We start from the raw sequence: 272,328 nt of genomic DNA on the forward strand, positions 1-272,328 counted from the left end.
TGAACTCCCAACTAAATGTTACTCTCTAAGATTATCTTCACACACAATAAAATAAAAGTAAAATATGACTGTAAAATAGGTTAAAAAAACTCAGTCATATCTGAAAATTAATAATGTGCTACATTAAAGCCTATGGGTGCATGTCAGTCAGTGCACAAATTGTAAAAAAAAACTTCATTTTGCACAGCCTTTAATGCAGCACATTATTATCCCAACTACTGCTGCATTTTCTTTACCTATTTTACTTTGCTTTTATTTAGAGAGTAGCTTAACTTTTAGTTGGGAATCCATAACCTGTTTATGTTTAGTTTAAGCACAGTTTAATCAATTTGGCTTCCCCTTAATCATCTATTCCACCGGACAATTATTGTTCAGATTATCATTAAATCGTTGGAATTTAAACGCTAATCATTTGTTTGAATAGCAGTTAACGATTAACGACCGAACGAGAATTCGTTGATCACTTTATAAGATCTGGACCTATTTTTATCGTAGCTCGTTCGCAAAACATTCGCAAATCATTCACATTGAATAAGACGTCGTTCGGTCGTTCGCAGTAGATACGAACGCAATAGCGAAGAAGTAGCGAAGAAAAAACGATTGCAAATACGATCTTAAGTAACGATTATCGTTCCATGGAAATGAGTGTTTTCAGTTCTTTCGCAATAGCGGCCGTTTGAAATTGTTAATCGTTAACGATTGACGGAACAATAATCGTCCGGTGGAATAGGGCCCTTAGTCTTTTATGAGTCAGCACTCTGCCAACCGTATGAGTCACCACAGCAGGGGAGTCACTAGTATCCGTCATCTCTATTTTTGGCCCTCTGTCCTGAATCTTCATCCTCTGATCTACATCGCTGTTCTTCGGACGTAGATGTATTCACATGGAATGGTGGAGCTGTCAATTCCCTGCTTTGCTCTACCATTCACTCAAATAAGCTGCAAGCTTTTCAGTCCTACGACCTATGAACTACGGGGATGGGATCCCCACATTGGTCAGCATGATGATAACATTTCCACAATGAATGGCACTACTGTATCTCTCTGAAGTTCTACAGCATATAAACTGCCAGGATCCCTGGACTGGCATAATGACATAACATCATGCTAGTCCAGTGATCCTAGTGGTTCATATTTTGCAGGACTAAAAAGAGAGACAGTAGTACCATTGATTGTGGAAATGCAACTAGGTTAGTATAAATTTTTCCCTGTGCTCGACTGTCTGGTCCTGCAACCCTGGAGGGTTCCTGGGTCCTGTGTGTTCCCATCCTGTTATGTGAACCTGACCTACCCGTGTTCGTCTCAGCGCTGAGTGAATTTTACCGTGTGACCTGCACCTCTGTCTTTGTCCTCTCCATCCGTCACCTATGTCTGTCACTTGCACTGGCTGTGTGAACAGAAGACATGCTTAGACAAGACCCGTGGGAATAGATGGGCATGGGACACAGTGGGCTCACTTCTGCTGATTCTGACAGGGACAGTGGGCATTTTTACTACAGCGGGGGAATTATTACTGCATGGAGTACACAGTGGAGGCATTACCACATTGCCATTATTAATAAGTTGGGGCATTATTTGTGAATGGGGCCATCATTGGGGCATTATAACTACGGGGACAGCAAATTCTGCAGAGATGAGCAATAGTTGGGAAAAGTCTTTGTAAATCTAGATGCAGACCTCCTCTCCAAATTCCAGCAGGTATAACAGGTGCAGCTACTCCCAACAAATGAAGTATAAAACTACTTTATTAAAATAATAAAACCATGTATAAAAGGCTCAGCATTACGCGTTTCTAGACCGGACTGGTCTCTTCATCAGATGCTTTGTAAATCTAGGCCAGATAGAAAGAAAAGGGAAAGTGAGCAACTCTGCTTGGAGAAGTTGGCACCTGTGAGTCACTGGAGGTAAGTGTAATCATTTATATCATACAGAGCACCTATATAGTATTGGTACCTATCACCTTTTCGGCACTGTATGAGGGTAATTTTGGCCATATAGCTCTTTATGGTATTATTATTTTAGGGGTTTAAGCAGTTGCATACAGTTAGTTTTCTTTAATCTAGATTTGCATAGACGTAATCCCTGTGTATGCCGATTGTTTTCTACCCTACCAGATTGTTACAGGAGATGCATGCTCGTCCTCGATGTCTCTGGTGTCCCGTTCTGGGCACTTGATGGGAGGATATGGAGAGAGATTGACAGCCTTGTGACATCAAGGACGGACGTGCATCTCCTGTAACGCTGGAATGGTGAGAGGTGCTTTAGTACCAACTGTCTGTTTTGTGTCTTGTTCCCCCTGAAGACAATGAGCCCCCCCCGGGACAACAAGCATATCTTTAATCAAGCCATTACTGAGCATCTGTTGAATTTTACACTCATTATATGCAAGCGAGAGCAGGTTTATAGATTATCAATTTCTCTGGTATTAATATTAGTATCAATATTGAGACTTTCAGAACCTAATAGAAATACATCCGATGATTTCTAATATGGCATAGCATAGCATAGATCAGTATATGCATTCTAATGATTGCATATTTTACTGTGTTAAAAGTGTTTAAAAAAAAAAAAAAAAAAAAAAAAAAGGTTCTCCCTCTCCCTTCTTTACGCCATGCTGGGCAGGGCCGTAGCTGGGGGGGGGGGGGGGGGGCAAAGGGGGCAGCTGCCCCGGGGGCTGAGACCAGGGGGGGGGCGCCATCACAGGGAGCAGAGAGAGGATGACAGTGGATGAGGCAGCCTGGAAGCTCCTGCTCTCTGTCAGTGTGGGGAGACAGGGGACGATTTTTACTTTATCAAAAGAGGTATTTCCCATACTGTCCTGTCTCCTGGCTGCTCTTTAGCTATAATTTGCGCAAAATTGCAGCGTTTTACCGCGATTTTGCACAAATCAGGGCTAAACAGCAGCCAGGAGACAGTACAGTAAAGAGATGGTGAAGGACCGGTGATGTCACCGCAGGTCCTGTATGTACACTGCACTATGGAGGAGGAAGAAAGAAAATACAGGTGTGTGGAGAGGACAATCAGGGGTGCACAGTCTGGAGAGGGGGGTGAAGGTTGCCCAGTGTGGAGTGAGGAGGGGGGTACAGGGTGACACAAGTCTGGGATGGGGGGGAGACACATAAGAGAGTTGGGGTCCAGTGTTTATTTAGGGGTCTGGTCTGGTTGTACATTATTATGTACTTTACCCCTTAATAACTGCCCTCCCTCTCCAAATATATATCACATTTATATAACCCTTACATACTATCTGCAGGGGTAGGGAACCTTGGCTCTCCAGCTGTTGCAGAACTACAACTCCTATCATGTCAGGACAGCTAAAGTTTTAGATTTGTCCATGTATGATGGGAGTTGTAGTTTTGCAACAGCTGGGGAGCCAAGGTTTCCTACGCCAATCTATAAAGCACCTGTATCTGTATATACAGCGACCATGATACAAGAGTCATTTTTCTAAATTATTTCTATTTTGAATTTGGTGATGGAAAACCTTACTGCAGGTATTGCTGCTGCTGTTGTCTCTGCTGCTGAGTGGAGTTGATCGAACCTCGGGAAATCCTAGGTTCTATAGAACTCGAACATTCACAAACCTGCCGCATTAGATTGCTGATGCCTTCCCGGTCCGTGGGGAAGGAGGAGAGTGCCCGGGTGTAAGGGGTGCAGGTGGATGGCGACAAACTCACTCTGACAGCTGAGTAAGGTTGGGATAACTTTACTGTAGATAATTCAGCAGTACAACCAATTCTTTAACTTGTATAACAGGTAGATTCTTACTGAACAGGAACACTGTCTCTTTATGAAGCTAGGTAAGTAGCAGGGAGGATATCACTTCAGTCTATGTGGTGTAGCACAACTATATACAGTCTCTCAGGGGGCCCCACTTCCTGATTCTGCTGGTAACAATGGAGTCCCCTGCAGCACCAGCTCTGTCTCCCCTAAGCAGTACCTTCCTTCTTGCTGCAGTGATTAGGCTGGCTGGACACTCCTGTGTCAGTACCTTCCTTCTTGCTGCAGTGATGAGGCTGGCTGGACACTCCTGTGTCAGTACCTTCCTTCTTGCTGCAGTGATGAGGCTGGCTGGACACTCCTGTGTCAGTACCTTCCTCCTTGCTGCAGTGATGAGGCTGGCTGGACACTCCTGTGTCAGTGTCTCTTTGTCCCAGGTGCTCTGCACTCCACTTGCTAGCACTGGGCTGCTCTCTTCCTTCACTGCTGCACACTGCTCTGTCTGCTGTAGCTCTTATGGACCTGGCTGAGCTGTCCTGCTTTCTGTGGATCACCTTGTCACACCTCTCCTTAGCTCTGGCACAGGTCACTGCCCTTGACCTCCAGCACTGGAATCTTCTCTCTCTACAGGAACTGGGTGAGTGACACTTCCTGAGTCTCTGGCTTTTCCTTCCCCAGTTACCTCTGTTACTCCTAGCTGGGAACTGACTCCCTCTGCTGGACGGAGGTGATAACATCCAACCTCTATGCTCTAATACTGCAGCAGAACCTTCTGGCATTACACGGGTACCACCTGGAATTCCGGGATTCAGCCTAGGTAATAGCCTAGGTAATAGGCTGATTCCCGGAAATCCAGTCAGTACCCGGGCAGTCTCATCCTTCCCCAAGGACCGGGAAGACATCAGCAATCTAATGCGACAGGTTCATGAGTGTTCGAGTTCAATCAAACCTAGGATTTCCTGAGGTTCGATCAACTCTACTACTGAGCGTACCTGTGCATTAGGAGATGGCACCATAGAATCACATTACACTGGGTGTCACACTGGAGATAGATCAGGAAGCTTTGCCTCCTAATTCACAGGTACAGACAGCAGGGAGCGGAGACAACAGCGCCTCCTCAGGTACAGACAGCAGGGAGCGGAGACAACGGCGCCCCCTCAGGTACAGACAGCAGGGAGCAGAGACAACAGCGCCTCTGTTAAGGTACTTAGGGATCAAATTTTAAATGGGAAAAATGGAAGTACTTTAAAAAATGCTGATTGAGCCCAGAGCTGCCTGATAATCATTCTTCATAGAAACATTCCAGGTACACAGTAAATATGACATTATTTATCCCATATTGTGAACACCACACTAGTGCTGCCAGGAGAGATGAGCAAATCGCTCATCTAAACTTCATAAAAAAAATATATATACTGTATATGTTATATACCAGCAGTGAAAGGACAACATGGGCCCCCTGTGCTTACTGTGCACACAGGGGGGGGGGGGGGGGGGGGGGCGCAAAGTTTAATCTTTGCCCCGGGTGCAGGAGACCCTAGCTACACCTCTGATGCTGGGTTCCCCCCCCCCCCTCCCTTTCTCTCTGCTTGGGAACTGGATCTGAACATTTCTTTCTCGGGATCCCAAACAGACCGAATATATGCTTGTACTCACACCACTTCTATTGCCTCTCGCTTACAGGAGGCGGGCTATAAGATTCTCTCAAGATGGTTCCGGGTCCCTGTTCATCTCCATAGGATGTTTCCCGAAGTATCCCCCCTGTGCTGGAGGAATTAGGGTGAGGAGGGGTCCCTCTTCCATACATTTTGGAGCTGCCCCAAACTGGTTCCGTTCTGGAAGGAGGTCTGGCGTATCGCCTCGACCTTCACAGATTTTCCCCTCCCCTTCTCTCTGTCGCTCTTCCTCCGACACTTGTCGGATATCGCCACTCAATCCTCCGTCACCTGATCAATGAGGCTAGGGCCTGCATCCCTGCTCTCTGGCAGCAGCCAGCTCCCCCTCTGTTTCCATGTGGCTACTAGAGGTGGAGGACCTTAAAGAAGCACTTACAGAAGATGATCGGTGTCCCGTTCCCGTCAGTCAGTTTCCTCCCGCGGTGCCGTTCACATCGGGCGCGCGCTCACTTCCGCCGGCGCTGTGACTCCTCTTCTCTCCCTTGTCATTTGAACGCCGGAAGTCACGCGCTTCCATAGAGAATGCATGGAAGCGAGTGACTTCCGGCGTATAATCACTGGGCAGAGAAGAGGACTCGCAGCAGCCGGCGGAAGTGAGCGCGCGCCCGATGTGAACGGCACCGCGGGACGGAACTGACCGACGGGAACGGGACATCGATCATCTTCTGTAAGTATATATGACAGCGGCTACCCGGGGGGGGAAATAAAAAGTGAACTGCTTCTTTAAGTATATGAAGGGACCTCACTGCCCAATTACATGACCAAAATTGTCTTTTTTTTTTAGGGCCTGGTATCACTGGGAGCAGTTTGCTGAGTCTGACGAATATAGGACTCTTTTGTCTCAGTGAGGTGCTTCCCCCCCCCCCCCCACTCCCCCTCCCGATTTTTGGGTTTTCTCCTCTTGGTGTAATGTGTGTGTGTGTCGTCGTTGTCCCTCCACTACTGGCCTCCCCCCTCTTGTTGGAATTCCTCCTCTGTGTTTTCTTCTCCTCCCTTGCCTCAGTTCCCCCAATCTTTTCTTTTTAGAGCGTTAGCTCTTCTCTCTTAGTTGTAAGTGCCTTACTCAAACAGCTTCAGCACGCTGCTCTGGTAATTACTTGAATGCTGAGTGTATCACTCTTGAGCCCTGTTGGCTCCATGTCCCTATGCTTAATCTGTTTTGCACCCACTGGTGCTGTTTGTTCGCTTTGATGGTTACGTGATACAATGTCTGTCTGTACTTTTATAAAATGAAAATAAATAAAATTTAGAATAAAAAAAAAAGTGTAATAGAATTTTTTTTTTAAGTATTAAAAAACCCTTTATAAACTCCCTCCCAATAAAAGTTTAAAAGACCCCCTTACCCATTCTAAAAATATAAATAAATAAACATATTACATATCGAAGCGTGGGGAATTGTTCGATCTATTAAAATATAACATTATTGTTCCCGCACAGTGAACGGCGTAAATGGAAACAAAAAAAAACGCACCAGGATTGCTGATTTTATTAAAATATATATCACAAAAAAATTCATAAAGAGCAATCAAAATTTTTCTGCTACAACAATATGATATTAGTAAAAACTAGAGATCATGGTGCAAAAAATGACACCCCAACCAGCCCTGTAGGTAGAAAAATAAAAGCGCTATGGCTCTTAGAAGGCGAGGAGAAACATTGCATTAATTTGACCCGGACTTTTGTGCATCAAAGGGCTTTGTCTTGAAGGGGTTAATATATCAATATGTCAATATGGGCAATAGTTACAAGTAAACCTATTACAAAGAGGACATCCTTATGCTACGTTTACACGAAACGATAATTCGCCCGATTGTACGATTAACGACTTCGAAGTAACGATTTTTCTTTTATAACGATCAGCCTTTAGACGGAACGATATATCGTACGGAAAATTCATTTTGCGATCGTTTTGCGATCGCTTAATCCTATCTCGCACATAGGTAAAATAGGTTAACAACTGTTTACACGAAACGATCTACGTATTTTTTGCGAACGACGATTTAAGAACATGTTCAAAGATCAAAATGAACGATTTCTCGCTCGTCGTTTGATCGTTCGTTGCATTTACACGTACAATTATCGTTCGAATTCGATCGTTATCGCGCAAATTCACACGATGATCGTTCCGTGTAAACGCAGCATTAGTGTCTACACTAAGAAATCTATGCATCCAGCAGAGGGAGTTGCACTTTACTAAATTGCAGCACAGCATATCAAATATGTCCGATGAGGCATTGCTGAGGAAGTACGTAGGATCATGGGGCATGGCACTTGGCTTTAAGGGATTTACAATATTTTGCCCTCCTAGAGGAGATTAACTAGAAAAGGATGAATGGGCGGGCAGTGCCTTTAGACTTACACTACATTCTGAGTTCTTAAAGTGACACTCACCCCCTTTTTGCATTATGACTTCTTTACACAGATGTAAAGGGTAATTTTTGCAGTTTTCATACCTTATTTTATATCATACATCATGGTGCTTGTTCTAGTAAGTGATCTTTTATCATCTGAGGATTGTGCTACCTGGACGGTGCTTCATGGCCGCAGCACCACTTAGCCCTGCCCACATCGCCACCATAGGCCCCGTCCTCTCAGCAGCCATTGGTATGGGCCTACTTAGAGAGGGTGGGACCTAGACCTTTAGGCCGTCCTGTTCCAATGGCTGTCGAGGGGGAGGGGCCTATGGTGGAAATGTGGGTGGGGCTAAGTTGCACTGCACCCGTGAAGCCCCGCCCAGGTAGCACAATCCACAGATGATAAAAGATCCCTTCTTACTGAAACAAGCACCATGACGTATGATATAAAATAAGGTATGAAAACGGCAAAATTTGCCCTTTACACCTGTGCAGAGAAGTCATAATGCAAAAAGGGGGTGACAGTGTCACTTTTAAGTAACAAAAGATTGTCGGCAAAAAAGACCACCTGCTTCATCTAGATAGACTTATAGATATAGGTTTATCCCAGGCATGTTTACATTTAGTTGTTGTAGATTTACCAATAACATCTGCTGGAAGTATGTTCAAGCATCTACTGCTCTTACAGTAATAGTTACCAATACTTTAGTAATATTTTCTGACCTTTCCCACCAACTAACCTCAGATTGTGTCCCCTTTTTCTTGAGTTCAGTTTTTTATTAACCACTTAAAGACTAAGTTAATTTTCTTTTTTTTTGTGCTTTCTTTTTTCCCTCCTTGTGTTTTTTCACATGCAGACCCACATGAGCCCTTATTGTACTTTGCAGTGACTTACTTAATTTTTCCATAAAAAAAATTATTTCTGCAATGAAATGATTAATTTTTATGCTGTTCACCTTGTGGTAAAACTGACGTTATCTATGTTCCTCAAGTCAGTATGATTACAACAAATGGCAACTTTTATTTTATTTAACAGCTTTTAAAAATGAAAACCTTTAAAAAAAAAACAAAAAACAACTAAATGTTCTTAAAATTGCTCTATTACCATACTTATAAAATTTTTATTTTTTGATCTATGGATATGAGGGAGAGGAGGGAGAAAAGAGGTGGATCCAGCATTCAATAAAACTTGTGAACTTAATTCTAGAAGTTTAAAATTCAGCAAGACACCATTCAGAATTCACCAGCTAAACTGGTCATGTACTAAGATAGTTAATGACACCAGTAACCCATTGTATACAGGACATAGTTGCAAGTATAATATACATGACAAGATTATTTATATATGTATATATACTATTGCTTTAACATAAATGCACAATTAATAATGAAAAAGCAATTCACATCTAACATTAAAGGAGAAGTCCGGCGAAAAGTATTGTATTGCCCCCCAAAAGTTATACAAATCACCAATATACACTTATTATGGGAAATGCACATAAACAGTTTTTCCCTGCACTTACTACAGTATCAAGGCTTCGCTTCCTGGATAAAATTGTGATGTCACGACCCGACTCCCAGAGCTGTGCGGGCTGTGGCTGCTGGAGAGGATAATGGCAGGGGGACACTGAGGGACACAGGTAGATGAAGTGTTGGATCCTCGGGGTAGGCGGGGACCACAGGAGCCAGAATGACGGCGCTTCACGGCTTCAGGTTTAATGAAGTAAAACAATGGTCTCTCCTACTTTACAAAGGGGCAATTTATGCCTCGAAACGCATTGTTTATGAGACCATTAAAATTCATTGTTTTACTTCATTAAACCTGAAGCCATGAAGCGCCGTCATTCTGGCTCCTGTGGTCCCCGCCTACCCCGAGGATCCGATACTTCATCTACCATTCTCCATTCCCTGATCTCCTGGCTTGGGATCTCAGCATCTACCCTTGGAGCCTCGCTGCTACGGCTACTACCTCTCTCCTCACTGAGTGCATACAGGTGTTGTGTTCTTAGCACAACACCATCAGGTGAGCAGTTTTATTATCAGCTTGTTCGACCTACAATCTGTTGTTTACGTTATCACCCTATGGCGCCCTTTCCACTTTTTTAGCCCTACTGAGGGACACTGGAGGGACACTGAGCATCCCTCTAGCATCATCTTCTCCAGCAGCCACAGCCCACACAGCTCTGGGAGTCGGGTCATGGCATCACCATATTATCCAGGAAGTGACATCACCATGTTATCCAGGAAGTGAAGCCTTGATGCAGTAGTAAGTGCAGGGGAAAAAGCACTTCATAAGGATTTCCTGTAATAATTGTATATTGGTAACTTGTATAACTTTTGGGGGCCAATTCAATACTTTAATAAATATTTTCGCCGGAGTTCTCCTTTAAGACCTGCTGGAAATCTAGTATTTAATTTAAATTGTCAAAATGCTTCCCTATGCAAAAGTTTGTGGTGAATATCACCGCCTCCTGGGTGCATAAATATCTTCTCTTTACCATAAATACAGTAACTATCCAGCTGTCCATTATGTTTCTGTAGAACATGCAAAGACGCACCTGACCTGCTCCTGTCGGAACTGTTACTTACATCATTCAGATGTTCCGGGATGCGTGTTTTCAATCTACGAGCTCTGCAACATTGTATGCACTCTATAATGCACAATATATTTGTAGAATTGCAATTAATAAAATGATTAATGTTGTATATTTTATTTCCTGTGGTATCTGTAAACAGTTTTTTTTTTATGATTAACTGCATATTGTTTCACAACAGAATGAACCAGAGAGGATACACTAATAGGTATTATGATAAATATAGTCAAGAGAAAGAAAAAGGTGTCTTATGTACTCTCCCCAATACCACAAACGTAAAACTATCATAGAAAAACACATTCATATTGTAAAAAAAACATTTGCGAAAATATTAAAGGAAGGCTGTACTATAATAGCAAAAAAGGCTCCCACATTGGGGGTTAATAATAAAACCAAATGTCTTCAAACGTGGCTCAGCAGCAAAGGTGTGGAACATACCCCTGTAGAACGTGTAAGTATGCAGTTTATAGCAAGAAACAATTTACAGATACCACAGGAAATAAAATATACAACATTAAATATTTTATTAATTACAATTCTACGAATTTAGTGTACATTATAGAGTGCATAGAAAGTAGCAAAAAATATGTAGGGTGCACAACTTGTAGATTGAAAATACACATCCTGGAACATCTGAATGATGGAAGTAACAGTTCAGACAGGAACAGGTCAGGGACGTCTTTGCACTTTCTACAGAAACATAATGGACAGCTGGATAGTTGCCGTATTTATGGTATAGAGAAGATATTTATGCACCCAGGAGGTGGTGATATTTACCACAAACTTTTGGATAGGGAAGCATTTTGGCAATTTAAATTAAATAGTAGATTTCCAGCAAGTCTTAATGTTAGATGTAAATTGCTTTTGCATTATTAATTGTGCATTTCTTTTACAGCAATATTATATATAAATGTATTTTCCCATGTATATTATACTTGGACAGGATATATAGCGCAGTTCACTTAACTAGTTGCATGTAATGTTGAGTTTACTTGGACGTGCACTACCGTATGCATAAAATATGTATAAAGAAGATAGAAACACTATGCAGACCTCTAAACACTAACAATGGCAGCCCATATACAGTATATTTATTGTATATAAAGTAAGAAAATAATATTAGCCAAATAACTAAATGCTAAAATCACCGGGCTCTTGTGGACTATATATATATATATATATATATATATATATATAACACAAAATAAAAGACATATACAAATAAACACAAACAGATCAAATAGATAAAATCTAAACTAAGATGGTAACCCAAAAATATTCTATTAGAAGTCAGTGTGTAGATCGCTTGCTAAGCAATATTAAACGTAGCCAGTGATTGCATAAAGTCATTTATGAGTGCACAGTAGAGGCCGACAGGAAACGTTGGACTTCAATAGCAGAGACTTTACTATCTTTACTACTATTACTTTCTATCACTACCCCTAAATCCTTTGCTTTTGAAATCTTCTCTAACAGCCGATATGATATGATCCTCAGATGATTCCTTCTCCCCAAGCGAATCATTTGACAGTAAAGCTAAATCATTTTCCATATTACTGACACCTCCAGGAATATCAACCCTATTGCACAATTTTCAAATCAGCAAACAGACAAACGTTCCCTACCAAACCTTCTCCTATGTCACTTACAAACATATTAAAAGAATAGGACTAAGAACAGACCCGTGTGGCACACCACTTGTAACCATTCTCTGCTCGGAATATACACCATATAGCAACAACCCTCTGATATCTATCTTTCAGCCAACCACAAATCCAATAATATTTTCAGAACTATTTCAGCCACTGCAATACATACATTTTATAAATAACTAGCAGAGGTCCTCTTACATTATTCTGCGAAGGCTCATGATAAGAGACAAGCCAGTAAAAATAGATAGATCCCTGGGGTGTAACATGCAACCATGGGACCACATGGCAAAACCTGGGTGTGGCCCCACTCCACAATGCACAATGCCACAGTAATAGAATAGTGGGGCACAATTACTATTGGAAATGCATAAGAATTCTTTCTTATTATTTATTACTAAAACACTGATCAGAGCAGCATGATCAGAACAGCATTTTGGTAATTTGGCCAACAGGGTAAATCTGCCCTTCCTACCACCTTTAAAATAATTGTGAAAACTTTATAAGTCTATAAACAATGGCCTTTCTGCATGAATGGCCGTTGTTTAACGCTACCTACGGTCAGAATCAATGATATTACCAATTGCCAAATCAGGTTAACAGTACACCTTAAAATTCAATATAATATACACCATGCCCCTTGAAATTCATTATAACATAAACAGTACTCCTTGAGTATATTATACTGTACACAGTATCCTCTAAAATTTATTATAATACATAACTTAAAATTCATGAAATGTATACCCCTGAAATGCATTATAATATCCACTGTGCACCCTGAAATTCATTTAAACATGAAAAGTTCACCCAGTTATTCCTTATAATATACACTGTATCTGAAAATGAGGATATTACACACCGTACCCCCAAAATTCATTACAATATACATGTGCACACAGCTATTGTGTTAGCCAGGTCCCCCCTGCAGGTAGTATCCCCAGCAGTCTGTTTCCCCCTTGTAGGTAGTATCCCAAGTAGCTGGTCCACCCCAGTAGGTAGTTTTCCTAGTTGGCAGAGTTTTAGACGTTTTATAGACACTTTTCCAAAAAAGGCGGCTAGGCTTAAAATATGACACAGTGACACTGATGCTCCGATGTGTCTGTGCCAGAATTCTGTCCAAACACTGGGGCACAAAGGGATTGGTCTATGTTTCAAAAGGGAAAATGGCCTAAGGCACGGCACAGAAAAAATACACCAAGATGAGGATAAAATTTCTGACAAATTTTTAAGAGAACTAAACTACAATCCACTACAGGGCATTACTATAGCAAACAATATAGTGGCTGGGTGCATGCTAAGGGATTAAACCACTTTCTGAAGAATCCAAAATTGGTCAGAATTCATTGGTCAGCAGCACTCTGTATAGTATAGTATATATATATAAAAACTGGAACAAAACCTGCAATGTTTATACCTTTCTATCAGGACTTTTTCAAGCATAGTGTTACTAGTGTTAGTGCTCATATAGATAAATTAAATAAAATGCACAGCGCTTTAAAATTACGCTCATGTATGTATCAGTGAAGTAGAATCCATATCATGTATATATCCTTGAAGTACTAAACATAATTATTGTGTAAATATTCATATCAGAGTTAGATACAGTTTCGATTGTGGCTGTAATCCATAAAATATTAAGGTGAATACAATCCCAGCGCACACAAATAAACAACAGACAGTTAAAGAGGTACGTCCTAAGAGAATTGCTAATAGACTGGTAATAAATAATGTCTAATGAGTAAACAAAAAACATACTATAACAAAAGGTATAACAAAGTATTAGAGGTCAGCCTGCATGTTGGCTGATCTGATCTTCTGTGTGGCCACTTAAATCATTGTTGTCAGACACACATCTCTCTGCTAGAGCAAGTAGTATTCCATCGAGTAGCTATTCAATTGACAACCGACCAGAATAGCAGTAAAAATTTGTTTCCTTTCCATCTTACCTGGCGCTTTTTTTGGACCAATAACTGTGCAGGGGGAAGGGGGGTATGACAGGCCCTAGGAGCACACTGGCATTGCGAGAACAGCGTTTACATATTTTGGCTGGCTTACTCATGTGACCTCCAGAGTATAAGAACTTGGCATTTCCTGCTTCTCGTCAGATGCCATCTTGCAGCTAGTCAGGGAGAGAGGCTGGAGAATACTTATGGGACCAGAAGTCCCAGCCCAGATCATATCAGACAGCTGACTGGCGGTACCAGCCATCAGCCAGCTGACAACAAATGGCTAACACCTAGTGCTGATCAGCCGGGGTCTGTGAGGCCACCGCGCCTAGTGCCGCCGCGCCCCTAGCAACCAGCCAGGCCGGTCACCAAGGGTGCTGTCGGTGCCCTCCCTGCACCCAGCCAGGCCGGTGGTCAGGGATGCCGTCGGCAAAGGGTGTCCTTGACAACCGGCGCGGGCTTAGTGTGCAGGCGCCATGGCGTTGGTCCTAGGATTTTAGCTGCACTTATGTATTCAAAATTAGGTTTTAACCGAGAATTTCTATACATCTGGATGTGCTGGATTACACATTAAATCCTCGTTTCTACTCTGGACTCACGGCCCACTACCGTTAGGATCTGTGCACTCCCTTCTCCACCCATCTCTATCAAGGGTCTGTTGTCCAAAAACGCGAGTTGAGCTGACCCACCCTATTTCCTTCCTGATGGAAAGAGCAGCATATCGGTGGGGGGAGGAGGCAAGTTTGTTCCCTATAAACAATGCTGGATTTTGATTCCTTTTTCTTTTAGTCCATGTGGGTCAGGAATAGGGATGGTCCGAACCGAGTTCGGTTCGGGTTCATATGAACCCGAACGCTCGGCAATGATTCCCACTGTCTGCCCGCTCCGTGGAGAGGGTGGATACAGCGGGAGGACCGCCTGGAAAACTGGGATACAGCCATAGCCATAGGCTGTATCCCAGTTTTCCAGGCACTTCTCCGACTGTATCCACCCACTGCACGGAGCGGGCAGACAGCGGGAATCTGATGCCGAGCATTAGGGTTCATACGAACCCGAACCTCGGCAGTTTCGTACCATCCCTAGTCAGGAAGTTGTTGACGAAAACTTTCTTTTTTTGTACAGTACTTTATAGTATGAATGAGTTGCTTGCCATCACGGTCTGCTAACCCGTTATGTTGTATAATAGACTACTGCAGTTCTCTAGTCAACTAAAATAAGAGAAAAAGACAATGCCCTTCATTTACATGAGGCCTCCTATTTTTTATGATGATGAAATGATAAGTGCTCAGCCTGTAATTTGGGCGTTCTGTCACTTTAATAACAAGAATAATGCAGAATGATGTAAACCGCGACAAAATACAGGTCATTTGAAGTCATCGGGTGACATTCAGATTGTCATACTAAAGATTTGACTTGCATCTATGGCCTTTTTTTATTAATAAAATCAACTGTGCAGATTTAAAATGGAGCCTAAATTATATTTTTTCTGAATTATCAGCTAAAGTGGCAACAGTTTGTCAAAACAGCTGACACCATCAGTATCTACCCGCAGACAATATCTTATTTATATACTGGAAAAATGAAGTTCAGGTCACCGTTATTAACCCTCAATTCTCCTGCGTCCTCAGAAACAATCTACATAAGTTACTGCCCTGCTGTCCATTGGAAGTGGATTTATAATCCTCATAAATTGATGAATAATTCATTTTACCAACCAATAACACCATCTGACATTAAGAATATGTAGTATTGCCAATGTGATGCTTTATGACAGAAGTGACAAAAATACACATGATGGTGACATTTATAGCCATAGCCAATAAATAAATAACGCAATGTAAACAGCATTCTCTAATAGGAATGAAAAGGTCACCACAATATGAGAAGTCAGTTATAACAAATCACATGTGTTTTATCCCGCTGAAAACTTATGTTCATCTAGACCCACGACTCCATCATCGTCTTCTCTTCTCTTGTTGCGTATTTAATACAGTTTAGTGGGGGATTCTCAATGTCCCGCACAATATCCTCAGAAATGTCCTGTGAAATACAGTTAAACAGATGACCTTTGTCTGCAACTATTATTGCAGAACAATAAGGTTTGACTGCACAAATTACAGTAAGGCCTATATTGATTCTGGATTTCTTATATCACTTTTATTGGTATTCTCCTACAGCCTGATGCAGTCATCAGTCATTCCGGCAACAAGTCTAGTTTCCTATAAAACAGGAAAAAGAACATTTCTGTTACTCTAGTGTTCCTTAATTAACCCCTGAAAGATTGGCCTTAAAGGGGTTATCTAGCGTTAAAGAATTTTTATATAGTGCTGCCATATTAGAAAACATAATAAACATGTAGGGGGACATTTATGATGACCGGTGTATGAGTTAATAAAGCCCTGCTCCCAATTGCTCCGCCAGATTCACATTCCCAGGCGCACACCGCATAGTGAATGTGGCCTGACCTGAGCAGGCGTAGATTTCTTTCATGATTTCCAACTGCGAGCAAATCATGGTAAATCAAGATCTGGAGGAGGCCATGCCTCCTCCCTGCCCTGCTACACCCTTTGCCCGTCCATAAGGTAAGAGGGAATAGGGCAGGCATACGCTAGGGAGAAGGAGCGAAAATGCACCTTCTACTTGGCATACGCAAGAAGCGCAGAATTCATAAATGTCCCCCGAAATGCTGACCTCTCCGTACTCCCCCGGTGTCCTTCTGCAACGTCTTCAGTGTTTCCAACTGACTGTAGCTTTGCCACTTCCAAGGCAAACTTTTCTTGAGACCGGCAGCCCACTCAGCCAACCACTAACTGAGACAAGACAGCACCAAAGCATAATTTGCAAATTTAAAAATCTCATCTTCTTGTACTTATTAGCTGCTGTATGTCCTACAGGAAGTGACATATTCTGTACATTCTGACACAGTGCTCTCTGTTGCCACCTCTGTCCTTGACATGAACTGTCCAGAACAGTAGCAAATACCCAAAGAAAACCTCTACTGAATTGGACCAATCATAGACAGAGGTATCAGCAGAAAACACCATGTCACACTGGAAAGAATACACCACTTCCTGCAGGGCAAACAGCAGCTGGTAACTAAAAGGCTTGAGATTTTTTTTTTAAGTCATTTATAAATCTATATAACTTTCTGACATAACTGTATAACCTTCTTTATGGAAGTAGCACATTTCCGTTAATGTTTTCTGTTTTTATTTGTTGAAAAAGTATAATTTTAAAAAATTCACATTTACAAATGTGTGCACTTTACATTTGTTATTATTCTGTAAAAGTCCTTCTTCCTTCTTTTCATTATTTTACATTACAGAGCTTAGAAGTTTAGCAGCAAATTTTTTAATTTTTATGAATTTTTTTTTAGGGACCACTTCATTAATTAAGTGTATTTGAAAGGTTAGCATGCTAGAAACACTCATAAATCTCCAAGTACTACTTTGTGTAAAATTTCAGCTGCCGCTACACAATGTGCCGCTAGAGTTGCATGTTCCGTGCCTCGCTCCCAGCCGGGTGACGCCATGGATACCCAATGTCGTCCCTCCTATGTTATCTTTTGGCTGTTCTGACCCTGGCTTTTGGACTACGACTATCCTAGTTATCAGGCTCCCCTGACCTTTGGCTATTGTGACCTGACTTTTCTGTGGATTCTGATTTGGTACCTCTGCTGGCCATTTCACGTGATTTGGCCAAAGATGCCACCCATTGGTGTTTGGAAATCCTGGCCATATACCTCCTCCTCCTCTTACGCATCCACCACCATTTCACTCCTCTCCGAGCTACCTCAAATGGTACCAGAAATCGGCAGACATCACGCATCATCTGCCAAGCGTGCAGCTGCCAGAATGCGTCAAGAGGAATTTGTAGACTGCTGATCTCTGTTTGTATAGCCGGTCCAACATATATTCTATTGTGTTGTCACATCGCAGATGAGCTGATGTTCCTGAAGTCCACAATGGCATTGGATCTGGCAGAGGGCATAGGAACCTTTGCACGAGTAGGTTCAGCGTGTGAGCTATGCACCGAATGTCTCAGCCTTCCCTTCTGCAGTGCCGACACAAAGTTCCTCCCATTGAGTATCACTACAGTGCCCGCCTGCAAATGTTAAGGGGGGGGAGCCACTTTAAAATTTCACCCTCCATGGACTGAAGCAGTTCCTGTCCAGAGTGGCTGCGTTCACTTAGGCTATGGAAGTGCAGGACAGCCTGACTGTGGTGGGTTAAGCAGCGTTGATACGCTACAAGGATTGGGTGTGTTACGTAGTGATTAGAGATGAGCGAACCTCGAGCATGCTCGAGTCTATTCGAACCCGAGCATTCGGCATAGTGGGGGCTGCTGAACTTGGATAAAGCCCTAAGGCTATGTGGAAAACATATCCATGTATTAATGTTTTCCAGACAGCTTAAAGCGTAACTGTCATGTTTAAAGCTTAAAGCGTGAATCAGTAGTATAAGCGATTTTAAGAAACTCTGTAATAGGTTTCATCAGCCAAAAAAGCCTCCTTCTGTACTCAAGAAGCAATCTCCCAGCCTCCCCCCCTGACTTCTTATCTGTGCATTATCAGGCAAACACGTCTTCATTACAGAGAAGCCAGTGAAGACGGGCTCTGCTCTCTCCATTGTAAGCCTATGAAGGGGGGAGGGGCTGATGGAGATGAGGGAGCAGGAAGAGGTGACATGAAGGTCAGCTGTTTGTAGACTCTCTGGGCACCTAAACCGCAGGATTCTGGAGTCAGAAAGGTCAGTGCTTATCTATGAACTTACTGAGAGAAGATTGCAGGGTGTTGTGCTTTGCAGAAATCCTCCGTGCTCAGTCACTCCTAACAGCCCCTCCCCTCTCCATAGCCACATAATGGACACAGAAATCCTGCTTCATTTGATGTGAGGGGGGAGGCTGGGAGATTGCTTTTTCAGTACAGAAGGAAACTCTTTTAGTACATAAAACCTATTACAGAGTTTCTTAAAATCGCTTGTACTGTTGATATTTAATGTTTTCAGAAAAATGGCCCTGAAATGACAGTTACGCTTTAAGAGCTTTATCCAACTTCAGCAGCCCCCGCTATGTCGAATGCTCGGGTTTGGATAGACTCGAGCATGCTCGAGGTTCGCTCATCTCTAATAGTGATGATGAGGTGTCTGAATACTGGCCCCAAATATACCTAGTAGGCCAAAGTGGTGTGACCTCCATTTGGCATTGCTGCCTGTCCCAGAAAAATGTTTATCCAATGAGCAGCAGATGTCACATACTGCCCTTGGCCTCGAAATCCTGGCAGAGGACAATAAATTTGATCCAAAATTAACTTAATAAAAATCGATATTAAATTGACATACTGTATAAATTGGTGCCACAACTAACAGGGGATACAAAGAGTACCATACAAGGGGAGATGAAAGAATACTTCAAGCAGGATTGGAATGTGTTAAATGGTATATTATAAAGATTTTAGATTTTACGCCGCTGATCCACCAATGTCCACTGCTGTCTTGGGTTAAGCGTCATTTTACACCGCTGACCCACCAAGGTCCACTGCTGTCCTGGGAGAAAATGTAATGATTAAAGGGGTTATCCAGCGCTACAAAAACATGGCCACTTTTCCCCCTACTGTTGTCTCCAGTTTAGGTGCGGTTTGCAATTAAGCTCCATTTACTTCAATGGAACGGAGTTTCAAAACCCCACCCAAACTGGAGACAACAGTAGGGGGGAAGTGGCCATGTTTTTGTAGCGCTGGATAACCCCTTTAACTGGCTGAAGATTTACTTCTTTTTTTTTCGGATTTTCCCATTTTTGACACTGCGACAGCAACAGCTGCTGTACAAACCTATACTCCGCAATAGTCCCACTTTTGTAGCTATAATGGTTTAGCTCTTTTATTGCGATTTGATAATTGATCATTTTTCATCAGGGTCCAGCTGCTGATATTACACTGCTCATACTCTGTATTCAGTAGTCCCATAGTATATGAATGAAGTAGCAGCAGTCCAGTATGCATACTGCTGCTCTATTCATAAAGGAGCACTCAGGACCCCCATTTTTATGATGTATTAGGGTGATTTATCTGGAGGCAAGATCGAAAAAAAACAGAAATTGTGTGATAGTCTTTAACCCCTTTCCGACATTGGATACCATGTATGTATGCCATTGAAGCCTGTGCCTTAAGAACCCATGGCGTACATTTACGTTGGCACTTCAATCACTGTGTGTAGTCACATGGTGATCACTTAAAAATGGCTTGCCCTGTAACTACGATTGCTGGTCAAGAGTGAATATCCAATTGCAGCAATTGAAAGCATTAGATGGCGATTGCTGTCATGTCACCCACCCGATCGCCCTTTTTCTTGCCAGCATACCTTCTGTGCCATCCTCCAGTGTCATTGGTGGCATAGTGTCTCCTGTAGCCTCCTGCAGAAGCTACTTCTGTAGTGCTGCTGCTTTTACTGCCGCCACTGTCCCCCTTTGCCATCATGGTGTGTGTACCCCAGGCGGTTGGCGGCATAGGGATCATTGGTGGCCTAGCGTTTCTTTGCAGGGTGATCCAGCCAGCAGTGTCCCATGTGCTGCCCGGCACATGGGACATTTTTGAAGATCCCTGTCTGTTCCACCAGCAACTGAACTGTACTGTGTGTGGCCAGACGGTCTTCTGGACTGCCGATCAGTCAGATTTTTTTTTTTTTTTTCCTGTGTACCCCCTGGGTGTGCATAGAGGTGTTGGATTATATTGCAGGGTGAGGGGTGTAGTATTCAAAAGGGAATCCCTTTAGGAGTGTTTATGTTTTAACACCCCGGAGCCTCTGCCAACCTGTGGTACTGTGGAAAATGGGCCAATATATGTGGTTAGATTTTCTGTCATGAAAGATATTGGATATCCTCTGTGGATCTCTTCACTTTTAAAGAGTTTACCCTGCCACAGCCACCGATTAGCTGAGTGGGACATCTAGGTGCCGGAGCACCTACCGGTAATGTATGTAAAGGGGGGGGGGGTTTAGTTAAAGCAACTCTGTACCCACAGTCTGCCCTCCCTAAACCACTAGTACCTTCCCATAGCTGCTTTTAATCCAAGATCTGTCCTGGTGTCCGTTCGGCAGGTAATGCAGTTATTGTCCTAAAAAACAACTTTTAAACCTACAGCCTGTGCCAAACGGGAGCATCTGTGCGCTAACTTTGCAACACCCCTCAGTCCCTCCTCTTCATCATTAGGAATGCTCCAGGCAGATTGCCTCCTATTCCCCACCTGTGTCAGCCCGGCACATGGGCTGGATCGTTAAGCACCTGTGCAATGTTCAGCATGGAGAAAATGTTCGGACGGAGGGGTGGTGCAAAGTTAGGGCACAGATACTCCCGTTGGGCACGGGGCTGCCAGTTTAAAAGTTGTTTTTTAGGACAATAACTGCATCACCTGCCAAACGGACCCCAGGACAGTAGCTATCCGAAGGTACAAGTGGTTTGGGCGGGGACAGATTGTGAGTACAGAGTCGCTTTAAGGGGGCTGCCCTTTACATACTCGCAGTGGGATGACAATGGGGCAGGCAGCTTGAGTATCCAGATGTTGCTTCTTAGGTCTTATCACATACTCAAATGCTACAAATGTTAGGTACTTATTGTAAGATATGTAAAACTGTATCATACTTTATCCTGTATAGGTAGTTGTTCTATTGTGCAGGTCCTTCTCTTTCCACTGAAACTGGAGGTGTATATACCCTGTGGCAGCCATGCAAGTGTTGAGGTTGGAGGGGGGCTGGAGGGGAGTTATAAACAGAGATGAGCAAATTTTGAGCACAACAGCCTATGGCTGTATCCATGTTTTCCAGGCAGCCTTAGGGCTGCAATCAACTTCTTCATCCACCGGTAATCAAATACCAAGAGTTCTGATTCGTACGAACCTAAAATTTTTCAAGTTTACTCATCTCTAGTTATAAAGTTTCTTGTCATATTACATTGTTATTTTTTGTAGTTCATAAATACATTTAGGACGCTTTCTAGTCCTTCCTAAGTTATTAGTTAATAAAAAGTGTTGAATTTCTTTATGAAGATAGGCAGGTATCTCACTGTGCATGACAAATCTAGTACAGTACATCCTGGGGATATGCCATACCTTAGTATTATGGTTAAATACTTAATATAAAAAAATAAAAAGACAATATTAGCATCACAAACAGAGACAAGGAAACCCCCAATGCAGGAGACAAGAACGCAGGAGAAAATTTAGAAGAGTATAGGTGTAATGACATTTATTAACGGCATGCTTCAAACAGCTAAAGTTGTTAAGAAAGAGTAAGTATAGATAATTGAGTAGTTTACGGTAAATACATAAACGTAAAAAAAAAAAGAAATGTGATACAGAATACAGAGATATGAATTAACCATGCACTACACAGTTAGAAAATAATGGTTTCTTTAATATTCATCTTCACTTTTCATGTAATAACAGGTCATTATAATGTACATGAAATCTTGCTGCCCACCCACCCTCTGCATTGTCACAAGTAAAGCTGGTACTGTTGCTTATCAAAATATACAAGACAAGTGATTCTTTTTCATATAAAAGCACATTATACTTTAAATTGTTCCCAAAAACCACATTTTCGCCTAGATAAAAAAAAAAAGTTGTTACAAATATTTACAGCATTTCTGAATGTTGAAGAACATTCTTGGTGTGAAGAAAGGGTGCGATGAAGAAAACAGGCAGAACAGATTAAAATGCCATTGGCCCCATAATCTTTCTATAAATACAGTACTGTAAATAGCCACCTAGTGTCCCAGGTTAAGTGAAAATTTGATCACAAAACGGAAAATTATCTGGTCAACAGGAGAAGAAAAGGAGTTGAAAAGGCCACTTTTTGTTTCTGAACAACATAGTAAAAATGTACACAACCACTGAATGTCTTAGTAATACCAGGACAGACATCTTTGGTCAGAGCAATGAGGTGACATTCTAGATACAGTACAGAAATGCACTTGTAACTTGTGCTACTGTGGGCTTAAACAAAAATGTGCAATACACATAAGCAGACATTCATATTTATCAAGAGAAACAAAAAGGTATCTAGTGTAAAGCAACATTATAATACCCAAATGTACATAAAATAAGCTATGAAATCTCATCTGTGTCCTTTCATTAAACATAGAATAACCTTTGCTGTGAAATAAAGACATACAGTAGCTGCATATTAGTTGTATGTAGCACAAAAACCTCCTCTATCTTTCTCTACTGCAATACAACACAATGAGACCTGCTGAGGTCAATCATTGAGTGATAAAGGGGTCTTCCATTTTTCCCTGGTGAAGAACTCTGTAGTTTTAAACTTTAGCGAGACACTAATGTGAAATGGTTTTGCGGATTTATGCAAGCACAAACAATGAATGTCTATAATTGAAGGCACATAAACTTTGGTCCTTTAAAATGTTTACAATCTTGCATCAAGCCCCAATAATATATAAAAAGATACAAACTATTACATTATCTAGAATTCAAACAGATTTTAATACTCCCAGAATGTTCACATAGGAATATTTCTGTCTACTCTGAAAGCATTCTGAAATAAAAATGCAAATAACGTAGGGAAGAATCAGTGTCATACAGTATAGGGCTGTGTATCACACATCCACTTAGATAACTATACTAACAGATGCCATTGGTGTTTCATGCATGTTATATCCATCACCTTAATATGCCGCTCAAAGATCCATCGGCTCCACTTTATCCAAGTTGTGACATTTAATCTTCGATGTTTTGAAAGTGTAAATGCTATGTATTAATCAGATGTACTGACATTTGCAATCCATAAAAATGTAGTAATAGGGTGCTAACTATTTTAGAAGCAATGGTAAAATCCCTGATTTTCCACATGCTCTCTATTAGACTATAAACTGCAGCTTTTCAGCTAGGAACTAGATATCCAGTGTTGGGCACTATACATTCAATTATATCATGGATATTGAGAATACAGGAAGGAGTAACATTGTCTTATTGCCTCAATGATGCAACAGAACATAGAAATAGAGGTCTGGTGTACTATAATTCACACACTCCACAATAGCAGCATTGTTCTCACCTAAGACAGCCCATAACCTTCACCAAGGATTAAAGATCTTTAAAGTAATATTTTTTTCTATATTCATATCTATCTTCGAATTATAGCTTCTTGATAAAGAATGATACGGTTGTCGTGAATTAAGATCTAAAGTGGAATAAAAAAGGCCTCATTTCCTCTACCATAGTATTAAAAGGGGCCAAACAGTAGAGTCCTTATCCTCTAATCCCTGTTTTTATGGTGTCTATCACTTCAAGTCCAAGGAGGGGAATGAAAATAATTACAAGAATTTATCTTTGTTGCTGTCTGGAGACAGTAAAGGAACTGTCTGCTTTTTAAGACACAGCACTTCTTGGATTGTGTCTGTACTGCAGATCATACTCATTCTTGTGAATGGCCATTTTAATACCAGGCACAGCCCGATATGGAAGAGAGTTGACTATTTTTCTAATTCTGGACAACTTCATTAAAGTGTTAAAATGTTATAAGGAGCCATGTGAATGCTATGAAGGCACTGGAATACATGGCAGAAACTTGTATGTGATTATATACAGGTTCTTCAGTTTTATTTGGCAGTACCAGTACTCATTGAAATACATGGGCTTTCTGTCCATCAAGGCTTTGTAACTTTTCTGTGCTCTGGTTAATATAACTACAAAATAGAGTATTTTGAAAGAGTTTCTATACTAACGTTTTAGATTTATTATGTCACCTAACCAAAAGCAAAATGTTTACATGGGAATTCCCATCTCCAACAGTTATGCCCTTTCCACAGGATAGGGAATAACATACTGGATTGGTGGGGGAACAACCACTGAGGCCCCCACTAATCATGGTAGCAGGGGAAAGTTGTACCACATGTGCACAGCCAGCACTCCATTCATTTTTCTATGGAACACCCAAACTGTGCCAAGCTTTAAGCATAAGGGGACAATTTTCCTCCGTTATCATGATCAGTGGGGCTCCCAGAGGACCCCATTAGTCAGTGGGGGTCCCAGATCCCATTAATCAACATGTTATCCCCCTACCCCATTGGTAGGGAACAACTATTGGAGGTGGGGGTCCTCGTAATTATTGTAAAACATTCTGATCCAGTTTTTTTTTTATCTGTTACAGGGTCCTTTTGGTATGCCATCAGTTGCTAACACTAGGTAATAAAACACCAAGTAGTATCACAGCTATACTGGACCTACTATGTAAGGTTAAACTTACGAACACAATAAATGATCATCATACCAATTTAAAGCAAACACTTCTCTGCTGAATGTAACCAAATGATGTGCACAGAACAACATCCAATACTCAATAGTCTATCTCACATGATAAAAGTAAAAGATAGTGGTTAAAAATAAAACTGGAGTGCCAGAATATACTCTTACATCACATTTTAATAAACCACCTTCCACAATTATGTAGGTCAAAAGAAAAGAATGAAAGAACTTAAAAAAAAAAAACAACTTACTGCATGCCATAACATATATAACCATTTGAAGCCAGAAAAAAAAAAAAAATCACACATTTGGCTGCACACTGCTAAAAAACAAAACAAAAACACCAAATATATATATTTTTATACGTACACACAAACTATCACATAAATATTCAAACCCCAACAAAAGGTAGGGATTTACAGCTTTGTCCCCACAGCAACCCTTCATACAACTGACCTCAAAATCGACGCCACACAAACATAAAATGATCAAGGCATGCTTGGATATAAAACATTAAGCCACAGAAGTTACTTTACTCCACCTAATGTCATGCACTACATTATAAGCAGTCTGTGGATTAGACAAAGGCATGCATTAATATTTTTATCAGACTGGTATAATAAAACTGGTAAATGATCACAAGCCCAAGGTTCCACTTTGCTTGCTGACTTTTCTACAAGCCATTACATGACAAAAAAAATTAGCTCTGCCACCAAACAAATGCAAATTATGACTGCCTCCTTCACCATTACAATATGTTCACTGGGTTCATAGGAAGCAAACTATACATTTCCAATTCTAAACCAAGGCATGGTGCTAAGCGCCAGGCAGAAGAAGAGCAAAATATAGCTGTAGTCTATCAGTATGTAAAACAATAATGGAGCATATCTGCTAATGTAACTACAGTAAAGAGTAAGCTCTATATCTCAAGTCACTAGTCTGTTAAGCTAGAAGAATTGACATAAGTATTCACCAAGTCTCTCCCAATAACCTCTCTCTAAAAATGTTTTAATATATGATGTTTTCTATTAAACCACCTGTTATATACACAAAATACATCACTGTACTAAATGAGTACATCAACAATCAATTGTAGTAACCCTTTAATCAAAAACATTCTATGAGAAAATCCATATAGTACGAGGCCTATTGTTCAATTCCAATATTTTCCAATTTTTGCAGCAAATACTATTTACATAGACTAAGGGCCCTATTAAAACCAATAGATCTCTGACAGATTTTTACAGCCAAAGCCAGGAATGGATTTGAAAAGAACAGAAATCCAGTCATTTCTTTATGACCTGTACTCTGTTTATAGTCCATTCATGGCTTAGATATCAGATCAGATATTTGTTGGTGTTATAGGGCCCTAACCTAATGACTGCTTGTCATGATACTCAAGCCATAAACATTTCATAACAGATACGATAGATAGTTGATAATGAATAATCATATAGCTAAGGCTGACCACAAGGCCTACATTAACTTAGTGGTACTGGAAGTTGCTCTGTGGTGCAAAAAAAAAAAGAAAAAAAAGAAGATTATTGCCTATGGATGTAAAGGGGCAAAGAACAATATTCCAGCAGAAGTAGTACAGTATATTTTATTGCAGTATTGTTCTGTCTCTAATTTAAGGTAGATGTACCAAGCTACATAACGCTTAATAGAAACAGTTCAAATGATAGTTTTAAAAAGTGTGATTGATCACTTGTCATCTTACAATCTGGAAAGAATTAACTATTAAAGTGCTAACAAGTATATCAGCATCAGGGGTCATTTTGAGATGCCACTCAGGAAGCATTTATTTCTGCTCTTGAAAATTACCTGAGACAGGGTTTCAATTAATACAGGTTCTCAGGCATAGTTACCAGTATAGGTTTAAAAAAAATAGTACTCCTCAATAGATTAAACATCTCTGTATAAACATATACGAGTTAAAACAGACTTCGGAGGTACTAGAAATGACATGTAGAATATTTAGTAAAACACTGCTAGTTGCTCCAATCAAATCTTAGAGCACTTTCTGAAGGACATCGGTTTCTCCACAAACACTATTTAAATAGTTAATGATGTTGGATTCTGATAACATTTATAGATATATAGATATATTTAAAACATGGGAAAGGGTTAAGAATCCAATGAACACCACACAATGTACTTAGACCAGCTAAGACCTCACATAATATCTATCATATATATCTTTCCACTGCAATTTCTTGGAATGCAGCAACTGACATTCAGGGCCGGTTAAGAGATTCTTGAGGATATGCTTGACTTGGTTTAGTTTCTCTGTTTTTGCATTTTGAAATGCATAAATCAAGCAAAACTGCTGATCTAAATCCTGAGATGCATGTGGCAACAGTTTGCAGACTCGGAATCTATTGTTTCATCCTGGGAAAAAAGTTAGATTGGTAATGACCAGAATTAAAATAAAAAATCCCAGCTATTCACTAGATGTGACGTCATTTAGTCTAATTTATCAAAACTCCAATGCACACAATCATATTATGGACAAAGCCAGAATAGGTCACTTATGAAGGTGCATAGGGTCTTCGTGTACTTACTATTTTATGCTCCTAATTTCATAAGGGGATTTTTTTTTCCTGTTGGATTCTGTACGAAAATTGTGGAATGCTTCATTATATGCTGTATGTACATGAGCATTGCTTGTAGGTGACCACATGGGCTCCAGTGCTGCTGTACAGTCTCCTAAACATGACTCTTGCATGAGGCCTTGCAGAAAATCCGGCCTTTTTGCAACCAATCTTAGGGTTGCTTAAGAAATTAAAGGGGTTATCCAGGATTAGAAAAAAACACAGCTACTTTCTTGCAAAACTAGCACCACCCCTGTCCCAAGGTTGTATTTGGTATTGCACTTCCATGGAACTGAGCTGCAAAACCCCACCCAACCTGAGGACAAGGGTGAAGGTATTTTTGAAGGAAAACAGCCATGTTTTACTAAGTCTGAACAGTGCCTTTAAAGTTGCAGGTATTGGTTGCTATGGGTAGTAAGACCGGTTCTTTTAGATGGTATTGATAAGACATAATATCTTCACTGTGATTTCCATATCGTCACCTTATAACCAAGATAAACAATAACATGTTATGGTAACTATATATTAGTAACAGAGTTGAAACTTGCAAATTCTTTCACATGCGTATTTCATATCTGGCTTTCACACATTAAAATGAACAAAAACCTTTAGAAAAAGAATAAAAGATAAAAGCAAAACCGAGATTTCCTTATTTCCTGTAAGTGTGAGTACACAGTGATGCAAAATATTGCATTATTTGTGCAGTTTTCCAGCCAGTCATTACATTGGCTTTCATACTGTAAAACTATAAGTGGAGTAGAAAGGACTTTAAAATCCTCATAAATAATACAGAGCTTACACAGCATATACACATATAGCAGTAGACAGCCAGCCATTCACTAAAAATCTGTGACATTTCTCATGACACAAAATGTCATGGAATTAGGATACTGCTATCCAACCCATGGCTCAAGGTAAAGATGTGGCCAAATCAAAGTACTCCATGACATGGTAAACTGCATATCTACCACACTGAAAAAAAAAAAACTGTTATGCAAGCAAGTATTTGTAACACACATGCAGTCCACCTAATTGTAAATGTATTGTATTCTTATCACCTATTTTCTAAGGCTAAATGCAATTTAAGCGATAATGGTTGTGGAAAAACAGAAAACAAAAACACACACTTAACACCGAAAACCTAATAAAAACTGAAGGAAAAAACTCTTACCAAACCCACCAATACACTTTAAAAGATACATCAAAAATAATCTACCCTATTTTTCATTATAAGCACATAATAAGGCACATAATAAGTAAATTAAGTACACAGTAATTCTGATGTAAGGATTTTAGTCATTATAGTGGTACAAAAAACCCTTGAGGTTTAAGTCTTCTTGAACATATTACCAAAAATAATTTCTTAAAAATCTGCAAAACCAAATGATAGACCTGAATAATTATTTGTAAGACTGTAAACTTTTTTTCTTTTAGAAAAGAAATAGTTCTTGATTTCATTAATGGTGAACTTTTCATTTTGTTCCAAAATAAGCGCATTACACGACACATCCTGGTAGGCAAACAGCCGTTCGCTTCACAATGCAGACTGCTTATGAAAATGTGCAGTTCTATTTTCAAGTAACATTCAATTTTAGAACCATTTCCAAAATATTTAGACTTGAAAGAACAAAAACATCACATAACAGAGGAGGCTTTACAAGGAATAAGCTAGATTACTTACAAATATATGTATATATTATAAATATATATTTAGAAAAAAATTGTGGGCATTATAGTCAATAAAATAAACTTGGTCCATTGTCTAATTTGTTATAGCAAATATTACCATATTACCAGCATATAAACAAAAATATTTGCCAGTGATATGCCCACGAAAAGGATAAAGTCAACATTCTTTACCAATAAAAAAAAACAAAAACCTTCAATTCTTGTAAAGTAAAATTCCACATAGGTAAAAATGAGGGAAAAGAAAAAAAAAAAAAAGTCGAGATTTGACTCTGTAGTATGACTCAAAACCTGGATGATTGTCTGAAAAATGGTATGTACGTTCATTTGGAACAAAAAGAAAATAAACACCAGGGATATGCAAATATACAACAAAATGATAATATTTTTAGATTTTGCTCTAAAATGCAGAATTTGTATATTTTACCACTATCAAGCACAAAGCTTTATATCAATTCTGCACGTTCTCAGTCTGTTTCTAAGACGGCATATGTTTTCCCTCTTCTCATGGAGATACAAAATAACAAACGAGGCAGAGTTGGTCTTCTAATATTCAGTCTCTGTCTGAGGGCCAAAACTGTGGTCCAGTCTTTACAAGGAAATAATGAAGCGGGAGGAAAATGCAGAGCAGACAGAACTTAGATCATTGACTTGGAAAAGGACACTCTCAGATGGTGGTTGTCTCCCAAATCATGGTTGTGCAGATCTATTAGAGCGGTTATAGCCTCCTCCACTGACCCAAGCTGAATAAGTGCCATTTTTCGGTCTTTCCTACAAAAATATCAAAGGAAACAATCTTGATAAGGTATACATATTTTGTATAAAATAACTTGAAGATGAATGTATAAAATGTTTAACACCAAAATTCTATGCATGGGAAAAACAGATACTTTTATTTTTTTTTTTACAAAAACAGCAACACACCTTTGCCTAGGTTCTGTGTGGTATTACAATTCAAGGCCCTATTACACGAAACGATTATCGGCCGTATTCGTCGGATAATAGTCTTGTGTAGTAGAAGGCAACAATAAGCAGACATGAACGATGTTGGCTAATCATTGCAGTCGTTTGTCTTTCAACATGTTGAAAGACAAACGACTAATACAGCAATGAACTGCTGCTGTTGCTTCGTGGAATGAGAGCACGGCAGCAGACCGCTGCTATGTGCTATGGGCTGCCCGGACGATTTAGCGATCACCTGGGCAGTCCCCCCTGTGCTCACCCGCTCACTGCCGACGCAATAGCAGCAGCGAGTGGGGAACAAGGAGCAAACCAGCGCTCACAGCGCTCGTTTACTCCTCTCAGTCGCCCCGTGTAATGGCGGCTTCAGCTCCAATCACTTTAATGTAACTGAGCAGCAGAGTCATTTCATAGTTTGGGTGATCCCACAAGCGGCGATAACAAATATGTCTATTTTTAATAATAAAATGGAAGAAGGGGGGTGATTTAAACTTTTATTATGTGATGGGATTTTTTTATTAATATTTAATAACTTTAAGTCCCCCCTGGGACTTATAACTCTACACTGAACAATGCAGTACATACATACTGCATTGCTGTATGAAATCAGTGGTTTATTACTATGGGATCAGTGTCATTGCAGCGCTGACCACCGGTCCGGTCACAAGCACTGGTCAACCCTCCGCGATCGCAACATGGGGGGGGGGGGGTGCCCAATCTGTTCGCTAGAACACCAGGTGAGGGTTTCCTTGAGCATGTAATGCATCTGTCAATTTTGACAGCTGCATTTAAATGATTAACTAGCTGGGTGCATCGACTGGCTGCGGTCCCTGGGTAACCCCTCTCTGAACCGCTCTACCTGTCGTACAGGATGTTCTGGTAAGTGATGGGGCGGGAAGGTAAGATAGCCATCTGTTCTTCCATAATGTAAAAAATGCTTTTATTTTCCTATGCAAATTGTCAAACAGGTTTTCCCCAAGTCCTTTTTTTCACCTTGCTGTGCTCGACCCCTCCCCTTTCCATAGAGCATAATGGACACTGAAATCTTGCTTCTTCTGAAGTGAGGGGGGAGTTTGAAAACAGGTTTTACTAAGCAAAAGACTTTCCTTCTGTACTGAAAAAGCTATTAGGGTTTCTTAAAAATGCTTGTACTATTGATAGTTATTGATTTCTGATAAATGACATTTAAATGCTTTAACTGCAGCTGGGGACACTATCACATGAAATAGCAGGAAATGTTTTGTTTTTGCTTGTAGACTTCAGTGTGGGTTATGTAAATTCAATTTAATAAATAAGGGGGGATGTATCAAAGGGTGTAAAATATAGACTGGTGTAAACTGCCCACAGCAACCAATCACATCTCTGGTAACATAAAAGGTGAGATGTGATTGGTTGCTGTGGGCAGTTTACATCTGTCTATATTTTACACCCTTTGATAAATCTGGACAAAGGGGTTGAAGAATCCACACTTATGGATATTGACATGGATCTGCAAAAAAAAAAAAAAGAAAACCACTGTGTTTCCTACACTTATCTGAGGTCACCTTTTTTACAGATATGTGTAAAAGGAGACAAAAAATAACTGCTTACAGCAAATATTTATACAGATACACTTACTGGAAGAATTTAAAGGCCTTGACTGAACATCCAGTACTTGCAAATAATCTTTTAAGGTCATCATCTGAAACTGAAGGCCTTTTAAAAATAAAAAAAGAAAGTTAAAGAGTGAAGCATTCAAAATATGAAATAAGAGTTTGCACTGAATAACCTGCTAAAGGAATATTTAAAGGGGTTATCCAGCGCTACAAAAACATGGTCACTTTCCCCCTACTGTTGTCTCCAGATTGGGTGGGGTTTTGAAACTCCGTTCCATTGAAGTAAATGTAGCTTAATTGCAAACCGCAACTGAACTGGAGACAACAGTAGGGGGAAAAGTGGCCATGTTTTTGTAGTGCTGGATAATCCCTTTAATGGCATATTTTGCTAATTAGTCACTCTTCTATCCAGAAACCCATTATTCAGAAAGTCAACAGTACAAGGGTGTTGAAAAAGACAATTACTGTTGCTCATTGTGGGTCATTTTGACATGTCTTAGCTACGGTTTCAATCCTCCTATGTCTAGAGGTGCAGTAAGTGCATTATCTCCTAGTTTTGTGTCATGTGACAAGAGTCCTAATGTAAGGGTGCGTTTACACAGAGAGATTTATCTGACAGATTTCTGAAGCCAAAGCCAGGAACAGACTAACAACAAAGAACAGGTTATAAAGAAAAGACTGAGATTTCTCCTCTTTTCGAATCCATCCCTGGCTTAAAAAATCTGTCAGATAAATTTCGCTGTGTAAACGCACAATTAGACAATGGGACAATCTAGGGGAGAGAAATGTCCAACCATGGCTTTTCTTTCTGAACATTCAGAACCCTACCAATAAAAACTTTTGACATGTCTCCACAACATGCCACAAGTGACAGGTACACTTTGACAGTGTAAACAGGAACATGGGGGTCTGGCACAGAGAATTAAATATTACACAACACTAATAGCCTGAAACATTTAATTTTTTTATAAAAAAAAGAAAATCAAGTAAACATCTCAAATATAAAAAAATAAATAAAATTTATAGATAGATAGATAGATAGATAGAGAGAGAGAGAGATCTTTATTTGACCAATAGTTGAAACCTAAGGTTCTGTTAACTCAGGGCAGATATGCTTTTGATTTTTACAGCTGAAAATTTCATAGAATTTCCTGAAAACAATCAGCAACTGTGGATTTTAAATAGACTGGTGGAAATAACAACTGTCTAATTGAAGACAGTGTAAACGTAATTTTTTTTTAAAAAGGGACAGATTTATTACAGAGGTTCAGGTTGACTCATTAATCTGGTGCATAAGCAGACTATCTAGTTGTAAAGGCCCTATTACACTTAATGATTATCGGCCGTATTTGGCCGATAATCATCTAATGTAATAGGAGAAAACGATCAGCCAACAAGAAATGTCGGCTGATCGTTGCGGTTGTTCGTCTTAACATCTTGAAAGATAAACTACTAATATAGCAGCGATCCAGAATAGGAGCGGCGGCAGCAGACAGTCTCTATCCTCTATGGGCTGCCTGGACGATCTAGTGATTTACCCGGCAAGCCCACCCCTCCCAGCTCTCACTCGCTTGCTGCCACGCGTGTAATAGTGGCAGCAGCTAGCAGGGAACAAGCAAGCAAGCAAGCACTGACAGCGCTTGTTTGCTCCTCAACATCACCCCATGTAATAGGGGCTTTAGTCTGTACTGCTGAATTACTTTGGCTTATGGCACAAAATTATAAGCTATACCCCTTTGTCTATGACACATGCCTTTGATTGAGCACATTTTCCTGTTCTCTTTGGTACACACAGCACATTAAATGTGTGGCACAATTTTGGCACATGTGGAGCAAAGCTTTTATAGAACATGGGTCATATGTGTTTTGGTGTAGAAACGCTGTAGATTTTCTGGTTCAGAAAATCTTTAATGTATCCACCCTGAGGACTTTTACATAGGCAGATGAAAGCTTCATACAAGCCCTGATTACTGGGAGTTAGCCACATGAACCATTGTTCACTAATTTGTGTGCCTACTACACCATTGTTGACAAGCACATCCCCTGTTTACATAAGATGTACCGCTTACAAAGATTTACAGGGCCACACAATCCCAGGGATCAACCAAAGAAAGAGCATTTGATCATTCATCAGCTGATTGTTGGGTCATTTAAACAGTCCATTGAACCAATAATCACTTCCTATAAAGAGTCCCTAAAGAGAAACATTCATGTTTAGCAAATGCAATGCAGATGAAATATCTTTTCTTATAGCTCTGCAATGTGCTGCTGCTCTAGTATGCTTCCTAGAATTGTATGACTGAATACCAAGTATACCAAATAGTCTAGCCCAGCCAATTCTGACTTAATTGTGTGAGACAGTGTTGGGACACACCTCCAAATAGTAACACCATATTGGAGAGTCATACATTTTTTAGTAAAAACCGAGAAATACCACATCACTGATCTATAAGAAAAGATGGTCCAAAATTGTTATTTCAGAAAGTCCAGGAGCGACAACAGATTCTCTTTTAAAGAGACTCTGTACTCACAATCTGCCCTCCCCAAACCTCTTGTACCTTCGGATAGCTGCTTTTAATCAAAGATCTGTCCTGGGGTCCGTTCGGCAGGTGATGCAGTTATTGTCCTAAAAAACAACTTTTAAACTTGCAGCCCTGTGTCAATTGGCATGGCCTAGAGTGTCTGTGCATTAGGCTTGCATCGCCTTTCCGTCCCACCTTCCCGCCCTCTTCATCATTAGGAATGCTTCAGGCAGGTTTTCTCCTATTCACATGTGCTGGATCGTTAAGGCACCTGTACAGTGATCAGACAACTGAGGAATAGGAGAAATTGTGCCAGGGCCATTCCTAAGGGTGAAGAGGGCGGGGAGGAAAGACGGAGAGGCGGTGCAAGATTAAGGCATAGACACTCTAGGCCACGCCAATTTGACACAGGGCTGCAAGTTTAAAAGTTGTTTTTAGGACAATAACTGCATCAGCTGCCGAACAGACCCCAAGACAGATCATGGATTAAAAGCAGCTATCTGAAGGTACAAGTGGTTTGGGGAAGGCAGATGGTGGGTACAAAGTCGCTTTAACCTACAGATAAGCCCAGATCACACAAAAAAATCCCTGCCTCCCACTACTGAGACTGGTAAGCCTACAGTTTGCACTTACCTATCATTTCATATAGAAATTGTTTCACACTGACAACACTGAGCACTGCACACAGTGTAGATGCCATATCCCTGGATTCGACAACACCTTGCTTTAAGTTTGTACATGTAGGCAACATTTTAAAGCCTATCAGATGCTTGAAACTGCCTTTAAAAAAAAAACACTCAAATTTTATACATACGGTATGTTGGACAGATGTAGCGTCGCTGAAGGGGGAAATATATTCTGGAAGTTTTTCGAGCCTGGTTTTTTGAAGCGATGTAGTGGGCTGTTGGTGTAGTCCTTAGTCAAGCCTTGGTCTTCATGTCCTTCACGAGGAAGCTGAACAGACTGGTGCTTTGACAGGGTAATTCGCAGTACCCTTCCATGAAGTCTCTGTCCATTTAGATGGCTCATAGCTAAAAATGCAACAGACATATTACATTTCAGGTGTTGTTTAGGCAATGCAGTGGTTTAAACTATTGCATAGCACACATTAAAGAGATTGGGGCAGAAGTTATCAACTCAACAACCTTTTCTTTGGCATATTTAATGTACACTTAAACAAAAGGTGATCGAAACGCCAGAAAGAATAACTCCATACGCATAGCAATGACTTTTTTAAGACAACCAGAACAATCACATTAAAGTCTATGGTAAACAAAACGACACAGTTTGCCCAAAAAAAAAACAACACACTGCCACAAATCCTCAAAAATGCCAGAGAGGAGAGAAAAACACCAAGAAAATGCAATGTGTATAAGTCATTTCATAAACGTCCATTGACCTCCAGCTAACATCTGCTGGCATTTTTATTGGTGTTTTTCCAAGATTTTAAGGCAGTGTGCAGCCAGCCTTATGTGAAATCAGCCAGTCCAGTTATGAAGCAACACCAATTGTGAAAAGGCTTCTTCTATTGTTGTGAAAATGAAACAGACAACAGGTAGAAATGATAGGCAAAGATGAAGACAACACCTATAAAGGGAGAGATTCTGCAGATGGTGACCACAGACCATTTTTCTGTTCTCCTCCTGTTTGGCTGTTTTGGTCACTTTTGCATTTTTTCATTGCTCTCACCCCTAGAGGTAAACAAGAGGTGGTAGTGCAGGGCATCCAGGATGGCACATCAATATGAGCTGTGGCAAGGAGGTTAGCTGTGTGTCAGCACTGTGTTCAGAGCATGGAGCAGATACCAGGGGATAGGCCAGTACACCAGGAGATGGGGGGAGCATAGGAGGGCAGCAACCAAGCAGCAGGACCACTACCACCTCCTTTGTGCAAGAAGGAACAGGGGTAGCAGTGGAAAATGACCACCAGCAGGCCATTAATATCCATGTGTCTGCTCAAACTGTCAGAAACAGAATCCATGGGGGGGGGGGGGGGGAATGAGGGCCCGACACCCACAAGGAAATGCCTGGTACCTTTCATATATAGTATCTGTATGTGCTTCCATAATGTTAAAAACTGCCGACTGATCGACAGGCCCATTAAGAGGAACAATCAAACTTGCGTAGCAGATAAGCCCCCTTTACTAAAACAATCTTCCCCGATTAATCCTGTTCCACTAAAACATAGAGAGGAAAAGAAGGACAAAATATGGTGAGCTTTCTGTGTAGAGTCACCTTTTTAGGGCAATCATTTTTTAGATCATCTAGGTATTAACAGCAAAAAAGGAAAGAACATCAGAGAAAAGTAAAAGGAAAGCAAGACCAGTTACCAACAGCAACAATGGGTCTGCATAATCAGGATAAAACCATCTCATGTTATTGGGCTATTTTTAGCTTTTGTTGGGTCATGAAACATGTTTTTGTTTTGTTTACTTTGCTATTAAAAGTTAGTTTTAGGCACCCCAATTTTTATGTACTCACCAAGCTGTGCTTGAGTTGCATCTGCCATTTGCACCAATGCATTTTCTTTTTTATTAAAAAGAATCTTTACACGATGGACATCACCATATACTCCTAAAGAATTGCAAAAAAGGAATTGTCTTTATACTGTAAATAATCTAATTAGATAAGAATATAACAAACAAACTATATAAAGTGTAAAACCCTTAATAGTACCTACTAAATATATCTGGACACTGGGGAATTTTCATATGTCATAACAATGTCATAAATCAATCACTCCTATTAGTTACAGACATTGTCAGGTATACAACTTAACTACTGGTGGCTCCTTAGGACAACCCATTTCTACAGTGCTATAGTAATGACATCAATTCTATTAATACCTTTCTACTCCCCCCCCCCCCCATTTTTTTACTCTCTATCTGATGAGGTTTTATCCTTTGTGAAGTCACTAACCACAACTGTTACCCACAATACATTTACACTGCAGTTTTTCCAATAATTGTGTAGTAATAAATGTTCAAGTAAATACAAATGTGGTAATTCTCTTTTAGACATTAGTTTTCAGTATACAATGTTAATTTTCTCATCTTGTGAATGTAACTTTAGTTCACCAACAATGAAATAAAATTGCTTACCAAACAAGATAAATAGAGCATGGGGTAAGATAACCTGTTGAAAAAGCCAGATATTGTTTAGCAAAAGAAGTTAAAAAAAAACAAAACAACAACAACAACAATAAAGAAAAACACATATTACTGTAGTATAAAGCCACACACAAAGAGCATAACGATCCCTGGCGGAACTGGCCTATCTATGAATGGCCACTCCACTACAACAAACATTGCTGCTGACAGGTCAGGGTTATGGCTAATAGTTTTTTACATGTACCAACTTTCTGTCTTAAAGCACATGTACCATCAGGTACACACTCGCTTTAACCTCTTAAGGACGGAGCCAATTTTCGTTTTTTCCTCCTTATGTTTAAAAGGCCATAGTACTTGCATTTTTCCACCTAGAGACCAACATGAGCCCTTATTGCGTCCTTAAGAGGTTAAAGAGTCACTCTCATTAAAAAAAAAATTTCAGAAATCAATAGTTCAGGCGATTTTAAGTAAGAAGCAACATTCCATAGCAACATTTTAACTTCTCAATGCAGCCATTTTTAACTGAGAAATGCTGCTTCTTTCTTTTGGATATTTTTACATATATTGCTAAACAAGGTACAGTGAGTAAACAGATATTTGACTTACATCAGGATTTAGATTACTGACTAACAAAACAGAGTGTCCTGAAAAAGCAGTCATGCCAGGTATTGCCATACGTCCAGTGATAGCTGAAGTGGTGAGAGCAAGAGGTCCAAGAGCTCCTGGTACACTTGAGACCGACAGCCCTTCAATAGGAAATAGTACAAAGAATGGAATTAATATTCAATATGACATGTAAAGTGGATGTCCAGGTGTGCAACTCTTGTCTGTGGGCTGTACCAATTATTGAAGTTAAATTTTAATGACACACAATACATACATAACTTATGGACAAGAGTGGTGCAAAAAGCAAAGGGACCGTTTTTATGTTCCCCTTCAACCTCTGTAAAGGGGGTTATCCAGGAGTGGAAGAATATAGCGGTTTTCTTTCAAAAACAGCTCTATCACCTCTATCGTTCTTGCATTGTATAACAACTCAACTTCCTTCACTTCCATGGAATGGAGCTGAAATACTACACACAAACTGAGGACTGGATCACTTCCTAACCTCCCCCCCACCCCCAATCACAGGTTTTCCTTAATTCTAGGTGCTATTGTTCTTAACATTAAAAATGGCCCATTGCTAAGTAAAAGTTATGCTACGTTTACACGGAACGATTACCGGGCGAATTTTCGCAAAAACGATCGCATTGAGCGATAATCGTTTTATGTAAACACAGCAAACGATGAAGCGATGAGTGAAAAATCGTTCATTTTGATCTTTTAACATGTTCTTAAAAATTCGCAGATCGCTTCGTGTAATCAAAGATTCACCCTATATAAAAGATGAGCTTAAACGATCTTAAAAACTATAGCAATAATGATTTTTCTTACGAATTTTCTAACGATTTATTTGTCTAAACGCTGATCGTTATGAAAACCAAATCGTTGCTACAAAATCGTTAAACGATCGATTGGGCGAATTATCGCTTCGTGTAAACGTAGCATAAGGGTCCATTTACACAGAAAGATTATCTGACAGATTATCTGCCAAAGATTTGAAGCAAAAGAGGAAAAATGTCAGGCTTTCCTTTATGAGTTGATCTCTGTTTATAGTCTGTTTCTGGTTTTGGCTTCGGCTTCAAATCTTTGGCAGGTAATCTGTCAGATAATCTTTCTGTGTAAATGGACCCTAAGGTAGCACCTAACTGCTGCTTCCTCCTGGATTCAAACGATGCTCCTCTTACATTCCTAGCCCCAATGTTTTTGAAATCAGTCCCCCCGCCCCCCTTGCATCTGATGTGAAAATTTAATTGCTGGCTTCACATAGTGACTAGAGATAGGCTGTATGGATGAACTCCCTAGGGCTGCATCCAACTTAGTTAGCCACCGGTATTCAAATGCTGGCTGATCCTACTCAAGCATGCTCCAGTCACACTCATCTTTAATAATGACAGGTCCTCTTTAAATAAACAAATGAAAACTTTGCTAATCCACAATGGACAATTTCAATTGGGTATTTGCATATGTGTCATCTGGATTACATATTTCTTAAGAAATGTTTTACTGATGGAGAAGGGCCACAGACACATACAACAGATGTCTTAAGAGTTTCTTCCTATGAAAAAAATGTATTACACTAAATGGGGTGATTGACAGGCAAAGAGGCCTATTAGAAGAGTACTATCAATCACAAGGTAAATTGTTATTTTAATTATTATGTATCTGATGCATTTCAGTACACCTACCTGCTTGAGGGAAGCCAATAGCAGGTGCAAATCCAGCAGCTCCTGCATAAGGTGAGGAAATTATACCTGGAGCACCTAAACAAAGAAATAAAAATATCATCTAGTGTGAGTGAGGGCTATTATGGCTTTCTTTTCTATTACAATTAGGTAACAGAAAGAGGGCTTGTTTCCCATAGCCATCAATTCATGGGCAGTTTTAGGCTATGTTCCCACACAGTATTTTTGCTCAGCATTTTGCAACAAAAACCAGAATTGGATTGAAAACACAGAAAGGCTATGTTCACACACTGTTAAAATTTAGTGGATGGCCGTCATTTAATGGTGTCCATCTACTAAATTTCAAGTGTGTGAACATAGCCTGTGTTTTCAATCCAATTCTGGTTTTTGTTGCAAAATGCTGAGCAGAAATACTGTGTGGGAACATAGCCATATAATGCAGATTGCTCTGCAAAAAGAAAAGCTCTATTTTTTACAAGGTTTTGATATATAAGGCCCAGTGAAAAGGAGGAAATAGAGTATGTACACACTTACATGTACACACAAACACACTGATTAAACTCCTAATATTTTGTGAATACAGTATTTTCCGGCATATAAGATGACTTTTTAACCCCGAAAAGTCTTGTCAGAAGTCGGGGGTCATCTTATACACCGGGTATGGTCGCCTCATAAGGTGGGGGGCTCAAAAATGGCCCACATCCCCACCGTATGGGGCGACCATTTAAAAAAAAAAACCTGTTAACTCACCTGGGCCCGTTCCCAGCCTCCGTGTGTATTCTCCTATGTTCCCGCTGCTGGCGCAGCCAGTGTGACGTGCACTGACTGTGCCAGGGATGCCCAAAGCTCTCCCGAGGAGCCGAGCGTCTGATTGGAGACCCTCGGCTGCTCTGGAGAGTTTCAGAAGAATGACAGAGGCTTTGGGAGGCTCCGGAAGTACCCGAAGCCTCTGTCATTCTTCTGAAGCTCTCTCCGATTAGACGCTCGGCTGCTGGGGAGAGTTTTGGGCATCTCCAGCACAGTCAGTGTACGTCACACACTGGCTGCGCGGGCAACAGGAGCGGAGGAGAAGACGCGCAGAGGCCAGAAACGGGCCCGGGTGAGTTAACTGTTTGATTTTTTCATTTGTTTAGCTGCAATTAGGCAGGGGTTAACATTTTCCAGCGTATATGGCGAATCCCTGACAATCTGATTAAAAGTCAGGGGTCGTCTTACACGCCCAGTAGCCTTTTACGCCGGAAAATACGGTATTTCTATACAGTGTTGACTTCATATTAAAATGTAATAGAAATTTAACAAGCACTAAAGTGTTAATGGCTTACACACACATCACTGAACTGTACCTCTGTATTCCTGATTTCATATTGGCATACAGAGTCTTTTGTAGAATTACACATGGATCAGACAAATAAAACAAGTTGTGACATGCTTGCTGTATTACAGCTGTATCACCCTAAAAGCATTGTCTCCAGAGGAAGGTGACTTCATTTAGTTGAAAACCCACTTTTAAAAATACTCCCGTCTCTTGGGTCTCATAATTTCAATTTGATCAATGCAAGCTATGGACCTCATTTTTATAGAAAATTGACACCAGAAAAAAAAAACACCACCTGGTCCATCTAGTCTACCTTTATACTTCCTAATTATCTTAGGATAGATGTATGTTTTTTCCTGGCCTGTTTAAACTGAGTTATGGTGCGTTCACACCTACAGGATCTGCAGCTGATTTTATGCAGCAGATTTCATTTAAATAACTGAACACAGCATCAAATCTGCTGCAGATCTGCTGCAGATCCTGTAGGTGTGAACGCACCCTTACTGTAGATTTCCCAACCATATTAACAGGAAGTTTGTTTCAAGCATCTACTACACTTTCAGTAAAGTAATATTTTTTTCATGTTGCTTTTGATCTTTTCCCCATATAACCTCAAATTATTTACCCTGGTTCTTGTGTTCAATCTCTTATTAAAGCACTTCCCTCCTGAACCTTATTTAGACATTTATCATATTTAAAAGGTTTTAATCATATCCTCTCTTTCTCTTTTTCCCTCCAGATTATACCAATTTAGATCCCAAAGTCTTTCCTACATAGAAACATTGAAGATTGTCGGCAAAAAAAGACCACCTGGTCCATCTAGTCTGCAATTTTAGTATTTCCTTTCTTACTATCTTAGGATATATATATGTTTATCCCAGGTAGGTTTACATTCAGTTATTATAGATTTACCTACCACATCTGCTGGAAGTTTGTTCCAAGCATTTACTACTTTTTAAGTAAAGCGATATTCTCTGGTGTTGTTTCTGACATTTCCACCAACTAATCTAAAATTGTGTCCCTTTGTTCTTGTGTTTTTTTTTTTTTTTTTTTTTTTTTTTTTTACTGAAAACACTCCCCTCTTGAACCTTATTTAATCCTGATTTAATGGTTTTGATCTTGTCCCCCCTTTCTCTTCTTGTGGATGGGTACACCATCAGCCATTCTTCTCTAATCATCAGAAACATATTTGGTTGGAATTGGTTCTACAGATCGGAGTTATATAACACCTTCACGTCAGCAATAAGTAGATATATGTTCCTGCTGCACATACCAAGAGCAGCAGGAAAGTATATGAACGCTCCTGACACTGAAGGAGTTTGATGTGTGCGGGACCGCTGCAGTGAGAGCGGTCCCGTACACATCAGTGTCCCGTGAGCTGAGGGTAATGAGAGGCAGCTGTGGTCCCGCAGCTGCCTCTCATTAACCCCTTAAACGCTGCAATCTATAGCGATTGCAGTGTTTAAAGGTACTCAGTGAAAGAACAAGCTTCTGTCACTGAGTGATCGGGACCTCTTCAGCCATGCCTCCACATGTACCGACGGCCGGGGGTAAGCCTCTTATCTCCGTCCTGTCGGTTCAGCATTACCAATAACTCTGATCTATGCTATGCTATGACATAGCATAGATCAGTATATGCAATCTATTGATTGCATGTTTTAGTATGAAAAAAAGTGTAAAAAAAAAAGTGTAGTAAAAGTTTTTAAAAGCATTAAAAAAACCTTATACCCCCAAATAAAAGTTTAATATTTTAAAAATATAAAATAAACATTATATATCGTAGCGTGCGGAATTGCCGATCTAGTAAGATTAATTTGACCCAGACTTTTGTGCATCAAACAGCTCGGTCTTGAAGGGGTTAAGAACTCATTCAAATGGTAAGCAACTACCTTATCTCTATCAATAAAAGTATTATCCCTGTTGCTTAGTTTTGTATAGCCAGAGGTTTTTTTCTTTTTCCTGTCGCTAATGTCTGACGATAATTATGTTCCCATTCTTAACAGATTCGGCCATTTCTTCCTTTTCTCAAAATTTTGCAGCATTTGTATTCTGATTTGCCTCCCTCTGTCTAATTTTATACACCATTCAGTTATACTACCAGTCTCTTTATACCTCTCAGTGGATGACTTCCTTCTTAATGCAATTCAAAATAATCCAGTATGTCACTGATCGTTGTTTTTTTTTTTTTAACATCATGATTTAGTGCTGTATGAAGCACCATAGGGTGGCACATCCAGTGACTATGGCTTCATAACATGGCACACATATGTCTACTTCCAGAAATTATATGCATAAGGATTTTAAATAATATGAATACCAGCGAAGGCCTGAAGCTGCAAGAAAGGGAGTACTTATGTAATCTTCACAGAGGAGTACTTCCAAGAATTACGGAAGCTGTAAAATCAAGCACTTTCCTAGAAAGTAGGATTCCCAAATCCACATTAATGTGAAGTGAGGTACACAAAGTAACAGGAATTAATGTAAGCATGTAAAATTTACACATGAAAGTCAGTAAATAAGGCACTGGCAGAATGATCCACTCACAAAGGGATAATTTAAACCTGACAAGATTCATCAGTACTGAAGTGCAGAATGTATTTTATGAAAGAAGTGAGAATGCATAAACAAGGATTGTGGCATCTTCACAATGCTACACAGACTATGAAAACGCAGGGCGGACTCCTGACAAAACTCACTTATTTACACGATAAAGACCTAGAGACTCCTGTCACCCCAATGATGACTGGCATGCTTATCTGACAAGAAAATTGTAAGTATACTAAATAAGAAGCTGAAAACCTCACTGATGAATACAAGACCATACACACAGGTAGAATGAGAGGATATTAAATGGTGGGTGTGCTGTTCTGCTGGACTTATTTTTACCATTATTTTCCCATTGGGAACATTACTATTATTTTACCACTGTGTACATCATATATACAAAGGGAGAAAGGTTTAAAAAAAAGTTTATGATGTATATTCTCTGCTGGGTGCCTGGCTATTAGCTGGTAAGGAGCTGAATGGGCCATTTGTCATGCAGCTGCCCCTCTAGGCTGTATTTTTACCAATCTACGGACTCTTACATTACAAGTATGGAAAGGATCAATCAACAAAATACTAAAAATTAGCAACAGGTGAAGTCTTTTTGTGAGATTCAACAAAATCTGCGTACGCTCAATTAGAATGGGTTCACACTGTGGTTTTTAATAAAAGCAGCTGTTGCATAGGAGATGTACTATAGCAAAGAGCCAACTCATATAAATGCACCTTCCACTAGGACATCCATACATACCAATAAATATGTTTTATTCAAGGTTCCACCATTAGACTAGAATACCAACAGAACAAGCAGAGTAACTGTAATACACAACTAAGTAAATGAAAGCTTAGTTTTATTTGGTATGTACAGAGAAATGCCACTAACAAAGTGGAATAGTATAGCAAAATAAACAAACGAATAACAAATCCCGGGTTGGGGCAGACAGTGGCTAAAGTGGCGACCTGTTATACCCTACCTGGCAACTAGGTCCCCTAAGTGTGGGCGTCCCCACTAGGGGAATATAACCCTACACTAGGTAAGCATTGTCAGTATGGTGTATTGTGTAGGTCACAGAGAAAGAGAGTCTAGTTGTCAATGGTATGGTGTTATATCTATAGACCAATCTACAAAAGTTAAACATGGTATTTTATGGTTCTAGTGGGTAATCAGAAATTGCGCCCCACGTCTTACGACGTGTTTCTCCCGCTCAGGTAAACAGATTCATCAGAGAGGTGGGGCGATGTTGTATAATGCATAAATCTCTATGCGACGGCCCAATATAAGATGGAGTCTGAAAACTTTCTTAGATAGTCTCCCTTTTGGGGCTGGTCGGTTGGTTATTGGGTTTGAGATAAGAGACTGTACCCCTGGTGACAACGCTTGCTTGTATATGTATAATAAAGTATATGTGGGTTTGTGTGCTGGATGACAGATAGATAATGTGAGTGTTGTGTTCATAGATAGGTAGGTTAGGAGGCGTCCTGATAAATATTCCCCATTCCTGGCTGTCTTCACAGTCCGGGATACAAGCGCTGGCGTGGGACACATGGACGCCTGCGCTTGTATCCGCATTAACCACTGTCTGCCCCAACCCGAGATTTGTTATTCGTTTGTTGATTTTGCTATACTATTCCACTTTTAGTGGCATTTCTCTGAATATACCAAAAAAACGAAGCTTTCATTCACTTAGGTGTGTATTACAGTTACTCTGCTTGTTCTGTTTATATACAATTCCCTAACTGTAAACACACTATTTCATCTCCCAACCTATAGTGGAACACCATTGGTATACCTAGTATACCAAACATTGAGGGAATAAAAAGAATTAATCTGTTGCATATTTCAAAGCTTTATTCCAATAGAAAAGATGGGGCAGTCATTCCTGCATTTTAGCATCTTGATGCAATAATAACTTACTGTGAAATCCTACTTTCAGCACTGGAAACCAGTGCAAATTTTAACGCTTCTCTGCATCATTTGCCACCAGGCTTAATAGCAGTGACAGAAGAATCATCCAGCATAACAGAATACAAGTAAGCATCTTCTCCATTTCTTCAGCATTAACAGTTCCAACAACAAGGCTGATAAAAGATAATGTTGTGATGGGCAAATCTTATTTAACTTTATCCCAGACAATTCTACTATTTTTTTGAATGTAGCATTGAACATGCAGTCTGAGTACCTGAACACCATTTGAAACAATCTTCAAGGCGAGCTGGATGGTGTATTTTTAGAGTAATTGAATAGTAGTGATGCCAAGCAATGATATACAGATATGTTGCTGCTGCCTAAACCATCAGAAGGAATATTTACAGAAAGAAATTCAGCTTTTTACTCCTTCGCCCTTAAAAAGGGCTATGATTGATCATTTGTGATGCGTTTGTGATGAGAATTTGTAAAGCGATGTACTGTACAGCAGGGAAGTAATGATATGTCACTGGGAAAATAATTGTTAAGATGGAATAAAAGGCCCCCCTGGCAACTCTGCTTTATTGTAATATTTGTATTGTGTACTTTATTTTCCTTCCTCTCTGTATTACCATGAACAATTGGCAGCTGAAAAAGATCCGATACTGAAAAACATATTGCATCAAATCATTTTGCAGCTGTATCTTTATGACCATAGATTCCCTATGTCTCTGCAATCTTCTCAAATTTGATGATTTCTCTAGGTATTTGTATTCTGTTGTATCTATCTATCTATCTAGAAAACAAAACAATCTGAATTGATTAAACTTTCATGGTGATGCCACTAAAATGTATACTAATAAATCTTTAAGATCATATGTTATTATTCACTACTTTTTAAAAGGGTTGTGCCTTTTGGACAACCCATTCTATGTGAATGATCTCCAAAAAAAAAATTCACAGCGGTCTCGGTTAGCTGACCAATAAAATATGGCAGTCATTGACCAATCTTTCTCCTTCACATATTATATGGTATCTATTGAAATCAACTGTACCTTTATGTAATGTACAAAAGCATGCCAGGTCCCCAAAGCAAGAGCTGGCCTTTGCACCTCTCTAGTTGTGGGGAGACAGAGGAGTCAATTTAACTCTATATTCCTTATTGCATGGTCTCCCAACCATGGTCTCCTCAGATGCCCCAACAACAACAAAAAATGTCCCTTTCCAGCTGAGATAGCCAACTGATTTGAATCTGCTCAATGAATCTTGTCAAACCAGTCCAAGCATCTAAGGGTCCTTTTAGAATAATAGATTTCTCGGTTGCAGGGGCAGCAAACAAGAGTTGTTCAGAGTTAAACTGCAGTGCCTTTACAAAGCACAAGAAATTGAGCTACCTGGCTGCACAAACGATCCTTGTATCGTTTGTGCAGCCCTTAAAACTGACAGTACAGATATGTATACATCTGTGCGTCCAGTTTTCAGATCACAAGCAGTGTACACTTACCATCCATGCTACTTGTGATCTGGCATGTGTATCCAGTGCTCCGCCTATGTCTTCAGGCCCTGCCACCCCTGGCTATCATTCTCGAGGAAGCAGGGCCTGAAGATACAGCCATCAGCCGAGGACGGGAGAGGATCCAGATAACAAGCAGCGCTGATGGTAAGTATAGACTGCTTGTGATCTGGAAACTGACAGAACAGGTATATACATAGCTGTGCTGTAAGTTTCCCTTTATCAGCCACACATAACCCTGTTTACACAGGAAAATGTCAGGAGGATGACGATAAATTTTGTAGCATGCTGATTACTGTCACTTTTACACAGGCCGATTATCGGTCACAGGAGCATTTCTTGCAACCCTCCAGGCCGAAAATCAGTCTCTGTGAAAAACCCTTAAGTCAGACTATAGTGCCAGGAAGTTAGGGAAAGATTTATCAAACTGTCATACACTGCTATGGGCAACAGAAACAGGATAATGTTTAAAATCAACAACCCATTAACCTTTCATAAAATTGCAATTGTATAATATAGAAAGGGTATGACTACAGAGAAAAAGAGGGAATATTAAAATCTTCAGTAAGGACTCAAATATGCACATATAACCTAACAAGGTATAAAAGGGTTCATTCACTATGCCAAAATTGGTCATAGTCTGAATGCTGGAATAGGGAAAGAAAGCATCAATCTCCATCTTGGTTTTGACTGAACATGCAACAAAAAAAAAGGCTAAAAAACCCCACAAAAGCCATACTTTGCAGCATGCTTTCTTTTCCTGACAGCTAGAGAAGCAAGGCCACATGACAAAAGATTCCATTTTGAACATGTTCATTTGTACCATATTAGGAGAGATCAAGCAGGTGCAAAGAAAATAAAAAGTTACGGAAATCAAAACATAATTGCTCTGTGATATGTCTAAATTTAATGTGGGACAGGGTTTTTCATATAAGTAGTCATTTAATATTTCATATATTGGAATGGCAGATGTGTGGTAATTCCAGAACTGGTATCATTGTACATGCATGGGAGCCTATGTTATTTAACAGCTTGCATCAGAGTGGCAGAGGGAGTTAGGAGCCCTTGACGCAAATCAATGAAGTACCTACCAAAAGCAGCTGCCATCGTGGCATCAAGAGATGGCTGTCCATCTCCAGTCGGCAGATCAAGGCGTGTGAAGTCTCGGCTCTTATCATTGTTGTATTTGACATTAAGGCTTGTCATCTTGGAGAATTCAATACGCAGGGTGCAGCAGGCATTGTAAATATTCTGCCCATCTAGAGCCTAAAAGAAGAAACAGATATATACTTTAAAATATTCAAGAAAGTTTCTAATATTCTTTTATAGCACATGTAAATCCAACTTGTAGCTCCAATGGTTAGACCACCTTGATGTCTCCGAGTAATAGGGCTACATAACCCTTACAAGCTTTGATGCATTGTTTTACCTTCTTTCACTTTTCAGGTTTTTTCCTGTTCCAATGTACTGTACAGTATATTACATTTATTCAAGACTTTACTCTTTCATCTATGGATGAACATACATCTATAGTTGTATGAAAAGAACGTGTTCTGTACATGGTTAGCTGCGGAGCTGGTTCGTTGCAGTTTCTGTTTTTGCACAAGTGAACCATAATTCACTGTATTTTGCGCACTTCTGTCCAACAATTCATCCAGATACTACCTACTCATATGTACCTTTTTCTGCTGCCTGCTTGTGCCGTGACAGCTCTACTCAGGCAAAACTTAGACACCACTGTACGTGTGTATCATATGGTGAGTAACTTAAACCATGTCTACATACACTTTTCTTTATATTTCACATATGGATAGTTTTTACATTCCCATTTGTTCTTTATAGTTTATCAGATAGTTCACAAGCAAACAGTGTCAAGGTGTTAGGAACTTCCAGGATGCAGTGGTTTAATGAAGCCTGCTCAACCTCTAGCTAATGAATTTAGGTTCCTTTACCCTTAGGCTTCTAGGGGGGTTCAAAGGAAGAATGAGTGCAGATCCTCATGTGAAGGAAGCAGCACATTATAGTCTTTATGACAATCACATGGAGCCATGTGTTTTCCAGAATGCTTTACTGCTGGGGCAGAGTGACACCTAAATACACTGTGGTCATTACTACTATAGAACTTTTTTGGCCTGATTTAAACCAGATGGCCAGATGCCAGCAGCTACATCCCACCACATGGATGTGTTCCCATTTTCGACCCTCTCTCAATAGTTTTTTGCCAGAGTGGACATAGGGCCTTTTTGACACAGGTATTTCACAGCAGAGATTTTACATAATTTCTATTCTTAAATCTCAGCAAGCTTTTGCAGGCCTTTAACTGTGGGGACTGCAATATTGAATGCTTCTTCTGTTTGTGAATTTTTATTTTTTCTTTACAGCCTGAAAAATCCTTAAATTTGTAGTTCGGGAATTGCTAATTATCACCAAAGGATACAGAAGCCTAAACATATTATTTTCCAAAAAGACCCTTTATTAGAGAAATAATTTGTCTACTAGAGTAACCTAAGGTGACCCCTACTCTTACGGTTCTTTTACAAAGAGTGATAAATCTCTCAATTGATCGCTTAACGATTTTGAATCGACAATTTGGTTTTTATGGTGATTAGCGTTTAGATGAAGAGATAAATTGTTTTAAAAGATAATTTTTTACGATTGTTTTAAGCTCGCTTAACGCCATCCCACACACTAAGGTAAATTTGTGAAAAACGGTTTAGACGAAGCGATCTACGAATTATCAGCAAGCAACCAGTGACGATTTGAAAAACGTGTCGACGCACCACGATAAACGATTTCTCGTTCACTGCTTGATCATTAGCTGTGTTTACACGAGAAAATAATCGCTTGAATGCAATTGCCATCATACAGATTTGAACGATAATTGCTACGTGTCAAAGGACTATTAGTTTTTAATATTACAGAAGAAAGGTAGTATTTATAGCACCTGTGAGCAGAGGGAGAAAAGGAGCAGTCTTAGGATGATAATAGATTGGCCCTCAGCCATATGCGGCCATGAGCATGTGTGTTTTTACCCTTAATGGCCATCTTCAAATATTCACTAAAGATAATCTATTTACTCCTGTCGCTGCAGAACCACAGCCTCAATGTTATTAGCTAATAGTAAAACTGAGAGCATCAATTATGTACATTCATTTCTGGTAAAGTTATCTCTGCCTATGCATGTATGCCTGTTACTCCAATTATCCTTGACTTTCCAACCATGAATCTCTCTTATTCTCCCTATTGTTTTTTGTAGCCATCTAGTGCGCCCTTTAAAATAAAATGCAGATATGGAACAAACCCAAGTTCCACTAAATGTTGCTATGAATAAAAGCTGCAAGGAAAAAAAATGGATCCAGCCCTGGGAAACTGGCAAAAATGAAAGAATGCAGGTGGAAACGAAGCGATTTGCTTCGTACCTACTGTAAATTCACTCATCTCTACCCACAAATATACTATACTTTTCACAGCAAGATATGAAAAAAAATTGTATTTCACACAATAAGCGTAGCAAATGTATGACATAAAATACCTATGTGCATTTAGCAGGGAGACACATGAATATACACTGGTCAATTTGTTGCACAATGACAGATATACATCCATAAAGTAAAAGACTATTGGGAAGAATACTTGCTCACTTAAAAAACAACCATTTCTGTAAAGCTCTTTAAGGTGGATAAATTTTCTCCTGATCGTCAGCGCGAGCTCTGCCACTTATCTCAATGTTGCAAATAGGTCAGTCATTGTAGAGCTGGGTCCAAGAACATTTCAGACTCATTCATTACTGAAGGTCTTTGTTTACCAGGCACATTTACACAAAGCAGCTTTGTAACTCTGATAATACACAACATAAGACTGCCAAAATTCAGGAATAACTGAAAAACATGCAGAAAGAATATCTTTTTATTTCCTCATCTCATGTAAAATGTGTGTGCGTCATGTGCCTTCCTTACCACTTTGGCGTGATGTGCGTTTATTGGATCAGCATATTGAAGCAGAGCCTGGAACTGGTTGTTCTTGGTGAATGTGATGATCTTCAGCACAGTTCCAAACTTGGAAAAGATCTGTGACACAAGGAAGAAATTAGAAGTATTAACCATCTAAAAGATGCATTTCCTCCTTTGCTTTGAACACACAATCTTAACAAGTTTCTACAAAAGTTCCAATAGATGTGACAGAAGGAAAGAGTGTGACAGGATTAGAGTAAGGTATTGTCCTAAAAACGTACCCTTCTGCCTGACATAGAATTTGGACTTGCATGATGTAGCAACATTGAGTTAAAAAAAAAAAAAAAAAAAAAAGGCATGGTGCATTACACATGGGGAATACATACTGTCCTATACTATATATACATTGTATTATACACTATGGGGAACTTCTACTTCCAACTTACTATAAACAAGCACTGATAAGCTTTCTATTCTCTTGTATGAAGGGTGTGGGAATTAGATACAGTGGTCCCACAAGTTATAATGAGCAGGGGTTATAATATTTTAAAAATAAATGGTTCCTAATTGATTATCTAATCAAGAGGATAATCACTTGATTGCCCAACTAGAAGAAGTGGACATTTAACCAGTAAAACACCTGTATTATTGAGGTGCATGCTGTGAATGGTAGCGCCAGGTATAGTGCAACACTACATGTTCTGTTTTTTACCTGTGCCAGGATGAGCTGCTCTTCCTGACACCAGGTAAGAGGCACCATTGTTTTTCTGGGACCCTGTGAACTGTACAGGACACTGTAGAAGCTGCTATCCTCTACATAGAGAGAAATTTACAGCTTCCAGTAGCCCTTTTTGACTCTTTCCTTACTTTGACATGTAAGGACTACTTTACATAAATGAATTGGACCACTGTATATTGCAAGTTTATTTCATTATTTTGAGTTCATAATGGTTGTCAAACTTCTATTTTAGAATAGAATATTGCCATATGTTATCATGTTTTACTTTCTATCAAACACGTTCACAGTGTTCACATCAGATAGGTATTATACTATGTTAGCATATTGGCCCGATGGTATGCTGAAGTATACCACAGAGTGATATGCAGTGATTTTAATGGGCCAAATGAGGTTTTACTAGTGACTAGAGGTGAGTGAACCAGAGTGCGGCATTTGACTCCCTGCGGCTGAAAAGGGAGCCCTGGAAAACATGGACACAGCCTATGGTTTTCTAGGCAGCCTTAGGGCCGAATCAAACTTCTTCAGCCACAAGTAATCAGACAACATAATGCTCAGGTTCATAACTCCAATGAGACGTACCTCCGCACCTGCCCGAACACGGCTTAATCAACTTAGGGGTTAGCTGGTTGGCTTAATCCTGCCACCGGACACATATAGACGGTGCTCAGCAAGCTCAGAAAAAGTCTCTGAATATCATGCAATAGAGGTAAAGATGATGCGGCACACGTCCAGTACTTGCTTGTTGGTGTTTATTGTTCACATGCTCGTGGATACAAACAAGAAAATAGGCTACGATCGCTCGCGCTCTCACCGCGCTTCCTCCTGGCCCATACGTCATCCACTACACCCACCCCCCTCTATATATGTGAGTGCAGTTAAAGGGACAGTATAGTTATTTACAACAACTATATACAAACACCATAAATAGTGATAATATAAAAACAATGATAATACAAACATTAGGATATAGTAGAAAAAGCAATTACACTAAACATTACATCATAAAGTGCCGTCATAGAGTCCATTCATGATATTGCTTGTAAATCTGTACGGTCATTAAGACCCAGCGGGCCCAAGGCTCCTGTGCGTAGGATGAATTCCATCTCTTTTTTTAATAATAGAGCATGTTTATCTCCACCTGTTTTAGGATTATTAACCCGCAATAAACCCATAAATTTCATATGTGATACATCACCCTGATGTTTTTCTCGAAAGTGTTGAATCAATTTGGGACATCCCTTCCCCGTTCTGATTGAACGCAGATGTCTTTGTTCAACCTCTAAGCACACCGATGGCTGAAGGGGTGAGCGCTATGGAGGAAGGCTGTGATACCGGTCTCAATGGAGACTTGCACTTGGACACTTTATCTATTACCCAAGGCCGGGAGGATGCAAACGAGTTTTTTGATTTATGCAACACTAAGGATGAATTGCAATTACTAAGTGCTAAGACGCTGGAGTATCGCCTAATGACTTTGGCTGAGAAAGAAGTAAAGTTATTCTGGACAGTAAGCTCTTTGCAGTCCTATGTAACAAGCCAGCGTACTCCACGCGGTCTAAGAGTTTACAAGGAGATTTCCCAATTTCATGATGATATTGTTTTTAAAAAAGTCAAGACGGAATTAAGAACACGACAAACAGATAACCAATTCACAACTATTCTTAAAAAAGTGGAAAAGAAACTTACACCGATACAGACTGAGATAAAGGAGAGAAAGAGGAAAAAATACTTGCGTGATAAACAGGACTTCGATAACAACAGAATATTCACCTGGAATCCTAGACGTATTAGACGCACGAGACGACAGAGGAACCAAAAAAGATCAGCTGATTACTGGACTACAGACTCGGGATCAGACTCGAGTGACCCCGCAACCCATACCAGGACTAATCCGGCCCCGGTCATACCTGTGGCTAAGGAGGGTGCCGTCCCTTTAGAAAGAGAATACGGAGGGGCAGGAAGAGGCACAAAAAGAGGTGCCAAACGGAAACATGTCTCCTGGCATCCATAGGAGAACATGCCCGAAAAAGCACCACAGGTAATGATGATTGTCGGGTTACGGAGGGGGATGGGGAGATTATTAACTTGACACAATATGAATTAACACCTGCATGTGTATCATTGTTGAGAAAAGGTCTTAATTTTTGTATATATACTGATTATGATCATAGTGAATTTCTATCTGATTTGTACAAAGGCATAAGGAAACTCAATTTGAAGCGTTTTTTCTCGGGAAAGGAGGGTATGTGCAATACTGGCCCATTGATAGGGGAAACACCTGTGGAAGTGGGTAAACTGGGTTTCATGTTAAATCCGGGTTTTACGGACACTGATAGAGAGATGGTAGATGTCTTGATGGATTTGCAGGGGATGGACAGGAGTAATGAGACTATAGTCACTGGTGGGTTTAGAGGGGGTGTTCCATCTAAATTTAACCCTCCCTTGCCGGCCGGTTGTAGCCTCGATGTCTTTGCTCAAAATGTAATTAGAGATGTTAAAGCACTTATCTATCCCACTGATAAGATGAATCTGTCAGGTGAGGAATTGCACGCATTGAAATGGTTGAAACTGAGCAAGGACATCGTGGTGAAGCCGGCGGACAAGGGAGGAAATGTAGTGTTAATTCCTAAAGAATACTACTTAGAGGAAGCTTACCGTCAGTTAGGGGACACCAATACCTATATACAACTCAAAGGGGACCCCACCGCCACCTACCAGAATAAAGTTAGAACGCTATTAAGAGAGGGTGTGGAACGGGGGATTTTTAAGCAACAGTTTGCGGAGAAACTTATGATTGAGTATCCCAAAAAACCATATTGGTACTGGATACCCAAAATCCACAAATCTGTCGACCGACCTCTGGGTCGGCCGATTGTAGCTGGAAGGGAATCGGTATTGGAACCATTATCCAAGTACCTGGATTGGGTACTCCGCCCCCTATTAGCAAAAGTTCCATCGTACCTACGAGATACGAGTGAATTGTTGGAAATTCTGGATAATTTTTTTTGGCAGGATGATTTTTCTCTGGTCATTGTCGACGTTGAGAGCCTGTACACCCGCATCCCACAGGATGCGGGTGTGCAGGCTATCCGTCGACACTTGCAATCCCTCGATCAGTATGACACAGTTTACATTGATTTTTTGTGTGACATGTTGCGATTGATGCTCTCCCATAATTCGTTCCAGTTCGCTGACCGGTGGTACTGTCAGCGGGCTGGGACGGCGATGGGGACGCCGGTCGCATCTACTTTCGCTAATTTATTTTTGGCTGATTTAGAAAAGGATATTATTTTTTCTCCGAATAATCCGTTTGCTTTGCACATAAAACTTTTTTTGAGATTTATAGACGACATATTGATTGTGTGGTTAGGCAGTAAATCCCAATTTAATGAATTTCTAGGTTACATGAACAACAATAATGTGAATATGCACTTTACATCTTGCTTTGGAGGTCAGAATTTAGACTTTTTAGACGTGAATTTGAAAGTACGCAATGGTACCCTATGTCTATCAGGTTTTCGTAAGCCTACGGCCACCAATTCACTGCTGCGGTATGAGAGTTTTCATCCGCAGCATGTGAAGGAGGCCATACCTTACGGTCAGTTTGTCCGGTTGCGCCGCATAAACAATTCAGATGAGGGTTTTGAATCACAAGCCAATGAATTGTGTATGCGTCTGACCAGTCGCGGTTATCCACAGGAAAATGTGAATAGGGCCTTAGAGCGAGCAAGAGGTCTAACACGTAGGAAATTGATTTACTCGAGAAAGAATAAAAAGGATCTACCAAATAGGACGGTGTTTAGTTTTAGACATAGTCCTATGAACAACATCATTAAAAAGCTATTAATAAGAACTGGCATGTTTTGTGTGATGATGAACTCTTGGAAGGTGTTACAGGTGAACGTCCTATAGTGGCTTTTAAAAGATGTACTAACCTTAGGGATGAATTGGTTCACGGACGTGTAACAGTAGACAGTAATCCCAGTACTTGGCTTAATCGTGACCTCCCAAAAGGTAACCACAAATGTGGTAGCTGCAGTTATTGTAGCTACATGAATAATACCCAATGGGTCCGTTTGGGTGGTCATGATATCTTTATAAATGATTTTATAACATGAAGAACACCCTATGTTGTGTATACTATCACCTGTAACTGTAAATTTTTTTACATAGGTAAAAAGATTAGACCTTTATTTAAACGTTTTTCAGAACATCTGCGTTCAATCAGAACGGGGAAGGGATGTCCCAAATTGATTCAACACTTTCGAGAAAAACATCAGGGTGATGTATCACATATGAAATTTATGGGTTTATTGCGGGTTAATAATCCTAAAACAGGTGGAGATAAACATGTTCTATTATTGAAAAAAGAGATGGAATTCATCCTACGCACAGGAGCCTTGGGCCCGCTGGGTCTTAATGACCGTACAGATTTACAAGCAATATCATGAATGGACTCTATGACGGCACTTTATGATGTAATGTTTAGTGTAATTGCTTTTTCTACTATATCCTAATGTTTGTATTATCATTGTTTTTATATTATCACTATTTATGGTGTTTGTATATAGTTGTTGTAAATAACTATACTGTCCCTTTAACTGCACTCACATATATAGAGGGGGTGGGTGTAGTGGATGACGTATGGGCCAGGAGGAAGCGCGGTGAGAGCGCGAGCGATCGTAGCCTATTTTCTTGTTTGTATCCACGAGCATGTGAACAATAAGCACCAACAAGCAAGTACTGGACGTGTGCCGCATCATCTTTACCTCTATTGCATGATAATGCTCAGGTTCGCTCACCTCTACTAGTAACTATGCTCAGTCCATTTTCAGGCATATACAGTTTTTAGGAGGGACTCCAAACAGTGTTGTCTGTACTTTGCAGCAACTGTTTAGAATAGGAAATGTGGTCACTGGCAAACCCGAATATACACTACTTAAATGAATACAGTCTTAGGCTAGGTTCACACTGCGTTTTTGCAATCAGTTTTTTTTTTCATCCGTTTTTTGCAAAAAACGGATGAAAAAATTGGAAGCATTTGTGTGCATCCGTTTTGATCCGTTTTTCCATTGACTTCCATTGTATAAAAAACGGATCCGGGAGCTGACACTACTTTTGTGTCCATCACAAAAAAAGAAACAGTTTTGATCAGTTTTTTTTACAATGGAAGTTAATGGAAAAACCGATCAAAACGGATGCACACAAATGCATCCGTTTTTTTCAAAAAACGGATGAAGAAAACGGATTGCAAAAACGTCGTGTGAACCTTGCCTTACCACTTATAAGTGTATCTATAATAGGTCTTCACAGAGGGTGGGGGTAGTAAGATGAATACCTGGTGGAGAACTTCCAGCGTAACAGGGTAGAACAGGTTTTCCACGATTATTCTGAGCACAGGACTTTGGCCTGGTAATAATAAGCTTTCACCCCCAGGACCACCAGTGAGAGTCAGACCACCAGACGGGACAGTGTTCACAGCTTGCAAAGCAGCCTGGGCTCGCTTAAGGGGAAGAGGGGGGGAAAAAAAAGGAAATAACCAGATGGCATGCTCCATATTAGTATACATTTTTGTACATCAGGCAAAAATAAACTGCAAAAGAAACAACAACTATAAAACTACTGAATCATAACTACATGCAGTGAATGTTCATGTTTAAAACTATATACTGTATGAGGTGTATATTTCTGTAGAATACACATCACAGGTTGCATAACTTACAACTAGTACAAAACTATCAATATAGTGTACTTAACTAGTAAGGCTGGGTTCACACTGCATTCTCATCTCTGTTTCACGGTTTCTATTACACTACATTTAATTTTGACTTGCACAAAACAGTATTAATCCTTTTTTTTTTTTTATAATGTAATTCAATGAAAAATGGGATCTGCAACAGCATCCGTTTTTACCATCTGATAACATATACTGGCTGCACTGATGCCGAATTGGAAGCTGTTTGGTCCAAATCGACACCAAAATTAGCTACATGGAAATAAAATGCTAAATACATGTGTATTTTGTTTTGATTTTTTCTTATAGGGGTACTCTGGAAAAGAAAAATGATTTGTAATATAACTATTTAAAAAGAAGTATCCTGTATAGTTCTGTATACAGTATGGGGTGACTAAGCACGGAAGTGCAAAACACGTGTGGGGCGGTCCCAGGGATACTGGTGGAGTAAAGCAACAGTGATAATGTGCTTTCCTTAAATATTTTCTTTTTTGCTAAGAAACATAAATTCTGGTCTCTCTTTACCTTTTGGGTTGTTTTCCTGTTTTTTTTAGTGCTACTTTAGCTTTTTTATCCTTTCTGTGATGTGAAAGCGGTGTAAAGGCTATAGGTAGTCACAGATATGCCAGATATGCATGAAGCGCCTTAATTACTGTATAAGCATTATTGTGTGTAGCCAACAGATGGAGCCAGAGTTATATGTGATCTAACACTTTTTTACGTTATCACACTGCATACTGCAATGTAACTATTACGGCTGGCCTGGCTTTTTTTTTTTTTGTACCAGTACCCTGTGTAATCCCCTGGTTGTTGTTTCTTTGTCTGTATAGTAACCAGTAATTACATTTTTGCAATAAACATGAATTGTCTCTCTACTTAAAAGTGTACAGCAGCCACCTACGCAGCCAGGGTGAAGCTGTTCAGTGCAGGACCCAAAGCCACTTGGTTCTTCCTGTTAGTGCAGGCTGGGGCTGAGGGCTTTGGGTCAAGCCTGGTGAACACTAAACAGGGCAGCAGATCCGGACTTAGAGACCTGCAGTTCCCGACAATTGTTGGTGGCAGCAGATGTCGCCCCTTACTGCTGCCACTAACCAAAGTATGTATGTAAAAAGGGAAAAGTTAAATAAAGTTATATTACAAAGTAATAACTTTAAGTATTAGCGGGGAAAAAAAATTCACTTAGTCTCTGGAATACCCCTCTAAAATCTGCTTCACAATACACATGTAGCTTCCAGATATTTTTACACCTTTTATAGTACTTTATTTTTTCTAACAATACAGCCCAATAAATAGACTGAGTAACATTGTTTCCTTTAATGCATGTATTTGAAATAAGCAGTGAAAAAAAAAATCACTATTTCTCACTGAAATTAATAGGTCGTGGCTTTTCGCATTTTACATGTATAACTGGGTGCAGAAAGCATTTATAATATTAATAGCACTCAAAACATTAATTAAAACAACAACAACAAAACACTGTGTGAACAAAGACCCCCACAGCTTGTGCAAGTCCATGGCGGGTCTGCTGCAAAATGTTACACCTGCAGAGTTAACATTCTGCAGATCTAAATATCCTCAGTATGTCTAATATTCCGTGCACAAATTAACCACAGCATGTGAATGATATTTAAAACATTTGCCGCATTTCCACCATGTGTGAATTTAGCCTTAGGCTGGGGTCACATTATGTAAAAATGATGTCAGTCTTTCATAAGAACCTACGCAAACTACGTCAAGTGCTGAGGAATCAGCTGCCACTATAAAAATAAAAGCATTATTACAATTATTATTAAATAACAGCCATTATGTTCGAAATACTCTCAATGTTATTTGCACAAATAACAGACAGACATTCTTATAAAAGGCGGACGTCATTTCTACACAGTGTGAACCTAGCCTTAGGCCTCATTGACACGTCCAGTGATTTTTAAGGACCATGATTTTAGTCCACTTGCTAGATCAGTGATTGCATTGCATCACACCACCCGAGTATGTATTCCACTATGTGTTCCATGTCTAGGGTTCCCCCTGGACAGCTGATGGCAGCGCATCACCACAGATTTAGCAGTGCTGATCCCCATATGTTAGATGCAGCAGAGCTGATCCCCACAGCCCAGCACCACAATTACCCCCCTCCCCTGCACAGGGAGATCTGGCAACACATTCCTATTAAGCCCACCGCCACCCCCCCAAACACACACACACACACCCTCAGAGCGCATCCCCACAAAGCCCCACCACCCTTGAATCCCTGTAGCTGCATTCCCAACCCCTTCAGGGTTGGCATACAGAACCGGCGTATTCCCCAAACGTCACTCTTGCACCAGGGAGCCAGCAGAAAGAAGCGAAGAAGGAATATGCCGGTAATGGTGAATAAGAGTATGCCAGCCCTGGGGAGGTTGGGGATGCTTTGTCAGGGACGTGCTATGAGGGTGGGCTTGGTGGGGATGTGCTGGCAGGAAGGGGGTGGGTGACATGGGATCTGTTTTTTCACAGATTCCACAGACGTGGCATCCATAGAATCAGTGAAAAACAATTTATGTTTTCTACTGTGGCACTTGTGCAGTGATTCCGCTCCGCACTATGACCTGTCCTATTTTTTCACGGCATGGATCATTCTCAATAAACTCATAGTATTCAATTTCCTCCAAAATTGTCTGTGGTCGCTGATCAGCGATCACGGACAATTTTACTGAACGTGTGAATAAGGCCTTATAAGAGTCCAGAGCTGGATTCAGAAAACAAACGGGGCATACAGTACATTTGTTGTTTTTTTTGTTTTTTTCTAAAACAAATAAATGTTAAGCCCCCAGTATAAAGACTGCACTACAAGGCATATTTGAAAATAGCTATATACAATTCTTCCTATGTACACAACGTAATATAGGTAATTATAACCGATGTTATAACAAAACAAAAAAATTTGTTTCTACATCCCATATGAATATGTGGCCTATGGTGATTTGAAGTGAGTGTTGGGAGTTCTCCATGCATTCTGAAAACATGCACTTGGCTTGAGAGTTTACCATAAACTTAGTCTGTATATGTAACACTATAAATTTATCTCTATTTCACTGGCTATTCCTATGATGATAACCTGCAATATACTTGGTGTGATGAAATTATGTAGCATGCTGTCATTTCTGCAATGAAAAAAAAAATATGATGTATGGTGTTTTAAAAACTACTCTCTTAGTGGATTTAAAAAATAAAGATAAATTATTAAAAATTATTGTAGCATCGTGGAATTTATATTTATCATTTGTGCGTAATGAATTTTGTGTAGTAATAAAAAGTATTTCTCACAAAATTGATTTTAATGAATCATGTATCTATCATTTAAAGCGTAACTGTCATTTCAGGGTCATTTTTCTGAAAACATTAAATATCAACAGTACAAGCGATTTTAAGAAACTCTGTAATAGGTTTTATGTACTAAAAGAGTTTCCTTCTGGACTGAAAAAGCAATCTCCCAGCCTCCCCCCTCACATCAAATGAAGCAGGATTTCTGTCTCCATTATGTGGCTATGGAGAGGGGAGGGGCTGTTAGGAGTGACTTAGCACGGAGGATTTCTGCACAGCACAAAACCCTGCAATCTTCTCTCAGTAAGTTCATAGATAAGCACTGACCTTTCTGACACCTGAATTTAGCGTTTTAGGTGCCCAGAGAGTCTACAAACAGCTGACCTTCATGTCACCTCTTCCTGCTCCCTCATCTCCCTCAGCCCCCCCCCCCTCCATAAGGATACAATAGAGAGAGCAGAACCCGTCTTCACTGGCTTCTCTGTAATGAAGACGTGTTTGCCTGATAATGCACAGATAAGAAGTCAGGGGGGGAGGCTTGGAGATTGCTTCTTGAGTACAGAAGGAGGCTTTTTTGGCTGATAAAACCTATTACAGAGTTTCATAAAATCGCTAAGACTACTGATTTCTGCAATAAAAAAAAAAAAAACATGACAGTTACGCTTTAAGCTCCATAAAGCCAGTGAATGCTTCTGCCTTGCCATTTTCACTGTCTCTAAGCAGAACTCAATAAGTTCATTGATGGGATTTGACATACATGTAGCCAGCGTAACAGTTATTGTTCTAATAGTAGTTGATCAGTTATAATTCCTGTAGGCAGTACATACCGATTGATTAGGCAAGTTGTCGGTCTTCAGTTCTCGGTGGTTAGAATACTGAATATAGACAGGCTGACTGCGAAGATGAGGAGTGACAGGGGTGTAGTAATTCATCAGGGTCATAGCTGCTTCTTCAGAAGCCATTTCCAAGAAGGCCTGTGATTGACAGGAACAAAGGAAAATTTTACCATAAACCGTGTTGCAATACATAGATTCCAATTGGTCTAAGTAATTTATGGTGGGTACTACATAATTTTTAAAGCACCAGACTTAATGACAAGTCAATAGCAAGTATTTAAATACATTCAGTGGACTGAAATGCATAAAGTATAAACTGCAAATCTACAAAAAACGGTCAAATTCACAGCAAAGCCAATAAGCAATTAGGTCACCACTAAAAGTATCACTGCCAGAAAGGACTGACCTTTAAAACATAACTTTCATGAATACAGTAAAAAGATTTCAATTACACCCCCCCAACTCCCCCAAAAATGGTAACTGGAAATCTGATAAGGTCACAAATTAGAGACTGAAGGGCCCTTCTACATGGCTTGCTGTGAGCCCAGTTGTCTTGCCTTTAGGGTCAGCTTACACTAAGCAAATTCAGTGGAGAGCTCCGCCACACAATCCCACCTGCCTCACTGTCCCATAGTGTCTGTATGTGAGGGCTCGCGCTCCTCCACTCCCGCTCCTCTCCGCTCAAATAAATGACATGTCGAACTTGCTCAGTGTGAACTGGCCCTTACATGGCATGATTAATCAAGCACTGCAGAAACGATTGCTGTACCATGCATGCTGCCATGTAACTGCACCCTTATTGGTCATACATCCCCTGTTTAGACACAGATGTGTTGCTGATAACAAGGATTTTACTGGCCACACAAAAAATCTTATCAGTTGACGAAAGAGTTAAAATTATGTATATGTAGTAGCATATACATGTACATATAAAATATACATGTAACTTCGATACAGTTCCTACTATGTAATCATACTTTTAACTCTCAAATGGTCATTCTATCATTCAGTTACTGTTTCACACACACACACATATCCTCTGCATTTTTACTAATTTGCTGAGGTTTATGACTTCTCCTTTTGCTGTCATTTGTTTATTTTGTCTAACATAGCCCATAAACATCAGGATGGAAGAATTTTCCAGAATGTATGTCAATGGATATAGTTCTAAATAAGTTAACTCTAGGAGGCTCAATATTAACATCTTCACTGACCCTAAATAATCTTCATGAACTTTTCTGGCCCAGAAGAATATGTTGTACCATCCTTAGCTGTATCGTTCTGTTTCTTTATAGTAGTTTTTTTTCCTTCTGAAAGCAGGAGAGGTTTTCTATGGGGATTTGCTACATCTCTAAACAGTTTGGGGGAGATTTATTAAACTGGTATAAAGTAGAACTGTCTTAGTTGCCCCTAGCAACCAATCAGATTCCACCTTTCATACCTCACAAATTTTTTAGAAAATGAAAGGTGGAATCTGGTTGCGACAATTCTACTTTACACCAGTTTGATAAATCTCCCCTTTTGTGTCACAGACAGAGGTGGCAGCACTGTGTCATACTGAATACACTACTTCCTGCAGGACATAAAGCAGCTGTTAAAGGGGAACTCCAGATAGAGGTTAAAAAAAAATGAAACTTCTGCAGAAGCAGAAAGCATTACTTACTTATCTATTCCATTTTTGAAACTACCAAAAATCCATTTGTTTTGGGGGGTTTTGTTCTTTTTTCTGTTTCTGCACTTCCTGGTTTATCAGTTGTACACAGTACTACAGGTTCCAGAATGCAATGCTTTCCCTCAGCTGTTCATCACAGTCCTCCACCTTGCCTATTCCCTGCCCAAAGCTGTTGCAGAACATCTAGGCTGTGTTCACACATTGCAGTTTCATTGTGTTACTGAATTATTTGCAGTAATTTATGATTTCATTGTGGTCCCAACCACACAGCACGCTGTATTCTCTATCCGTAACACCACACAGCACACTGTATTCTCTACCTGTAACACCACACAGCACACTGTATTTTCTACCTGTAACACCACACAGCACACTGTATTCTCTACCTGTAACACCACACAGCATGCTGTATTCTCTACCTGTAACACCACACAGCACGCTGTATTCTCTACCTGTAACACCACACAGCACACTGTATTCTCTACCTGTAACACCACACAGCACACTGTATTCTCTACCTGTAACACCACGCTGTATTCTCTACCTGTAACACCACGCTGTATTCTCTACCTGTAACACCACACAGCACACTGTATTCTCTACCTGTAACAGCACACTGTATTCTCTACCTGTAACACCACACAGCACTGTATTCTCTACCTGTAACACCACACAGCACGCTGTATTCTCTACCTGTAACACCACACAGCATGCTGTATTCTCTACCTGTAACACCACACAGCACGCTGTATTCTCTACCTGTAACACCACACAGCACGCTGTATTCTCTACCTGTAACACCACACAGCACGCTGTATTCTCTATCTGTAACATCACACAGCACACAGTTACTACCTGTAACGCCGATATTGGAATAAAGTAAAGAATTTACTTGAATTTTCTTTTCTTTTCATTTCCACACACATATTATGATCAAGCATCTATTATCTTTGAAGTTGAGCCCCACAATAAGGCTCTGATCCTCTCTGCCGTTTAGCATTATTTACTGCATCATTTTTGCTAATACGCTGCAGTACTGCAATGACATTCCATGTGTGAACACAGCGCTAATTTCACTGCACACTTCTGCACAATTAGAGAAATTAGTGCAACACCTGCTTCTGGCTGGTCAGAGATGGTGAATCACTCAGGGGATTGGGGGATGCAGCCAAGCCTCCTGGGACATCACGCCCCCCCTGTCTGCATCATCAGCAAACACACACAATGTGAGACAGAGTCATGCAAGATTTGTCTCCTAAGGGGATAGGGGATAGCAGAAGAAGCAGGGGATAGGGGATAGCAGGAAACAATGTGGATTTGTACAGGGACCATTTTTTTTCACTTCCTGGATTTCTATCAGCTACCAGTGTGGCAGAACCGTACAGATACGCTAATACATTGTATAGACACATATTTAACTTCTAATGTAATTTTAAAAGAAAACAAGTTTTATCCGGAGTTCCCCTTTAGGTAATGGAAGACTTCAGATTTTTCAATAGAAGTAAATTACAAATATCTGGCACTTGACACGAGTTGATTTGAAAGATTTTCCTTATTTTGCTGAACTACCCTTTTGAAGGTTCCATAACGGATCTGGCTTGTAACAGATCCAAATGACTAGCAATGTATTCTGTGAGGCTTCCTTTTCTTATTGACTAAACTAGCATCACATCCACCTCTAGGTTTTACTAAACACCAATCATGTGTTTGTGCTTATCCGGTAGCAAAGCCCTAATCCATTCAATTTTCTTCTTACCATCTTGCATATAAATAAAATATTACAAAGACACTGGCTTCAAATACAGTTGTGTAAAAAGACATTTGTTTTGTTTGATCCAGCCCTAGCTGAAAGGGACACGCAGACCTCTGTTGGAGGCACCAATACTATTTGTTGGCTTTGATTGCATACAATTGCACCAATATGCAAGGGGGTGCCATCAATGACGATTGTCTTGTTGAAAGAAACTTTACTCGAGTCACTGCTGTTTCAACACTCACCAGGTCCTTGTTGATCCTCCACTACTATAAATAAAATGAAAGTGACTCTGTAGCCACAATTTGCCCCCCGCGCACCAAACCACCTGTACTATCAGATAGGAGTGGCCTACAGAGTCTGAGGCCTAGGCCTGAACCGCCTCTCCGTCCCTCCTCCCCACCCTCTTCATGGTTAGAAATGCCCTAGGCAGAATTTCTCCTATTCATAATTTGCCTGAACACTGCACATGTGCTAGATTGTTAAGGCCTATGTGCAGACAAGTGATGAATAGGAGAAATCTTGCCCAGAGGCATTCCTCATGATGAAGAGGGCGGGGAGGAGGGATGGAGAGGCAGTCCTAGGGCATAAACACTAGGCCACGCCAATTTGACCTAAGAATGGATAAACCAGGTTTATAGAATTAAGAGACTGGAAGTCGTAGAGGGGGGAATCTCAGGGGAAAGTGGAGTGTATGGTAAGGATTCCTCCTGTCTCCCCCTCCTGGTTGACCAGGGGAGGGGTGGGTGGCAGGCTGATTTCAAAAAGATCCAGTGATGATGTATTAGAGAATTGTAGATGCCATATTTTTTACTTAAGTTTTTTTATTTTTTTCGAAATAAAATAAAGAATTAAAAAACAAAAACAAAAAAAATCACCTGCCGAACAAACCCCAGGACAGATCTTGGATCTGTACAAGCAATACTGTCAGATAACTATTCTTAAAAAAAAAATAAAAAAAAATAATATATATACACACACACACATATATGCATAGGATGCATATATCCAACCTGACAGTTTTCCTTGCCGATCACATGAGCAATGCATACTGTACACATCTTCACCACTGCTCTGTGATCTGTTGTTAAACTTTCTTCATCCCAGGCTCACAGTGTCACAGAGGCAGGTGTATGACCCTCTGTGCCCACCCCACTCACCACAGCTCACTACTGGAAAACAGGGCGGGAACTGACAGTGTCACACACCTGTGACACTGTGCACATTTTTGTAGATGGAAAACACCTTTAAAAGTGTTATATCAAGATTAAAAGTTATCACCTATCCTCAGCATAAAGAATGACTAAATGACTGATGGGACTGCTACCAATCACGAGAAAGGCAGGGGCGTAACTACCATTGTAGCAGCCATAGCGGCTGCTATGGGGCCCACTACCTCAGGGGGCCCCATTGCCTGCTCTTGCAATACGCTGAGCAGCCTGAGCGGTCATCATTTGGAGAACCAGGTGGCCAAGCAGGCCTAAGAGGTTCTGCAAATGTCCCTTTAACTGCAAGCACTCCTGACGAGCGCTTGCAGTTATAACTAGACAAATAGCTTAGTGGTCAGTCAGTCAGAAAGGGCGCCCAATCAAAAGTTTGCTATGGGGCCTAGCCATTTGTAGTTACGCCACTGGAGAAAGGGGCCTCCTTTTGCTTGAATTGAATGGAGCTTTAGGCTGGGTTCACACTACGTATATTTCAGTCAGTATTGTGGTCCTCATATTGCAACCAAAAACAGGAGTGGATTGAAAACACAGAAAGGCTCTGTCCACACAATGTTGTAATTGAGTGGATTGCCGCCATTTAATGGCAAATATTTGCTGTTATTTTAAAAAAATGGCTGTTATATTGAAATAATGGCAGTTATTTACTGTTATATGGCGGCCATCCACTCAATTTCAACATCGTGTGGACAGAACCTTTCTGTGTTTTTAATCCACTCCTGGTTTTGGTTGCAATATGAGGACCACAATACTGACTGAAATATACGTAGTGTGAACCCAGCCCTAATGTGTATGCTCGGCCAATGGTCCACTTACGCTCTCTAAGACTGCTGAATGTGGCTATGCACAGCACTTGGCTATGTTATGTTGCCTTTAGTTTGGATTCCGCAGCTAGCACTTGCTCGCAGAATCTGACAGACGGGCCCGTCTCCACCCGTGGCAGCCACCAGAGTCCGCAATTCCGTAGTGTGCGCATACAATTTATCTGACTGATTTTTGATGCCAAAGCCAGGAATGGATTTGAAAAGAGGAGAAATCTCAGTCTTTGCTTTATGACCTGTTGTCTGTTTATAGTCTGTTCCTGGCTTTGGCTTCAGAAATTTGTCAGATAAGTCTCTCTGTAAGGGCACCATTAAAAAGTCCAATAGTGTGAATTGGTTGGAGGTCCTTTATGTACACTGCTGTTGCATTCTCTGTAGGGACAAGGGGCCTCCTTCTTGTGACTGGGCTGAGTGCCAGTGATCATACCCCCACTGATCAGTTAGTCATTCCCTATCTTTTGTGATAACAGCTTTAGGCTTGGTTCACACTACGTATATTTCAGTCAGTATTGTGGTCCTCATATTGCAACCAAAACCAGGAGTGGATTGAAAACACAGAAAGGCTCTGTTCACACAATGTTGAAATTGAGTGGATGGCCGCCATATAATGGCAAATATTTGCTGTTATTTTAAAACAACGGCTGTTATATTAAAATAATGGCTGTTATTTACTGTTATATGGCGGCCATCCACTCAATTTCAACATTGTGTGGACAGAGCCACTCCTGGTTTTGGTTGCAATATGAGGACCACAATACTGACTGAAATATACGTAGTGTGAACCCAGCCTCAAAGAATATCTTACACAAAGTAAACTTTTAACTTGTCAGAGATTTTTTTTCTTCACTAGCCTAAAAAAATGAGACCATTGGCAATATTGGTAACAATATACCATCAGGAAAAGTAGTCAATCAAAAAAATTCCAGATTTGTTTGTGCTTTTTTTTTTTGCTTAGTGCATCTGTGCACAGAGACTATACCAATCCATAAAGCCTCCTGCACTGCAATACAGGCTCCATTGATCTCTATACGTGTGTAGATAATCCTCTACAATCATTATTTCTATAGGATAATACTTCCATGCATATGATTCTGATGGCGTGTGCTATATCTCTTTCCTTTTAGAAAATGGCTATTGCCTGAACACTAAAAGTACTGTCTGTGCTAATTTGGTAATTTTAAAAGAAAAAAAAATAGATCTACTGGACGACTACAGCAATCCTATTAGGTCTCTGTCCAAAACAGAAGCGTAATATAGACGCATGCATAAGCCCTAAATTAATGGAATTCAGTTCACAAAATGGCTTGGAAAATTGTTGCATCTCGTCATCAGATGGCCTTTTTGTTAGACATCTATCAGTCTATCAAAAAAATAAATAATTAAAACAAGGCAAAAAATTTATGTATACACATTAAATTATAAAACAATATAAATTAAAACATGAGTATACAATACCTGGCTTTTACTTTTCAACATCAAAAGATTGGTAACTTTTCCAAAAGGTACACCTAATGAGATGATGTCGGCTTCTGTAACATCATTTGGAACCTTGCGAATATGGATAACACGTGAAGGGGAGCAGGGAGAGCGATCGCCTTTAAACTTTTTGCTATCGTTTCCATTAGCTGAAAAGTGAAGAAAAAAAATGACATCAATGCAGGCATCTGTCATATTGTCATTAATGTGAAGTCCCTTGCTTAGCATTTGAGGCTTCTCTGATTGCTACATTTTAATAGGCAATAAAATCTTTACAAGAGGCTCTGAACCAAAGCGTCATATTAGAAGTCTGACATATACACAAACGAGCAATAAAAAAAAAAGGGTATTCACATTTATTTTCATACCATCACGTTCCCAACATCGAGCCTCCATCTTTAAGCTGCAGCTGAGAATCACACCCATATTAATGTTGTGTTATTTATCACTATCCCACCAGTAGTGTTTCAGGAACAATTGTCTCCACTCCATAGCACCATTGCTACTCCCCTCCCAGCACACAGTTCTCAAGAGTCTTCCAAGCCAGACAACTGCTTTAGTCTGCTATACACAAGGTAGATTTTATCAATGTGAATTTTGATCAAAGAAACATTGATACTGCTGTATGCCAATCCGTAGAATCCATTTCCCAATGATTTTTATTGTTAAAAAAAAAAAAGTGTGATTTATTTTTTTTTTACACATACACAAAAATGTGTGGTCATGTTTTTCTGTGCATTAAAATGTAACGCATTGTACACTGTACAGCATAGTGTAACAGATGGGAAAAAGTAGTGTAAACGTAGTCTTGGTTACACTGCGGTGATTATATACAAAAACTAAAACAGTAAACAGAGCACTTATAGAGGTACATATTCCAAAGGAAATTATCAGTAAGAAGAGTATATTGATATATCCAATAACGCATCCACAACAAAAGGACCCGATTTATCAATATAAAGGGTCCTATTCCACGGGACGATTATCGTTCGCATAATCGTTAGTGATAAACGATCCAAACGACCGCTATTGCGAAAGACCTGAAATCGTTCACCCATTTACATGGAACGATAATTGTTACTTATGATTGTTCTTACGGTCGTCTTGTCATCACTATTGCGTTCGTAGCTACTGGGAACAACCGATCGACATCTTATTCAATGCAAACGATTTGCGAACGAGCAACGATAAAAATAGGTCCAGGTCTTATTGAAAACGTTAACTGCTATTCAAACGAATGACTATCGTTTAGATTCGAACGATTTAACGATAATCATCCGGGGGAATTGGGCCCTAAGACAAGATTTGGAAAAGATTAGTCACATTTTTGATGCTCAAAATATTTGATGAAGTGACAAACTGAAGGCACTGATCACTTTCTGCTACAAAGCCATTGCATATTATCCCTGGAACCATGGTAGACCCAAAACACACACATATATATTAGAGATGAGCGAACCGGGTTCGGGTTAGAGTCCATCCGAACCCGAACGTTCGGTATTTGATTAGCTGGGGCTGCTGAAGTTGGATAAAGCTCTAAGGTTGTCTGGAAAACACAGATACAACCAATGACTATATCCATGATTTCCACATAGCCTTAGGGCTTTATCCAACTTCAGCAGCCACCGCTAATCAAATGCCGAAAGTTCGGGTTCGGATGGACTCGAGCATGCTCCAGGTTCGCTTGTCTCTACACACGCACACATATTATATATATATATATATATATATATATATATATATATATATATATATATATGTTTGTGTCCCTTAACCACTCTAGACCACCAAAAATTGTTAAATGTTATCCCCCTACATGGTTGTTTTGTTTTTTTTGCACCATCTATTATATTATTACGTCTGGCAGACTCCGTAGGACTGTGACATTTCTCTAAGGTAAATCTATTCTGAACGAAGCACGGGAACAGGCTTTCGATCGTCCATTCTGAATATACTTTATAAGAGGAGCTTCCCACTGCCTCTCCAGCATGAGACCCAGCACTATAGACTTAAATTGCGCTGGATATGGGAGCTATGGAGAGGCAGTGGAAAGCTTGTCTCATTAGTTATAGTTAGATATACGGCGGGGAGCACAAGCGATTAGAAGCCTATTCCAGCTCCAAATGTCAAACTGATTTACATTAAAGAGATTCATATCGTGCAGTGCTGAACGATAGTTATTTCTAAAAAAAAAAAAAAAAAAAAAACTTTAAATACAATGGCAATTGTGTATGAGTGGTCAGCAACACCCACAGTGTATACTCTGATTTTTGCCTTGTTACTTTAACATGGAAATGCAACAGCGTATCAAACCATGCCTTTATGGACATTGCTTTGTGCACTGGGCCACAGTTACACTGAGAAAGGAAAAGGTGTTTCCCCAAACTGTTCCCACAAAGTTGGAAGTATGCAAGAGTGCAAAATGTCTTACTACACTAATGCATTTAGATCTCCTTTCACTGGAACTGAGGAAACTAGGCCAAACCCTGCAAGACAACCCTATTCTCTCTCTTACAATAAACTTCACTTGGCACTATGCAGTCGGCAGGTAACATTCTCCTGGCATTCACCAAGCCAGACTTATCTATCAGAAAGCCAGATAGAGAAGTGTGATCCATAATTCCACAGAACATGATGCTTGGCATTGCCGTTTGGCTTGCATGTGGTGTCTTGGCCATGGAAACTCTCCTGGAGTTTTGAACACAGCGTTCATGAATTTGATACACCCTTCATCCCTTGGCAACCCCTCTCTGTTACTTTATGTGGTCTTCCCATTGTGACCAAGTTGCTGTGGTTTCTAAACACTTCCACCACTCAGTTAATTATGAAATTTCTTGCCATGCAGGTTCTCTCCAAACTGACTTATTGCAGTGGTGGCCACCTTTTATAGTACCACATTACAAATTCAGTGAGTTCTTTAGAACAACCCGGTCTTTCCCAAATGTTTGTAAATTGGTAGGTGATGGATTTATATACCTCTGGCAATGGGACAGAATGAACCACTGAATTTAATGATTAACCCTTTCATGTCCACAATACGTACAATACAATGATATCAATAAAATGCGAGAGATCATGGCGCAAAAATTACACACAAAATTACACTAAGTGGAAAAATAAAAAAGTGTTATGGTGCTATGAAGACTAGGAGTAACATTGCTTAAATATGAGGGCACCAATGACCTCAGTCAGGCATGTCACAATATTTCTGTCCATATGACGTAGGTTTTAATACATTTTTGCCACCTTTCCTAACAGTATATAGTTACATTGTCTTTTTATGCACTAGAAAGTCTTTCCATTATCCAGTAACAGAACTTAAATAGATCTGGAAAATTTTAAAACTAATGGAAAATGTACAAGCTGCATTAAGAAAATATTATTTCATGAGACGCCAGCAAAGCACAGCACGCTGGCTCTCATACTCTCACTGTACCTGTAGCTGGAGTGGAATGGCTCATGGTAAAAGGCCCGTTAGCGATACCAGAGGGGAGAATCTAAAAAAATAAAACAACGTATATCAGTATAAATGAAGCTGGGGGGGGGACACAACAGAAAAAAAACCATACCAAATGGAATAATGCTAGAATTAGGTGTAGTTAAGAATATGGGAGGATTTTATGGATATTAGGTTTACAAACAAATTTTTCATTGCAAATAGAAGTGCCTTTCTTATAAACGCATTTTAATCTCCTTAAATAATTTGTTAGTTTGTAGGGAAGGTAGAGTCTTCACTAGAGAAAATGGAAAGGTCCACTGAACTATTTACCAATTAGTTTATCTAGGTTCTTGAGGCAGGCTGCAGGCTAGATAAAGCACAGCTATGCACCAGAAGCATTAAGTCTTTTGGAGACCTCTCTCATATACAGTAAGTACTATGCATATAGAGCAGTGTCCAATTTACATACATTTTTCACATCCCACCCAGTCTGTTCTCTTATGCCTTGGGTGGATCACAACCTTCTCACAGACCTGCACACATAACAGGCCTCCATGGCTATATCGCACGCTCTGATTGCCACACAATGCCTGTTTCATACAAACACAATTTCAAAATGACGATAAAAAATACATTTTATTGCAACCTGTTTCAATGCCATGATGTTCGATAGATTACAGTACAATATCACACTTTCACAAAGAGCTCATTGTCCAATAATCAAGATATGTTCAATCTCCTTTGGACCCAGCGTTCCAAAACACTGCCAACGTTTGAGGAGTTACAATCAATGGTATTCTTACAAAACATTCCAAGATGTTCCAGAACCTGTTAAGTTATCTTCAATCCAAATAAAGGTCCATATTTGTACACCGACATGCCGCCGGTGAGGCCTCTTACTCAACAAGACAACCTCGAAGCTACCACAAACAGCCTTACCCTGAACTCTCACGGTTAAAGGGGTTTTCCTGGAAAAATATCCCGTAGATAGCTCATCACTTACTAAGTGTCAGGGTGCAGAAACCCACACTACAGTGAACAGAGTTTATCTCCATTCACTGTGTAGCGGTGGCGATGTGTAACTGCAGCTCAACTCCTGTTCAATTGTACGGGACCTAAGCTGCAGTTACAGGTCGCCACCGATACAGAGTTGACGGAGACAAACTCCATTCACTGTGTAGTGTGGATGCCAAACAGCTGATTGGCACAGGTGCTGGCACCTTAATGCTCAGTGACTGATCAGCTAAGTTGTCATAGAAAACTTTAGGAACTTTAAAAAGTCTGTTTCATTTGCAAACACATTTATCTATCAAAATTAAAAATCAAAGCGCATTACTTAGGCATGAAACACTAACACAGTCAAACCAGGGTGGAACAAGACAGGAGAGATAATAGAGCAGGACGCAGCAGAGCCTGCAGCAAAGCTGCTTACCTCACTGTTACAACACAAGCGCTGGTATGCTACTCCCACAATTCCTGTAACCTCCGGAAGGGAGTGAAAGGGCTGGGCAAAGTTAAAAACCTTTGCAATCTTTTTTTCTCCTCATTCAAATGACATACGTATTTTCTTGAGAAGTATGACTGGTATGAGAAGCACAGAAGTGCTATATCCAGCGCAGTTACATGCAGTAATTTCTATAACTACATATACAGTTCCAACTGCGCAGACAGGCACAAGAAAATCCTGCAATGTTACACAGAAAAGGTAACACTTATAAATGGTCTGCAGGTATCGAGGACAGTACATTAATAAAAAGCTTGAACACATGATGGACCCTGTTCATATTACACATTTTTAGCAAAGCAATATTCCAGTGGGTTATGATGGGCCAGATGTTATAAGAGTGTCCTTATGGCATTTCTAGGACAGGCTCACATATTTATGCTGCACCTTCCAAGACCTAGAAAAAAATAAAACACCTATGTCAATGAACACGTGGATGAAAATGTATAGCACAGTATACATTTAGAGTCATCCAAAAAAAAATTGCCTAGTTCTCACCTTTGGTAAGATCAATGTAATTTTCAAAAGGCCATAATATGGCCACATTTTAGTGAGTATTAATTTTATAATACCTGGAGATTCTTGTTGTTCGACAAAATCACACTTCATATTACATCCCTATTGTGATCTATGTGAAAACTAATCTTAGTCTCCTTTCACACTTACCCTTATACTTATACTTCTGCATATTTAGGCTTTGTTCCCATTACTGGAACAGACCGACACTTAGTGGTGAAAAGCGGCTATGAATTGATAATTACAGCTGCAAATAATGATCATGATCATTATCTGCGACTGTCATTAACAACAGATGGACACCTTTTCCCTATAAAATTCCATAGTGGGAGCCTATTAAAATTCAAAAGACCAAATGTAATATAGGAATGTTATTTTGGGGTCTTAAAAGCACAACCTCCTGCAAACTGAGCAGGATCATGAGTAGATTAGGTCCAGAGTGCTATATGTTTATGCCAGTATTCTGATGCATAGCCCGCACATACTTTAGGCTACTTAACAAGTGTGACAGAAACTTAGAGGGAGATTTTAAGGGTGTAAAATTTATACTGGTGCAAACTGCCCACAGCAACCAATCACAGCTCAGCTTTCAGCTCTGGTAAAGGGAAAGAGCTGTGATTGGTCGCGGTGGGCAGTTTACACCAGTCTAAATTTTACACCCTTTATCTCCTGTTTAGTCTTGTTCACAACGTGAACAATAAAACCATATATGCAACAGGAAATAATAACACTTCCTTCTTGAATTTTTAAATGACAATAAGGGTACAAACACACACGGCATATACGCTGCGTATTTACTGCTGCGATACGCAGCAAATACGCAGAAGATTAGATCTAAATAACTGGACACAGCATCAAATATGCTGCGTATCTGCTGCGTGTGTTTGTACCCTAAGTAGAAGGTTAGGTGAGAAAGATGCTGCCAAGTGTAAATTAGCTTTTAGTAAAAAAACAAGGGCTATGCACTCCAACAATCAGACATTAATGGCCTATCCGGTGCAGACACCGAACATCCTCAGTGATCAGCTGTTTAATTGAGCTGCTGCACCGGCATCTACACACTGCAAATGGTCCCGGAAGCCCTGCAGTGTCTACTGTGCAGTGGTGCTGTGGGTTACTGCAGCTCAGCTCCCGTTCAATTCAATAGGAACTGAGCTGCATTGACCTGCCGCACCACTACATACCAGACCGCACAGGGCTTCTGAATGCATTGTATGCTAGGCTGGCAAAAATAATAAAGCTTTCTTTGAGCATCAAACAATGGACCTTTCTTTAAATAAAAAATTGCAATGAAGTCTATAAACAATGGTTGAAAATAAATGACATTATTTGAATGGTGGTAGCCAAACAATGGCCATTGTTCAATATATTGTGTGAAGCAACAGCAGTTGTATTCATTGACTTCAATGCAAATTATTGCATTATGAATGGACGTTGTTTTAATTGAAAACACACACACACACACACACACAAACACGTCATATGCAGTGCATTATATACATCAGATGGATGGCTAGATAAATGCATTTGCAACAATATTTAACTGATGGTTATTACAAAGTGGATCACAAAAAAAAACAACTAACTCAACATCAGTCCATTTCCACTCTATAGATATGACAAAAGTAACCCCCCTTGTTTACCTGCTATTTGCACATTGCTTGACTTCCAGAACTAGGCACCATCACAATACTGGAGAGGTGGTTTTATACTACTGCATCGCCTATGACCCATCAGGGAATCAGTAGTGGTGACATGACTACCATCTGATTGCATCATCATAGACACGGTTTATGTCACACTCACTGGGAAAATCCCTATTTTGCTAAGGTGGCCATACCATTGAGGGTCGAACAATCATTTGGCTGTCAGTTACCTCTTCCCATACAGAGGAATGTTTAACTTTATGGAGAGGGGAGGGTTAAGCTGCAGCCAAGGTGCGCTGACCGAGGTTTCTATCTCCCAGAACAAAGGAGTCGGGTGGGGATTTTCCATCACGCCCAACTGCTATCTCCACCAACATCATCTGTCGGTTGTCATTTTGGAGAGCACCACACACCTTATGCTGGCAGCCTATGCGGGTACGACCAACAAAAGTTTAAGGTGTATGGGGAAGTTTAGTCCGGCAATGAATGTCTTTGGTGGGTACAATTTGTCTTAGCAAGAGGTCCATACCAAAAGCTGTGCCCACTCGCCAATGCTCATCTAACACTGGGAAGTGGGCATTAGTGAAACCACAACTGAATGTTAAGATGATTTTTTTATTTAAACATCATATTTATAAGTAAATAGTATTTTACAATAAAGGATATAAAAAATAGCGCAAATCCTATACTACAGTTACAACAATGCAGCAAACATAATCCCCCACTTCTATTGGACAATATGCACAGTGAAACAAACAGGTAAGGAATCATCTTTGTAACTACAGGGAAGCAGAGAATCAGGTTAAGGTTTTGGTTTTCTTATTTTTTTTGCTAATCTCTGTGCCATGTTATTATTCAGGAAAGAAACCAGTTTTCCTAGGTCAGAAATGTCAACATTGTTCTCCAACAAAAGCATATGGAAAATTACTTGACTATTAAAATGTTTTAAATTCCATAGTAAATAGGCACAAGTACAGAGTTTATATCAATCCTTGGGTCACAGAAATGCAAAACACTATGGTCAACACAACAACTCTTATACAAATCATCATGGCACTGTGGTACACATGGATCAGAAACTCAATTGCTCAACGATTTATCATCTATAAAGCGACTCTGTATTCACCAACCCACCCCACCAAACCGCTAGTACCATCTGTTTGATGAGTGTAAGTCCTTCCGGGTCATGTCTTAAAATGTGCTCTATGCCTTAGAACAAAAAATGATCTTTTAATCTGCAGCGCTGTGTCATACTGGTGTGGCCTAGAGTGTCTGTGCCGCCTCTCCTTTCTTCCCCTCATTATAAGAAATACTCCCAGGCAGGGTTTCTATTCATCGCTTGTCTAAACAGTGCACCTGTGTCGCTATAGCCCAAGTGCACTGTTTAAACAAGTGGTGAACAGCAATCCAGCCAAAGGCATTCCTCATGATGAGGATGGTGGGGAGTAAGAAAGGAGAGGCATCACAGACCTGAGGCACAGACACTCTAGGCCAGGCCAGTATGACAGCGCTGCAGATTAAAAGATCATTTTTTGCTCTAACCAAGACACCACTCACATTTTAAAGGACACAATCGGTAAGGTGGGGTGGGTTGGTGGATACAGAGTTGCTTTAACCCCTTAGCGACCCATGACGTATCTGATACGTCATGGCGCCGCGGGGGGTGTTCAGAGCGGGGTCCCGCCGGGACCCCGCTCTGAACGGCGCTGATCCCGGCTGACACGTGCAGCCGGGCAGTGCCTCTGTTAGCCGGCGCGGGTCCCGTTGCCGCGCCGGCTAATTAAGCACTTCAATGCAGCTGTCAAACCTGACAGCTGCATTGAAGTGCTTTATGCACAACATCCCTGGTGTCTAGTGGGTCGGATCTACCCCCCGCGATGCGATCGCGGGGGGGAGATCCGTTCTTCTGGCCGTGCCAGGCCTCAGCGTCGGAATGACGCTGATCCCGGCTCGGCAGTAGATTGCTGTGGCCTGCAGCAGGCCATAGCAATCTATGACCGATCTCATGGATCTTTGCTGTGTATATACACAGCATTGATCTCTATGAGAGATCAGTGCTATGTATATACAAGCCCCCCAGGGGGGCTTCTAGTCCATGTAAAAAAAAAAAAGTAAAAAAGTGTTTTTATTAATAAAAAATCCCCTCCCCTAATAAAAGTCCAAATCACCCCCCTTTTCCCATTTTATAAATATAAATTAATAAATAAACATATTTAGTATCGCCGCGCGCGTAATCGCCCGAACTATTAATTAATCACATTCCTGATCTCGCACGGTAAACGGCGTAAGCGCAAAAAAATCCCAAAGTGCAAAATTGCGCATTTTTGGTCGCATCAAATCCAGAAAAAATGTAATAAAAAGCGATCAAAAAGTCGTATATGCGCAATCAAGGTACCGGTAGAAAGAACGCATCATGGCGCAAAAACTGACACCTCACACAGCCCCATAGACCAAAGGATAAAAGCGCTATAAGCCTGGGAATGGAGCGATTTTAAGTGACATATATTTGTTAACAACGGTTTGAATTTTTTACAGGCCATCCGATACAATATAAGTTATACATGTTATATATCATTGTAATCGTAACGACTTGAGGAACATGCATAACAAGTCAGTTTTACCATAGGGCGAACGGCATAAATGCAAAACTCCCCGAAATCAAAACAAATTCGTTTTTTTTTTTCAATTTGACAGCGCAAATCCGGTTTCACAACATATTTTATGGAAAAATTATGCCTGTAATTGCAAAGTACAATTGGTTTCGCAAAAAATAAGCACTCATATAAGTCTCTAGGTGAAAAAATGCAAGCGCTATGGACTTTTAAACATAAAATGGAAAAAGCAAAAGCGCAAAAACGAAAATTGGCTTGGACCTTAAGGGGTTAATACACAAGCACATATACACAAAAGTATACAAGTCTTTAAGAATTTAAGGTATTGCAACAGATGTGTGAAAAATGGTAAGCAGCAATCTATAATTGTGTAGGCAGCATCCAGGTTTAGGCCAGGTTTCCACATTACCATTTAGAATGAGTCGAATACTGCGGAAACCATGCCCCAAGTTCTTCCCCAATAGCACAACAATATTGCCAATAATCCTAGCTATATCACATAGCAATTGGCAGAGAACTGGGGGCTAAGTTTCCACAGCATTCAGACTGGGTTCCAAACTCATACCTCAAAACAGTCTTATGCCTCTTTTACACGTTCTGTAGTCTGTCTGCAATTGAGGACAGTCCTACAGATCCATTCATATGTCTGTACATGTTATGAAGCCGCAAAAACACACAGGTCCTATTATGGACCCTCAATTGACACTCTGATACGGTATGTGTGAACCCAACCTTACAGAGTTAGTCCTTCTTCCTCCTACCTGGCAAACAGATACTGCTGGTTTCCATAGCTCACCAAATCTATAAAAAGGTATGGCTTACATATGCCAACACTTCATTCATTCTCTATGGAGAAACAAAGAGTACAGCAGAGTGTGAAAGGAGCAGCGGCCAGGTATGTGTGCTGTACCTCTAGTTGCAGGACAGTAACCCCAGTGGTCTGAACCCCACCAGCCAGCTAGTTTTAACCTAACTTGTAGATGGGTGATAAAATCTTGGGCTAACCCCTTTAAGTGCCATTATTTATGCTGTAACAACATGCGTAGGCACATTACAATTCTAAATGTCCTAGAATCTGCTTATCACTTGAGATAAGAAATGAATTATATGGGAGTAAATAAATGAAAAAAGCTTCAACTTGTCGCCCAAAAGGTACTATGGTATCAATGCTTAACACCCACACAACCAAAAAATCTATATATGATTATAACAGATCCATCGTATCATATGTAAACGTAACCTGAAGGTGCCCGTCCATACACCCCTAGTTTCTGTCATCTGTTCATACTACCATCTCTACCGTTAACCCCACACACATGAATATTTAACGCTGTCAAATAAGAAGGAGGTAAGCGACTGCTGGGGCAGCTCTAGCAGCAGCTTGTTCCCCAGAAAAAAAGGGGTTCGTTCCTTACATCATTGTGAAGAGTCAGGATGCTGTATGTACACAATAGAATTTTTCGGGCCCAACAATTGTTCGGCCAACTTTCTTCTAAAGTGCATGGGAACCGTAAAGGGGATATCAAGGTTTAGAAAAACACCTGTCCTCAGGTTATGTGTGATATTACTTTTCCACTCAAGTGAATGGAACTGTCCCCATGGGACAAGTATTGAATTACAGGAGAATATGGATGACTTGTTTTGGCCTACATGCCCTTAATCACCCCCTGTACTTTATTAGCCAAAGGATCTCTATCAGACTTCACCCTGTTCCCCATGTCTTCCCTTTCCTACTGTTCATTGTTTTTGCTCAAAAATTATCTGCATGCAATGAGATTGTATAAATGCCATCCTTTCCTTGTTATAATGTAAGAGTCTTTGCTCTGACATTGGGGAATCTCTGATTCTATTCTGTAAGCTCTGGCAAGCAGGGCTTTCACTACTCATGTTTGGCTTGATAATCACACGTGTATCCCTGTAATGTCTGCTTTTTGTCTTTGTATGTACCCCCAGAATTGTAAAGTGCTGCATAATCTGTTGGCACAATATAAAAAAAATATTTTTATTATTGCTTATCATAATTTAATTGTTTGTATTTTCTTCTTGTCTTTACACTTTAAGGCTGGGTTCACACTATGTATATTTGAGGCTGTATTTGTGAGGCTGTATAGCAACCAAAACCAGGAGTGGATTGAAAACACAGAAAGGCTCTGTTCACATAATGTTGTAATTGAGTGGATGGCCATCATTTAATGGCAAATATTTGCTGTTATTTTAAAACAACAGCTGTGGTATTGAAATAATGGCCGTTATTTACTGTTATATGGCGGCCATCCACTCAATTTCAACATTGTGTGAACAGATCCTTTCTGTGTTTTCAATCCACTCCTGGTTTTGGTTGCTATGAGGACCTGACATGAGGACCAAATACAGCCTCAAATATACATAGTGTGAACCCAGCCTCATAAAAATAGTTATAAATAAAGTGAATGGAACCAATATGTAATATCACACATCAACCCTGTAGATCGACACCAATTAAGAGGGGCCATTAAACTGCCCAATTATTGTCAGTGAAGCACCACCCAAACAATCACTGGATCATTTGTGAGGCCCTTCACTTACATTATTGTCAGCCAACCAACTTCTGTTTACACAGAAAGATGAGTGGCCAACTAGCAATGATTTTTAGGGCAATAAGGTTCCAGCAATCAGCTGATGGACAAGCCTAATCACAGGGCAAATAAATGCTCTTGGTAATAGGCCATTAAGACATTATGCATACCATTGAACCTAGGTCTGAGGAAAAATAATGATTTCAGGGTTTCCTATTTTAACATTTGGGAACCCTTCATGAAAAAAATCTTAGGGAATACTTGCAAATTATTATTTTTTCCCAAAAATTTTAAATAAATAAATAAATAAATAAATATTTAAGAACTTAATTACCAGAATAAAGGAATCATATTTCTAAGCAGAATAATAGACAATGAAACTGTATGAACAATGAAAATGAAAGTACTAAAAAAAAAAAAAAAAAAACGAGGAAACAGGTAAACAATAAACAAAAAAAAGCTTGCTATTAGCACCAATTTTTTTCAACACACTCATCCCTTCCTGAACTTGGCCCTGCTTCATTTTTACTGTCCTCTTCTTCAGTAACCTGTTTTCTTTTCAACATAATAGCAGACCCCTAAATAATTTAGACCAGGCCTCATATCAGATCTATAGCTAAATTTAGACGCCAAAGACAGTGGAAGGAAAACACTGCAGTAATGGCATACTTAGTACCCATAACTCCAGATCTAGGCTGATGTAGATCAAGGGCACTGCTCAAGCACCTCACTCAGTCTTCCTCTGTTCTGGATTATCAGGTGAGGCCTCTCATTTCTATACTTTGTAGTGGTCAGACATTCTAATTGATGTAAGCAGGGGCATTGCTATAGGGGGTGCAGAGAGTGTGACTGTACCTTGGCGCAGGAGCCTGAGGAGACCTGTGAAGTCTTTCTTCCCCATATGAGGAGGCCAATGCTATTATGTTTAGCTTGCCTGACTTCACACTGTGGCCCTTCCTGTTACACTTCTGTCTGTAAGTTCTTTTATGTAAAAGGTGTTTCTACAAAGATCACAATAATTTTATTACAGTAGGTTTAGTCAGACAAGAGATCCTCAGAACTCCAGATGAGATATGCACACACTTCCTCATGTAAGCCGGCAACAGGACACTTCTGCACAAAACATTCTGATTCCAGCCAGCAACCAGACATTGTATAGGATGCCAGGTTTCTCTGTCTGTTGGTAAATTAATGGCAACTTCTGACAGAATTTGAAAGAGGACGGGGATTGCAATTAAAATATAGACTAAGTTACATGATCGCCTTATAGCTTTCTCTGCACCACTATCGCAAGTGTCCAGGGGGTGGTCCTTTTATGTTAATTGCCCTGATCACTTTTGCGGGATCTCCTGACCAGGTGCTAGAGCTGTTATTCTAACTAAGCTGCTAGACTGGACTCTGAGCATAGCCTATAAAACACTTGAACAGTGCTAGTGGGGACATGTGGGAGACTTTCGTATCCACATGTACCATTAGTATGTGACCTTGGACTAATTAGGGGTAATGTAAATGTGATCATTAGCATATAATTGCAAATTGCAAGGTGTATCACAGAGTCAACAGTACATTTTTGGTTAATATCAATACTTGCTCTGTCCCAATGGTAATACAGTGCCGACACTAAGTGTCATTGCCATGCTCTTCTGATGCATAATTTTCACATTTATTCTGCAGAACAAAACTTTGGGTCACTTTCTCCATAATGGTAACATACAATGCACTGCTTCTACTACATTTATATGAAGATAATAAGCTCCAGCAAGTGACTAGTCATTTACACCTAAAACTTTCTATAAGGCAATGAAATTCAAAAGCATCTTATTTTTTATCTGGCCATATAAAACTAGTATTAGTCCCGTTTAACAAATCAGCATTCTACTGTTCGGAATTACAAATCAGTAATTGCAGACAGTATAGTAGCCATTGATTTCAAGCATTTTACACATCCGTAGTCGGTACGGGTCTTCAAAAGGATCATAATATGTGCCGCAAAACATAATGGCAAGCCATTATACAGCCATTTTAAGCTATTCATAAAACAGATCATCTATACATAGGAATGGGTCCATGCAATTGTATACAGCTATGAATGCATGCAGTAGAAAACTCATTGATGACATGTATACCTGACTGTTACTTCCCTATAAAGGGGATAGCAGCTACAGCTGCAACTGCAAATAATTTTTCTTTAAAGTGATACTCTAACCCTCCTTTACCCTCGCTTCATTTCATTGGTTAACAGGAGTAACTTAACGGGGATCATTGCAGTTGTTGCTGCTCGACACTATTCACTGATGAAATGAAGCGATTTTACAGCAGAAAGACGAAACAGGTATATATCACATGGGATGTATTTAAGCTTGTGGATGGTGCAGAGAGCACATAAAGTTATATTGTCACCCGCCTTACTCTAAGGGAGGTTTCATTTAAATAAAAACATTCAGTTCAATCTTCCTATGGCTGCTTCTATGAAAAAACACAATGTAGTAGTTTGGTAAAAGCCATGTGTGCTTTTTATGAGCCAGTTGTGTTTCTTCCCCGTTTACATGGAAAGTCAGTATGCCACAAACATATCTTTTGGTATCTTTTTGTCACTTATGATAGGGAAGTTGTGCACCTGCAACTGGATTAATATAAATGTGGGTTAGCCATGAAAAAGGAGTCGCCTGGGGCCCGCTGTATATCCAGGCCATGCAGGGTACTGTACCCCAGCTATGCATGTAACGGCTTACGTGACATTTATGGTACAGGGTCTTAGGGGTGTGTGAATGCTCCTCAGTTAGCAGCACATTCAGTGACAATACAGTAGCTAATAGAAAAAAACTAGACAAAGTAATGAAAAAAAGAAAAAATAAACACAACACTGGGCATGTGTCTATAGTAAAAATCAAAAGTCGATGAGAAGCAACATGGTATCATCTCAAGGGGGCAGCAGTGACAAGATAAAATAGCCATCAATTGCGTACTTAAAAAAAAAAAAAGAATCTTAACATTCTTTTTAAATATTTACCTCAGGTTTTCTTAAAAGACAGGGTCATGTACGAAGCCTCAGTGAGTGTCTACCAGAAGGAAGTTCCGCTATGGGAGAAGAGAGGAGACAACAGAAAACAATATCATTTTTGCCTCTCCTAAGTGTAAAAGGGATAAGGTGGAAGATATATATAGAGATTATATATATATATATATATATATATATATATATATATATACAGAATAAAAATTTAAGGTAGCAAAATTATTTACCAAAACTGAAATGCAATGTTCCCAAGAATGGCAGAAATTTAGCCATTTAGGAAAACTGATCACATTTCCAAAAACAGATGTCCAGCTTGTCAATTTTGTCACTGGGGAGGAGTAGGTAGGGGGGTAACCTAGTAAATTAGTAGTAGTAGCCATAAAAATGCCAGACTGAAATTCCTACACACTTAAACACACTCTTATGGCTTGATAGAACGTGACATCTAAACCAGCTTAATAGTAAGCAAAATGGACAGGAGACAAAAAACAAAACATTTCATTTATAATTCATACAATATTTCAATGAAGGAAATGTGGCTGCTTTTATATAAGGGGCTATTATAGGAACAGTTTCCATGTCGACAATGTATACAACTAGGACAATGTATTGTTTTGCTTTGGCATGCAAATAGTTAAAGCTCAGCATTGCCTTTATTTACGTACGGTATTCATTTTTCTCTTTTTTATGGGCACATAAGTAAAGTAAAGAAAATAAGGAATCTGATCTTTCGCGTATAAGATACATACTGTATGCACATATACTGCCTTCCACCATCATGCCGTTAACCCCTTCATCACAATTCTACTGGGAGGCCTAATGAGTTGGACAGTTTCCTGTAACGTGTCTCTTTCCTTGCTACTACAATTACCAGAACACAAAGCAACCAATGACTTGGAACGCAGCAAATAGGGCCATCATGTCACACTTACTAACAGGAAGCACATATTTATTTCATTTGAGAAGGAGCGGATTACCTTTTATGATTCAATATACAAGATTACGCAGCAGTAAAAAGTAGATTATGTGAGTGAAGTAAAACAGAGTTCTACATATTCAGAGGCTTCTAGTGAAAAGTACAGAGACAGCAGGCTGCCCTGTGTCTCAAGGAAAGCAGTAGGGTGGATCTCATGAAACTCCGTGCAATACTACCTTTCACAAGTTGTGTGTCCCTGGCATAACGTCAGACGAGGTGGCAACAGAGTCCAGCCGTGGCTGAGGGTGGCGGAGACAAGCTGCCATGTAGGCCTCTAGCATGAGAAGCAGATTTCAGAAAGAGAGGCAGAGGAGAGAGACAGGCAGAGAGACACACAGGGAAACAGGACAGAAAAGAGGAAGCAGTAGGAGCTGCACGCAGTTGATAAACAAATTACCCTGACACAAAAGAGGGCTGTCATTGCAGGCAAACAGCATAGATGAATGAGAGCAGAGAGCTAGGAGGGAGGGGACAAAACCACCCAGCTCTCCTCAACAGGTGATCTCCTATACTGGCACGGCTGCTGCTAGGAGCCTCAACTTTGCCTCTTATTTAGTTACTACACCTAATCTCCATTCAGCTTCTATTTTAGAAAGTGTATATATACTGTGTTTACCAATCTGAAATAAGTATATGTAGATTGCTTAGGCTTAAAGGGGCCTATCACTTTACATTAACAGGCTGCCCTCCTCAGTCCTGATAAGAAAAAGTGGGTCAATGTTCTTTAATTAATGTCTGATGAAATCGCAATAAAAATCCTCTCATGTTGGCAAATGACAACTTCTTTACCTTGCTGTGTCTGGAGGTTACACGCACTGATCTGTCAGGGTAAAGGTGTTTGGTCTATGGGGAATTTGGAATTTCTATTTACTGACAAATCATACATATACTTGTATTTACTTTACTGCATTTTATTTCAGATCATAACTTATCAGGTGTAAAATAATAACTAAGAGTTTGTAAATCACTACTAAATCACTGATAAATCGTCATTTAATAACTGGGATATAAAATTTGTCATGTTTAATAAAAGCTGGCAGAGGAATATAAAGAATATGGAAGGCTGGATGAATAAGAAGCTCACATCAGCCCCATCCTGCTTGGCTGTGGAAAGAGCAGCTGCTGGCTGTGCCTGCCTATTCTCCTCCTCCTGCTGCCCAGCTAGCGTGCAGCCTATTGTCTAATGGATCAATTATTGAAGAGAACCTCTTCATCTTGTAATAAGATACCTGACGTTCTAACAAAAGCCTACGCCACCTTGTCATTAGACAGGCCGAAAGCCACAGGCTTCACAAGGGGAACACTGAGGCAAACACAAAGAGATAAATTAACAAGTTAGCAGGTAAAAGACAAAAAAAATGAAAAAATGGTACCCTGTTGTAAAACCATTTTTAAAAAACAATTCTATACAAACCGACTCAAGTTACTGAGCTTTACTTCCCAATTTTCATTTGCGTGGCAAAAAATTCAATATACAGTATAAAAGAACACACACACAGGTGCAACAATGGCCCTCACCCTGAAGAATACATTATTGCTGCTTCTTACTACAAACTTGTATACACAGACCTTTGACCGTGTGTGTGTATAAACAGAAATACACAAGCCACACATTAGATCACAGGTTATAACAAGGTCATAAAAGAATGTAAATGTTTGTTCTATCACTTTATACATTCAGATGTGCAGTTTGATATTTATATTTATCCATACACAAACATTCCTAACAATTATATGCAAAGATGTGGCTGATGATTGGCAAGAACCTACTTGACAGTTTTGGAGAATTGTTTTAGAATTTTTTTTTTTTTTTTTTAATATAAGCCACATGTTTTTATATGACAAGACCCGAAAGGGCCACACACTTTTAGCAAGGCCTCTTCTTTAGCATACTGTATAGCCCCTCCCCTAAATGTCCAAGTCCATGAGTACTTATCTGCAGCTGGCAGCAGGATACACCACCAAAACCTTGCAGGCGGGCTGTCTGATCGGCCTTGCACTGGAGACCGTTCTTCCAACTAAGCCTTTGGCTGCATACACTTACAATGCAGACAAATGTTGAGCCAAGTGTCCTGCATGCGCCCAAACAAACAGCTTGCTGGAAGGATTTTTGAGGCGTATCCTGCTGCCAGCTCCAAATGATAAGTAAGGGTAGTTCTAAAAAATAAAAAAAAATAAAAAAAAGTTTTCTTTCAAATCAACTGGTGGCAGAAAGTGCTAAAAATGTTTAATTTACTTTTATAAAATCTCAAGTCAGCTGCTGTATGTCCTGCAGGAAGTGGTATTCCTTCCAGGCTAGAGAGAGGTAGAGGTTTTCTATGGGGATTTAGTACTGCTCTGAACAGTTCCTGTCACAGACAGGGGGCAGAGGAGAGCACTGTGTCAGATTGGAAAGATTACACCACTTCCTGCAGGACTTACAGCAGGTGATAGGTACTGGAATACTTGAGATTTTTACACAGAAGTAATTGACAAATCTGTATAAATTTGACAATTTTTTTGGCGTACCCCATTAATGGTCAGTTGTGAATGTCTGGTATTCCAATAATAAAAAAAAGAGAACAGCAGTACTTTTTATCTGTAATAGAAGTATAGTTCACAAATGCTGCATCCATTGCTGGAATATATGGGAGCTTTTTAAGACAGATAGGATCAAGTTCTGGGGGAGTGATGCATAATATAAAATGAGTCAGTGATGCTATGATACCATCAATAATTCTGGGTCACACCTCAGAAGTACAATGTGCTCCAAGCTTCATAAAATTCATAAATCAATTATGTTTGTGCACAATGACCCAAACATTTCAAGGCCCTAAAAAGCAATAACCATGCAATCAGCTTTTATGATAATTTACATAAGTATCTTATCAGAGGCCAATATTACAGGCTAAGGGTCCATTTACACAGTAAGATTATCTGACAGATTATCTGCCAAAGGTTCGAAGCCAAAGCCAGGAATGGATGTGAAAAGAGGAGAAATCTCAGGCATTCTTTTATGACCTGATCTCTGTTTATAGTCTGTTTCTGGCTTTGGCTTTAAATCTTTGGCAAATAATCTGTCAGATTATCTTTCTGTGTAAACAGACCCTTACCCACAGGGTAAGCGAGTTACTGAGTTCATTACATGGCTTGATAATCATTTGGGCAGGGCTGCACAGACATTGTTAGCGATGTCTGTCTTGGCCAGTGACTGGCTAAGCAGGCTGTCATTGCAGACATAGGTCTGTCTGTGGAAATGTTGGCGGCAAGTAAAGTCATCAGGGGACCCGGTGGGAGGACACCAGGGGAAGCGTGGAGTGGTAGGAATAACATCTTTATTATTTTTTATATACCAATGCCGGAGTACCCCTTTAGCTGTGCATAAACTAATCCACGGAGCAATGCTTGGCTGGCCTCTGCTGATTTTTAAACATGTTGAAAGACAACAATCAGTTGATGAGCAAACGACTGCTCACTCCTCAGTTGATTATTGTCTTTATTTCACAGGCTAATGGTGCATTTACACTGAGATTTATCTGACATTTTCAAAGCCAAAGCCAGGAAGACTATAAACAGAGAACAGGTCATAAAGGAAAAACTGAAATTTCTCCTTTTCTCAAATCCATTCCTGGCTTTGGCTTCAGAAATCTGTCAGATAATCTGTCTGTGTAAAGGCACCCTCACATCTGCCAGATTCAGCAGATAATCACTCTGTGTAATAGGGGTATTCCCTTCAAACATAACTTTTTATATGTTGCTGCCCATGGAGAGACTATAATGGGGCATTCACACGTCCGCAAATTTGCGGACCTTACAGACGGGAAAGGAATGAAATGGATTCATTCCCTGCCTGGCATGATGCATCAATATCATGCCGGCAGCTGGGAGTCTCTTTGAATCACCTCAGCACTATAGTGACACATCATGCCAGGCAGGGAATGAATCCATTACATTCTTTCCCTGTTTGTAAGGTCTTCAAATTTGCAGACGTGTGAATTCCCCCTAACAACTCATTCCATAGTTATTACGTATTCAGTCTCCTTCCCTCAGTTTTGAGCTGCTGATTTCTGCTGAAAATACAAAAAACTGTGTATGAACTTTTTTCTCCGTCTCCCCTTCCTCCACCTCCCTTCCAAGATGGCTGATGTAAACAAGTCCCTGGTAGGCTTAATCAGCAGCTTTGTAGCTTCCTTTTAATGCTAGGAGGGTTCATCTGAGGCCAAGTAGCTGATAAACTCACTCCAGCATTACAAATTAGCTGCAAAGTTGCAGATAGGGACTTGTTTACATGAGCAGTCTCAGGAAGGGAGCAGGGAGGAGGGGGAGACAGGGAGAAAAGCACACACACAGTAAAGCAGCAGCAGCAGCTCAGAGCTGGGAGAAGGAGACTGAATAAATATGTAATTTGTAAGTATGGAATAATCTGTTAGTCTCACCATGGGGAGCAACATTTGAAAAGTTATGTTGGAGCGGAATACCCTTTTAATTTAAGTGCCAATAAAGGTAATGTTGACCAAAGTAATACAAAAAAAGTATGGATTTGATAGAAACCTGCACCTCCACTGCAACGATATACATAGATACATATACAGTACGTACTTAGGGAATAAATTTACACAACATTTGGCTTGCCATTTTGTACCAGTTTTACCATATCTGGTACTACTAGAGATTGCTCCAGAAGACTCATTATTGTGGCTAATTTATCTTTTCCCTTAAGCCAGGGAGGGACATTTTTTTTTTTTTTTAGAGATTCTAAGATCTAGCTATATAACTGGTTTTATCAGGAATGTAAATTAGCAAGGTGTAGCACTATCTTTCTTGTCTACTAAATGATCATGTTTAAGGAAGGTGCATTAGCATGCCTACTTATGCACAAATGCTTCTGTTTTATCATTGCTTGAATGCACTTAAGGCCCTATTACACAGATCGATTATCGGCCATCACGGCCGATAACCGTCCCGTGTAATAGAAGGCAACGATCAGCCGACAGTAACAATGTCGGCTGATTGTTGCTGTCGTTTGTCTTTCAACATGTTGAAAGACAAATGACTAATATAGCAGCGATCTGCTACAGTCTCTCCGCGGAACAGGAGCGGCGGCAGCAGACTGCCACTATCCTCTACGGGCTGTGCGAATGATCTAGCGATCATGCTATGGCAGCGGCAGCAAGCATGGGAACGATGAGCAAACAAGCGCTGACAACACTCGTTTGCTACTCTATGTCGCCCCATGTAATAGGGGCTTACCTTTTTGCCTACAACAGACGTATAAAGCTGGCCATAAGCAGCCATATGATGGATTCATATTTATATCCAGCGGATAAAAATCATGTCCATGTCCCTAGAGGGTACTGACACAGTACTTATGTGTTTAAACAGAATTTGTCACTAGATTTATGCTGCCTCAAATTAGGGCGGCCTAAAGAAGTGACAGAAATGCTGATCAGTCTGTATAGCCGTTCTCCTGATATGCAGGAGAATGAACTTTAGGGTAACTTAACACACAACGGATCCGAAGGGGAAATCCGCTGTGGGTCCCTTGTCATATTTTGAATCAGATGACATACTCACAGCGGGATCAGCCCCACTGTGACCCCCCGCTGCCCTGAGCATACTTTACCTGCTCCACGCTATGGCTTGCTTTGGGGGTTCACGGCTGGATGTCCTACTCAGCCAATCAGTGCGCTGCCCCACCGCAGTTCACTGTTTGGCTGCGGGACGTCCAGACGCCAAAGCAAGCCGGAGTGTGGAGCAGGTAAAGTATGCTCCGGCCAGCAGCAGCATTTACATCCCGCTGTGAGTCTTAGCATTCAAAATGAATGACAAGGGATCATGAGTGTTTGTCCTTGACCATGGAGCAATGGAGGAAGGCGACCTGTTGTCATAAATCACAATTTATTTTACATCATGTGGCTGGCCGTATGCATCACTTACCTACGGCAGAGATTGAACCAGGGTACTCTGTAGAAATAGCATAGGCCGAAGTGTGATGCTCTGGACAATTTTTTTTTTTCTGGGAATCTTTTTGTTGGTAGTGTATCATCTATATAAACATTGTTGCAGGCAAAGTACATTTCTTCATAACAATGGTATCCCCTTCTATTCCATCAGGGCAATGCACCAAAAAGTTCAGGATCTGAACACAACAAGGTCATGGTATTGGCTCTAGGTCTCCCCAGATCTCAATCTGATCAAGCATCTGTGGTATATGTCGGAGAAACAAATTTAGGTAAAGGTGGCCATAATTTCTTTATTTTTTTGGTCTTTATAGCTTTATGAAGGCTTGTTTTTTTCTGTGGGGCATTAACAGCACCATATGCTAATACACTTTTAAAAAATAATTTGTGGCTTAGAAAAAATAGCTAATTCTGCCATTAGTTTCTTTTTCATGTCAGTCACTGTAAAAATTCCATGTTGGAGGAAGTAGAGACGCAAGGGGCTGCGCCAGAGCATGGCAAGTATGCGATATGTTACATAGGGTAATGCTTACTGGGGAATTGCCTACATAAGGGATATTATTTACTGGGGAAGGGAGCTGTTTACAGGGGGTTGCAGTGGCAATCTAAACTAACAGGTAATAAAACCTTTTTACACGCAGATTTAAATCAACGTCATGCAGTCTAATTTAAGGGCAACTACAGCATGTGCAATGTAACAGTTAATGAAGTGCTGCAAATTATATATTACTGTCTTTTAGAGGGAAGGATAACATTGCCTTTTCACTCAGACTTAAGCTAAGCAGATGGTTTCTGTTTACTTAGCAAGCCAGTTGGAGGATGTTGGAAAATATATAATCCTTCCAATGTTTCACATAACCATCCTTATTGTATTCTGAGTGGAATGAAAATCCCATAATAGTAGACATCGTCTAATTTACAACCTAATCATCTGGTAGGAATATCAAAAATTGTGTCAACATTACTGTCAAAAGGTTTTGACCTCACCAACCACCACTGAATAGGTTCTGAGGAATCAGCCTTGGTCATACCTATATTAGCGTTCATACTGCTAGGATAACAGAAAAATTTTCATCATGAGTTTTATGCTAATGAGCAGACAAGCGTCCTCTGGGCAGTGCTGAACCTGAGAAGTGACCTGACTTCTTGGTCAATAATTGTCCCGTGGAATAGAAGGCAACAATCAGCAGACATCATTCATATCGACAGATCCTTGTGTCGTTTGTCTTTCAAACATGTTGAAAAACAAACGACTGTGATAGCAGCAATCTGCTGCCGGCCCTCCGTGGAATAGAAGAAGTGGCAGCAGACCGCCGCTATTCTCTATGGGCTGCCCAGACGATCAGCGATCACCCGGGCAGTCCCCCCTGCAGCTCCCCGCAGCCCCTCCCGCACTCACCAACTTGCTGCCACCGCGTGGAATAGCAGCGGCAGCGAGCGCGGAACAAGGTGCAAACAAGCGCCGATAGCGCTCGTTTGCTCCTTACTGGTGGTCCGTGGAATAGGGGCTTTACCCCTCCCCACTTGACTGACAACTCCAGCAGTTGCCTGCATAAAGTTATATCTAAGGCTAGGGCTACACAGCGATTCCTGGGTTGTACAACCATGCTGTGTGACTATTCTCCCTATGCACCCACAACCATACAGTCCTACAAAACATTAAGTGACTGCGTGCTCACAGACATGGTCATTTGTGGATCGCAACATGACCCCATTCACTTGAATAAGAGGCCAAGTTGTGCAACACAGTGGTTCCTTATCATGTGACCAGGAATCGCCTTGTAGCCCTAGCCTTACCTTACCTGCAAGAGATTGCTAAGAGACGGAAGTGGTTAAGGAGAGATAGCAGTTGAGAAACCAAACACTTCTCTGTTCTAAAAATGCAACATGGTATAGTAGCTCTGGCTTTTTTTTTTTTTATTAAAATGAAACCCCAAACACTTGGGGGAATGTATTTTTCTTCTGGAAATGAGCTACTTCATGTCCTTGTACTGATTTACTTTGTTTTTCACCTTTTTTGGTCAATACCATGTTAATAAAGCTTTTTGGGGGTGGGGATACAGGTGGGTTTTTTTGTATTTATTTCTTTAAAAAAAAAAAAAAAAAAAACTGCAAATTTTGTGACTGGTATTCATATATCCGTGCTGGCAGTATCACAAGCAGTACAGTGCGTTTCTTGTGCATATTGCTTTCCTGTCCTGCTCCAGCCAACAGTGGGATCTCTAGGCTGTGACCACCTCCAGAGTGATTGACAAACAGTGGCGATGGGGCGGCCTAAAGACACAGTGGCGGATTGGGGGAGCCGGAAAGCGGGATGCCCAATCACAAGCAATGCAAAAGGTATGTATGCACTGCTTGTGATCTGGAAAATTACAGCATGTAAATACATATCTGTACTGTCCACTTCCATGGCCACACGAATGCTACAAGGATAATTTGTGTGGTCCGGTATTGAACTAATTGTGCCGTATAAAGGCACTGCAAACAAGTGTCAATCTCGCTGATTGGCACTTGTTTTGGTCTGTTTACACGAAGCGATAATTCGCCCAATAGATCGTTTAACAATTTTGAAGCAACAATTTGGTTTTTATAACTATCAGTTTAGACGAATAGTTAGAAAAAACGTTAGAAAATTTGTAAGAAAAATTGTTATTGCGATCATTTTTAAGATCGCTTAAACCCATCTCTTACATAGGGTGAATCTTTGAAGAACTGTTTACACGAAGCGATCAGCGAATTTTTAGCGACCAACCATTTGAGACCATGCTGAAAGATCAAAATAAACGATTTTTCGCTCGTCACTTGATCGTTTGCTGTATTTACATGGAACGATGATCGCTCAAATGGGATTGTGATTGTGAAAATTCGAACGATAATTGTTCCATGTAAACGCAGCATTTGTCTCTTTGCTTAGCCTCAAGTGTGACCCTCAATCGCCAGCTGCATTCAAGAATTCAAGAACATGCGAGCACCCTAAATATATAGGTGTGTGCCATTTAACATGGGAGGGTCTACAATTAGCTAGACAATCTACATTGCAAAAATCACTTTGGCCCCAAGCCAGTATAAAACATTTTTATATATATATATTTGAGTAGACAAAAAGGATGAATCCTTTCCGTTTTAAAGGCTCAAAAGGAGTTAAAAAGCTTTTCCCAGAGGTACTTACACCCCCAACTCAGATGTTAACTATCCTGCACAGAACCACATTGTTTATCACACTGTTCCTTAAGTAACACAGGCAACCAAATCATCAAGAGCTATACAATTCTGAAGTGGACTGCTTGTTTTTTATTTTTCACACAAAAGCAACATGGACGCCTCAACTTGCGCTCTTGTTTCCCAAGCGTTTGCCCAATTGCTTCTGTAGACTCCTGCCACTCTTAACAAAGAGAAGGAAGACTCTTTATCTAACACAGCGTGTCTGTCTTACTTCCACTCCACACAAAGATACAAAGCAGGAGTTTTCCATGATCATGTCAATCAATACTGCCGAGCAAGACAAAGCCTATACGAGCTGTTTGTTCAGATTAGTTGGTTAACAGAGCACGCCAGTGCCAAAGGGTTAAGTACATACACAATTATTACACACAATTAGTAAACACTATGGTTGTAAAGTTTAGTTTGGTGTTAAGAACCTGTATAGTACATAGCACATACACATAACTACAAGTTTTGTCCAGATCTGATTAGAAAAGCCTAAAAAAAAACCTGTTAGGCTACTTAGAAGTTAAAATTGCGACAATATTGTGCTGGCTTAGGCTGTGTTCACACATGCATCAGGAAATGTCCAAGCTATTTAAATATCATATAATTCATCCTGCACAGGAAACAACAAAACAATTCAAATGAAAAAGTCACAGACAGACAGTCACATTATGCAAGTATATGGGCCATCTTTCTCACATATACAGAGCAAGAAAAATTTTGCAAAAATGCAGGTACACTTTAATGACACCATGACTTACAGGTTTGTACAAACTGTACAATGTTATGACTGTAATCATACTAACCCACAGAGTAAAGTATAAAGGCCATGTTACATGGCATTATTTTCCATCGGAAGCAAGCACCATCATGTCAGTTCAACGTTTGATTCCAACTCATTCCACACTTGCTGTCTGCACTATTACACGCACAGACAGTGAGTGAGGAGGAGCGGAAGGGGCTGCCCATTGAAGTCAGTGGTGGTCTGCCATCGTGCATGTCAGCTGATAGTTGCCTTTCAAAATGCACTATTACACGAAACGATTATCATCCTGAATGGTCAGTATCGGCCTCACACTTTTGTCGTAGATACCACAGCAGATATCTGCTGTGTCAATAATGCCTTTATTTAAAAAAAAAATTTACAAATCCATTTCTAAACATAAAGCCAGCCTTTCTATACATAAACATTTAACTGAAACATGCAGATTTTTTTTTTTTATTTTGATTCTTTCTTGTGTCAGAAAAATGTCATAAAAAACATTTGTGGATTGTAAGTAATAATCTAATTTACATTAGGTTAAATAAGAAGCAAGGAACAATACATGGTATAATGTAATGAGACTGTTCATTTAAGGCCAATTACACTGGTACCGAATCAACAAAAAGCACTTAAAACTCACATTTCCCCTGACTTTCTCATATAAGCTACTAATAAAAAATTTATATTATTCATGCAGATGATAAATCTTTGTAACATTGTACTATTTACCATTCTGGCCATTTAGGGACAATTTTTATAGTCAGCTGCATATATCCCAGTAGCTTTATCCACTTCTGTAGAAGCTCTACAGCAATAATATATATATATATATATTATATATATATATATATATATATATATTAATGTGGAATATGTCCTGAAAAAAAAAAGAATCGCGTAAAACAGTTTCTGTTTCGAGCACTCGCGATAAATACAAAAAGGTGAAATGATTAAAAAAAATAAAAATAAAACCAAAAACAATAGGAGTAAAAAATAGAAAGTGATGAAACCTGATGGCACTCTTTACACATAATTAGTATCTCCAAAGACCTTCGTATCCCAGTTTCAACATTGTGCAATGTTATTAAGAAGTTTGCCAAGCATGGAACAGTCAAGAACCTCCCTGGATGTGAGGGAAAGAGGAAAACTGACAAGGGATGTCTTCGAAGGTTGGTGAGAATGGTGGACAAAAGGCCATGTCAAACATCCAAAGATCTAAAGTCAACCTGGAACAGTCTGGGGTAATGGTTTCAACAAGTACCATATTCCACACAATAAACCAAGCAGAGCTTTATGGTCAAAGGCCAAGGAAGCAAGGCAATGACTCAACGCAAACATTTAAAAGTACACAGCCACCACCAACTGATAACACTCACTTGCCCATGGCACATTACAGGGACATTCAGGACTGTAAAGTGGGGCGGCTAAAGTGAGAGACAGGTTATCCAAGAGGCATGGAGAGTGGCCCATAGGAGGATTGCCTACTGGATGCCATTCTAAAGGCCTTATTCCACGAAAAGATTATCAGCCGTATTTGGCCATTACAGCCGATAAACGTCCCGTGCTCGTTCATGTTGGCTGATTGTTGCAGTCGTTTGTTTTTCAACATGTTGAAAAACAAACGACTCATACAGCAACGATCTGCGCCGTCACTCCGAAGAATAGAAGCGTCGCCAGCAGACGCTGCTGTATGCTACAGGCTGCCTGGACGATTAGCGATCATCCAGGCACACCCCCCCCCCCCAGACTCACCCACTCACGGCAGCAGCAAGCGGGGAACGAGGAGAAAACGAAAAACGAAGCACTTGCTTCGACAACGCTCATTTGCTCCTCAGTCGCCCCGTGGAATAGGGGCTTAAGGAGCCTATTACACAAGAAGATAGAGTATTTTTGTGCAACAGATTTTTACATACATAACCATGTTAATTTATGCCAGAATATTGTTGTTTTGCAAACATGTACCAGAAAGACCTTTATAGAAACAGGTTTACTTATCAAATTTTTACATTTAGCAGTATCTTTTATTTCAAGATCTAAGAGCTTGAACAAACTGCAAAGGAAGAGTGGGAAAAATACCAGATGAGAAGTGCAAGAAGCTTATAGATGGCTACAAGAAATGCCAAAAGGGTGTACAACCAGGTATTAACTAGGGGGTGTCTTTATTGTGCAGCAAAGCATTAACTGGGGGGGATGCCTTTATTGCTGCACATGCGGTTTATTCTGTTTCTTCTTTGAAATTACAACATGTAAGTTGAAAAATAATATTTTATTGCGGTGATACTTGGGATCACTAATTAAAAAATCCTGAGGATATTACTTGCTGGCCTTTTTACGGGTAGACAGTGAGCAACAGTATGCAACATGCTCCTCTATACAGTAAATAACTTTAGTTTAAAGGATGCCAACCCCTTTAAGAAACAAATTTATCTTTAAAAGGCAACACAGACAAAAAGTAGAGAGTGTTACAGGTGTGAATTAGTTTTTCCTGCAAAGTTCCATTGGAGACATCAATAGTCACTCTAGTTACCAAGCAAAGACAATTTATTCGTTTGTAAAATAGTAGATTCTACATATAATATACAGTGCATTATTTCTATTTTTATTAAAGTCCTGTAAATAGCTAGGATGCATAAAAAGGGAGTATAAAAATACAATCCAGCCATGCTAGTGAATTACCCTTTTAGTCTATATGTTTTCTGTACGCATTTACTTTTCAGTTCCTCAAGCTGCAGTCTTTTCTTTTCTCTAAACATTGCCTTGGCATACATCCTAGCTTTGAAAAATCCAATTAGGTAATAACCTCATTACGCCAAATATTAAACTAGGTTTTCATCATTTTTTCTCCCTAAATGCTGTCATATGTCCTCTGCAAATGCCTGAAAAATATTCTTCAAAATAATTAAGGTTGCAGAGCAAGTTCATTTAAATCTCAGCATTTGAGATTTTTCAGTTCAGTAATCAATCAATATATGCTAGTATTTTATTTATGCTAGCATTCAGATTTAGCAAATAGTCATCTAATCATAGAAAAAATACAGTGCAAAACCATATTTAAAAAAAAAAAAATAGTAAAAAATAAAAGAAATTCACAATATTTACAGGCTGCATATTCACATGTATAACACCGCTGCAAGTCCCAGTCAGACTGTTTCAGATGACCTGAACTGACATCTACCAGTCTGAATCATCAGACTCGCTGTCGACTGGGACTTGTGGCCATAATACATCCATGTGAAGCCAACCTAATGGTCCTTTTACATAGAACGATTATCGTTCAATTCTGCAGGATAACGATTGCATTTGAGCACTTATCTGCTCGTGTAAATACAGCCAACGTTCAAGAAATCGTTCATCGCGATTTTTCAACATGTTGTCACATTGTCACTGGTCGCTCACAGATAATTCGCAGATCGCTTCGTCTAAACAGTCTTTCACAGATTTGTGTGAGATGGCCTTAAGAGGTCTTAAAAATTGTCCTTTCAAAATCGTCAAACAATTAATTAAGCAATTTATCGCTCCATGTAAAATAACCATTACAGGCTGAAATCAGATAACTGCTTTTGCAGATAATGAACTACTGTTTAAAGGGGTTATTCAGGCTTCAAAAAAATAGCTTAAAAAACATGTGCCCCTTTAACAAACCCGTTAATTTTGCCCACATCACGGATGTGTAATAGGCATGTGGTAAGGATCCCAGTGGTGTGTATGGGGCCATAGAAATGGGTTTACATCACCTATTGTTGATAAAGGAGTCTGTGCAACAGAGGACAGGTTGCGGACTGCTGGGGGTGCATATCTGTAGTCCTGTCCCTAGCTGTGGGTTGGCAACTAAAGCCCCAACAAAGGGCGATGTTGAGAGCAAGCGAGTGCCGACCGGTCAGGTTAGCGCTTGCTTGCTCCTCGCTCGCCCGCTACCGGCGCAGCAGGCAAAGAGCAGGCAAAGAGAAGCAGGTAAGAGCCCGGGGGCTGTCTATAGAAGACAGCAGTGTTCTGCTGCCGTCGCTCCTGTTACACGGATTGGCGGCAGCAGATCATTAACAGGCTGATCGTTGGTTTTTTAGCCTGTTGAAAGACAACGATCACCTGATATTGTGCATGTTGGCTGATTGTTGTCTTCTATTACACAAATCGATTATCGTCTGTAACGGTCGGTATTGGCCAAATGCGGCCGATAATCGCTTTGTGTAATATGGCCTTTAGGTTGGAACTACGGATGTATAAAAGTGACCTGACTCGTCTTCATTTTGTGTGTGGTTTTGTTGCAGTGTAGTGAAGTGTTTTTGCAAGAAAGCAGCTGTGCTTTTTGCTAATCCAGGATAACCCCTTTTGTATGTTTCTATAAATGGATACATATTGACTGAAGCACTACTAAACTTTACTGATAATGGAGTTTATATATGCTATTTTGCATGTTTGCTGGGAGTTACGTGCCACCACAAAGATAATGCAGTAGCTGGACAAAGAAAGGACACTTCCCAGGAAGCTGTCCCCCAGATGTTATAGAGCTAAAGAGCATGGCATTGTCAGATGGGGGCAGTAAAAGCCTATAAAAAAGGGAGGTTTTCTGTTTTTCTGAGACACTTTGATAAGCCACATGGAACGTTAGACTTATAAGGCTATATTCACACTGAGCAAATGTGGCGGAATCCCGCCTGCCTCAGTGTGACACTGTTTCTCTATGGAAGAGCTCATACGTCTCAGTGTGCATTGCTCTCTGCTCAAACAATTGATATGTCAATTCTTTGGGCAGAGAACGGCAGGAGCGGAGGAATGCAAGCCCTTCCATAGAGAAGCAGTGTAAGGGTACTATTACACAGAGCGATAATCGGCCGAATTGGCCCGATTCGGCCGATTATCGCTCCATGTAATAAATGCAACGATCATCGACTGGTTGTTGATATAGGTTAGAACCTATTTTTGTCCGACCGCGCACCGCTGCGTGTAATAGAGGTGCACGGGCGGCGACTAACGATATACATTACCCATCCACGTTACAGGGCTGCTCCTGCCGTCCGCTTCTCCCGGGGTCCCGCGCACGCTCTAGCTTCACAGCGGCCTGTCAGCTGATAGGCCTCTCAGCCAATCACAGGCCGCGGTGGTCCCGGCCTGTGATTGGCTGAGTGGCCTATCAGCTGACAGGCCGCTGTGAAGCTAGAGCGTGCACGGGACCCGGGGAGAAGTGGACGGCAGGAGCAGCCCTGTAACGTGGATGGGTAATGCATGCCAGTTTAGCAAGGGCTGCAAGGACATCGTTACGATGCCCTTGCAGCTCTTGTTAAACGATTATCGGGGTGTTTAATAGGCCCAGTAAACGAGCGGCGATCTAGCAGATCAGAGCTCGTTTACAGGTATTATCGGGCCCTGCTCGGCTGAGGCAGGCCGGATTATGCATCAGAGTGATCAACTGCCGAATTCCACCACATTTGCTCAGTGTGAACATACCCTTAAATGTCTTTGTGCTATTCCACTGTTTCATACTATTCAATCAGATTTTTTGTAGTATCTTTTATTTCAAGATTGTAACAGTTAAGACTTGTTAAATATGTTATTAAGCAGCCTAGGATTTAACCCATAACAATTCAAAATGTTTCTATAAATATTAAAGTTTATTACCTAAATATAATAAATGCACAATGGAGGGTTATGCTTGGCTTTTAGTGGCACAAGTAAGACACAGATTGCTCATTACTGCTTTCATGGGGATCAGTTAGTAATTTCTTTTTTTTTGTTTAAGTGTAACCGTCATTTGTCACTTTGCAGAAAATAGTACAAGCGCATTTAAGAAACTCTGTAATAGGTTTTATTAAGCAAAGGGGGTTCCTTCTGTACTCAAAAAGCTGTTTTCCAGCCTCCACCCCCATCCACCCACTTCAGAAGAAGCAAGTTTTCTGTGTCCCTTTTAGTCTTTGTAGGTGGGAGGAGTCGAAGAAGAGGAGAGAATCAGAGAAGAGCCAGCAGAGCACAACATCCTGCAATCTTACTTCACCAAGTTCCCAGACAAGCACTGAGCAGTTTGACCGGTGAATCCAGCCAAACAGTCTCTAAACTGCACGTGCTGCTTGTTTGCTCACTTATCCCCCTCTGCCCCTCCCCCTCTATAGGGTATGATGGACAAAGCAAACCCAGTAGATGGCCACCATTTAATGGCAAAAACCAACTATTTCAAAACAATATCCATTGTTTCAAAATAAAAGCAATTATTTTGCATTAAACGGCAGCTATCTACAAAATTTCAACAGTGTGTGCACATAGCCTTCCTGTATTTCCAATCCACTACTGGTTTTGGTTGAAAAATATTGAAAAAATACTGAGCAAAACTGACCAAGATATAAACTTTGTACAGCAATAATAGAGATAATATCTTTATATCCTGCATCTTTTCATTTATTTTGCAGTAAAAAGCACTTTTATGCAATGTTGGACAATCAAGGAGGCAAAACTTCTGTCCTGAAAATCCCGACTATTCTGTAGCATAATGGACTTATGTCCTTCTTTGGCCGATTATCGCCTATTCAGGCTGATACAGCTAATTATCGCTCTGTGTAATAGAGACAACGATGAGCCAATGACAACGATCATCTGATGATTTCTTTAGGTTCAGACCTAAAATTATCGGCTGCCGACCGTGCATCATTCTAGTAATAGCAATACACGACTGACGGCTGACGGCTGACGATTGAATAAACTGCTATACATTACCTGTTCACGCTCCTGGTCTTCTCCTGTTCTCTGCTCCCTTCTCCGAGCTGACAGGCCGGGACCACTGCGGCCAGTGATTGGCTCATCAGCCTGTCAGCTCAAAGAAGCTGCAGCATGCGGCAGCGGGAAAGCAAGCAGAGGGCAGGAGAAGATCGGGAGAGTAGACAGGTAATGTATAACAGTTTAGGGCAAGGCTCCATGGACATAGTTAGCGATGTCCATGCAGCCCTTGCTAAATGTTATCGCTTATCTCTAATTAAACAAAAAGGGTTGACCCTGATTTTCCAACACGCATGCCCCCTATCTCCACTGACATATACCTTAGATTGACGGCCAAATCTGCCGAGAGTGGTGTAGGGTACATAGGGTATGTTCCAAGTTGAATAATCTAAAGGGTTTCTGGTACAAGATGTTCTGTGGATCTGCATGAGGATTAGCCCAGTTATCATAAATGGAACGAATTCTTAGGTTTCCCATGTTACAAATTTGCTGCAGATTGAAATCTGTACAGAAAATTTCCAATGCATGTAAACAAGGTTGCAGAAACACTATTTACATTGAAGGCAGACTGTCATTGGATCTGGCATGAAGATCCGGGTCAAACCCAATGTTTGTAAACATAGCCATAACTTATTTTGTGACACTAAGAAAGTAACTTATTCTTCTATGAAAGTGGCGCCTCTATTTGATCTGGAGAACAAATGTGTACACACCCTACAGAATGTAAAAACAAATGAAAAAAAATTGAAAAGATCATTGAAATTGCCATATATAATGCCACTGCACTGTACAATGCAGAACAAAAAAAAAAAAAAAAAAAAAAAGACTTCTTACCATTTACAAGTCTTGACTAGAGGCAGAGCTTTCTCTAACCCCTTTGTATCCATCTGTCCCCTTCCCTGTATCCATCCCCTCCTTATATATCCTCCTTCCCTGTAGCCATCCCCTTCTTGGTTGAACTGATTGATATGTATCTTTTTTCAACCGAATTAACTATGTAAATATGTAACTATTTATGGTTAAAGGGAACCAGTCACCATGAAAATCAGCATATTGTTATAGAGCAGAAGAAGGTAAGCAGATTGGTATATAATTTAAGGGGAAAGATTCAGTATAACTTGTAATTTACTAATTTGAAATCTCTGGTGTTTCCATGCTTAAGAGTCCAGTCCATTGAGTGACACCGCCTCACTCCACAAGTTACAAGTTATGCTGAATATTTTCCTAGAAAGATTTTATATAATAGAATGATGGTGGTAGGTTAGATAGCACTGTCTTGGTGACAGGTTCACTTTAAGAGAAAAATACAAAAAGTTTAATTATAGGGACAAAATGATTATCTTTTATCAGTATTATCTTTTCTGTTATTTTTTTCCCTGAACAAAAGGTATCAGTTACTTCATAATCTCCACTGCCTAGCACAAGACTGTACACTTGGTTATGAGAGTCAGGAATGCAAACAAACAACTGTGGGGGGAATTAGGAGAATGTGACATGTTTTCAGTAGTAAAGTAAAAGACATGGCATGTTCTAGTTAAGATTGTCATTTGACGCTCTTCTAGTGGACACCTGGACCTCTCACAATCAAGCGTTATAATTATAGCACATTTACAAAGGCTGCACCACCATAGAATATAAGAGAAGCAGACTGCTGGGAAAAGGGAAACCAACATTCCACCTTTTATGACTCCTGATTCTTTTCCTTGCCTGGAACATAAAATGTAATTTACAGGGTAACTCTTGTGTTGGTGTATAAAAACCATGTACTTGCAGATAGGTGCTTGCACCAAGTCTGACAAAGAGACCTAGTAGCCTAGGAAGCTTCTACACTAAACCCTATCTAAAGGCCAATAAAAAGCCTTTTTCTTTGAAATATACAAAGAAAAGAAAAAGAAAAGAAAAAGAAAAAAAAAAAAAGCTCTTTTCTTCGCTTTATTTTTTTGCCATTTCCAAAAAGTCCTTAAAGAAGGAAGTTAGATGCAGTAGTTTGTGATGAACTGAGAACACGTATTCTATCTCCCTTAGTGACAGACAGGGTATAGCTAGTATAGTGTAGGTAAATGTGGCAATAGACCTTAGATACTTGTTGACAGGTCAAGACACTTCTGATAGGAACTGTTGACATTCTAAAATCTCTGGTATACCATACACATTATGTTGGCCATAAACAACTGTCAGCTGATATTGATAATATATATATATATATATATATATATATATACACACAAGGGAAGCCTGACTGACTTGTACTTTAACATATCGGTTTACTCCCTGTTCCCGATGGCATTAAATGTAAATGTTCAGCTAACCAGAGGTTATAACAACATTTAAAAAATAATCTGGCAAGATAGCAGTCGAGTGTGTGACCAAGTGTGTGGGCTCCCATTCCAAAAACCTTATGAGTGTTATCACACGGCTCGATTTTTTATGTAAGCAAGCGCCAATTGCGGCTCAATGATTGAGGCGATATGGCACTTCTGAAGCCTTCTCAGCAATGGAAGGCTGCTCGGCCAATTACTGGCTGAGACGCGACTGTGTCCGTCTGTCCTTTTGCACAGACAGGTTAGGAAGTGTCAGCAGCCGCTGCAGTGAGCAGGGAAAAGACCCAGGATGACATTGGGGGAACCTGGTAAGCAATAACTTTATTTACTTTCACCAGCCGCCGACCACCCACCTCTGACTACTCGGAGTAATGCGCAGTCAGACGCCACTGTACCCACAATCTGACCCCCCCCAAACCGCTTGTACCTTCAGATAGCTGCTTTTAATCCAAGATCTGTCCTGCGGTCCGTTTGGCAGGTGATGCAGTTATTGTGCTAAATTAAACTAGCAGCACCGTGCCCTACGGGAGTAGTCTAGATTGTGCATGCATTAGGCTGGCACAACCTCTCTGTCCCTCCTTCCGCCCTCCTCATCATTAGGAATGCTCCAGGCAGATTGCCTACTATTCCACACCTGTTTAGCCCGGCACATGGGCTGGATCGTTAAGGACCTATGCAATTTTCAGCATGGAGAAAATGTTCCAGTGGTATTCCTAATGATGAAGAGGGTGGGGAGGAGGGACGGAGGGGTGGTGCAAAGTTAGGGCACAGATATTCCCGTAGGGCACGTGGTTGTAAGTTTAAAAGTTGTTTTTTGGACAATAACTGCATCACCTACCGAACGGACAGCAGGACAGATCTTGGATTCAAAGCAATTATCCGATGGTACAAGTGGTTTGGCGGGGGGTCAGATTGTGGGTACAGAGTCGCTTTAGGCTTAAGAAATCGGGACGATATCTACCCGATTCTGCCTGATCGGACAGATAATAGGACTTTATGACTGCTATGAGAGGTGGGAAAGCACTGCAAAAGGGCTATCTTACTGGACAAAGTCTGTGATATGGCCACCATGTGGTACAGTATTCACTTACCAAATATAAATATATTGTAATATGTGGCAAGGCATCACTACTGATTTTTCTTCAGTAATAATGTTCAACAGTAAAGTATATTGTACTTAAGATTTGCTGAAGTGCAATGGATATATGTCTTATCCACTTACCTATACACTCCTGAACTATGAGCATTACATTTTAAAGGAAAAAGTAGTCTAAAACCTCAATGCAATTTCATATACACTGCCATTACAAGTTCCGTATTAGATAAAGTACTGTATAACATCAGCAAGCTGTTCTTGCCTAAACTGGTAGCTGAAAAGAATTTTCCTGAGGCCGAAAACATGAGACACAAACAGGCAAGAATGTCTGTTTTTCAGGTTTGCTAGTACTGCCTGAGAATACAGTATGTCAGAATAAAAGTGTAAAAAATGCAGCGAGACCACACAAATATATACTTTATCTCTACATTAACACAGTTAGCATTACTGCTAAGGTCCACCACATTGTTCTATAGTACACTTCCAAAGCCACTGAAATACTAGACTGGGTTTTATGCTGTGTGAACCACGGGCATCATTAAAACACTGATGGACCACCCCGATGACTCCAAAATGGTAAAGCAACTAAACTGCCCATACAAGCAAAACTTATTTAATTTCCATTTGCTTAAAATGTACCATGTTCGGAAGCCCAGATAGAAAATGTCAAGGAGAAATTAAGATCAGGCATGTTGGTTTTCAACATACCCCAAGCTTCATTCTATCTTCCTCTACCCTCCTTGTCAAAGCAAAATGTGCTTCTTTAGGAGTAGGTTGAGGAAGGTTACTGCCAAAACCATTTCTTGCAAAGACACAATTAGGAGAGTAAGTGGTCCGGTTGCCTTGGCCGATCAAAACGGTCTCTATGACACGTCAAAGGTTTTCTGAAGTGACAGTGACGCTTTAATGTTCTGGTGGGTGATGCTACATCACTGGAGATGTAATTTAGCCTGCTATTAACAACAATCATAAATAGCAAAACTAATATAGTAACAATACTGAATAGTTTGCTGGAACTTTCTATGTAATCTTGTAAATTAACTTTTTAGGCTTTCATTATACCTTCAGTGTGACTTTTGTAATTTCTTTAAAGCTTTCTTTATGAAGTGCATTTTGTACACTGTCCATGATATGCCTAAAGATGGAGGGTTCTGTCTATACCACACTAGTATGATAGAATAAGTTGTAAGAGAAAACTACTTTGCCAGCAAACAATTCAATTTAAACATAACATTGGCACAATGGGGCATTGCTTTGATGTCGCTGTTACTTAATGACTTTCTTGCGAGAATACTTCCTAAAGCCATTTTCTTCATAATGAACCTTTAAATCATCATCATCATCATCAATAGCACATCTGACAGGAAAACTGTGGATTCCTGGAAACAGCTTTTTTTTTTCACTTTTCAATACAAGTGCCTATTTAGGCTTTTTTAAAATGCTAACCCTTTGACCTTAAAGTTTGTAATGCACCCCACATATACTTGTCCAGGGTTGTAAAAATCTATTGGAGCTTCACAATAAAAAATTTTTTTTAAAAAAATCCAGAATTAAGACACGGTTTTGTGCACAGATGAATGAACTTAAAGTAATAACGAAGTGAATCGCTTTTTAGTTCAGCAGTCAGCTTATTAGCTGGTTGCCCTTTAACTCAGTGCCACTGCTCCCTTAGTGCCTGGAAAAGCTGGATTCAACCCTGGGAAACTTCTCCCAGTTTCCCAGGATTGCATCCAGCTTTTCCCGGGAGCTGGAGCAGCTAGAGAGTTAAAAGGCAGCATGCTGATAAACTGACTGCTGATAAACCGACTGCTTCACTTCATTAATATTGTAAATTCACTCATCATGTATCATGGAATTCATCAAGACACAACTTTATTATAACGTAAGATATTAATCCTCTTCATTAAAGTGTCTTTCAGCATTTATGGAATGTAATGCCAACTATGTGAAATACATTTCAGTCAGCCATAACATTTAAACCACTGACAGTTTAAAGGGAATGTGTCATTTAAATTCTCCTTTACTGATTAGATTGAGATACTAAAAATTGTTCTTTTATTGTAATTTTTTATTTCACCTTTCGTACGTCGTTACGGGGGCCACCATCTTGCCTGAGCTGCTGTTAACAGCATTTAGTGACATGCTTTACAGATAGACTCATGGACATAGACAACAATAGACAGTCACTCTCCTTGAGAAAGATTAGTAAAATGAAAGATTAGAAAAAAATGCCACCAAAAGTATTCTATATATAATTTCTTTTTAAACATGTTTAACAAAAAATTTTAACAATTTTAAGATGACAATTTCCCTTTAAATAGGCCACGTAAAACCAAAACAAAAAAACTCTTGATATATCTCAGAAATATTTGAAGTTTCTATTGCTCTCTCCTGGTTGCAGTCTGAACACTCACCACCTGACCAATAAACACTATACTAGAGAGCAAGTAAACAGTTAGGAAAAAAGATTGACAAGGGCCAAATTGTGATTTCTAGATAACTGGGTCAGAGCATTTCCAAAAAGGAAGGTGTTGTAGGGTGTTTGAGACAGGGCTGTGGAGTCGGAGTTAGAAAGAATGGAACGACTCCAACTCCAGCTTAAAAAAAAATATAAAAAAAAAAAAATAGATATAAGAATATATATACACAAGATAATTTGTTATGCTTTATTGATAGTATTAGTATATATCTGCCACATATACTATGTTTGAGGTGATACTGTTAGAACAGTTTTTCTAAGGTTTTCTAATGATTCTTTATTGTATTCCATGTAATTATATAACTTTACATATTGTTAAATGGCTCCGATTATTGTTATGAAATACAAACATACTGCTTATGTCGCCTGCGCGCAATTTTTTTGTAATTTTTCTTTTGATGAATATCATTATGTATGTTCTATATACACTCACTGGCCACTTTATTAGGTACACCATGCTAGTAACGGGTTGGACCCCCTTTTGCCTTCAGAACTGCCTGAATTCTTCGTGGCATAGATTCAACAAGGTGCTGGAAGCATTCCTCAGAGATTTTGGTCCATATTGACATGATGGCATCACACAGTTGCCGCAGATTTGTCGGCTGCACATCCATGATGCGAATCTCCCGTTCCACCACATCCCAAAGATGCTCTATTGGATTGAGATCTGGTGACTGTGGAGGCCATTTGAGTACAGTGAACTCATTGTCATGTTCAAGAAACCAGTCTGAGATGATTCTAGCTTTATGACATGGCGCATTATCCTGCTGAAAGTAGCCATCAGATGTTGGGTACATTGTGATCATAAAGGGATGGACATGGCCAGCAACAATACTCAGGTAGGCTGTGGCGTTGCAGCAATGCTCAATTGGTACCAAGGGGCCCAAAGAGTGCCAAGAAAATATTCCCCACCCCATGACACCACCACCACCAGCCTGAACCGTTGATACAAGGCAGGATGGATCCATGCTTTCATGTTGTTGACGCCAAATTCTGACCCTACCATCCGAATGTCGCAGCAGAAATCGAGACTCATCAGACCAGGCAACGTTTTTCCAATCTTCTACTGTCCAATTTCGATGAGCTTGTGCAAATTGTAGCCTCCGTTTCCGGTTCTTAGCTGAAAGGAGTGGCACCCGGTGTGGTCTTCTGCTGCTGTAGCCCATCTGCCTCAAAGTTCAACGTACTGTGCGTTCAGAGATGCTCTTCTGCCTACCTTGGTTGTAACGGTTGGCTATTTGAGTCACTGTTGCCTTTCTATCAGCTCGAACCAGTCTGCCCATTCTCCTCTGACCTCTGGCATCAACAAGGCATTTCCGCCCACAGAACTGCCGCTCACTGGATGTTTTTTCTTTTTCGGACCATTCTCTGTAAACCCTAGAGATGGTTGTGTGTGAAAATCCCAGTAGATCAGCAGTTTCTGAAATACTCAGACCAGCCCTCCTGGCACCAACAACCATACCATGTTCAAAGGCACTCAAATCACCTTTCTTCCCCATACTGATGCTCGGTTTGAACTGCAGGAGATTGTCTTGACCATGTCTACATGCCTAAATGCACTGAGTTGCCGCCATGTGATTGGCTGATTAGAAATTAAGTGGTAATGTGCAGTTGGACAGGTATCCCTAATAAAGTGTATGTGTATATATATATATATATATATATATATATATATATATATATATATATTTATATATATATATATAAGAATTTAGTTTTGATAGGAATTTTATAATATATAATTATATCAATATATTTTATGAGCAACATTCTAATAGGACACTGGCCCTATTACATAAGGGTGGTTGGTTAAAAGCTGTCGGTCACTATTTGGCAGTTTGTTTCTGAGCTGGAAAAGTCCATTGTGTGGGGGGAGATCTGTGCTGTTCTCTTCCTGGAAGCTGGATGATTGTATATGAGAAGCAGTGTAATATGAAGATATCCTATGTAATATGGAGGAGGAGAAGACATAAGTAGTGCAGCAGAAACCTCTGTCCTCAATGTGGTGGATTCTCTCTGGGAGAAGATTGTGTGTTTCTTCAGTGTTCTATGGCTGTAGCTGTGTGTGTATGTGTGCTATGGCTGCAGCAAGCTGTGTGTGTGCGCGCTATGGCTGCAACAAGCTGTGTCTTCAGTGTTCTATGGCTGTAGCTGTGTGTGTATGTGTGCTATGGCTGCAGCAAGCTGTGTGTGTGCGCGCTATGGCTGCAACAAGCTGTGTGTATGTGTGTGCTATGGCTGCAACAAGCTGAGTGTATGTGCGTGCTATAGCTGCAGCAGGCTGTGTGTGTATGCTATGGCATGCCCCCACAGTGACCCCTCTATATCACTATGTGTGACCCCTCTATATCACTATAGAGGACATGGAGAGTGAAGACTAGCTGCCTCCACTGCACACAGGAGAATCTGCTTTATATCTTTTCTTATTCACTCAAAAGTTGCCCCAGGATCTTGTAGGATATAAGGGAGGAGCTGCTGAGCCAATGTGATAAATAACTCCCCTGGTATCTGACCAGCCATTTATGAGGGAGCAGGAGTCGACCTGATAAAATTCAGGAGTCGCAGTTGGAACTGCGGCTTACCAACTTCACTGCTCTGGTTTGAGGTATCTAGTGGTTACTACCTAGTGAACAAGGAAGGACAACTGATGAACTGGTGAAAGCATAATGAGAAAAGTAGGAGAGTCTGCTTGGTGTGATCTCACACAAAAGTCAGTGAAAATTGGTGGAAAAGTTAATGCTGACTATAATAGAAAGGAAAACACAGGACACTGCAACTTGCTGTGCACAGTGAAGCTTAGCTGCAAACAGATCAGAGCAAGCATGGACTATAGTAAGAAGGGAAGCTAATGAAGGCAGTGTGATTCTTGGCAATCACCTGCTGAGGAACCTTGAGTTCTAGTATTTGGGTGTTATTTTGACACATACCACCTACATCTACATTGTTGCAGAACAAGTATACTTCTTGATGACATCAGTTACATCCCTTATGTCAGTGGCAACTTAAAGCAGGATTGTTTGAGGCATTTGACAAAGTGTTGACTCCAAAATGGGCCTTTCAAATTCCCCAGATCTTACCTTATCAAGCATCTGTGGGAAGTGCTAAAAAAAAAACAAAGGAGGCCCTATCTCACAACTATATAGATTTGCTGCATTTTGTTGCTAGATAGCGCAGGATATCTTTAGAGATCTTACAGAGTTTATGCCTCAACTGGTCAGAATTTTGGCGACATAAGGGGGACCTGTACAATATGAAGTACATGGCTTTAACCTCTTAAAGGGATTTCCCCTCTGAGCTTCATTCATTTTCTATATGACCACCGACTGCTTTTAAGCGCTAAACTAAGAGGCCTTAAGCGGCCCCGTAGAGAAAGGACAGAGTACTGGCAGTGCCTTCACTGTATAAGAGTATGTACAGAGAACGGTCATTGATTAGGACTATCCACTAGACTCCTAAGGCTATGTTTCCACATTTCATGCATTTTGAACATGGTCGTGGTCATTTCCACATTTCTCCAATAGCAGTGCAGTCTTGCTGGGATAAATCAGCAACATTGTGCGACTACTGGATGTGAAAATACAGCCTACGCCCAGCATGAGCATGGTTTGTAATCAAGAAGTTACACTGAATCTAATCAAACAGCACAATATATAACAAACCTGTTCAGCTACTCATCTCAAGAAAAGCACAGTCTCCAAGATTTTTGCTTGCCGTCATTTAATTGTTTTACATCCCGGGGATATAAATTTGTTCGGGTCATGTGATGGACACACAGGTGCAGAACTGATTACAGCACAGCTATAAGAGCTCTGAGCACCTGTGCGTCCATCACATGATCACGACATATATCTCCCCAGGAAGTAAACACCTGAATGACGGCATCGTGCAGAGATCTTGGAAACCATAAGGAACTTTATACTCCATTAGTATACATGTACACAATCTGCTGCACATTTGATGCGGTATTCAATCATTTAGTTACATTGATATCTGCAGCAGATCCTGTACGTGTAAATGGACACTTCGAGTAGCCTCAGCAACTAGAGTTCGAGTTTTAAAACAAAAATTAAAAAGGAATGTGTCATCAGAAAACTACCTACTGTTTAAATAATGTATTTCTGCTAAACATTTTGTAAGAATTTGCGTTGACATTTTTTCAAATTTTAAATTTTTCTATCAATATTATAAAATAATCCTAAAACTTAGTGTTCATTATCACCATTGGGGATAAAACTAAAAGGCCCTATTACACCAAGTGATAATCGGCCGTTACGGTCAATAATCACTTGGTGTAGTAGCTCTTATTAAAAGGCAATGATCTGACACGCATGATGACCTTGGTCTTTCAACATGTTGAAAAAACAAAACAAAAAAAAAAATTATAACGGTGGTCTGCTGGCTGTCACTCCGTGTAATAGGAGCAGTGGCAGCAGACCACCACTAAATATCTCCTATGGGCTGCCCTCTAAAGCTCGTCCAGGGAGCCCCTCCCTCAGTCCCCCGTGAGGAGTATGCGAGCACTGACCTGACAGGTGGGCACTTGCTTACTCCTCCAGATCGGCCCATGTAATAGGGCCTTAAGCTGAGATTTCCTGTTCTGTTATAATAAGAGGAGGCGCGGTAAAGTAATCTGTACAGCATCACAGCGATATGTGATACCAGTTGATAGATAGCAATAGCAGCTCCCTGTGGAATGACTTCTTAGGTCACAGAATATGCTCAGATGTTTAACATTCATTTCAAGGGGACAGACTCTGTCTATTGTCGTTTATGTCCATGAGGCTTACCGTAAAGAAGGTCACTAAATGCTGTTAAAGGGAATGTGTCATCAAAAAAATTACCTATTTAAATAACAGTTTTTATGTTAAACATATTTTTTAAAGAATTTTTCTAATTCTCCATGTTTCTATCTATATTATAAAGTAATCCTGACAGCTTGCAGTTTTAATTCTCACCACCGGGGCAAAAAATAAGCTGAGACTTCCTGTTATGTCTGTAGCTGCTGTAAAGTGACCTGTGCAGCATTACAGCAACATATTACACCAGTAGATCGAAAGCAATAGCAGCTCCCTGTGGAATTACTTCTTAGGGCCCTATTCCACCGGACGATTATCGCTCAGATTATCGTTAAATCGTTCGAATCTAAACGATAATCGTTCGGTTGAAATGCAGCTAACGATTAACGACCGATCGAGAAATCGTTGATCGCTTTATAAGACCTGGACCTATTTTTATCGTTGCTCGTTCGCAAAACGTTCGCAAATCGTTCGCATTGAATAAGACATCGTTCAGTCGTTCGCAATAGATACGAACGCAATAGCGAATAAATAGCGAAGAACAAACGATCGCAATTACGATCATAAGTAACGATAATCGTTCCATGGAAATGAGTGAACGTTTTCAGGTCTTTCGTAATAGCGGCCGTTTGAGATCGTTAATCGTTAACGATAATGCGAACGATAATCGTCCGGTGGAATAGGGCCCTTAGGTCACAGAATACGCTCAGTAATGTTACTCATTCATCTCAATAGGACAGACTCTGCCTATTGTTGTCTATGTCCTTGAGGCTTGCCGTAAAGAAGGTCACTAAATGCTGTTAGAAACAGCTCAGGCAAGATGGTAGCCCCCATAACAATGTACAAAAACTGAAATATAAAAATTACAGTCAGAAACAGATTATAATAAAAGGACCAACTTTTAGTATCTGACTATAATCAGTAAAAGAAACTCTAGGCGATACATTGCATTTAAGTAATATTGCCATTGTGATTTCTAGTGTATTAGAAAGCCAGACCACTACCTGCATGCTGCTACATACACTCACATTTACTGAAAGAATGGCATTTATTTATCTTTCATACATTGAATTATTGCTTAGGACAGTTATACCCCTAAAGCTTGTTTTGTATATTAGTTGGGGAATTGGGGGAATGTGGACATTTTGCCTGTGCTGGCATACCAATATCATATCTGTTTATAGCCTTAATACTAAGCATTGCTTTCTTGGTTATCCAAGCCTCAGCTATGTGTGTTTTATAGACTGGGTAATGTTATGGAATACTACAACTAAACAAGTGCTACCATTAAGCCTCTGCAAATAACACAACAGAATACGCTAGGAAACAGGACATGGGTTTTAATCTCTTATCTTTTAGCTATCAGAACTGTCAGCTATATGCAAACCAGCAATGTCATGAGATTAACAGTTTAGTATCACTTGCATGTATCAACTCACACGTTTCGTGTTCACTCCGTGAAGCACGGATGGCACATCCCTGTGCTGGAGTGGGGCTGGTTCCAGGTTTTTGCAGGCCCTTGGGTGACAAAGCCTCAAAGGGCTCATCATCCATCCATCTACTATGCACAATCACTTGAGACACCGCTGACATACCCAAACACACATTACTGACAAAGACACTTACTTACTGACACACACACACAGCACTAATAGCTCAATCCTCTCCCTCTGTCGAGCTGATCTCCCCACTGCAAGGTTGAGGACCAGCGAGTCGTGTGATCAGGTCCTTCTCTGTCTGTGCAGGACACTGGCAGGTCCTGCTCCTTTCTTTTCTGAGGTTCAGCCCGCTCACCCTGCACTACAGTGAGCGGGCTAAACATAAGATCACCGGGCCCCGGCACTTGCCCTGGTAAGCCCGGTGATACTACCCTGTTGGGGTGTTTCTTGGCACGGTATAATGTATTAATACCATGCCAGGAATAGGGAAACTGTTTAAATGTTTGTGCGGCTGTGTCATTACACATACCTTTCTCTTCAGGGTCCCAGGCGCTAGAGGGGGCTATCAGTAGGTTGTATTGGTCTAACTTGCTTAATGTTCTCCTTTAAACACATATGCTGCACCACAAATAACTGCCTTACATTACAATGCTTGGTTGTGGAGCTATGTAGCAGACAATGTTGCTGTGGTGCTGTGATGCCCCAGGGGGGCTTAGCATAGAAGCAGTGGGGTTGTCAAACTCCTGGGTCTTAATCTTTGGCCATCCTCGGTTGTGTAGATCAGTGAGACTGGCACTTGTTTGCAGTACGTATAGCAGGCAAGATGAATGGATAGGCGGGACGCACAAATGATCACTGTACCTAAACTACTAAACCTTGTAAAATTTTCTAAAAAGCAATAGAACGTATAACAAGTGGTTGCACGTCCGTGTCTTTCTACATCTTTGTGATAAAAAGCATAGGGTCTGTTTGAAAGACACACAGGGGGACATTTATCAAACTAATTGTGCCTGTTTTTAGTCTAATATATCTAGTTTGCGCTCAAAATAAATCTAATATGAATTTATGAAGCTTTTTTACACAAGACTATCCAAATTAGATGCGACTTTTTTAATCAGATTTTTTTATGTTAATTCGATCAAAAGTGCGCCAGAATTCTTTTTTAGCTAAATTTGTTAACTGTTAAATTTTTTAAAAAGTCGCATATTTTGGAGCATCGCTACGTTTGCTCCAAACCAGGTGAATTTATTAGACTAATTAAAAAGACCATTTTTTTTAAGACACATTTACTATGCTATTAGACAATTTACATAAATTTGACTAAAACACATTAGATTGGAAATTATGCCAAAAGATCTTTGACAAAATCGTGGGCATAGCCAAACACTGCTATAGGGCATACGGATTTAGAGGCTGCTTGTACAGGACTAGAGACACTCTGCAAGGCTACAATATTATGCAACCCTTTTGCTTCTTTAAGCTCAGAAATTGCCTGTTATTGCCAGAAGATGCATAATGCCAGAAATTTAACAGCCGACTGCTGAAGTAAGTGAAGTGAATCCCTTTAAAAAAAAAAAAAAAAAAAAAAAAAAAGGATGTTTTGGTCAAAACAAGCCCTTTAATGAAACTTTAAATGAAACGAAGACTCAAAAAAGAAAAAAAAAAAAAAAAAGGACATTGTAAAAAGCATTAATAATACATAATGTATTTCTTGTTATTTTTTTTCTTATTCTTTGGGGATTCCCAGGGAAAATCTGTGCATCACAGCCAGCTATATGGTTTATAGCAGTGTCTCAGTTGTGTAGCATGGGAGGACTTGCATCATTAATTTCATAATGATAAAATCTCACATATTTTTATTTCTTTTTAGGATAAGCACTGCATGTACTGTACACCAGAACACATCTACTGGCTTTATTACTGACTAGATACAAAGAGAAAAAACAAAAAGAACTCCCCGATGCTGGCCCTTTCACAATAAAACACTGCCCAAACTTTTAGGGCAAGGTTGCAAAGTGACCTAACGTCAAGGTATTGATACATCATCAAGGTTGAGTGATAGGGTTGGGGAGGCCAACCTTGAAGCCATTGCAATAAGTTTAACCTGGCCTTTGTATTTTGCTGGAGAGAATATTTCTGCTCCCTAAAGGCCATAAACCTTAAAGGAAAACAATCAGCAGACGAATACAGTATATGTCCTTATTGCACAACTCCCTAGGCTAGTAAGGTGGTTTGGTGCACTGCAGACAGGATGGATCAGTGCACTGGGGGCGGCAGTCCCGTCCCAGTGCACCACTGCCTAGGGATTTAAGGAGGTTGTCCAACATTTTTTTGTGAATAATTTGTAATTTGTCCCTTTTCCCTGAGTGTTTTTTTTCTAACCTTTTTTCGCCTCTGTGTCCCCGGGCCGCCTCCTCTATTGCTGCTTTTTGGATTTGTGTTTGTTTACATAACGAACTTCCAGGTCACAGGGGTCAGCAGTGACATCACAGCTCTGCAAGCCTGTAGCTCCACCCACTCTACCCATAGGCAGGAAATGTCTGTATTACTACAAGTGTCCTTTTGAGCAGCATGGTGGCTCAGTGTCTGCCAATTAGTTATGTTATCAAATCAACTAGTTTTTTCACACTTATCTGTTGTAGAACTACACACCCCAGCACACATGTACATGATAGGAGTTGTAGTCCTGGATTACATATATACTACAGTAGCCATCTTACTGGTGGGCGGGGTCTCAATGAGGCAGCATTCTGTTACAAGTTTACCTCAGCAATAGATTGATAGATGACATGGTGACTGCCATGAGGTGAAGTCTCCTCTCTCCTCTCCCTATTACACACAGCAGCAGCACTGCCCTAACACTGTACATCTTTACACTACAATAGTAACAATATAGGGGAAGATATAGCAAAGTATGTGCAGAGGAGCAGTTACCCATAGCAACCAATCAGATTGCTTCTTTCATTTTTAAAAAAAGGCCTTGGAAAGAGACCTAGAATCTGACTGGTTGCTATGGGCGACTGCTTCCCTGTTCCTCTGCACAAGTTTTGATAAATCACCCCATTGTTCCTTTATTTACGGTTTATAGCTCCAACCTATGCTGCAGTGCTGTACAGAGATTGTAGTCTGCCATGCTGTCCTTAGTGCTGCAGTTTCTTCTGGGCTTGGATGTTAGCTCCTCCTACAGGGGTGGGGCTAAAGAAATGTGCATACATAACCCCACCCACCTGATGACTCACTGTTCCCTCACTGGCAGGAACAGGGAACAGAAAGGGAACAGAATTTCACAGGAAGTAAAGAAAACACAGGCAGAGTGGTCATGTGACTGAGCCTGAGAACACAGTAAGCGCTCTAAATAAAATATAAAAGTGTATGTAGAATATGCAATGCAGGTCAATGCAATGCTAGTTTATTGAAAAATCCCAGACAACCCCTTTAACTACACGGGAACGGTGCAGAAGATGAAAATAAGAAACTTACATTAATTTTCAGCGCCCGGGGTACGGAACAGATTCGTCGAAACTGCTGATAGTTTCCCTAAAAAAAAATAAAAAAATCTGTCTGCTATTCCAAACTGATTACACAGTTGCACAGCATTTAAAACAAGGAGACACATAGTGCCTTTTACAATTCATCTGTACTTTCATAACATAGAGGAATGCTCTTGTTTCTGATGTAAAGAGTCAAAGAGGTGTCTCCAAGCTCCTCCCATCCCTGTCACTGCATCATTGACAGTCTGGGATCCAAATCTCATTGTTGGGCTGTGCATCTGAAGTGGGTGATTCGAAAGCAGGGGCCTGGCTTTTACAAACTGTTAACATTGTTAGGCAAACTGCATTGTTAGTTGCAATCTGTGTTTTTGCTGTCCATTTAACATATCCATTTTAAGGGGAAAACGGATGGTAAAAACAGATCCTGACAAATGGTGTACCATTGCATCTGTTTTCCATTGACTTTACCATTAACCACGGTTTTTCTGTATGTACAAATTAAACATTGTTAAACGGATGCAAAAACGCAGTGATTATTCTGTGAATTTCTCAGCAAACCTTTACTGCACCTAGCTCTAGAGGTATGCTCTAATGTTCTATGACCTGTGTGTCTAACATGTCTGTACTAAGTAGATAGAAGTATGCCAAGAGTATTATGGCAGCACTTAAAGGAGGAGTCAGGCAAAAAATTTTTAAAGGTACTGTCCCTCAAAAGTTATACAAATCCCCAATATACACTTATTACTGGAAATGCTTACACAGTGCTTTTTTCCCTGCACTTACTACTGCATCAAGGCTTCACTTCCTGGATAACATGGTGATGTCACAACCTGACTCCCAGAGCTGTGCGGGCTGTGGCTGCTGGAGAGGATGATGGCAGGGGGATGCTCAGTGCCCTGTGTCCCTCAGTGTCCCCCTGCCATCATCCTCTCCAGCAGCCACAGCCCGCACAGCTCTGGGAGTCAGGTCGTGAAATCACCATGTTGTCCAGGAAGTGAAGACTTGATGCAGTAGTAATTGCAGGGAAAAAAAGCACCTTGTAAGCATTTCCTGTAATAAGTGTCTATTGGTGATTTGTATAACTTTTGGAGGACAATACAATACCTAAATAAAAAAAATTGCTGGACTTCTTTAAACTGCTCCAGATTAAAATTTCCCATGACAGCTCTTCTGGTGTCTGCACACTATAGACATCCTTAGTCTGTGAGTGGCTGTTGTAAAGGCTGCCAACTATTTGTGAAATTAACAATAAATTGTTTTGGATTTATTTTTATTTTTATTTTTTTAGTGAGGATTCATTCTGATCTAGTTCAGCTCCAGAGTCCCACTACACTATACATACAGAGATGAAGTCAGCATTTTATACATATAGGGGGAGATTTATCAAACATGGTGTAAAGTGAGACTGGCTCAGTTGCCCCTAGCAACCAATCAGATTCCACCTTTCATTTTCCAAAGAGTCTGTGAGGAATTAAAGGTGGAATCTGATTGGTTGCTAGGGGCAACTGAGACAGTTTCACTTTACACCATGTTTGATAAATCTCCCCTAATGAGTGCAGCGTGCACAGGGAAAAGCTCTAATCGGAATACTCTATTTTTGTAATAAACTACCAACTATTCACAGTTCCTGGCTACAGACATAAGCCATAAATATATCTCCTAAACTGTGTAGGGCCATATGATCCCAGTTAATCTGGAGAAACATATATAGCTGGCAGCTGTCCTCTCCACAATTCGATTACATTGCCATCATCCATTTTCATAGTTAGTCCCATTATCAAGGTCCATAATTGCATGACTGACTAACTATAATGGCTGTTATTCCATGACTTGCAGTAAAAGCTTTACATTTCTAGAAAGCAGACAAACCTGAAAAGCAGATCTCCTGTCAAGAAGCCAGGACACCATTTGTGTGGCTTACTCAATATGCAGCTGTAAGCACTTGGCTGTGCCTCTGCTCGAGTACAGCCCAGCAACGAAGGATAAGAAAATGGGCACACTTTGACAGCTAAGATTGCCTGTACTGTAGCCTTTTCTTTTTACTTTTATATTTTAAATCACATTTCAATTAGATGCATCTCTGGAACAGTTTAGGGTATGTTTTATGGCTTTTGATGATCATTCATACACGTATAGGAACAAATTGTTTTGGCATACAGTAAGGGCCCAATTCCACAGTAATGATAATCGGCCGAATCGGCCCCATTTGGCCCGATTTGGCCGATTATCGTTCGGTGAAATAGAGAGAAGGATCAGCCGATTATCGTGTCATCGGCTGATCGTTCATTTAGGGCCAGACCTAAAATCATCGTTCCCCCACCGCGCAACGCTACGGTTAAATATCGGTGCGCGGCGGGCGACCGACGATTTAAGAAGAAACAGCAGCAGCATCATCATCATCATACATTACCTGGCTGCAGGGCTTCTTCTCTGCGCTGTCTTCATCCCCGGGTCCCGCGCGCTCTATCTTCTGAATGGCCGGTCAGCTGACGGAGCGCTCAGCCAATCACAGGCTGGGACCGCCGCGGCCTGTGATTGGCTGAGTGTGGCCTGTCAGCTGATCGGCCATTCAGAAGATAGAGCGCGGGGGACCCGGAGAGGAGACGGACCGATGATCGTTGACCGATGTCCTTGCAGCATCACACATTACCTGGCTGCAGGGCTGCAAGGACATCGGTCAACGATCATCGAGCCGTGGAATAGCCCCAGTAAACGAGCGGCGATCTAGCAGATGGCCACTCGTTTACATCGTTGATCGGGCCCTCCTCGGCCCGTGAAATAGGACCCTAAGGCTGGGTTCAAATGACATTTTTTCCGTTTTTTAAAGGGTTACTTTCAATATAAATAAAAAAAAATTGTGTACACTAAAAAAAAAGTTTTGATTTTTTTTTTTTACAATGGAAGTCAAAAACTGATCCAAACAAATTGCACACAATTGCATAATTTTTTCTTTATAAAACGTATACATTTTACAGTCTAAATCCAGCCTAAGTTTAAGATGTTACAATATTTTAATCAGTAATATGGCTCCTGCTCCTCTCAAACAACAATCATCCTCAGATATCATGGGAGACTTGGCGCATGCGCTGAGCAGCTGGAGCCTATTTCCTTAGCTGAAGTACACCACTCTTCCTGTCTACAGAACCTGTGCAGGTTAAAGCAAATGTACCATCAGTACATTTGCTTTAAGTGTTTCACATGTATAGAACGGCGCCGCTGCGGGGAATCAATCTAAGGACCTTATTTATAAAAAAAAAACAGAAAAACACTCTCACATACATTGAGTTACACAGGGTAAAGCATTTCTACCGTATATCAGTAATAAAGCACTGGACCTAATAGATAAGGGTGGTTGGGGAAAGTGGGTGGTCACTATCTCTCAGCTTGTTTCTGAAGTGGAAGTCTCCATTGTGTGGGGGGAGATCTGTGCTGTTCTCTTCCTGGATAACTATATATAAGCAGCAGTGTAAAATATAAAGATATCCTGGGTAATATAAAGGAGGAGGAGTAGAAGAAAAAATAAGTAGTGTAGCAGTAACCTCTGTCCTTAGGACCGGGCCAATTTAAATTTTTGCGTTTTCGTTTTATCCTCCTTGTCCTTAAAAGGCCATAGCACTTGGATTTTTTCACCCACGAGCCCTTTTTTTCACCACTAATTGTACTTTGCAATGACAGGCTGAATTTTTTCATAAATTACACTGCAAAAATCAGGAAAAAATTCATTGTGTGGTGAAATTGAAAAAAAAAAATGCATTTCTTTTATTTGGAGGGTATTTTTTAGGCTGTTTGCCCTGGGGTAAAACGAACTTGTTATATATGTTCCTCAAGTCGTTATGATTACAACGATATGTAACGTGCATAACTTTTATATTATGTGATGGCCTGTAAAAAATTCAAACCATTGTTAACAAATATATGTTCCATAAAATCGCTCCATTCCCATACTTATAGCGCTTTTATCTTTTGGTCTATGGGGTTGTGTGAGGTAATTTTTTGCACCATGATGGTTTTTATTTATTTTTATTTATGTATAACATGGGAAAAGGGTGGTGATTCACACTTTAATTAGGGGAGTTTTTTTTTTATTATTATTAATGACCCATAACGGCGCAGACCCCGGCCCGTGCCGGATGTGAAAATCAACGGACAATGTCTCGGTGGAGTGTTCCACCTCACTAGACACCAGGGAACGGCTGCATAAGGTAATCGGATGCAGCTGTCATCTTTGACAGCTGAATCCGATTACCTAATTAGCGGGCATGGCGATCGGACCGTGCCCGCTAATAGCCGCGGCCCCGGGCTACATGCAGTTCAGTACAGCCCCGCAAGGGGTATTCTGGGCAACAGTGAAAAATCCAGGGGGGCAGGGGGTGATGGGATCATAATAAAGAAGTCCTATTTACCCATCTGCGTGCCCCCACAGTGCAGCATCCCAGCTCATGGTCCCCTGCCAGGGTGCCGATCGTGTGATGCTACAGCCCAAACTTTAAAGTGCCCGCTCAGCCAATCAGAGATGGAGGCAGGACAGAGCTGCAATCACTGACTTGCTGGGCGGGTAATTCTTGTGGGGCTGTGATGATTCAGGATGCTGACAGAGAGCTGATAAATCTGGGCCTATGTCTAATCTCTATATTGCAGGTATCTGGCATTACCAGTCGCCCCAGGATCTTGTAGGCCATTACACTAAAGCTGCTGAGCCAGATTTACTTTACACCAGTGTGATAAATAACTCCCCTGGTTTCTGACTGGCCATTTATGAAGGAGTCAGACCCTGATAAAATTCAGGAGTCTGAGTTGTAGCTGTGGCTTACAAACTCCACAGCTCTGACGCCTACTAGGGCACTCATCCGTCTAACATGGTCGGCACCTCGGGTCGCATCAGAGGGCTGACAGATTCACTTTAAAGGGGTTGTCCGGCGATAAAAAATTATTCACAGAATAACACACATTACAAAGTTATACAACTTTGTAATGTATGTTATGTCTGTGAATGGCCCCCTTCCCCATGTCCCACCACCCCCACCCGTGTACCCGGAAGTGTGGTGCGCTATACATTACCTGTCACGTGCCGACCACGGTCTCTGATCCTCAGCAGTGACGTCTTCTTCGGGAGGCCAGCGGATCTTCCCGAGTGCCGGCCGCCCTCTGCAGCGTCATCCGAAGCTCAGCCGCGATTGGCTGAGCATAACTGTGCTCAGCCAATCGCGGCTGAGCTTCGGATGACGCTGCAGAGGGCGGCCGGCACTCGGGAAGATCCGCCGGCCTCCCGAAGAAGACGTCACTGCTGACGATCGGAGACCGTGGACAACACGAGATGCGGTGAGTATAATGCACCACACTTCCGGGTCTAGCGTGGGTGGGGGGAAACACGGGAAAGGGGGCCATTCACAGACATAACATACATTACAAAGTTGTATAACTTTGTAATGTATGTTATTCTGTGAATAATTTTTTATCGCCGGACAACCCCTTTAAGCTCTACCCACATCCCAGAGAGATATAATTTTTAGCAGATATTTTTAACATACTGCCCTGATACTCCAAGGTAAGCAATTCTGTATGCTTCTGCAGCATGTTTTTTTTACCTGATGTCATGGTCTCAAGTCACGACATATCAACCTTATGTTCCATATAGTCTATGTAATTTTATAAGAAATTCATTATGGTTCATGGGATTGTCTGAGTGATTTTACTAAACTAAAACATTAACAAGAGTAAAATATTGTTTATGTAAGTTTCCTACCACTGAAAAAAAATCCTTATGGCATTGTTGGCAAGGAAAAAACACAAGAAAAGAATTGTAATCACACTTTTTCTACTTAATATGTATTAAATTGGACAGTATTGTTGTGCAATATTTTACTTTACAAGCAGAAGCACTGCAAGCATCTTTTTGTGGTTAGTGCTAAATTTTAGCACTCATTGGCCATAGGCAACTACTGATATAAAGGTTAATTGTCGCCACTTTCATACAGCCTGAACCACAAGTTGACAGGGTGATCTACGGCGGATTCCCCCCACTGCTTTATACATACCTAGGAAAACATGCCCCCATGCGTGCACCAGTAGACAAGCAATGTGCAATATTGCTTGTTCACAAATGGCCAAGTAATATTGCACAACTACTGTTAAATACAAAGTTTGGTGTGGTTTGAATGTATTTAAGCCCTCTAAGGTCACTATTATTTGCCCAATCAAGCAGAATCAGGAAGATATCGCCACATGTAATAAACCTGACGATCAGCAGAGGAGCCAATCATCAGTTGTTTATTGCCTATCAGCCCATTGAAAAATCGTCTGTCAACTGCGCGTCACTTCGTGTAATAAGAGGTGCACGATCAGCGGCTAATGAAAGTATATAGTAAATAACATACATATATACTTATGTATTGCAGAAAAAGAAGAAGCCACACTTGTTGTGTGGGATGATAGCTTTAGACACAGGTCGGGGATTGATTTCATGAGCATGTTCGCTACATTATGTGATTTATACCCGCAGAGCCAGGATTAAGGGCAATCTTGCCCGAAACGTGTTGGCATTTTAAATTAATTTCTAATAAAGCAATTTTATGAGATTTTATGAGAGCTGGAGACTTCCTCTTTTTCTGCAATACATACAGTATACCGCCTCAAGGTCTGGGGTATCTTTTTGGTTTTCCGTGCTCCAATTTTGGCAATCAGCCTAAGAAGATGGACACATAAATACCTACAAAGGTGTGCTGACCCATTTCTGGACTTTCTTACATATATACTTACCTGCACCCGATCGAGTCCTTTTGCCTCCTCCCAGCTGACCGGAGCAGCCACTGAAGCTTCTACACCTGTCTCTGAAATAACAGGACGCTCAGCCACTTCACCGGTGGTGCCGGTCAGCTGGGAAAAAACACAAGGACATCAGGGAGCATGGGCAGACAAGGATATAGGTTTATTATTTGCTGTATAATTAAAGGGCTGCACGGACATTGTTAACAATGTCCATGCAGCCCTTGCTGCCTGACAGTCAAGCTGTGTAATAGGCTCTGTAAGTGAGCGTGGATCTAGGCGATCAGCACTCGCTTATTCTGCAAAATGCCAGTTATTTTGTAGGCATAGAGGCAGCAAAAGCAAGCCATCCAGCACTGTAATAACTCTGTTGCAATGCAGATTAAAGCTCAAATAATTGCAATGGTAGCAAGAAATCTAAAGGCAATGCTTTACTGGTTCCTTGCTGGTCATAGTTAACCTGGCCTTCAGGAAAAACATGTCAGAGCAACATGCAACAGCTCCAGTCAATCACAGGCTACATGTGTTGTCGCAAGGGGGCCACGGGAGGGGGGAACAAGGGGACAGGTGCCACATGAGTGCATAATTAATAAGGTACGGATCCAGTTTAGTTTTTGTTTGTCATTATTATAGACTAGATTAATTGTTTCTTGCTGAGAAATCCAACAATGTTATGGAATTTCCCACCACAGACAGTGAGGATATATGGCTAGTCTACGCAACAAATGTCTGATTGGTGGCCCACCAGCCTTCTTCATGGTGCCTGTTTAAATTCAGAAACTATTTAAAAAAAAAAAAAAAAAAAGGGGTCCGTTGTTACTGGTTCTTTTGAAAGATACATCATCATATGAAAGCATTGTATACAATGATACAAAAACAGCTCAATTTCATAAAGAACTATTCACTACTCAAACTATTGTTTTCTATTGGTAATAAGAGAATCAAACAAAGCACAACGTGGAGCAGGTTTCTGTAAAAGTAGTGCTGGTAGCCACATAAGTGACCAAACACATAATTATAGCATTTAACGTTTTCATCCCTGCTTTTAGGCAACATTCCTTCCTCTTTGTTATACCTGCTTTTCAAAAAGACATAGATCTATAATTATGAATATGGAATTAATTATATGAATTAAAATACAAGTTAATATTGTATTATGTTTTTGTTTTTTTAATTAATGAAACTCCACAGGGCTTGATAGTTTATGGACCTGTCAAATGAAAACCTTTAAGAAAAAGTTTTAAAATGTTGCCCTACAAATATATTTTATCAGTGTTTGTAATAGAAGTAAAACTTGTCCCACAGAAAAACCCTCATAAGGGTGCCTTCACACACCGCATCCGCTGCGGATTTCATGCAGCAAATTCGCAGCGGATACAGTGCCATTCATCCCAATGAGAATATATACTTGCAGCGGGACCGCTGCGTGTATGTAAGAGACCCCCCACCACCACCAGCCGAAACATTACCTGCTCCGTGATCCAGTTTGCTTCTAGGGTTTCTCGGCGTCTGCTTGTCCCGCCAATCAGTGCACTGCCCCGCCACAGCCACTAATTGGCTGAGCGGGACGTCCAGACGCCGGCTGTGAGTATATATTCTTATTGGAATAAACAGGCACTGGATCTGCAGCGGATTTTGCTGCGAATTCGCAGCATGAAATCCACTGCGGAGGCGGTGTGTGTGAAGGCACTCTAATGGTGCGTTTACACAGGCAGATTTATCTGACCAATTTTGGAAGCCAAAGTCAGGAATGGACTTGATAAGACACGGAATCTGTCTTTCCTTTATGACCTGCACCCTGTTTATAGTCTGTTCCTGGCTTTGGCTTCAGAAATCTGTCAGATAAATCTCTTTGTGTAAACGCACCATAAGGCTCTATCAGTGGAAACAAAAAACTGCAATGAGTCTTAGACCATAGGGAGGAAGAAAACGTAATCCAAACAGTGACATTTGTGCAGTAGGGAAAGTCTACAGAATGCTCAGTGTAGTATATGTCCTATACAGTGAGCATGTGAGTGATAAGCTTCGAGTATGAGCCTCATTACATGCTTAGTCTCTAGGGACATTATATGATGGGATAGCCATCTAAGTCAGCAGCTTGGAACCTGAACCTACTGGGTGTTCATATATTTCCAGGAGGAGTAATTGCACAGTGCAGACAATTAAGAAACAAATATATCAGCAACGCTTTTGGTGGGTACTAGTTAATATATTGTCTGTAAGCGATATGCTGTGCTCACTTTACTGGTCACGGAATGTGTTATTCTCAAACCTACTAGTACATTTTCAGGCAATGGCATTACAGTGTTCGCAGGGCCGATTCTGGGGTTTCTGCCGCCTGAGGCAAACCTCGAGTGATGGCCGGCACTCCCCTCCTCCCCCCCGTCGCCGCAGCCATCCACTCACCTGTCCCACGCCGCAGCCGGCCCGCGCTCTCTGCTGTCTCCACATCCCGTCAGGTCCTGCAATGCCACGGACCTCCAGGCTGTGGTGAGTGAGTGGGGTGATCGGGTCGCGCAGGGCGGTCCCGCACGACCCGATCACCCCACCGACCCCGGGCACTCACCACAGCCTGGAGGTCCGTGACAGCTGCAGGGTGACATCGCGGGACCTGACGGGATGTGGAGAGCGCGGGCGACGGGACAGGTGAGCGGCCGCTGTCATTTTTGTTAAGTGATACTAAACAAAAATGACAGCAGGGGGGACATAATGCCGCCCCCTGCCGGACCACAAAATCTGCCACCTGAGGCGGAAGGCTCATTCCGCCTCATGGCAGAAGCGGGCCTGCGTGTTCGTCTAACATGTTTTAACTAGGAGTTGCACAATATCTTTTGAACTCATGTTCATATATGTTAAAACATACTCAAGAGAGAGCAACACATTTTCCTAACCACAAAAATTAATTCCGAAGTTACTGACAAAAGTAGGGGATTATACAAAATACTTGTAGTCTGACCAGGATCTCTTTTTTAACAATGTCCTGGGAAAGGGTGGGTGAAAAAATATCCACTTATCTCCCTGGCTTTCATGCTGCTGCCTGCACTGCACCACTCTGGTCCCTGATGAGCAGCTGCTTCCTGGTGTGGAGATGGGACTTGAGACGAGATATGGCACTTAGCCAGGTGGAAATCGGCCATGCAACGTGGACCAGAGCAGCGGAATGTGGGCGGCACTGTGGGAGCCAGGGAGGTAAGTGTTTTTTTTTTTTACCCACCTCTTCAACGGACATTCTTAATCCCTTTAAGACCGAGCCCATTGATGCACGGATGTCCAAGTCAAATTAAGAGCCATAGCGCTTTTATTTTTCCACCTACAGAGCTGGTTGGGTGTCATTTTTAAACCATGATCTCTAGTTTTTATTAATATCATATTGGTGTAAAAGAAAAATTTTGAACGCTTTAGAATTTTTTTTCTGATATATAATTTTAAAAATCAGCAATACTGTTTTTTTTTTTTCTTTCCGTTTACACCAGTCACCGTGCGGGAACAATAATGTTATATTTGTATAGATAGGACATGCTACAATATACAATAAGTTTGATAATATTTGACACTATAACATGCAATCATTAGATTGCATGTACTGATAGCATAGGTCAGTGTTATCAGCAATCTATGCATAGAGCCTGCCTGAGAGCAGACTCTATACATAGATCGCCCATCCGACAGGAAAGAGGTAAGTGGATTACACCCCCAACCCCCCCGTTGGTACAAGTAATCGCTGCGGGGATCCTGATCGGCTGCGGGGGCCCCGATCAGTCAGTGACAGGAGCTTGACTGTCACTGACTACCTTAAATGCTGCAATCACAATATATCGCAGCGTTTAAGGGGTTAATGACAGGCAGCTGCGTGATCTGGGAACTGGGCTTTATAGTGAAAGTGACAGGTCACACACATTTTTGGTCAATTTAACATACCTGAATTTACTTTTCTGTTGTCTAGGAATGGCACCATTATCCCAACGCCCACACTAACAATACCAATTGCATATCACTAATCTTATGCTCTCCCATCTTCTAGTATCTGAACACATCCTGGTCTGGTGAGTTGTATTCTATGCAAACAGTGTCTTATCTTGCTATACCTTCCACAGAGTGTATACTTACCCTGAATTCCTAAGATTCCCATCACCTGGTCTCCTAAACTAAATTATTACCTTTGACCTCTGACATTTGCAAAGATTGATTTTTTTCTTCAGATGGTCATAAACCAGCAGATCTTGTTACAGTTAACATCAATACTACTCTATTTTGAATATCTGTCACATCTCAGGATGGTCTGCTCAATGTTTTTTTCCACATCTTAGGATAATCTACTGGATTTAATTTCCTTAAAGAAGTTTTCAAGGAAAAACCAGAAGATATCCTGTAAACAGGATAGCCCATCAACAGCTGATCAGCGGGTAGTCAGATGTTCTGCACAGCTGCAATGCCGGAAGTAAACAGTATAGGATTGGATCATCAGCTCCATACACTGTAGTGGTGGCATCAGGTTACTGCCGCACAGCTCTAACACACTTCACTGGGAGCTGTGCTGCATTAACCCAGCGCAACCACTACACAATGCATGGAGCTTTAACCGTTGTGGCATTTGGAGTATATCACGGATGTGTGCATGCCTCCAAGGCTTTCAGGACCACAGATATGCAGGGAGGACCAGGTCTCTGCATGAGCTATTGATAACCTTTCATGATGAGGTCCTTTTTACCTGTGAAACGAAAAATTCCATCCACGGCTTCAATAAAATTATGGTAGCTTTATTGGGTCATCACAAAAAAGAAAACAAAAAAAATATAATAATAATAAAAGATAAAAACACACCGACGCGTTGCAGGGTTAGAACCCCTTAATCATGGCATAATCTGCCACGGTTAAGGGGTTCTAACCCTGCAACGCGTCAGCATGTTTTTATCTTTTATTATATTTTTTTTGTTTTCTTTTTTCTGATGACCCAATAAAGCTACCATAATTTTATTAAAGCCGTGGATGAAATTTTTCGTTTCATGGACTTTCCGGGTTGCGGCCCGCAATACAGCCAGAACGTGCTTCACTTCCAGGAGGTCCACACACACCTGCGCTAATTGTGGCTATCAAGGGTGAGCTGACATTCTCCTTTTATCCTTTTTACCTGTGCTCATTGGCAAAAGTAGAAGTAAAAGAACTGATCACTCTTCTAAGTAAAAGTAGTTGTAAGTTTTCAAAGCATTTGATAACCTTAAAACAAGAGATTTTTATATTTCACTGGTGCTACTCAAGTACCAAAAATGGTGGCTGCCGACTGCCAAAAAGGTTTTCATTTCTCTAAGGGGATTTAAAGGGGTTATCCAGTGCTACAAAAACATGGCCTCTTTTGCACCACTCTTGTCTGCAGATTGGGTGGGGTTTGATACTCTGTTCCATTTAAGTAAATGGAGCTTAATTGCAAACCACACCTACACTGGAGACAAGAGAGAGGGAAAAGGTGGCCATGTTTCTGTAGCACTGGATAACCCCTTTAAGAAGGTCATATATCTTGGAAAGCTGTGTGCCAGCTGATTTCTACTTCTCTCAACCACCGCATACATATGCATGCTCAGCCTAGCCAAGTGTGCGCATGCTTTATATGGGAAGAGGCAAATAAGCTGCTTCCACACACCTCTGACTGCAACTTATCTTGAGTTCACCAAAGTGAAAAATGCAGTTTACTTGTGGATCTCTTCTGGCTTGTGCAAGGTGGCATTCATTTAGTCGAACAAGGTACAGTGGTACCTTGGTTTAAGAGTAACTTGGTTTAAGAGCTCACAGTTTTTCACAATTGTGACTTGGTTTAAGAGCATTGCTTTGGTTTAAGAGCTCCCTGTACTGGGTGGGAGCGCGAGTGGAGGAGGGGCATTGTCTGCATAGCGTGGTCTACAGCACTGTACTCTGACCCATGAAGTCTCCCTCACCTCCCAAATCATAGCAGATCCACTTCAGGCTGGGGCTTACATCAGGGGACAGGACTGTGGAGGCAATCTCTCCATAGCTGTAAACCCTCTCTCCTCAGACAGAGAGCGCTGCATGTATGTGTCCACATATGTCCTGCTCATTCCTTCATACTCCCTGCAGTCTCTGTCAGCCCTTGTGTTTACCATCCTCCCAATTACTGTACAGTAACTTATAATATCACATATTAAGCTGTTTCTGAATGTTTGTTTCATTTGTTTTACATGTTATTCTGAATAATAAATCATTATTTTTGGGGTGTGGAACCAATTGTCTGCATTTCTATGATTTCTTATGGGAAAACTTGCTTTGGTTTAAGAGTGGATTAGGATTATAAGCACGGTCCCGGAACAAATTATGCTCGTAATCCAAGGCACCACTGTATATTGTTTGCACTAAGGGTCCATTTACACAGAAAGATTATCTGACATTATCTGCCAAAGATTTGAAGCCAAAGCAAGAAAAAGACTATAAACAGATCAGGTCATAAAGGAAAGCCTGAGATTTCTCCTATTTTCAAATCCATTCCTGGTTTTGGCTTCAAATCTTTGGTAGATAATCTGTCAGATAATCTTTATGTGTAAATGGACCCTCAACTCTGACATGACCCCTTTTTCAAGAAAGTTTAGAGCATAAATAACACATGATTTTTCTTTCTTCCAGCCATCTTTATTAAAGAAGCAGTTCACTTTTTTTTTTTTTCGCCCCCCCGGGTAGCCGCTGTCATGTATACTTACATAAGATGATCGGTGTCCCGTTCCCGTCGGTCAGTTCCGTCCCGCGGTGCCGTTCACATCGGGCCGGCTGCTGCGAGTCCTCTTCTCTGCCCAGTGATTATACGCCGGAAGTCACTCGCTTCCATGCATTCTCTATGGAAGCGCGTGACTTCCGGCGTTCAAATGACAAGGGAGAGAAGAGGAGTCACAGCGCCGGCGGAAGTGAGCGCGCGCCCGATGTGAACGGCACCGCGGGACGGAACTGACCGACGGGAACGGGACACCGATCATCTTATGTAAGTATACATGACAGCGGCTACCCGGGGGGGCAAAAAAAAAAAAAAGTGAACTGCTTCTTTAAGTCTTCCACTGCCCCTCTCCCTTTTCATTATCCACAGTGATCACTATCTCTACCTGCTCATTAAGAGGCACTTTGCAACCTGGAAAAAGACTACTTTGCCTATTACCCCCATAGTTACACCTACACATTGAGGATACGTTTTGTAGGCATATTTTGATTTCTCATATTGTATTTACACAATAAAATGTAACTTTAATAGATATACAATAAATCCTTACACAAACGGCAAAAAGCGCCAAAATCTCTACATGCAATAACTACCTAGATACTGCGCTTTGGCCAGCTCTGGCTCATGACAGACATGCAGATAAGTAAAGGTGCCAGAGGCCTAACATTGGCACTAAGTCAAACATGCACCAAATCATGTATTGATGGTATATATATAGTATGCAGGGGGAAAAAAAAAAAAAAAAAAAAAAAAAAAAGGAAGCACAAATCCCTATTATGGGCTACAGAAAGAAAACAGAAGTGATCTCATGAGGATTACTGGTCTGGAAGTAAGGTATTCCGGACCCCAGATCCTCGACAGGTCATTGAGACTAAATTAATATTTTTTATTGCTTCTTTCACTATAAAGGCTCATCAGCCAATCCAGAAGGGAGGTTTTTTTTTTTTTGTTAGTAATCAGATACTAAGGGTGCGTTCACACCTACAGGATCTGCAGCTGATTTTCTGCAGCAGATTTCAGTTAAATAACTGAACACAGCATCAAATCTGATGCTGTGTTCAGTTATTTAACTGAAATCTTCTGCAGAAAATCAGCTGCAGATCCTGTAGGTGTGAACGCACCATAAGGGTGCATTTACACAGACAGATTTATCTGACAGATTTTGGAAGCCAAAGCCAGGAATGGATTTAAGAAAAGGAGAAATCCCAGTCTTTCCTTTATGACCTGTTCCATGTTTATAGTCTGTTCCTGGCTTTGGCTTAAAAAAAATCTGTCAGATAAATCTCTCCGTGTAAACGCACCAAAAAAAAAAAAAATCTTAGACTCCACATGCAAGTTTCAATCACACAACATATTAAAAATAAATAAATAAAAATCACATGAACGTAGGCAACCTCCAATTATATAAGATACAGTGCTACCAGACCTTGAGTAGCAAACATTAAAAAGAACACAATTTTTGTTTACCAGACAAAAAATAAAAAATAGGTTACTAAATCTATGGAAGTATCTTATTTCTAGTTATAAACATAGCTGATATTATCTATCAGGATTAGAGGCAAATCATACTTTCTGAGAAGAGTATTTTCTTTACAGATTTATGGTTGCCCGAAGAGGGTGGAGCTTATGAAGAGTGGGAAGAAACCCCCACCCCTCTATGCGCAGCTCCATTAGAATAAATGGAGCCACATCATAGAGGGGCAGGGTTTCCTCCCATGAGGGCGGGCCAGCCTGCTTCCAGTGCTTCACCAGCCCCAGCCGGGGGCGCTGCATGTGGGAATCGGGCTGCAGTTAAAAACCAAACAAAAAAAACAAAACAAAACACAGCACTGGCTTCCCCACGGCGGCGCTGTTCTATCCATGTACGAATCTTAAAGTGAATGTACTGATGGTATAGTCGCTTTAAAGCCTTCAATAATAATTCATCATAATGGTAGGAATCCCTTGTCAAAACCCTCCCTATTAACCCCCAATGTTCTCAGCCTGTCTAGAAGCATACATGGGTCACTGGGTACCCACATAAACTTCGGGCTATCTATGACCATAATTTACATCTATTGTCTATGCTCACCAGTAAAAAAAAACAACAACAAAAAAAAACACAGGGCTACTAGGGAGGTGATATCAACAGATATTACAGATGTACAAGTACTAGCATCCACATTTACCTATCTGATTTATTATAATTTATCAGCATAGCTATAATCTATGCCTAATGCCTGGGTGCTATATCTTCTTTCTTCCGGAAGGGGAGGGAGTAGAGGGTCAAGGCACCCATGCATATCTTTATCTTAACAATACTGTTGCCTATAAGCTGATTTCTTATGATGGTGATGGAACAGCTTGACAGTATATTGCCCAATAAGCAGAATTATTAAAAGTACATGTGAGATTAAACTTGTAACCACATTGTAATGCAGAAAAAAATAGAGATCAACAAATCATAACTTATATGTCGTCCTCTTCCTAGCATATTATTATAGTCTAGACACTAAGGGGGAGATTTATTAAACATGGTGTAAGGTCATACTGGCTTAGTTGCCCCTAGCAACCAGATTCCACCTTTCATTTCTCACAGAGTATATGGAAAATAAAAGGTGGAATCTGATTGGTTGCTAGGGGCAACTGAGCCAGTTCCACCATGTTTAATAAATCTCCCTCTAAGAGGGGAATTTATTATTAAAGTATGTAAGCCAGAAACTAGTGTAAAAGTCACAAGGGACAGGACTTATTTGTTTAAACATGTGGGACATTATGGTGGACCAAGCTCGAGTCTTTTTAGTAAGGAAATGGGGGTTAGCATAACAGTGGCTCAGCATATTTACTTTAATTTAAGCCAGAAGTTGGCACAAATTATAGCTAAACATATAAAATCTTTAAGAGTCCATCACTTTGACTGTTACAGTTGTGTCAGATTTATTGCGTCCTGCACTGGAACATTGTCCCTTGAGAGTAGCATGTAAAATGCTGGTCTAAAATAAATCCCCCTACATGTGTTTTTTTTCTCACCCTTGTATAAATACAGGAATGATATACCAATATCTTTACACTTATTCTTCTTATAACTAAAGAAATTATGTATAAATTTACAATATCAAATGGGTATCAGACTCTTAGAACCAATAAAACGCACTGACTATGGAAGGCGAGTGGCTTCCAACTACACAGGTGTGACCATACATACTCAGGGAGGGGCCGCTTACATACTTCACACACCTCCGCTTCACATGAAATAACCAAGTCCACAGTATAATGACAGGCCAGGCAAGTCTTACCACAGAACAACTAGCAAGGCACATCTTACATAATACTGTATATGCGTGTCTGTAAACACACAGGCTAAAAAGTATGGCTGTCTCCTTTAAAACAGACTCAGTTATTAAGTTTCTTATACCTTACAATGCATATGCAGCCTCGATAAATGTTCATCGAAACAAAGTGATACGATAACTAGTTCAACATATTGAATATCAAAAAGGAAACGCATTTAACAAGGTCTTTAGTAGGAATCTACCTCCCCTCTGAACTGAGGTTTACAAACACATACACACCCACCAACCCCTAGAGGGATGTTCAAAGGAGATTCTAATTTCAGGGTGAAGCAGTGAGCACAAGATATTATCAAGTGCTGTTCTCCTGCTGTGCTACATTCATTGGTGACGAAAACACTCTCTGCACACTTAGCACCTTCACAGATGAGGCATAAAGACAATCTAGTTACTTACCCATCCATGGCCCGGAGGACAAGGAAAAGAAGGGAGAAGGGAGACAGACAGAGAGCAGAAGAGACCAGTGCAGAGAAGAGGGAAGAGGCGGAGGGAAGAAGGAAGGGAGATGATTGAAGAGGAGGAGGAGGAGGGAAGGAGGAGGGCAGGAAAAGAGGTGCCACTAGAGAAGAGGAGGTGGGGAGTTACCACTTTAACAGTTTCAGTGCCAGAAAAGCCAAACACTGACAGCATGTGTTACACTTGTTAGAGGCTCTATAGTACCAGGGAAATCACAAAAAGCATCAGGAACCTGAAGAACCAACCTAAAGAAACACTGTTCATATGGTCTCCAGGAGTTTAAACTGGCTTGATGGCACTTAATAAATAATAACATAATAAAAATTAATTATATTAACTTCTGTAATTTGATTCTCCTGTAGAGATGAGCGAACCGGGTTCGGGTTCGAGTCAATGCGAACCCGAACGTTGAGTATTTGATTAGCTGGGGCTGCTGAACTTGGATAAAGCTCTAAGGTTGTCTGGAAAACATAGATACAGCTAATGACTATATCCATGATTTCCACATAGCCTTAGGGCTTTATCCAAGTTCAGCAGCCAACGCTAATCAAATGCCGAAAGTTCGGGTTCGGATGGACTCGAGCATGCTCAAGGTTCGCTTATCTCTATTCTCCAGTAAATTGATTTTATACAGGCCACTTGGCTAACATTAAAAAATCCCAAGTGAGAAGTGTACTGCTTGACTAACAGGTAACTGCATTATCAGTCATTCTCTAGTTTATTCCTAGAGCCAGGATGGCTTCAAACATGCCACTGCATTAGCTGTACACACAAGCACAATGTTCTGCAATGCTGCTGTAAAAGAAATAAGAACAGAAGAATACAAGAAGAATCTAAAAAATACCACAGCGCTCGTTCAGTCCTAAATGGACTCAAAAAATTGTTAACAGGAAAAGAAATGGATGAAGCACAGTTACCAGTCCCATAGTCCACCAGAACTAGAGTCCATACAAATGCAAGGGTAACAGCATCCAGGCAGCTTAAAGTGCAAAAGCAGAAGAGTGCTTCATTACCTCATGGCACCTACATAGCAGTGTATGTGCCATGAGGTAACAAAGCACTTTTTTGCTTTAAATGCTGTTACCTCTCTGTTACAAGCACAACAACCAGACTTTGTATGCATATCTATGCTTCTGGTCAACTGCAATTCAAGAACCAGCTTTGATTTTAGAAAAACTAAAGTATAAAAATGCAACAGAAGCACATGGATTAGGGTGTGCAGGATGTATTGACCCCTTAAAGTGATACTGTAACAGCAGCTGCAGGAGGGGCTCCTTGGCCAATCTAAAGAGCCCATAGGAGATAGCGTTGGTCTGCTGACACCACTCCTATTACACGGAGTGACGGCCAGCAGACAGTCGCTATCGTTCTACTTTTTTTCAATATGTTGAAAGCCAAGGGTCAGCAGACATTGTGCAAGTCGGCTGATCATTTTCACAGGAGCTATTACACCAAACGATTAGCGGCCATATGTGGCCGATTATTGGCAGTTACGGGCGATAATCGCTTGGTGAAAAAGAGCCTTAAAGGGGTTGTCCAGTGAATCTTTTTCTTTCAAATCAACTGGTGTTAGAAAGTTATATAGATTTGTAATTTACTCCTATTAAAAAATCTCAGGTATTCCCATACTTATTAGCTACTATATGTCCTGCAGGAAATGTTTTCTTTTCAGTCTGACACAGTGCTCTCTGCTGACATCTCTGGCCAAGACAGGAACTGGAGATTCCCATAGAAGAGAGCACTGTATCAAAATGAAGAAAAAAAAAAAAAAAAACATTACATGCAGAGCATATTGTAGCTAATAAGTATGGGAATACCTAAGATTTTTAATAGAAGTAAATTACAAAGCTATATTACTTTCTGACACCAGTTGATTTAAAAGAAAAAAACATTTTAGCTGGACAATGGCCAGCTAGATGGCACACAGAAATGTATAAGTACTTACAGGTTCCAAATACAGTGGTGCCTTGGATTATGAGCATAATTCGTTCCGGGACCGTGCTTTTAATCCAAATCCACTCTTAAACCAAAGCAAATTTTCCCATAAGAAATCACTGAAATGCAGATAATTGGTTCCACACCCCAAAAATAGTGATTTATTATTCTGAACAACATGTAAAACAGATGAAAACAAACATTCAGAAACAACAGAATATGTAATATTATAAGTAACTGTACAGTAATGGAGAGGATGGGAAACACAAGGGCGGACAGAGACTGCAGGGAGCATAAAGCAATGAGCAGGACAGATGTGGGCACATACATGCAGCGCTCTCTGTCCGGGGAGAGAGGGGTTACAACTATGAAGAGATTACCTCCACAGTCCTGTCCCCTGATGTAAGCCCCAGCCTAAAGTGGATCTTCCATGATTTGGAAGGTGAGGGAGACTTCCTGGGTCAGAGTACAGTGCTGTAGACCCTGCTATGCAGACCATGCCCCTCCTCCACTCGTGCTCCCACCAAGTACAGGGAGCTCTTAAAGAGGATGTACCACCTGGTACATCCTCTTTAACCTAAACCCACTGATCTAACGGCGCCGGCACGGGGAAGCCGATGCCGCGGTCCGTTTTTCGGACCGAGTCCCGGTTCCCGTGCACTGCGCCTTTCTATGCACCGGAACCGGACGGTGCTCAAGCACTGGAGGAGGGCCGGGCCGCCCCCAGTGGAAGGGAATTTCCTCCCCTGTATGACGCGGCTCCATTCATTCTAAGGGAGCCGCGTCATACTGGGGAGGGAATTCCCTCCCACTGGGGGCGGCCCGGCCCGCCTCCAGTGCTTGAGCACCAGCCGGTTCCGATGCATAGAACGGCGCCGTGCAACGGGAACCGGGCCTCGGTCCGAAAGACGGACCGCAGCACCGGCTTCCCCGTGCCGGCGCCGTTCGATCAGTGGGTTTAGGTTAAAGAGGATGTACCAGGTGGTACATCCTCTTTAAATCAAAGCAATGCTCTTAAACCAAGTCACAATTTTGAAAAACTGCGAGCTCTTAAACCAAGTTACTTTTAAACCAAGGTACTACTGTATAAGGATTAATTTCCACTTCTGTATTGCATATCTGCATTTAAACATTACTTTCTATATGAATAGTTTGTAATTTAATTAGAAAAATAGTTGCTGCCTGCAATGATGAGTTGACATGGAAAGATTTATCTGACAGATTTTTTTAACCGAAAGCCAGCAATGGATTTGAAAAGAAAAATCAGTTTTTCCATTATGACCTGTTCTGTTTATAGTCTGTTCCTAGCTTTGTCTTCAAAAATCTGTCAGAAATCTTTATGTACGGATCAAAAACCCTACACTGCTCAACCTACCTGCTCCAGCGCTGATGCACCAATCTGGTGTAGCAATTTGTTTACCCTGACAATGCATTATTTTTCCTCTTCTGATGGTGTTCTAAACACATTGCAGCCACAGTGATTTGCTGCAGTGGGTCCAGGATGTCATCTTGAGAGGTGGGCCAGGGCCAAAAATTAATAGGCGAGTTGAGTGAGGCTATTTAATGAAAGTAAGGGCCCTATTCCACAGGACAATTATCGTACGAATAACCGTTAAATCATTGGAACAAAGCAATAATCGTTTGGTTGAATAGCAGTTAACAATTAAACGACGAACGAGAAATCGTTGATTGCTTAATGAGACCTGGACCTATTTTTATCGTTGCACGTTAGTAAATCGTTCGCATGGAATAGGAAGTCGTTCGAACATTCGCAGTAGCGACAACAAGACGACCGCAAGAACGATCATAAGTAACAATCATCGTTTTGTGTAATTGGGTGAACGATTTCAGGTCGTTCGCAATAGCACTCGTTTGAGATAGTTTATTGTTAACAATTATCCAAACGATAATCATCCCGTGGAATAGGGCCCTAACTAAACTCTCAGCCACTGGCAGTAGTTATAATTGGACCCCTTCCCGCATAAGGACGTGCTGGCAGGACTTGCAGCGAGATCCGCTACGAGGTAGGGTCCTGGCAGGTCCCTGTGAATACATACTAGCAGCTGTCTGTATACATTACCTGTCTCCTTGCTGCACGGGGTCCAGTCTTCCTGCCCTCCCGCCCAGCCAATCAGTGGTTGCGGCTGGGCAACACACTGATTGGCTGGGCGGCAGAGCAGGAAGCTGGGACCCCATGCAGCAAGGAGACAGGTAATGTATACAGACAGCACAGGAGCTGATTAAGGGGTTAAGGGGGTGGGTGAATTACATACTTGCAGTGGTCTTTCAGACAGCTGCGAGTATGTATGCACAGGGACCTGCCAGCACCTTACCTCGTAGTGGATCTTGCGGCAAAACTCGCAGCGAGAATTCCACTGCGAGTCATCCTGTGTGAAGGCACCCTAACTGTGTGAAGGCACCCTAAAGAGCTCCTGACAGGTAGATTTTAACTTATCATAGATATTATAGATACAAGGAGAGTCAAAAATCTCATAAAAAGGCAAAATTACATATCCAAATACCCAGCAAGTAATGGGTGAAAAGTAGAGATTAGCGAACCTTGAGCATGCTCGAGTCCATCCGAATCCGATCATTCGGCATTTGATTAGCGGTGGCTGCTGAAGTTGGATAAAGCCCTTCGGCTATCTGGAAAACATGGATATAGTCATTGGCTGTATCCATATTTTCCAGACAACCTTAGAGCTTTATCCAACTTCAGCAGCCACCGCTAATCAAATGCCGAACGATTGGGTTCGGATGGACTCGAGCATGCTCAAGGTTCGCTCATCTCTAGTGAAGAGGCCTATATTTTTGGCTATGTCAGGAACATGGCTGCTATCTTGAAAGCCACCATACTTAATTAAGACCATACAGTACTCTGTCTGTCGAAGCTCTAGGATGGACTACTTACCGAAGTGTATATCATGCCAGTACTGTAAGCTTGCGTATTTTAGTGTAGTTTGCAAGTGTACTGTCTTTTCATATCAAAAACTTTCAATAAAATGTTTGTTTTTTGTTTTTAAAGCGCAAGTTTTTCCACTAAGATGGTCATGTGGCTTATGAAAGAGGTCCACAATTGTCTCAGAAATTGTTTGCTGCTATCAGATATCTGCTGTGGCTCAAAAGTTGCTTTGTGTTTAGCACCAGAGATGATCGAATGCACAGTAATAACAAAGCAAATTGCTTCATTTCTTCTGCAATCTGCTCATCATCCGGCTGCCTCTGAACTCCTTGCCGCTCCTCTCCGGGTGCCTGGAAAAGCTGGATCCAGAGTCCTGGGAAACTTCTCCCAGTTTCCCAGGATTGGATCCAGCTTTTCCCAGCACCCAGGAAGGAGCATCACTGAGTTCAAAGGCAGCCGGATGATGAGCAGATTGCAGAAATAAAGAAGCGATTTGTTTTGTTATCTTTGTAAATTCCCTCATCTCTGTTTAGCACAATGGACAACACATTGAACATGGCAAATACTGTAGCTGTGTATCACAGGGAAAATTCTTGATTAAAGTTGCAACTGTGCTAAACATTTTCTTAGAAGAATGTATCTCAGGGTTCATTCACATGTAAAGGATCCGCAGCAGATCTGCAGATTTGACGCTGTGTTCAGTTATTTAGATCAAATCTGCTGCGGATCCGCAGCAGACATTCCGCTGTGATACGGTGTGTGTGCAGCTACCCTTAAAGTCATCAGCTCAGTTTTCAGCTCTGGTAAAATAAAAGCAGAGCTGTAATAGGTTGCTGTGAGCAATGTACACCAGTATGTGTTTTACACAGTTTGATACATTTTGTGTAGGTTGTATCATTTTTTTAGTGTATCTTGGTAAGATATGATAAGAGACACTGAATTAATTTAGGGTCTTATTTATTAGCATGAGCAGTTACTAAGAGATGTATACTACATCTAGTCTGTTCCTGGCTTTGACTCAGATAAATCTCTGTGTAAACACACCATAAAAGAAACCCTATTGGATGTCTGAAAATTGCCTAGGGTTAAACTTAAAGGGGTAGTGCGGCGCTAAACAATTATTCACTAAATAACACATATTAGAAAGTTATACACAGTTATGCTCAGCCAATGGCGGCTGAGCAGCTAATGACGCGGCTGAGGGTGGCCGGCACGAGGGACGGTCGGAGCGGTTCGGCCGCCCGCCCGAAGAGGACATCATTGTCGGAAGATGGCGGACGGGGGTAGACACAGATCAGGTGAGTATAGAGCACTACACTTCTGGGTCTAGCGTGGGGGGGGGGGGGGGGGGAACACGGGGAAGGGGGCCATTCACTAACATAACATACATTACAAAGTTGTATAACTTTGTAATGTGTGTTATTTAGTGAATAATTGTTTAGCGCCACACTACCCCTTTAATGTTTCTAAAGCTCCTATTACACTGGGCGATGGAGAGGAGCAAACAAGCACTGTCAGCGCCCGTTTGCTCCTTGTTCCCCGCTGTTGGCGCTATTATACACATCGACAGCAAGCGGGGGGGGGGGGGGGGGACATGGGGAGCTGGCCAGGTGATTGCTAGATCATCCAGGCAGCACATGGAAGATACCAGCAGTCAGCTGCTGCTGCTACTGTTCCACAGAGTGACGACAGCAGATCATTGCTATCCAAGTCGTTTGTCTTTCAATATATTGTTGTCTTCTATTACAGAAGACTATTATCGCCCGATAATCGTTTTGTGTAATAGGGCCTTTAGTCTCATAGACAATAAATGGAGTGGCGATTTAGCATGCATGTTGTCGCTTTATTTATTTTTATTGGCTATATATGTAAATAGCCGCACAAATGATGCAGCGATCATTCATGCAGCCTGGCCGTACGATTAATCATGCCTTCTAAAAGGCACTGCAAATGAGTGCCGATCTCGCTGATCAGTACACATTTGTGGTCACATCTGCCAAAGGTCAGTCATGTAACCTGCCAAGGGTCATGTAAAAGGACCCTTAGCTATGAAATACCTGGGACATTTTGCCACGGTGAACATAATTCCATTCTGTGTTATTAGCGGTGTAGTAGGGGTGAACTTGTAGTACAAAATAAGCCATACATTCAAATGTACCCTAAATGTGCAACTTAGTATTCCGTCTGATCAGCCTGCCTATCTCACCAGGCAATCCTAATCATACAGCTGTACAGAGTGAGGACTGTATTCTTGTACGCTCTCAGGCTAATATTAACATTCATTTATTAAAACAGGATATCTCAATAAGAGTTAGAGTACTTCTCTTTCATCCTTCTATCAAATTATGCATGTCATTTCCTCTGCCTGCTCGCTCTACTACCTATTATAAGACTGTTGTCATAGAAAAGAAAAATAAAGTATGCATGTAATTCAATTTTGTTTTATTGTTGCCTATGCAGTTCATTTAAGATTTGCCCAAGATCATCCATGGGCTTCTATAGGACGTTTAATATCAAAGACTAAAGTCAAATACAGACTATGAAACAGAATATTGTCGGCAGAAAAAGACCACCTGGTCCATCTAATCTGCCCTTTTAGTATTTCCTTTCTTATTCTCTTAGGATAAATACATCTTTATCCCAGGCATGTTTAAATTCTGTTATTGTAGATTTACCAACCACATCTGCTGGAAGTTTGTTCCAAGCATTTACTACCCTTTCAGTAAAGTAATATTTTCTTACATTGCTTGTGATCTTTTCCTGATTGTGTTCTTGAGGTTTTTTTTTTTTTTTTTGGTTTTTTTTTTTAGAAAAAACAAGACTTCCCTCCAGAACCTTATTTAGTCCTTTAACATACTTAAAGTGACTGTACCACCAGGCCCAGGCTGAAGCACTGGAGGCAGGCTGATCCACCCTTAGTGGGAGGAAACCCCCTCCCCTCTATGATAGGGTTCCATTGATTCTAATGGAGTCACGTCATGGAGGGGCTGGGGTTTCTTCTCACTGGGGGTGAGTCGGCCGCCTCCAGTGCTTCAGCCTGGGCCTGGTGGTACAGTCACTTTAAGGATTTTAATCTGTATTGTCTGGTGGAAAGAAGGGACATGATCGAAAACCTTTAAGTCTTTCCTGATATGTTTTATGTCTGACACTCTCCACCATTTTTGTAGCCCGTCTTTGGACCCGTTCTATTTTATCCTTTTAATGTCCTTTTTCAGGTGAGGTCTCTAGAACTGGACACAGTATTCCAGACGTGGTCTCACCAAAGCTCTATACAGCGGGATCACAATCTCCCTCTTCCTACTGGTTATACCTCTAGCTATACAGCCCACCATACGATTTGCTTTCCCCACCGCCTGCAGCGGTGACTCATTTTAATGGGGTTATTTAGTGCTACAAAAACAGGGCCACTTTTGCACCACTCTTGCCTCCAGATTGGGTGGGGTTTGCACTCACAGGATTTCTCCTCCTTCTGTAATTTGGAAACATTGAACTGCAGTTTCCATTGTTTTGACCACTTCTCTAGCAAAGCTAAATCATTTTCCATATTACTGACACCTCCGGGATTATCAACCCTATTACACACTTTTGTGTCTTCAGCAAACAGACAAACTTTACCTACCAAACCTTCTCCTATGTCACTTACAAACATATAAAAAGAAAATGACCCAGAACAGACCCGTGTGGCACACCACTTGTAACCAGTCTCTGCTCGGAATATACACCATTAATGACAACCCTCTGATATCTATCCTTCAGCCAACCACAAATCCACTAAACTATCAAGTCCAATTTTCTCTAACTTCTCAATTCTTTATGGCGATATCCATGGCACCACCTTATTCAATCACTTTTGTTCACCTAGCAAAATTTTTTCACCTAGAAACCCACATGAGCCCTTATTTTTTGCAACACTAATTGTACTTTGCAATGACAGGCTGAATTTTTTCATAAAGTACACTGCAAAAGCAGAAAAAAATTAAATGTGTGGTGAAAATGGAGAAAAACACTTTTATCCTTTGGTCTATGGGGTTGTGTGAGGTGTAATTTTTTGAGCCATGATGTGTTCTTTCTATAGATACCTTGCAATTTTGCACTTTGGGATTTTTTTGCACTTACGCCGTTTACCGTGCAAGATCAGGAATTAAATAAATTCATATTTTGGGCGATTACGGCGCAGGTCCAGGCCCAGGTCAGAAGCAAGGATCCGGCCCACTAGGCACCAGGGAACGGCTGCAGTAAGTTTTCAGATGCAGCTGTCAACTTTAACAGCTGCATCTGAAAACTTAATTAGCGAGCACGGCAATCGGACTGTGCCCGCTATTAGCCGCGGTCCTGGGCTACAATCGTCACTCGGGACCGCGACGGTTCAGAAAAAAAAAAAAAACACTGTCTGCGTGTAAAAGGACCCTAAGAAACGGTAAAGAGACTAGCACATTTTTATTTCCAGGAGATTTATTCAAAATAACTAACAGTTCCTATTTTATCAGGGCACTCTTTAGTTCAGTCAGCAAAGTATACAACCCCTGATAAAAATAATGAAATTCACACACTTAGAAGATGTTCAACCAGATTTATCACTTTATGGCAAATACACAAATCACAGATATGACACAAAACAATGTCTGTTTAGTGGCTGAACATTCCAACTTCTATCAACAACCGCCAATACCCCTTTTTACAGTGGCCCAGCTGTCACTGCAAAATACAACAGGCTTAGGAGCTAAGGCTGCACTAAAATGTGGCAGGTGCCAGCTGTATGTTACAGCTGACACCTGCCTGCAAGTACCAGGCACAGACTACACTCCAATCCAGGTAGGTTAACCCTCTACATGCTGCGTACAATACTGATTGCAATATGCAATGAGTGACCTGACAGGTACCAGACCTGTCAGGGGCCCAATCGACACCCACACAGCACAAAAAGGGGTGCCAATCAGTTACTATGGCTGCTAGAGGTTTTAACTAGACCTCTGTGGCAGCCATAGAACTTGGATGCTGCATGACAGCAGGGCCCCAGCTCTAACTGTTAAGAGCAGACAAACCTTCAATCCTTGTAGTTTAACCCTTGTCATGCTGTAGTCAAATGGCGATTGTGGCATTTAGGTGGGCTCTGGTGTGGCGCAATCGATGGGATGCAGATTATTTTCTATAGCAGCAATAAATGTGTGCCTACTTGGTTTTGTCTCCAGCAAGGCTGGTTAGGTTACCTACCAAAATTGTGCTGATAGGATAATACTAGGAGTATACTAGTAATACAGTGCATTATATCAGTGATAAGAAGATTGCATTTCAAAAACTCTTTAAGCGACTAATAAAAAGTAAAATTGAAACTTTTGGCAATTATTTTATTACATTAAATATATATATATATATTTTTAAAACCTCCCCCCTTCCCCTCCCCCCAAACAAAAAAAGAAGCCAAAAACACTGCTGTGTGCAGAATTGTCTGAAGTATTAAAATACATCACACTGAAGTAAATAAAATACATTACTAATCCAACATGGTGATCAGCATAAACAAAAACAATACCAAATACCAGAATTGCTGATTCTTGGTCATATCATATACCAGACAAAATATAATAAAAAGGCAAAGATGTCCAATTTACAACAATCTGGTACCAATAAAACTACAGTTCATAGTGCAAAAATGGGAAAAAAATGACAAGGTTATAGAGGTTATGGTGGTTCAAAATGTTTCTTTTTTCTAAAAGTTTTTATTTTTTAGGTTCAAACATACAGGAATGACAGCGTGAAATCCGCTAAGTGGCGCCAATGCCGCGAGGCCCCGCCCACTTAATACAATCTGCAGTTGATAAAAGGACACTTTTTACTTGAACAAGCACCATGACGTATGATGTGAAATAAGGTATGAAAACTGCTAAATTTACCCTTTACACCTGTGAAGAGATGTCAGAATGCACAAAGGGGGTGACAGAATAATATAAATTAGGTATCACTTTAATTGGAGACCTGGGAATAAAGATAACATATCAATTTTATTGCAAAGAGAACAATGTAGAAACAAAATTCCCTAAAAAGTGCAGAACTATAGGGTTTTTTCCCCATTTTCAGCCCAGAAATATTCTTTTTTTCTTTGTTTTGCAGTGTGTTTAAAAAGGACTACTGGGCCCGCAAAAAAATAAATAAGCCCTCATATGGCTTATTATATGGAAACCTATGGCTCTAAGAATGCTAGTTATAAAAATGTAAAAAATCCCATACCGGGGAAGAGGTTAAGACACATGCCTCAAAAAAATTTAAGAAAATTTCCTGCAATTGCATGTTTTTCAGATCAAGGAAACAATTATGGAATCACATTGTAATCTGCATTTCTATAATAAATACTCAAGCAATTTAACGGATTATAAAGCTCCTTTCATAAAGTGATCTGACTAGTTCTGTGACATAAGATGTTGGTTGTTCCCAGTCAACTGTGTGTAACATTTGGTGCAAGTATAAGAAAGAAAGAAATAAAACAAAATAAAACTGTATATTTAGTTGAATTAAATGTGATTTTCATATGAGACAGCCAAAAGGAAACCTAGCCGAATCACTAAAGAGAAGGTTACAGTGGAATAGAGAAGAAATCATGGAGCATGGATGATTGGAGGACATGAATGATGGTCAGTGCAGCAGGTTTTCCTCCTTCTGTACCAGCACCACCATTCTTGGGCAGCTTCTCCAGTTTGCCAGGGAAACAGGCATGAGATAAGGAGATGCAGTTTCACTGACATGCTGTGCAGGGCAGGAGTACTGTCAGGATATCAGAGTTTTGAGTAATGGTACTTTTACATGGAGCGATAATTCGCCCGATCGCACGATTAACGATTTTGAATGAACAATGTTTTTTATTATAACGATCAGCGTTTAGACGCAACGATACATTGTACGGAAAATTCGCTATGTGATCGTTTAAGCCTATCTCACACATAGGTGAAATCGCTGAAAGAATGTTTACACGGAACGATCTGCGAATTTTTTGCGAACGATCAACGATGATTTGAGAATATGTTGAAAGATCGAAATGAACGATTTTTTGCTGGTCGCTTGATCGTTCGCTGCGTTTACACGTACTATTATCGTTCGAATTCGACCGTTATCTTCCAAAATGAACGATCAATCGTCCTGTGTAAAAGGACCATTAGTCAGACCCAATCTTGCCATTCTTGATCTCCCTTAATTTGTCTTCCTTAGCTGGCCTATAAAGAATTTCATCTGCTAATAATAAGTGCCTGTGTTTGGTTTTTCTAGCTCCCTACATACTGAACTTATCTGCCTACTGAACGCTATTGTCCTACTGACCTCTGCCTGTGGCCCAGATTTCCCTTTGTCCCTATGATTTGGTTGATGTGCTACTACTGTTTTTTTCTAATCTTGGCTTGGTATCTGACTTTGCCTCTGTTTTGTGATTTTAGGGCAGTCGTCAAATTAGGCTAAAACAGCAGGAGGGTTAGTTTTAGGGCTGCACTAACCCTTTTTTTTGCTAAATAAACAAAATTTTTCTCACAGCTTCAGATACTATTTTAATGATGTTTGAGACAACAACTGTATTGCTTCCCAGTGTAACAGTGCTCCCCTGTGACTGAGGGGGACTGACGGGGACTGGGGATGACTGACGGGGACTGGGGATGACTGATGGGGACTGGGGCAGCTGGGGGTGACTTTGGGGTACTGGAAATGACTGAGGAAGAGCTGGGGGTGACAGAGGGTGGACTGCAGATGACTGGGGCAGCTGGGGGTGACTGGGGGGACTGGAGATGACTGGGGGGGACTGGTGCAACTGGGGGTGACTGGAAGGGGACCGAGGGGGGGGCTGGAGGTGACTGGAGCAGGTGTGCACATAGCCCTCCTTCTCTCACCCCGGCACACAGCGCCCCGCTCCCCTGTCAACCACAGTTAGAGCTCCCCGGTCACTGGAGGAGGCAGCAGGGACTGCAGCATAGTGTGATTTCTGGAGCTGTACAGCGGGATCTGACCCCGCTGTACAGCTCCAGGACCCGCAGCGACACTATCACCCTGCAGTCCCTGCTGTCTCCTCCAGAGACCGGGGAGCTGTAATTGTGGCTGACAGGGAGCGGGGCGCTGTGCTGGAAGCCGCCCGTGCCGCATCACTCCGGACTGCCCGCCCCTCACCTCACTCCAGCGCTCGCCGGCCCAATCCGCCCCTCTCGACCCCGCACCGCCCCTCTCCGGACTGCCAGCCCGCCCTGCACCTCACAGCAGCGCTCAACAGCCCCATACTGCCCCTCTCCGGACTGTCCGCCCGCCCGCCCACTGCACCATCCGGCCCGCCCGCAATGATTTTTTGTGAAAATCGAATTTACGATTTTCACAAAAAATCAAATCGATTCAAACACCCTAATTAACAATTAGAATTAATTTGATTAATAGCCCAGCCCTAGTGAGGAGTTACCAAGGATAAAGATGACACCTTAAGAAAACAAACAATCACGGGACATGTAGTACTAGACTACCGTAGAGAGACAATACAAGACAGCTGAAGACGGCATGCAATTCAGTAATGCAAGGGTTTTAGAAGCGAAATGCCCACTGACTTTTCTGATTTTCTCACAGGCTGCATATCTGGACTACGTATAGCGTTGTATGTTGGGAATTGTCTCAAGTTACAATGGTCCAGGAAAGACCATTGTATGCTGAAAGTATTATATCTTGAGGGATCACTAAATTAAAATATTTAGGCCACCATAAAAACCAGAGGAGGTTCAATAAACTACCTACTGAGATTTTTTAGTTGTTCTATAGATTATTCTCTAGTTGAGCTGAAAAACATTTGCCATTAAAAGGAACCTGTCACCAAGACAATGCTATCTAATCTATCACCATCATGTTAAAGAGCAGGAAGAACTGAGCAGATTGATATATCTCTTTATCAACAATTCAGTATAAACAATTCAGTATAAGCAAAAGATGAGCCTGTGGAGCCTCATTTAAGAGTATCAAAACACAGGACTAGCCAGATATCCCTCCGGGAAGGACCCAGCCTTGGGGTGGCTCCTGTAGGGAAACCACTAAAACCACCATATTAACTGGCCCTATAAGTCAATGTAATGACAAGGGAAAAACCAAGGCTGGTTATCCATCTACAGACAGCTGTTTCGGGGTGTTGCCCCTCATCAGTGTGGAGCAGGATTCTGGCTTTACTAGGTATTGCTCCCTCCTAGCCAGAATCCTGCTCCACAATGATATGGGAAAACACCCCGAAACAGCTGTCTGTGGATGGATACCTGGCCTTTGTTTTTCCCTTGTCATTATATTGACTTATAGGGCCATTTATAGAAGTCCGTTGAAAGTTTTTATTAAAGTATTGTATTGCCCCCCAAAAGTTATACAAATTACCAATATACACTTATTACAGGAAATGCTTATAAAGTGTTTTTTTCCCTGCACTTACTACTGCATCAAGGCTTCACTTCCTGGATAAAATGGTGATGTCACGACCCGACTCCCAGAGCTGTGCAGGCTGTGGCTGCTGGAGAGGATAATGGCAGAGAGATGCTCAGTGTCCCCCTGCCATCATCCTCTCCAGCAGCCACAGCCCGCACAGCTCTGGGAGTCGGGTCGTGAAATCACCATGTTATCCAGGAAGTGAAGCCTTGATGCAGTAGTAACTGCAGGCAAAAAAGCACTTCCCGTAATAAGTGTATATTGGTATTTGTATACCTTTTGGGTGACAATACAATACCTTAATAAAATTTTCACCCGACTTTTCCCTTAATATGGTGGGTTCCCTACGGAGCCACCCCTTGGCTGGGTCCTTCCCAGAGGGATATCTAGCTAGTCCTGTGTTTCGAGACTCTTAAATGACGCTCCACCAGTTTTTCTTTTGCATATTCATGTTTCCCAGGGAATAATGCACGTAGGATTTCACTGCATGAGCGCTTTAACCGGCAGCGTTATCGTTTTGGCTAGTCTCCCTGAGATCAGTGATCTGTTTCTTTTATAATTCAGTATACAGTAAGGGTATGTGCACACTATGGAATCCACGCGTAGAACTTCAAGAGCATTCTGCTACGCATCCCCACTAAGTTTTGCCCGTCCCATAGGCTCTATTCTATGCTCGGGCAGGTTACGCAGTCTGCCCAAAGAATTGACATGTCAAAATAAAATAAAAGGTCCATAAATTGTATCACTGTAATGAACGAACCTTAAAGAAGCAGTTCACAAAAAAATATTATTTAAATAAATTATCTAAATAAAGAATTGATTAACCTGACCTAAAATCATCGGTTGCCAACCGCTTGTGTAATAGCTACTTGCAATAGTGATGCACAGCTGACGGCTGATGAATGTGTTAAGAAAATAATAAAGCATATACATACCAGTTCACGCTCCCCGGTGTCTTTCTGGCTTCCACCCGCTCCCTGCAGCCGCCTGTGGAGCTTCAGAGTCTGTGAAGTGACTGGCCGCTCAACCAATCACTGGCTACTGTCCCGTCCCCACCAGTGATTAGCCGAGTGGCCTGTCATTTCAGAGACAGACCCTGAAGCTCCACAGGTGGCTGCAGGCAGAAACCAGGGAGTATAGAGAGGTGTGTATATATTTTATTATTTTACTCTATCCTTTCTTCAAATTCATTTAGGGTTTTGGCTTCAAAAATCTGTCAGATAAATCTCTTTGTGTAAATGCACCATAAGGGAGCTTTTACACAGAGGTTTATCAGCCAATTGCAGCTGAGCAGCTGATGATGCGCTGGAGGGGGGCTAGCATGAGGGAGGGCTGGAGCTGGGGTCAACAGCGATTCCGTAAGTATAATGCACCACACTTCTGGGTCTACTGTGGGTGGGTGGGGGGGAAAACACAAGATAGTGATATCTAGTGGCCAATGTTATAAATTTGAATTACACACAGAATTTTTTTTTTATCAAGTGAATTATAAATGTTAGATATTGATGTCAGAATACATTAGTTGTTTTTAAAGACAGTTAATCTAAGTTTTAAATATGTTGCACCCCATTTTGTGAATTCTCATATACTGAGGTGTTCTCTGACTGGTGCACAGTCACAGTGAACAATATGACTGTGCAGAATCCACCAACAGTGTGAGAGCTATCAATCAAAGGAGTTATGCAATGATGTTCCCTGCTCTCTTTACAGTTACCTCTATGCAGAAAAGAGGTTTTCACATTCAACCACTATGTTCAAAAGCAACAAAATGGACTCTAATTAAAAAGGAAAAGAATATACATCTTTATATTGCATAATGCATTTGCCATGCATGCAAAAGCTGCTCAAAAATAAAGTCTCACTTTAAATATCTCTTAATCTAGACCAATCAATGGCACAGTGCAGGAATTCACTCAAGGCTTCATAGACTTGCCTCACTGAGAGGGACCAGGAATAAAATACACATGTGGCAAACCTTGGAACGCATCAGATAAATGTTTGTCATGGCCAAGAGCTTCCCAAAGGAAATTAAAACACATTTCTCACTATGAAATCTATATTTATAGCCTGTGTGCAGACCTTCTAGTAATGGATGTTCGTATTCATAAAATATTTAACTGAAATTGATTTTTGTATGTGTCTGCATGGGTTAATGGATTTCAAGGAGTTAATGGATTTCAAGGAGTAGATTATTCCACAAATGCTTTGCAAAAAATAGTTGAGAAATTCAAAGGAAATAAAGATATGTAAAATCTATCTAAATAGAACTAATCCACAGGTAATTCCTAGAATAGAATCCTTAATTGGGTACTCCGTCAAACTGGAAAGAATACACTACTTCCTTTCATATTCTTTCCAGTCTGACATGGTGCTCTCTGCTGCCACCTCTGTCTGTGACAGGAACGGTCAAGAGCAAGGGAGTTACAACTGCTCGGGCTCCTGTCAAGGACAGAGATAGCGGCAGACAGAACTGTGTCAGACTGGAAAGAATAAACCACTTCCTGCAGTACATAAAGCAGCTGATAAGTACTGGAAGACTACAGATTTTAAATAGAGATAGTTATTTCCTTGGTGAATTGTATACTTGGGTGCAACTCATGAAACCTAGAATAGCCAAAGCCATGTACACACTGTAATAATATTGCTGGAAACCAATGAGCTGACAGGAGCCCCCAACCTCTGTCAATTTCCTTGAATGTCGTTATTTACCACAATATCTAAGGGCATGTTCACACCACTCATAACCATTTTTGGCGCAGAAACCACACTGATATCTGCATCGTAACCCTTGCAATATACTTCTGCTGGCATGTAGAGACAAAGGACTGTAGCTACCCAATAGCACGCATTCCTACTAATTGCCATTTCTGGCTCCCAGTGCTAAATGGGCCTCCCTTGTCCCTTTTGTAGGTGTAGGTGTTGTTTTCACTCTGGGAGAAGGTGTGTGAGCGCATGTTCTATGGCTGCAGCATGCAGCAGGCCGTGTGTGTGTGTTAGAGAGGAAGAAATTAAAGGAGTATTCTGGGCAACAGTAAAAAAATTTAGAAGGGGGGGGGGGGGCGCAGATAGTGATGGGATCATAATAATTAAGTCCTATTTACCTGTCTCTGTGCCCCCACAGTGCAGGATCAGTGCTCATGGTCCCCCGCCAGGCTCCCAATCCTGTGATGTCACAGTACCACTCAGAAATGCAGACTCAGCCAATCAGTGAGTGAGGCGGGACACAGCTGCAGTCACTAACTGGCTGAGCAGGTAGTTCCTGTGGTGCCGCGATGATTCAGGAGCCCGGACGCTGACAGATAGCTGATAAATCTGAGCCGATGTCCGACCTCTATAACACAGGTATCTGGCATTGTTAGCAGTTCACCTTTGTGTATGGTGAATATTTAGTTAGAAACAGGAAGTCTCCACCTTTCAAATCATAGCAGATCCCCTTCAGGCTGGGGCTTACATAAAAGGACAGGACTGTGGAGGTAATCTCTTAATTGCTGTAACCTCTCTCTCCCCGGACAGAGAGTGCTGCTATCCCGCAGTCTCTGTCAGTCCTTGTGTTTTGCATCCTCTCCATTACTGTACAGTAACTTATAATTTCTAAATGTTTGTTTCATTTGTTATACATGTTATTCATAATAAAAAAAAAAATCATTATTTTTGGGGTGTGGAACCAATTGTCTGCATTTCAATTATGGTAAAATTTGCTTTGCTTTAAGAGTGATTTGGATTACAAGCACAGTCCCAGAATTAATTATGCTCGTAATCCAAGGCACCACTGTACTTCTGAATAAGCAGGCTGCTTAATTTGAGGAAGGAAGCAACCCTAATCTTCCTTTTTGCACATATTGTTATTACTTGATTATGTCTTTGCGTATTTTATTTATGGTGTGAGGTAGACTCACTCTTTGTTCTTTGTCTGTTTTCTTTATTCCAATTAAAACTCCCAATAAACAGATTTAAAAAAAAAAAAAAACACCTTGTTTTATCTTTGAAAAACCTGCTCGCGTTCACTTCAATAGCAGACAGGGAACCATGCATAAAGGAAGCAACATGTCACATGTTCTTTAGACAGTTACGTGCTGAAGCGCCTTGCCTTGGCCCCCCAGAGCTGTGACGCAGTGCTGCCCATAAGCCCTGTATGCGAATGCCCTAAGGGGTTAAAAAGCAGTCATCAAAAGTTTTTCTAATCCCGATTGTTACATCAGGAGTCCAGCTGTATATTACCACCAAGCACTCACTGATGATAACACAGGCACAGCTCCTGGACCAAGTGATCCCACTATGTATATTGTCAAGCTAATCCATGATGTACACATATTTCACACAGCAATAAAGGGGTACTCCAGCATTGGAAAACTTTTTATATACTACTAGAGATTTATAGAGAATAATAAACATGCTATTCTTATCTCCTCACGGACACTTGCAAGACAGACTTATTTCAGCAAGGATAGGGTGGTCAGCCCTTTACTGACAGAGGCAGGACACGTCATGGCCACTGAGTGGCTGAGCAGACTGTCCGTCTCGGTAGCAGGATCATTCAGCGGGGGACCCACAAGACACAGTAGCATTGCCTCTGGTAGCATGGTGAGGCTCTTTATTATTTTCCATATAACTGAGGCAATATATAACAAGTTTTCCAATGCTGGAGTTCCCCCTTGAAAGGTATATACAGGTAACTATGGCTAGGGGTAGTGCAAAAATAACCGATACCTGCCTTAATTTCCTGCCAATAGTCCCTGCCCATCACTTTTTGGTCCCTATGATATACTGTCTGCACAAGAACTGCCCCACCTACCCAATCACTGATCTCAGTGGACACCCAAGTATTTGGATGCAACCGTAGAGAGTCCTGGAAAGCAAGGATAAAACCTAAGGCAGACGAGTTCTTGAACTGTCATAAAACTATAAATCCAATTTTCAGTAACAAGAGGATTTATTGGAAACAATAAAAAGGTACTTTAAAGTGGTACTAAGCCGAAAATCTTTTTCTTTCAAATCAACTGGTTTCAGTAAGTTAGAGATTTTAATTTATTTCTGTTTAAAAATCTTACGTTTTCCCATAATTATCAGCTGCTGTATGCCCTGCAGGAAGTGCTGTACTCTTTCCAGCCTGACACAGTCCTCTATGCTGACATCTGTGTCCGAGACATGAACTGTCCACAGGAGTAGAGGTTTTCTATGGGTATTTGCTACTGCACTTCCTGTCTCGTACAGAGATGTTAGCAGAGAGCACTGTGTCAGACTGGAAAGAAAACAACATTTCCTGCAGATGTTTTGTCCTGAATCTGACAAAGGGGCGCCATAGCCCTGAAACACGTTATTGTTGGACTGAATAGATCGTGTTTTATGTGAACATCGGTTTCTACTTTGTTGTTCGGTGGTGAGCGCAATCTCCAGGTCATTTTTTTTGTCATTTTTGGCAACATTTGGTTTTATCTGATTCCACGGGTCCTTGCATAAGGAGCACGGTTTGGACCTGTTGCGAAGACTGCTGCTAACCCAATCCCTGGGAGGTGTGTTGGACACACCATTACATGTGCTGCTGGGTGTTGTGGCTCTGTTTCCACAACCCCAAAAGGTGAGCAGTTTTACCAGGTATTAGATCATTATTTTGATCCAGAGGTACTACTCTATGAGGCGTAGGGCTGGGCGATATTGGCCTAAATCAATATCGCGGTTAATCGTACATGTATCCGAGGTAACGATAATTGAGCGATAAATATGACACTCCCCTTTTTGCAAGCCACACCCACTTGGCCGTGCCAAACTGGCGATATTTTGTTTCAATAAATCAAAAAATAAATAAGGAACTCTTTGAACATTAACACAAGACTGTGCCATTTAGGCTGCATTCACACGTTCATTGATTTTCCCGGTCCGTGATTGTGGTCCGGCAGCTACCTCCGTGATCCGTGCAAAACAGTCCGTTTTGCATCCGTTTTGTATCCGTGTCCGTTTTTTTCACGGATCTGTCACAGCATTTTAAATTACATTGATTACATCACATCCGTGTTTTTCACGGATGAACACGAATGTCACATCCGTGTACATCCGTGAAAAACACGGATCTCATTGATTTCTATGGGGAATCCTTTCCGTGCATCCGTTCCGAGTAATGACATGTCCTATTTTTTAACGGAACGGATCACGGATCCGTGAAATCACGGAACATCTGAATAGCCCCATAGAAAGCAATGGGCTGTAAAATTGTCCGTGCGCACGGATCCGTGAGCACAAACAACTTCCCGGAACGTGTGAATGCAGCCTAAGTCTATAGTCATTATTATCTCAGCAGAGACCTGGACGTGTACACAGCTACGTACATACTACAGCGTGTGTATACACAGGTACGCAGCTACGTACATACTACAGCGCGTGTATACACAGGTACGCAGCTACGTACATACTACAGCGCGTGTATACACAGGTACGCAGCTACGTACATACTACAGCGCGTGTATACACAGGTACGCAGCTACGTACATACTACAGCGCGTGTATACACAGGTACGCAGCTACGTACATACTACAGCGCGTGTATACACAGGTACGCAGCTACGTACATACTACAGCGCGTGTATACACAGGTACGCAGCTACGTACATACTACAGCGCGTGTATACACAGGTACGCAGCTACGTACATACTACAGCGCGTGTATACACAGGTACGCAGCTACGTACATACTACAGTGCGTGTATACACAGGTATGCAGCTACGTACATACTACAGCGCGTGTATACACAGGTACACAGCTATACAGCTACGTACATACTACAGCTGTAGGAGCAGTGTAGACTAGGAAAGTAATAAACTCTTTTACCGTACAGGACATCACCTCTCTACACCGATAGTAATCCTATAACTGTACAGGATGTCACCTCTGTACTCTGTTTACACATGGATACCATAATCCTATTCCCACATGTGACGCCTCCTGGCAGAGCATTCTCACAAATGATAATAGTTTACAGAACTTTTCGCTACTCTCATTCATTCATTGCAAACCCTTGACTTACAACACTGTCCCATATGACAGGTCTTTGCAGAACATTTCCCCCCTACAAGAGCACCCTGCAGAGCACACCTATGCAGCACATCTCTGCAGAGTATCCCCCCCCCCCCCCCCCAACTCCCTGCAGATTATTTACAAATTTTACTTCTTTGGAGAATTCCCCAACACCTCTCTGCAGAGCATTCCACCCTTCAAGGCACCTCCTGGCATAACATTTCCCCATATGACACCTTTCTGCAGAATATTCCTTCTAGACAGGGGCATAGCTAATGTCTCGGGCAATCATACCAGTATACAGGAAATATTACCACCATACATATTACCGCCATACTGTTACTAAACAAATCCTGTTTACTGAGACCAATATTGCCAATATTACCAGTACAAGGGGAAATATTACTGCCACACCACAATCATCACCACCATATTGCTACTGACCAAATCCAGTATACTAAATCCAATAAAACACAGTACCAGATAACCCCCATTTTATCCCCCTTACAGATGCCCCCCATGTTGTCCCCTCCTCCTGCCCCTTCATCACCATACTACTACCCCTTTCATCCTCCTGCCCTTTCATAATCATACTACAAACACCTCCATCATAATACTACCACCCCCTTCATCCTCCTGCCCTTTCATCATCATACCATTCCCCCCTTATCATCCTCTTGTTCCTTAATCATCATACCACTACACCCCCATCATCCTGTTGTTCCTTCATTATCATTACATCTACACCCCTCATCATCTTCTTGTTCCTTCATCATCATACCACTACACCCCTCATCATCCTCTTGTTCCATCATCATACCACTACACCCCCCATCATCCTCTTGTTCCATCATCATACCACTACACCCCCCATCATCCTCTTGTTCCATCATCATCCTCTTGTTCCTTCATCCTCATACCACTACACCCCCCATCATCCTCTTGTTCCATCATCATACCAATACACCCCTCATCATCCTCATACCACTACACCCCCCATCATCCTCTTGTTCCATCATCATACCACTACACCACCCCTCATCATCCTCTTGTTCCATCATCATACCACTACACCCCCATCATCCTCTTGTTCCATCATCATACCACTACGCCCCTCACCATCCTCTTGTTCCTTCATCATCATACCACTACACCACCCCTCATCATCCTCTTGTTCCTTCATCATCATACCACTACACCCCTCATCATCATCATCATCTTGTTCCCTCATCATCATCATACCACTACACCCCTCATCATCCTCTTGTTCCATCATCCTCATACCACTACACCCCTCATCATCCTCTTGTTCCATCATCATCATACCACTACACCCCTCATCATCCTCTTGTTCCTTCATCATCATACCACTACACCCCCATCATCCTCTTGTTCCATCATCATACCACTACACCCTCATCATCCTCTTGTTCCTTCATCATCATACCACTACACCCCTCATCATCCTCTTGTTCCTTCATCATCATACCACTACACCCCTCATCATCCTCTTGTTCCATCATCATACCACTACACCCCCCATCATCCTCTTGTTCCATCATCATACCACTACACCCCCCATCATCCTCTTGTTCCATCATCATCCTCTTGTTCCTTCATCCTCATACCACTACACCCCCCATCATCCTCTTGTTCCATCATCATACCAATACACCCCTCATCATCCTCATACCACTACACCCCCCATCATCCTCTTGTTCCATCATCATACCACTACACCACCCCTCATCATCCTCTTGTTCCATCATCATACCACTACACCCCCATCATCCTCTTGTTCCATCATCATACCACTACGCCCCTCACCATCCTCTTGTTCCTTCATCATCATACCACTACACCACCCCTCATCATCCTCTTGTTCCTTCATCATCATACCACTACACCCCTCATCATCATCATCATCTTGTTCCCTCATCATCATCATACCACTACACCCCTCATCATCCTCTTGTTCCATCATCCTCATACCACTACACCCCTCATCATCCTCTTGTTCCATCATCATACCACTACACCCCTCATCATCCTCTTGTTCCTTCATCATCATACCACTACACCCCCATCATCCTCTTGTTCCATCATCATACCACTACACCCTCATCATCCTCTTGTTCCTTCATCATCATACCACTACACCCCTCATCATCCTCTTGTTCCTTCATCATCATACCACTACACCCCTCATCATCCTCTTGTTTCATCATCATACCACTACACCCCCCCCCCCCCATCATGCCCTTTAAAACAAAAAAAATTTATACTCACCTGAATGGTTTCTCTAGTCTTCTAGAGGGGGCGGAGCTTCGCGGGACCTGTTTTTGCCTACGTGATGCTCCCAGCCCCGCAAGTCAGCCGGGGGCCCGTCCCAGCCAGCCTCTTGTGACCCCCTGGTAGCGGCCCGCTCACGGCGGCGACCGCTGGACCGCGGTAGCTACGCCACTGCTTCTAGATGACTCCGCTCATTCTCCCCCTTTGCAGAATAATAAACCCCCTCCCCCCAGGACACCCCTCTACAGAAGATTACCCCTATGCCAGCTCTCTGCAGAAGATTTCCCCTATGACACCTCTCTGCAGAGCATTCCCCCACCTGACACCTCCGGGCCGCTTTCTTGTGGAGCTCTTGCACAGACCGCGGGATCCATATCGTGCAGGAATCTCTAACTCACAGCATCATCTGTGGGACAGCATGCAGTGCTGGGGGTCCTGGGCTGCGCTCCCTTTCCTCTATCATGTTACGGGGGGGCAGCTGGGGATGACTTGGGCAGGGTATATGCTCCTACCACACTCAAATCGGGCAGACACGCTCCCCTCCCCGCGGCTTGCACGTGGAGCATTTCGGTTGCTGAAGAAGCAGAGGCCGCGGGAGAGGGTGAGAGAGATTCCTGCACGATATGCAGGGCTCCAGACTAAAAAATTTACCTAGGAGCCATTGGCTCCTAACCTGAAAAATTTAGGCGCCAAATAGAATATTTGGTCGCCAACATTTGAAACCATGTAAAATTAATGTTATGGTAAATGGGACTTACTGTGTGCAGAGGCCGCGGCAGCCTCCTCCTCCTTTACTGTGTGCAGAGGCCGCAGCAGCCTCCTCCTCCTCCTCCTTTAGATTCTCTCTTTTCTTAGTTTGAAAACGTTCAACATGGAAACTTGCAACTTGACAACCATATCCAGTCTGACAACCATATCCAGTCTGACAACCATATCCAGTCTGACTCAGTACTTCAGCTTCACTTGGCTAGCCTATTAATGAGGCTTACTCTTCTGAACTTGAACTTAAAGGGAACCTGTCGACCCCCGTGCCGGGGTGACAGGCTCCCAACCCCCCGTTAGAGCCCCCTATACTCACCTCATCGCGCCGGGTCCCGCTTCTGAAGATGGTCGGGTCACGGAGATCTCAGCCGCTGCAGCCTGACGCGCACACTGAGAGATGAGTCCAACCCTCATAGAGAATGACGGAGCGCTGGACTCTCCCGTCATTCTCTATGAGCGTTGGACTCATCTCTCAGCGCACGCTGGGCTGCAGCGGCTGAGATCTCCGTGACCCGACCATCTTCAGAAGCGGGACCCGGCGGGATCAGGTGAGTATAGGGGGTTCTAACGGGGGGTTGGGAGCCTGTCACCCCGGCACCGGGGGTGACAGGTTCCCTTTAAAAGCTTGCAACAGTCTATACATACTGAGCTAGACTTATGACTGCAGCCATAGTGACCCCCCACAAGATGTGTATATAGATAGATATATCTCTCACCTAGTGACTAATGCAAGTGACCCCCTACAATACAGACACCTGAGGGGCCCTGATAATAATAATTGTGCATATATCTATCTCCCAGTGTCTGCAGCCAGTTTGCCCTACACTTATAGATGGCCCCCTCCCCTTATAGATGACCCCCTCTACCCCCATTATAGATGCCCCCTCCTCCCCCCCATTATAGATACCCCCTCTTCTCCCCCCCATTATAGATGCCCCCTCCTCCCCCCCCTTATAGATGCCCCCTCCTCCCCCCCATTATAGATGCCCCCTCTCCCCCCCCATTATAGATGCCCCTCTTCTCCCCCCCATTATAGATGCCCCCTCTCCCCCCCCCATTATAGATGCCCCCTCTTCTCCCCCCCCATTATAGATGCCCCCTTTCCCCCCCATTATAGATGGCCCCTCTTCTCCCCCCATTATAGATGCCCCCCTTCTCTTCCCCCCATTATAAAGCCCCCCCCTTTCCTCTATGCTAAGCAATATTTTAAAAAAACAAACACACAAACTCACCTGACAACCCGCTCCCCCGGCGATCCTCTTCTTCTTTAGGTGCTGTCCCCGGCTGATGCGTGGCTGCCGGGGGTGTCCCGTCCTATCCCCGGCAGCGCGGCGCGTCAGTGAGCTCCCTGTACGCCGGGGCTGTGACTTCTGACACAGGAAGCGTCTCTGACGTGCGCTTCCTGTGCCGGAAGTCAGGGCCCCAGGCGGCTCACTGATGCGCCGCGCTGCCGGGGATAGGACAGGACACCCCCGGCATCAGCGCATCAGCCGCGCATCTTAAAGAGACAGCGCGCCGCCGCCGGGGCCAGTCGCAAATGGCGCCCAGATTAATAAATCTGGGCGCCATTTGCAAAATGTCGGTCGCATTGGCGACCATTTTGGTCGCCATCTGGAGCCCTGATATGGATCCTGCGGTTTGTGCTGTCTATGCCACCTGCTCCTTCAGAGACAGAGGAGCTCTGTGTGTGAGTGAGCTCCTCTGTCTCTGAGGGGGGGGGGGGGGGGGGGGGGAAATACCGCAGATACCGTCCTGGCAAAGTTGAGGTCGGTTAACCAACGCCAGTGACGGTATCGGTATTTTCACGGTATACCGCCCAGCCCTAATGAGAGGAAAGGTGAGTGGGATGGGATTTTTTTTTATTTGGGACAGGCCCTGAGGGTTAACTGGGCTACCAGGGACATGACTGGGGGGGGGGTTAACTAGGCTACCAGGGACATGACTGGGGGTTAACTACAATAGCAGGGACACTAGGGGAACAATACTTTGCCTTGCCCCGGGTGCTGCAAACCATGCGGCCCTCGACATGGAAAAGGTTCCCAACCCCTGCTTTAGGGTACAAACACACACACACCGTATACGCAGCGTATTTACTGCTGCGATACGCGATCTAAATAACTGAACACAGCATCAAATCTGCTGCAAATCTGCTGCGTATCTGCTGCATATACGGTGTGTGTGTTTGTAACCTTAAGCTATTTAATGATTGCAGGAATGGTCACAGGTGCCCTTTGATGCATGTGCAGATATTACAGGTGAAACAACTAAAACAGGCATGGTCAATAACTGCATTAGGAAACCACATGCTGTTTTCAAATATGAGTTTTAATTTTAATTCTAAACTGTTCCATGTGAATTAACCCTTAAGGGTATATTCACATGAACGGACTCGCAGCGAGATTCTCGCTGCGAGTCCGGCAGGTCCTGGCAGTTCCCACACACTATATACTCGCTGCGGTCTGAACGACCGCAGCGAGTATGTGATTCTACCGCCCTTAACCCCTTCTGCTCCCCCGCTGAAAGCATACATTACCTCTCCTCGCTGCACGGGTCCAGTGTCCTGCTCTCCCGTTCGGCCAATCAGTGGCTGCGGCTGGGCAACACACTGATTGGCCGGACGGGAGAGCAGGACGCCGGACCCGTGCAGCGAGGACAGGTAATGTATGCTTACAGCGGGGGAGCCGGGAGGGAGCAGAAGGGGTTAAGGGCGGTAGAAAAACATACTCGCTGCGTATATAGTGTGTGGGAACTGCCAGGACCTGCGGGACTCGCAGCGAGAATCTCGCTGCGAGTCCGTTCGTGTTAATATACCCTAAAAATGAATTAAACACTGATTAGTGGGGTCTGCATGCTCAAAATAAACCACCAGTAGCCCCAGTTTAATTTTAATGGAGAGTTCGGTATGCCGACTGCCATCAGCCAGAATTAAACCAGCTTGTTCTTATCACAGGGTCATTGGATATCACAGAAGTCCCATTTACAGTCACATACTGACATGGCAAAAAACACTTTAGTTGGAAAAAATATACACCTTTTTTGTGTAGCCTGGGTGGTGCTTAGATGAACAATACCTGAGTGTAGCTGCTAAAAGACTTCTGTTGCCTGGAAGTGTGTAGCTTTTAATAAATGAGAAGCTGCATCAATAGGATATGATGATATGAAAGGAGGTGATCAAGTTGTTTAGTTGTGCAAATATTAGTTATAAAGATACCCTATTATGTGCCATGATTTGTACTTTCTATCGGTACCTTGCTTGTGTATATGTAACTTTTTTATCACTATTAGTTTTTCTGGATTTGATGTAAACAAAAATCAGCAATTTTGCACTTTTGCTTTTTTTTGCGCTTGCGAGCTGAACAGTAGATTTATAATGTCTTGCAGGAAATCATATCAGCACAATCATGCTGATTGTTTCCTTTTAATTATCTCTAAAGGCAGATATGGATTCAATGTGGATTTTGGCTTCGGAATCTGGTTCAACTCTGAGCTGTGTGCAGATAGCTTACATGATCAGGTTCAGTTGCCACTGAAGTCTATGAAGAGGAACGCAGAAGACTAGTTGCTATGTTGTTTCCCATAAACTGCATACATACAGAGGAGGGAATCCTGCTCCCCAATATCTCTACAGTACAACTTCAGAAGCATGGAAGACATTATAGAGCAGTGTAAGATATGAACACAGTACTCGGTTCTCTGTGTGTTTATGCTTCATAAAGTTTTACAGGCAGCTGTCACATAATCTCTTGGTTAAGTTGACGATACATATCTCGTCTCTGTTGTATCAGTGATTTCTGGGTGAACAGATAAAGAGAAAGGAAGGAAGAAGGCAGAAATCTGCAACCTCATTCACGTGCATCAGAAATTTTAAAGGGGTTGTCCAGCAAAACTTTTTTTTTTTTCTTTTTTTTTTTTAAATCAACTGGTGTCAGAAAGTTATATAGATTTTTAATTTACTTCTATTTAAAAATCTCAAGTCTTCCCATATTTATTAGCTGCTGTATGTCATGCAGGAAGTGTTTTATTTTCAGTCTGACATCTCTGGCCAAGACAGGAACTGTCCAGAGCAGGAGAGGTTTTCTATGGGGTTTCATAGAAAACCGAGAAAGAGTTCCTGTTCCTAATTTTCGCTGGACAACCCCTTTCATTGTTAAATTGTGGCTGTCATCATAAAAAAACTTTTGAAATCTCAAAGAGACCTGTCAAACGTTTTGATCGGTCTGAGTCTGAGTGTTCAGACCTGTACCAACTGGGAGAATGAGCCAGGAGAAGACTGTGCTAAGCGTGGTCCTCTCCCAGCTCTGAGTCACGTGATCAGTCGGGCTCATAATGGCGCCAAATTGATTATGCTGACACAGAGCAGGAAGCGAACGTGCTGCAGCGTGGTCCTCTCCCTGCTCGTTCTGAAGAACAACATGGGTCTGAACACACAGATCCGGACCGATTAAAACTTTTGGCATGCCTCTATCACACGTCAAAAGTTTTCTATGATGACAAGCACACTTTAAATTCCGTCTCCAGAATACCTGTTCCCTTCTGTTTGGCACAAGGACAAGCATTTTTCCCTATAGCTTTGCTTATTAGATGACTATGAAAATAAAATGGGGAGTAGCAGGGATACTGGAATAAACTATCACACCTTAAAGGTCATATTTTCAATTTTGTGGGATTTTCATTCAATACACCAAGTTAAAGGGGGAATGTACCACCAGGCCTGGGTTGAAGCACTGGAGGCGGGCTGACCCACCCCCAGTGGGAGGAAACTCCTGCCCCTCTATGATGCAGCTCCATTGAACAGTGTCATACAGAGGCGGGGGATTCCCCCAACTGGGGGTGGGTCGGCCCGCCTCCAGTGCTTCAGCCTAGGCCTGATGGTACATTCCCTTTAAATAAAAGTACTTCTTTCTTACACAATGCTTTGACTTTAGAAGATGATTTTACGCATTATCGCCCCCTCCTGGGTCATGCATCTTGTATAACCTGACACCAGGTGTGGGGGGAGGAGAGGTGGCAACTACTGTGTGCATGCACCTTGTATAACCTGCCACCAGGGCTGGGGGAGGAGAGGTGGCAACTACTGTGTGCATGCACCATGTACTTGTATAACCTGCCAGCAGGGGTGGGGGAGGAGAGGTAACAACTACTGTGTGCATGCACCTTGTATAACCTGCCACCAGGGGAGGAGAAGGAGAGGAGACTAATGTGTGCACGCACCTTGTATAACCTGCCACCATGGGCGGGGGAGGAGAGGTGACTGCTGTGTGCATGAACCTTGTATAACCTGCCACCAGGGGCGGGGGAGGAGAGGTGACTGCTGTGTGCATGCACCTTGTATAACCTGCCACCAGGGCTGGGGGAGGAGAAGGGGCGGAGAAGGAGAGGAGACTAATGTGTGCACGCACCTTGTATAACCTGCCACCATGGGCGGGGGAGGAGAGGTGACTGCTGTGTGCATGCACCTTGTATAACCTGCCACCAGGGCTGGGGGAGGAGGAGAGGTGACTGCTGTGTGCATGCACCTTGTATAACCTGCCACCAGGGCTGGGGGAGGAGGAGAGGTGACTGCTGTGTGCCCCCGGACTCTGCACCTGCAGACATCTCCCTCCAGCAGCGCAATGACGTCATTTCACTGCGTTTGCTGGAGAGAGATGTGTGCATGGGCGGCAGCGGCCTGCTCCTCCCAGGCTGGAGAAGAGAAGAAGAGGAGAGAGGGACCCCTATGCCAGAATAAGGTGAGTATAATGTTTGGTTTTTTGTGTGTGTGTGTGTGTGTGTGTGTGTGTGTGTGTGTGTGTGTGTTTAACAATGCAGGGGGAGCAGAGGGGATTATTACTATTTGGGGGGGGGGGGCAGCATAGGGAGGGGAGGGGTATGACAATGGGGACAGCAGAGGGGGGATTATTACAATGGGGATTACAGGGGGTGGTCACCCAGCTTTCCCAGTATCCTGTATGTCAGTGTGATGGAGATCACCCAGCTTTCCCAGTATCCTGTATGTCAGTGTGTAATGGAGGTCACACAGCTTTCCCAGTATCCTGTATGTCAGTGTAATGGAGGTCACACAGCTTTCCCAGTATCCTGTATGTCAGTGTGATGGAGGTCACCCAGCTTTCCCAGTATCCTGTATGTCAGTGTGTAATGGAGGTCACACAGCTTTCCCAGTATCCTGTATGTCAGTGTAATGGAGGTCACACAGCTTTCCCAGTATCCTGTATGTCAGTGTGATGGAGGTCATCCAGCTCTCCCAGTATCCTGTATGTCAGTGGGATGGGGGTCATCCAGCTCTCCCAGTATCCTGTATGTCAGTGTGATGGAGGTCACACCTTGCAGACTTTACTGCACCAAGCAGCAGAATTACTACAGTTTAGGAGCCTATAGGAGGGAAAAGGGAAGGAAGTTGCTGGATAAGTGCGAAGCCTGTGATGTCTGTCTGGCAGGTTCTGAGGAGACGAATTGTAGCTGCAAGAAATCATCATGGTGACCCGGTTGGAGAGGAGAAGGAAAATGGTGCCGAAGATCAAAGAAGACGTCACCTGTGAGTCACTGTATGATGATTTTGTATTCGGTTGAACATTATCTCTTAGGGGTGCAACACTGCTCTATGCCATAATACACACACTGCTTCTTTCTAATAACCCGAATCCTGATAAAAGCCCCCCTTCCTTCTCCAGGGCTGAATTGAGTGAGGGGGGGGGGGGGGGGGGCGCTTTTATCAAGATTCGCCCTGTTTCCAAAATGATCTAGAAACTGCCCTGGCATGCACCTAACATAACCTGCCACCAGGGGGAGAGGTGACTGCTGTGTGCTTGCACCTTGTATAACCCGCCACCAGGGGAGGAGGAGGAGGGGTGACTGCTGTGTGCATGCACCTTGTATAACCTGCCAGCAGGGGCAGGGGAGGAGAGGTGACTGCTGTGTGCATACACCTTGTATAACCTGCCACCAGGGGAGGAGAAGGAGGAGAGGTGACTGCTGTGTGCATGCACCTTGTATAACCTGCCACCAGGGGCAGGGGAGGAGAGGTGACTGCTGTGTGCATGCACCTTGTATAACCTGCCAGCAGGGGCAGGGGAGGAGAGGTGACTGCTGTGTGCACACACCTTGTATAACCTGCCACCAAGGGGAGAGGTGACTGCTGTGTGCACACACCTTGTATAACCTGCCACCAGCGGGAGAGGTGACTGCTGTGTGCATGCACCTTGTATAACCCGCCACCAGGGGAGGAGGAGGAGGAGGGGTGACTGCTGTGTGCATGCACCTTGTATAACCTGCCAGCAGGGGAGGAGAGGTGACTGCTGTGTGCATGCACCTTGTATAACCTGCCACCAGGGTCGGGGGAGGAGAGGTAACTGCTGTGTGCATGCACCTTGTATAACCTGCCACCAGGGGCAGGGGAGGAGAGGTGACTGCTGTGTGCATGCACCTTGTATAATCTGCCACCAGGGGGAGAGGTGACTGCTGTGTGCACACACCTTGTATAACCTGCCACCAGGGGGAGAGGTGACTGCTGTGTGCATACACCTTGTATAACCTGCCACCAGGGGGAGAGGTGACTGCTGTGTGCACACACCTTGTATAACCTGCCACCAGGGGGAGAGGTGACTGCTGTGTGCACGCACCTTGTATAACCTGCCACCAGGGGGAGAGGTGACTGCTGTGTGCATACACCTTGTATAACCTGCCACCAGGGGGAGAGGTGACTGCTGTGTGCACACACCTTGTATAACCTGCCACCAGGGGGAGAGGTGACTGCTGTGTGCACGCACGTTGTATAACCTGCCACCAGGGGGAGAGGTGACTGCTGTGTGCATAAACCTTGTATAACCTGCCACCAGGGAGAGAGGTGACTGCTGTGTGCACACACCTTGTATAACCTGCCACCAGGGGGAGAGGTGACTGCTGTGTGCACGCACGTTGTATAACCTGCCACCAGGGGGAGAGGTGACTGCTGTGTGCATAAACCTTGTATAACCTGCCACCAGGGAGAGAGGTGACTGCTGTGTGCACACACCTTGTATAACCTGCCACCAGGGGGAGAGGTGACTGCTGTGTGCAGGTCTCTGAGGTATTACTGGGTAACTAATACTAAGTACATTCTGATATCCTGATAGAACTGATAGTCATACAATCCCTACATAGAGTTGTAAAACTAAAGAATGTCAACTTTTAACCCCTTCAGATCCATTCACCCACTAAACCCCTTTAGATCCACAACTGTTCAATTCCCCCTCTGTTAACCACTTCACATCCACTACAATCTAATTAATCCACTGTTAACCCCTTTAGATCCACAACACTTCAATTCATCCACTTTTAACCCCTTCACATCCACCACAGTTTAATTCATATACTGTTAACCCCTTCAGCTCCAGGAATATTTTTTTTCCTATCTATATGTAATTTTTAACACCTGAAAACCAGGCTCATTTAAATTTTTTTCTCTTATTTGTCTTAAGATATAGAAGAATCATTTTTACTGTAGGGATTTGGAGTAATGTGATGGTAAAGTGTGTATTTGGGGCTATATGTCCCACTATTTGAAGTCCAATAAAATCACGAAATCAAATTGTTATCCAATATCGTTACCATATCCTAGAAGAGCGCTTACTCTCGTACTGGTTCTGTGATTTTCAGACATTTTTACTGTATGGATTCGGAGTAATGTGATGGGAAAATGTCTATTTGGGGCTATACACCTGATAATTTGAAGTCCAATAAAATCACGAAATCAAATAGTTCTCCATATTGTTATTGTTGTTGGACGCTCTTGGTAGACTACTTCAAATCCCCGGAGGGACCAGTTTCATGGCTGATGGAGGATAACCATTAAGAGACTTTTTTCAGGACTGTTCTTCTATTCTACTTTAATAAGTCTATGTTCCTTTTAAGTTTAGGTTAGGGACTCGCAAGAGAATGAGGACCCCTGACGTGGGTTGCGAGCTTACGATATTTCTTGCCTATTTTTTTCTTCTAGTTTTAAACGGTAAAAGATATCTACTAATACCTCATTGAAGATTGGACATCGAGCCATCAAGGAGCCCCACTAGACTAAAGCTGCTTTCACATGCTGCAGATTTTCTGCAGCAGATTGTCTGTTGCCAAACCAAAGTCAACCTGAAGTTTCAAATCTGCTGTAGAAAATCTGCATCAAATCCGCAGTGTGTGAAAGCACCCTTACTATTCTGCAAGTCTTCCCCAGTGCATTATAGGGCCATGCAGCTGCCACTGACGGACAGTTCCTTACCGCCCTAGCGGTCTTGTCTCTGCCACCTAATAGAGAGTGCTGAGGGGCCTGTGTGAGCTGCTGGCACCTGCTGATGCCCCTCCCCCGTGCCGACTTCTATGCTTTTATAGAAGAAGTCTGGCTAAAACATTTTTGTATTGTTATTGTATTGTCACCCAAAAGTTATACAAATCCCCAATATACACTTATTACGGGAAATGCTTATAAAGCGCTTTTTTCTCTGCACTTACTACTGCATCAAGGCTTCACTTCCTGAACAACAAGGTGAGGTCACTTCCTGGATAACATGGTGATGTCGCTTCCTGGATAACATGGTGATGTCGCTTCCTGGATAACAAGGTGAGGTCACTTCCTGGATAACAAGGTGAGGTCACTTCCTGGATAACAAGGCGAGGTCACTTCCTGGATAACAAGGCGAGGTCACTTCCTGGATAAAATGGTTATGTCACGACCCGACTCCCAAAGCTGTGCGGGCTGTGGCTGCTGGAGAGGATGATGGCAGAGGGATGCTCAGTGTTCCTCCAGCGCCCTGTGTCCCTCAGTGTCCCCCTGCCATCATCCTCTCCAGCAGCCACAGCCCGCACAGCTCTGGGAGTCGGGTCGTGACATTACCATTTTATCCAGGAACTGACATCACCATGTTATCCAGGATGTGACCTCACCTTGTTGTTCAGGAAGTGAAGCCTTGATGCAGTAGTAAGTGCAGAGAAAAAAGCGCTTTATAAGCATTTCCCATAATAGGTGTATATTGGGGCTTTGTATAACTTTTGGGTGACAATACAATAACAATACAAAAATGTCTTAGCCAGACTTCTTCTATAAAAGCATAGAAGTCGGCACGGGGGAGGGGCATCAGCAGGCGCCAGCAGCTCACACAGGCCCCTCAGCACTCTTTATTAGGTGGCAGAGACAAGACCGCTAGGGCGGTAAGTAGCTGTCAGTCAGTGGCAGCTGCATGGCCCTATAATGCACTGGGGAAGACTTGCAGAATAGTATGGGTGCTTTCACACACTGCAGATTTTCTACAGCAGATTTGAAACTTCAGGTTGACTTAGGTATTAGTAGATATCTTTTACCGTTGAAAACTAGAAGAAAAAAAAATAGGCAAGAAATATCGTAAGCTCGCAACCCACGTCAGGGGTCCTCATTCTCTTGCGAGTCCCTAACCTAAACTTAAAAGAACATAGACTTATTAAAGTAGAATAGAAGAACAGTCCTGAAAAAAGTCTCTTAATGGTTATCCTCCAGCAGCCATGAAACTGGTCCCTCCTGGGATTGGAAGTAGTCTACCAAGAGCGTCCAACAACAATATGGAGAACTATTTGATTTCGTGATTTTATTGGACTTCAAATTATCAGGTGTATAGCCCCAAATAGACACTTTACCATCACATTACTCCAAATCCCTACAGTAAAAATGTCTGAAAATCACAGAACCTGTACGAGAGTAAAGGCCCTATTCCACGGAACGATTATCGTCCGTATTCGGCCGCTACGGACAATAATCGTCCCGTGGAATAGAGTGCAACGATCAGCCGACATTGTTTATGTCGGCTGATCGTTGCAGTCGCTTGTTTTTCAACATGTTGAAAAACAAGCGACTGATATAGCAGCGATCTGCTGCCGTCGCTCCGTTGAATAGGAGCATCGGCAGCAGACGCTGCTGTATCCTATGGGCTGCCCGGACGATCAGCGATCACCCGGGCAACCCCCCCCGCAGCTCCCCGACCCCCTCCTGCACTCACTGAGAGCGCTCGTTTGCTCCTCTTAACGACCAGTGTAATAGGCCCTTAAGCGCTCTTCTAGGATATGGTAACGAGACTGGATAACAATTTGATTTCGTGATTTTATTGGACTTCAAAATGTGCGACATATAGCCCCAAATAGACACTTTACCATCACATTACTCCGAATCCGTACAGTAAAAATGTCTGAAAATCACACAACCTGTATGAGAGTAAGCGCTCTTCTAGGATATGGTAACGTGATTGGATAACAATTTGATTGCATGATTTTATTGGACTTCAAATAGTGCGACATATAACCCCAAATACACACTTTACCATCACATTAATCCAAATCCCTACAGTAAAAAAGATTCTTCTATATCTAAGACAAATAAGAGAAATAAATTAAAATGAGCCTGGTTTTCAGGTGTTAAAAATTACATATAGTTAGAAAAAAATAAAATATTCCTGGAGCTGAAGGGGTTAACAGTATATGAATTAAACTGTGGTGGATGTGAAGGGGTTAAAAGTGGATGAATTGAAGTGTTGTGGATCTAAAGGGGTTAACAGTGGATGAATTAGATTGTAGTGGATGTGAAGGGGTTAACAGTGGGGGAATTGAACAGTTGTGGATCTGAAGGGTTAACAGTAGGTGAATGGACCTGAAGGGGTTAAAAGTTGACATTCTTTAGTTAGTCTCACATGTAGGTGTCACCCTATGATCTTCCTGGCACATTCTGAAGCCTGGAACTAACTAGTCCTGGCTATTACCGTAACACATGGTATATAGGAGCACTGTAATTCCTAGTGCTGATAGCGTGACTGCAGTAAGGCAGAGGACACCAGGTACAACCATAGAGTATGGAAACCAGCTGAAGAAAAAGTTCCTTCTCAAGCAGCAAGCAGACAGACCTGTCGTTCCCATGAAATACCTGAGTGCTGCTCTGTCTCTGGGTGTCTGCCCCACACTCCGCACCGCCGGCCACTTTCCATAGCATAACAAGGAAGACGGACTCCCAGCCCTAAGCAGCAGCTTCCAGCGCTCCACGCCTCGCTCTCAGCTCAGAAGCTTGTGATTGCTGCACGTGCGAGTGGGTACATGGATCTGAGAGCTGATTGGCTCCCGCCTCTGGAGCGCTCCTATTGGCTACGCTTGGGACTGGCCGCAGGAACTAGCCGAGCGGTCACGGTAAAGGTCTGGGGATCCGGGACTGGGTGCAGCAGTGAGGTCAGTGACTGGGGTTGAATGTGCCGGACAGCTATGCTCAGTCATGGCGGCTTCTATAACACTAGGGTGGCGGCTGCTCCATGTGTACAGCGGCGCTGACCTTTACCAAGTGACGTTACACGTGAACTTTGATATGTAGGGTAAAGGTGAGAGTCTAACTGCTGTCTCCCTGTCTATTCATTCAGGTAACGAGCCCCACAGAGGTCTGACAGCGGGAAGCATCGTGTGCCGCACAGCATGCTGCAAAACACTGGGTAAGAGCAGATGGTGGTCAGCACTTACTGGCGACTTACATGGAGCTTAAAGGGGATGTCCATGAATCACTGTACTGGATACTAAAGGTCCAGCAATGCTGCTGATAGTAGCTGTCACCTTTCTCACCTTGGGAGTTCTCTCTCTCTGTGGACTATAGCACTATTGTGGATGTATAAGGGGCCAGTGTGCAGTGCCATTGCAGTGTCTCCATACGTGCCAGGGCAGTGCCATTGCAGTGTCTCCATACGTGCCAGGGCAGTGCCATTGCAGTGTCTCCATACGTGCCAGGGCAGTGCCATTGCAGTGTCTCCATACGTGCCAGGGCAGTGCCATTTCAGTGTCTCCATACGTGACAAGGCAGTGCCATTTCAGTGTCTCCATACGTGCCAGGGCAGTGCCATTGCAGTGTCTCCATACGTGCCAGGGCAGTGCCATTTCAGTGTCTCCATACGTGCCAAGGCAGTGCCATTTCAGTGTCTCCATACGTGCCAAGGCAGTGCCATTTCAGTGTCTCCATACGTGCCAAGGCAGTGCCATTTCAGTGTCTCCATACGTGCCTGGGCGGTGCCATCTGTCTCCATACGTGCCCGGGCGGTGCTATCTGTCTCCGTACGTGCCCGGGCGGTGCCATCTGTCTCCGTACGTGCCTGGGTCGGTACCATCTGTCTCCATACGTGCCCGGGCGGTGCCATCTGTCTCCGTACGTGCCCCAGCGGTGCCATCTGTCATTTGCTGTACCATGAATATTGATCACAATGCAGAGTGCAGGCTGTGGGGAAGGAGACTGCACATGTGTGTCCCCCAGCTCTCCCTCACAAAGGAACCTTGCCTAAATTCACTTCTGCTTCAGCGTTTACCTGACGGGAATATAGTTAAATTCTATTACATCTCATAGCTTGCATAAATTTCATTACATGCTTTTGGGTTCAGTACTTGGAAGGATAGGGGGTAACAAGTTTAGATTGGAATACCCCTTTAAAGTACAGTGGTGTCTTATATTATGAGCATAATTCGTTCCGCGACGGCGCTTGTAATCCAAATCCACTCTTAAGCCAAAGCAAATTTTCCTATAAGAAATCATTGAATGAGAAATGAGCTGAATATGTGATATGTCACTGTAGAGTATAGCAATCAGCTTGTGGAGTATAATGTATAGTAAGTGCATAAGCCTGATTCAGATCCCAATAATGCAGTGGCGTAGTACAACAGGCTAGAATAGAGAAGCAGGGCTGCTGTCAGAGGTCTGTGTGGTCACATGACAGCAATGGGGAAGGGGTGTGTTCAGCATGGACCAATCAGGACTGACAGACTGCAGGAAGTATAAAGCAATGAGCAAGACATATGGGGGCACATACATGCAGCACTCTCTGTCCGGGGAGAGAGGGGTTGGTTACAGCTATGGAGAGATTACTTCTGCAGTCCTGTCCCCTGATGCAAGCCCCAGCCTCGACTTCTCCTTTAAATGTTATTTAAATTAATAATAATAAAAATTTTATAAATATAGTAAAATAATGTTGTCTTATACATTATCTAAATAAAAGATTACAAATAGGTGACTGCCAAAGGAAAAAAAAAACTATACCTATTTTTTTTCTGAAGTGCAAGGGAGGGGGTGGATGAAAAAAATAAACATTGTGTCCACCAGCGCTGGACCCAGGGAGGTTAGTGCATGTTATTTTTTTTTTTCCATCCTCCCCCTCCCTGACACTTGAAGAAATATCTTTCTGTGATTGATGGATCCTAGTTTTTCTGCTTCCAGCCTTTTTAATAGAGGTATTACCTTTCTTTGCAATCCTGTCTGTGATGACAATGGATGATGAAGTTATCTCTACAGATCTCTAGACAAAAGGACCACCAAAAACTAGAGAAAATATGTTTGAAAAATTACTTTAATCAAGATGTTATTTTCTTGTCTAATCCAGAAATATATAAATTTAGAGCTCCTTTCTTAAAAACAAAAAAAATAAACATTGCTTACCAGTCTCCATGCTGTGTATGCTTTAGTATCAGCAACAGATCCTGTGATAAGCTAATACAACATATTGTAGTCCTATATATGTGCCAAAGGTAACCCTGAGTGGTTGTGTTGAACTGACTTGTTGACCATATAATATATTGCAGGAGACTTGCAGGATGTACCCTGTTTATCACAGGCGCCAGTCGTGGTATTGGAAAAGCCATAGCTTTAAAAGCTGCCAGAGATGGTGCTAATGTGGTCATAGCGGCAAAAACTGCAGACCCGCATCCTAAGCTACCGGGAACCATCTATACCGCAGCTCAGGAAAGTATGTGTTAAACAAATGCTAGCATTGTGTTCTAAATTTTACGGGTAATTGTTATTTATTTACATAAAGTAACATCTTTTTCATTTATTTGGTTTGCATTACAAATAGACAAATTATGTATATCAAAGGCACCACTGACCAGTGATGTCACAATACTAGAAACTTGAGGTTGATACCAGCGTTAGTACCTTGACACTCCATGCCAATTCAATACAGTATAAAACCCACAAAAATATCATGCCCCCGCCGCACAATATTTTTGCCATTCACCGTATAATAAATCTGACATGTTATCAATATCCTCAGGTTTGTACCATTACAGTGATACTCAGTTTATGGACTTTTTATTTTACTACTTAAAAAAAAGTTAAATTTTTTTTAAATAAATGTGCTTAATTGCCTAATTCTCACTTTATCTTCCAGCCAGTAGGGCTGTGGGATAAGTTTTTGCACCATAATCTAGTTTTTTTTTTGTACCATGTGTCTATATAGGTGACTATCTGGAATTCGATGTGCCCAAAAATCTGCAGATTTGCTGTTTTTTTTTTTTTTTTTGTGCTTACAGTGTTTACCATTCGAGATCAGGAATGTGATCTTTTAATAGTGTGAGCAATTATGCCAATTATGTTTCTTTTTTTTAAATAGGAGTAGGGGGGTTATTAGAAACTAGAGATGAGCAAACCATGAGCATGCTCGAGTCCATCCGAACCCGATCGTTCGGCATTTGATTAGTGGTGGCTGCTGAACTTGGATAAAGCCCTAAGGTTGTCTGTAAAACATGGATACAGCCAATGACTATATCCATGTTTTCTACATAGCCTTAGGGCTTTATCCAAGTTTAGCAGCCCCAGCTAATCAAATGCCGAAAGTTCAGGTTCGGATCGACTCAAGCATGCTCGAGGTTCGCTCATCTCTAACAAGAACCTTTAATATTGGAAGTCGTTTTTTTTTTGTTTTTTTTTAAACACTTTTTAAGACCCCACTAGGGACCTTTTATAATCAGCAATAGACTGCCAATTATGATCTATGCAATGCTATGCAGAGATCAGTCTTTAGCAGCGGGGGTCTGCAGCACATGGTAGCCAACCCTCCTTGCATATGAAGTGCGCTCAGAAGTTAAGAATAGGTTGTTAAATACTGCTGTTAGTCTTGACAGCAGCAGTGGGGGCAAGTACTTTATGGGGCAGTACTAGGGGTTACTATTAAGGGAGCTAATATGCATGGGCATATTGTATATAGGTAGGTAAGAGATTTTATAAAAGTGCTGCTCCTAAGGTAAACTATTGATATGACATGGGGGCAAGTTCTGTGGACAGCATGGGGGCCCATGATACAGTTAATCCACCACTGGCATCAACGTCACTGTCATATGTACTGTCCATGACAGTGGATGCTTCCTGCCATAGAGGACCCACCATACTAGCCCGCACAGCCATCCCCATAGGATACCAGTACGTGCATCAGGGGCGGTACATGCAGCAGTGACGTAGATACTTCTCTGACAGTGCCAGGAATGCTGCACACATGCTTCAATAGATATCAAGGTTGGCCCACAACTTTGTCCAATTTTTTAATTTTGGCAAAAAATTTGATTTTGACCCTTCAAACACTGGATACTAATTTAACTTCTTACTAATATATATGGCAGATTTTACTTTTGGGTTGAACTCTTCAATTTATCAAGCAACAGAAACATACTACATCCATCCTCTAAAGCAGGCAAAGCTTCGCTTTGGCTGTCCAAGCATGATGGGAATTGTAGTTTTGCTACAGCTGGAGGGCTGAAGGTTTCCCATGCCTGCTCTAAAGCTGTGAACAGCTTCTTTACTGTTTTACTGCAAAATGGTCAAAGCTCACTTTGCAATTAGGAATGGTAAAAAGACTTGTTATAAACTGTTTGTTCTGTGTTCTCTTCATAGTTGAAGCTGCTGGTGGAAAGGCTCTACCATGCATTGTTGATGTGAGAGATGAAAATCAGATCAGTGAGGCAGTGGAAAAGGCGGTAAAAACATTTGGAGGTAATGCATCTCTTCTGGTAGTAGTTTTGCCTATTTACTTTGGCAAACATCCTAGGAATAATGCAGATTTTGTTTGCAGATATTTTTGGCTACTTCTGGTCACGCTGTGCAGTACATCTATTTACTGAGCAAAATGAAAATTCTTGTTTAACTATATACATACAATGCATTTGAAAAGTCTTCAGACTCTTTCACTTTATTTTATGTTGCCACCTTGTGCTACAATAACCCCCCCCACCCTTAAAAAGTACCTGTCATAAAAACTAACTTTTGACATGTCTTAAGGCATGCGAAGAGTTACTAATCACAGTAGGTATCAACGAGATCCACTCCCTGGCTGGCCACTAATTCCAACAATGTAGCCTCATAGACTTACATTGTCGAAATTGCCAATTACGAAGATACTGCCGAGGAGTGAAACGCATGGCCGCAACGCTCTCTTCCCGGCTATATCTCCTGATCACAGTGGGTCTTGGCAGTAAAACACGCTGCAATCAATAACTTTTGACCTGCCTGATGACTTTTTCATTTATAGTTATTGTTTTTTTTCCTCCTCGCCTTCTAAGGATATATGCACACTGAGTAAATGTCGCGTATACCTCCGCATGGATTCCGGCACTCGTCCCCACAGGTTTCAGCTTGGCTCTCCATTCGTCCTATAGGCTCCATTGTATGGTCAGACGGATAATGATTCAGACGACGGAATCCGCCTGAGCATAGACTGGAGCCTATATGAGGGGTGGAACTTCATGTGGGAGCACGAGAGGATGAGCGACGGATGAGCGACTCGGTGTGCATATACCCCAAGAGCTATAGAGCTTTTATTTTTCCATCTACAGGACCATGTAAGGGCTTTTGATTTACACCTTTCACCATACGGGAATAATATTTTAATAGACCGGAAAACTTTGCTCAAAATGTAATATTCTGTTTTATTATTATTTATGTCTGTTTTATTATTATAATGTGTTATATTGTAGACGTGCTTTGGCATATTTAAAAAAAAATATTTTTTCCACTTTTTAAAAGGGTTTTCCACCCAAGAGATATAAAATGAAATGATCCCAAAGCTGTTCTTACTCACAAAGTCCTTCTGAGTATTTTGAGCCTGTTCACGTCTTTCTAGTTGCCGCCGTTCCCGAGTTTTTCTATAAACTGGTCTATATTCAAGATGGTGCCTGCCAGGAAACTGCATTTCCCAGCATGCACTGCACCTCAGAGCCAAGTATCTGCCCATCTGCTCAGTCTGCTTCTGCTTTACACTTGTAATCCTATGAACAAAAAAAGAGACCTTTTGTGTAATGATTCACTAGAGTAAACATGAACTAAACATTAAAATCCATAACTTTATTGATTAAAAAATATAACAACAGAATGGCAGTAAAAAATTCAGAAAACCATACATGGAAAATGGCACCACAGGTATGAGCAGGTCAGGGTAACCTACATACTTGATGCACCTTGCTTGATGTATTACAGCATGTAGTCGCCTTACCATAGATGGCCAATTAAGGTTACTACCTGGACTTAAGAGCTATATAACTTGTTACATACACCAGTAGTATATGGTGTGACTATCTTTCAGTATTTTACAGCGTGGTGCAGCCTTTATGATTAGGTTACCCTGACCTGCTTATACCTGTGGTGCTGTTTTCTGAATTTTTTACTGCCATTCTGTTATATTTTTTAATCAATAAAGTTATGGATTTTAACGTAGTTCATGTTTACTCTAGTGAATCATCACACAAAAGATCTTTTTTTTTTTTTGTTCATAGGATTACATATTATTTTGAGATTGTGTTTGTTACTAACATTATACAAGCTCTACTTTGAGCTTATATATATATATATATATATATATATATATATATATATATATATATATATATAATCTCTATCCTGTGTATCCATTTTTGATGAATTCTGCTTTAGGCTACGTTCACACAGAGCAAAAGGGGCGGATTACGCGAGGAAATATTTCCGCCTGAAATCAACTGACGCGGAATTCCGAGCAGAATGTAAGCAGAATCCCTGTGTATTCCGCTAGGAAAGTGTTCAGCTCGTAATCAGCTCTTGACAAATTCAGCGAGGAATCCGCGCTGAATCCGCATGCATTCAGCGCTGAAATTCAGCGAGTATTTGGCGAGTAAACTAGACTATACCAGAATATATACTAGAATCCTCCTCCCCCCCCCCCCCCCCCTTTTTTCCCCATTTCCGCGCTGATTCAGCGCGTAATTTCCGCTTGTATTACGCTTGTATTCCGCGCTGAAACAGAAAATGAGAGCCCCATTGATTTGTATAGGCTTCCGCTAGCGGAAGAATGAACATGTTCATTCTTCTGGCGGAAAGCGGATTAGTTCAGTGCGGAAATTCCACCGTGTGAACTGCAGAGCAGAATTTCCATTCAACACAATGGAAATTAGCTCTGCACCTATTTTAACGGCTGAAATTTCAGCGCTGATTCAGCGCAGAAATTCAACTGCTTTTGCTCTGTGTGAACAAGCCCTTACACTGTAAACAAAATCCACTCAACATAGCCTTTCTGTGTTTTCAATCCACCTTAGGCCATGTTAACACACTGTATTTTAGCATTAAACAATGGCCGTTAATAAAACCTTTGACATGTCATAGAGACAAAAAGCAAAAAATGGCAACACCCCAATGCCTCTGTTCACACTGTAGGTTGCACGCTGCATGTGGCTAAAGTACAAACAAAAAACAAAGTGCAACAGCGACCTACAGCTGCAAGTGCTTACCGTACATACTCCCCCCAGCGTACTCACGATAAAAACCTGCACTATAGATATTAAAAAATGATGATCTTAGCAAACCATTTGATCAAACAGAGTGTACCATGTCACCATGTTAAGGTGCCCTCAGAGACATGGTCCTACCCTAGCATTCTAACACTCTCCTGGGCTAACAATAAGCCTAAAACTGGGCAGATAGGATCCAAATAATCTCTTTTTATAGCCCCCGTAGGACATGGGTGGAGTGCAATTCAACAGGAGGTAGGTACACACTCCCACCTATAACGGAGAAAAGCAAAAATTGGCAGCACCTCTGAGGACACCTTACTGTGGTGACATGGTACACTTTGATTAAATGGTTTTCTAAGATTCTCATTTTTTAATATCTATAGAGCAGATTTTTGTGTGTAAGACGGGGGAGTATGTACTGTAAGCACTTGCACCTGTAGGTTGCTGTTGCAGAGTAGGGACTTCCTTCATTATGACTGGAGTCTGGGCTTCTGTACTGTAACCAGATTGATGTAGCGTAAAATCTGCAGGTTTTCTGCAAATGGAAAGCAATTCTGCTGTGTAAAATCCTCAGCAGCTTAACTACCTTCATGTAAACATACACCTAAAATGAACAGTTGTATTTAACTGATATTTGTTTCAGTCAAGAATAAAATGTGTGCTTATACTAAAATATTTTTTATATATATTGTATAGGTATAGACATTTTGGTGAATAACGCTAGTGCCATCAGTCTGACCAACACTCTGGATACACCAATGAAAAAAGTTGATCTCATGATGGGTATTAATACAAGAGGAACATATCTCACGTATGTAGCACTTGGTAAATTTTTACGTTGAAATATAAGCTATATGTTGTAGTTTTAGGCTTATATGTTAAATACCATGGTCTAGATTCACTAAACTGTAAAATAGCAGAGGAACCTTTTTTTTTTTTTTCTTTTCGTTTAACCCCTTAGATCATGCGTCTCCAAACTACGTCCTTCCAGCTGTTGCAAAACCTCAATTCCCATCATGCCCGGACAGCTAAAGCTTTGGATTTGGCTGTCCAGGCATGATGGGAAATGTAGTGTTGCAACAGCTGGAGGGCTGCAGTTTGGGGACCCATGCCTTTGATGCTATGGTCAGATTGTGATTGTGACATTTAAGTGGTTTCTGGGCTTTTGTCACCCCATTAGCGCTGGGGTGCAGATAAATTTCTATAGCAGCAGGGGGCCTAATGAAAGCCCTCAGGTATGCCATATATTTGTGCCCACAATTTTTTTTTCTTCTGGCAAGGCTGCTTAGGTCACCTGTGAGTGTTATTTTGACAGGATAAGACCAGTGTATGATATCAGCCATCAGAAGACTGCATTTCAAAGTCCCTTTGTGGGACTAATAAAAAGAGAAAATTTAAGTTTTGGAAAACATAGTCTATCTGTACATCTGCAGATTCACAGTGAAAATAATTGTAATGTTAAAGACACAGGAGCACAAAAGATTCAGCCAGTAATGATCACCCATCTGGATACCAGGTGGTAGGGAAAGCCAATCGTATGCTGGGCTGTATAGCTAGAGGTATACCAGTAGGAAGAGGGAGATTGTGATCCCGCTGTATAGAGCTCTAGTGACACACGTCTGGAATACTGGGCCTCATTTGCTACCAATGTGTCAATTTTAAGCTGTTATGCTGTCTTTTATGTCAGTTTTTTTGTGCCAAATTAATTAATGTGGCGCACACCCTATGTAAATCTGGAACTTTTTTCACAGGACAGAACTAGAACCCGACCATCTCACCACACTACAAGTGGCTGTTTTTTAGAATAGAAAATCCGTCAAAAAAATAAGTTTGCTTAGTAAATCTGTCAGTTGTGGGTGGATTTAAAAGGACACACCCATGACACACCCACGGCACACCCTCTTGGCGGGTTTTTGGACAAAAATGACTGGTTTGTCAGGTTTGTGGACAGATTGTGTCACGTGCCTTTAGTAAATGTGTCTGTCCACTAAAAGTGGACAAAAAAGATAAAGTAGAACAGGTACAAAAATGGCGGAGGGAGTGAAGCATAAAACATATCCAGAAAGACTTAAAGTGACTCTGTACCCACAATCTGACACCCCCAAACCGCTTGTACCTTCAGATAGCTGCTTTTAATCAAAGATCTGTCCTGGTGTCCGTTCGGCAGGTGATGCAGTTGTTGTCCTAAAAAACTACTTTTAAACTTGCGACCCTGTGTCAAATTGACGTGGCCTAGAGTACCCATGTCCTAGGATTTCGACACCCCTCTGTTCCTCCTCCCCGCCCTCCTCATCATTAGGAATGCCCCTAGAACAATTACCCCTTTTCATCACCTGCTGAACACTGCACATGTGCTGGATCGTTAAGGCACCTGTGCAATGTTCAGACAAGTGATGAATAGGAAAAATTCTGCCTAGGGGGCATTCCTAGTGATACGGAGGGGCGTTGCAATCCTAGGGCATGGGTACTCTAGGCCATGCCAATTTGTCATAGGGCTGCAAGTTTAAAAGTTGTTTTTTAGGACAAAAACTGCATAACCTGCTGAACGGACCACAGGACAGATCTTTTATTGAAAGCAGCTATCCGAAGTAATAGAGTAATAGATGCTTGGAACAAGCTTCCAGCAGATGATGATGAAGAAATACAAAAAGGGCAGACTAGATGGACCAAGTGGTCTTTTTTTGCTGACAATTTTCTATCTTTACTTAGAACACTTTGCCATTTCTGTCTTTACTCCAAGAAAATTATGGGTACATTCACAATTGGGAGTTACCTGTTGGGGATGTGTTCCTACACACTTCAACACTGTCCAGTCAGTGCTTACAGTGCCAGTGTGACCCATTGACACCTGGGAGTTACAATTTCTCCTTGTCAGTTTATTCAGAAAAATCAGGAGGAACAGGAAAAGCACAATGCAACGTTATAAGAAAAGTTAAAGCAACTCTGAATGCACCATAAGGCTATGTTTACACAACATAAGTTTCCTAATAATCACGGCCGTGATTAATAGAAAACTTATATTGTGCTGCCATCTATGGAATCACGGCCGGAGTGTATACACATAGTTTACACCCCAACTGGGATCGCTAGCGGCTGCACAAAAAACTGACATGTAAACTGACAGTACACACAATGGGGAGTGCTTTCAATGGTGAATTGGGATGCGGGCACACACTGATGCGCCCGCATCTCAATTCAGCACTGCAGTACCGGCCGGGATGATCTTTACCAACACCGGCCGTTCTGTGACCCGCCCGTGCATAGAATTGAGTATGACACGGACGGAGACGTGTGCGCTCGCATCAGTCCGCCGGCGGGTCCGATCTGCAGAATGTGCAACGGGTTTTCCACCGGGCATTCCGTAGTGTGCACGCAGCCTAAAAGTATTTTGCCAAGGATGTTGGGAATGGTTATATGTTTCATGATATCTGCTGATAAAATATTGTATTCTTTTCATAGTACACTTTATAAGGTATGCGGTGCAGACATGTTACGTGTTACATATAGATATACTCCAGTTCAAGTGACTAGTAACAAAGTGTTCATGACACAGGTAGGGGGCATATCTGTTAATCAGGACAAAGATGCTGTATTTTTATTCTACCAAAATTCAGTAGCCGTATGGCATGTGTCGAGATATCTGTATCATTTTTTCAGGCTTAAACGGAAATGGGGCTTTTTCACCATTCACTTTAAACTATGCAGGAAAAAAAAGATAGCTAATTAACCCTAACATAACCTTTTACGTCTGCCAAATAATACATCTTTTGAAGGTGTTAAATACAGTTCACAAACAAGCCGTGTTCTTCTTAAGAAAAAAAAAACCTTTTTATATGCATTTTACCATCTCAATTTGGTGTCTTTGTGCGAGGAGCGTCATTAGAAAACACAATGCGGAGCGCTTTGACACATTTATTAAAATGATAATGCACTGAAGTGTCTTTACACTGTTTCATACGTGGCTGCTTTTGCCAGCTGGAGGAACAAGGCAATATAAATAATCATAATAACTATAGCGCTTGTTGTGTGCGGAATTTTAAAATTGGCCTAGATCAAATGTGCTGGAGTGCTGCTATTTAATGAAATGGATGTGAACAACTCTTCAACGCTAAATGTACTTAGCATTATTTAGTATCACCACCAATATCAGAACAAAAAGCAAATGTACATAAAACGCCCTTTAGATAATGCGAACAAAAAAAAAAATTAAAAAGAAGAATTTCTTGTTAGAGGTGCAATTTAATATATTCCTATGAAACCGTAGTGATCGCATCCCTTCATCTTAAAGGCTGCTTTCCATTACAAATCTCTGCAAATACAATGCCGTGAAAATGGCTAGGAGCCACCAGGTCATGCTCCTTGTATTATTTATGGTAGCAAATGACATAATACATTATACAGGTTTGAATAGTAATGCTTTAGGAACATAAATAAAGATTATGGCCTGTTCACACCAGGCAATGACAAATAATAAAATAATAGCCTTGAAGCATATTACACATTCAGAGTATGAAGATTATTCATGTGGACTGTCTTGGTGCATAGTAGAATTCCACGACCAAGCAGATTGTGGTTATAAAACAAGTACTGTCATGGGACGTACATGAATCCATTAGCTAGAAGCATGGGGGTATACTTGATCATTTGCCCTCTTCACATAAAGGATTTTTTGTTTTTAGTTGGATATGTATGAAGGTTCCAATCCTAGTCATGTGCTGACTGCAGCGTAGCATAGCTCTGATTTATCTACTTTACACTTGTCCTACTAACAGGCAGTTTCTCCAAAGAATTCCATACTAAAAGCTTGGGGGATGGATGTAGAGATTTTATGACTGCTTTTATAATGAACTTTGTCTTAAAAAGGACAGTACAAAAGAGGAAATCTATTGCGTGTAGTCTTGGGTTCCATGATTTTATAGAAATGGGTACACAAGCTGCATGAGCCATCCACCATCCAGGAGGGCTGGACGATTAATTGAATTAAGTTGATGAATTAGTCCTTAGGGGTCCTCACAATTTTTATTTTCTTTTAATTGCAAATTTCATTTTTAAATACATTTCACAGGGAAAGTCCATCAGCTGGTTGAACGCCGCCACTGCAAATCTCTGGCCTGATTTGCTGTAGTGTCCGATGGCAAACCAGGCCGCCCACCCCCCGCGCTGACATTACTGATTTGTCATGTGACAGGCAAAAAACGAGAAGGCAGAGCGCTCTGTACTGATACTACCCTAGTGTAGGAAGAATGCTGGGAAATGTAGTTTTCTCAGCAGCGTGTGACAGCGGGACTGTTAGGTAGAATCACTGGAGCAGCAGTAAAAGACCTTATCCAGCTGAAACACACATTTGGGTGTTTGGTAAGCATACTCTACTATATTAGGAGCAGTTTTGTGTTTGAAGCAACCCCTTCAAGAGAAAGGGAAACTGATCAGGGAATGTGTTAGAGTTGCCTTAAAGAAGTGTTTTGTTTCGTGGAACAGCGATGCGTGGCCGGCGAGTGACGATTTGAGAAGCAGCATACATTACCTATCAGGGCTTCTCCACCGCTCCGTCTTCCTCCCCGTGTCCCGCGTCGCAGCATCAGCTTCGGTGCGGCCTGCCTGAGCTGTCAGACCGCTCAGCCAATCACTGTCCGGGACAGCCGCGGCCAGGCTGAGTGGTCTGACAGCTGTGACCGAGTGACAGAGTCACCGGGGGCGGGGGGAATGCCGCGAGTGAGGGGTCACAGCCAGGGGGTGAGCGCTGGGGCTGGGGGGCACCTTGTATGGGTGACTGTGGTGGCTGCTGTTAGAGAGGAAGACAGTGACAGCTGCACTGCTCACTGTCTCCCTCTCTTACAGCAGCCACCGCCGTCGGTGTCCTCCTTCACTTCAGTTTGGCTGGGTTAGAAGCCTAACCCGGCCCATTGAAGAGTAGGAGGACACGTGATGCCGTCTCGGAGGGTGAGGGCCAGGAGCAGGGAGCGGTGTCGGGTTGGACTGAGAGCTGATGATTCTATGCATTTGGTGGGGGTGGATGTACCTAGATAACAGCAAAACTGTGCAGAATCCATAATACATTGATATTGGAAAGATGGAAAGCTATGGGGGGGCCACGTATTAATGCAAAGATAATTTTGGGAGGAATACCCCTTTAAACATGTAGGGCTTATCAAGTTAAACACATTAAATTGTCACTGTCTTCATAACTTTTAAAATATAAATCAACAGTAGATGTGAAATAAGCGTGCAATTTACATTCATTATTTTATTGTTAAAGAGTCACTGTCGTATTTTTTTATTTTGCAGAAATCAATAGTCCAGGCGATTTTAAGAAACTTTGTAATTGGGTTTATTAGCCAAATCTGCCATTATCTGCATGTAAAAAGCCTTTTCCCAGGTCCCCCCCTCCTTCCTCTTTTTCATCCACTCTGAAAAATCTGAAAATTGTGACTTGTTGCAGGAGTCGTCCCCTGTCTGCTCTAGGGAGAGGGGAGGGGGGAGGAGGAAGGAGGGAGTTAGCCGGCAGCAGAAAGCAGATAACAGAGGATTACAGGCAGGGAGCTGGGTGACAGCTGTAAGAGCTGTGATGGTCAGAACAGATAACGGGTGAGGTATTTGTAGATTAACTCTTTGTTGTCCTGTTTTGGTCTTTTCTTTAGCTCTCTCCATAGGAGAACAATGAAGACAGGGGGGAGAGCTTCAAACTGCTTTTTCATGATAAAAATGCATTTTTCGGATAATAAACCCAATTACAAAGTTTCTTAAAATCGCCTGGACTATTGATTTCTGCAAAAAAAAAATTCACGACAGTGACACTTTAAGTAATCATACTTTACAACAAAGCTGAACTTACCAGATATCCAGGTCCAGTCTCCAGTCTTGTGCTGGTTAGTAAAAAGGGACTAAACACAGGAATTCCGGCCAGTACAGAGAGTTACGACTTAATGTGTCCGTCAATCACATGACCGCCTTCTCTCTGTGAGCGCTCAGATGGCCTGGGAAACACGGGACTTCCTGCGTTTAAACTCTTTGGGGAGGAAAAAAAAATTCAGAACATAGAAAGTGCCATGTTTTCCATGAAAACAAATTAATGAATGTAAATTGCGAACTTTCTTTAAATCACATCTACTGTTGATTTTAGATTTTGAAAATCATAACAGTAACACTTTAACGTAGTTAATTTGTTTCCTCCTGATATGTCGCTTTTTTCATCACCTTGTTGACAGCATGTTGTCTAGGTTACCAGCCACCACTCTGCTGTAAAAGCAGCAGTCTGGTGTGTGTCTTTTTGTGTGGGTATATGTGTCAGTATCCATGTTTTTCAGGCAGCCCTATGACTGAATTTATTTTCTCCATCAACCAGGAGTCGAATACTGTTTTGCAAAATGGAGCTTACTGTAGTTTCTCTACATTCAGTCATAGTCCAAGCTGAGCTGTGATTGGTTGCTGGGTCTGATTGATAAATCTGGGTCATTGATTTGATTTTATGCACCTACTTTCACAATAGGTGTAGCTAAAACATCTGAACTCGTTACTTAGGAGGGTCATTCAGCAGAAATAAGCGAATGACCCTCCTAAATAACTAAGTAATCTAGCATACTCGAGTCCAATTTTGAATAATGAATAATGGTAGGTAAAGAATTTGGATGCAGCCCTGAGGGAGTCTGGTACAACATAGATACAGCCTATGGACACTTTATAGCCTAGTAATATCCCTTCTAGGTGGTATTCTGTTTAGCTGTCTAGATTTAGTTATTGGATCACAGTAGTCAGAAATACTATATACTGTATAAATACTGTATAAACCAGAAATACTATATACTGTATAAATACTGTATAAACCACAAGTTACACGTTTCTAGATTTATGCATGTAACCATGCACACTTTAATATGTTGACACAGAATAACATGCCTGTTAGGGCAAACCTGGCAATGAATATGTATGTATTTTGCTGTGTGCCCTCTGGTATTTTCCTCTAGATCTGTAATTGATTCAGTGTGGGAATGTGTTGTAAGCCTGTTTGCACATCATCTCTCCTTACAACACTGTTTTCCATCAGGGCTTATTAGCTATATGTACATTCCCTGAGGTGTATGTTATACCAGTCAAGTCTGTGTGGTTGCCTCTATTTGTTGCATGAAGTTTGACATTAAATTGTGTCAGCTGCCGATCACTGCAACAAATCTCAAACTTTCTTACGCTGCATCTATTAGTACAAAAAAAAAGAACTAATTAAAAGTGAATCTGTCAACCCCTGGCTGCCCACCAAGCTGGCAGTACCAAACCAAAAAAAAACCAAAGAAAACCTCAAGAAAGCTGACCTATGTTATCAACAGCATGTTGACAAATTAAGGGTGGGTCACCACATAACGGAATTGCAGCAAAATCCGCTGCAAATCCTTTACTGTCAGTTTGAATAGGACTACATACTCGCAGTGGGATGAAAGTATGTAAACGACATCTGCCTTAACCAGCAGCAACCTGTTGAATAAATTAGCAGTCCACGCTCTGGCTTGCTCCTGGCATCCTGAAGTCCTGCTCAGCCAATCAGTTGCAGCTGCGGGACTACACACTGATTGGCTGAGGGGGATGTCAGGATGCCGGGAGCGAGTTAAAGCGACTGAACCCCCAATCTACCCCCCCCCCCTAAAAAAAAACAACAAAAAATGCATGTACCTTTGGATAGCTGCTTTTAATTCAACATCTGTCCTTGTCCTGAAGTCCGTTCAACAGGTGATGCAGTTATTGTCCTAAAAAACAACTTTTTAACTTGCAGCCCTATGTCAAATTGGTGTGGCCTAGAGTGTCTGTGCATTAGGCCTGTGACGCCTCTCCGTCCCTCCTCCCTGCCCTCTTCACCATTAGGAATGCTCCAGGCAGGAATTCTCCTATTAATCAACTCTGTGAACACTGCACATATGCTTGACCATTAAGGCACCTGGGCAGTGTTCACACAAGTGATGAATGGGAAAATTACTGCCCAGGGCATTCCTAATGATGAGGTGGGCGGGGAGGAGGGACGGAAAGATGGTGCAAGGCTTGGGCACACACACACACTCTAGACCATGCCAGTTGACACAGGGCTGCAAGTTTAAGAGTTGTTTTTTTAGGACAATAACTGCATCACCTGCCAAATAGACTCCAGGACAGGTCTTGGTCTAAAAGCAGCTATCTGAAGGTACAAGCGGTTTTGGGGGGTCAGATTGTGGGTACAGAGTAACTTTAAGGAGGGATGAAAATTCCTCTGCGAGTATGTAATCCTATTCAAACTGACAGCACGGGAATCACATCGGATTTCACCCTAAATAGGAGGTTCTGCCCTGCAATCCATTTATTTTATTGAACAAGTGCACACACAAAAAAAAAAATAATGCAGATTTTAGAATTGCATTGATTAAAGGGACTCTGTCAGTTGCAATTCAGGTACCTATCTGCTGGCACTGTTAGATAGCTGTCAGATCAGGGAGACACATGATCCCTTTCATGTATCCATTCATGCTTTCAGAACGTAGAAAATGCTAAGAAATGTAAATAGTTTATTTTGTAGACTGAAAATTTGCCATTTTGCAAGATCGAAATGAAAGATGGACCAATTTAAAGCATTGTGCTGATAAAGCTGCCCACAGTGACTAGTAGCATTGCTAATTTGCTCTCCTCCCATATCTTCTGTGTTTTCATCTGTAAAGGCCTTATTTCGCAGAACGATTGTCTAGCATACTCGTCCGAAAATCTTCCCGTGTAATAGAAGACATTGATCAGCCAACAAACATGAACAATGTCAGCTGATCATTGCAGTCGTTTGTCTTTCAACATGTTGAAATACAGGCGACTCGTATAGCAGCAATCTGCTGCCGTCGCTCTGTGGAACAGGATTGGCGGCAGCAGACCACTGCTATGGGCTGCACGGACAATCTAGCTGCTGCCGGGAGCGGGAAACGAGGAGCAAACAAACGCTGACCGCGCTTGTTTGCTCCTCCAGTCACCCCATGTAATAGGGGCTTAGCTTTGTGTACTGGAAAACTAGCTTTCATCCTAACTGGCCACTTTGCCTGTCAATCATCCCCAGAGAGAACGCTGACAGACAGAATCCTGACTAGATTTAGGCTGGTCTTCGCCCTGATGCTTTCGCATCGCTCTGCATACTCCACACACCAGAACCAGCTTTCTCGGCACAATTGTTTCTCTTTAAATTATATTGAAATCCTCTGTCTTTGGGATTAGAGGAGAGAAAATAGAGGGGAGAAATATTTATTTTTTAAATAAAAAAATGTGCAAGAATAGGTGAGGCTTTCTGTGATGTTTAAATAAGCTTTATTTTTAATATATATAGTTTGTGCCTAATAAGATAAAGGTGGATTTGTTATTAGGTGTATTAAACTAATTAGAGGTAGCTATATAGTGTGTACAGAGGAAATGCATTTAAACTCAGGCCAAAGGTTAGTAAATTGGGTGCAGCTAATCCTGTTTTAGCCCACATTGTGTGCATCCACCAGATAAGCTGGGTCTGGACTTGCATTTATGGAGTTGATTAGCATTTGTCATTTGATGTTTTGTTTGCCCTTTATGGTCGCTTTGTTGTGAATTTATTTAATGCAGAACACTCCAGCTTTCAACGGATAAGAACAATTACTCAAGATCTGCATAATAGAGCATGCTGCTATATACAATTATCTCCATTTGTACAATAATGCCATGATTGAGATCTAATAATACTTGTACACATCTGAGTTTCAATTACTACTTAAAGATGTCAGATTGGAATAAACAGTTTTCAGAGGCTCATTGACCCTGTACGCTTTAAACAAAGAGCATGTTTTCCCTTTCATATATGCACAACACTAGAGACAATGAAACGCTGCATGTAAAAGTGGTTGGATGGGAATTTGATCATACAGATTTTCCCTCCCTACTGTGCAGTTTGTGTACACCTGTAGTAGACTTGCACTTATGTCTACTTCCATGGTGTATGGGAGAGTCTACAGTCTATACAGATGGTCTTATAAACATAGAACTGTTAACATTTTTCTGCTGCCTAACCTAAGTGGATAGCATTAAAGTTATATAGGCAGGAACAAGGGTGAAAAAAGTTAAAAAAAAACACAAAGATGAACCCTAAATTTGATGTCTCTCCAGTTTCCCCCGAGTTCCTATGATGCCATCTCATACATTGTGCAAGTAACATTTTAAAGGGGTACTCCACTTAATAAACTTTAACCCTGTTCAATCCCCACCCATATTCTAAGCTTTTTTGAAACAGGTTTTTATTACATGAGTTGGACCGTTTGTCTGCAGCACATTCGGATTTACACCATGAAGCTGCTGAAAATCCTCACTTCCTGGTCCACATGGTCTCCACACCTCTGTTCCCCCCTCCCTTCTGAGACCAAAGTCACATAAACTTGGTCTTCTCTGTTGCCAGGCAAGCTGTAACACCTCATTTCTTACCCCGCCCACCACTGACATCACACCAATCAGTGAGCACCTGGCCAAGGGGCAGGGAAATGAGAACAGTGACAGCCTCCAGAGCAGTATAGGGTAATAGAAACTGTCTTATCTCTCTCTCTCACCTATCTATGTTTATATATATATATGTGGCCCAGGGTAGGTTTATCTGTCACTGTTAAGGGTTACTTAATCCCCTCTGTCTGGCAGTTAAAGAACATGGCAGCACACACAATTGTTAGTTGTCTAGCAGTAAGAGTGTTAACAGCAATTAGGAAGGGAGTCTAGTAAGTGTTCTGTGAGGTAAAATGAAGCTCACCTGTGTGTGTGTGAGGTAGAAACAATGACAGAGAAAGCCAAATATATGTGGAAACAGCAGCTAGAGATCACCGCACAGGAGGGGAGAGAATTTAGCCCAGTGTGAATCAGACTGATTACAGGATAGGACTAGTGAAACTCATTTACCTGTAAGTGTCCCCCCTTTGAGAAGCAGCCAGACTGTGTGGGTGCTGGGAAGCATTTCATCCTTGTCAATACTTATGTTTCTTTTAAATCTTATATGACCAATTCTATGTGTATGGTGTGACTCTAGCCAACCACATAAATCCTACAAAAACTGTATACACCAATAAATATACTCTAAGTCCAAAGATAATAAATATTAATTTCCTTTATTTAAAGCATATAATAGGACACACAATGTTAAAAAATAGTGAGATATGCAGAAAATGATACAGGTAAACCACAGATCACACCTGGACAAGATAATATCAGAAAACCTGGGTAAACAACTACACTAGATATATATAAAGTGCATGTGCCAACGATATATACTAAGTACAATCACTAAGGTTTAGTCAGGGTATGTAAACATATAGGATGCCCAGCTTCCAAAGGTGCAAAATAGCAAAGTGCTCCGTATACCTATTGTCTGGTGGTCTATAGTGGCTCCCTCTCCCCAACGCACGTTTCGCGTGGCAGTTTGATCACTGGCAGCTTGATCACTGTATCAGTATATTAGTGCATTTATTACTTTTAAAGTAATAAATGGTTGGAACAAACTTCCAGTAGATGTGGTTGGTAAATCTACAAAAACTGAATTTAAACATGCCTGGGATGCCCATATATCTATCCTAAGATAATAAGAAGGGAATTACTGAAAGGAAGATTATGTCTTTTATGTTTCTATGAAACCAGAGCTTACAGAAAGTCTGCAGATTCCACAGGCTGTTTCTCAGCTCTAATATAGTGTAACCAAAGTAGAGTGATCAGCACTACAGGTGGCAGGGAGGTCAGAATGGTATTGTCCATAGAGTTAGGGAGTATCCTGTGGTGCTCACTAAGTCTGTATTTCCATATAGGTAATGATAAAGTTATAAAGAGAAACCAGTGGTACTCTTCAGTGTGGATATTTGTGCAGATTCCTTAATTTAAAAATGCATGGACATGACCAGGGCAGACGCCAGACAGATGCAGCGTGTCATTACCGGTGAGGTCCCGGCTGCTCACTGCAGTCGGCCCCCACCTGCTATGAAGCACGCTCCGCTCCGGAGCGCGCTTCATAGCCGGAGAAACACCCAGGACGTAGGGTTACGTCCAGGGTCGTCTGGGGACAGACTTCCATGACGTAACCCTACGTCCAGGGTCGTCTAGGGGTTAAAGGGAACCAATCAGCCCCAATGGGCTGATAAGGTTCCCTGAACAGCCGTATACAGCTCCTGCAGCAGCCGTGGCACGTACGGAGAGGATGAATGACAGGCAGAGAGGTCCTTTACTGGCCTCTCTGCCTGTCAATCATCCCTCCAAGCGCGCTGACATGCAGAGTGAGGTGACTAGAGACGGGTGGGGAGCCGCCCAGATGACTATTTCCCTGCCGCTGCCTGTCACGCGCCCGGGAGATTAAAATCCTTTTTTCCGGGTATACAGCTCCGCGGCTGCTGCAGGAGCTGAATACAGCGGTTTAGGGAACCATATCAGCCCTATTGGGCTAATTGGTTCCCTTTAAGATTTCCCGCCAGTAGACGTTAATATTTTATTATAGTGTGCAAGTGCTAACAAAGGTAAAATATATAAGGCAGAGAAATGTAAGACTGCACTCACCAAAACTTTTGTGAACCTTTTATTTTTTCAAATCTTCATAAAATCATGCCATGCAGACAGTGAAGACACCAGCTGTTTCACACAAACCTCTGTGCTTCTTCAGAAACAGGTCACAATGGTCCTCAAACGTTTTGGTAAGTGCCGTCTTACATTTCTCTGCCTTATATCTATTGGGTAAAATACCTTATGCACACCTCTAGTGCTCATCGCTATTGTTCTTTTACAGGGCACCAGAGATCTGGTGCTACGGCAGCCTCTGCAGCAACTGTAGTTGCACCACTGCAACAAACAAAAAGATTGAATGCATTTTATCTATTGTATATGGTGGTCCCATCTTCATGTGTAATTTCATTTGTTTTTCAGATCAAAGATCTGCATCCCTTACTTAAAAAGAAGCAAAGTAGCACATATCCTTAATCTCAGTCCACCACTGAATCTAAACCCTGTCTGGTTCAAAAATCACTGTGGTATGTTTGTCAACTTAATTAATTTAATGTATGGTAATCTTATGGTTCTTCTATGGTTGCAGATAGAATTTCCTCATTAAAAAATCATCTGAATTTTTTAGAATAGTTTCAGGCAAATCACCATATACAGGAGCAGAAGACAAGAGTCCTTGCTTCTGTAGACTGAGCAGCGGCATACAAAGTCATATCCACTTGGCTGCCTGGATATAAGGGGTGATGCTAAATGCAACAGTGCTTACACTTACAACAATATATATACATTGGTGCTTAGTACCCACAGGAACAGGGCCCCCTCTCTTGACCTGTATGTAGTTTTAAGAAAACCCTACTCTAACAGCATAGGGTACCATAAAAACTATGTACAGAGAGTTCTGTACAGTAAGCAGCAGTGCATCCTGAGTACATACGCTGGGCTGGGCACTCCGTTTCTCCCATTGAGTGTGTTTGTCGGCTGCTCCTAGATAAGTGTTGACTGAATATGCATTGTCACTTAGTTATTTAGTCACAGTAGTTATTTAGCCAAGTAGACGCTCTATGGAGCCCCAGGTAGTAAGGAGCAATTAACACTATCTACACTTGCTGGGTTGGACATTCTGCACTCAGACCAGAGAATGTAAGCTTGCTACTTATGTCTTTTGACAGGAGTCCTTGCTTCTTTGCAAATCTGAATTGGCTGTCAAACCCAAATTTAATTCAACTGCCATATCGAGTGAATCCTCACAAAATTCTCTCCTCTCTATTTGAAACAATTGCGTGCATCTGGGATAGCCTATTACTGGTTTGATAAAACTGTGAAATGTATATGCAATTTACCTAGTCTTGGAGAAGCCACAGAATTTGTTATTGGTGTACCCTAATGGATATACCATATTTTCAGACTATAAAATGTACCTGACTATAGTACCCACCCCCATGGTTTCGCCAATGAAAACAGGAACAAATATTTGGTACTAATTAAAAACCTCCTTGGTGGGCTAAGGCAGAGGAGGGGTTAATGTTAATAATTTGGTGGTCTGGGATTGAAGTCAGATCTTGTTGGCTTTGTGTGTCATTCTTTTGTACTGTATATGGGTAAGTTTAGCTGGTTTCTGCAAGAATAATTGGAGGGCCTTTCTGAGTATTATGACTGAAGGTCCTGACATATCTGACTGCAGGTGTAATGGCTGATAGCACCATAGATCATTATAAATAATATGATTTATATCTATGATGCAGCCAGTTTGGCTCATTAGGTTGAGACAGACTTGCAGCTGTCATATAGACCTATTAATGTGCCCGTATTATGCTTGTGATAACCTCATAATGGGTTGTGATCTCCTCATAATACTCTGCCTTGCAATGCCTAATTATTTTTTAGTATTTTTATAATCACAACTCTCATCATGCCCTGGCACCTGAAAGGAGTTGTAATTTTGTAACAGCGTCAGATTCACCGGTTAGGAGAACTTTACTACACACCCACACACACAACACTGCTACAAACACACACTGCTCTGCTATACACAAACAGCTCTATTACACACATGTATCTCTTGTAGTCCTGCTCTCTGTGTGACTCTGCTCAGGCAAGAAATTGGTAGATGTTCATGACATCACCAAATCTCCATGCAGGGTGAGCTCTGTGGAAGGTCTCTGCATAGTAGGAAGCTGGATGCGTTGTTCCCAGCTGCACAGTTCTCATGGTAATCGGCACGGCACTCTCTAACTAGTAAGACGATTAGGCTGGGTTCACACTACCTTTTTGCAATCCGTTTTTTCCAAAAAACGGATTAAGGGTACAAACCCACTTGACTTATTTGCTGCGTGAATCAGTCTTAAAAATAAGCAGGCAAAACGCAGGTTGGCTTTATACAATTGTTCTGCGTTAAAATACGCAATTGCATATTTTTGAAGCGTGAAGCTACATGCGTTTTTCGCACAGGTTGTTAACAACTGATGCTTTGCTAACAACAAGCTTCACGCTTCAAAAATACGCAATTGTGTATTTTAACGCAGAACAATTGTATAAAGCCAACCTGCGTTTTGCCTGCTTATTTTTAAGACTGATTCACACAGCAAATATGTCAAGTGGGTTTGTACCCTGAAAAACCGGATGCATGTGTGTGCATCCATTTTGATCCGTTTTTATATTGAATTCCATTATAAAAAAAATGGATCCAAACTGATCCGTGTTTTTTTTAACGGACACAAAAATGAGGTTGACTATGCTTTTGTGTATGTTAAAAAAAAAACATTCGTTTTTTATAATGGAATTAAATGAAAAAGTGGATCAAAACGGATGAAGACACATGCAACAGTTTTTTTGCAAAAAATGGATTGCAAAAATGTAGTGTGAACCCAGCCTTAGGGTGGATTTTTTTGTAGTTTTTTTATGCTGAAAAGTGCATCCTTTAATCCAAAAAGTACAGTACCTAAAACAATATGTTGGCTATATATGCTATGAACAATATTATGGACCAGATTTATCAAACTGTGTAAAGTAAAAACTGGTGTAAACTGCCCATAGTAACCAGTCACAGCTTATCTTTCAGTTTACTAGAGCTGAAAGCTGAGCTGTGTTTGGTTGCTGTGGACAGTTTACACCAGTTTCTGTGTACTCATATAACAGTCTCTTAGTTCCGAGCTCTGTGTTTGTGTTTCAGCATATACTATAGCAAAGTATGGAATGTCCATGTGCGTTCTTGGGATGGCTGAGGAATTTAAAGGAGAAATTGCCGTCAATGCTCTGTGGCCAAAAACAGGTGACCTGTTACAGTCTTGTTTTTACTACATAATAACCTCTGCTCTTTTCATTATTCTTGGTTTTTGCAATAATTCTGTTTAGTATCTGCCTTTAAAATCTGCAGCACTGCTCTGTATAATCAAGAGTCAGTCAATTTTTCTATTATTACCCAGATTTGGCTGTCATAATATAAAGGCAGCATCCCAGTTTGCCCATCAAATTCCACATTTATAAGAGAACAGTTATGTAACACTTCTTTCTGTCATGTAAAAATTGAAGCACAATACAGTTTTAGAAGGGAAGCTATTAAGACACATTGAGTCTTTCAAGATTAAATATAGCCATTTAATTGTTCTATAAATACTAAAATCTAACATATCTATTTTCCTGTTAGAATGCTTTGGTTGGGCATAATACAAGCCTTTCATAATGGTCAGCCAACATGAGTCACAAGTTATGTTTTATATATAAATACATTGCTTAATATTTCCAAAGCCTAAGGTTATTATGGGATTTTTTTTCCTCAACCAGTGATTATGCTCCAATACATTTAGAAACTAGAGGGCATGTATACAGTATATTAAATCACATTATATAGATTTATATATGATCTTATGTTTTATTTATTGATTAAAATTAACAATTTTCACCTTTGCTGTTGTCGGTACATTATGTACTTTAATGTACATATGCTTTAACTGTTAAAAGTGTCTCTTCATTGCTAGGCTCCGTTCACACGGAGTAAAACTGACATATTTCAGCGACTGCACATGTCAATTCTTCAGCGTGGAGAGAGGAGGCGCGCAAGCCTCCCATAGACTCCCAGTATGACACGGAGGCTGACCGGATTCCGCCAGTTTTAATACGTGTGAACGGAGCTTTAGGGTATGTTCACACATATAGGCTGCAGATCTCACACAAGGAAACCCACAGGCAAATTTGCCAGCATTTGATCAGCGAACCTTAAAGGGGTTGGCCACTTTATAGTAAAATAGTTCAGTGTACAGTATTAGTAAGTGTGCTCACTGTATATTTTGACAGCAGCTCCCTGTGTACCTCATAGAGTTAAAATCAGACTCTCCTACTCCAGGGTGTGCTGTCCTGCTCTGTGGTGTCTGTCCATAAGATGGCCGACATGGAGGAGCAGTGTCCACCACTGAGCCTGTATATGCCTATGGAGGACACTGGGGGGCGGGGCGTGGTCACATGCTCCTCCATCTCGGCCATTTTATGGACAAAATCACCACAGAGCAGGGCAGCCCAGCCTGGAGAAGGAGAGTCTGATTTTAGCTCTATGAGGTACACAGGGAGCTGCTGTCAGTAAGTGGTGTGAGTACACCTACTAATACTGTACACTAAACTATTTTACTATAAAGTGGCCAACCCCTTTAATATTCACTTTATTTTTCTTTCAGTCACTTGACACAGCATTGAATCCTCAATGACAGCTTTGGGGGTAACATTTTATGCCAAGAAACTTACTGATTACACACCTTTTTTTACATGTGAAATCCACAGCGTATATGCTACTTGTGGACATACCCTTAAAGGAATACTTGCGCCATTTAATTTTTTTATATTTACACTGTATTTCTGCCCTTGCATAGTACATAATAAAGATCCAAGGCTTACCTAACTACATTCCCTTAGGGTACTCCTGCAGCTTCTTCGGACCCTCTGCTGAAAGCTCCTTCTGCACTTCTAAGATGGACTCAGCAGTGACTATCTCCTTAGTCACTTACTGACTGAAGCACTACAGCGCCTTAGCAAGTCATTGGCTAAGCAGGCTGTCACTGCTAAGCTGAATTTGTCTTGGAAGTGACAGCTTTCAGCAGGGGGCTCGAAGGTGCCACAGGAAGATCGCAGGGGAGTGTGGTTAGGCAAGCATAGGATCTTTATTATGTTCTAGGCAAGGGCAGCAATATATAAAAAATTTAATAGGCTGGAGTACCCCTTTAAATCAGTTATAACTGAACACCATTACCGCACTACAGAGGATTTAGGCATATGTTTACCTTTTAAGTTACTTTACAGAGTATAAAATAACAAATAAAAAACCACTTTCCATGCAGATTAAATTTTTTGCCCCAGTTTTTAACAGTTTCTAAATACTTTCAATGGCTAACATGCTTTTCCCAACTAAGAGGCATTTGAAGTTTACCTAGTAAATAACGTTTATATTAATATGCTAAAACTTATTTAACATTAAAGTAAGTTATCAGAACTATTTCAACAATTTAAATCTCTTAGGCTACGCTATAAATAGGAATAAGTGCAAAATGCAATTACATGCAGAACTATAAATAGTTTTTTTTTTGTTTTCTTTTGCCTTTATAGTTTTGGAGTGCAAATTTTAATTAGTGGCTTTTCATTTACAACACTGATATGAGTATTGTTTTTTTTCCCTACTATTTACAGCCATTCATACAGCTGCTATGGATATGCTGGGAGGATCTGAGGTGGATAAGCAGTGTAGGACTACTGACATCTTGGCTGATGCCGCATACTCCATTTTGACCAAGCCAAAGAGTTATACAGGAAACTTTGTCATTGATGAGGAGTTACTGAAATCTGAGGGGATCAAGGATTTTGATGTCTATGCTGTATCTCCAGGTACTGACTTTTATACTCTTATACTCTTCTACAATCATCCACACATACAACTCTGCACTGGTCTTTACACTGCTGCGTTGGTATAAACAAAGCTTGGAAGCCAATCGCTGGTTACAGTGGTGCAAGATTGTCATTACTGTAACTGGTATTTTACTACTGTCCTCACATGTCGGGATCTCAATTGAGCAAGCAAATGCCCGGGAGTCCAGTGAAGTATAAGCACCAGCGCGGTAAGTGATGTAAAAAACTGTGGATGTATGGTAAGATTTTTAATAAATATCCAGCTTATTTGAACCCTTTTTTAACAATTGCAGACTTAACCTTTTGAGCATCATTTTAAATTTTATTAATATCTTCTTTAGCCTGTATTATGTCCAAAAGTTTCAGTGTTATAAAGCAGTGGGACAGAATACAACAGTGGGTTTAAGATTACGACTTTCAAAATTCAGATTACCAAAGTAAATTGTATGCTTTGAGATTTTACCTCCTGAAGCCAGTAGAGCTGCAAATGCATCTCTGGTCTTTAACCCCTTCATGTCAGTTATACAGCTATATAAGTTTCTTCTGCACCCATTCCATGCAGCAGGAACATCTATAAACGTTCCTGACAGTAAAGGGGTTTTAATGTGTGCAGGGCCATTTCAATGCGATCGGCGCTGCATACATTACTGTCTCCAAATCCGGGCATATAACAGGCAGCCCTAAGGGACTTATATATGCAATACAAAATGTGTAAAAAAAAAAGTTTTAAAACATATTTATAAAAAAAATGCCCCAATAAAGATTTATATTACCCCCTTTCCCATTAAACAAATACATTTTTTTTAAATAAATAAACATATTACATATGTGCAGTGTGCAGAATTATCCGATCAAAATATAACAATATTGTTTGTGGGCAGATGCCACCTAATTAATATGGTTGCTTTACTAAACTACTGTACCTTTTACAGATTATACCGCAAATTCTCAAACACCGCTACTCCTCAAACACTCAAATATATCCTCCCTCCCGAGATGTATTTGATCTGGTAATAAACTGAGAAGAGCAATATCCAATCTCATTTTATCCAAGGAGATGGAAGGCGTTAACTTTCCAAACCTCTGAGGGTACAATATAGCCTGCCTTTTCAGACACATCTTAGATTGGCAGCATGGTTCCCTAATGGTGCTTTTACAAGGAGCAATTATCGGGCAAAAACTCACAAAAGTGACCTAAACCTTGAGATTATCTGCCTCTGTAAATACAGCTAGCGATCAAATTATTAATCATGGTCTTTCAACATGTCCTAAAATCATTGCGCGTTGTTTACTGATATTTTGCCGTACGGTTAATCTAAACATTAGTTCAAAGCAAATAAGATCAGGATAAGGATCTCCCAATGATCGAAATAAGATGGTAGAGACTCAACCTAAACTCGACCCCGCACCTTCCCAAAGGACAGTTTACCGTTAAACCTTTCACATGGCATATTGACTTATTGCTTCCACTGGGCCCAAACAGAAGGATGAGAAGCCACATTTCATATACAGTAGGTTTAGAATTGGAACTGTACTCTGCTTCAGGCTTATAGAGTTGTATTGTCATGCTTCACCATCTTTCAAACAGGAAACATGGGACCCCTGTTGTAGTAGAACTTCTTTAAGACTATATTCGCATGTGGGCTAAGAGTTATTTGTTTTTTCTTTAGGACATCCGTTGCTTCCAGATTTCTTTTTAGATGAAACTCCAGATGATGTCACCAGCAAAATGGAGAAGCATGGTATGTGCTTACATCCCCTAAACGTTTGAAAGAGTTCCTTGTAAATTATGTGCTGCATTAATATTCTCTTATGGATAATACCTTTTGTTACTGATTTGTTTAACTTCCCTTTTACTTATGACCATTACCATACTTTCCAAATTTGAACCAATAACCCATATTTACTATAGCTCATGTACCAGAATTTTGGCTCCAAAGGTGTAAGAATTGTGGCTTACAGCAATCATTATATCTAGTGAGCCAAAAAGAATAGTAAAATGTGCCCACACTGCCTACCTCAATGAGGGGCATGGCTCAAAATGCATTGCCAAACGCACCGCAGAATCCTGCCTGTCTCCTCCACTCAATTCTGTAAGCGGAGGGTGACAGAAGCAGAGGCATGCGAGCCATCACATAGAGACACTGTGCGACACTGTGGCAGGCAGGATTCTGCGGTGGGGAGATCCGCTGTGAAATTCTGCCTGTTTTGCTCAGTGTAAACAGGCCCTAAAGATGCAAATGATTTATCAACTTGCCTAAAAAACTGTCTGGTGGATTTTTATACTGTCTAGTCTAAGTTTATATTGTAATGAATTAGTTTTATTACATTTTTGCATAATCTATTAACTGTATGGTTTTTGTTTTTTTTTGAAAATAAAGTTATTGACTTTTTATTCTTTCTCCAAATGTTCAAGGTGGGTCTGCAGCTTTTAAGGAGGGTAAATCAGTGGTCTCAGGTAACACGGGTCGTGTAGAGGAGACTTTTAATGTTATCGGAAAATCTATCAATGAAGAGGCGGTTAAGTCTGTTCAAGGAGTTTACCAATTTGTGCTTTCTGGTAGGAATTGTTCATTTTTTGTTACCTAATGTAGTTACATACAAATACGATCTTGTGTTCCAAAAGATACATAGAGCTTAGATCTTATTACCGTCTTAAAGCTTATTACCATAGTTTTAAGTGCAGCACTCACATGGGGAGGTGAATGAAAAGTGTGTGTGTGTTCTGTGTCATAAGGGAGGGGGAACATTTTTCAACATTATAGAGGTCAGAATTTTATTTTTAATATTTAAAATTGCCCAAGTATGGACATTTAAGCCCCACCCCTGGACCTCCAGGCATTTTAACGGGAGTAGGACCTGCCAAGGATAATTTAAGAATAATAGTTGTTTTGCTTCTTTACTTAGGATCACAGGAAGGTACATGGTATATGGACCTGAAAAATGACAAGGGTGGAGTTGGAAAGGGTGAACCACCTATCAAAGCTGATGTGGTAATGAGTATGGATAGTGAAGACTTTGTGAAGATGTTTACAGGTTAGTTCATGGTGTTCATTTTAGGATGTGGACATGGAAATAAAATGAATAACAGTAAAGTGGCATGCGCTTTTGTGAGTCAGGAGCTATTATTCCTGGAGCATTATTTAAAGCGACTCTGTACCCACAATCTGACACCCCCCCCCCCCCCCCAAACCCCTTGTACCTTCAGATAGCTGCTTTTAATCCAAGATCTGGCCTGGGGTCTGTTCGGCAGGTGATGCAGTTATTGTCCTAAAAACAACTTTTAATCCTGCAGCGCTGTGTCTAACGGCCGGGGCTTACATTTGTATATGCATTAGGCTGGCACAACCTCTCTGTCCCTCCTCCCCGCCCTCATCATTAGGAATGCTCCAGGCAGATTGCTTCCTATTACCCACCTGTGTGCATAATGAACATGGGCTGGATCGTTAAGACACCTGTGCTAAGCTCAAACAGCAGTAAATGTTCCTGGATCATTCCTAATGAGGGTGGGAAGGAAGGACGGAGAGGTGGTGCCAGCCTAATGCATATACACGTGTAAGCCCCGGCCGTTAGACACAGCGCTGCAGGATTAAAAGTTGTTTTTAAGAGAATAACTGCATTACCTGCCGAACGGACATCAGGACAGGTCTTGGATTAAAAGCAGCTATCTGAAGGTACGAGTGGTTTGGGGAGGACAGATTGTGGGTACAGAGTCGCTTTAAAAGGAAAGGACATGTGGGCGGTGCTTGAAGAGGCCTGTCCATCAGTGGTTCCCCCGCTTGCGCGCCTGTGCCTTGTTAACCCCTGATGTCTTCATATGCCATTAGATGCTATGGTGCTATAGCTCCAGAGCGGAGCTCACTTTATAGTGGGTAAGGAGCAGATGCTATCAGCCTTTTTCAGCTTTTGTCAGGAGCGGTTTTCACTTACCAATCAAAGCAGTGTGACTGTGGGGGTCAAAATAGTTTTTTCTGACTGCCGGAGGAAAAGTACTTACCTCTGTGCGGTCCAATCGGCGATCTTCTCATAGAGTTTGCCTCTGGCAAACTCTTATAGTAAAATTCTCCCCCCCAAAAAGTTTTGATCACCCCCCCTCCCTTCCCATTTTACAAATAAAACATGTAAAAATGATTGACTAAACATATTGTAGGTTTCGCAATAGTCTGATCTATTTAACCCTTTAAGGACAGAGCAAATTTCGATTTTTGCGTTTTCGGTTTTTCCTCCTTGTGCATAAAAGACCATAGCACTTGCATTTTTCCACCTAGAGACCCACATGAGCCCTTATTTTTTGCGTCACTAATTGTACTTTGCAATGACAGGCTGAATTTTTGCATAAAGTACACTGCGAAACCAGAAAAAAATTCAAAGTGTGGTGAAATTGAAAAAAAAAAAACGCATTTTGTTTATTTGGGGGAAATGTGTTTTTACGCCATTCGCCCTGGGGTAAAACTGACTTGTTATATATGTTCCTCAAGTCGTTACGATTAAAACGATATGTAACATGTATAACTTATATTGTATCGGATGGCCTGTAAAAAATTTAAACCATTGTCAACAAATATACGTCACTTAAAACCGCTCCATTCCTAGGCTTATAGCGCTTTTATCCTTTGGTCTATGGGGCTGTGTCAGGTGTCATTTTTTGCGCCATGACATGTTCTTTCTATCAGTACCTTGATTGCGCATATACGACTTTTTGATCGCTTTTTATTACAATTTTTCTGGATTTGATGCGACCAAAAATGCGCAATTTTGCACTTTGGGATTTTTTTGCGCTGACGCCATTTACCGTGCGAGATCAGGAATGTGATTAATAGTTCGGGCGATTACGCACGCGGCGATAGCAAACATGTTTATTTATTTATTTATTTACTTTTATTTATAACCTGCGAAAAGGGGGGTGATTCAGACTTTTATTAGGGGAGGGGGATTTTTACTAATAATGACATTTTTTTTTTTACTTTTACACTTATACTAGAAGCCCCCCTGGAGGACTTCTAGTATAAGTGCTTTGATCTCTCATTGAGATCTCTGCAGCATAGATATGCTGCAGAGATCCATGAGATAGGCACTCGTTTACTTCCGGCTGCTGCAGCCGGAAGTAAACGAGTGCCGAGCCGGGGACGGCGCCATCTTGGAGCGGTCCCCGGCCGGCTTCATTTACGGAGATCGCTCCTCCGGGATAACATCCCGGAGGAGCGATCTCCCCACTAGACACCAGGGATGACGCTGCATCCGGTAATCGGATGCAGCTGTCAACTTTGACAGCTGCATCCGATTACTGTATTAGCGGGCACGGCGATCGGACCGTGCCCGCTAATACCTACGGTCCCGGGCTACACGCGGCACCCGGGACCGGCGCGGTTCAGAGCGGGGCCGCCGCGCGGCCTTGCTCTGAACTCCCTTACCGGCATCAGGGCATAAATTTACGCCCGATGTCGTTAAGGGGTTAAATATAACAATATTGTTGTTGTTGTTTTTTTTGTTACATTATATATTTAAAAAAAATAAAAGTGATCAAAATGTCCAATCTACACAAATTTGATACCAATAAACACTAGAGATCATGGCGCGAAGAATGATGCCCCAAACATTGCCGTAAGTGAAAAAATAAAACCGTTACAAGACACAGTAGGACCATTTTAATAATTATTTTTGGCAAAAAAAGTTTTACTGTTAAAATAGTAAAACATTGAAAAAGCTATGTAAACATAGCCATTGTTGTATTCAGACTGTCACAAAGAATATATATATAACATGTGAGTTTTACTGTAAAGTGCATTTTGTAAACAAGGAAACCCCCAGAATGTGGGAAATTGCAAGTTTTTTTTTTCCCCCAATCAAAAAAAACAAAAACCTATAAATGTAAAAATAAAAGCACTTTTAGGAGGCAAGGAGGAAAAAAAACGAAAATGCTAAATTGAAACTTGCAAACATATGAAGGACAACTGAACCTCTAATTAATCAAAGCATAATCTTTATTGATGAAACACATACAATAGAAAAATGCAGGGAAAACAATGAATCATGACTGAAAGAAAAAGATTAAAAAAAACAATGACAACGAACATACAAACGGGGGGGTAGTACAGATGGACATCAAACAGGATACAGCCCAGCACAGGACATGAATAAAGGTTTAAATACACACCAATGAATCTCCAAAGACAGGTAAATCAACACCCAAAGGTCAGGATGGTGAACAAGGTATATTACCGAAGTGGTAGATGGAAAAGGATGTCCGCCTGCTACCCAAACCCCGACGTACGTTTCGGCGACTTGCCTTCTTAGAATGAATGGAGCCGCGTCATACAGGGGAGGGAACTCCCTCCCACTGGGGGTGGCCCGGCCGGCCTCCAGTGCTTGAGCACCGGCCGGTTCCGGTGCATAGAACGGCGCCGTGCACGGCGCCGTGCAATGCCTCTGTCCCAAAAACGAACCGTGACACCGGCTTCCCCGTGCCGGCGCCGTTCAATCAGTGGGTTCAGGTTAAAGACGATATACCTGGTGGTATATCCTCTTTAACCTCTTAACAACTTTATATGGCTAATAGTTGCAACTGTAGCCTAAAGCCTAAATAGACGTTGTACTTGCATTTTTTTCCAATCCCTATCATTCAGTCCGCGCAACTGTTGCTATTTGTACAAACGAACTCTATGGGACAATGATACTAGAACTTATACACCATAATCCTTAAACATAGTGTGTTATCATTTTTATCCAATTTATAATAAATTTATATTTTTATATTATTTTTATTTTATTTTTTACTTTTTATCTTCATTTTTAATTTTTTTTTCCCCAATTTTTTCATTTTTCATTTTTTATTTCTTTTGTTGCATCTACAATAAGCACTGTGTGTTACTTTTTTAATAAGCTATATTAAGCTATATACCCTTATAAACTTTTACTCTGTCTATAATAAATATCTAATTTGAGGACCTTAACCCCGTTTTTCTCTTTGATTGTAATATAGTCTGCTAATCTTGCATAGCTATATTTGTACTGTGATACAATGCTCCTTTTTGCACCTGTTTTCCACCATGCTATGTAAATTGTGTATATCCTTGATAAAACTGAGTTTAAAAAAAATTATATAAGTGTTCTGACTCTTTAATTGTGAGGAGTTACAAATTTGCCAAAAATCTCATATGATGGAAGGGATTAAAGGGGAACTCCAGGTAGAGGTTAAAAAAAATTAAACTTCTGCAGAAGCATAAAGCATTACTTACCTGTCTATTCCAGTTTTGAAACTACCAAAAATCCATTTGTTTTTTGGGCTTTGTTCTGTTTTGTGTTTCTGCACTTCCTGGTTTATCAGTTGTACACAGTACTACAGGTTCCAGAATGCAATGCTTTCCCTCAGCTGTGCATCACAGTCCTCCACCCTGCCTATTCCTCGCCCAAAGCTGTTGCAGAACATCTAGGCTGTGTTCACACATTGCAATTTCATTGTGTTACTGAATTATTTGCAGTAATTTGATTTCATTGTGGTCCCGCCCACCCACACAGCACGCTGTATTCTCTACCTGTAACACCACACAGCAGGCTGTATTCTCTACCTGTAACACCACACAGCGCGCTGTATTCTCTACCTGTACCACCACACAGCACGCTGTATTCTCTACCTGTAACACCACACAGCGCGCTGTATTCTCTACCTGTAACACCACACAACACACTGTATTCTCTACCTGTAACACCACACTGTATTCTCTACCTGTAACACCACACAGCACGCTGTATTCTCTACCTGTAACACCACACAGCACGCTGTATTCTGTACCTGTATTCTCTACCTGTAACACCACACAGCACACTGTATTCTGTACCTGTAACGCTGATATTGGAATAAAGTAAAGAACTTTTTGATTTTTTTTTCTTTTCATTTCCACGCACATATTATGATCAAGCATCTGTTATCTTTAAAGTTGAGCCCCACAATAGGGCTCTGATCCTCTCTGCCGTTTAGCATCATTTACTTGTGTTCCTGCATCATTTTTGTGAATACGCTGCAATGATACCCCAACGTGTGTGAACACAGCCCTAGTTTCACTGCACACTTCTGCACAATTAGAGAAATCAGTGCAACACCTGCTTCTGGCCGGTCAGAGATGGTGAATCACTCAGGGGATTGGGGGATCCAGCCAAACCTCCTGGGACATCCCGCCCTGCCCCCTGTCTGCGTCATCAGCCTGATCTCAGCAAACACACACAATGTGAGACAGAGGCATGGAAGATTTGTCTCCTAAGGGGGGATAGCAGAAGGAGCAGGAGACAATGTGGATTTGCACACATTCCATTTTTTTAACTTCCTGGATCAGCTACCAGTGTGGCAGAACCGTACAGATACGGTAATACATTGTATAGACACATATATTTAACTTTTAATGTACTTTTAATAGAAATCTAGTTTTATCCAGAGTTCCCCTTTTAATATTGTTTTTTTATATTAAAAATATTTTTAAAGATTTTTTAGAGACTTGTTTTCTTTTTTTCTAATTTACTATCTATATTATAAAATAATCCTAAAATTCGGTAGTTTTAATTATTACTACTGGAGCTAAACCAAGCTTAACTTCCTGTTGTGTATGTGGTGATAAGAGGAGGCTGCTATAAAGTGATCTTTACAGCATTACATCGACATGTGACACCAGTAGATAAAGACAATAGCAGCTACCAATGGAATGACCTGCTTAAAGAACAAAGTAATCAATGAAAATATTTCATTCATTCAGATCTAGGATGTGTTATTTGATTGTTCCCTTTTGAGCACTGTATTTAGCATCCAGTATTTATCAATTGTAATAACATGTACTTGTGTATAATATTATAGTAAATATATTTTGGTGTTTCTTCAATACACAGGGAAAATGAAGCCTACGATGGCATTCATGTCTGGAAAGCTCAAGATTAAAGGAAATATGGGCCTGGCAATGAAACTGGAAGCACTCATGGGCCGCATGAACTCAAAGTTGTGATTTTACTTTGCAGCTGTAAATAAAAACGTCATGAAAAGGAAAAAATTACCAGACCATAAGCTGTATAAAGGGAAAGGCAGAGAGCACTATGCTTACCTGACATGAAATTAACCAAAATTGATATTTTTACATCACCTTTTTTTGTACCAAATAGGTTTAAATGAGGGTATGAGTAGTGAACACATTTTTGACTCTCTAGCCTAATTGATAATACTATAAAGGTAATTGGCAAAGTATTGGAATATAACTTTCTGTAACCATTAAATACTAAATCTGGACATCTGATTCTATTACACAGGCTATCCTCCATACAGTATATATCAATAGTAGGTGTACTGCTTGCAGAGTGAATGGTGCGTGTTTGTTGTGGACAAATTATTACATCACAGATGTTTATAACAGGGCTGTGGAGCTAGTTTTGGTCAGAGTTGGAAAAAACTTTTTCGACTCCAGCTTAAAAAAAAAAATCTTTCAAAATGTCATTATTGAACTTTAACCCCTTCACGTCAGTAATCTGTATATATACGCTCCTACTGCACATACCTCATGCTGTACATATACGTTCCTGACTTCAGGGTCTGACTGATGTGTGTGGGACTGCTGCAGTGAGAGCGGTCCCACACACATCAGTGTGTATGGGGCTGAGGATAATGAGAGGCAGCTGCGATCCTGCAGCTGCCTCTCATTAACCCCTTAAACATGATCTATAGCGATCGGGGCGTTTAAAGGAGTACTCCGGCGGGGGGGGCATACCCTGGCAGCTTCCTGGTGTCTGGCACGGGGCCGAGACGTGACGTCGCTGGTCCACTCAGCCAGTCAGTGACAGTGGCGGGATCCGTTTGAAGTCCGTTCAGATCCCGCCTCTGTCACTGACTGGCTGAGTGGACCTGAGACGTATTGTCTCGGGCCCGCGTCAGACACCAGGAAGCAGCCGGGGACCGGAGCGGAACCGATAGAACCGAGGAGATGAGTGGACGTCGTTTCCCTCAGCCACTTCCTCCCCAGTGTCAGGAAAAAAAATGCTTGATTTATTTGATAATTCTCCCCCATTGTATATTGAGTGCGGAATTGTCCGATCTTTTAAAATATAACATTATTTTTCCCGCACAGGAACGGAAAAACAGAACAGGAAAAAAAAACCGCCAAGATTGCAGATTTTTTTATATATTTTAAAAAAAATTAATTAAAAGCAGTCAAAATTTTTCTGTTACACCAATATGATACTAATAAAAGCTAAAGATCATGGTGCAAAAAATGACACCTCAACCAGCCCTGTAGGCGGAAAAATAAAAGCGCTATGGCTCTTAAAAGGCGGGGAAGAACATTGTATTAATTTGACCAGGACATCCGTATATCAATGGGCTCCGTCTTGAAGGGGTTAATATGAATTGTATTATGTTACTCGAAAATATAAACATTTTCCCAAATACATTTAGTTAGAAAGGTTGAAGCATTTCCTCCCTATACCAGTAACACAGCCCTGGCCCTATTAGATAAGGGTGGTGGGGGAGAAGTCAGAGCTCACTGTTTAGTAGTTTGTTTCTGAGCTGGAAAAGTACATAGTGTGGGGGGAGGTTTGTGTTCTCTTCCAGGACCAGCAATGTAATATGAACATGTGTAATACAGAGAATGAGGAGAAGAAGCCAAAAGTAGTGTAGTAGTAATAGGCAAACTCTGTCCTCAATTTGGTGTTTTCTCTTTGGGAGGATATGGTGTGTTTTTCTTCAGTGTGCTATGGCTGTAGCAGGCTGTGTGTGAGATAGGCAAAAATGAAAGGGGTACCCTGGGCAACAGTGAAAAATCAATGGGGGCAGGGGGTGGTGGAAATATCTCTCCAATTTGCAGCTCAAGGTTAAGTGCTATCTAATTCAGTAAGAAGGGCTTTGTGGAGAAAGCTTTGGTCAGGAGACACTCTTTCTTAAAACAAATTCTGTTCAATAAAATTTAAAAAGGAACATTCTTTGGCCCAGAATTAGAGAAAATTTTGGAATATGCTGCCGACAAGAAAAAGGGTTTTCCCCACTGATAGATTCCCTAAAAGATCCCAGGCCTTTTGTAAAAACTCCAACAATACCAATAAGGACTTTAAGGGAAAATGGAAGGCTGGATGCTGGAGCTACCCAAAAGGGGGAAAGGGTAGGAACTTTATCCTTAATCCCAACTACAATGTCCCCGCATTTTTAGACAAAAAGTGACTCGGGGGAAGACTCATGAACTTTGCTGAAGCCACCTGGGATTCCATAAAAATAAACCCCTGGGTACTCCAGATAATATCTTCAGGGTACAAGAATTTGAGAGTCTTCCACCCAACAAATTTCTGATTACAAATCCCTCCTCTTTAACATGTGTGTTCATTATCCAACAGGGAGGACGAGACCTTCTATCTCTGGATGCTGTAATTCCCGTTCCTCCAGACCAGCAGGAAAAAGGACATTACTCAAAAAAACAACTGCTCACATTGCAAGACAATCAACTTGAAGCTGCTGAATCAATGGATTTGGTACAGGAGATTCAAGATAGAATCGATGTAACATGATAAACCATCCTTTGAAGCCTGCATTCAAAAGATTGTTGCAATCAAAGCCTCCTCTATATCTACCATGCTAACTTTTGGTTAAAGGGACTCTGTCACCTCCAAAACACCCGCTAAACTTATCAGTAGATTATACAATCACAGAACATACAACTGATTCTATAACTGCAATTTGTATGTTTCTATGTTCTTGCATTCCTTTGCTATGAGTCCACAAATGAAGGAGTCTAATGGTGCGTTTACACAGAGAGATTTATCTGACAGATCTTTAAAGCCAAAGCCAGGAACAGACTATAAACAGAGAGCAGGTCATAAAGGAAAGCCTGAGATTTCTCTTTTCAAATCCATTCCTGGCTTTGGCTTCAATAATCTGTCAGATAAATCTCTCTGTGTAAACGCACCATAAGTAGTTCTCTCCATTTAATTCTTGAGCTAAGTAGTCTTCTCTATGCATGCCTAGTCATCAGCATCCTTTATCCTATTTACAGATGACTTAAGTTTAGGGTTTTGAGGAGGATGGGTTGGAAGTAATTTTTAACCCCTTCCCCCAATATGACGTCCAGACTGCATCATGACGTCCCTGGACATCATGCTTTCCCTGCCTCCCCCACTGTCCCTATCTGTTACACAGCCTCCTGCCACTGCCTGGAGGGGAGCCTTGCTCCCCCCCCAGAAGTTAACCCCGTAGACGCATCGATCATTGTGACCGCAGCATCTATGGGGAGATTCTCTGCAGCATGTTGATCAGGTGGCGGGAGGAGGCTGCAGCACGTTACCTCCTTCCACCATCACTGTCGTAATCCTCCCCCCAGAACCCACTTCCTTCTCCCTGTCCTCTGCTCTCCCTCCCCTTGTCCCTCATTTTATTCGTACCACTTCATAAAAAAATTTAATAAATAATGATCAGGGTGTCACATGTCCCCCAGAATGGTAACATGGAAACGTCAACTTGTCTTACACAAATATTTTGGCACCGCAAGGCCACTGCGACCTGGTATAATTGCTAAAAAAACTGAATTAAAAAAAGACCCCAAATTTCCTGAAGTCTCGGTTATGTCTGAGGTCTGTTGAGTCAGGTGACGCACTGCGACCACATATGGGGGATTTCTAGAAACATTGGAATAAGGGGAATAAATAGTGAGTGGTATTTCTCAGTTAGTATTTGCTGTGTTAGGGCGGGTTCACACTACGGAATTCTAGCGGATAATGTCTGCGGAATTCCGTCAGCTGTCCGCCCGCACGGGCACGCGCTTTTCCGCCGGCTCCATAGACACCATTCTATGGGCCGGCGTATTCCGCAATCCGCTGAAAGAAGTGACATGACACTTCTTTCAGCGTATAGCGGAATACGCCGGCCCATAGAATGGTGTCTATGGGGCCTGCGGAAATGCGCCCAGATGTGCGGGCGGACAGCTGACGGAATTCCGCGGACATTGTCTGCGAGAATTCCGTAGTGTGAGCCCTCCCTTAGAGGGGAAAAAAATGATTAAGTGTAATATCTTCCAAAAAATGAAAATTTTAAATTTCAACAATTTGCTAAAATTTCTGCAAAACACCTTAAGGGTTAATACATTTATGAAATGTTACTTTGAAAACTTTGAGGAGTGCAGTTTTTACAGTGGAGGGATTTATAGGGGTAACTAACATACAGGCCCCACAAATCCACTTCAGAACTAAACTGGTCCCTAAAAAATTTTGAATATAAAGGGTTGTACATTTCTCAAATTTTTGTGTTTTTTACAAAAAACTATTGAGTGTATCAACCAAAGTATACCACTAACATAAAGAGGAATATGTCACGAAAAAACAGTCTCAGAATAACCGCGATAGTTAAAAGCATTGCAGAGTTATCACTACATAAAGAGAGGCAGGTCAGTTCTGCAAAAAAGGCCCTGGGCCTTAAGGACGGGGCCCATTTTCGTTTTTGCGTTTTCGGTTTTTCCTCCTTGTGTTTAAAAGGCCATAGCACTTGCATTTTTCCACCTAGAAACCCATATGAGCCCTTATTTTTTGCGTCACTAATTGTACTTTGCAATGACAGGCTGAATTTTTGCATTAAGTACACTGCGAAACCAGAAAAAAATTCAAAGTGTGGTGAAATTTTAAAAAAAAAAATGCATTTCTTTTATTTGGGGGAACTGTGTTTTTACGCCATTCGCCCTGGGGTAAAACTGACTTGTTATCCATGTTCCTCAAGTCGTTACAATTAAAACGATATATAACATGTATAACTTATATTGTATCTGATGGCCTATAAAAAATTCAAACCATTGTTAACAAATATACGTTCCTTAAAATCGCTCCATTCCCATGCTTATAACGCTTTTATCCTTTGGTCTATGGGGCTGTGTCAGGTGTCATGATGTGTTCTTTCTATCGGTACCTTGATTGCGCATATACGACCTTTTGATCGCTTTTTATTACATTTTTTTTCTGGATTTGATGCGACCAAAAATGCGCAATTTTGCACTTTGGGATTTTTTGGGGCTGACGCCGTTTACCGTGCGAGATCAGGAATGTGATTAATTAATAGTTCGGGCGATTGCGCAAGCGGCGATACCAAACATGTTTATTTATTTATTTGTTTACTTTATTTAAAACCTGGGAAAAGGGGGGTGATTCAGACTTTTATTGGGGGAGGGGGCTTTTTACTATAAACAACACTTTTTTTTTTTTTTTTTTTTTACACTTATACTAGAATAGATATGCTGCAGAGATCAATGAGATAGGCACTCGTCTGCTGCAGCCGGAAGTAAACGAGTGCCGAGCCGGGGACGGCGCCATCTTGGACGAGTCCCCGGCCGGCATCAGTAACGGAGATCGCTCCTCCGGGACAACGTCCCGGAGGAGCGATATCCCCCACTAGACACCAGGGAAAGGTTGCCTCTGGTGATCGGAGGCAGCTGTCAACTTTGACAGCTGCCTCCGATTAGCTAATTAGGAGGAGAAGGAGAAGTCCGGTGAAATTTTTTATTAAAGTATTTTATTGCCCCCCAAAAGTTATACAAATCCCCAATATACACTTATTACGGGAAATGCTCATGAAGTGCTTTTTTCCCTGCACTTACTACTGCATCAAGGCTTCACTTCCTGGATAAAATGGTGATGTCACGACCTGACTCCCAGAGCTGTGTGGGCTGTGGCTGCTGGAGAGGATGATGGCAGAGGGGCACTGAGGGACACAGGGCACTGGAGGGACACTGAGCATCCCTGTGCCTTGATGCTGTACTAAATGCAGGGAAAAAAGCACTTTATAAGTATTTCCCGTAATAAGTGTATATTGCTGATTTGTATAACTTTTGGGGGGCAATACAATACCTTAATAAAAATTTTCGCCGGACTTCTCCTTTAAGGCAAAACAGTCTGCGGAGGCAAGACCCTTTAAGGTCTTTCTTAGGGAAGAGATCCAGAATTTCCTTAAAGGGGTTATCCAGTGCTACAAAAACATGGCCACTTTCTTTCAGAGACAGCGCCACTGTTTTCTCCAGCTGGGGCGTGGTTTTGCTGCACAGTTCCATTGAAGTGAATGGAGCTTAATTGCAAACTGCACCTGAACTGGAGACAAGAGTCGTGTTGTCTCTGAAAGAAAGTGGCCATGTTTTTGTAGCACTGGATAACCCCTTTAAGGGGAAAATTGATAACTATTTCTGACCTGACCACAGTGCCTTCTGCCTCTCTAATCTCTGCAGATGTTGTAATTTGGGTGGATGACTCTGGCTGTGTGGAATCTTCAGTATCAAATGATGAACACCCTGGGAAGCCCTTTTATTCCCGAGACGATAGATTTATTTGTCAACAATGAGTTAAAAGATCCCAAAGAACCCAAGTCCACCTAGGATGTTATGTTGGGATTGGACAATATTGAAAGGTATTCCTCATGCATAAGAATGCCTTTAACGTAAATGGAACCATGCTTGTTGCTCTGTAAATCACCCTTAGTACCTTGTAGCTGATGGGTACAGCTCTCTGGCACTGTGTCCATCTGTTTGTTCTAGGGAAGCATGGGCGTTCATTTATGCCCGCGGTTTAAATTATTGCTGTGTGTACACACACAGCGATTGGGTAATGATGGCTACTATAATAGATAGCAGGCCATCTAAGCTCGTTGGCATGGGGGGGTGATTTACACCCCTCGTGCCGACGATCGCTGTAATTGGCTGGTCAATTCCGGCCAGCCAAATACAGCTAAATTCAGCTTTCCGGGTCATCGGTGACCCGGAAATCAAATGGCAATTGGTGCTGTCTGAGACAGCACCAGTCACCATTAATGTACTGTATGGGGGTGGCCACGGTGCCACCCCCACGATCGCCGTGATTGGCCGGCTGATCATGGCGATAACTGTAAAATAAAAGTTTTTTTTACCTGGGTCTGCACCCCCAGCTAGGTAGCTGAGGGGTGCAGAACAGGTGTGTATGGTGTAGGTGCTATTTATACAAAAAAGTGTGGATAAGAAATAGGTATCTCACCATTTTGCTGTCATCTCTAATGAATGAATTTCTTTACCGTCCGATATTGACATCAGGCAAATAATGACTCCTAGGGATTCATCCACCATATGTTCGTTTATTTCATTAATCCATAAGATGCAGCGTACAAAAAGGCTCACAGCTGATGGTATAACTCTCGGCCGTCCAGACACGCCACGCTCTCGTGAACGTTTGGGGTGGTCGTAGCTCCTCCTTCCTCATGCGCATGAGGAAGGAGGAGCTGCGTCCCTCCAAAACATTTATGGATTAATGAACTAAATGAACATATGGTGGATGAATCCTAAAAGAGTCATTATTCGCCTGATGTCAATATAGGATGGTAAAGAAATTGTTTCTTATCTGCACTTTTTTGTATAAATAGTGACTGATACCGGATCTTAGTGGAATCGGGTAGTGTGGATGTATTGCTTATATAAGACTGAGTACGAATCAATTTGTTATTCAAGTATGGTGTAGGTGCACCTGATCCAGGCGTCCGCAGTGAAGATTCGGCGGTCCCACAATGTCCTCTTCTCCCCGTCGCCTATCTTCGGCTCTTTGGCTGCCACGTCGTCTATCTTTGGCTGTTCGGGCTTCCCCGTCTTCTATCTTCGGCTATTTCCGTCGAGTATAGTTCTGTCCCCTAGTGGCTGATCAGTGTATATTATACACTGATCTGTAGCTTTGGGGTAGGAAGATAGGGGGGGGGGGTTCCACTTTTTTTCCTCCTTATTTCTTAACTTTTACCGCTAGCTAGTGCTGATCAGCAACTACTCCTTTTTGGCGTAGGGTTAGCCCCCCCCCCCCCCCCACCCTATATCCTACCGCCACTGTCTGCTGATAAGTGATGTACATAAGTGAGGCATTTATCAGCAACTCCTTTGTTGGCATTGGTTTTTCTTTTCTTAATGTTAAAAAAACGAAAACGTAAAAAACACAACACTACATGAAATAAAGTTTTACGCTACGCTACACTACACATTTACATACCCCATATACTAATCCCCGTATAAAGATGGCGCACAGAGTGTTTTCGGTGGAGGAGGCATACGCTCTTATTGCCTCTAACACCAAAACAGCCAGGGAGGATAAATAGGGGGATCCTTCTTTCCTCAATTCATCATCATCATCATCATCATCCAGTGATGATGAATATCTACGTAGGCGTCCAAGGAGGACGCCTCGGGCTGCCCCCCAGACATGTCATCCCATCTCACCCCCCAGACACGTCATCCCAACTCGCCCCCTGCCCCCCAGACAGGTGACCCCATCTGGACCCCAGCCCCCCAAAATAATAATCCCCAGATTCCTGGCTTTGTAGCACGAGCAGGAATCCAAATGAACCCCACAGGTGTCAGAGAAATAGACTTTTTCAGACTCTATTTCTCTGATGACCTTATAAATTTGATGGTGGCGCAAACAAACTTGCACACGCACCAATTTATAGCCAACAACCCCTCCTCTTCTTTATTCATTTCCGCTGCATCAACAGGGGTCCACGCCATGCGTGAAAAATGGAAAAAATTTGGGGGCTCCTACTGCACATGGGCCTCATGGTACACTTAGGCAGATTTAGACTGGAAGGAGACACACCGAAATTCAACCCCCAGAATGCCCCCCCATCCGCGGAGATAGGGGGAAATCGTTTGGGACTGATCTTCCCACTGCTGGATAAAGGTTACCAGCTGTACGTGGATAACTTTTATACCAGTATCCCCCTCTTCCGGTTCCTCGCTGCCCAAGCTACTGTAGCTTGTGGCACGATCCGAAAATATCAGAAGCAGTAATAAAGTCATGGAGCGGGCCCCAGCACTTATGGATATGAATGACCCTGTATCGTACTAGGACAACATTTTCTAGGTGACGTCCCCCACACTAGAAAACGGGAGATCCCAGAAGAAGTGCAGTGTGTGCCATAACAGGGAGATCAGGAAGGACACCATTTTCAAGTGTGGCACCCGGCCTCTGCATACAGGATTGCTTCAAGGCGTACCACACGTCATTGGAGTTCTAAATTTTCCAAATCTTTTCCCTTATTTCTATTTCAGGGGTCATGTTAATCCAGGGATTATTCTGATTGCCATTTTGGAGTCGGGAAGGAATTTTTTCCCTGTGATGAGGCTACTGTCGTCTGCCTCACGACGGTTTTTTGCCTTCCTCTGGATCTACACCTGTTGAATTTGATGGACTCCTGTCCTTTTCAACCTTATAAACTAATAATTGGCATAATACCCACAAATAAATAAAAAAAAACTAAATAGGCATGGCCCCCATTCCCATTAAAGGCTTGCCATGTTGCATTTACAAAGCCCCTGTGCTGCCAGGACAGAAGAAACCCCCCACAAGTGACCCCATTCTGAAAACTACCCCCCGTAAGGAATCTAACAAGGTGTTCTACATATGTGCCCGTTACCAGTGGGGTTCATATGCTCACTGCACCCCTTGTTAGATTCCTTGAAGGGTGTAGTTTCCAGAATGGGGTCACTTGTGGGAGGTTTCCCCTGTCCTGGCAGCACAGGGGCTTTGTAAATGCGGCATGGCCTCCATCCTCCATTCCAGCCTCTAAATGGCATATTTAGAGGCACATATGGCACATTATGTCCACATGTAGGGTAATTTCGCACTCAGGGGAAATTACCCTACACGTTTCGTTTTCTCTTTTAACCCCTTGTGGAAATGGAAAAAATCAAGGCTAGACCAACATTTAGTGTATTTTTTTTTTATTTTTACACAAAATCATTGATCTTGTCTTGATTTCTCATTTTCACAAGGGGTTAAAAGATTTAAAAAACACACAAAGTGTACGGAAATACCCCACATGTGGACTTAATGCGCCATGCGGCCGCAAGATGAGCCTCCAAAGGGAAGAAGTGCCATTTGGCTTTTGGAGGCTGGAATGGATTTCAAGGGCCATGTTGCATTTAAAAGGCCCCTGTGTTGCCAAGACAGTTGAAACCCCTCACAAGTGACCCCATTATGGAAACTACACCCCTTAAGGAATGTAAGGGGTGTAGTGAGCATATGGACCCCACTGGTGACTGGCATAAATGTGGAACAATGTGGCGTGAAAATGAAATTTTTTACACTATAATGTTGGTTTAGCCTTAAATTTTTCATTATCACAAGGAGTAAAAAGAGAAAAAAACACACAGTGTGTAGAGCAATTTCCCTCAGTAAATACCCCACATGTGGACATAACGCGCCATGTGGGCGCAGGGCAAGCCTCCAGAGCGAAGGAGCGCCATTTGGATTTTGGAGGCTGGATTTGGCTAGAATGGATGATGAATGCCATGTCGCATTTACAAAGCCCCCATGCTGCCAAAACAGTGGAAACCCCCCACACGTGACCCCATTCTGGAAACTACACCCCTCAAGGAATCACGTCACATTGTTCCACATTTTTGCCCGTCACCAGAGGGGTCTATATGCTCACTGCACCCCTTGTTAGATTCCTTGAGGGGTGTAGTTTCCAGAATGGGGTCACTTGTGGGGGGTTTCTACTGTTTTGGCTGTTTTGGGGCTTCGTAAATGCGACATGGCCCTTGAAATCCATTCCAGTGAAATCCAGCTTCCAAAAGCCAATTGGCGCTCAAATCCTTTGGAGGCTCATCCTGCGCCCGCTTACCACTTTATGTCCACATGTGGGGTATTTCTGTACTTGGGAGAAACTGCTCTACACATTTGTTTTGTTTTTTCTTTTATCCCCTTGTAATAATTTAAAACTTGAAGGCTAGAACAACGTTTTAGTGTAAAAATTTAAACTTTTCCTTTCTCACGCCACATTGTTCTGAAAATCTGTGAAACACCTGTGGGGTCCAAATGCTCACCGCACCCCTTGTTACATTCCTCGAGGGGGTGCTAGTTTTCTAAATGGTGTCCCTTTAGGGGTGTTTTTAATGTTTTGGCACCCTAGAGCCTCTGCCAACCTGAAGTAGTACAGTCAAAAATGACCAAATATAACGGAGGCGTTGAAATTCACTAGGCGCTCCCTTATATCTGAGGCTTGTGGTTGCGTCAAATAGCGCAATATGGTCACATATGGGATATTTCTATAAACTGCAGAAACGGGGCAATAAATATTGGGGTAAATTTCTCTGGTAATAGGTTTGGGCAGAAAGGAAATGTAAAATAGCTCACACCTCTGCCAACATAAAGCAGACACATTGATAATACTGTTTAATATATAATATATGTGGAAAAACCATTTTCTGTATAAGCAGAAATGTAAACTAAAAAAAGAAAGAATAGGCCTGAGGGGAGAACCAAAACAAGGGATCCCCCTGACCAAATAAATGCAAGAACAAAATATAGAAAAAATATTATCTTTTATTAAGTATATTTCAAACAGCAAACTTTATTAAAATGCATATAATAGGAGCTGGAGCTAATACAAATACCCAGAAGTAGGGTGGATACAGGTAGATTACATTACATAATATAGTAAACCATATATTAAATAAATACTAGATATCAATGAGTAACCTACATACATATATGCTGGGCATATTACAGACAGAGGTATAACTCACAGTTGAGAAACAAAAATAAATACCATCAAAGATTATTGCACATTACCCATACAGCATGTCCTTAGTATATTTGTCCACCGCACCACTCATCAGATGCGCGTTTCGCGTGTTGCTATCTCTATTCTCCTTTCTTTTCTTACACTCCCCTCTCCACCACATACAGGAGGTATTACACACCCTGTAGGAAGTTGCCACGTGGGGAGAGGAAATACACACCCACACTTAGTCTGTCCAGAGTAGTCTAGTCTGGAGTGTAGTAGTATACAGACATATGGGAAGTACAGAAACTTTTCTTCTCCAAAGCAACGCTTACTCTTATTATGCAGTGCTAAATCCCTAAGGAGACAAGTCACAGATCACGCCAACCCACGCCGTGAACATCTCTAACAGTGCAAGACAGTATCCTGAAACAAGAGGAACTGATCTGGATAGAGCAAAGTTGCTACAAGCCTACATACTCGCAGCGCAGGTGTAACCAGATAATTTGGCCACCTTGCTCAACTCAGGTAACAAGGTCTGAGGCTTGTGTCACCCTAGAAGGACAGGACACCCGACACTGTAGGGCAACAGGTGGTACAGCGACAACAAAAGTCGAAGCACTTCTCTTTACTACTCTGAACTCTCAGCACAAACTCCTCTCTGCTGCTCTAAACTCACTCTACTTCTCAGCACACAACCAATTCAGCACAGCTCTTCTGCTCCAAAAGATTGTGTTTAGTCAAGTCAGAAGTCTATTATCAGCTACTGTACTAAGTATTCCTGAAGTAAACAAAATCTTATTTATGGTAACAGGACTCAGTGATTATTGTTTTAGCACCTGCACAGTTGTTACACAATCCTTGGGTCATGTCCCCTTTCTGTGGGTGGCGGTACCGATAGTCTGGGTGGGTCACAGTTCTACTCCGGACCACCGTAATAAGTACCCAAGGGACCCCCTTACAGCCCGGCAGGTCACCGACCACAGGGGAAAGGGTATAGCCAGCCTTCCTAAAAATAAAAGCTGGTGTGCCCCCATACCAGGTAGGACAGTATATTGGACAGTCTCCTATATGGGGAGACAGACTAATGGAGTCTCCAAACTGCAGCCCCCTGGAGAATAGAGATATAGTTGTGGTTGCTCAGTCCAGAATGGCCTCTGGAGAATCCTGTCCCTCACATCATGTCTTGACTTCTTAATCTTTCTTCGATTTACCATTTGTGTCCAGTGTGTCCAATGAAGGCATTATGTGCTTCAGAGTAAGTAAAAGTCTGTATGATGCCAGTTGTACTGGCAATGCGTAACATTTCTGGGTCTTGTAAGGAGAACTTGATCTGACACTTTACCAACACTGAGCTGACTGTTGCAAAGTACCCACAGGGTCCACATCTCTAGAGCAGTAATCTGACTGCTTCCTGTGATTGGTCTCTTTTTTTCAACCAGCACAAGACCAAAAAGCTGTCATTAGGAGACTTGACCTGGATTTTAATTAAGTTTTTTTTTTGTTTGTTTTAACCCCTTCACGTCAGCCATCTGTATATATACGTTCCTATTGCACATGCCCCGTGCAGTAGGAATGTACATATACGTTTCTGACTGACAGGGGCTTTGTGATGAGAATAGGATCGCTGCAGGGACAGCGATCCCGTTCTCATCTGTGTACAGCAACGGAGATAATGAGGATCAGCTGCGATCCCGCAGCTGACCCCCATTAACCCCTTAGTGACCGCCGAAACGGCGGTCACTAATGGGCCGGTGCCGCCGCTGTATTTCATCTCCCCCCACCGTGAATCCACGGTGGGGGGAGATGAAATAAGTAAAAATCAGACCCCAGATCAGCCCCCTAGTGCCCCGGTATCTAACCCAAGATGGCCGCCGCGATCACTGTGAACAGACTAATGTCTGTTCACAGTGATCAAAAAAGAAAAATGAATGAAAGCCCCATGCTCTCCGCCACCGGAGGTAGCGGAGAGCATGGGGCAGTCATCGGGACCCCCCCTGTGGGGTCCCGGTACAAGCGATCAGCGGTATATAGTATATACCGCTGATCGCTTGTGCCACGTGCCGCCGGCACTTTTTATCCCCTGTCACCATGAATGATTGGTGACAGGGGATAAAAAGTGATGTCCCCCCACCCCCCCTGTCGCCCCCCACCCCCCCTGTCACCCCCGTCCACCAGTCACCCCCCCCTTCCCCATATACTCACCGGATCCACGGAGCTCCTTCCTCCTCGACGTCCTGGCTGTATATGAAGTGCGCATGCGCTCCACAACCAGCCAAGCTCTGAAAATTTAAAGTGACAGAGACCAATTTGGTCTCTGTCACTGAACTATGATTACTGTGATAGAAAATATCACAGTAATCATAGTAATACAGTGAAAATGAATGTATAAAGTACAAAAAGTGACAAACATACAAAAAAATAAAACAAACACTTTTTATTATAGTAATAATTACAGTTTACTCCCAAATTACCCCTAACCCCCCCCCAGATTACCCGTAACCACCGCAGGTTGCCCGTAACCACCGCACGTTGCCCGTAACCACCCCAGGTTGTCCGTAATCACGTCAGATTGCACGTAACCCCCCAGATTACCCGTAACCACCGCACGTTGCCCATAACCACCGCACGTTGCCCGTAACCACCGCACGTTGCCAGTGACCCCCTCCAGATTGTCCGTAATCACCCCAGATTGCCTGTAACCACCCCAAATTACATGTAACCACCCCAGATTAGCTATAAGCACTTCACTCTATCCGTAACAATTCTAGATTGTCTGTAACCCCTCCAGGTTGCCCCTAACCACCGCAGGTTGGGCATAACCACCGCAGGTTGGGCATAACCACCCCAGATTGCCCGTAATCATGCCAGATTACATGTAACCCCCCAGATTGCACGCAACCACCGCAGGTTGCCTCTGACCACCGCACCTTGCCTCTGACCACCGCACGTCGCCTCTGACCACCACACGTCGCCTCTGACCACCGCACGTCGCCTATGACCACCGCACATCGCCTATGACCACCGCACATCGCCTATGACCACCGCACCTTGCATCTGACCACCGCACCTTGCCTCTGAACACTGCACCTTGCCTCTAACCACCCCAAATTGCCAGTGACCCCCTCCAGATTGCCCGTAACCACGCCAGATTACAGGTACCCACCTCAGATTACCTATTAGCACTTCAGTTTATCCGTAACCACAGCAGGTTGCCTGTAACCACCCCAGATTGTCCGCAACCACCCTAGATTGTCCGTAACCACAGCAGGTTGCCTGTAACCATACCAGATTGTCTGTAACCACAGCAGGTTGTCCGTATTCACCCCACGTTGCCCATAACCACTCCAGGTTGCCTGTAACCACCCCAGGTTGCCGTAACCACAGCAGGTTGCCTGTGACCACCCCATGTTGACCGTATCCACCCCAGATTACCCGTAACCACCCCAGACTGCCCGTAACCACCCCAGACTGCCCGTAACCACCCCAGACTGCCCGTAACCACCTCAGACTGCCCGAAACCACCTCTAGATTACCCTGAACCACCCCAGATTACCCGTAACCACCCCACATTACCTGTAATCTAATTTTTTTTATTGTATTTTAGTAACTGCGCTATTCTAATAACCATTACTAGCTGCGGTTTTGCTCCAGCAAATTGGCGCTCCTTCCCTTCTGAGCCCTGCTGTGTGCCCATACAGTGGTTTATGCCCACATATGGGGTACCGTTCTACTCAGGAGACCCTGCATTACAGATTTTGGGGTGAATTTTCTCTCCTGTTCCTCGTGAAATTGAGAAATTTCCAACTAAAGGAACATATTATTGGAAAAATTCGAGTTTTTCATTTTTACTGTCTACTTTTGAATACTTTCCTCTAATACCTGTGGGGTCAAAATGCTCACCACACACCAAGATGAATTCTTTGAGGGGTGCACTTTCCAAAATGGGGTGACTTATGGCGAGATTTTACTCCGCTGGCACTACAGGGGCACTGCAAACGCACCTGGCGCTCAGAAACTTCTTCAGCAAAATCTGCATTGAAAAAGCTAATTGGCGCTCCTTCCCTTCTGAGCCCTGATGTGTGCCCATACAGTGGTTTATACCGACATATGAGGTACCTTTTTACTCAGCAGAACCTGCGTTACAAATTTTGGGGTACTTTTTTTCTCTTGTTCCTCGTGAAATTGAGAAATTTCAAACTAAACGAACATATTATTGGGAAAATTTGAGTTTTTCATTTTTACTGTCTACTTTTGAATACTTTCCTCTAATACCTGTGGGGTCAAAATGCTCACCACACCCCAAAATGAATTCTTTGAGGGGTGCACTTTCCAAAATGGGGTGACTTATGGCGAGATTTTACTCCGCTGGCACTACAGGGGCTCTGCAAACACACCTGGCGCTCAGAAACTTCTTCAGCAAAATCTGCATTGAAAAAGCTAATTGGCGCTCCTTCCCTTCTGAGCCCTGCTGTGTGCCCATGCAGTGGTTTATGCTCACATATGAGGTACCGTTGTACTCATGAGAACCTGCGTTACAAATTTTGGGGTACTTTTTTTCTCTTGTTCCTCGTGAAATTGAAAAATTTCAAACTAAAGGAACATATTATTGGAAAAAATTTGAGTTTTTCATTTTTACTGTCTAATTTTGAATACTTTCCTCTAACACCTGTGGGGTCAAATTGCTCATCCTACCCCAAGATGAATTCTTTGAGGGGTGTACTTTCCAAAATGGGGTGACTTATGGGTTTTTTTTCTCTCTGCTGACACTACAGGGGCACTGCAAATGCACCTGGCGCTCGGAAACTTCTTCAGCAAAATCTGCAATGGAAAAGCTAATTGGCGCTCCTTCCCTTCTGAGCCCCGCTGTGTGCCCATGCAGTGGTTTACGCCCACATATGGGGTACCGTAGTACTCAAGAGAACATGTGTTACAAATTTTGGGGTGCTTTTTCTCTCATGTTCCTTTTGAAAATGAGAAACTTTAATCTAAATGTATATATTATTGGAAAATTTTAATTTTTCATTTTTTTACAGCCTAATGGTGAATACTTTCCTCCAGCCCCTGTAGGGTTAAAATGCTCATTATACCCCTAGATTAATTCTTTAAGGTGTCTAGTTTCCAAAATGGGGTCACTTATGGGGGTTTCCAGTATACAAACCTCCTAAATCAACTTAAAATAAGAACTGGTCCCTAAAAAAATCAGTTTTGGAAACTTTCACGAAAATGTGGTAATTTGCTGATACATTTCTAAGCCCCGAAACACCCTAAAAAAGTAAAATATGTTTATGAAATGAAGCCAGAATAAAGAGGACATATTGGTAATGTGAGTTAGTAACTAATTTATGTAATACAACTTTCTTTTTTTAGAAGCAGAGAATTTCAAAGTTCATAAAATGCTAATTTTTTCAATTTTTCATGATATTTTGATGTTTTTCACAAAAAACACACAAAGTAGTGACCAAATTTTGCCACTAATATAAAGTGCCATATGTGACGAAAAAACAATCTCAGAATCGCTAGCATACGTTAAAGCATCACTGAGCTATAAGCGCATAAAGTGAGACAGGTCAGATTTTGAAAAATGAGCCTGGTCTTTTAGGTGCAAATAGGCTCGATCTTGAAGGGGTTAAGCATGATAAATTAAATTTTAAAAAAATAATAATTCACATAAATTACAAACTTGCTTTATTTCACATCCTCTGTTGCTTTAGATTTTGAAAGTTGTAACGACAGGGACATTTTAAGGTAGGCTTTGCTGTACCACTGTACATCCTATTTGTATTCTAGTGTACTATCTCAAGCAGCCTGTAGGCGGCAGGATATTTCCATTGTAGTATGCAAAAAATAGCTAACTTTTAAATTCATTGAACCCAATAAGAGAGTAACCAAAAAGTTGGCATTACAAATATACCTTATTCTTATGCTGTCTTTTGTCTCAAATATTTCTAGACATATTGTTGTTGACTGTCACAGTTGTCTGATGCCTATAGACATAAACATATACTTTGTGTTGATTGAACTGAAGAGAAATCCATCATAGTGGCCCTTTGTTCAGCAATTAAATAGATTTTATATAGAGAAACAATCTATTCTCAGCTTTAATGTGTAAGGGCCAATTTAATTAGTGAGAAACAATTGGAGCTGAGGAAAATTATTCATTAAAAAAAAAAAAGTTCCCCATGGGAATTTTCATATAAGGCAGTACGGAGATTAATAAAAGGATAAATGCAAATCCTATTATCATTCAAGTAATGCAATTATTTTACCAATTAAAAAGTGAACATTATAAAATGAAATAAAGTTGAGAAATAGACTATCCTAAGTCATACACAAGTTACAATTCAGTGTACTGTATAGAAATACAGTGTACAATGTTGAATTAGGTATAACCCGACCCCCATCCCTCCCCATACACACTTACAATACTGCTGTGGTCCAGAATGCGGGCTGTGGCACCAGGAGACAACACTGGAGGCAGGAGCAAGATAGGGCTGGAGCATGGCACTGCTGTGGCCGGATGTTTGCAGATACTGTATCGGGTGATGTCACAGTAGCTGTGTCCGGGCGGTACGTGGAATACGTGGTGGGGTCAGGACGCACTGTAAGGTCACAGGGCTGTCTTGAAACTTTCATGCGGCCGCATAGTAAGTGACTATGGCTACTCGTGTTATAGGTTCGCCATCACTGAGCTAGTATTATGGGGAGGGATCCCCACTAATAGCAAGTACAAATTGGTATTGGTGCTAAATGAGCACTATTCTATTTTGTGTCCTGTTGGTACTACTTGCCTACAAGGTTTGACCTACAGCCATTACATTGTGAAAACAAGACCCCCAAACTGATTTTGGGGACATTACTATAAAATGAAATTGTCAGGAACTTACCTGACCGGGATCCAGCGCCGTCCTCAGCTTCCGGGCCGCAGCGCCACCTCCCGACGTCCTCCCGAGTGACGTCACGGATACCGGACAGCATCCCTGGTAACCAGGAACGCCGAGGGCTCCGCTCACTCGGCTGCTCAGCTGAGCGGTGTTTAGCACTCAGAGTGAGTGTAAGACGCCGATGCCACTCGCTCTGCAGCGTTACAGCTGTACTAGATGAAGACTCAGGAGTCCGGACCAATGATGTTCTGGTCCGGGCTCCTGGTCTAGTACTTAAAGAGCCAGCGGTCATTTACTGATCGCTGGCTATTAGGTTAACCCCTGGTCCCAGCTCTCCCTAGTCTATTCCTGCGTTCCCCATCCTAGTTCCCTTCTGCCTGCTGATTCGTGTTCCTGACCTCCTGCCTGACCTGTGACTATTCTTTGTGTGCCGATTTTGTACTTCGTTGCCCGTGTGGTTTGACCTGGCTTTGTTCACTACTCTCTATTGTGTTTGTCTGTCTGTAGTGTTTTGTGTTCCACGTACTTAGTGCAGGGAACGTCTTTGTGGTTGTCCGCGACTGCCTAGGGTCGACTGAGGCAATTAGGCAGGGACAGTGGGTGGGTTCAGATCAGGGCCCACTGTCTGGTTGTGTTGTCCCTTTCTGACAGAAATGCTTAGAAATTTGGATCTGCTAATATATGTTGCCATTGATAAATTAGTGAAATGTGGTATCTATTGATTGTCCTATTTTGCCAACAAAATCACATAGCCATTGCTTGATATTCAATGGAACCGATCAGCACAATTGTGCCGATTAGGTTCCCAGCAGCAGTAGGGTTGCTTCCTCGGTACCTTCTTCCCCTGGCAAAACATCTTTTACTGCCACGTCAGACAGGGAGTAAGCCGGGAACTAGTCATCTCTGCAGGGGAGAATGACAGGCAACAGGCCTCCTTGCCTGTCAATCAACCGCAGAGCACACTGACAGGATAGAGAGCCGTGACTAGTCACAGCCCAGATGACTAGTTCCCGGCTCACTCCTTGCCTCGAACACAGTGGTAAAAGATATTTTGCGAGGGTCTAGTGGACCCCCCCCCGCGATGCGATCGTGTAGGGGAGATCCATGCTTCTGACTGAGCTGTCATTCAGCGCATCGATGACGCTGATCCCGGCAAGACACCCGATTACTGTGGGCTCCAGCAGCCCATAGTAACCGATCACTGATCTCATAGATCTATGCAGTACATATTATGTACTGCATTGATCTCTATGAAAGATCTCATTCCCAGAAGATCCCAGGGGGGCTTCAAGTTACTATGTTAAATTAAAAAAAAATAAAATTTTTTTTAAAAAAGGCAAAAAAAACATATTTGATATTACCACATGCAAAATTGCCCAAACTATTAAATTATGATTTTTGGTAACATTAAATCCAGAAAATTTTAATATAAAGTGATCAAAAAGTGGCATATACGCCAGCAAGGTACAGATTATGGCGCAAAAAGAACTTTTTTTAAATAAAGGTTTTAATTTTTTAAATGCTGTCAAATGAAATAAAAGTTATTTAAGTTGATGATCTTTGTAATTGCACTGATTTGAGGAACATAAATATCTTGTCAGTTTCACCACAGGGCAGTGAAAACATAAAACTTCCCAAAATGAAAAAAAAAAGCTTTTTGTAATTCAATTTCTCCATGCACCTAATTTTTTCTAGTTTTGCAGCATATTTAATGGAAAAATGTATTCTGTCATTGCAATGTACATCTGGTGTTGCAAAAAGTAAAGGCTCATGTGGGTCTGTAGGTGAAAAAATGCAAGCGCTATAGTCTTTTAAAACCATGGAGGAACAAATTAAACTTATGGGGTTAAGCAGAACTCTGGTTGCTATGGGCGAAAAAATTTATCTCACTATAATCTTCCTATAGTCCTTCTCAGTGCACAATAAATGTAGGGGTGGATTTAGCAGAAAAAGTAGATGTACTGCTCCCCCTTATCTTCCAAACTACTAATCTGTTGGATTAAAGGCAAAATTTTCTTACTTTCATCCATTTTCAGGATATTAGCAGTTTAGGTGCACTGGGGAAATGGCTATTGCCCTCAGTGCACCGGTCCGCAACAGTTGTCCCGCCCCTTCTAATAAATACTTGTTAGGAGGGGTGGGCTGGCTGGCCAAGGCACATCGGTGCACTGAGTTCAGTTCTTAAGGGGGTGTTCCAGACATTTGTAAAAAAAAAAAAATATATATTATAATAATATGCTGCTAAGGCACAAACATAAATAGAAAAAAGTCATACTTACCTAGCCCCAGTCCTATGATTTCCTGTATTCCTACCTCTGAAATAAGTGCTCACCACTACCTACTCACTACCAATACCTGACGACAGCAATATACCTTCCGTCTCAACCAGTTAGCTGGGTCAGCAGATCCTACTCTGAACCCTGATCTCGGAAACAAGAAGAAGACAAAATCAAAGGGCCAAACATAGCCCCTTGGTGAGCCGTGGAAGCCCGGTTCTAGGTACGTTTTTTTTTTTTTTTTTGCTTGTTTTTATTCTATTTCCCCCCCTGCCCAGCAGTATATTATTATTATTATTATTTTATTTTTTTTTACAAAAGCCTAGAACCACCTGCAGAAAGGTAGTCAGCTTTGTAGTGTCTGCTGTAATGACCAGTGTGGAGACTGGAATATTTCAAGCCTTTTTATATAGCTAGACCATTAATTTATATATAATATAAAAACCTAATTTAAATAATTAATTCTAGCTGATACTGTACATTCCATTTATTGGTGACCTGTCACCTCTTTTGACACATCTTAGTTTTAGTAACTTTTTGTGTTCATATGAAATAACTAATAGGAAGCGTTTTTTACCATAAAGCTTTGTGTTGTTCTGCTTCTCTGTTATTCTTAATTCTTAACTCTGTTATTATGAATAACTTATTTTACCATTATGTTTCTAAATTCGGTAGGTGCCTTCACACGCAGAAACTGTTCAATCTGTGCTTACACCATTATATGTGTAAGTGAGTTACAATATTAATTGGTTTCAGGAAGACCATTGTATGTTGTATCTTGAGACCAAAACTCTATGGGAAAATTGTAATTGGTTCCGAAGCCCCCAAAATGTCATTCCAAAATTAGAAAAAAATGAAGATTTAAAGCAGATAACTAATATGGACAAAATAAGTCATTACATGCAACAATGAGAAATAGCTACTAGAAGCTGTAAACTACTTTCTATGTAAAGAACCAGACTGTTTTTAGAGTCCTGTACAAATCACAGAGGGTCCCAGAAAAAAAAAATGAAGCCGTTCTTACCTGGTGTCCAAAGGAGCAACTCATCCTGGCACAGGTAAAGAGCAGTACAGGACATGTAGTATCATATTATACTGTAGAGAATCACTACTAGACAGCCAATCACTGCATGCACGTCACTAATACTGGGGGTTTACCAGTAAAGTGGCCACTTTTATTGGTCGATCATCTAGTTATTTACATGTTTTGCAGATCCTTACTGTCTATAGCATTGTATGTTGAGTCTAGTCTCAAGTTACAATGGTCCAGAAAGAACCATTGTATGGTAAAAATAATGTAAGCTGAGGCCATTTTAAGTTGAGGGACCACTGTATTTATCCACCCTATTACTCCATTGTATTTGAAGAGGACTGTACTCCATCACATCCTGGACTATTGTCAGAGAAATGTCTATAGACTACATCTACCATTCATTGCAGATTCCATGAAGCAAGCATATTCTGCTGCAATGACTATATACAGAAAATACAGAAAGAACGGGGCCTTTCAGAACTATAACTATAACTAAGCGTGGCTAGAAACACTCCTTCGGTTGATAAATTGCCTGTGGAAAAGTGACAGCAATAAGTCAATGGGTGGGAAAATGCAGCCAGCCAGGGACTTTGTTTACATGAGTGTCTCCAAAGGAAGGACTTCAGAGCCAGGACGGAGAGAACAGCTCAGATACAGTTTTTTTTTTTAATAAACATGTATTTTACCCAACCGGATAAATCCTTTAAATGTATAATTCTATATGGTATCCATTACAGACATCCATTGGCTATTGTTGTGTGTGCAGAGAAGTCACCCTTGTCTATTATGGCATCCACTTAATTAGTCCTCTTTTTTTTTTTTTTTTTTTACAGGATTCTGATTAACAGGGCCTACTACGCTATTTCTTTTTTACATTATTTTATTTTTCAGCATACTGACATTTTGGCCTCTGACAGGCTAATGTAGATAAAAAATGTGATGTAAACATGGTTATTTTTTTAAGGGAAAAATAAATAACTCCATAATAAAAAAAAAACACACACACAAAATATTAATTCTCCTCTATATAATTATACTTAATTCTCATGAAATCACTTTTGAATTCCTTATTCTATCTCATTTGCATTTGTTTTATGTCAAATTGGTCTTTGAAGCTCTACAGTTATACAAATCAGCTTTGCTTTCTGGATTCTAATACTTAAAGAGAAATGTATTGCCAGCTGCAACTTCCCGCATCAGTATCAGATGTATGTTGAGGCTGTCAGAAGCTAAACCGAAAAATATTATCCGTTGGCCAGTCTGGCTTCCTTTTTAAAAGGGGTTACTGTATATTGAGAAGGCAACAGCTTTAAAAACTAGGGGAGACTAATAAAGTAATATCAAGTATGGAACAGATTGTTAGTCTCCAGGAGGGGGGATTGTGCGGCGCTAAACAATTATTCACTAAATAACACACATTACAAAGTTATACAACTTTGTAATGTATGTTATGTTAGTGAATGGCCTCCTTCCCCGTGTTCCCACCCACCCACGCTAGACCCGGAAGTGTAGTGCTCTATACTCACCTAATTCGTGTCGACCCCCCGGCCGCCATCTTGTGGCAATGATGTCATCTTCGGGAGGCCGGCCGAACCGCTCCGACCGCCCCCCCTCTGCTGCGTCATCAGCTGCTCAGCCGTGATTGGCTGAGCATAACTGTGCTTAGCCAATCACTGCTGAGCAGCTGATGACGCGGCAGACGGGGGCCGGCACAAGGGACGGTCGGAGTGGTTCGGCCGGCCTCCCGAAGATGACATCATTGTCACAAGATGGCGGACGGGGGTCGGCAAGAAGCAGGTTAATATAGAGCACTACACTTCAGGGTCTAGCGTGGGTGGGTGGGAACACGGGGAAGGGGGCCATTCACTAACATAACATAAATTACAAAGTTGTATAACTTTGTAATGTGTGTTATTTAGTGAATAATTGTTTAGCGCCGCACTACCCCTTTAAACTTTGGTGTTGAGTACCCAGGAGCAAAGGACAGCAGGTAGCATATAAATCTTGGTGGCAGATTTGATTTTTCTTAAGTCCAATGTGAGGTCTCAATTATTTTATGGTCTTGTCTGTGCTTTAAATTTATCTGTTAAGCCATGGGAAGCTTACATTCTATTGCTATATATTAGAATATAATATAAAATGTACATTATATTGTAATACATGTAAACTCCTCTAAATGCAGTTTATATATTGCGATACATATCAATCCTTTTAGAAGGTATTCCAGCAGTAGTGAAAACAGCATGTCTATCGTGTGCACTATTCTGTACTAGTGCATAGGTGCAGAGGCACCGATATTCGACTATTCGAACGAGTATTCGATTCTATTAAAGTCTATGGGAAAAAAATTTGCGGCACTTGGATATCAAAACTCGACCACTTGGAGATCACCAAGTCCCCCATGAAACCTCCCTAAATTATGCAAACACCTCCGGAATGACACTAGGACATTAGGGTGGGGCATGCCTGGGTGCACCCAACACCCCAAAATCGCAGTATAATGCCACTCTCCGCAGCTGCGAAGGAAAAATATTTGCGAACGCTTTACGAATATTTATGGCAATGTTCACACATTTTGTTCGTATTTCTTGCGCAGTGTTACATACATAATTCCAATGTGCGTCCGCAGAGCGTCATGTTATTTGCGCGTATCACGCGTAATGCTGTACGAACGTTACTGGAACAGTATGTATGACGTGCCTTTTTCTGGGCTATTGGAACAATATGTATCACGTGCCTTTTACTGGGCTACTGAAACAGTATATATCAGGTGCCCTTAGTGGGCTACTGGAACAATATGTATAACGGGCCCTTAGTGGTGTTAAATAGGGACACTATAAGTCACTTGTACACACAGGGTACTGGAATGAATACACCTGCTGATGCTGATGTTATATCATCTATTTCTTAGCACTGAGAAGTGCTTTTGATTCAGAGATGACTTTTTCGCTGTATCTTAGCCCTGAAAAGGACTTGGGTTCTGTAGTAACCCTGCCTAATCAAAACGCTACTAAAACCTCTCTCTCCCTGCTGCAAGATCTTTCCATGGCTAGGTTGAAAGCTCATCTGCGGTCGAGAGGCTGGAGCCAAGTATTTAAGATTCGAGGTCATGTGGTTCAGCTATCCAATGAGGGTAGACGCCATTTTCACGCTGCGTGCGTACTCCCAGGGTCCCTCAAGGCCTCCCTGCATGGTCATTGGATTAAAAAAAGCGCCAACTACGATGGGAGGGCTTTCAAATGTTTCCCGCGTATTCGCCTCACTACTCGATTGAACTCGAATCTTTCGAATACCGCAATATTCGATCAAATACCTACTCGATCGAATCGTATTCACTCATCTCTAGTGTTGATCGATCCTAATACATGTGATTCGGAAAAATCGCCTCAGTTTATCTGTGAACCTTTATTATTTGGCTTCAGTTCACATACTGTGGCTGGGAAATCCTCCAAGCAATCAATATCTTTTATGGTATCTTTGGTTCACTACCCAATTACAATGAAATGAGTTCATTATATTTTAAACAAACATATATTTCTTAAATAACTTTACTATAAAGCTATCAGGGCACCTTATTGTAATGATTATCCTAATGTAATTACATACAGCTTAGGGAGTGGCCTATGTACAGTATAGTAGAAGCTTGCTTTATTGGGAAGATCATTGAGTTTATACTTGCTAACCTCTTCTTCTGGCTGTGATCTGGCAGTATTACATAACAAACCTTACCAACTGTTGTGAAGGTGATTCTCACAGTTCACATTTACAAGCAGATTTGTTCCAGTTCCAGAAAACCCAAATTTTACACAGAAAACAGAAATCTATGCAGATTTCACAGTATACTGCACATTTTAAATAGGCAGCATGCTCTATAATGTCATGAATTAATGCTGTGATCCTACAGAGTAGCATTGTAAACAATATCACACATTTTATTGTGTACATTAAAACACCATGGAGCCCTTGCTGAGAGATGTTGAGACAATCAGAAGAGAAAATCTATTTATCTCTATATACATATTAGTTTTAATATATCTTAAATATTTTGCAGGGTGTGATACAGGACAAAACGTGCCAAGTCCTTTTTTTAATTGAATGTTTATGATGAGTTTAATTGTAGTTTGGTTACCAATGAAGCAACCTTTGCCGGACACACCTAGTGTGGCAGTTCAGTGAGTTCAGACCTTATTTTTGACACAAATATTAAAGTACAATTATCCATGAATCTGCAGGTAACTAAGAGTTTTGGCGAAGTCTGTACCGAGACACAAAAAGTATGGTATGTTTAAGAGTATAGTTACAGTAATTTTTGCAACTGTTCTATGACTCTGAATTTGTCTTGCAAAAATCCATGTACAATATGTTAGTTTCAGAAACTAACCATAAGGGCTCAATCACACTCAATATTATCTGTGTATGTAACATGTAAAAATGACACCCAGTTTTAGGTGTTTTGGTGAGTTTTTCATTTTGGGGAAAACTTGCATGTTTTGGTTGCATTTTTGCTGATAATATTCCAGTAAGCTTTTTTTCTGCAGAAAACACCCGGGCCAGCGTTTAGCTGAAATTCATCAGGAAAATATAAAACGCATCTGAATACCTAAGGGAGTAATGGATGGTGAAGCTATGTTTGAAACATGGCCGTAATCAAGGTCAAGTTTTTCCAATGGTAAAGTGGTCATGCAACATATCAAAGAGGGCCAAAATTGCTGCCAAAAATTGATTGCTGCAATCAGATTTGCAATATATCGTATATCACATTGTCAAGAGTTCATACTGATTGGATCCTACGCCTTCAGCTCTGTGTTCAACACCAGGACAGCACATTTTACACATTGAGGGTATATTCACACGGGCGGGCTCGCAGCGAGATTCTCGCTGCGAGCCCAGCAGGTCCTGTCAGTTCCCATACACTACATACTTGGTGCGGTCTAAACGACCGCAGCGAGTATGTAATTATACCGCGCTTAACCCCTTCTGCTCCCGCCGGCTCCCCCGCTGTAAGCAGCATACATTACCTGTCCTTGCTGCACGGGTCCGGCGTCCTGCTCTCCCACCCGGCCAATCAGTGGCTGCGGCTGGGCAACACACTAATTGGCCGGACGGGAGAGCAGGACGCCGGACCCGTGCAGCAAGGACAGGTAATGTATGCTGCCTACAGCGGGGGAGCCGTCGGGAGCAGAAGGGGTTAAGGGCGGTATAATTACATACTCGCTGCGGTCGTTTAGACCGCAGCAAGTATGTAGTTTATGGGAACTGCCAGGACCTGCCGGGCCCGCCCGTGTGAATATACCCTTAACTCATATTGCAAATATGATTGAAGCAGTCAATTTCTGAGACAATTCTGGTCCTCACTGATATGGTACATGACCACCTTCCCATTGGAAAAACTTGCCTTTGATCCAATATAGTGGCCCCTTCACCCATTACCTGCTGGGGTATTTAGATATGTAATTTTTCCTTTTGTTTCCTTAAGAAAAGTCTCTAGCGGTACTTGAGAAAGCAGTTGCCTTGAGAAAGTGCCGGGGGGTGTTTGTGCATAACAGATGTGGCCCGGGAGGTAGCGTCTTGTGCGACACTTTTCTTCATTTTACAGTTGTGCTAAAAAGTTTACATGCGACGGCCGAAATTTTGCTTTCTTGTCCTTTTTTCAGAGAATATTAATAACACAAAAACTTTTTTTCTACTCATGGTTAGTGGTTGGGTGAAGCCATTTATTGTCAGAGTACTGTGTTTTCTCTTTCAAAATCTTAATGACAACTAAAAACATCAAAATGAACTTGATCAAAAGTTCATCCCCCAGTTCTTAATACCATGTAACTTTGACATCAATGAAAGCTTAAGTCTTTTGTGGCAGCTGTGGATGGGGCTCTTTATTTTCTCAGGTGGTAAAGCTGCCCAGTCTTATTGGCAAAAAGCTTCCAGTTCCTGTAAATTCCTGGGCTGTCTTGCTTGAACTGCGCGCTTGAGATCTCCCCAGAGTGACTTATTAATATTGTAGTCAGAAGAGACTGAGATGGCCACTTCAGAACTTTCACTTATTATGCCGGGTTATGTAAACGTTTACATAATACATAGATGGACTATGTGAAATAGCTGAGTACTACCTATATCACTTGATCTTAATCCAGTTATCAAGCACTATATTAGTAGGTGAAAGGGTACCTCTAATGGCCCTATTCCACGGAACGTTTGTCGTTCATAAATTCGCTAAAACGACCGCTCGCTAACGATTAATTCACGACTATATTTTGCGAACGACAACATATAACACGTGAACGATAACGATTACTTTGCGGTCGTTACGTGCTCGTTTAAAACGTTCGCCGGGGTGATAATTTGAATACAACACACCTAGTTTTTCAACACATTGGGTGAACGATTTCACGATTTCTAATTCAACAACACGATTAGCGAATTATCGTTGAAAGACTAACGATTTTTTTCGACATGTTGAAAAACATTTTATAACGACTGAACGACGATTTTTGCTGTAGTCGTTCGATCGTTTACATCTATTCCATGGAACGATTATCGTTAACGAGCGGTCGTTTTAGCGAATTTATGAACGACAAACGTTCCGTGGAATAGGGCCATAAGGGATACCTATATGCTTAAAGTTGCTTTTATCACCGTCCTATGAAGTGAAAAGACAACAGACCAAGCATACGCTTCCCATACATGCTTTTTTTGCTCTTATGCTCTTATGTCACTGATATGCAATGCTAGCGGAACTCTAAACCTTAATACCACATGCTAGACGGGATGGGGGGGGGTGTCTCCCCTGGAAGGGGTAACTCTTGCAATGCCACCAACCTTTATGTGATGGTATTGTATTTTTTTAATTTCTGAATGTAATATAACAAATTAAATTAAAAAACAAAAAAACATTTTTTAATTATTTATTATGGGATGGGAAAATCCACTGCAATAGTGTGTACTGTTATGGCCTATGGCTCTGCATTCTCACAGAGGATTTTCATCCTGCTGCGAGAATGTAGCCACTGCCTATTTACTTAATTAGCTGTCAGCCCTTAACAGATCATACTTACCTGCCTGTACTTCCACCTGCTTCTCTGGCTCCCGGCTCACTGACATCCCGCTCATCCAGTCAGTGGTTACGGTGGGGCAGTGCACTGATTGTATGAGCAGGCCAAGACCGGGTGCCAGAGAAGCAGGTGGGATATATCCCACAGAGCTAGATATGTCCCTCTGAAGCCCAATACCTTCCCCCATGTAGTCAACAGGCCTCCTTCTATGTAGTCAGATATCTCCCCTATGTAGTCAAGATTCCTCCTTATATGTAGCCAAGATTCCTCCTTATATGTAGCCAAGATTCCTCCCCCTATGTAGCCAAGATTCCTCCCCCTATGTAGCCAAGATTCCTCCCCCTATGTAGCCAGATACCTTCCCCTATGTAGCCAGATACCTTCCCCAATGTAGCCAGACACCTCCCCCTATGAAGCCAGACACCTCCCCCTATGAAGCCAGACACCTCCCCCTATGAAGCCAGATACCTCCCCTATGAAGCCAGATACCTCCCCTTATGTAGCCAGATACATCCCCCTATGAAGCCAGATACCTACCCCATGTAGCCAGATACCTACCCCCTTGCAGCCAGACATCTTCCCATGTAGTTAAGATACCTCCTTCTATAGCCAGATACCTCCCCATGTAGCCAGATATCACTTTTCCTTTTCTTCTCCATCTGGCCCAGACCACCATGATGATTTCTTGCAGCTACAATTTATCTCTTGCCAGAGAACCTGCCAGACATCTTAGGCACCACAGTTTTCCTTTAACTTCCCTCTCTTTTTTCCTACCTATGGGCTCCCATACAGTAATAATTCTGCAGTTTTGTGTCATGCGCTGTAAAGTGAGTAGGTGTGTGGGTTGTCCCTGTATTTAGGATCCCTCATTTAAAAATAATATCCCCTTCTATGACCCCCCATATATTAATAATGCCCACCATTCTACTCCATCCCCCTCCTGCCCCAACAGACAAACAAAAAATCATACTCATGTATGACAGCATGGGGTGGGTCTTGTTCTCTTCTCCGACCTCTGAGCCACAAGGAGATCAAAGGGAGAGTAAGGTCTGAGGGGGAAAAGAAGAAAAGAGTGGAATAGCGGAGGTGAAGGGGGAGAGAAAGAGAGAGAGGAGGTGAAGGGGGAGAGGAGGAGAGGGGGGGTGAAGGGGGAGAGGAAGAAAGAGGAGGTGAAGGGGGGAGAGAAAGAGAGGGGGGTGAAGGGGGAGAGGAGGACAGGGGAGAGAGGAGGTGAAGGGGAAGAGGAGGAGAGGGGGGAAGGGGAGAAAGGAGGTAAATAGGGGAGAGTAAGAAAGAGGAGGTAAAGGGATGGAGAGGAGGAGATGATGGGGTGAGAAGAGGAGATGATGGGGTGAGAGGAGGAGATGATGGGGTGAGAGGAGGAAATGATGGGGGCAGAGAGGAGATGATGATGGGGCAGAGAGGAGATGATGGGATAAGAGGAGGAGGTGATGGGGGTGAGAGGAGGAGGTGATGGAGGTGAGAGGAGGTGATGGGGGGAGGTGATGGGGGTGAGAGGAGGAGGTGATGAGGTTGAGAGGAGATGATGGGGGTGAGAGGAGGAGATGATGGGGTCGAGATAATGTGATGGAGTCCGAGAGAAGGTTAGGAGGTAATCGGGGGGGAGAGGAGGTGATGATGGGGGTAAGAGGAGGAGGTGATGGGAGTGAGAGGAGGAGGTGATTGGGGTGAAAGGAGGAGGTGATGGGGGTGAGAGGAGGAGGTGATGGGGGTGAGGGGAGGAGGTGATGGGGGTGAGGGGAGGAGGTGATGGGGGTGAGGGGAGGAGGTGATGGGGGTGAGAGGAGGAGGTGATGGGGGTGAGAGGAGGAGGTGATAGGGGTGAGGGGAGGAGGTGATGGGGTCAGAGAGAAGGTGAGGAGGGGGTGGATTTAGCATCAGGAGTACAATCGGGGCGGGAGGGGTCCAGCCAGCTCCCAGAGAACCGGGCCAGCGAGGAGTCATGGTGCGCTGGACTACCCCACCCGAGCTCTGACAGGAGTGGAATGTGGACCGGGAGATGGGGCAGTCCCGGCGTCCACTGCCGCTGCTTCTACCTGGTGGTCCTGGACGCCGGGGCTGCCCCATCTTCCGGTCCACATTCCACTCCTGTCAAGGCTCTGGCAGGGTAGTCCCGCGCACCACGACTCCTCGCTGGCCCGATTCTCTGGGAAATGGCCGGACTCCTCTCTGGTCGGAATAGGACCCTCCCGTCCTGATTGTACTCCTGATGCTAAATCCCCACCTCCTCTCTGCCCCCATCATTATCTTGCTGCCGACCGGGATAATGATGCCGGATCCCGGATCAGCAACCGCAGAGGGACAGCATGCAGCAGACACTGCTGGTGCTCTGCTCCCCCTGTGATCACCCTGACTTTCTCCATCTTTCCCCCCACAGAACGCTGCTGCTGGGGGAATGAAGGAGAGAGCGGCCTCAGTGACTGGTGCTGGGACATGGGGTGCTGAATGATAGCAGTGTACCGGCTCTCAAAGCCAAAGTTTTGTTTGTTTGTTTTTTACACCCTGGCCGCATATCCCCTCAACCTGTGGCGCGTACATCCTGTGGTAAGCGTACCGCAGGTTGAGAAACACTAATCTAAAGGACACCTATGTGCAATACGCTAATTGCTGATTAATGCAGTACTAATTAATGCAGTAATTAATGCAGCAGACACAGTATGTGATTTCCTATGGCCATCGGATTCATCTTAGCTCATCTGCATATTGAGTGCACAGCCAGATCTCCGTGGTGGGACCAGGACACGCATTGCCATGTTCCTATATTAGATCACATGTCCGTTTGTCTCATTATGTTTGTGCAATCTGTTGTCCATGGTGATTTAATGTTATTATACACATCATATCATTGTACATGTCCCTGACTCCTTCCAGTAGTCTTTAAAGGGGTAGTGCGGTGCTAAACAATTATTCACTAAATAACACACATTACAAAGTTATACAACTTTGTAATGTATGTTATGTTAGTGAATGGCCCCCTTCCCCGTGTTCCCCCCCACCCACGCTAGACCCGGAAGTGTAGTGCTCTATACTCACCTGATGCGTGTCGACCCCCGTCTGCCCGGAAGTGTAGTGCTCTATACTCACCTGATCCGTGTCGACCCCCGTCCGGCATCGTGTGACAATGATGTAATCTTCAGACGGCCGGCCGAGGTTCTCCGACCGTCCCTCGTGCCGGCCGCCCTCTGCCGCGTCATCAGCTGCTCAGCCGCGATTGGCTGAGTATTACTGTGCTCAGCCACGATTGGCTGGGCACATGAGATAGCGGACAGGGGGGCTGGGCACATGAGATGGCGGACGGGGGTCGACACGGATCAGGTGAGTATAGAGCACTACACTTCCGGGTCCAGCGTGGGTGGGGGGAAACACGGTGAAGGGAGCCATTCACTAACATAACATACATTACAAAGTTGTATAACTTTGTAATGTGTGCTATTTAGTGAATAATTGTTTAGCACCGCAATACCCCTTTAATTTGTCTGATGCGTATATGTTTTTTATGGGATTTTTGTTTTTTTTGTGTCTGAGTTGGTATTTTTGGAGGTTTTTTTTTGTAGGTTGCTTAGTCTGAAAAATATGGTAATTGTTTAGACTATAGAGGGCACCAGCTGGTAATGCTGCGATGTATAGTGTTCATGGTGACTGGTTTCCTAGGCAGCTAAAGACTTCCTGCTTACCTCTGTGCTGTCCGATCGGCTCCTAGAGTCTGTCTCACTGATCAATGTAGTGCAATAGCATAACATTGACTAGTATAATCTGATGATTCCTAGGGTAAGGCTGGATTCACACTACGTATATTTCAGTCAGTATTGTGGTCCTCATATTGCAACCAAAACCAGGAGTGGATTAAAAACACAGAAAGGATCTGTTCACACAATGTTGAAATAGAGTGGATGGCCGCCATTTAATGGCAAATATTTGCTGTTATTTTAAAACAACGGCTGTTATATTGAAATAATGGCCGTTATTTACTGTTATATGGCGGCCATCCACTCAATTTCAACATTGTGTGAACAGATCCTTTATGTGTTTTAATCCACTCCTGGTTTTGGTTGCAATATGAGGACCACAATACTGATTGAAATATACGTAGTGTGAACCCAGCCTTAAAGTGTAATATATATATATATATATTTATTTTTTTTATCTAACAAAGCTCCTGTCTTAAAATCCCTTTTTTTTCTCTGTTATTCTCAATATCCCCAATATGTTCCAGGACCCTGTGTCTGAACTATCGTTTGGTTTTGCCTACATAGGACAAACTGCAGCCGCATGTTGCCATATAAATAACCGATGAGGTTTTACAGTTGGCGAATTCCCGGTTGGTGTAGGTTTTATCGGAATTACAGGTTTGAAAGGTCTTGGTTACTTTCACGTATAGACATGCTTTGCATGATCCGCAGCGATAGGTGCCCACTATTCTGTTGCTGTGAAGCCACATGTTTGGCGATATAGGGGGTACATAGTTGCTATGGACCAACCCAAAGGCGGAACTACCTCCGTAGCAGCCGTAGCTGCTCTCCCTCCCCAGCGCTCCGAAGCATGTCACTCATGCTCCGAGAGCAGTATGAATGAGACGCTGCAGCTGCAGTTAGGTGAGTAAAAGTTAAAAACATTTTTTTTAACATTTTAACATGAGGATGCCGACATGGGGAAGGGGAGGATACCTTCATTTGGGGGGGGGGTTCTGTAATTTACATGGGATTGCCTACATTGGGGGGGGGGGAGTAACTTGGTAACTTACACGGGATTGCCTACATGGGGGGGTAATTTACATGGGATTGCCTACATGGGAGGGGGTAATTTGCATAGGGTTGCCTACATGGGAGGGGGTAATTTATATGGGATTGCCTACATGGGAGGGGGTAATTTACATGGGATTGCCTACATGGGAGGGGCGTAATTTACATGGGATTGCCTACATGGGAGGAAGGTAATTTACATGGGATTGCCTACACGCGGGGGTAATTTACATGGGATTGCCTACATTGAAGGGTAATTTGGTAATCCACATGGGATTGCCTACATGGGGGGGATTTACATGGGATTGCCTACATGGGAGGGGTAATTTACATAGGATTGCCTACACTGGGGGGGGGGGGGGTTACATACATGGGATTGTATACATGGGGCGGTTAACTAACAGGATGAGAAGGGGGCTAACTTACATGGGGGGGGTAATTTACATGGGATTTCCTACATGAGGGGAGGTGTAATTTACATGGGATTGCCTACATGGGAGGGAGGGGTAATTTACATGGGATTGACTACAAGAGGGGAGGGCTGCGTAACTTACATGGGATTGCCTACATGGGTGGGGGGAGGTAATTTACATGGGATTGCCTACATGGGAGGGGGGTAATTTACATGTAATTTCCTACATGGGGGGGGGGGTAATTTACATGGGATTGCCTACACTGGTTTTTTTTTTACATGGGCCGGTTAACTAACAGGATGAGAGGGGGGCTAACTAACATGGGATTGCTTACATGGGGGGGTTTAATTTACATGGGATTGCCTACATGGGGGGGGTTAATTTACAAGAGATTGCCTACACTGGGGGTTAATTAACAGTATTGCCTAAATGGGAGGAGAGGGGGTTAATTTGCATGGGATTACCTACACTGGGGGTTAACTAACAGGATAGCCTACATGAAAGTGAGGGGGTTAATTTACATGGGATAGTCTACATGGGAGGTGGGGAGATTAGCATGCATGGGATTGCCCACATAGGGAAAGGGGGGTTACTTACATGAGATTGCCTACATGGAGGGGGGGGGGGGGCGGGGTAATTTGCAGGTGGAAGCCTGTATGAAGGAATGGGTTAACCAAGGGAGATGACTACATTAGAAGGATGGAGGATAACTACCAGCGGAGATAACTATATGGGGAAAAGGGCTGACTACCAGGAAAGATATATATATGGAGAAAGTAAGCTAACTACACTGGGAGATGCCTACAGAAGGGGGCTAACTACTCAAGGAAATTACTACATAGGGGGGGTTAACTTCCAGGGGGGTAAATTACAGGGGGATGCCTACTTACCAGGGACACTACCTATGGGAAAAATAGCTACAAGGGGGATAGAGAAGGGTCTAACTACTTAATGAGGGACACAGCGGTCTAACTACTATATGGATACAGAGGGGACTACTATATGAGGGAACAGATGGAACAAATAGATGTGTAGGTTGATGGGGCATGAGTGAGGAACCTAAACTGTTTGTCTGGCAGATCCTTGTGAGAGAAGTCCTCATGGTGGCCCAGGCTGGATGGAGAAGAAGGGAAAAAGTGAGCAACTCCAATTGGAGAAGACGCCTCCTGTGATGCACTCAAAGAAGATGCCCCCTGTGAGTTAATGGCTATAACTGCACTGTAATCACTGATAGTGTGTAAAGCCTTTGTGGAGCCTATGCATGCCACTATATGGCCACTGATGATAATGGACTGTGGATTTTATTCCATAGCAGTGGTATCATTATTCAGTATGTGGGGATTTTAGTCAGTGAGAGGTCGTGATATTTGTCCCATGTAAACTGGTACTGTTTGCATTATTCATCTTAACATACTGGATTTGGTTGGTAACAATATAGTGGTAATGGCAGTAGTCATAGGGCTATAATGCTTCTCCTAATGCTATATATACATATTGCTGCTCTCTCTTAACGGCTTAGTGGTCAGTTGTGTTTGTGTGTGTGTGGGGGGGGGGGCAATCAAAAGTTTTCTATGGGGCCCAGCCAATTCTAGTTACGCCCCTGGACCAACCTATCGCCCAGACTTTTGCTTCGGCGAAAGGTAATCATCAGTCAATCCTCAACCAGCTGTGCCACTATGGGATCCGACATTAGAATAGGCCAAAAATGTGACAGGACTTGACAAACTTGTTTAGAGGCACTATCAAAGGTGGCTATTACCCTAATAGGTGCTCTGAAGTAATTGTCTTTCTTAGGAATAAGAAGACTCTCTCTTTTTCTTTGACAGGCTCTATTATACGTTCCTTTAACCCTTTGAGGACCAAGTCCAAAATGACTCAGTGGACCTTGCAAATTTTCATTTTTGTGTTTTCGTTTTTTCCTCCTCCCCTTCTAAGAGCTCTAGCACTTTCAGTTTTCTATCTACAGGGCCATGTAGGGGCTTGTTTTTAACAGGAGTAGTTGTACATTGTAATGGCGTTTTTCATTCTATCATAACATGTATAAATAATGGAACCCCAAAAATATTACTTATGAAAATATAAATAGGTGAAATCGTAAAAAAGAATGCAATATGGTAACGTTTGCAGTATATGGTAAAAGCGACATGATACTATTACTCGGTCGGTCAGTCCGAACACAACCATATGCAGGTTTACACAGATTTTCTAATGTTATATATATTTTTTTTATGAAATCCTATTTTTTTGCAATTAATTATTAATAAAATGGGCCTATTTTGATGCTTATAACGGTTTTATTTTTTTTACCTACGGGGCTGTATGGGGTGTCATTTTTTCCGCCATGATCTATAGTTTTTATTAATACCATATTTTTGAAGATCGGACGTTTTGATCACTTTTTATTATTTTTTATATATATATATATATATATATATATATATATATATATATAATGTAACAAAAAGTCGGTAATCCTGGCACTTTTTTCGCTCTTTTCTTGTATGCCATTTGTCGTTAGTGATGACGCTTATTATATTTTAATGGATTACAATTACGCACTCTGCGGTATATTATATGTTTATTTATTTATTTTTATATGTTTTATTTTTATAATGGGAAAGGGGGGTGATTTAAACTTTTATTGGGGAAGGGGCTTTGGGGTATTTATAAAGGCATTTTTTACTTTACTTTACTCTATAGCTCCATACCTCACTCATTGGGAGTGAGAGCTGTGGAGCACTTTCTTAAAGATAGAAGCACTTTTCATAATTCACATAACCAATTTGTTTTGAAACTACTTGATTTTTTTCCTGACCAAGAACTATTTCACATTTATATCTTAAATCTTCCACCAGCTCAGGGGCACGGCGATGGGCGCCCCAGTGGCACCCAGCTACGCCAACCTGTTCCTGGGCTGGTGGGAGAAGACTATTGTGTTTCGGGAGACGTACCAGAAATATCATGAAGGGGTCCTGTATTGGGGCCTCTACATAGATGATATTATGTGCCCCCACAGTAATGCCCCCTGATTATGTGCCCCCACAGTCAGGCCTGTATTTAGAGTTAATGCTGCCCTAGGCACTTTGCATGCTGACCCGCTCCTTTCCTGGATTCATTCACAACTCATCTGCAAGCAGGCAGCTGGGGGTGACTGGGGAAGGGAGGCAGCTGGGGGTGACAGGGACCGGGGGAACAGCTGGAAGTGGCAGAGGGAGCAGCTGGGGTGACAGGGACAGGGGGAGCATCTGGGGGTGACTGGGGAAGGGAGGCCACTGGGGGTGACAGGGGGAGCAGCTGGAGTGACAGGGGGAGGGGAGCAGCTAGGAGGGCATTGACAGGGGGAGCAGGTGGGGTGACAAGGGGAGCAGATGGGGTCACAGCGTGAGGGGGAGAAGCTAGGGGTGCAGGGACAGGGGGAGCAGCTAGGGGGACAGGGACAGGGGGAGCAGCTAGGGGGGCAAGGACAAGGGGAGCAGCTAGGGGGGAGCATCTGGGGTGAAAGGGACAGGGCGCGCAGCTGGGGTGACAGGGATGGGGTGCGCAGCTGGGGTGACAGGGACTGGGTGAGAAGCTGGTGGAAATGTAGATGGACAGATCAGCTCACCGTGTGTGCAGCAACCAGTAGTGCTGGTCCTCATTAGATCTGGAGCAGGTGGAAACTGGTGTGACAGGGACAGGGTGAGAAGCTGGGGTGACAGGGGCAGGGGGAAGCTGGGGTGGCAGGGGGAGCAGCTATGGTGACAGGGGGAGAAGCTGGGGGGGGCAGGGCGAGCAGCTGGGGGGCAGGGGGGAGGGAGCAGGCGGGGGGAGCAATTTGGGGGGCAACTAAGTTGGCAGGGGGGCAGCTGGGGAGGCAGGGGGGAAGATGGGGCAGGCAGGGGCAGCTGGGGTGACAGGCAGGGGAGCAGCTGTGGGGCAGCTAAGGTGACAGGGGGAGTAGCTGGGGGGGCAGGGGGAGTAGAGGGAGCAGGTGGGGGCAGTGTGGGGGCAGGAAGAGCGAGGGGCAGGCTAGGAAGGAGGCGCAATCGGGGGGCAGGAGGAGCAGTCGGTGGGGGCAGGAGGAGAAGAGGGAGCGGAGGAGTGGGGGGATTGCCCCTCTCATGGCGTTATGAGGCCGGGGTGAGCTTCCGGCACAGACAGCCTGTGTCAGACAAGCCGTAAACTCACAGCTGCAGCCCTGTGCACAAATTACGTTATCGAGGAGGAGAGAGGTTCGGGGCTGCAGCTGTGAACTTCCGGCTTGTCTGACACAGGCTGTCTGTGCCGGAAGCTTACCCTGGCAGACCCATCAACCCCCCGCACCACCACCCCCTCAGCCTGAACCGCAGGGACTGATTCTCCAGCAGGCGCGATCGCATAACCGTGCCTGCTGGATCGAGAGACCTCGTCCAGTGTGACAGCGCTGCAGAGTGCATTGGACGGGTGGTGGTTAGCTGCGGCGCTTCAGTAGCTATAGATGCACCAGCCTGAACCCAGAACCCTGCTTCCGGGTTCAGGATGGTGGGGGGCCCCGGGGCACGTGCCCTGGGTGCCCTCCCTTTAATCCGGCCCTGGGTATATAGAGTCATTATGTGGTGGTCACTCTATGGCTATACTATTGGTCTGTATATAGTGTGTATATAGAGTCATCATGTGGCGGTCACTGTATGGTGGTAATATTGGTCTATATACAGTATATATAGAGTCATTATGTGGCGGTCACTGTATAGCAGAAATATTGGTCTGTATATAGAGTCATTATGCAGTGGTCAGTCTATAGTGGTAATATTGGTCTGTATATAGTGTCATTATGCAGTGGTCAGTCTATGGCGGTAATATTGGTCTGTATATAGTGTATAGAGTCATTATGCATTTTGTGGTGGTCAATCTATGGCAGTAATATTGGTCTGTATATGGTGTATATATAGTCATTCTGTGGCGGTCATGGTGTGGTGCTAATATTGGTGTGGTGCTAATATTGGTCTGTATATGGTGTAATATGCGGTGGTCACTCTATAGTGGTAATATTGGCCTATACATAGTGTGTTTTCTTCAGTAGAAGTAGAAGGTAATATTTGGTTCCGATATAGTGATATATATATATATATATATATATATATATATATTTTTTTTTTTTATTTTTTTTTTTTTTTTTTAAACAATGCATATAAATAGTTTGTGTGTTAACAACACTAGCGGCAGTCCCGGCATGTAGCGGCAGTCCTGACATGAAACCTTCTGAACTGACTCAATATGACTAAAGGCCCTATTCCACCAGCAGATCTGACGACAGATTATCTGCCAAAGATTTGAAGCCAAACCCAGGAACAGACTATAATCAGAGAACAGGTCATAAAGGAAAGACTGGATTTCTTCTCTTTTCAAATCCACTCCTGGGTTTGGCTTCGAATCTTTGGCAGATAATCTGTCATCAGATCTGTTGGTGGAATAGGGCCTTAATGGTGCGTTTACACAGATTTATCTGACAGATTTTGGAAGCCAAAGCCAGGAATGGATCTGAGAAGAGAAGAAATCTCAGTGTTTCCTTTATTACCTGTTCTCTGTTTATAGTCTGTTCCTGGTTTTGGCTTTAAAAATCTGTCAGATAAATCTCTCTGTGTAAAGGCACCCTAAGGGCCCTAATACAAGCAGTGAAAATTGTCCACATCAGGCTGATATCGCTCTGTGTAATAAAGACAACAGTCATCAACTGATCATTGTCTTTCGGCAAGTTTAATAAGCATTGGCTGATGATTGTGCGTATAAAATATTTAGGGTACAAACACACACACCGTATACGCAGCAAATACGCAGCAGATTTGATGGTGCAGATTTGATGCTGTGTTCAGTTATTTAGATCTAATCTGCTGCGTATCTGCTGCGTATCGCAGCAGTAAATACACAGCGTATAAGCCGTGTGTGTTTGTACCCTAAGGGTATAAACCCACACACCGTATATGCAGCGTATTTACTGCTGCGATACGCAGCAAACTCGCAGCAGATTAGATCTAAATAAATGAACACAGCATCAAATCTGTACCAACAAATCTGCTGCGTATTTGTTGCATATCTGCTGCATATACGGTGTGTGGGTTTATACCCTTAAGCTGTTACTTACCTGATCACGTTCTCCGGTGTCCTCAGGCTTTGTTTGTTACAGCCAGTGATTAGCTGAGCGGCCTGTCACCTCAGAGAGGGGACCAGAAGTGAGAGCTGCAGCTGCGGTGACTGGGGAATCCCACAGGCATGGCCTGAGGACAATAGGGAACGTGATCAGCTAGTATATATCACAAACAAGGCCTGAGGACACCAGGGAACGTGATCAGCTAGTATATATCCATACCTCCCAACTTTTGCAAAGAGCAAAGAGGGACATGTGCGCCGCGGTCCCCATAGCCACGCCCCCATAGCAACCCTCCATAGCCACGCCCCCATAGCAACCCTCCATAGCCACTCCCCTACAGTCACCACATGCTGGTGACTGAATAGTGCCTTATATAGTATCCAATCCCCCCAAAAATGCCCTATATAGTATCCAATCCCCCATTATAGTGCCCCACATAGTATCCAATGCCCCCATATATGCCCCACATAGTATCCAATGCCCCCATATATGCCCGACATAGTATCCAATCCCGCACATAGTGCCCCACATAGTGTCCAATCCCCCACATAGTGTCCAATCCCCCACATAGAATCCAATCCCCCATATAGTGCCCCACATAGTATCCAATGCCCCCATATAGTGCCCCACATAGTAGCCAATGCCCCCATATAGAGCCCCACATAGTAGCCTATGCCCCCATATAGTGCCCCACATAGTAGCCAATGCCCCCATATAGTGCCCCACATAGTAGCCAATCCCCCCATATAGTTCCCCACATAGTAGCCAATCCCCCCATATAGTGCCCACATAGTAGCCAATCCCCACATAGTGCCCCACATAGTAGCCAATCCCCATATAGTGCCCCACATAGTAGCCAATCCCCACATAGTGCCCCACATAGTAGCTAATGCCCCATATAGTGCCCCACATATTATCCAATCCCCCATATAGAGCCCCACATAGTAGCCAATCCCCCCATATAGTGCCCCACATAGTAGCCAATCCCCCATAGAGTGCCCACATAGTAGCCAATGCCCCCATATAGTGCCCCACATAGTAGCCAATCCCCCATATATGCCCCACATAGTAGCCAATCCCCCATATATGCCCCACATAGTAGCCCATCCCCCATATATGCCCCATAGTAGCCAATCCCCCATATAGTGCCCCACATAGTAGCCAAAGCCCCATAGAGTGCCCACATAGTAGCCAATGCCCCCATATATGCCCCACATAGTAGCCAATCCCCCATATAGTGCCCCACATAGCCAATCCCCCATATAGTGCCCCACATAGTAGCCAATGCCCCCATATAGTGCCCCACATAGTAGCCAATGCCCCCATATAGTGCCCCACATAGTAGCCAATGCCCCCATATAGAGCCCCACATAGTAGCCTATGCCCCCATATAGTGCCCCACATAGTAGCCAATGCCCCCATATAGTGCCCCACATAGTAGCCAATCCCCCCATATAGTTCCCCACATAGTAGCCAATCCCCCCATATAGTGCCCACATAGTAGCCAATCCCCACATAGTGCCCCACATAGTAGCCAATCCCCATATAGTGCCCCACATAGTAGCCAATCCCCACATAGTGCCCCACATAGTAGCTAATGCCCCATATAGTGCCCCACATATTATCCAATCCCCCATATAGAGCCCCACATAGTAGCCAATCCCCCCATATAGTGCCCCACATAGTAGCCAATCCCCCATAGAGTGCCCACATAGTAGCCAATGCCCCCATATAGTTCCCCACATAGTAGCCAATCCCCCATATATGCCCCACATAGTAGCCAATCCCCCATATATGCCCCACATAGTAGCCCATCCCCCATATATGCCCCATAGTAGCCAATCCCCCATATAGTGCCCCACATAGTAGCCAAAGCCCCATAGAGTGCCCACATAGTAGCCAATGCCCCCATATATGCCCCACATAGTAGCCAATCCCCCATATAGTGCCCCACATAGCCAATCCCCCATATAGTGCCCCACATAGTAGCCAATGCCCCCATATAGTGCCCCACATAGTAGCCAATGCCCCCATATAGTGCCCCACATAGTAGCCAATGCCCCCATATAGTGCCCCACAGAGTAGCCAATCCCCCCATATAGTGCCCCACATAGTAGCCAATACCCCCCATTATATGTGGCCCCAGCGGAAAAAACAATAAACCAGTAACTCACCTGTCCTCCGGTCCCAGCAGCTCCTCTCCCGGCAGAGCGCGCACTCCCGTCATCCTCCGGGGCGGGCAGCGGGGTATAGAGTCACTGACTGTGCCGGAAGTGACCTGCAGCCTCTATATGAATTACTTCCGGTACTGTCAGTGACTCTGTACTCCGCTGCCCGCCCCGGAGGATGACGGGAGTGCGCGCTCTGCCGGGAGAGGAGCTGCTGGGACCGGAGGACAGGTGAGTTACTGGTTTATTGTTATTTTCGCTGGGGCCACATATATTGCGGGACACTGGGGGCCGTTCCGGGACCGCGGGACAGAACCCCGAAAACGGGACTGTCCCGCAAAATCCGGGACGGTTGGGAGGTATGTATATCACAAACAAGGCCTGAGGACACCAGGGAACATGATCAGCTAGTATATATCACAAACAAGGCCTGAGGACACCAAGGTTTGTGATTAGCTAGTATATATCACAGACAAGGCTTGATGACACCACAGAACATGATCAGCTAGTATATATCACAGACAGGGCCTTAGGACACCGGGGAACGTGATCAGGTAGTACAGTATATATCTTTATTGTTTACTATATACACAAGGGCTTCACAGACATCACTAATGAGATATATACTGTGAGGGGATTAGCTCATGGGATCACCATCTCCTGGGTTAGATGGGCACTTTTTAGCACAAAACACAGTCCACACCAGCAAGTAAGGTGCAACTGACCGCAACCAGTTTTATTTTTCTTTGCAGCAGATAAAAGAAACAATAATACAAAAGAAATACGACACCATCTGGCAACTAAACAGTTATCAACTAACTGACCAGAGCTGAGCCTACTGCACAGCTCTCAAACAAAAACATGCAGCACTGTGTACTCACAATGAGATTTACCCAGGAGCAGAGAGAGCCCCCATCTTGTGAGCTGCCTGCCCTGTTATAGCACACTGAGGCTTGCACCTGAGTAACCAGAGTCACTCCCAATACCTGGAGTGGCCAAGTGGAGTAGGAGCCCACACATCTCTCCCCTACTCCAAAGCAGCCAGCCTCTCTTTTCCAGTATTTGCCAAAACCTGTAGGAAGGAACCAGATTCTCCTTGTTATGCTAACTCCCTATGCTAACACACATATGGCAGGAACCTTGGTGAAACATACATTCCATCCACCACTTTGCCCCTGGTCCTGTCACAATACACATACAAATACAGCCTTTGCTGAAAGTTAATAGAGCCATGTAGTAGGCCCTCTAAGCGAACTCCATTCTACCAGATTGGCGCTCACTTCTGCGGAATATGAGGCCGTGTAATACGGCCCTTAAACTGGCCATACACTTTCAATAACTGCTGGCTGAACAATCCTTCAGCTGATAATTATCTCTCCCATCCGGCCCCATCCTCCCCATACACAGGAATGTTGGGCACAGATGAGGGGTAACAAAGAGGTTGGGCATTGATTTTCCATCACCCCCGACCCCCTATGTCCACTGATATCGTCTGTCAGAGGACTGTCCAGAGAGCCCTATACACCTTACGCTAATGGCCAAACCCACCACGAGCAGCAGGTACCACCAACAAAAGTGTAAAATTTATGGGGACCTTAAATTGTTGCTACAATATTTCAGCACTTGGGGCCCCATCTTCAACTTTGCCCAGGGCCATATTTAGTCTAAAACCGGCCCTGTCTCTACCAGTTTGTACAGCATCATTGTCTATGATATTAATTGGTAAACTTGTATGTTTATGATTATTGATATCTTTTTTAACTGAAATAATAAGTTCATTTTTAATATTCCATAGTCCAACTGTGGTTTCCCCCTACTGTAATTTGTTAAATTAGAAAAAGATCCGCGTCACCTGATTCAGCGCGGCGGTGCGGATCTGGGGGTATATTAGACTTAGCCTGGAAAGTGGTACATTCACTCTAAAGCATGAACCACATAGCCCCTCAACTAGTTTCACTCCAAAGGAGTGTCATCAGGAGGAGGGCTTAAAGCCTTTCTTTGCCCTATCCTTTCACTTTCAATGTACTTTCTATTTTTAGTGCCATGCTGAGCCGTGGTGTACATAGTGAAGAGGGGATTGTTTAGCAACAGAGGTACTGACTAGGGTACTTGTGCCATTAGCTATTGGTGATTTGCATTGCTTAATTATTTTTTTACTTAAAGGAGTTGTCTGGGATAATATGAAATTTAAGTATGCTGCTGGGGTTGCAGGGGACAAGTCAGTGATATTTACTTACCTGTCCTGCTCTGCTGCCAGGTTCCAGGTCGCCCACATATTTTTATGGCACAGCAACAATTGTACTTTGTCATGACCTTCTTCATCGGTCTGTAAAATCTGCTGGGTCCCCAAACAAACTGGGATCAGTCTGGAATATTCCCAAGGTTCTTTTTGCTATCTCTGGTGTTAGTGGAGTAGCTACCATAGAGGCAGACCATGTAACTTCTACTGGGCCCATGTGGCCCATGTGGCAGGGGGCCGTCCAACCCCCTGGCCCAACATGCTCTGCCTCTATGGTGCTGCCTCTCTTGTGGCTGAAACCAGTATGGCACCTCCAGCCACAAGAGGCCTCAGGAGGCTTCAGCAACATCACAGCCGCAAGAGGTTTCAGCAACATCGCACCCCATTTGGTGCTAGTCAGTTACTGTGAGTCCAGGCAATTCATAAACCAGGTCTGGTTTTGGCCCCTGGGTCATGTCACCACTGGCCCACAGGGGTAAATGTTTTTTTTGGCTGCAGTCAGTGGGCCCTTGATGCTGCGCTGCAGGAGAATGGGGACGGGTAAGTCTAGCTTTTGATTTCTGTTCACCTCTGCCTGCACCCAATTTTGGTTTGGGATAAGTTTACCCTTTAATTTGGATGTGGCAGCATCTTTTTGTTGGTTACAGTAAGGATTCTAGCCCTCAATCAGGACACGTAAATCTAATTACAATCTGTCAATAGAGCACCAAGAGGTGACCTTATGTCATTTTTCTAGCAGTTGCTGTTTGCATCCCAGGGAGTCCACAGTATCTTGGATTTGGATTCCAAAATCCCAGGCTTATCTATTGGTGCATGATTGGTGACATGCCCTATTTGCAATTTCTGCTATTTTTTTTTTCTGAATTGCCACTTAGGTTGCTTAATCTGAATTAGCACAATGTCAAACTGCTTTGTAAATCATTGCCTAAATAATGTGCTCTGCGCATTTCACAGCAGATTGCTTCATATTTGCCAGTCAGGCTCGAACATTGCGACCTGATGCTTTCCCCTCAGTTTTCCCTCAAATCTCTGATGGAGAAATATTTATTTCTGAAAAACTTAGAAAAGATAGAGTCCCAAGCTGAAAAGGGTCCTTTTTGCCAGCATTTCCAAGGAGAGAAACTATTGAACCAAGTCAAACTGGTGAGAATTCTCTGCCCCAGTCGGAGAAGAATACCTCACAATAGGAACTCAAACAAACTTTAGACTCTCAAATTCTACAATTGCATACAATAAACCAAACAATAATCAAACATGTAGCCAATAGATGTCCCGTACAGCAGATATAGACTGGTCTTCACCCATTAGAAAAACCCCTCATCTGACTAATCTGGGCTGTGACAGTGGCAGGCCATTTGCAAGCCAGCAACACAAGTCTGGATTTTGGCAGGATGTTTCCTGGAAAATAGTTTTTTTTTCTCCAAGATCCAAACTATGTTCCCAATATTGATAACATTAGTGACTCATATTCAGGAATGTGCTTCTCTTTTCTCCCACTTTAAAGAATGTGCTCTTTAAAGCGAATGTACCATCAGGTACATTCATTTTAAAGGGGTTGTCCAGCAAAAAAAAAATCAACTGGGTCAGAAAGATATATAGATTTGTAGTTTACTTCTGTTTAAAAATCTTAAGTTTCCCCATACTTATCAGCTGCTGTATGTCCTGCAGGAAGTGTTGTTTTATTTACATTCAGACATGGTGCACTGCTGACATGTCTGGTCCAGACATGAACTGTCCTGAGCAGGAGAGGTTTTCTATGGGGATTTGCTACTGCTCTGGACAGTTCCTGACACAGAGTGGCAGCAGAGAGCACTGTTTCTGAATGTAAATAAAACAACACTTCCTGCAGGATATTTAGTAGCTCATATATGGCATAGGAAGACTTGAGATTTTTAAATAGAAGTAAATTACAAATCTATATAACTTTCTGACACCAGTTGATTTGAAAGAAAAAAGTTCTGCTGGAAAAACTCTAAGGGGACACAGCCAGTTTTCATTTTTGCGCTTTCCTTTTTCCCCTCCTTATGCATATAAGGCCATAGCGCGTGTATTTTTCCACTTTGAGACCTAGATGAGCCCTTATTATTTGCGACACTGTAATTGTACTTTGCAATGGCAGATGTAATTTTTGCCTTAAATATGCTGTGAAACGAGAAAATTATATGAAAAAAATTAAGTGTGGTGAAATTGGAAACCTTTAAAAAATATATATAAATGTTCCTTAAAATTGCTCTATTACCATGCTTATAACACTGTTATACTTTGGTCTATGGGACTGTGTGAGGAGTCATTTTTTTTGCCTTGATGGGTTCTTTCTATCGGCACCTTGTTTGCGTATATCCGACTTTTTGATTGCTTTTTATTACAAATTTTTCTAGATTTGATGTGACAAAAAATGCGCACTTTTGCACTTTGAATTTTTTTGCGCTAACGCCGTTGCTGTTTGCAAGATCGGGAATGAAATGAATTTATAGTTAGGGTGATTACGAACGCGGCGATACCAAACATATTTATTTATTTATATTTATAAAATGGGAAAAGGTGGGTGATTCAAACTTTTATTAGGGGAGGGGATTTTTTATTAATAAATCCCTCACTAAACCACAGTCCTTTTTTCTAACCTTTTTTTGAAGCCAGGATTATACCAGGGAGAGCAGAGAGGTATGTCTAAGGCTTAGTCTACACTGTTAAGGACTTCATGGACATACTGTAGCTAAAGATATATATGCAGCCCTTTCTGTCCAGTCAAGCTGGGTAATGGGCTCAATAAGTGAGCGCCGCACTTAAATAAATGATCAGACTGGCTAATACATCCCTAGTACACAGGAGCTTTAATGGCCACTCAGGCCAATCTGCATATCAATAAGCCAACAATAACTACTTTGTAAAGGCCCTTAGCAGGTGAGGGTCACTTGCATAAACATCATGGTCTGTTGTTGGCACATCTCCACATGTTGTAAGTGATGTGTAAATGTCAACACAAACTAGATACACCTAGTTTCTAGCCCGGCAGCATGACTGATTCAGACTGATGAATGCTTGCTAAACACCTCACCAAGATGCATGGAATATATGTTTTTAAAAATGTTGTTGTTTGAAATCTAATCTCATTGTGACTATATTTTTCTGTAGAGCAATAACTTCCCTTAAAAAACTTGACTTAGAAACTTAGATTTGTCCACACATTTACATAAATTAGATTTTTGTCTCTCCTCCTCAAATATACAAACTTACCGATTCAAATCCTAGGTTGCAGGTGGACGCACGTATTCGGAGCACTATAATTATGGTTTCCACATGGACACAGAAAATTTAAAACAAATTATGTTAAGTTATACATTGCAAGTTCCCCGTGTTTTTTTAGAGCACTTTGGACCTCATGGCAACAGATAGACTCAATATTTGTGGACATTGGAATGCAATTTGAGACTCTTTGGTTGGTTGTTTAAAAACAACATATTCGGGGACATTTATTAAGTCCGGTGTTTTCTGCGCCGAACTTAAAAATGTCCCCACAGCTCCGACAGTTTGGAGATTTATGTAGAGGCGCACTGCCTCTTCATAAATCCCGTGCAAATCAGTGAGCGGGCCAGGAAACCTACACCAGCTCAGGGCTGGAGTAGGTTTCCTGTCCTGATGAATTAAGCGGACTCTGAGTTCGCGCCCCCCGTTCCACCCCCTCCATACCCCCCTGGTGTACCGGGCGGAAAACGGCCAGATGCTAATATTTATTCGCAAACCAGCCATTTGCAAATAAATTTATTTGCATCTGGCCATTTTCCGACAAAAAATACGCTTTTTTTCATAGATAATTTTCCCCCATTGACTGTTTTCATCACGCAGAGGATTACTCTAAAAACATTGTTAGCCTAAAAAATTGGCATTTCTCTAAATTTTTGCCATAGCTCAGCATCTTGAGAAAAATAAAGTAATTTGTTTGTTGTTTGAAAGTGAGGTTTCTCCAAATGACTACATCTTTGGTTTTAAAGGGGTATTCCCCCCAAGAGCTAAAAAAATTAAATTCTCCCATACATATCTGGTCTTACTTACCAAGTCCCCCTGAGTATTTTAGTGATGTACGCTTGCACGGGGTGATCCGGTCTGTCATCTGCGTGCTGGAGGGCGCCGCCACCACTACCGCTGCTAACTCACCGGTGGTGCCGGCACCGGTGGCGCAGACAGATATTACCAATGACACCAGCATATTGGAAGAGAAAGTATTATCACCGTACATATTACCGCCATACTGTTACTGTATACTGAGACCAATATTACCAGTAATACCAGTATATAGGAAGGAAACATTACTGCCACACCACAACCACTACCATCACCACCATATTGTTACTGACCGAATCCAGTATACTAAATCACCTCATCCAGTCATATAGAGGTGGCCCCAGCTCTACACAGGTTCTATACACCATATACATTACAGTGCAGTTGTATCAGGTGACTCACAGGAGACGTCTTTTCTGATCAGAGTTCTTTCCTTTTCTTCTTCTCCATCTGCCTGGGCCATTATGAGAACTTCTCCGAGCCACGAATCCACAGAATCTACCAGACAGACATATTAGGCTCCTCACACTGGCACCATCCTCATCTCTATACACACTGCACATCTGTATTGGCCCCTTTACACCCTCATTTAGTGGGTAGCCCTGACTCTATGTGACCCCCTAATAATATATGCCCCCCTCTGTGTATTCCCTCTCCCCCTATGTTGCCCCCAAATAGATGGCCCCTCTCCCCCCCATGTTGCCCTCCTTATAGATGGCCCCCTCTCCCCCCACCCTCCCTTATAGATGGCCTCCTCTCCCCCCTCCATATAGATGGCCCCCTCTACCCTCTCCCTTATGGATGGCCCCTTTCCCTCCATGTTGCCCTCCTTATAGATGGCCCCCTCTCCCCCCCCACCCTCCCTTATAGATGGCCCCCCTCTACCCCCTCCCTTATAGATGGCCTCCTCTCCCCACCCTCATAGATGGCCCCCTCTACCCCCTCCCTTATAGATGGCCTCCTCTCCCCCTCCTTATAGATGGCCCCCTCTACCCCCTACCTTATCGATGGCCCCCTCTCTCCTCATCCTCCCTTATGGATGGCCCCCTCTCCCCCCACCCTCCCTTATAGATGGCCCCCTCTCCCCCACCTTCCCTTATAGATGGCCCCTTTCCCCCCACCCTCCCTTATAGATGGCCCCCTCTCCCCCCACCCTTCCTTATAGATGGCCCCTCTCCCCCCACCCTCCCTTATAGATGGTCCCCCTTTCCCCCCTCCCTTATAGATGGTCCCCTTTCCCCCCCCCCTCCCTTATAGATGGTGCCCCTTCCCCCCCACCCTTATAGATGGTCCCCTTCCCCCCCCACCCTTATAGATGGTCCCCTTCCCCCCCCCACCCCTCATAGATGGTCCCCCTCTCCCCCCCCCCACCCTCATAGATGGCCCCATCTTTCCCCCCACCCTCATAGATGGCCCCTCTTCCCCCTCCACCCTCATAGATGGCTCCTCTTTCCCCCCACCCTCATAGATGCCCCCCTCTTTCCCCCCCACCCTCATAGATGCCCCCCTTTTTCCCCCCACCCTCATAGATGCCCCCCCTCTTTCCCCCCACCCCTCATAGATGCCCCCCTTTTTTCCCCCACCCTCATAGATGCCCCCCTCTTTCCCCCCCACCCTCATAGATGCCCCCCTCTTTCCCCCTCACCCTGCAGGCTGATAAAAAACAAAACAAAACTTAACTCACCTGACAACGCGCTCCCACGTTGATCCTCACTCCTCCTGGTCTGTCCCCGGCTGCTGCGCGGCTGCCGGGGGTGTCGCGTCTCATCCCCGGCAGCGTGCACATCCCAGAGCTCCCTGCGCGCCGGAACCAGAAGTGAGGGCCCAAGGCGCCCAGGGAGCTCTGGGATGCGCGCGCTGCCGGGGATAAGACGCGACACCCCCGGCAGCCGAGGAAAGACGGAGCCAGACTCTTGTGACCGCAAGCAAAACAATGCTTGCGGTCACAAGAGTGATTGATCGGGAGGGCCTCGCGGGGCCCTGGGGGCCCCTTCGTGGCGGGCCCGGTCACGGTGGCGACCACCGTGACTGCGGTAGCTACGCCACTGGCTGGGGGTCCGGTTGAGCTGCAGGGGGGGGGCAACATCAGGAGGGGGGCCCTTCAAGTGACCTGGTGGGAGGGAGTCCGGAGACACTGATCAGAAGTAGCTGTCAGTGTCCTCCCTCACTTCAATGGGCAGGGTTAGAAGCCGGCCCATCGAAGAGATGGAGGACACGTGATGCCGTCTCGGAGGGTGCGGGCCAGGAGCAGGGAGCGTGTCGGGTTGGACTGAGAGCTGATGATTCTATGCAATCCGTCGGGGTAAATGCATCTAGATAACAGCAAAACTGTGCAGTAAATTGATATAGGAAAGATGGAAAGCTACGGGTGGGCAACGTATTAATGCAAAAAATTTTTGGGGGGAATACTCCTTTAACTCCTCATGTTATCTTTCTTGTTCAGGTTGTCTTACATCTTCACAGTCAGAGTCTGGTACTATGTTTTAAGGGTTCAAGTTTATCAGCTTGGCTTCTGAAAACAGAGGTTCCTTGGGCAAAAACAGTATTATGTGAATTAAATCTTCATGAAATTTGACTTTAAATTGGCTTTAAGCAACCAAAAATTGTTCCATGACCTAGCTGTCATTTTTCAAAATATGACCAGGTTTGGCCTTGCTGTAGATCTAGTCCATCAATCAAGTCTTGGGCTACATGAGGATATATTGGTAATTGAGGATATACTGTACACATGGGATATGTATATATCATATATCATTTCTATATGTATATATTGTGGTATATTACAGGGTCAAGTTATTAATAGAGTATATGGGGGAGATTTATCAAACATGGTGTAAAGTGAAACGGGCTCAGTTGCCCCTAGCAACCAACCAGATTCCTCCTTTCATTCCAGAGAGTCTGTGAGGAATGAAAGGTGGAATCTGATTGGTTGCTAGGGGCAACTGAGCCAGTTCTACATTACACCATGTTTGATAAATCTCCCCCTATGTGTCTCCTAGATTCCTAGCATATGCAGAGGATAGCTATCTCGGAAGGGTTAATTTCTAGAGCTCTTGATGAGGTGCACCTGACTAGGTATGTTTTAGAGCCAGGCTGGGCTGTTCACTGGGTCTCTTATGCTGCGTTTACACGGAACTATAATTCGCCCGATCGTACGATTAATGATTTCGAAGTAACAATTTTTTTTTTTTTTAATAACGATCAGCGTTTAGACGGGACGATATATCGTACAGAATAATCGTTTTGCGATCGCTTAAGCCTACAGTATCTCGCACATGAGTAAAATCTGTGAACAACTGTATACACTGAACGATCTGTGAATTTTTTACGAACGACGATTTAAGAACATGTTCAAAGATCAAAATTAACGATTTCTCGTTCGTCATTTGATCGTTTGCTGCGTTTACACGTACAATTATCGTTCGAATTCAATCATTATCAGGCAAATTCGCACGATATCGTTCTGTGTATACAGTTGTTCACAGATTTTACTCATGTGCGAGATACTGTAGGCTTAAGCGATCGCAAAACGATTATTCTGTAAGATATATCGTTCCGTCTAAACGCTGATCGTTATTAAAAAAAAAAAAAAATTGTTACTTCGAAATCATTAATCGTACGATCGGGCGCTGCTGAAAAAAATTGTTACTTCGAAATCATTAATCGTACGATCGGGCGCTGCTGAAAAATGTACACAGGTTGCTTTTAGGGATGGTCCGAACCTGCCAAGGTTTGGGTTCGTACGCACCTGAACTCTCGGCAATGATTCCCGCTGTCTGCCTGCTCCGTGCAGCGGGTGGATACAGCCGGAGGACCGCCTGGAAAACTGGGATACAGCCATAGCCATAGGCTGTATCCCAGTTTTCCAGGCGGTCCTCCGGCTGTATCCACCCGCTCCACAGAGGTGGAAGACAGCGGGAATCATTGCCGAGAGTTCAGGTGTGTACGAACCCAAACCTCGGCAGGTTCGGACTATCCCTAGTTGCTTTATTGTGTTTGGCTGGCCTGAGGCTAGCTCAGTTTGGTCCTGTAGTCAGAGACTGTATTTCTGTTTAGTTAGCGCCTGGACAAGGCTAGGAATTTCTGTTTATGATTTGTGTTTTTATATAAGCAACCTGCACAATAAAACTGGCAAGTAAGCCAGTTTAACCCCTAGACGAGCCTGGACGTACCTGTATGTCCATGGCCGCCTCCATGTGTTCAGAGCGGGGCCGGTAGTAGCCCGGGGCCGTGGCTAATAAAGTAATCGGATGCAGCTGTCAAGTTGACAGCTGCATCTGATTACTTGATGCAGCTATTCCCTGGTGTCTAGTGGGGTGGATCGCTCCTCCGGGAGAGCGATCCACACATCTTACTCGTTCTGGGGTCAGCGCTGTAATGGCGCTGATCCCGGCTCGGCACTCGATTGCTTCCAGCTGCAGCAGCCGGAAGCAATCAATGTGCCTATCTCATCGATCTATGCTGCATATCTATGCAGCATAGATCTGTATGAGCGATCAGAGTGCTTATACTAGAAGTCCCCCAGGGGGGCTTCTAGTATAAGTGTAAAAGAAAAAAAAAGTGCTATATCAATGAAAATCCCCTCCCCTAATAAAAGTGTGAATCACCCCCCCTTTTCCCATGTTATAAATAAAAATAAATAAATAAAGATGTTTGGTATCGACGCATGCATAATTGCCCAAACTAATAATTAATCACATTCCTGATCTCGCACGGTAAATGGTATAAGCGCAAAAAAATCCCAAAGTGCAAAATTGCGCATTTTTGGTCACATTAAATCCAGAAAAATTGTAATAAAAAGTGATCAAAAAGTCGTATATGTGCAATCAAGGTATCGATAGAAAGAACACATCATGGTGCAAAAATGACACCTCACACAGCCCCATAGACCAAAGGATAAAAGCGCTATAAGCCTGGGAATGGAGCGATTTTAAGGAACATATATTTGTTAACAATGGTTTGAATTTTTTACAGGCCATCAGATACAATGAAAGTTATACATGTTACATATCGTTGTAATCATAACTACTTGAGGAACATATATAACAAGTCAGTTTGACCCGAGGGTCAAACGCAAAAATTGAAATTGAGGGTTAAACATACTGCTGTGCCCTGAGTATTCCGTTTTGGTGTGCCAAGTGGACTGGAGGACTGTTTCCTGCCTTTTACCCCCGAAAATTGTAATCCTGCAAGCCTGGTGCGTTAGATTATGTATATAATACTTTAATGATTCCAAGCAGCAGTGTATACTTACATGTGTGCTGGTTGTGGGCCAGCACATCCCCTCCAGCCTCCTCCTGTTTTACTCAGCGTGAACAGGTGCGTTCACACATAAAGGATCCGCAGCAGATTTGATGCTGTGTTCAGTTATTTAGTCAAATCTGCTGCGGATCCTGTACTTGTTAAACTACCCTAAAGGTTAGATTTGTAGAGGGAGTCAAACATCTGGCAAGGGTTAATAACTAGTGATGAGTGAACATGCTCGTCCGAGCTTGGTACTCGTTCGAGTATTAGGGTACTCGATGGTACTCGTTACTCGGATAAGCATCTCGTGATACTCAAGAAAATCTCATCATTCGTTTCCTGTAAGTTTGGGCGCGATTTCTCAGCCAATAAACATGCAGGAGACTCTTTGGTACATCCTGCGATCACGTGTCGATAGCAGCGATTGGTTGGCCAGATCAGATGACCCTGCCATATAAAAATCACGGCTGGTAGTGCTCGCTTCAGACCTATGCTGGAAGAGATTAGGGACAGAGCTGCTGCTGTTCAGGCAGAGCCTTAGGGAGGGAATTAGCGTTCCAGTAGGCAGGGAATACTAGCGAAACAACCAAACAGCCCTTGTTAGGGCTTTAAATTGTTTTAAGGGTACAAACCCACACACCGTATACACAGCAGATACGCAACAAATACGCAGCAAATACGCAGCAGATTTGTTGGTACAGATTTGATGCTGTGTTCAGTTATTTAGATCTAATCTGCTGCGTATTTGCTGCGTGTTTGCTGCGTATTTGCTGCGTATCACAGCAGTAAATACGCTGTGTATACGGTGTGTGGGTTTATACCCTAAAATTGTATTACTATAGACTGCTGGTTGGGACTTGCAGTGCAGCTACCACGATTTTAGCAGCACACTGTGGTGATCGGCTGCTGGACATTAGGTGTTGCACACAGACCCCTAAGAAGTGCTCAGTACTATTTTATTGGGCCCTCTACTATATTTTCTGATTTCTGTATTTCTTACACAAGGCATATTTAAATTCACTACTGCTTCCACAGTGTAAAGGGGGTGTTAAAGAGTGTATATAGGTGCAGCCATCAACAGATTGTATCTCACAGCCCCCCAAAAACTAGTGGGACCACTAATATATTTCCAGATTTCTGTCTTTCTTACTCAAGCCATATGCAAGTTCACTACTGTTTGCAGAGTGTAAAGTGGGTGTCACAGAGTGTATTGGTGCAGCCAGTGGCAGATTAAATGTACCCTGGGCCCCAGGCTGTCCACCCAACCTGGGCCCCCTCCCCCCCCCCTGGTCAATCCTCCCAAACCGCCCACATTATAATCCGCTACTGCTCCTCCCCCCCACGCTGTCTCCAATAAACACTGCCTGCCTCCCCTCACTGCTGGCCCCAATAAACATAATGTTTGGTCCCTTGCTGCTTCCCCCAGTAAGCATTGTCCACCCCACCTCCACTGCCCCCAATAAACATATTGCCACCTGGTTTCCTGCTGTTGCCCCCCCCCCCTTCCCCGCCCAAGGTCACAGCTGCACAGAGGTTGTCAGGAGAGGAGGGGTCTGATCTTATAGGGGAGGTCACAGGGTCACAGCAGCACAGAGGATGTCAGGAGAGGAGGGTGCTGATCTTATAGGGGAGGCCACAGCAGCACAGAGGATGTCAGGAGTGAAGGGTGCTAATCCTATAGGAGAGGTCCCAGCAGCACAGAGGATGTCAGGAGAGGAGGGTGCTGATCTATAGGGGAGGTCACAGCAGCACAGAGGATGTCAGGAGAAGAGGGTGCTGATCTTACAGAGAAGGTCGCAGGGTCCCAGCAGCACAGAGGATGTCAGGAGAGGAGGGTTCTGATCTATAGGGGAGGTCACAGCAGCACAGAGGATGTCAGCTGGCCCCCTCTTCCCCCTTATAGATGGTCCCCCTCTTCCCTCTTCCCCCCTTACAGATGGTCCCCCTCTTCCCCCCTTATAGATGGTCCCCCTCTTCCCTATTCCCCCCTTATAGATGGTCCCCCTCTTCCCCCCCCCCCCCCCCCCTGTGCAGATAACACACAAAAAAACACAACACAACTCACATGCCGTCCGCTCCTCCGTCGGGCCTCTCGCCTCCTGGTCTGTCCCCGGCTGATGCGCGGCTGTCGGGGGTGTCCCGTCCTATCCCCAGCAGCGCGCGCATTAGAGAGCTCCCCGTGCGCTGGAAGTCACAGCCACAGGCGCACAGAGAGCTCTGTGATGCGCGCGCTGCCGGGGATAGGACAGGACACCCCGGAGCCTTGGGCAGCCCAAACCACCCATATTATAATCAGCCACAAGATTGTATCCCTAAAAACTAGTGGGCCCTCTACTATATTTTCTGATTTCTGTATTTCTCACACAAGGCATATCTAAGTTCACTACTGCTGGCTTGCAGAGTGTAAAGGGGGTGTCACAGAATGAGTATACTGTAGGTGCAGCCACCAACAGATTCTATTTCTGTATTATTAACTCAAAGCATATCTAAGCTCCATACTGTGCAGTGTCCATAAAATGGTGAACCTCAGGGGTAAGGGTCAAGGACGAGGGTGTGGGGTTCCAAGCGATGCAGTTCAGGGCAGGGTCACACAGCAGCACCCATTGAGGAGGGAGCAGTGGCACACAGCAGACATTTACTCCCTAGCTTTTTCGCACAACTTTCGGGGTCTCATGGTAGACCAATATTGAAACCGCTGCAGTGTGAATAGGTGATGACGTGGATAGCGGATAATGTGTCCAGTAATTTATCCACCACCCAGTCTTTCACGCAGTCCACCCACGCTACCCAAGGGAGTGGAACCCTTTCTCCAGCAGCTCAGCCTCCTTCCCCACAGCCTGGCCCCTCCACAGAAAGAAGGGATTCAGATTCACCACCACCATGCTCCCAGGAACTGTTCTCTGGACCCTTCCCTGAGTCTGAGCAAACGGAGGAGTCGATCTGTCCCAATGCCCAAACTATGCAGCTCACGTAGTCAGTAGGTGATGAGAGTGGGGACTTGCAAGTGGGGTTGAAAGAGATGTCTGATGATGATGATGAGACCCAGTTGTCAGACAGTGAGGTTGTTGTCATGGATGTAACTCAAAGTGAGGAGGAGAGTGAGGAAATGGAGGAAGAGCTGGTGGATGAGGACGAGGTGACTGACCCTAACTGGCCTAGCCAGTTATCTTTTAGCACCTAGGTTCGTGTCCACTATAAATCCCTGACCCTGGCCTCACTCCAATTTTTTGGGAGGCTCACTTGCTTCCTCACTCACTCACTTTTAATGGTTCTCTGTGTGCCCACTGCCATGCTGTGTCTGGCCTAATTTTTTGGGAGGCTCACTTACTTCCTCACTCACTTTTAATGGTTCTCTGTGTCCTCAATGCCATGCTGTGTCTAACCTAATTTTTGGGAGGCTCACTGGCTACCGCTTCTACCTTGGTCACTCTGTCCTCACCCCTATCCTGTGTCAGGCTAAATTTTGGGGTGGTTAATATGCTACCTCTGTTTTTAATGGTTCTCTGTGTCCTCACCGCCATGCTTTGTCAGGCAAAGTTTTTGGGTGGTTCATATGCCTACCTCTGTTTTAACCAGGCTGTTGCCCAGAATTTGGCATAATGGTGCAATTAGGCAGCCTCAGAGGCATCCATACACGCTGCCCCTGCTGTTTCCTGTGCATTTACGTTGTGTTTCCATTAAGGATGGTCCGAACCTGCCGAGGTTTGGGTTCGTATGAACCCAAACGCTCGGCATCAGATTTCCGCTGTCTGGTCGCTCCGTGCAGCGGGTGGATACAGCGGGAGGTCCGCCTGGAAAACTGGGATACAGGCTACGGCTGTATCTCAGTTTTCCAGGCGGTCCTCCCGCTGTATCCACCCTCTCCACAGAGCGGGCAGACAGCGGGAATCATTGCCAAGAGTTCGGGTTTGTACAAACCCGAACCTCGGCAGGTTCGGACCATCCCTAGTTTCCATAATTTTCTGAGGTTGACAGGTTTTTACATGACCTTCCCTCTACCAAACTTGGGTCCCCTGCAAAAATGCTCAAGTTTCCCATTGACTTCAATGGGGTTCGTTACTCAAAACGATCACTCGAGTATCAGGAGATATTCGTCTCAAGTAACGAGCACCCGAGCATTTTAGTACTCGCTCATCACAATTAATAACTATTGGCAAATGACATTTTTGAAGATTAGTCCTCACAATTGTCCAATTAAACTTACCATTTCTTCAAAATCTAATTATGAATGGCAATGCCTGGAACAAACTTACAGAAGGGCATAAGTTAGTTTAAAGATTGATTAAGGGTATAAACCCACACACCGTATATGCAGCGTATTTACTGCTGCGATACGCAGCAAACTCGCAGCAAAATCGCAGCAGATTAGATCTAAATAACTGAACACAGCATCAAATCTGTACCAACAAATCTGCTGCGTATTTGTTGCATATCTGCTGCATATACGGTGTGTGGGTTTATACCCTAAGGGTGCGTTTACAAGTACAGGATCTGCAGCAGATTTGATGGCACAGATTTAAATCTGCAGCAGATCCGCAGATTTGATGTTTCAGATTAGATTCAAAACAAATCTGCCACTTCAAGTCTGCTGCAGATCCTGTATATGTGAACGCACCCTTAAAAAAAAACCTTTGAGGGAGACATCTAGAGAGCAAAATACAGTGGTACCTTGGTTTAACAGTAACTTGGTTTAAGAGCATTTTGCAAGAAGAGCTCATAGCTTTTCAAAATTGTAACTTAGTTTAAAAGCTCCCTGTACTGGGTGGAAGGGAAAGTCGGGGAGGGGCAAGGTCTGCATAGCGTGGTCTACAGCACTGTACTATGACCCAGGAAGTCTCCATCACCTTCCAAATCATAGCAGATCCACTTCAGGCTGGGGCTTGTATCAGGGGACAGGACTGTAGAGGTAATCTCTTCATAGCTGTAACCCCTCTCTCCCCGGAGAGAGTGCTGCTATACTGTGCCCACATATATACCCTGCTCATACAGTATACAAACTGTTATAATGTGCCTGCACTTACACTCAGCCCAGTTGTTAGTAGTCATGTTTCAGAAGTTAGTTGTCGATACTCAGGTATCAGAGTCAGGTGTAAAAATGATTCTTGACTTTGACATCTGACTATGTCGTAATATGGACACTGTTCAGCCATTCACACTGCTGTATAGAAAAGTTTCTGTCCTCCAGCTCAGCTCTGTGATTCTAACTTCCTCATCCATGCTGAACACCCCCCCCCCCCCATCACCATTGCTGTCATGTGACCACACAAACCTCTGACAGCAGCCCTGCTTCTCTATTCTAGCCAGTTGTACTACGCTACTGCATTATGGGCATCTGCAGCTCCATCCTGTATCTCCAAACTTCTGCTGTGTTTTCAGGCTTATGAACTTACTATACATTATACACCACATGCTGATTGCTATATTGTACAGTAACCTAAAATATGACATATCCAGCTATCTAAATGTTTGTTTCATTTCTTTTATCTGTAATTCAGGATTAAAAAAAATCATTATTTTTGGGGTGTGGAAAGAGAGATGAGGGTGTATAGACTTTTTAAAAGATGAGCAGAGAGCAAGCAACTAGAAGAGTGGTTATGAGGGAGAGACAGGGAAGAGAAGTGAAAAGAGCTAGGTTCTAATGGCTGTATTACACAGCCACACCGTGACAGTAAGGCCGGGTTCACACTGAGCAAAACTAGCGGAATTCCAATTCCACCGCGGAATGCCGTTAGCCTCCCTCTCATAATGTGAGTCTATGGGAGGAGCGCGCTGCTGTTCTCACAGCGTCTCTCCACGCTGAAGAATGAACATGTTCATTCTTCAGCGCGGACAGAGCAGGAGCGCGCGCCTCCCATAGACTTACATTAGGAGAGGGAGGCTAACGGCATTGTTAAATAGCCGCCCGCTCCAGCCTCTCACTGAGGGAACGCTCCTGCCTCGGAATACTCCCTGTCCTCTCTGACCTGCTCTCCACATGCACCCCGCCAGCCCAGATCACCTGGACGCTTTCCCCGCATGCCTGTGCTGTTGCGCCCGTTGCCCTGCTTACAAACTCCTTAGCCACTTGCTCCCGCTACTCCCTGCCACCTCTGCAGACTCTCCTTCACCCTGCAGAGGCGGCGGGAAGTAGCGGAGTTTGTGAGCGGAGCTACAGGCGCAATAGCACAGGCTTGCGGGGGAAGCGTACAGGAGGTGATCCGGGCTAGCGAGGTGCATTTGTAGAGCAGGTCAGAGAGGACAGGGAGCAGTGCGAGGCAGGAGCGTTCCACCAGTGAGAGACAGGAGCGGGCGGCTTTTTAAACTTGCCGCCGTGCTCCTGCTCCTCTCACCTGCGGGGGACACCCTGTAAAGAAGTGGGGAATCCCATCATAATGAGGGGAATCCCCGCTGCTTTACAGGGTGTCCCCCGCAGCTGGGAGGAGCAGGAGCACGGCGGCAAGTTTAAATAGCCACCCCCTCCTGCCTCTCACTGTTGCGGGGAGCATGGAGCGTTTTTACACTCTGCGGGCTGGGTGCTTTGCACTTGTGCCACGGAGTGTAAGAACCAATTAATTAGATTTACTTTCTTCCCTATGGGAACTGACAGCTCGGTTCTCAAAGTGCTCGGTTCTGGAACAGCCTTCCAGAACCGATTGTGTTCGAGAACCGAGGTACCACTGTATATCTATATAGAGATATAAACCTTCATGTGTGATTATTGAACAGTGTTGAGGCCTAGCAAGCAAGCACTGATCTAGCAGATGGGTGCTCTCTTAGGGTAGGTTCACAATGAGCAAAAAGTAAAAAAGGCTGAAAAGTACAGAGGAAGAGGCATGGAAGAAAGAAAGAGATGTATTGGCAGGAAACAGAGATGAGGGTGTATAGACTTTTTAAAAGATGAGCAGAGAGCAAGCAACTAGAAGAGTGGTTATGAAGGAGAGACAGGGAAGAGAAGTGAAAAGAGCTAGGTTCTAATGGCTGTATTACACAGCCACACCGTGGCAGTAAGGCCGGGTTCACACTGAGCCAAACTAGCGGAATTCCAATTCCACCGCGGAATGCCGTTAGCCTCCCTCTCCTAATGTAAGTCTATGGGAGGCGCGCACTCCTGCTCTGTCCACGCTGAAGAATGAACATGTTCATTCTTCAGCACGGAGAGACGCTGTGAGAAGAGCAGTGTGCACCTCCCATAGACTCCCATTATGAGAGGTGTTCGGGAACCGATGTATTACTGTATATGCAAAATACTCGCAGCACTTGTCAATGTGCACTGGTGCCAGCAGCTACACCAGGAATTTACTGGTGTAAACTTATATTAAGGTCGAAAAAAAGAGTATGGAGTGAAAAGTGGCTAATAATGATGCTAATGTTATATTTGTGGTTAAAACTGAATTGTCACTCAAAGATCTAGATTTGTTTCTAAAGAGTGATTTTTGTCCTACAATTTAATCTCACCCCTTAAGAGACATATGTGCATTTGGTTAAAAACGATATTTAGAAATTACATAACTGTACTGAGGGCTTTTTGAGACAACTGAGATAACTATAGAGGAGAATTTAGCCTTGCATGAGTTAATGTACACTATAGAGCTCACTATAAAGTGAGCAGACAAGGGTGGAGCCATAGTTGTTATGGATGCCACCCTGTATGTTGCAGAAGTTTAGCGCCAATTACAAGACCTGATACATATACATTGCTGTCACATGACCCTACATCTTCCATCAAACTCTTAAATCTGTTATTGACACAGCTTTGCATGGATAAAATCATTGATAAAAAAAAGTCAGAGATTTTTTATGGGTTGAACATCTGGTGGTGCAGAGGTTGTATATACTACCTCAGGGCCGCCATCAGGGCAGTATTGGCAGTACAGTTGTCAGGGGCCCGGGCTCAGACTAAGCTCAGAGGGGCCCGGTCTCCACCCAGAGAATATCCTGACAGCTGTACCACACAGCTCCCTCCTGCCTGTCCTGTCTCTGTACACACAGACAGGGCCCCGTCCTCGCTATCCCGAGCCCCTCCCCCACTCTCCACAACCTTCACTGGCTGCTTCCTCCTTTCTTCTAATGTCCCGACATTACAGAAAGAGGAGGGGGAGGGGCCAGAGCCGCCTGTGAGGAGAAGACAGGAAGCTGAGGACACCAGAACATGGCCCCCTGTGCTTCCCTGCACACAGAGTAAGTGTGTGTGTGTGTGTGTGTGTGTGTGTGTGTGTGTGTGTGTGATAACATGGATGTTAGTATGTAACCTGCATAAGTGTTTATATCTGTGTAAGGTGTGACTGTATGTAATGTATACAAGTATGTCTACGAGGCTGAAGTTGGTTTCTTATTCGGCCAGTTTCTTATTCGGGGCTGAAGTTGGTTTCTTATTCGGCAGTTTCTTATTCAGAGGATTTTTCTTTTTCCTGTTTTAGCTATTATGCTTACAGAAAATGTATAATATTCATACCCTACCGTAAGTGAGGGGCCCTGAGAGGACTGGTGATAAAAATGGCAAAAAAGACCCCACGGTTGGCATAAAAATGGGCATGAAAGTAAAACCACAAAATTATTATTTAAAAATAAAAATGACTTTGGGCCACTGATCTCACACTGATAATACACAGCGAGGGATCCCCCGCATCACACCCAAGAGAGTCCAGCCTGGCCCAAAGTGGTTCTGGGTATAAAAACTGGCATCAAAGTGGGCACATAGCCATTTTTCATGATTTGAATAAGTAACAGCTATTTTCAAAGGGTTAAATGAGTTTGGGCCACTGATCTCACACTACGTACACACAGAGAGGGATGCCCCGCATCACATCCAAGAGAGTCCAGCCTGGCCCAAAGTGGTTCTGGTATAAAAACTGGCATCAAAGTGGGCAGATTGGCATTTTTCCCAATTTGAATAAGTAACAGCTATTTTCAAAGGGTTAAATGAGTTTGGGCACGGATCTCACATTGATATTACACAGAGAGGGATCCCCCGCATCAGATCCAAGAGAGTCCAGCCTGGCCCAAAGTGGTTCTGGTATAAAAACTGGCATCAAAGTGGGCAGATTGGCATTTTTTTCCTAATTTGAATAAGTAACAGCTGTTTTCAAAGGGTTTAAATGAGTTTGGGCCACGGATCTCACATTGATATTACACAGAGAGGGATGCCCCGCATCACATCCAAGAGAGTCCAGCCTGGCCCAAAGTGGTTCTGGTATAAAAACTGGCATCAAAGTGGGCAGATTGGCATTTTTTCCTAATTTGAATAAGTAACAGCTGTTTTCAAAGGGTTTAAATGAGTTTGGGCCACTGATCTCACCTGATAATACACAGAGAGGGATGCCCGCATCACACCCAAGAGAGTCCAGCCTGGCCCAAAGTGGTTCTGGGTATAAAAACTGGCATCAAAGTGGGCACATAGCCATTTTTCATGATTTGAATAAGTAACAGCTGTTTTCAAAGGGTTAAATGAGTTTTGGGCCACTGATCTCACACTACATACACACAGATAGGCATGCCCGCATCAGATCCAAGAGAGTCCAGCCTGGCCCAAAGTGGTTCTGGGTATAAAAACTGCATCAAAGTGGGCACAGAGCCATTTTTCCCAATTTGAATAAGTAACAGGTATTTTCAAAGGGTTAAATGAGTTTGGGCACTGATCTCACACTGATAATACACAGAGAGGGATGCCCCGCATCACATCCAAGAGAGTCCAGCCTGGCCCAAAGTGGTTCTGGGTATAAAAACTGGCATCAAAGTGGGCAGATTGGCATTTTTCCCAATTTGAATAAGTAACAGGTATTTTCAAAGGGTTAAATGAGTTTGGGCCACTGATCTCACACTGATAATACACAGCGAGGGATCCCCCGCATCAGATCCAAGAGAGTCCAGCCTGGCCCAAAGTGGTTCTGGGTATAAAAACTGGCATCAAAGTGGGCACATAGCCATTTTTCATGATTTGAATAAGTAACAGGTATTTTCAAAGGGTTAATGAGTTGGGCCACTGATCTCACACTGATAATACACAGAGAGGGATGCCACCACATCACATCCAGAGAGTCCAGCCTGGCCCAAAGTGGTTCTGGGTATAAAACTGGCATCAAAGTGGGCAGATTGGCATTTTTCCCCAATTTGAATAAGTAACAGCTGTTTTCAAAGGGTTAAATGAGTTTGGGCCACTGATCTCACACTGATAATACACAGAGAAATATCCCCCGCATCATACCCAAGAGAGTCCAGCCTGGCCCCAAAGTGGTTCTGGGTATAGAATATGGCATCAAAGTGGGCAGATTGGCATTTTTTTCCTAATTTGAATAAGAAACAGCTGTTTTCAAAGGGTTAAATGGGTTTGGGCCACGGATCTCACATTGATATTACACAGAGAGGGATGCCCCCGCATCATACCCAAGAGAGTCCAGCCTGGCCCAAAGTGGTTCTGGGTATAAAAACTGGCATCAAAGTGGGCACATAGCCATTTTTCATGATTTGAATAAGTAACAGCTATTTTCAAAGGGTTTAAATGAGTTTGGGCCACTGATCTCACACTGATAATACACAGATAGGCATGCCCCGCATCATACCCAAGAGAGTCCAGCCTGGCCCAAAGTGGTTTCTGGGTATAAAAACTGGCATCAAAGTGGGCACAGAACCATTTTCCCAATTTGAATAAGTAACAGGTATTTTCAAAGGGTTAAATGAGTTTGGGCCACTGATCTCACACTGATAGTACACAGAGAGGGATGCCCCGCATCATACTTACAGAGAGTCCAGCCTGGCCCAAAGTGGTTCTTGGTATAAAAACTGGCATCAAAGTGGGCACATAGCCATTTTTCATGATTTGAATAAGTAACAGCTATTTTCAAAGGGTTAAATGAGTTTGGGCCACTGATCTCACATTGAATAATATACAGAGAGGATGCCCCCGCATCACATCCAAGAGAGTCCAGCCTGGCCAAAGTGGTTCTTGGTATAAAAACTGGCATCAAAGTGGGCACATAGCCATTTTCATGATTTGAATAAGTAACAGCTATTTTCAAAGGGTTAAATGAGTTTGGGCCACTGATCTCACACTACGTACACACAGATAGGCATGCCCCGCATCACATCCAACAGAGTCCAGCCTGGCCCAAAGTGGTTCTGGGTATAAAAACTGGCATCAAAGTGGGCACAGAGCCATTTTTCCCAATTTGAATAAGTAACAGGTATTTTCCAAAGGGTTAAATGAGTTTGGGCCACTGATCTCAGCTACTGATAATACACAGAGAGGGATGCCCCGCCATCACATCCAAGAGAGTCCAGCCTGGCCCAAAGTGGTTCTGGGTATAAAAACTGGCATCAAAGTGGGCAGATTGGCATTTTTCCCAATTTGAATAAGTAACAGGTATTTTCAAAGGGTTAAATGAGTTTGGGCCACTGATCTCACACTGATAATACACAGCGAGGGATCCCCCGCATCAGATCCAAGAGAGTCCAGCCTGGCCAAAGTGGTTCTGGGTATAAAAACTGGCATCAAAGTGGGCACCTAGCCATTTTTCATGATTTGAATAAGTAACAGGTATTTTCAAAGGGTTGTAAATGAGTTGTGGGCCACTGATATCACCACTGATAATACACAGAGAGGGATGCCCCACATCACATCCAGAGAGTCCAGCCTGGCCAAAGTGGTTCTGGGTATAAAAACTGGCATCAAAGTGGGCAAGATTGGCATTTTTACCAATTTGAATAAGTAACAGCTGTTGTGCAAGGGATAAATGAGTTGGGCCACTGATTCTCCACAGAGAATACACAGAGAAATATCCCCCGAATCATTTACCCAAGAGAGTCCAGCCTGGCCAAAGTGGTTCTGGGTATAGGGAATATGGCATGCAAAGTGGGCAGATGTCATTTTTCCTAATTGAATAAGAAACAGCGTTTCAAAAGGGTTCTAATTGGGTTTGGGCACGGATCCTCACATTGATATACACAGAGAGGGATGCCCCGCATCATACCCAAGAGAGTCCAGCCTGGCCCAA

The 272,328-nt window shown here is 42.4% G+C and overlaps 3 protein-coding genes across 25 annotated transcripts in view; 2 read left to right on the plus strand and 1 right to left on the minus strand.

Moving 5' to 3' along the window:
• Positions 1 to 22,323: 22,323 nt before the first annotated feature.
• Positions 22,324 to 170,794, minus strand: PTBP3 (polypyrimidine tract binding protein 3). 21 transcript variants are annotated; one of them, XM_069962150.1, is made up of 16 exons: positions 134,417 to 134,482; positions 85,167 to 85,264; positions 84,009 to 84,076; positions 72,163 to 72,223; positions 68,706 to 68,875; positions 61,773 to 61,919; positions 57,247 to 57,411; positions 51,176 to 51,286; positions 48,311 to 48,485; positions 39,945 to 40,019; positions 38,263 to 38,402; positions 37,648 to 37,681; positions 37,028 to 37,120; positions 35,362 to 35,578; positions 32,048 to 32,125; positions 22,324 to 30,241 (listed from the first exon to the last, which is right to left on the minus strand). In XM_069962150.1, the coding sequence occupies exons 4-16, from the start codon at positions 72,185 to 72,187 to the stop codon at positions 30,109 to 30,111; spliced, it is 1,563 nt and encodes a 520-aa protein (XP_069818251.1). In that variant the 5' UTR covers positions 72,188 to 72,223; positions 84,009 to 84,076; positions 85,167 to 85,264; positions 134,417 to 134,482; the 3' UTR covers positions 22,324 to 30,108. The 21 variants fall into 21 exon arrangements, with proteins under 21 accessions (XP_069818251.1, XP_069818252.1, XP_069818247.1 ...); XM_069962151.1 differs by lacking the exon at positions 85,167 to 85,264 and adding an exon at positions 117,210 to 117,266 and having other exon boundaries at positions 134,417 to 134,433; XM_069962146.1 differs by lacking the exons at positions 84,009 to 84,076; positions 85,167 to 85,264; positions 134,417 to 134,482 and adding exons at positions 117,210 to 117,266; positions 170,681 to 170,794 and having other exon boundaries at positions 57,247 to 57,402.
• A 78-nt stretch (positions 170,795 to 170,872) lies between these two features.
• On the plus strand, positions 170,873 to 206,905 carry HSDL2 (hydroxysteroid dehydrogenase like 2). Its single transcript, XM_069962167.1, has 12 exons — positions 170,873 to 170,976; positions 171,162 to 171,230; positions 173,353 to 173,516; positions 175,436 to 175,534; positions 178,993 to 179,107; positions 192,184 to 192,287; positions 194,930 to 195,028; positions 197,428 to 197,622; positions 199,314 to 199,385; positions 200,060 to 200,203; positions 200,551 to 200,679; positions 206,515 to 206,905. The coding sequence occupies exons 2-12, from the start codon at positions 171,214 to 171,216 to the stop codon at positions 206,625 to 206,627; spliced, it is 1,251 nt and encodes a 416-aa protein (XP_069818268.1). The 5' UTR covers positions 170,873 to 170,976; positions 171,162 to 171,213; the 3' UTR covers positions 206,628 to 206,905.
• A 61,534-nt stretch (positions 206,906 to 268,439) lies between these two features.
• The window catches only part of LOC138785812 (uncharacterized protein KIAA1958-like), a 140,312-nt gene continuing 136,423 nt past the window's right edge, over positions 268,440 to 272,328 (plus strand). For all 3 annotated transcript variants that reach the window (XM_069962170.1, XM_069962169.1, XM_069962168.1), the window contains exon 1: positions 268,440 to 268,519. The gene's annotated coding sequence lies outside the window, so the exon portion shown is untranslated. The remainder of the gene's footprint in view (positions 268,520 to 272,328) is intronic.

This window comes from Dendropsophus ebraccatus, chromosome 3 (assembly GCF_027789765.1).
Source record: "Dendropsophus ebraccatus isolate aDenEbr1 chromosome 3, aDenEbr1.pat, whole genome shotgun sequence".
NCBI classification, from domain to species: Eukaryota; Metazoa; Chordata; class Amphibia; order Anura; family Hylidae; genus Dendropsophus; species Dendropsophus ebraccatus.

Bases quoted from the DNA above. Each gene is read 5' to 3' on its own strand.
- PTBP3 (XM_069962145.1), bottom strand. From the start codon at position 170,746: ATGCTATGGAAAGTGGCCGGCGGTGCGGAGTGTGGGGCAGACACCCAG. The intron at 37,121-37,647 runs GTAAGCAATTTT...GCAATTCTTTAG, and splicing joins TGCTCTATTTATCTTGTTTG to GAGTATATGGTGATGTCCAT. The intron at 30,242-32,047 runs GTAAGTGTATCT...ATATTTTTGTAG, and splicing joins AAGGCCTTTAAATTCTTCCA to GAAAGACCGAAAAATGGCAC.
- HSDL2 (XM_069962167.1), top strand. The intron at 173,517-175,435 runs GTATGTGTTAAA...TTCTCTTCATAG, and splicing joins CTATACCGCAGCTCAGGAAA to TTGAAGCTGCTGGTGGAAAG. The intron at 192,288-194,929 runs GTATGTTTGTCA...TTTGTGTTTCAG, and splicing joins CTGGTTCAAAAATCACTGTG to CATATACTATAGCAAAGTAT.